Genomic DNA, 288358 nt, shown 5'->3' on the forward strand with positions numbered 1-288358 from the left:
GCACAAGGCTTGGCAATCTCTTGTATCTTAAAACGCCTCCCTTATCTTCATGATTAAGTCCAGTATCGCTGTAACTGTTGACTTTCCTTTGCGAAAACCATGCTGTGCATTCTGGAAGAGTTTATTGTTTTCAAAGTAATTTTGTATCTGATGTTTGATTATGGACTCTGTAGCAGTTCTATGTGCTTTATTTATTTTGTTTGTTGTCCTCGGTGTCGATATACCACATTGCTACACTGGCTAAACAATGGGGTTTGTAATTTGGACACTGGCTACTGTAAATAATGTAGCTGACAGGGCACAGTTGCGTTTCACTGTCTTTTACTTTCACTTTTCACAATCTCCCCATATGCACATTTATATGGCCAGTGCACTATTGTTTAACTTTCCAGCTGGAGGGCCACAGGAGCCACTACCGGAGGCTGTGAAGTCACAGGCTCATCAGGTGGAAGTGCTGACACAGGCAGAAGAGGAGACTGGAACACTGGTGGATAGGTGGCACCCAGCAACTGGGGCATGGTGGAGGTGGTGATGCGGGTGGGACGGGGACTGGTCGCTCACCTGGACCTGGAGCTGACTTTGATGGTGCTGGACCTCCCGGCCTCTAGTCTGGAAATGTAGACATGATGGCCATTCTGACACACCATGATTGCTGGCAAGTAGTGGAGGCACTGACCAAATCCACACATCCAGATTGCCATCCCTGGCAGGAAACTTGGTACAGTGGAAAACAATGATGGGTGAGAAACCAGATGGAGGAGGCAGAGCAGCATCTGTGGCTGATGCCTGTGGAGAAGCTCAGCAGGGTAATGGGAACCAATATGGGTCATCTGGTAGTCCACCATAAACAACTGCAATGTCTCCTTGGTGGGAAAGTCTTGCAGATATTTTTTCATACAGATCTTAAAAGTGCTAACCAAGTGCTTGACCTACCTGTTAAATTTGGAGTGAAAGGGAGGGGAGTGAAAATTGCGAATGCCTGACCACACACAGATATCATGAAATGTCTGGGACAGGTACTGAGGTCAGTTTTCAGAGATGAGAGTAACTGGGAGACCTCCAACAGAAAATGTTTTTTGAAGAAGCTTGACTAGTGACTTCGATAGTGGCCAAGGAGCACTGGACCATGTGTGGAAAATGTGAAAACATGTCAATGAGAATCAGCCAAAATACATTCAGAAATGGACCCACAAAATCCACATAGATGTGTTCCCAGGGCTGGGCTGCTGCACGACATAGGATGAATGAAGCTGCTTGTTGACTACTGCACTGGGGACATGCAGCAACCAAATGCTCCACCTCCTTATCAATGCATACACTTGTCTGCTAGCAAAGGCCTTGGTGCACAAAACACCCCAGTGACCCTCATGTAACAGCTGTAAGACATCGTGCTGCAAATTCCTGGGACTAACCACTGTGGGAGCTGCGTCATCTGTGGAGAGGAGGAGGACCCTGTCTAAGACCGAGAGACAACGGCACAAGACAAAGTAGTTATGAAGCGGATCAGAAGCAAGACTTGAATAAAAGGTGCCCAAATGTGTTGGATAAGGTGGATGATCTGTTGAGGACACGGTCAGATGATGTGGCCTTGTCAACCCAGGTACTAGTGATTGGGAATTTGTCTATCCCTTGGCGGGAGGTGATATCGAAATGAAAACACACAAACATCTCTCGATCAGACTCTGGGTCCGGGCCAATGGGAGTCAGGATAAGGCGTCTGCATTGGAATGGCACCCAGTGGGCTGCAAAAGGACTTCGTAGTGGTATTTGTAGAGGAACAAGGCCCTCTTCTACATGCTGTGGGCTGCCTTATTGGGAACCTGGGCAGCAGACTAAATAATGAAGCTAATGGCTTGTGGTATGTAATGAAATGGAATTTGGTTCCATACAAGAGAATGTGAAACTTGAGGTAGAGAGGGTGAACAGTGGTTGACAACCTGGGAATAAACCAGTGGTAATAGGCAGTTTTGCCCAGGAAAGCTTACAGTTTTTGCCACGACGAGGGACATGGCAGGTCTATAATGGTCCTCACAACACTCATCAGGGGTTGGGTGTCTTGCTGTGATATGGTGGTGTGACTCGCCGAACATTCAAAGCGCCGCCGCGCAATTACGCGCGTCCTCTACGTGCGGCGCTGTCTGCCAGCCATGCAGCAGCTGCGCCACCTAAGCGGCCAGCCGAGCAGCGGCCGCTAGACTGGGACTCAGTGCTCATTCGAATGCTAACGTGTACACATGTCTTGCTTGTCAACTTACTCTGTGACTTATATGTGTTGTGTCGTTCTGAAATATATTTGTTAAACTTGACGTTATAACAATTGGCGACAAGGTAGTGGATTTTTCCTTTCCACCGTTGACCCACAGGGTTCCATGGCTACTGTCGAGCAACTATTGCCAAATCTCCTTGAACAGCAAACGCTTCTAACAGCGGCGATTCGCGATTTCGTCGCGGCGTCAAATGCGGGGCGTTTCTCGTCGTTGGCTGTACCTCCTTTTCCTCCTTACGACGAGACGGCGGAAGACTGGTCTGATTATGAAAAACGTCTTCGACATCACTTCTTGGCATTCCATGTCACGGACGAACAACCATGTAAGTCTCTGTTCCTTTCCTGGATTTCACCTCAAATGTATAGGTTGTTGTCGCAATTGGCTCCTTTGAAGGCTCCTGCATCTTTGTCCTTTGCTGAAATGTGCTCACTTCTGTCTGTCTATTTTCAAAAGCAAACGCATGTGGTAGCCTCTCGTGTTGCCTGTTATCGTTGTCAAAAACAGCCACATCAATCCTATCGCGCTTGGGCTGCTGAACTTCACGGCCTCAGTCGAAAGTGTCAATTTGTTACTGACGTTCACAAAGAATCCTATGCCGATTCCATGGTACGGGTGCTATTATCCGGTCGGCGCCCGACAAAGAAGTTCGGCAGCGTGCCCTTCAGTTGGCGAATCCGACTCTAGATGAAGTTCTCTCCATTGCCGCAGTCTTTTGAAATTTCTCGCGCCGCTGGGGCGCAAATAGAAGCGTGGGGTGATGTCGGGGAAATACGACCTCTGTGCGCTGTTGACGACGCGCGCGGCGCGTCCCCGCCGGCCGATGTGGCCGCAGTGCGCTCCCACGCGCAGCCTCGGCCTAGCCGTAAACAACCCGCTAAGAAACTGCAGCAAAACCCCCGGCAACTTCCTTCATGTCATCGGTGTTTTACGAAACATTCACGCGAGGATTGTCCCCAACGTTGCGCTGTGTGTCACAATTGCAAAAAGAAAGGTCATGTGTCTTCCGTTTGTAAATCCGACCGCATACATGATGTTCATGAACATGACGCTGATTCTGATTCTGTGTTGTCTGTCAATTGCACTTCTTCCCTTTCGGGGAAGTTATTCCTCACTGTCCAAATCCTTGGTCGAGATGTTCGCATGCAGGTGGATACCGGTTCTGCTGCCACTATAATTAATTCTCATACGTATCTTCAGTTGGGTTCTCCACTCCTGTCACCTGTCACTCGGCAATTACAGACATACAATAAACAGAAGATTTCTCTCTTGGGACAGTTTCATGCTGAGGTATCTTACAAATCCGTCGTTCGCACTGTTCCCATATTTGTGGTCGACCAGAGCAACGCAGAAAATCGTTTTGGTTTTGATGCGTTTAGCATTTTTGGGTTCTCCGTAGATGACTCTGTCAATATTGTCTCTGATGTTATTCCTTATGCTCAACTGGATTCCTTGTCGACGAGATTTTCGTCCCTTTTTTCTCCTGGGTTAGGCCGTGCAAACGACTTTGAAGCTCATATCACGCTCAAACCCACTGCTCGGCCTAAGTTTTTTCGGGCTCGGCCCATTCCTGTGGCCCTTCGTGATCGGGTAAAACGGGAGTTGGATCGTCTCACTACTTCAGGGGTCTTGCTTCCTGTCACTTCCAGTGAGTGGTCCTCTCTTGTCGTTGTCGTTGCTAAGCCAAATGGTGATATTCGTCTCTGTGGCGATTTCAAAGCCACTGTAAATGCTCAATGCCTCATTGACACTTACCCTATGCCCCGTCCTGAAGAACTGTTCACTAAACTTGCTGGAGGCCAGTATTTTTCTAAAATTGACCTGTCAGAAGCTTATCATCAACTTCCTCTCGACGCTGCTTCCCTGCAGTTTCTCGTTCTTAACACGCCTTTCGGCCTCTATCAATACCAACGCTTGCCATTCGGGGTTGCTAGCGCCCCTGCTCTCTTTCAGCGTTTCTTGGAACAATTATTGCTCCCTGTCCCTGGGTGTATCAATTACATGGACGACATTGTTGTCACTGGCTCCACCACCGAAGAACATCTTCAAAATCTCCGCACTCTTTTTCATGTCTTACAGACTGCCGGTCTTAAGTGTAATCTTCAGAAATCACAATTTTTTTCAGGCATGTATCACGTACTTGGGGTTTCAACTCTCTCGGGATGGTATTCATCCGCTTCAGCAAACTGTCGCTGTGATCGATGCCCTTCCTCGCCCTACATCTGTTAAGGAACTGCAGGCCTTCTTGGGGAAAATACACTCCTGGAAATTGAAATAAGAACACTGTGAATTCATTGTCCCAGGAAGGGGAAACGTTATTGACACATTCCTGGGGTCAGATACATCATATGATCACACTGACAGAACCACAGGCACATAGACACAGGCAACAGAGCATGCACAATGTCGGCACTAGTACAGTGTATATCCACCTTTCGCAGCAATGCAGGCTGCTATTCTCCCATGGAGACGATCGTAGAGATGCTGGATGTAGTCCTGTGGAACGGCTTGCCATGCCATTTCCACCTGGCGCCTCAGTTGGACCAGCGTTCGTGCTGGACGTGCAGACCGCGTGAGACGACGCTTCATCCAGTCCCAAACATGCTCAATGGGGGACAGATCCGGAGATCTTGCTGGCCAGGGTAGTTGACTTACACCTTCTAGAGCACGTTGGGTGGCACGGGATACATTCGGACGTGCGTTGTCCTGTTGGAACAGCAAGTTCCCTTGCTGGTCTAGGAATGGTAGAACGATGGGTTCGATGACGGTTTGGATGTACCATGCACTATTCAGTGTCCCCTCGACGATCACCAGTGGTGTACGGCCAGTGTAGGAGATCGCTCCCCACACCATGATGCCGGGTGTTGGCCCTGTGTGCCTCGGTCGTATGCAGTCCTGATTGTGGCGCTCACCTGCACGGCGCCAAACACGCATACGACCACTATGGCACCAAGGCAGAAGCGACTCTCATCGCTGAAGACGACACGTCTCCATTCGTCCCTCCATTCATGCCTGTCGCGACACCACTGGAGGCGGGCTGCACGATGTTGGGGCGTGAGCGGAAGACAGCCTAACGGTGTGCGGGACCGTAGCCCAGCTTCATGGAGACGGTTGCGAATGGTCCTCGCCGATACCCCAGGAGCAACAGTGTCCCTAATTTGCTGGGAAGTGGCGGTGCGGTCCCCTACGGCACTGCGTAGGATCCTACGGTCTTGGCGTGCATCCGTGCGTCGCTGCGGTCCGGTCCCAGGTCGACGGGCACGTGCACCTTCCGCCGACCACTGGCGACAACATCGATGTACTGTGGAGACCTCACGCCCCACGTGTTGAGCAATTCGGCAGTACGTCCACCCGGCCTCCTGCATGCCCACTATACGCCCTCGCTCAAAGTCCGTCAACTGCACATATGGTTCACGTCCACGCTGTCGCGGCATGCTACCAGTGTTAAAGACTGCGATGGAGCTCCGTATGCCACGGCAAACTGGCTGACACTGACGGCGGCGGTGCACAAATGCTGCACAGCTAGCGCCATTCGACGGCCAACACCGCGGTTCCTGGTGTGTCCGCTGTGCCGTGCGTGTGATCATTGCTTGTACAGCCCTCTCGCAGTGTCCGGAGCATGTATGGTGGGTCTGACACACCGGTGTCAATGTGTTCTTTTTTCCATTTCCAGGAGTGTAGCATACTATCACAAGTTTTTACCATCTGCAGCTTCGGTGGCTCAGCCATTGCATCGCCTGTTGCATAAAAACGTGCCTTTTCACTGGTCCGCGTCATGCGATGCGGCTTTCCAGAAATTGAAGACTATGCTGAAACAGGCCCCGTGCCTGGCCACTTATCGACCTGGCCAACATCTTGTTCTTGCCACAGGCGCCTCTCAATACGGGGTCGGTGCAGTCCTTGCGCACCGTTTTTCTGATGGTTCATAACAACCCATTGCTTATGCCTCCAAAACGCTCCCGGATGCCCAACAAAAGTATTCTCAAATTGAAAAAGAAGCTTTGGCCATTATTTATGCTCTTCATAAGTTTGGTGTTTTTCTCTATGGCTCAAAATTTCATCTTGTCACGGATCACGAACCACTTGTTTCCTTGTTTCATCCATCAACGTCACTTCCTGACAAGGCTGCACACCGCCTCCAGCGTTGGGCTCTTTACTTGTCTCGTTTCAATTACGAGATTCATTTCTGGCCAATGGCTCAACATGCAAATGCTGATGCTCTGTCTCGCCTTCCCATGGGTCCTGATCAGGCATTCAATAGGGACGAACTTTTGTGTTTCCACCTGGATGTTGCCAAGCAGCGGGTTGTGGATGGGTTCCCCATCACTGGGGACAGGCTGGCGGCTGCTACGAGTTCTGACCCTACCCTCTCCCAGGTTTTACGCTGTCTTCAGAAGGGTTGGCCAGATTGCCTGTCCGCTAAGACTTCTGATCCATTGCAGAGCTACTACACTTTGCGCTACCGCCTCACGGCTAGGGATGGTGTTATCCTCCTCTCCACTGACAATGCTTCGCCGCGTGTCGTGGTACCTGCGTCTTTGCATGCTTCGGTCTTGCGCCTCCTTCACCAAGGGCACTGGGGTGTGTCTCGCACAAAATCTCTGGCGTGCCATCATGTGTACTGGCCTGGCATCGACTCTGAAATAGCACACGTGGTCGCTGCCTGCGGCCCTTGTGCGTCACAGGCCGCTGCCCCGAAGTCATCTTTGTCACCGTGGCCTTTGCCTGAGAAGCCCTGGGAGCGCATTCATGCTGACTTTGCGGGACCCTTTTTAGGTACTTATTGGCTCCTTGTAATTGACGCATACTCTAACTTTCCTTTCATTGTCCGTTGCACGTTGCCTACCACCACGGCAACCACCAGTGCTCTCGCCCGAATTTTTTCTTTGGAAGGCCTCCCCTCTACTCTTGTTACTGATAATGGTCCGCAATTTGCCTCTTCCGAATTTGCGGATTTTTGTGCTCGTCACGGCGTTATGCATGTCACGGCCCTGCCGTTCCATCCACAATCCAACGGTGAGGCTGAACGACTGGTCCGCACATTTAAGGCTCAGATGTGGAAACTTCTGACTTCTTCTGCTGCTGATGACGCGCTTCTCCAGTTTCTGGTGTCTTACCGTTTCACCCCCATGGGCGACCACAGCCCGGCTGAGCTATTACATGGCCGACAGCCCTGCACGCTACTTCATCTTCTGCGGCCTCCCACCTCACGGCTGTGGGTGCCTTCCCTTGGCCGGTTCATTGCCGACGACCTCGTCTGGGTACGGGGATATGGCAGGCGGCCAAAATGGAGCCCGGGCCGCATCTTAAGACACCGTGGCAGATGCCTGTATGAAATCCAGACGGACACGGGTGTTGCAGTGCGTCAATCGGACCAGCTTCGGCCTCGTGTGCCAGCAACGCCTGTTCCGAATGCCGCTACACTACTTTTGGCCCTACCTGACGCTCGGGATCTTGGCATCTCTCAATACTCACAACGCAGCCCTCTCACCATCATCGCAATGCCAGCACAAGAACGGACGCCACCAGGAGACGTGCCCATGCAGGAACCGGATGACCATCCTCTGTCAGAGCAAATCTACTTGCCTCCTCCTGCAATGGACGCCGACACATCGCCCATGTCTCCTGTCATATCAACTGGACTTGCCACAATGGGCAGATTGGTGCAGGGGGCCCCAGCAGATTCGACCCCTACGTATCCTGTCATCTCGACCTGTTATCATCGGGGACACTTCCATCCGTACGGGAAGCCTCCTCCTCGAGACTTTACGGCGAGTCAAACAACGCCTATGGATGTTAGCCATCTCCAGGACACCTCCATCAAGACCAGTGCAACAATTTCAAAGGGGGGACAAGTGTTGTGACTCGCCGATCATTCAAAGCGCCGCCGCGCAATTACGCGCGTCCTCTACGTGCGGCGCTGTCTGCCAGCCATGCAGCAGCTGCACCTCCTAAGCGGCCAGCTGAGCAGTGGCCGCTAGACTGGGACTCAGTGCTCATTCAAATGCTAACGTGTACACATGTCTTGCTTGTCAACTTACTCTGTGACTTATATGTGTTGTGTCATTCTGAAATATATTTGTTAAACTTGACGTTATAACATATGGTGTAGCCCATATATTCAAGGGATGGATGGAAAAATTTGGGCTTCTGCAGATTGCAATGCCAACGCATGGCCCAGAGATTTTGAGACAAGGCCTGAAGATTGTGCAGGAGTTACTCATAGTATATCCAGTAATGACAATGTTATCCAGGTAGTTGAAACAATGAAAAATTGTGGATGTGAACTGTTCCAGATGGAGCTGAAAAATTGCAGGGCCACCTGTCACCCCAAACATCATTCATTGGTATTGATATAGCCCGAAAGGTGTATTAAGAACCATTATACTCTTAGACTCCTTATCCAAGGGTAACTTTTTGTATGCTTCAGAAAGATCAAATTTAGAGAAAAATTAACCCCTGATAATTGTGTGAACAGCTCATCTTGATGTGGCAATGGGTATCTGTCAACCGCAGACTGTGAATTCCTAGTGACCTTAAAGTCACAATTTATCAGAGGATTTCCCCACAATGTCAAGGGACATGGCCCATTTATTAGAGGAAACAGGAACCACAACCCTGAGAGATGTATGTTGAACAAGGTCTGCCTTGGCTTGGGAGAGTACGGCTACAGGAATCTGCCTAGCATGAAAAAATCTAGTACTAGCTGATTGCTTAAAGGTTATAAGGGCTTGAAAGTCTGTGGGGCACCCTAGGCCATCTGCAGAGATATCCTGAAATTGTGAGCAAAGAGAGTCCAGTGATTGATAGGGGACTTTGGCAGGTACAAACTTTATGCAGTGTGTGACTGAAACACCAAACACCTGAATGGCCTCAAACCTGAACTGGTTTGCTGAACTAACATCATGGATGACTACCAAGGTAAAAGCGCAACTCACTGATCTATAGGTAACATCAGCAGAGAATTGGCCAAGCAAGGGGATTTGCTGTTTACCATATCTCCACAGGCATCTGCTTATTTGCAACAGTGGTGGAGACCCAAGGTCTGAATATGCTTGAGCATTAAGAGGGAAACTGCAATGCCAGTGTCTACCTGCAGGTGTAGCTGTTGCAAGAGAACCAAAACATCAACAAAAAGTTTGTTGGAATCCTGATTGAGAACTAGCCCTAATGATGACACTTCCTGGATATCCATATCCATGTTCTCTGATGCTGCATTCTGTGCATTTCTATGGCAGACTACCGAAATGTAGCCTTCTTTTCTACACTGACAACAGACAGCCCAAGACTGGGGACACTCTGATCTGTCAATATGAGAATAACAAGATGCACACAGTGGCAACAGGGAGCAGCAGTGAGATGACAATGAGCATAAATTGTCAGACAGCAATGAGGAAGGTTCCTGCAACAGGACCAACTGCCGCAACACCAGATACAAGGTGGGAGAAATCAATGACAAAAACAGTGCATGACATACCTCCACATCTGTAATGTGGATGGTGTGGAAATGTTGACATAGGTGGTATTCATACACTTCCCAGTCTTCTGCCACTTTGTCAGATGGTAGGAATGGAGGAGGAAACATAGCCAAAGACAAAGAGGAAGAGAGCAACGCTGGCACCGCCTATCACATGACCATAATAAGTTCCATCTGTTGTTGCACCAATTTTTAAAGCAGAAACTTCATTTCACGACAAGATGCAAAAAGCAACTATGCAAGAAAACACACAAAAAGACCCCCCTCATCACCAGTATGTTCTGACCACTAGAACACACAGATAATAACAGACATAACAGACACAACAGTTTATGACATTTCAATACTTCTACAAGAAGACAATTGCCATGGGGTGGCTGCACTACTAGTCCAATAAAAATAGGCCGAATGTCAACATATGACTGAGAGCGAGGCTAGCTGGCCCTGACTCTATAGGCCATCGGCTGGCCGGTAGAACGCACTGCGGAGAGGCTACACACACATCCGAGAGTGGCGGCCTGTGTCAGTGCTAGCATCTTCTGGCTTCCATGGCGCACCATACAAAAGGACACCCAGATTGCTGATAGGGCATCTACATGGGTCATTACACAACAGGAGTGTACAACTAACTTTCATTTTTGTGAGCTAGCATTCTTTGAGACACAGAACATTATTATGTAACTCTTCTAAAAACAGTTCTAATTCAGACATATTATTTCATACTGTCTGAATTTGATATTTATCTCTGGTAAACCTAATCCACATTTTCCATTACATAGTAGCTGCTCAATATGTCTGCTTTCACAATAATCTTGATAGCTTTGGGGTTTTTCGTTTCACATCTCAAGCTAGAGCAAGTACTTTGTAAATTAGGTGGACACAATATACAAATTGTATGGGCCCTTTGCACATTTTCCTGATCTGGCTGTGGAAGCATTTTGTGCCTGCAGTGTTTCCTTCTGCTTTAGGGATTAGTAAGTTTATGAGACCACTGATGTCTGTATGTTTACCCAGTCTGTTCATACGCAAACCTTGAACAATGAAGAAGTCTCTGTCATAACCACTAATATCTAATACACAGTCATTATTGTACTGTACTTCCTACAAAGATTGAAGAGCCTCAGAATAGCTTATCCAATTTGTACATTTATACATGACATACATTTGTACATGACAAGTCAGGGGGAAGTTTGCAACTACTGCTTTTGAGTTTCATAACAGTTGCAATTTCACTCAGCTGAGTAACCACATTACACAATTCATTGCACTAAATATAATTTGAACCAGCAATAATAACAACATTGACTTTATTACAGAGTTTAGTGTTAGACTTATTGACATCTTCTATAACATTTTTGAATTTGGCACTGCCTCTTACAGTGGACCTAATCTCAAAGTCCTTGCTGTTCTGCAGAATTTTTGAGGCAGTTTTATGTTAACACAGGAAACAACTATAAGAATCTGCACCAACATTTAACTATTGCTATACCACTGTAACCTGTCTGGGTTACAGCAGCTAAATTTGACATGATAGAACTGACAGGAATACCATTACTTTGGGAAAAGCTGCTGCTTCCTCAGATGGCTGCTGTTATATTCCATTACTAACTTAATAGCTACTTACTTGGCCTCAGAACAACAACTATCTATGAACCATGAGGTTAGATGCATGAGCAATGTGATCCTGGCTGCTTGATGTACTGTTAACAGGATTCATCACTCTCAGAATAATTTTTAATAGTGGCTAGTCATGTATGTTTATAACATTTTTTTTGAACTTATAGGTCCTTTCAAATCCTGCCTAAGTCCAGCTTCAAGTATAAAAGCGATCAATAAACTTCCTGTCCATATCAAATCAGTCATTGGGGATCTTCCTAAATTCAAAACAGAGGTAAAACTTTATCTTTTGGATAATTATTTCTATTCTTTACAGGAATTCTTTGATAACGTGTAATACTTCTTGAATTTGTGTTTAATTTCATGCATTTTTAATAGAACTGATTATATAGATTAGTGCATCACTTGTTGGCAGAATAGTGTTTAGATGAATTACTTTAAATTTGTTTATGGAATCATCTATGTCATTACTGCACTATTATTTATGCAATCATCTGTCATTACTGTACTATTATCTGTGTTGTTATCTGAATTTCTGTGTGTGTAATTAATTGACATGTGAATGTCCTTTTTCATGTATCTGCTTATATATGTTAAATTGGTTGCCTCATGATCATCTACATGTGGCTATTACTATAATAACCAGACATGTTCTACAGCCTAGTGATATGTTCGCATCAAGGATCCACGGAACTCGAAAATAAATAAATAAATAAATAAATAAAAATAAATAAAGGTAATCACATCAGAATAAGAGAAGGAAAACATTTTCTTCCGGATTGATACTATACCTGTTTAACTCACAATTGTGATTTTGGCGTGTGTGCCATTTTTGAATGACATGAAGAGAGAGAAACACCAAAATCACTATTGTAAGATAACTGAACTCAGTAACTATCTGGGCGGAACATGTCATATCTTAAGTACCATAGGACTGTGGACCCATGAAAACAGAAAATAATAGAATAAGATAAACTTGCTGTGACCCCAGACAAGAAGAAAGCCCATTTCTCTATGCTATGTTGCTGTGGTGTAAATTAGAGGTGAGTTTTGTTGACAGGAACAAATATTGTTCACAAATAAATTTACTGGTAAGTGAGTGTAAGAACTCCAAGACCTGTGAAGAAAAATATGCAAGATCATACAATGTAAGCTTTCACAGCTGGTATTGCTTCACTTAAGACTTCTGGGCTGACAGGCCGTGGTCAAAGTATAAAACTATCCCCTGACCTTTTGTCTCCAACTGCAGGAGACATCCTCGGAGGTATAGCGGCAAACTGCGGAGAGAACTCGAGGAAGCGCTGATTATATAGGCAGTACAGAGGGCGCCACTGTCGATCATGTGGCGTCGGCTATGAGATTGTCTCTGGTAATGCCAACATTCTCGATTGAAAGTAATCAATCGTTATGCTTGCGGTGCAATGCTGACATCCAAATTTTATCCAGTTTAACACCTTTGTCTTTCCTGTTAAAATTATTACGATGTTTATCAATCTCGATAGCCTCTCTATACATGCGTGCATAATAATGCGAGGTTTTTGATATGACGCTTGTCTCGCTGAATTTTATTTCATGATCACCTTCCTGGTAAACATGTTCCGCTATGGCCAATTTATCTGTGTGACTCAGGCAGCAATTCCTCTTATGTTCAACAAGATGGGTGTTCACACTTCTCTTTGTGGTACTGATATAAAACTGTCCACAACTACAAGGAATTTTACATACCCCCGGTGTAGCCAAGGGTGTCATTCATCTTTTGCCAATCTTAAATATTCTTTTATATTCCTGGTAGGTCTGAAAATAGTTTCCACCCCATACTTGCTTAAAACTTTCCCAATGCGATCTGTGACCTTACTAATGAACGGAAGAAAAACTTTGCCCTTGGGTGACTGTTGTTCGTCGTTGCTCCTGATTCTCTGCCTAGAGCGAATTGCTCAATCTATGTCCTTGCTAGGACAGCCATTCTTCATGAAAGTTGGCTGTTGATGTTCAATCTCATCTTTTAAATAAACAAGTTCACAAAATTTGTACGCCCTGTCTACCAAGGTTTTCATTACACCTCTTTTTTGTCTAGGGTGGTGGTTTGCATCTTTACACAGAAAATGATCAGTATGTGTGGCCTTTCTATACACCTTATGGCCCAACATTCCATCCTATCATTTAATCACAGAAGCATCCAGGAAATTCAATTGTCCATTCCTTTCCGTCTCCGTAGTAAATTGGATTTTTGGTTTAATGCTGTTTAAATATGTCAGGTAGGCATCCAACTACTCTGCTCCATGTTTCCTTACTATGAATGTGTCATCAACATAGTGATACCATCTGGCTGGTCTCTTACTGGCCATCTACAACACCTGTTGTTCAAAAGTCTCAATAAATAAGTTAGCCACAGCAGGACTAAGAGGACTGCCCATAGCCACCCCTTCAATCTGTTCATAAACGTTATTATTGTATTGAAAGTAGGTTGTGGTGAGGCAGTGTCAGAATAATGCCACAATATAGGTAGGAAAAATATCCGCTATGCATAAGATAACTTCGTTTACCAGAATCATGGTAAATAATGACACAATATCAAAACTGATGAAGATATCATCCAGACCCACACTCATTTCCTTTAACTTGTCAATGAAATGAGCTGAATTTTTAATATTACTGTCTGTCCTACCAACATAAGGTTGCAGCAATGAGGCAAGGTGTCTAGCTAACTCGTATGTTGGTCCGCCTATAGCGCTGACAATTGGCCTCAACGGAATCTCAGGTTTATGCACTTTGGGTAAGCCATAAAGTCTCGGCGGGTACGCTTATGTTTTACAAAGCAGCTTCTTATTGTCGGAGGCAAATGAAGACGCTTCCACCAGTTGATTGGTCATTCTAAAAGTCTTCATGGTTGGATCTTTCTGGAGTGCTTTGTAATTGGAGGGAACCAAAATATCATTGATTTTTCCATGATAGTCCTCACTGTTCAGTATGATGGTGGCATTACCCATATCTGCATTAATAACAATAATTTATATCCCTCAGTGCCTTCCTTTGTGCCTGTGACAAATTACTGTTAGGTGGCTAACATGTACGTAAAATCCTATGCGTTTCCATCCTAATTACATCAGCAGACTGCTGTGGAAGCTGATGGATACCTGCCACCAATATTTGCTACAATATCCTCTGTGGATACGTTTTGGGGCATCACAGCAAAATTGCTTCCTTCCGCTAGTACAGAAATTTCAACTTTTGACAAATCTTTATCAGATAGATTAATAACAGTTCGACAATTGTCCTCAACTGAACCTCCCGAAATGTTGTTCTGTAAGTTTCTGAACTACTTCTTCTGTCTATTTGCTGATATTTCTGCACTAACTTCCATAGTTTTTAATGTTAGACCATCAATCTTATTCCAATCACCACACTGCATAGTATTACTAAGAACCAAGTGGAGATGAAAAGGCTTACTGCTGGTTTCCACCAGTGCTCGCCATGTCTGATGAATCCTCTCACGTAGCATTTCAGATTAAGATTCCATACGGTTGTAAATACGATGAGCCTGAGCTGAGCAAAACATCCTCTTCACCTTCAGAAATTTCAGAACCGTCAAAGTGTCCTTGTAGCGTAACAGGAAGGTGGTGGTACACAGTTGTTGTGCTTTCTTCTTGGGCATTCCTTCAAATCGTCGAACTGATGCTGACATATCCTCCCCGTAAACGCGTTTGATCATACAATGTAGGCTTTCATGGCCGGTATTGTCTCCACTTAAAACTTCCGGGCTGATAGGCCTTGGTCAAAGTATAAAACTCTCTCCTGTCCTTTTGTCTCTGACTGCAGGAGACATCCTCAGAGATACAGCGGTGACCTGCAAAGAGAACTCAAGGAAGTGCTGATTATATAGGCAGTACAGAGGGCACCACTGTTGATCACGTGGCGTCGGCTATGAGATTGTCTCTGGTAATGCCAACATTCTCAATTGAAAGTAATCGATTATCACGCTTGCGGTGCAACGCTGCCATCCAAATTTTATCCAGTTTAAATTGGAAAAAAACCTCGCATTTTTATGCATGCATTTATAGAGAGGCTATCACAATTGATAAACACCATAATAATTTTAACAGGAAAGACGAAGGTGTTAAACTGGATAAAATTTGGATGTCAGCATTGCACTGTCGCTCAGCTTATTGTATTTACAACCGTATGGAATCTGAAATGCTACATGAGAGGATTCATCAGAAGTGGTGAGCACTGGCAGAAACCATCAGTAAGCTTTTTCATCTCCACTTGGTTCTTAGTAATACTATGCTGTGTGGTGATTGGAATAAGATTGATGGTCTAACATTAAAAACTATGGAAGTTAGTGCAGAAATATCAGCAAATAGACAGAAGAAGAAGTTCAGTAACTTACAGAACAACATTTCGGGAGGTTCAGTTGAGGACAATTCTTGAACTGTTATTAATCTGTCTGATAAAGATTTGTCAAAAGTTGAAATTTCTGTACTAGCGAAAGGAGGCAATTTTGCTGTGACGCCCCAAAACGTACCCACAGAGGATATTGTAGCAAATATTGAGGCAGGTACCCATCAGCTTCCACAGCAGTCTGCTGACATAATTAGGATGGAAGCGCATAGGATTTTATGTACATGTTAGCCACCTAACAGTAATTTGTCGCAGGCACAAAGGAAGGCACTGAGGGATATAAATTATTGTTATTAATGCAGATATGGGTAATGCCACCATCATACTGAACAGTGAGGACTATCTTGGAAAAATCAATGATATTTTGGTTCCCTCCAATTACAAAGAACTACAGAAAGATCCGACTATGAAGATTTTAAGTATGACCAATCGACTGGTGAAAGCATCTTCATTCGCTTCCGATGATAAGAAGCTGCTTTGTAAAACAGAAGCGTACCCACCGAGACTTTATGGCTTACCCAAAGTGCATAAACCTTAGATTCCATTGAGGCCAATTGTCAGTGCTATAGGCGGACCAACATATGAGTTAGCTAGACACCTTGCCTCATTGCTGCAACCTTATGTTGGTAGGACGGACAGTAATATTAAAAATTCAGCTCATTTCATTAAGAAGTTAAAGGAAATGCGCGTGATCCTGGATGATATCCTTGTCAGTTTTGATATTGTGTTGTTATTTACCATGATTCTGGTAAATGAAGCTATCTTATGCATAGCGGATAGCAGTTTTAGCCTCATGGATATAAACTAATACCATACTACTGTAGGGCCAGTAAGAAGACAGGGGGAGTGGCTATATATGCAAAAATTGAGTTAAGTTCCAGGCTCTTCAGGATAATAAACGTTGTGTTGAATGTCTTTGAATGCTGTGCCTCAATAGTAGATAAGAAAACACCACATGTTTGTAGTACTGGCAGCTCTCAAGGCAATGACATTGCAGACAATACTAGTAGTAACCTCATACTTTTTGCTGATTATGCAGTTGTCTGTAATGTAGTACTGTCTAAAAGAAGCTGCATAAATATGAAAAGTGATGCAAAGATTGGTAACTGCTTTAAATGTTCAGAAATGTGAAATCATGCATTTCACAAAACAAAAAAATACATAGTATCCTATGACTGTAGCATCAGTGAGTCACAGTTGGCATCTGTCAATTCATACAAAAACCCTGTTGAAACATTTTGCAGGAATATGAAATGGAATGATCTCGTAGGCTTAGTCATGTAAAAAGCAGATAGTGGACTTCAGTTTATTGGTAGAATACTAGGGAAATGCAAACAGCCTACAAAGGAAATAGCTTACAAATCACTCATGCTACCCATCCTAGAATATTGCTCAAGTGTGTGGTACCCAAACCACATAGGACTAACACAGATATTGAGTGTATACAGAGAAGAGCAGCATGAATGGACACAGGTTTGTCTGATCCATGGGAGAGTGTCACAAAGATGCTGAAGAAACTGAACTGGCACACTCTTGAAGATAGACATAAACAATCTCAAGAAAGTCTACTTACAAAGTTTCAAGAACCAGCTTTATATTACAAATCTAGGAATGTATTACAAACCCCATGTATCAGTCCTATATGGATCCTGAGGACAAGATTAGATTAATTATAGCATACATAGAGGCATTTAAACAGTCATTCTTCCCATGTTCCATGTTGTTGTTGTTGTGGTCTTCATTCCTGAGACTGGTTTGATGCAGCTCTTCATGCTACCCTATCCTGTGCAAGCTTCTTCATCTCCCAGTACTTACTGCAACCTACATCCTTCTGAATCTGCTTAGTGTATTCATCTCTTGGTCTCCCTCTACGATTTTTGCCCTCCAATGCTAAATTTGTGATCCCTTGATGCCTCAGAGCATGTCCTACTAACCGGTCCCTTCTATTTGTCAAGTTGTGCCACAAACTCCTCTTCTCCCCAATTCTATTCAATACTTCATCATTAGTTATGTGATCTACCCATCTAATCTTCAGCATTCTTCTGTAGCACCACATTTCGAAAGCTTCTATTCTCTTCTGTCCAAACTATTTATCGTCCATGTTTCACTTCCATACATGGCTACACTCCACACAAATACTTTCAGAAACGACTTCCTCACACTTAAATCTATACTCGATGTTAACAAATTTCTCTTCTTCAGAAACGCTTTCCTTGCCATTGCAAGTCTACATTTTATATCTTCTCTACTTTGACCATCATCAGTTATTTTGCTCCCCAAATAGCAAAACTCCTTTACTACATTAAGTGTCTCATTTCCTAATCTACTTCTCTCAGCATCACCCAACTTAATTTGACTAGATTCCATTATCCTCGTTTTGCTTTTGTTGATGTTCATCTTATATCCTCCTTTCGAGACACTGTCGATTCCGTTCAACTGCTCTTCCAAGTCCTTTGCTGTCCCTGACAGAATTACAATGTCATCGGTGAACCTCAAAGTTTTTATTTCTTCTCCGTGGATTTTAATACCTACTTTGAATTTTTCTTTTGTTTCCTTTACTGCTTGCTCAATATACAGATTGAATAACATCGGGGAGAGGCTACAACCCTGCCTCACTCCCTTCCCAACCACTGCTTCCCTTTCGTGCCCCTTGACTCTTACAACTGCCATCTGCTTTCTGTACAAATTGTAAATAGCCTTTCGCTCCCTGTATTTTACCTCTGCCACCTTTAAATTTGAAAGAGAGTATTCCAGTCAACATTGTCAAAAGCTTTCTATAAGTCTACAAATGCTAGAAACGTAGGTTTGCCTTTCCTTAATCTTTCTTCTAAGATAAGTCCCTCCGCCACACACCGTTGGGTGGCTTGCGGAGTATGAATGTAGATGAAGGTCAGTATTGCCTCACGTGTTCCAGTATTTCTATGGAATCCAAACTGATCTTCCCCGAGGTTGGCTTCTACCAGTTTTTCCATTCGTCTGTAAAGAATTCATGTTAGAATCTTATAGCTGTGAATTATTAAACTGATAGTTCGGTAATTTTCACATCTGCCAACACCTGCTTTATTTGGGATTGGAACTATTATATTCTTCTTGAAGTCTGAGGGTATTTCACCTGTCTCATACATCTTGCTCACCAGATGGTAGAGTTTTGTCAGGACTGGCTCTCCCAAGGCTGTCAGTAGTTCTAATGGAATGTTGTCTACTCCCGGGGCTTTGTTTCAACTCAGTGCTCTGTCAAACTCTTCACGCAGTATCGTATCTCCCATTTAATCTTCATCTACATCCTCTTCCATTTCCATAATATTGTCCTCAAGTACATCATCCTTGTATAGACCCTCTATATACTCCTTCCACCTTTCTGCTTTCCCTTCTTTGCTTAGAACTGTGTTTCCATCTGAGCTCTTGATATTCATACAAGTGGTTCTCTTTTCTCCAAAGGTCTCTTTAATTTTCCTGTAGGCAGTATCTATCTTACCCCTAGTGATATAAGCCTCTACATCCTTACATTTGTCCTCTAGCCATCCCTGCTTAGCCATTTTACACTTCCTGTCGACCTCATTTTTGAGACGTTTGTATTCCTTTTTGCCTGCTTCATTTACTGCATTTTCATATTTTCTCCTTTCATCAATTAAATTCAATATTTCTTCTGTTACCCAAGGATTTCTACTAGCCCTCGTCTTTTTACCTACTTGATCCTCTGCTGCCTTCACTATTTCATCCCTCAGAGCTACCCATTCTTCTTCTATTGTACTTCTTTCCCCCATTCCTGTCAATTGTTCCCTTATGCTCTCCCTGAAACTCTGTACAATCTCTGGTTTAGTCACTTTATCTGGGTCCGATCTCCTTAAATTCCCAACTTTTTGCAGTTTCTTCAGTATTAATCTATAGTTCATAACCAATAGATTGTGGTCAAGGTCCAGATCTGTCCCTGAAAATGTCTTACAATTTAAAACCTGGTTCCAAAATCTCTGTCTTACCATTATATAATCTATCTGAAACCTGTCAGTATATCCAGGCTTCTTCCATGTATACAACCTTCTTTCATGATTCTTGAACCAAGTCTTAGCTATGATTAAGTTATGATCTGTGCAAAAATCTACCGGGCGGCTTCCACTTTCATTTCTTAGCCCCAGTCCATATTCACCTACTATGTTTCCTTCTCTCCCTTTTCCTACTCTCGAATTCCAGTCACCCATGACCATTAAATTTTTGTCTCCCTTCTTTACCTCATCATAAATTTCATCAGTTTCTTCATCATCTGCAGAGCTAGTTGGCATATGAACTTGTAGTACTGTAGTAGGCATGGGCTTCGTGTCTATCTTGGCCACAATAATGCGTTCACTATGCTGTTTGTAGTAGCTTACCCGCACTCCTATTTTTTTTTTTTTTTTTTTTTTCATTATTAAACCTACTCCTGCATTACCCCTATTTGATTTTGTATTTATAACCCTGTATTCACCTGACCAAAAGTCTTGTTCCTCCTGCCACCGAACTTCACTGATTCCCACTATATCTAACTTTAACCTATCTATTTCCGTTTTTAAATTTTCTAACCTACCTGCCCGATTAAGGGATCTGACATTCCACGCTCCGATCCGTAGAACGCCAGTTTTCTTTCTCCTGATGATGACGTCCTCTTGAATAGTTCCCGCCCGGAGATCCGAATGGGGGACTATTTTATCTCTGGAATATTTTACCCAAGAGGACGCCATCATCATTTAACCATACAGTAAAGCTGCATGCCCTCGGGAAAAATTGTGGCTGTAGTTTCCCCTTGCTTTCAGCCGTTCGCAGTACCAGCACAGCAAGGCCATTTTGGTTAGTGTTACAAAGCCAGATCAGTCAATCATCCAGACTGTTGCCCCTGCAACTACTGAAAAGGCTGCTGCCCCTCTTCAGGAACCACATGTTTGTCTGGCCTCTCAACAGATACCCCTCCGTTGTGGTTGCACCTACGGTATGGCCATCTGTATCGCTGAGGCATGCAAGCCTCCCCACCAATGGCAAGGTCCATGGTTCATGGGGGGGGGGGGGGGGGGGCATACATGAACAGAATGGAAAAAAAATCCTGATAACTAGTACAGCGGGATGTACCCTCTGCCATGCACTTTACAGGTATTTGCAGAGTAAAGATGTAGTCCAGGAGGAAGTAACTTAAGCTTCGTAAAGTAATTAGAGACAGTTAACCAGATTTAACTTGAGAATTGTTGTTTGTGGGGACTTTAGGCTAATGTTGGTTTTCTGTCAGATAGTACTGATCAAGTTGACGTGGAGTTGATGATGCTAAGCTTCTAATGCAAAGAAAGATGTTGTGCAACAGCCATTGACAATTTGTTTTCAGACTCCAGGACTCACAGTGATTTAGCCATAAAGCCAACAGACAGTAGTTTATCTGACAATGTCGGTCGAATGTTTGCTCAATAATATACTGACCAATTAAGTACAGATCATAGAAGAAAAGTATTGCACTCTAGAATGACAAACAATGACTCAATCATAATGTGTGGGGAAAAATTGTGGGGTAAACACTAGGGAGGAATTTGTAAAGCAGACAGCACAGATGGAAAACTTAACTTTTTCTTGAACACATTGCTATAGCACTTTGGGACTTGTTTCCCTGAAGCAAACAAGCATAAAATTGAATTAAAGCAAAGATAAGAGATGGATAACTCCTGATGTGAAAGTATTTTACTCTTGGAAGAGAGCACAGGTTATAGTAAACAGCTGAAACTCTATTAGCAACAATATTGTAAAGTCATCCAGTATGGCATTAAAAAAGGGAAGCAAATACGCAATGCTAAAAAATTAAAGCAATCAAAGAATAAGGCAAAAACAGTTTCAACCATTATTAAACTAAAAATGCATACTAAAAGCAATCTATGTGTAATTGAGCTCCTGCAAAATAGCTCTGATAGAAATGGCAACACTTTCAAATCATAGGCCACCAAATTCAATATTTACTTCCTCAGAGTGGCAGTAAAAAATGCACTCTCTAATAAACAGCTAAATACAAATGCATTAGATTTACTTGTGCAGACACTGCATGCATCACAGGCAGACATTAGTTTCAAAAATACAGCCTCTAATGAGATTGCAAAAAAAGTAGTACTTCTGCATGTTGTGATGGCATATCTACAAGAATGTACAAAATCTTGTGCTGACTTTATGATATAACAGTATTGCACCGGGAACTATGTTGAGTAGAGGAAAATTTCCACAAGTTTGTAATGCAAAAGTTGCACGACATCATAGCTTTCTGTTGGGGAGTTTGATCTGTGAGGGAATTTGCCAGGGCTTCATGCATGTTGTGAAATTCCAGCATGGGAAGTTGTACGCAGATGTTAATGTCAGTCTCACTTAGCTGTGAGAGCCCAGTCCATCTAGGAGGAGGTTAACACGGTAACTTAAGTCATTACGATATTGGAAAGGCTCAGGAAAAATCCCTGTGTTTATCTGAGTGGGAGCAGGAAAGTCTAACCATGGATGGCTAAGTGATGCCTATTGTACACAGCTGTGGCAGAAAGGATTAGTAATGAGTGGTGCAGGCATGTTTCCATGACCAATCTAAAGAGGAAAACCCATGCAAGCATGTATTGGACATTTGCAAAAACAGCTAGATTTAAGATTCCACATTGCAAACAGTGAGCAGGAAATTCCATTCAGATATACCAAATATCATGTAAAATGAGGGACCTAATTACCTTCGTCCCACATACATGGCATAAAAATAAGACCTGTGCAGTTTTCTTGTGTGAATATCTAGCTACAGGTCTATCTAAGCAAATGGTACAGGCAAAATAAATGATCAGTGGTACCATACATGAACCTTAGTAGTAAGTTATAACTGTCATTTCTTATGGTTTAATTTTATATGGGATTTAATTAATGTAAATTATCCAATGGACTCAAAAAATGTAAATTTTGTATTTCATTAACAAAAATCGACATACCTACTCTGCAAGCCACTAAATGGTGAAAGACAGAGAATACCATGTACCAGTCATTTCCTTTCTTATTGAACTTGAAAATGGATCAAGGAATAAACAACTGTCTGTATGTCCCCATATGAGCCATAATTCTGATTTTCTTGTCTTCATGATCCTTTCACAGAATGTATGTTGGCAACAATAAAATAATTCTGCAGTTAGCTGGAAATGTCTGTTCTGTAATATATGTCACTAGTGACAGTAAAAGTTGACAGCTAATGACAGATGTGATTTCTGTGGTAAGGAAGGAAGACACAGGGTGGAAGGGTTGGTCAAGAGTTGTTTTTATGGGATGAAAAAGGAACTTTGTCCAGGAAGACAGTGAAGTGAACATTTTGTGCTGGGATATAGCTAAATGAACAGTTTGTATGGGAAAATGAGCAAAGACTGTACATGAAGATAGTACAGATATGTTGTTCATCTTAGTTTCTGCTAGGGGGGTCGGTATGTGACTTAGTGTTTTCATGAAGGAAGCATCTTTTTGTGAAATCTTGAGTTTTCTTCAAGTGTAGGAAATTAATTTTGTTTTTCATTTAGTGGGATATCAGTGAAGAAATGTGTGCATTGACTGTTAGCTTGCATTTCTATTGCAGCTGTTTTTAGCCACAAAGGGACTTGTGTTTATTGTAATAAAGATTTTATTTACTACTATAAACTACAGTATCATCTAGTTCAGTCAGATATACTCACTATCCACTAACATTCATTTTATGAATTTTATGATGCAGTTAACAAGCTTTGGAAATAAATTTGATAAATGTTAATTTATTTCAGATCTGACTGTGAGCTTAAGTTTAACCCCCACTCCCTGCCTCCCCTGAATGTCAAATGGATATAAATTTTCTTTGTTTGACAGAAGGTGTTTTTAAGGTTGCAAATGGGAGCTCAGCCGAAATTGTTGAATATTATTAAACAGACCCAAGAACAGTAGTGTGGAGCCCTAGAACAATGGTGAGAACTAGTGAGCAGCCATTAGCTTTGACAGTCTGAGACATCGAATTGCTGCTTCAATTGTTGGAGACTTCACATTGCTGCAAAAAATTGGTTGTCTGAGCCTTCAGGTTGCTGCATTCATAATTATGGTGATACAGTAATTCCTACTAGTGTAGCCCACAAGTTGGCTGGAGTTTTTGAGTTACATTGCATCATGTGGCTGCAGTTAGTAGAGATGACTCATCTGGAGATGAGGAGACCATCACCAGAAATGCATGTGAGATTGGAGGTTTGGATCTGCACACATCAAAACCATTTGGTGACTTTGAGAACATTTTGTAAGATAAATACACTGTAATTTTATGTGATTTATAGGGTTTTGCTAGTCATGGTAGAACAAATTAAAAAATGGTCAAGTTATTATGGTTCATAACAGGGAGGTACTGAACCATTATCTCTTGGATCAGAAATGGAAGTGCCAACAGAGTCAAATACATGGCATCTCATTTTAAATACCATATATTACGGGAAATAAACTCACAGTCTGAATGTAAATTTGGAACTTTAGGACCAAAATTTGAAAATGTGTTTGAGGCCTTAAATGATAAATTCAGCTGAATTCAAAGCAGCATGACTGATAAATTGGAGGGGCTGGAAATTGGATTCTCCGAACTTGGGAAGTACTTACTTTCAAGTTGGAAGTAGCTGAAGGGAATTTGAGGTAGGATATGGAATAGGATATGCTGAAGGCTATAATGGTACAGCCACCCCTAGATTCATATGAAATGCCTGAAACCACCTTTTTTTTTATGCATGTGGGTGCGTTTTGGATGATTCAGTGCTTCATGGAGACTTTTGTGTGTGTTTTGGATGCATTATTCAGTTAAATTTGCAAAAATATAGTTTTTATTCTGGAATGGTGGATATTATCATAATTGTCTATGGATTGTTGTCATCAACAAAATTATGTACAGGTTGTTGAGTTGTTGTTTTGTCAGTCAGTCAAAGAGATCTGTGACATATGTCAGTCAGTGTTTTATTAACGTGATGAGTATGCAGTTCAGTTGTCAATAAATTTTGTGAAGCTGGAAACTGTTATATTCTTTCATCAAATGAACTCCAGGCCATGTTAAGTTAAGTAACGTTCAAGAATATAGCATCCTTACAAATGATGGAGTTGAGCTGGGATTGATGTTTGAAATGTGGAACTATGTTTAACAACTGAAAAATTTTGTGTTATGGATGTACAGAACAAATGGATGTTGCCGCACGGGAAGAGTTGGCATGGATAAAAAAAAGGACTAAATTCTCGGAGAGCACCGTCAACCATCATATGAGTAACAGTTTATTTTTTATGTTTTTTTTACTGTGATAAACAATTGTGTGGGAATTTTTTATATTTTGTAATTTACCATGGCTGATAACGAAATTATAAAAATGAGTGAGAAGAAAGTCGTTAGTAGTGAATCTGTAGGAAACACTTCGGACCTAGGAGCAAGTATCAGTGAACTATCACCCAGTAGTAATCCAAGTGTAGATCGAAGTTTTGGTGGAGAGGATTCCGGTGAAAATGTCACCATGAGTACTCCAATCGCACAGGGAAGAGTAGGCGGAGATGATTTGTTAATGTTATTAATGCAGCATATGAAAGAAGCAAAGGAACAGATGGGACAGATTAGACAGGATACTAGTAAAATAAGGGAAATCCAGGATGGTTTGGCAGCACTAAAAATTACTGTTGAGACAGGGCAGGGTAAACTCAACACTCATGTAGGAGCAGTAGAAGGAAGGTTAGAGGTATTAGAAATTAACTTCATACAAGAGTTGTCCAAAAACGAGGAGAGATTCAAAAAATTAGATAAACATCTAGAAGTAGAAAATTCTAAACTTAAAGTAGAGGTTGTTCAGACTAGGAGAATCTTAGAAGAAAAAGTAGAAGCTTACAAAAGGAACTCTGAACTAAAACTTACAGCCTATTCCAATCAAATAAGTAATGTAGAATTAAAGTGTGATGAAAAAGTAGATTTGTGTAAAAATAATGTTTTAGATTTAAGTAAAAAAGTTGTAGGAATCAAGGCAGGAGTGACAATGAAAAACAGAATAATAGTAGTGGTTACAATAGAAATGGTAACAGATGGATCAACCATATTAATGGGAATGGAAACAGAGGACAGGACAACAGACAATTAGATAATCACCAATCAAGATGAGGCAATTTAAACTGATGGACGCCTCATTGGGAGCCTGTCAGTTTGGGGCAAGAAATAAGTACCAAAATCAGGCTAAACACCACTGACCTAGAAACATCAAAATTACATATAATTACATAAGACATAATTACATGACAGAGTAATCGAAGATATTGGAGTGGAAATGACAGAACTAATGCAAGAAGAGCACGTCAGATTAGCAAATTACAGTTTGACAGTAAATTATGGAAAAGTATGAATGAAAGCATTGAAGATAGAAGTATTAGCATCTGTAAAATGTTGAAGAAGTTCCATTAGAGGAGGAAACTATTTCAAGTCTATGTAATCAGTGTGGTGAAGAAGTTTGTGAAGAAAGTGTTGGTTCTGATAATAATCCTGATGAGTTTGGATTAGGTAAATTAATGGAGGAAGAATATATCACTGTTAAGCACTTAAGTGATGATACTTGTACTGGTATACTTGTCTACAATTCTGATGATCATTGTGAAGATGTGGTAGTATCTAGTATTGGAGACAATAGCATGTGTGACGATGTTGATAGTGAAAGTGTCAGTAGTAATGATGAATGGGAGGAAGAATTAGACAACCCTGGTGTATATGGAGGTTAAAGAAGATTTAATTAATGGTGAAGAAAATGATGTCAGTAGTACTGGTGAAGAATATGAGAACCAGATTGTGCCTATGAAAATTGGGAAGGTATCATCAGATAAGGAACATGTGGACAGCCATTATGATATAGATGTGATGATAGAAACTTTATGGGATACTTGCAATGACAGAGTAAAAAGGGTCATCAAGATTATTTGTGATGAATTGCATTCCAATTGGGAAGGTAGAACCAATCAGCAGGCTTACAGTGAGATCATTTCTGGGAAAAATGGACAGTGTGTAAAAGAGGGACATGACATCAAGCAATCATCTGATGTGGCTCTAAGTAAAATTCAGATGACTAAGAGAAATTGTGCAGGAAAAATTGGTACAAATGACTTGGACTTTAGAGAGATTGAGGATGATTTGTTACATAAAGATGAGGAAAGCAGGAAGGAAAAAGTTTTAGGTTGCCCGTATATAGGTATAAAAGTTGCAAATTATGAGGGAGTTTGCCTCTTAGACACGGATAGTCCTGTCTGTGCCATTTCTGAAAAATTTAGAGACCAGATGAAACATAGTGCTGACTTTGAAGAATATCCTGTTATTGGAATCAAAATTAAGGGAGCAACTGGTAGGCACAGCAAAGTTGTAAACAGGCAAGCCTTAATATCTTTTACAATTAATGATATACAGTATACCCAAGGATGTTTTGTGGTTCCTGACCTCAATGGAAATATTTTGTTTAGAATGAAATGGATACAATAATTAAATGCAGATTTTGACTGGAATAACAAAAAGTTAAAACTTACCAACCCAGAGAGAGATGTGGCACATGTGACTGAACTAATCATCCAATGGTACAGCCTCCCCCTAGATTCATATGAAATGTCTGATAAAACCTTTTTTTATGCATCTGGGTGATTTTCAGACAATTCAGTGCTTTCTGGAGACTTTTGTGTGTGTTTTGGATGCATTATTCAGTTCAGTTTACCAAAATACAGTTTTTATTCTGGAAGGGCATATATTATCGCAATTGTCTATAGATTTTTGTCATTAACAAACTTATGTACAGGTTCTTGAGTTGTTGTTTTGTCAGTCAGTCAAAGAGACCTGTGAAGTATGTCAGTCAGTGTTTTGTTAACGTGATGAGTACGAAGTTCAGTTGTCAAGAAATTTTGTGAAGATGGAAACTGTTATATTATTTCATCAAATGAACTCCAGGCCAAGTTAAGTTAATTTAAGTAACATTCAAGAATATAGCATCGTTACAAGGTGACAATGAGAAGATGGAAGTTAAGTCTGTTCTGCAGAAGCTTGGAAGTGAAGTTGTGCAGTTATGTCAGAGCTTGCACTGAAGCTAAAGATAGAAGTTAAATGTGCTGTAGAAATGGAGGTGAACAATACTGATGCAAAGTTAGCAGCTGTTGCCTGTTGACAATGTGACAGCTAATAAATTGTACGTGGCTTAGATTCAGCTAGTCACGCAAGGACCTGTGTTGAAAGCTGACAACAGTTGTTAATATTCTGTAGGGGTAATTTTGTCATTGGAATGTTGAATGATGTGAAAAATTAAGGTTGTAAGAATTGATTAGAGGGTTCTGTGCAAACTTCGGCAAACCAAAACTGTAATGCTTTTGAAAATTACACTGTTTTTGAAAAGTATTTCCTCAATAAGTATTGGAGCAAAACCTAACAGACTAGGTATCATTTTTTTAAGTGGACCTGCTTAGAGTGGTGGCTGGGAGAAAATGTGTCTTTTATGCAAGATAGAGTTGTACAAGTTAGTGCATCTCGACACACCACCGGGGACATTAGACTTTCCATTGAGACTTGATTCACAGCACAACAAAGCCAATGGAGGAATTTCTGGATTATATAGCAAAGTTTAAACATATGCTGTGTTGCAAGCTGAAATTAGCAAATATTACAGCTGGTAAAGCAAATGAATTTAAGGAAGTACATGTGACAGAAGAAAATAAAGGACTTGGTGGGCATGAGCATAACTGGGATGGCAATGGCCAGAGTAGTAAATGAAACCATCAGATGTTTCAGAATAACAGAAACCAGTGTGGATTCCAGGAAGATGGGAATCCAGGTGACAGTTCATTCCACAAAAGTGCTGAAGATTCATGGACAGAGAGGAGAGAAACAGATAGTAATCAGTCAAAAAACTGGTCTGGGTCCCCCATAAGGTCCAAGGGCGGATGAAGAAATTTACAAAGGAACAGACAAAGAGATGTAGGATATGATAGTACAGGAGGAGGAGGGGGGGAAGAATTAAATCTGTGCGCCATGAACAGCCTTCCTGGAAAAACACAACTGTGGATCAGGTATCAACAAATTTGACAGCAGACAAAATAAGCAAGGTTAAAATATATAAAAATGATAGTGTACATGATAATTTTTGCATTGATATCTATCTGAATCAAATGAAAATGTCAATTCAAGCAATAATATTGACTTTACTGCTTTAAATGGCACACATATGTGTTTGTGGGGAATGGCAGAAGATACTATAAATGATAATGTGTGCTGTAGAGGTAAGAATGATATCAGCAGTAACAAAGAGGTAATTGAAGTTTATATGCAAACAGACAGGCCTGTTTCCATATGCAGTAATAATTGTGTGATTAATGTGGAGGTTGGCATTATAAATGGGACTGCACAGCATTTCATAGCTACCTATACTGCAGATCTTTTAAAGGTGCCAGAGGAAACAGAAAGTTGTACTGTGGACTCAGTGGAACCCAGTACTATTGATAATTTGTTGAATGATGTGTAATGGAAGTGAAGAACAAACACCTTTGTTTATAAAGGATGAAAGCCTCATTAAAATTTCTTTGTCTAATGACTGGCTGAGGAAAATTAAATTTGAGCATTATGCTACAAATTGTGTGAACAAACTCAACTTTTACAAATTCATCAATTTTAAGGAGAGGAAACTGAGTTTGGCTGTGAGTTAGACAGTAAAAGGATTAAATTTAAGAGCATGTTGACTGGGGCTGAGGTAGTGGCAGAACTGTGCATAACAGAGGAGAAAGACAATGCTATGCAGATAGAGAAGCAAATTAGAGATATGGCTATTAATATTAAAGGTATTACTGAAACTCAGAAGCAAGAGTTATGTGTAATTTTTTATTCATAAATGTTCATCTTGATGGCATTTTACTGTCCAATTAACAGCGAGCTGTCTGAACGTACTGCCATGATCAGATCATTAAGTCATTAAGGATATTCTGGCATGAGTATCAATGTCACATAATATGTACATGCCGAACACTGTAAGACAGATGCAGAGTGTGGTTCCTAGGCTTCCAAAAAAAAAAAAAATGGTCGATTAATAGAAATTTAAAGTAAAGTAGCATTAGACAGGGAAACCTGTGAGGCTGTGTTACCAATATGGTGGCCATTTTGGAAGCTACCATCTTGGATGCAAGCTGTAATTATCAAACAGAAAGTGGGTCTTGTGACATATTAAACAGATGGGTAACTACATAAGAAAAAAACATGTTTTTATTTTTTCATTTGAGCTTAGCTTTATTCATTCTTGAGTTACGTCACATTTTACACAGACTAATGTAAATGTTGGTGACAATAAATGAGGTTGCAAGTTGTGCTCAATATGTTATACAGTATGTTGTAAGATTGTTGCTATCAGCTTCACCCATTTCTGATGGACTGTAACCAACAGATGTGAACACAAGCATCAACAATCTTCTCCCTGAGATGTAAAATGTTTCTGATCTTCACTGCATACACAGTTGCCTTCACATGTCCCCACAGATGGAAATATAATGAACTTAAATTTGGGGAAGCATGGTGAGGTTATTGGTTGTAGTTTTTTAAAATTATGAACCATGAAATTGCCTTAAATGATTTAGGGAAGTCACAGAAAATTTGAATCAGGGTTGTCAGATGGAATTTAGTTGCTGTTCTCTCAAATGTTAATCAAGTGTCTTGCCAGGGCTCCATCTCATTCTGTGTAAGAAGTAGGCTTTAGGAACAGAATTCTTGCAGTCCACTCAACTGAAACAGTTCTATTTATTTAAACAATGGAAACATCAGGACGGGATAACAACAATATTAAAGGACGGGATAACAACAATATTAAAAGAATAGAATGCTACTCACCACATAGAGGAGGCACTGAGTAACAGACAAGCACAATGAAAAAGAATGCTATAAATATTCAATTTTTGAACTACATCCTCGATAAAAACTATAAAATACACACACATTCACTCAATCACAATTCACACACACATAGCCACTGTTGTCTCTGGGCAGTAAGGCCTGACTGCAACTACTCTGAGGTGAGCAACAATCTATCTGGGGCAGGCAGTGGGGATACAGAAGAGGTGTGATTAGGGGAGGGGAGGGATAGCAGGGTAGGGATGAGGGGAAGTTGTAGTACTGCCTGTGAGAGTGCGCAGGCATGTGGTGGGTACAGGATTGGGCTGCTAGGTACAGAATCAGAAGGCTGTGCTGCTGTGCTGAAGAGGGGGAGTAGAAGGGCAGAGTGAAAGGAGAGAACTAGAGAAGGGGAAAGGACTATGTATGTGTATTGGGAGGATAGAAGGCATGTGTAGTGCTGGAATGGGAGCAGGGAATGGGATAGGAAGGTGGAGGACGGGGACTAATGAAGGCCGAGGGCAGGGGGGATGGCAAGAATGAAGGATATTTTGCAGAGAAACACCAGATTTTCTGAATTGTAAAGGTAGGAACTTCCCTGCAACATATCCTTCATTTCTGTAATCACTGAGGCCTCAGACTTTGATAGTCCCTGTCCTCCATCTTCCTATCCTCTTCTGTCCTCACACTCCAGAACTACACATGCTTTCTATCCACCAAGGAACAAACATAGTCCTTTCTCCTCCTGTACTTCCCACCTCCACCCTCTCTACCCCTTCCTGACTCCCCTGGTGCTGTTCTTAGCAGGTTTATCCTGTCCCAACAGGAGCACTAGCATCTTCCCCTCATGTCAACCCTGCTATCCCCACTCATCCCCTCCCATCACCTCTTCTGTATCCCCTCCAGCTAGATTGCTGCTCACCTCAGATGCAATAGGAGTTGGACCTTAGTAAACAGAAATAACAGTTCTACTTATTTACAGTATAGGAAAAGATAGACTGCTACTTACTGTAAGGAAGACACGTCAAGCTGCAGACAGCACAATTAAAAGACACATATAGCTTCCAGCCACAGCCTTCATCAGCAAACACACACACACACACACACACACACACACACACACACACACACACACACAAGCAGGAAGGTGGAGAAAAAGGAACAAAAAAGGAGAGGAGTGGACAAAGACAGGAAGTTGCATTTGGGCAGAGGGCTGCAAATAAACAGGGTGGGAGATGAGGATGGGTAGCAGATGAGGGGGTGCAAACTGCCCCACAACCTCCTGACACTCTTTCTGTTGGCAGTCTGGTCCCTGGACACACCACTAGACAGTGTCCATATCTCTCCCCACCCACACACTACTATCTGTTCCCCTTCCCCACCCATCTCCACATTGCTGCACGCATCCCACAGGTTGTCGCATAGTGGCCCAAGATGCTGGAGTTGGCAGTTGTGTGTGTGTGTGTGTGTGTGTGTGTGTGTGTGTGTGTGTGTGTGTTTGTGTGTGTGTGTGTGTTTTACTGATGAAGGCTGTGGCTGAAAGCTATTTGGGAGTGTCTTTTAATCATGCAGCTTGATGTGTCTTCTTTACAGTAAATACAATCTATTTTTTTCTACATTGTTGATATTCCTACCTGGAGTTTCCATTGTTTGATTTTTGCTGCATGGCTTTCTTCCATGCTACATACTGTCATGTTTTCCTCTGTTACTCTACTCTACAGCATTACTCTTCTCAGTGTCCATTCTTTATCTTTTTTCCTGTGTTTATTCACCGCCTTCCAAACTGCTTCTGCTTCTGAGCCACACCGTATCAACAACCATCTGCACACAACACAGACTTCATAACCAACTGGATTGTTGATGTAGCATCTAATGCCACAGATTCTTTACTCCTGTAGTTAATTACATTTATTTCTACTGATCCCACTTGATGTGTCGATGGTGCATGGACTGTTGATCGTCAACCTAACCCAACACCCCTCCCTTTCTCTTCACTTATCGCAGCACACTTACACTCCTACACCTCAATGTTCCTTTTCACCCACGTTTCTGTACGTTTTTAACATATTCATGCTTAGTTTTACGTGGTTTCACGTATATTACGTATTTGTGTGTATTTTTACGTATCCTTGCGTATTTTTGCGTATCTGTGCGTGTTTCTGCTTGTCTTTACGTATTTTTTACGCATCTTTACGCATCTTTTCGCTTATCCAGCTCGTCTCCCAACCATCAACACCTATTTTGCCCACTTCGGCATCATTCGCATTTCCTTTGCCCCATTCCTGCCACAATGTACCCTTGCTCCAGCTTTGTGCTCCAGTTTGGAAAAGTATCCCTTTCCCCAGATAAAACTAGTCCCACATCCTGGTTTTCAAATGCTATCTAAACCATGGAATCCCCTCAAATGGACTAACTGCAAAGATTACTTTCTCTGGATCCCACCGCTCCTTTCAAAATGACCCACACCTTTTCAGATCCTGCCAATCCCTGGCTCTCATAAACCTGGTTCAGCAAAAACTCATCTCCATGGCACAGGTATCCTAGAGCCATCTCTGCTCCCTCCACTATCCGCACTATATACATTCCTGAAACTGAATCCGATGCTATCCAACTCCTGGAAGAGCATTCCACACAGCACCTCAACAAATTATACAACCTGCTGACATCGGGGCACCACTATCCAACCCCTATCATGCCCACAGTGTTCTTCCTTGTCTACCCCTCATAGTGGCTAAACACTGCCTAGCTGACCTTTTCAACTTGCCACATGCCCCAAAACTTCCTACCAATTCTCCACCAAAGCCAGAACCAAAACATTCATGTAGCACTGTTGTTAACCATTCCACCAAAACCCTCAGCTCCACAGAAGTTTCAGTCCTATCCAAAGGCCTCATCTTTAACACTACACCCAAATTTAACCATGCTGAACATGTCAAAGACCTGCTCTCCTTTTCCTGATTCCTGCAATGGAATCACTTCTTTGATGCCAATCCCTCCCCCCAAATCTACCCTAATTCCAACATTTAACCCTGCCTCTTCCTGTTTGTACCACCACCCAAACCTGATCCTCCCCTCCTCCACCTAACCACCTTCTGGCTACCTTCCAGGAAATCCTTACATCCAACTTAGCCTCACCATCCTTCCCCAGGTCCCTTCCTCAGAACACCAACCTTTCAGTAGAAGAAAGAACAGCTACACACAACCTCAAAACAAATACTGATCTAATCATCCTAACTACAGAGAAAGTTTCCATCACTGTTATGAACTGCAGTGACTACCTGGCAGAAGGCCTCTGCCAATTGTCTGACTCCTATAAACTTTGCCAGAGTGATCTCATACGAGAAGCCCAATACAAACTCTAATCCCTGCTAAGCCTTAGGTCCTTCCCACAACATCTCCCTTGAATCCATTTCCCTCCTCACCCCTATGACACCCTGCACCCCACCTTCAACGAATTTTGGCACTCATTGACCAGCATCTCCAGCCAATTGCCTGTAATCTAGCTTCCCATGTCAAAGACACCAACCACTTCCTTCATCAACTCTACACCAGCCAAAACCCTTTACCTCCTGGATCCCTACTCGTCACTGTTGACATCATCTCCCTGTACACCAACATCCCTCATGCCCATGGTCTTACAGCTATTGAACACTACCTTTCCCAATGTCTTCAGACTCAAAATCCACTACCTCATTCCTGATACACGTTACTAACTTTATCCCAACCCACAATTACCTCTCACAGGTTTATCATACTCCATCATGAGTAAGGCCACCTGTGAAGGCAGCCATGTCATTTACGAGCTCTGCTGCAATCATTGCCCAGCTTTTTGTATTAGTATGACTACCTACCAGCTTTCCACTAGGATGAACGGCCACTGCCATACTGTGGCCAAGAGCAAAGTCGACCACACTGTGGCACAACCCAAGGCTGAACATAACACACTTGATATCAATGGCTGCTTCACTGCCTGAGCCATCTGGATTCTTCTCTCCATCACCAGCTGGGAGTTATCCTTATGACACATTCTCCACTCCCAGCCTCAACCGAAGGGAACATAATGTCCACACACCCTCCACCTAACAGTTTACACCCCATCTGTTCTATTGTCTCCTCTGCATTCTTGTCTCACACACTGCTTATTTGCAGCCTTCTTCTAACACATCTGCCCATCTTTGGTCACTCTTCTCCTTTTTTGTTCCTTTTCCCCACCTCCCTGCCCCACAACCTCCTGATGCTGCACCTGTTGGCATTCTGGTCCTTGCACCTTCCACCAGACAGTGTCCATCTCTCTCCCCACCCATCCACTACAAACCATTCCCGTTCCCCACCCCCTCCAGATTCCTGCTTGCGTCCCATGTGATGCTGCATTTTGACCCGAGATGTTGGAGTCGATGGTTGTGTGTGCATGAGGTGTGCTTGCTTGTCTGTGTGTGTGTGTGTGTGTGTGTGTGTGAGAGAGAGAGAGAGAGAGAGAGAGAGAGAGAGAGAGAGAGAGAGAGAGAGAGTGTGTTTCTTTTTGCTGACAAATGCTGTAGCCGAAAGCTATATGGGAGTGCTTTTTAATGGTGTAATAGTGCCTGTCTGCAACTTGACATGTCTTCTTTATGGTAAGTAACAATCTGTCTTTTCCTACATTGTTGATATTCTTACCTGGAGTTTCTATTGTTTGAGTTCTGCTTATTTAATAGAGTATCACTGATTACTCTTTGCAGCTTCTACTGTTAAGTAATAACTGTGTGTGTGTGTGAGAGAGAGAGAGAGAGAGAGAGAGTGTGTGTTTCTTTTTGCTGACAAATGCTGTAGCCGAAAGCTATATGGGAGTGCTTTTTAATGGTGTAATAGTGCCTGTCTGCAACTTGACATGTCTTCTTTATGGTAAGTAACAATCTGTCTTTTCCTACATTGTTGATATTCTTACCTGGAGTTTCTATTGTTTGAGTTCTGCTTATTTCATAGAGTATCACTGATTACTCTTTGCAGCTTCTACTGTTAAGTAATAACTGTCCTGTGATTCTTCAGCTTATCATGGTGTAATTCATCATGAAATAGTTCACTGATGAATGGCTGGAAGTCTGTGTCCAACAGGCACAACTTTTTGGCAAGCAACCATGTTGTGTGTGTTTCTGAACTGACTGTGTTAGCAACTGTCCTGTTACTCAATGAAAAGAAAGCTCTTGTCAAAACACCACATACTTCAGCATGTCACAATTCACAAATAGCAACTATGTTACTGTACTTCACATGAAGCAGAAAGACATTAGTTTTCACAATCTCTATTGTGATGTCTAAAATAATAAAAATTTTTGGAACAATGGGTAACATTGTTGTAGGAAAAAATTAAAGCAGTTCCTGTCCCTGAGTTCTGACAAAGATGTTTAGGAGGATTTCCTTGGTCATCAGGTGAATCCAGGCACTGGATGTCTCCTCCCAAATAATCCCAATAGGGATACTGGGATATTTGGCTGAAAAGAATGAAATTATACATCGGGCCACCATTCTCTCATGGAGAGGGAATGAAACACAAAAATTTTCGTGAAGTTTAACATGTAAAAGGCAATGAACAGTGCAGTTGTATTCTTTCTACATAACATGTTGTTGTTGACAGTAGTAATCTTTGACAAAGTGAGACCACAACCTCTGAGCCACATTTTTACACATATAAGATAACTCCTTTTGAATAATGAGTGCAAATGAAATGTCTTCCATCAATACATGACTATAGAAATGAAATGTCTTCCACAAATACATGACCAGTATGTAAGTAATTTAAGCAGCACAGTCTTTGGGAGTCAGGCAGTGTGACATGAAAATGTATAGGCTAGCTGGAATTCATTGGTCATCTAGTTTTTGGTTATTTCCTTTAGCAATTTGTACACAAAAGCCAACTTTATTTCATGTTCATAGTTTCCACTCTTCACGGAATGAACAAACGTCACTGCATTGTCTTTCTTGGTTTTGCACTTCCTTCTACAGCTCCCTGTTGCCACCAGATATTCTATACTCACCCCAAATAAATACTGTGATACTGGCCAGAAAACTGAGCAGTACTTCATTGAAAGTTGATGAATTAAATGGTGCTGTGTATTAGTGTTTTGTGTATGTTGTATTTTTCTTGAACTGAGAGGAGATATCTATCTTTACTGATTTTGTGGTGTTCATGTCTCTTGTATTTTACTTAGCCTATGTTGTTCCTGTTTACAGTGTTCTGCAAGTATTGAGTGGCCTGAAACATTTTCTGTGCTCAAATGTGTTCCTTGTACCTTGCATAAATGGTTCTATCAGTTAAAGCACTCCATCTTCAGGCCACAAATGGCCCATCAGGACCATCCGACTGCCATGTCATCCTCAGTGGAGGATGCAGGAGGGGCGTGTGGTCAGCACACTGCTCTCGTGATCGTTATGATGGTTTTCTTTGACCGGAGCAGCTACTATTTGGTCAAGTAGCTCCACAATTGGCATCATGAGGCTGAGTGTACCCAGAAAAATGGCAACAGCACATGGCAGCGGATGGTCACCCATCCAAGTGCCAGTCATGCCCGACAGCGCTTAACTTTGGTGATCTCATGGGACCCGGTGTATCCACTGCGGCAAGGCCATTGCCATTTCTACCGGTTATCCTAATGTAAATTTTTTCACAGTCCTTGCAACTGAGCTAGCAGATGCCAGATTGTTGGTATCTGAGTGGCTTTGTGATGAAGCAAGCTGGGATATTTTACTTCCCCTCTTGTTTTGCCATCTGCATCCTTAAAATTCATTTTTTCATTTTTGAACTAATTACTATTAACATACATGAGTACAATCTGCATTTTCATAAAAGAGAAAGACTGGCCCTCAGTTTTAAAGAATATAACACCAGACCTAATTCTGTGCTTAGTTTATGTATGTAAATGATTTTCTAATTTATTTTGACTATTCCTAGTTAGTATCTTTTGTTATAGGGTGAAATCAGTAATTATTTTGGAACTTAAATTCTATTGTTGACTTAGAAACAAATATAAATTCTGTACTAATTATAAACATTTGGAGGAACAACTAATAATATTATTAAAGGATCTATTTGGCTCTGTTTGAAAACATGTTAGCAAAACCAGCTCTTAATTAATTTCAAAGTAATTAACAGTTTTGTCAAAAGTATTGTTTGTGTAATGATATTTGTTGATTTCATCATTTGAACAAATAATTCGGCCTAACTATTGTAGTAGAAGAAACTGTTAAAAAGACGGTATTTTTCAATGTATTCAGTTAATTTAATGAGTTAAGTTTTAACTGTAATTTCTGTAAATTAAACACCAAACAATGTGTAGTTTCAGTGCCTATTATTAAGAGGATATATAAAGGCCTGACTTTTGGGCCTGAGACAGTCCATGGCCGAGTTTCAGACAAGAAACCTGTGTTGGTTAGAACAACAACAGTGCATCAACTTGACTGTGAAATAAATGTAACACAATTAGGCCATGTGTTAAAACAATGACAATGTCTGTTCAATTTACGTGAAAGACTGTGAAATGTGTGGTTAGGCTTTTACTGCTCATAGATGTTCAACAGTAAACCAGTGTAGCAGTTTGTGGATGTTTACCTGCAACCTATTAATGAGGCTTATTGAAAGCTAAACAATAGTGCACTGGCCATATAACTGTGTATTATTGCAGGGATTGTAAACAGTGAAAGTATAGAGCTTTAAAAGCAAATGTGTACCTGTTGGCTGTCAGCTGTTGGCTACATCATTTAAAGTAGTCAGTGTTGAACTTCCACCCCCCCCCCCCCCACATTTTTCAGCCAGTATAAGAACAAAGTACGATCAATGATGAAATAAAGCAGACGAATGTTAAATATGGTTCCCAGGGTGAGGGCTATTTTATGTGGACACACTAAACTAGGACTTGTGAACTTTGACAATGAACTCAAGAACAGTTTACAGTACAGCTTTAACAAAGGAGATGCAACAGCCAATCAGTGTATTGGTTCCATGGCCACAGTAGGATAGCAGCAAATCAGCGAGCGGGTTCTCTGGAAGCAGCCATTAAGTATAGGAGCAGCCAATCAGCACAACCATCTGGGATAAACAAGACGCCTCGCTGAGAGAATCACAACTTGCATCCGCCGTGCAGATGATGAATTGAGATGATAACTGCAGCAGCAGCAGACGAGTGATTAAAAACAATGTAATTCATAGCAAAAGCCATTTTATATTAAATGATACCCAAGGCTGGCCTTAACGAACAAGACAATGTGATGGGAGACAAGGGACAGCAGGTGACTGGTTCTGTAGACCGTGGTGGTTATAATTCAGACATGAGTGTGATTTTGAATGATAGGGACAAAAGTCCTATCATAGATGAAACGATTAAAGCATCATCTACATTGTATGGTGATTTGAGCAAAATGGATGAGATCTTTAAGGTTAAGGAGGATGAATCTAATAGTGGAAGTTAGCAAGGGCAAAAGTTTATGGCATTCGGAAAAGTGGAAGCGATTTTAAGGCAAATTATGGGTAGTTTGAGTAGTATGTGTATGAGAGAAGACATTAGTAGGGTAGAAAGTAGTATGAAAGAAAACATGAGTAGTATGAAAAAAGACATTAGCAGGTTAGAGAAGAAAATGGATAGCATTAGAACTGACATGGTTAACTTACAGGATGAATTGAAGAAAGAAATTTAAAAGGAGGTTAAGGTAGTCAGCTCTAATATTTCAGAATTAAATAACAAGGTTGAGGTGGTAGCTACACATTGTAATAAAAAGATAAAGACAGTAGTACATAACACTAATGAGAAATTAACATTGATGAGTAGTAAATGTGTAGAAGAGAGAAAGAAATTTTGTGATGACTGTAGTAGGAGGGTGGAGGCTTCCAGAAAACAATGTAAGGATTAAGTCAAAGCTTCCAGGAAATTTTGTGCTAAAAACATGGTTAAACTTGAGAACCAAATTGTTCAGATTAAAAATGTGTGGTGTCAATAGGTCATATTGACAATTATTAACACCACCATTGGACTCTTATTGCTCTGCCAAGCCTCCATGTTAGTTTTTCGTTCTGTTCTGTATCTCAAGCTGTCTACACGTTTATGAATAACTATGAAATATATCTCTATGTGGAATTTAATGGGGATAGTTATTGCATTCGACCAATAATCGTATGCCGCTCCCATAAATGATTTAGAAACGGAGGTAGAAATCAAGTGTACAGTAGTGGTAGAGGAATAACTGGTAAAGGTAAATAAAAATGTGGGTTCAAAATTGGCTGAAATGGAGAAAAAGATGGAAGAGATACAAAATCAAAGGCATAGAGTATGCATTGTCCCAAACAATCCTTCATTTGTTAGTTGTAAGATATTTAATAATTTTGAACCATATGGGGAAATGCATCTACTGGATTTCATTAGGGAATTTAATAATTTGCCTGAAACATGGAATGACAAAGAGAAAATGTCATTCCTGAGAGGTTTTTTGAAAGGAGAAGCTTATGGATGGGAAGCTCAGGTAACTGATAGCTGTACTTCATGGCAAAGCTTTGAGAAATATTTTTAGATTGGTCCAAAGAGAAGCAGCAGAGAATTTTGAGTGAATTTTGGGGAGGAGAGAGATTTGACTCTATGAAGGGTACTGTGAAAGGTCTCTGTTAGCTTTGGATAAACAAACTGAAATATTTGGACAAAGAGGTAGGTAGTGAATCAATAATTATTGGTTTAGAAACTAAGTTGCCTCAGAAAGTTAGAGAATTGCTTCTACCTGCATCCTAGAGGTAATATTAGTGATTTCTTGAATTATATTGATAAAGTAGAGAGGGTGAAGCCCTCAATGGAAGATCATAGGAGGAATTTTGATGACAATAATCAATCAGGGAGAGAATTTCAGGTAAATAGCATGAACGGGACTAATTATAGTAGTGGGTGGAAGATAGTAGTGGGTGGAAGATAGCTAGAATGGGCATGGGAATGGTAGGAGAAATTCAAGTAACAGAAACAGAGGAAATGATTCTAATTCTGGATCAAACCATTTAAACTAGATAATGCTCCAGTTTTGGCTTGCACTGGAGCAAGTAGTGATGAAGAGCCACATGTGTATAAATGTGCTGTAATCACAGGTAAGTGTAATGTAAATGATAGTAGTAAGACAAGTGTAATTTCTAATTCTATTGAATGTTGAATGGTGGTGCATGTACAATGTTTATTCCATAAAAGGAGAAGAGGAACTTACTATAATGTACATTGAACCAGAAGTAATACCCACCAGCAATTAGGGGGTTCAACATTCTGTGTTGGATTCATTATGTGCCGATAATGCTTACCCCAGCTGGCCACCTTATTTTTCATTTCCTGAGGCAGTCAAACTCTTCTCCTATCCTGTGTGTAGTTTACAAGTGAATCAGAGACATTCTAAAAAGTTTTCTTCAGTGTTATATATACATATAACGGAATGAGAAGACGATGGAAGAAAGTAAATTGGTACCATGGTTAAATAATTTCTGTCAGACAAAGAGGTAAGGTAAACTGAAAATGAAAGGTGTCAGCATATGTGGAGGATAATTAACATCTGAAGTAATCAGCTCATGGGCGTAGCAGCAGTGACAGTATGCAGTATAAACCATCTTGAATACTAGGTATTAATGTTAATTGTGGTACAGTAGAAGTGTGTGTGTTTGGTGCCATCAGTATATGTGAGATAACTATCTATCTGTGTCATATATCTGTGTCAATTATGGTGTCAAACAATGGAAAATCCAGGATGGAATGTAACAATAAGAGAAAAGGAAAGTTGCTACTCACCATATAGCGGAGATGCTGAGCCGCGATAGGCACAATAAAAAGAGTCACACAAACATAGCTTTTGGCCATTAAGGCCTTTGTCAGCAGTAGACACACACACACACACACACACACACACACTCACACAAGCACAACTAGCACACAAATCTGCAGTCTCAGAGAGCTGAAACTATGGTATAGTTCTATGTAGTCAGTATATGTGAGATAACTATCTATGGTCATGGTACAGCCTTTTCTAACATTAAGGAATTCCAACTTTAAACATAGTTGCCTGGAGTAGTGTATGTGGAAAGAATAAGCCAGATTTGTATGTATATCACCCTTCAAGCTAGAACATCAAACAAATAATAGTTTTTCTAAGAGAGAGATTTGTCTGATCATGGAGGAATTTTATAAGGGGGCTATGCTCCAGACTGAACACTGAAAGGCATAATCAGTCTTAAAGGATGATGATGATGATGATGATGATGATGAGTAATGAGAGTTAAGTTTGCCTTAGCATAAGGATCTGTTACAGTGGAGTGTTTTTCAATAGAATCAATTTTGCATTTGATAAACAGAACAGGTGTTTATTTATTGGATAATGAAACAATAATGAGTTAATAAAATAATGAATAATGTTAGGGTCTTAATGGTTAGGGAATCTGTCTCTGCAGTAGGGATATTTTTTGAAAATGCTCTACACTGGTTAATAAGGTAAGAAAGGTAAGCAAAATAAAAGAGCTGACAGACATGACTGAGTAATGAAAAAGATGACTGTGTACAAACAAATGTGGTGTAACTCTATTGAGGATCTATTTGTGAACTAGGCAACATTGGGTACTGTGTGTATGTGCAATTCATGATACTGCAGCTGGGAATGAGAGCCTAACAGAAAGAATAATATTTTAGTGAGATACAAGTCATATAATGCAGCATCATTGAATCTGAAGGTTATCTGATAACTTCTATTTGTGTTCTGAGGAATTATGAGCTTAAAGTGGTAATACTGGAACAAAGAAAAGTAATTTTTCTGTACAACTGGTAACTGTGGCACTAAACTGATGTGACATTCAGACAGGTCAACTATTTGGTAACATTTTGTGGTTTTGTGAGGATTTAATTTTCTGGTTGAATGAGAGTAGTGCTCAGAGTTGAGTAGAGAAGTAGGGCTATGATTTGGTACAACTTCTATCACCTTAATTTTGATTTGAGTAGTAATTAAGTTATGTGATGGTGACTCTATTCTTTTTTCATAAGTAATGATTAATAAATCTATGCTACTGCACATCTTGATTTTTTGCTATTTTACACATGGGAAAGAAACAAAAATCTTTCGAGTTTAACCAGATTCAGGCAGTTATGACTTAAAGTAATGTTTTGTAGTGTAATGTGCACTTGAGTTAAATTCTTTTCTAGTCACCACCTTTTGTACTACAGTCAGTTTTTGTGCATATTATTGTGATGTTGTAAGAACTGTGTAATGTACCTATTTATGAAGTAATGACTATCGTTTGTAGTATGAAACATTTTTTATACTTAGTTAGATGTGAAAGAGAGTGTGCTAAAGTAGGGTATTTTGTCTAATTTTTTCATGTACTGTGGCGGGGGAGAACCACCTCCCTGGGAACTGACAGCAGTGCATTTCCTTACCAATTGCCACTTGGACCTGTTGAAGGCATGGACAACTTGGTGAGAAAATGTGTAAAAGGCTTATTGAAAGTGTGAAAGTGCTTGTGAAAAATACTAAACATTGAGCAAGTGAAAGTTTCTGTCTAAAAAGTGAACTGCAATGTGCAGTGTAATTTAATTTTCTGCAAGCCATGAGTATTTAATTTTTTTAAGCAAGACAGGACTTGTATAAAGCGATATGTATCTCAGAGTGTAATCCTTGTTTATCCAAAAAGGGCATAACTTATGGTGAAGATGCCTAATTTTTATTAAAAGTATAACTAGTAGATATTTTGTGACATTGTACAATACACTGTATGTAAATATTTTGTATGGGGATTTTCATATGGCCAGTTCTTATAAGTTGGAATTTGAAAAACATATCTACTGTAGTTTTTTATAAGATTTCTTATGTAATTTTTTTGTGTGTGGATTTTTAACCCACTGTCTGGGGTCACTTGTGGTCACTGAATTGCCCAGTTAGCTATTTGCAATATCTATCTGGTCAACCCAATGAGAGGGTGATGTGACTGAGCAAGCTGGGATATTTTTACTTCTACTCATGTTTTGCAATCTGCTTCCTTAAAACTCATTTTTTTTTTATTTTTGATCTAATTACTATTAACATATGTGATGAGACATAACAGTGCATTGAAACCCATTTAAAACACGTATTTTTTATCCAATTTGAAATATACAGGAATCAATTATGTAAACAAAAGGTAGTGGTATAGGTACTTATAAAATTGTTACAATGAAACTAGCTTCTAAATTATAATTTTATTTAAGTATATAGGTCCTGGAACTGGTAGAAATATGTAAGATTAACATAATTAGGTGAAATCTGAAACAAATGATCGAGTACAATGGTCAAAGTTATTTCTTTGAAACTTTTTTTTCTTATTGGCTTTTAGCATAAAAACCTTTCAGCCATCGCAAATAAATGTACTGATACACTTAACAAGGTCACATTTTTTCTTCATCACACATACTGTTTAGGACATACATTCATAAGTTTTCCGATCAAAATTATTGTAATCAGATTACAAGGCACAGCTGACTGCTAAAAATTTGTTTGTTAATTAAGTTCTTTAGTTAAGTTGAATTCATTTTAGATTTTTATGTCTTCTTTCAATACAAACCAGGCTACGGCATCGTATGTGATCCTGGTTGTGTCTCCGAGAATTGGGATCGTACAAAGCGGGTGGCAGTGACCCAGTCTTAAGAGCTACTTCTTTGAAACTGAGATGGATTTGTTTTAAAACAGTATCTAAATTAAAGTCTGTGGTATTTAAAGGAAAAACCAACTGAGAGGATCAAAATTGATTAGAAAATTAAAATGTAATTAGTGAAAATGTTATAAGTGGTGTGTAAACATAGGCAGTTCTTTAGGTGTTTTGTCAATAATAAATAAAAGACCTATTTTGCTACATTCAATGGGAGAATTGGAAACATATACATTGGTAGGGACATTTTCTGGACCACGTATCTTTTTTATTTAATAAAAATAGTAAAAATATTGTTAATACTTCATATTTTGAGCATTTGTACACTCTTAAAATGTTATACACTTCCAAATTCATCTATGTATTTGCTCTATAAGAGCTAGTGCAACTATTGAAATGAGTCATTAATTTTGAAGTAACAGTTTTAATTGTAATATTATTAAAAAACCTTTTATAACAATACCAAGGATTGTTCAGAATTGTATAAAAGGGGCAGCCATGTTGGCACTAGTGGTCAGTACTTTATGATCATTCAATGGAGTAAGTTGTACATGAGTGTCTTATGGGATTTTGTGCAAGAAGCATGTAATTGCTTACGTGAGTACTTTATGTAAAATCATGCAGTATGCATGTCATACTTGGCAAATTGTATGGAATATGTAAGAAGACTGATCTATCATTACACCAGTGTACATAAAAAGGTTAAAAACTAGGTGATGTAATAAAAAGAAGTTCTGAAACATAATGTTCGATTTAGTCATTCTTGGCATAAAACACCAAGTTACAGTCGACATACTGTAACTCAGTGACTGTTGCAGCAGCAGATTGACAAAAAGGAATGGATGAGTACCTCCCACAATATTATATGAATTTTAATATTTAATTTTGCAGTATTTGGTTTGACAATTCTTTTAGAGATATATTGAAGATGCATTATTAGCAAATAGTAATTGAGGTGAAGGAACCCAGCAGGCGGGAAATTTCACATGTGGTGGAGGAGCTGGGATATGTCATCATTATGTAGATTAATCTTACATTTTGTTTCAGAAAGTTTGTAATTTTATTTTGTATTTGAAAGTTACGTGAAGAAAACAACTGGAGAACATAAGAAAATTGAAAAATAGAAAGTACAATAATGGACAAATAGGTATGGTAATCAGCAGCACTACAATATGAAGAACATAATATAAACACCAAAAACAAGGTAAACTGAAATTATCAAAAAGCACTGAAGAAGAAAAGTACTGTAAGTACGAATTTTATTTGATTTTTTTTTTTTTTGTTACTTGTTGGAAAATTTTTTGCTAGCTTTGTTAATATGGAAGAGAACAGGGAGATTGACATAAATAATGAAAATAGTGCAAATGTTACTGGGGAGGAAATAAATGATAATGATGCAAGTATTTGCTCATCAATCCATGATGGAGATAATGTTGTTAATTGAAACAATGGAATTGGGGAGAACAGTGATCACAATAATGTAAGTGTATGTTCACCTTTTTGTGGGTTTGAGTCAAATGTGTCTGTCTTGGATAGATAAGTTCAACTAATGGAGGAACAGAAAAAGTCAATCGATGAACATAAAATTTCTCTCAATCAAAAACTTGACTCTATCGAAAAGAAATAAGATGGACATGGGAATCAAATACACGAAACAAAAGATAGCTTAGAAAAATGTTGGGTACAAGTAGACAAAAATACCAAAAACATGTCAGTTATAAAGGGAGAAATTTCTACTTTAAAACAAGAACAGCAGAATTTTGATGGAAGGTTAGATTCCATAGAAGGAAAAGATGATAGTTTCGAAAAATTTACAACCTCAGAATTTCATATTTCAAAAAGTTTAAGAAAGATGCAGGGAAAAAATTTATTGAGACAGATAAATGCATACAAAACTTTACCAAAATTAGGATGATAATTTTACAGAACTAAAAGAAGACATAGGTACATGTTTATGGCGAATTTCAATTCAAAAATTCCTATAAAATCTTTTAGCAACTACTATTTAAGAACGGCTTTCATCCAATCACTCACTGATCAGTCTGGCCTGGCAACGGAAGACAGTAAAACGAAAATTGAAATTTTAAATTTAGCATTTGAGAAATCTTTCTCGCAGGAGGATCATACAAACATATCGCCATTTGAGTCTCGTACAGATTCCTGTATGGAGGACATAGTGATAGACATCCCTGGGGTTGTGAAGCAGTTGAATGGGTTGAAAATAAATAAATCACCAGATCCTGATGGGATTCCAATTCGGTTTTACAGAGAGTACTCTACTGCATTGGCTCCTTACTTAGCTTGCATTTGTTGCGAATCTCTTGCCCAATGTAAAGTTCCGAGTGACTGGAAAAAAGCGCATGTGATGCCTTTATATAAGAAGGGTAGAAGGACGGATCCTCAAAATTACAGACCAATATCCTTAACATCGGTTTGTTGCAGGATTCTTGAACATATTCTCAGTTCGAATATAATGAATTTCCTTGAGACAGAGAAATTGCTGTCCATGCATCAGCACGGTTTTAGAAAGCATCGCTCCTGCGAAACGCAACTCGCCCTTTTTTCACATGATATCTTGCGAACCATGGATGAAGGGTATCAGACGGATGCCATATTCCTTGACTTCCGGAAAACGTTTGACTCGGTGCCCCACTGCAGACTCCTAAGGTACGAGCATATGGGATTGGTTCCCAAACATGTGAGTGGCTCGAACACTTCTTAAGTAATAGAACCCAGTACGTTGTCCTCGATGGTGAGTGTTCATTGGAGGTGAGGGTATCCTCTGCAGTGCCCCAGGGAAGTGTGGTAGGTCCGCTGTTGTTTTATATCTACATAAATGATCTTTTGGATAGGGTGGATAGCAATGTGTGGCTGTTTGCTGATGATGCTGTGGTGTACGGGAAGGTGTCGTCGTTGAGTGACTGTAGGAGGATACAAGATGACTTGGACAGGATTTGTGATTGGTGTAAAGAATGGCAACTTACTCTAAATATAGATAAATGTAAATTAATGCAGATGAATAGGAAAAAGAATCCCGTAATGTTTGAATACTCCATTAGCAGTGTAGCACTTGACACAGTCACATCAATTAACAATGACCAGTGGTGTAGCCCATTCACTGGAAAGATGGGCCAAATGACATCAAGTGATGTCAAATGGTCTAATTTGGCCTAGACAGAGTCATGCAACATGACAGGCACTTGCTGCACTCGAAACAAATGAGGGTGGGTGGACTCTTTCATGGTAATGGGGGCCTGAAAACCAGTAGCACAACCAAGCTTAGGGGATAACAAACACGAAAACTCATAGTAGAGGAACTCCAGTTGCTGATACAGAACTTGATCTGACATTAAATTTACCTCGTAGGCAACGGAGAGACCAAAAACCTTAAATCTATCTAGGCCAAACAGGTCTGCGGCATGAGAATGACCCGTAAGAAGGAAGGTGAGAGGGAAAACTGACAGATTTGAAAGGGACAGGTGTGGAGAATTGACTGAGGATCAGAATCTGCTTCATATGGTTACCAAACAACTTCTATGAAACCTCTGTGGGGCGAGGGGAGCCCAAGTCCACGTACATTTGTTCATTTACTAAAGTACTGCAGCTCCTGTGTCCACTTGCATTTTTAACATTTTATTACTCATTCAAGTCAATAAGCTACTTGTTCAGGGAGACATACACCTACAGTTTATGTCCATTGATACTACTATGTTCACCATGTTCGAAGAGGAGTTACACCCCGATGCAATGTCACTTTTCTTTCGCCACTTGTTGCAAACAGCCCAACACTTAGGGCACGCAGCACACTCATGTTGGATGAAGCAGTACAGGCAAGATGGAAGGGGGAGGGGTGGGGGGTGGGGTGGGGAATGAGGCCACTGTTGTGATGCAGCTTGTTGCTGCTGCGGCAGTAATGGATGCTGTCCCATGCGATGCTGAGTTGAAGGTTGTCCTGCTGCAATGGCTTCCCTGTCATCATGAACACTTGCAGCATACTTAACGGAGATCAACTGAGCAACTTCCAATACCTGCCCCCCACACAGCAATCTGATCACCTGTGGCCCATCACACTTCAAAGGACTGTGCTATACTGAGCACATCCATAAGTGTCAGATTCTCACACTGAAGTGCTTTTTCGTGGACTTCTCTGTCTGGAGCCAGATGAACAATATCATGCACCATGAGATTGGCATAGGATTCATGATGGGCACTAGTGGCAAATTTACCATGATGGCTCAATCCTTGTAATTCTGGAGCCCGGGCTTTGTGAGATTGATTTGGGCATTTCTGACAAAGGTAAAATTCTACACGTGTCACAAGGACATGCATTCTGTCACAGTAATAGATTGAGAAAAGACTGCACATTTCATCAGATGATAAGCTGGCTTGTTCTTGCAAAGGTGCAGGTTGGCACAACAACTGATATATACATGGCAAAAGCCAGGAAAGAAAGAAAGCCCTACACAGGTTTGCATCTCCCATGTGAAAAATCTGGAAATGTTGGTGTAACTGTGTCTCATAGGAGGCCCAATCTTCAGCTGATGCATCATATGACAGAAAGGGTGACAGTTGTACTGACAGGAGAGTAAACTTCTGCAAACATGCTGATGCCACTTGGTTGATTGTGGTGGCGAGAGCCAGCTGTTGTTCCGCAAAAGCTTGCTGCTGAGCACTGATATGTTGGAGTATTCCTTCCATTGAGATATTTGTCAGGTAACTTAGTACAGACACTAACACAAGGAGAAAACATAACCCTCACTGATTGACAAGTTTGCTATAGCAAGAACAAACTTGAATTAAGGAACATAGTAATTTATAGAGCAATACATAAGATACAGTGAAGTACGAGTTGTTCGTAGCACTGAACACTATGACTGGACAACAGTAATACAGGTTACAGAACAGGCAGAGCACTCGTTTGTGATTGCTTAAATAACACTGCTTCTTTGGCAGCTCACCACAGAGCTCCAGGGGGCCAACTCAGGTGGCCTCTATAAGCTGGCCTGTGAACTGTGTGGACGCTCAACCTCTGAAATCATGCACATCATGCGTTAAGGTGCATTACTTATGTAATCTCAGAAGCACTAATTTATTATAATTATTTATTTTGAGTTCCATAGATCCATATGTGAACAGATCATAGGATATAAAATGAGTAATTTTTTTTTACAAACTATTGTTATTTTGTAAGTGCATTGAATGTGCTATATGAATGATGTGAATAGTAGAAACTTATGAATAGTTCAAGTATAAGCTACCATACATTACTACACTAGAAATATATAGATATAAATAAATTTGAGTGTAAGTTATTCTGTACATAAAAAAGAATGATGAATCTGCTGTGTAGATTTAAGTGCACTAAGGAGATATGCATTGTGGCTAAAAAATTCATCTGTGCTATAATAAGAACCCTCAGGAAGTAACTTCCTTAATATTTGTTTAAACTTGGGCATGTTGACAACCAGGTCTTTAATTTGTGATAGGAGGAAATTAAAAAATCTTGGCACCACTGTACAGAACCCCCTTCTACATCATTCCTTTATTTTTAGGTCATAGTGATAGTCCAGAAGCAAACTGCAGTGAATCTGCTTCCTCTCAGGAATGAGTTGTTGCCACAGTATTGTTCCCCATGCTGCCATCTATTGATTACATCCTTAAAACACAAGCAAAATAGCTTGCAGTTGCCCTAGACATACATGCAAAACAGCCTACAGTTGCAAAAGTTGGGGTGTCCACTTCTGGTTACAAAGCAAAACTGAGTGAATCTGTTGCATGATAAAGCAGCAAAACTTGTTGTATGCTTAGCAAGTGCCATTATCTGAGAATGTTTGAATAGGAAAATTGTACATGCTATGGATTTTGTGTGAATAAAGCTGCTTTCCCAGCTTCTTACTTCATGAACGTTAGTTTTGAGACTGTGTGTGTCAGTTTTATCAGTTTTTTCAACTGCACACTACCGTGAAACAAAAACCAGTAGCATGCCAGATGTCAGCTAGCCACAGTGGAGCTTCTTCTCTTGGTTTTGTTTGCGAGTGCACATAAAACGTTTATTATGTTTTTGATGGGTGAAATATCAAGAGCACTTTATCATTTCCTCAATAATCATGGATGTTAATGATGAAATATGTGTACAATCAGTTCCAAAAGGGAAAGTCCCTAGAAGATCAGTGAATCTATCTGACTGAAAGAGGAACAAAGGAAAGTGCATGAGGTAAGATTCAGTCATCAATTCTTGTATTTTGTTCTATTACTTTACATGGAAATGATAAGAATTTCTGCAAACAGTAATTTATGCTGTGAAGTTTTAGGTTCTTCACAAGGCCACCCATACTTGGGGGCAAGGGTGGAGGCTGGGTCCAAACCCCCCACCCCCCTTCCCCAGCTCTTAGGGAATGGAAAAAATATACTGTGGTCAGGTGTTTTCCTTCAACAAAATGATTCAACAATCACTATTATGTAGATTTTTAGTAGGGTCCAAACAGAAACTTTTTTAGCTACCATTCTTCTTCAAAAATATTAAAAATACTCCATACCCTCAACTTCCCCCCACCTCTACAAGCTACTGAATGGGCGTCCTCGGTTCTTCAGGAGATGATCATCCTGGCTGATGGCTGTGGGCGTGGGCACAGACATCGGATGGAACTGTCAGCCTTCTTTTTGAACGGGACTCTGCATTGTAGAGGTACTGTGGCCTTTAACACTTCTTGGCCATGCTAGATTGCGATGTGCGGGTCACCACAGTTCTTGCATCTTCGGCAGCAGTCATCTTGTGCTCATGTGTTCAGCTTCACATTTCAGACATGCCTTCTGGCAGGTACAGTGGTGTGTCCCATACCCCTCCCATTGGCAGTGAAAGCACTGAGGTGAGTCTCTGTTGTACTGCTGTGCATCAGTTTCTCCAGTAACTTTGACAAAACTAGGAGTAATGAAATTGGTTGATAGTTTGCAGCATCTGTCTTTTCTCTATTATTATGAATTGGTCATATAAGGCCATATTTTAATCTGTTCGTAAGTGACAAAATAAAAATATGGCCAGGGAATATAATCATTTCTCTACAGCAAAATTTCAATAATTTGCTGAGATGTTATCAGCTCCAGTAGAATTTTTACTTTTTAAAGACAGAATTTTGTTTTTCTATTCTGTTCACAGTCATTTCCTACACATACATCTAATTTATTTTCTTAGTTAGACAATTGTGTAAGAACTCTGTAGTTTTATTTACAGAACCCAAGAATCCTGTTGGATTTGGAACTGTTAAGAAACAATTGTTGAAAATTATCCATTTTATTGTATCCATTTTTTAAACTAATCATTTCTTTGGCAGCTGAACTACCCTGCCTCATTTTTCACATATTTCCATATGGTTTTCATTTTGTTATTAGATTTATCAATTTCCTCCTTTATATACATACTTTTAGATTTTTTTATCACCTTCCTTAATACCTTTACAGTACACTCTATATTGCTTCATGATTTCAGAGTTGTTTGACAGTCCGGTTGATGCATAAAATTCCCTTTTTGCTTTATATGAAATTTTTATACCCTGAGTAATCCATGGATTAAATGTGTTGTTATACTGTTTTATTCTAACACTTCTCTTTGGAAACACTTCCTCAAAAAGACTTATAGCTTGATTAATAAATACATTAAATTTTAAGTTAACATCCACTGAGTTATGTACTTCTGAACAATCTTCTAGCTGTAGCTTCTGCCTGTAAGGGATTATTTATTAACATAGTTTTCCAGACAGGTTTCATTGTTAACTTACCATTGAACTGAGGGATAGTAAGAATTACAGCATCATGGACTGAAAGCCCATTTAGAATTTGATTGAGAGTGAAGCTGCTGTATCTGACTTATTAATTAATAAAAACATTATCAATTAAAGTAGGTCTGCTAGAATGGCCAGTTACTCTAGTGAATTCTTAGGTGCAATTAGTTTGTAGATTTAGCACAGCCGTTGACGCGATTGTTACGGAAGGATGTGAAATTTGAGTGGACAGAAGAGTGTCAGAAAGCATTTGACAAACTGAAAGGAGTGTTAACATCAAGTCCGCTTCTTGTGTTTCCAGATATTGAAAAGGAGTTTATAATAGCATGTGATGCATCAAATCAAGCATTAGGGTGTGTTCTTAGTCAGGAAATTGATGGGAAAGAACACCCTGTAGCCTACGTGTCTATGCAGCTGAATGCAGCAGAGAATAATTACTCAACAACAGAGAGCAAGATGCTTAGCATAATCTATAGAATCACATATTTTAAATGTTTTTTATATGGGAGAAGATTTTGGGTAGAGACAGATCATGCTGCATTGAAGTGGTTGTTGTGGTTGAAGGATCCATCCACTAGACTCGCTAGATGGGCTGTGAGGCGTATTGAATTCGACTACTAGGTGGTGCACAAGCCTGGCAAGAAGCATGGTAATGTGAATGCACTAAGTATGAAGGTGGCAAAAGTAGAAGTCATAGGTTATGACCTAGTGGTATGGCAAGAATTACAGGACGCAGACAACGATTGTAAATTGTATGGGACACAGCCACAATTTGATATGTATGAATTTAATATGTACGACGGTCTTCTGTGCAGGGAAACGAAGTTAGGACCAAGGGTAGTAGTGCCAGCAAAGCTGAGGGATGAGGTTTTAAAGGAAGCACATGATCACATGTTATTTGGTTGGAGGGTGTAGAGCGACGAATAGGAGAGTGGCAGAGAGGTATTGGTGGAGAAGTAGGAAAGTAGATGTGGATCAGTATGTCAAGAATAGTATACCATGTGCGCAGAGAGCAGATTTGAGTCAGAAACAGATACACCTACAACGATTGCTGGAAGCGACATGTCCATTCTTTGTGTTGGGGATCGATGTCTTAGGACCTTTCAGGTGAACACCATCGGGGAACACATTTGTTCTGACAATAATATACCATTTTTCAAGGTGTGTGGAGATGGTGGCTGTGCCAAATCAACAGGCAGCAATGGTCGCGCAAGCATTAGTAAATAACTGGATTTTGAAGTTTGGTGTACTGGAGACAATAATTACTGACCAAGGGACCAACTTCATGTCGGATTTAATGAAGGAACTGTGTAAATTGTTGAATGTAAAGAAGTTGAGGGCGAGCGTGTTTTATCCACAGGCGAACCGATGGACAGAACGGGTACACAGAACAAATAGGAAGATGCTGAGTTTTTATGTGGATTCTCATCACCGTCAGTGGGACGAGTATTTGAAGCATATTGTATGTGCATACAATGCAAAAATCCACACAAATACCGGTTTGTCTCTATATGAGGTAGTGTACAGGCGAAAAATTCTGTCACTGTTTGATTTAGTGAAGCTATAGAAAGGAAGGACCGGTGAATCTGTACATCAATTCCCGAGAACAATTTGGGATATTTGGAAACGGGTACAAAATATGAAGGCTCTGGAAAGGCAGGAAGACGCAGTGAAGTGGAAAGGAAGTTTACCACAGAATAGAGTGGGGCAATGGGTAATGCTGTCCAGCCCCTATACGCAAAAAGGGAAAACGAAGAAGTTCCGCACAAGGTATCAAGAGCCATTCCAAGTTGTTGAAACCACATCCCCTGGTAATGTCAAGCTTCAGCTGCCAACTAGAACAATGATAGTACTCATTGGGTGGTTATGGCCATTTAAAGGTTGCCCGGATGAGATTCCAGGCGTGTTACAGGAAGGAAAGAGGAAGAAACAGAGAGTGAAGAGAGGTGCCAAGCACAGAGAAAACCAGGAAGATAGAGTACAGCACGATGCACTGTATGCTTTGGGATCCAGGAAGTAGTGGAGTATTTGTAGGTTTTTGTTTCTTGTTATGTATCATTGGGTTTGTGTAGATTAATTCGGCATTGTATTTTTGTATGTTGTATGTGTTTTCTTGTATTGAGAGCCTGCTGCGGACAGCAGTTGTTTGGAAGAGGGAGGAAGGGTGGTGGTGATCCCTGTCCTCAGGTCACTGACAGGCGGTGATTCATCTCTTCATCATTGGGGTGGATGCCTTACGGGTGCAACACCTGGCTGGGTGTGTGCTATACTCAAGGCAGGAAGATGTGGTGGTATCAAGTCACCAGTGGGCATTAAGGTTGGTAAGGAACGTATGGGAAATGTGGAATGAAGTAAGGAGGCTTGAGGAAGTGTTCAAAGAGCTTAGGCAATGTGCAGAGGGCAAGGGAATGCTGAAGAAAGTTTCAGGGGAGTATAAGAAATTGCATGAGGCTTATGAGACGCTACAGAAGCAGGTAGGATGGATGGAGGAAGCGGTGCTACGGGTAAGACAGAAACGAGGATGGCTGAATGCAGGGGGGAAAATTTTGGAGACAGTTTTTGGAACCACAGACTAAAATCATATAAAAGAACTGAACAACATGGTGGAAGCGGTGAGGCAACTGGCAGAGGAGAGTAGAGCAATGGAAGCTTGGCAAGCAACTCAGATAGGGACATTGGAAGGGGAAGTCCTGAATAACACATGGTTGCTCCACACATTAGCAGGGCAGGTAATGGAACATGCTAAGGCGTGGGAAGACGTAATAAATCGTAACCTGGGAACCTTACAGGGGCGTCTGGAAGTCCTAGATAGCAAGGTGGTGTTAATGAGACTTCTGCAAGGAGTAGCTGACAGTGTGTGAGATGTACAGGGAGTAATAACGAATATGCAGAAAGTGCTGTATCATGCATTGGAAGACCAGGTAAGTACCGGTTTGCTATCGGCAGACCAATATTTACACAGGTTGTGCAAGGCACAAGAGGAACTACCGTCAGGGTTATATTTAATAATGGAGCCCAGCGAGCAAAATTTGCCATTTTTCTACCATGTTGCAACAGTAAGGGTAACAACTGACCGCACACGAGTGTATATTTTGGTCCAATTCCTGGTTATGGGGAAGAATGCGAGGTTTCAGTGTTACACGGTCCACCCATATCCAGTGAAGTGGGGAGCGTTGAGCAAGTTTGTGGAAATGAAAACTAATGAGGTGTTGCTGATTTCAGCAGCTAGCAACCGGTACACCGAGATGACGAGGGAGGAATTACAAAGCTGCCATTGAGGGAAGGTAACGGTATGTCCAGCCAGAAAGGTAAGCACCAATCCAGACACGTGCACGGTGCAGTTATTTTTAGCTAGGAAGAAAGGAATAGATAGTCCATGGGACATTGTGGAGCCAAAATTGAACTTGCAATGGGTCGGGATGCACTGAATCGTCTCCACCTATGAGAATTGGTAGTAGTAGCAAGTTGTTTTGAGCGGGGAGTATTTGCAGAAGTGAAACGTGTAGAGCTCGAGGGCAGTGGAATTTTAATCAATGGAACTGCATGTAACATAATAGTACCAACCTTCCACCTACCAGCGTCAATTTGAGGAGTCACGCAATTGAATGTTGCACAGTCATAGCTGTACTGGCCAGAAACAAGAGTTTTTGCCAAGGCAGAATCTGACTTTGTTAAATCAAACTCTTGAGATCCGTAAACCAGTTCATTTTAGAGCAACAGGGGTGTATTTTAGCCAAACAACTTGTGAAACATGTCACTCAGTATAGGGAAAGGCAATGGCAAGTAACAATCATTTTGAGCACCTCTGTGCCAAGTGTCTTCGCAACCTTAACTTTGTTGTGTGTTGTTTTAATTCTGATCAGGCAGAGAGCCAATTCCAAGAGGGAACAAAGGGTAGTCCAAGTCCCAGTGGATTGGATACTGAGGGTGTGAGATGAGTAGGTAAGGAGTTGATTGAGCAGTGGTCGTCCAGTAAGGGATTTTTACGTTTTGTTTCATGTCATGTGTTTTAAGGGGCACTAGACCACATTTAAGTTTTTTAAATAGTAAGGAAATATGTCATAGGTGCCAACTCAAACAAGTTAAGAGTTAGTCAAAGGTCGACCCGAGGATGGGTCTTTCCGAAGGGGGGAATAACGTAGTGGTACTACCGTTTGGAATAGGAAAAGTCAGTTTTTGTGCCGTCGAACCACTGAAAAGAGTAAACGCAACTGTTTGCATGGCGCAAGTTACAGGCAGAAGGGGCCCACTGGCACAACCTAGATGTAGTGAGTCCACGACTTGGAGCGGCATGTTAGCAAAACAGAGGCGCACAGCTGCATATAAGTAGATGCCGGTTTTCTGTTGATCTCCTGGGTGGTGGGCCTAATTCTCACAGCTCATGCATGTATGTGAATTATCTGAATCTGTACTCAACTTCATTTTGGCCCTAAGCTCTTCTTTACCTTAAGTGCTTCGCTAGCAGCATGTGAGAGGAGTTTCCAAAACTGTTGAGAATTATATTACGTTCATTACGAGTTAAGCTTGACTGTCCAGTTTGGCAGTTTTGTCAGTCAAATATAGTGTAGCTAAAGGTATCTGCTGGTGTGGATGGCATCCTGACACCTCTCAGGCTTTCTGCAAAATGATATTGAATTGACACATCTGTGTCTCGTGTGTGTGTGTGGAAAGAGCATGATTTGGCTTTTTGGAAGGGCCCTAGGGGCATTACTTCCTTCTGATTTATTGAGTATCCAGGTTAATGGGGACATAGGCAATTGTGTCATGCTTGTGTAGAAATCTAAATGAATGTGAATCTTGAATGGATTATCAGATTATCCAGGAGAGGTAATAAAGTTGCTATGAAAACTGTAAAAATGTTCTGGTTTGGACGCAAGATGCAGATTACAAATATGCACACAATATTTTCCATTGTCCGTTTCTCATTACTTTGCAAACATTGACATGTTCATAGTTATTGAGTTCAAAGAATTGGTTGTCGGTAGCTCTTGGTGAATTTTGTGGATGAACATGCCCACACAGTGTAAAGTGCCAGAAACAGAGTTGCTTACCACATTGAGTGAACTTCATGAATGCCTGTAAGATGCAGTATTTCAAGCCACGTCACTTTTCCGAGTTGAAAGTGTATTCATGTGGTGTTTTAAACTTCGATGGTCTGTAATCATCAGTTCCAGTTAAAGTCCAGAAGTACTGAGCAAAGTCTGATGAGTTACAGAAATGATGGTTTAGAAAACTCATCAACAACGAAATTCAAAAATCATGATGATGGGATAAACTGATAGCTGTTAAGAACAGAATCTACTGTAGCACCACCTTGAACTGTCGAGAAAATAACATGTCACATGGTAGATGGTAAACTGTGCATTGAGAAAGGATGGCTATGACAGTATACATCATATTTTGAAGGATAGTTCCAGTATGAGTTCTACCATGATATATCCTGAGGTAACATACCAGAAAAAGATACTCCTTCATGGCAGATGGGAAGTAGGTCCATGAATAAGAACAAATTGAGCAGTTTTAGAAACTCCTCTAGTTTCGTTCTTTTTACCCTTAGCAGAAGATGTCGAAGCACCAAGAGTGCCGTCCACATTAACAAGTGATTTGTAAACCAACATTCGCCGGCGACGACGAAAATAGCGTTTACGCATCATTGTAAGAAGCAGTGCCTCAGTGGCTATTCACTCAAACCAAGTGAATGCGCTAGACAGAACAGTGTGCTATTTATAGCATCAGTCCTGGCGCACGCAGCGGATGTGGACTCTTATCAGCTTACGCAATCGCTCCGGAAGTGAATTTTTGAGCAACACACTCCTAATAATACTAGGTAGCGTGTTGCTGCAACACAATTTGAATCGCGCGCCAGAAACAGAACAACCAATCAGACACTGTGCTCGACATCTACTGAGGATCCCAGAGTGCCCCAGAGTGCCCCAGAGAGCTAAAACAATAAGAAGAATCGCTTCTCGGCTTTTGGCAAGATCAATGTGTAGTATTTGTGGCCCTTAAAAGGGCCGTTTATTGAGAACTGCTTTCAATGATTATATAGAGTACAATCACCCACAATGCGACAATCTTCCAAAAAAGAAGGAGCACTAGCCTTCACCCATAAGTGAATACTACAATCGGAATTTATCTTACAACGTCTACGACAAGACAAAGACAAACTCCCGTGCGGAAAAAGGTAGGAACCCTCACTAGCAATAATAATCTCAGAAACAGGCAACTTGAGCTAGATTTTGTGATTTCAGCACGTGTTGCCTCATTCACACTGTAAATTGACCTGTCGGTTCGTGGTAAATTACCAGCAACTTTGGGAACACCCGTCCATTTACATATATAACAGGTTGTATGGTATAAGAATGAGCTATTGCATAGTGTAACACTTTACACTTGATATTGGTCACATTGTAACTGGATTTGTTCTTGAGCACAAAATCACAAGTTTGTGGGAATTATAACTTTTGATTGATATTTTTATGCTGTCGTTTATTGTGCATTTAAAATTAGTTGCGACTTTTGATAGTTCCGCATAGGGTGAGGAGGGGAAAGTGTAGTTGCCAGCGCGTCAGTGGCTGGCAATAAAGCCACGCCTACCTTCCGTTGAGAACGTTAGCGGCTGCCATGCAAACATTCTGTGGCAGTTAAGAAACACCAATAATGAACAGAACAGTTAAATCAATGATCTTTTATACATATTCACAGTTATGGCGTAACTGGAGCGACCCCAAGGGAAGAATCGTCGCTGTCCTCTTCTTCGGATCTGGTACTGGCGCCGACTGCATTACCAGCTCTTCAATCTGGTCTTCCAGCAGTTCTTCATCGAATCCACGTCTCCTTACCTACCTTCTTCGTGTGGCTGACAACTCGAAACCAATCATGAGGGGTAACACTTGCAATGGCTTCTTTTGTCAGTGTTCCAACCTCACTGAGCGTAAATTTCTTATTGTTTTCTGCCACACTACCTTTCACCTGCGTCCATATGTTCTCAATAGGATTTAAATGTGCGTGATACGGAGGAAGCCTGATTACATTATGCACTTTATCGGTCGCCGGTTCGTCGAGCTGATAGCTTGGAGTTTTTGGCCTGTAAAGTGCTACAAGTTCCATTAACTCTGCCTTAGTCATGCCAGGTTCAACTTTATGCGATGGAACATTTCCCTGCACACAGAGCAACATATCCGCTTTCCTCCACTTCATTGTCGGAGCTTTATCTATCACAACGGAGTGGTATGGCGCATTGTCCATTACTATTGTAGTATTTGGAGGAATATTCTGCAGCAGAGCATCAGAAAACCACTCCATGCAAACTATAACATTCATTTCCTCATGAAAGTCGCCTTGCTTCCTGGAATGGAGCAGCAGTGAACAGTTTGGAATGAAACCACGAGCAAAGCATGGAGGACGATTATCCTGCCACCCTTGCCTATCGGTGCTTTCGTTATTCCTTGTGCTGTGCAATCCGTCCACCCCTTTGTCAACGTGTGACACTCAATAACCCACGTCTCGTCCAACCACACAATGTCTTCGGATGAAACATTCCTCACTGCATGCAGATATCTGCCTCTCCACGCCACTATGTCGCTTCTCGCCACGATAAATGTCTGAGACGAAAATTTTTCATGCCAGAAACCAAGCTCGTGTAAACAGTTTCGAAGTGACGACCTACTCCCAATGAACAGCTCTGCTTCTTTGAGGCTGCAAAGAAGTTTATTTAAGGTAGGATATTCCTTGCGCTGAGCGCCCATCTTTGTTACCTGTCTGTCATAACATTGTTTCTTGCCTGGAGTTTCTAATAAAGAATGACCTGGTGTTGCTTCTTCACTCACATCTTCCTTTCTTTCCTTCTCCTTGCCAATTCTCAGCACCATTGATCAATGAATGTTAAGTGCAGCAGCTGTTCTGTCCACCACTCTTGCAACATCTAAATTTGGACCACCGTTATTACACTCGAGTTGAAAATAACTGTGCACAGAGCACACAAATTCACGACCTTGGTCACGGATCGGAACTCCCTTTCCACAGCTCGCTATCTTCGCAGCAAGTGAACGTATTCTTGGATGACCTCTCTTACTGCGAATCTCGCGTACAGTCATGTCGCACTGTTATTAACAACGCAACGCCAACACAAAAACACTCGTTCACAACACGTGAGCACTGCAGAACACTTCAAGGACAAAAAATAACGCTTCACAAAGAGAGCTAACGAATGCAGAAGCAACTGAAGCGCGACACCACGTGGTACTGTTTACCCTCGGCATGGCAACAGGGGCTCTTTACCAGCCAAACTCCTGGCAGCTAGGTAGGGACAACCGGCTCGCCATTGGTGTTACCTGGGCAACGGCATCATGTCCCCTCTGGCGAGGCAAACATCAAAAGTCGCAACTAATTTTAAACACACTACAATAAACAACACTTGTGATTGGAATAACAGCCTTCTACATGCCCATCCATCATATCTATTGATACTTTGATTGATATATTGTTATTGATACTTTGATAGGTCTATTGATCTATAGCTAGACCCTCCATTTACCAGATCATAGGCATTTGCATGCATGTCCAAGTGTAGTATTGGGCTGAGTGCTTTAGCTGGCCCTTTCACTTCCATCTCAGAAAACCGGGCCAGTATAGCACTTAAGGTCGATTTAGGGAACTACTCGGTAATTGACGTGCTCCGCGTTATCACGCTATTTTCCCCTCAAAGATAATGAAGACTTGTCTTTTCAGTACCAGAAAGCACACATTGGGGGGCACCGCACTGCACCGCACCGCACTGCATTTAATGGCGGGATACCATGCATCATTGACTACTCGGAGGAGCTCCGTTTCCACGACAGGAGGGCACCCCCTTAGAAAATCCGACAGGTTTGTGGTACCCTCCTGCTGGATTCTCGATCCTTGGAACAAGACTCGCTCTTCAAAGGCGTCTGCAATCACTGAGTATTATAACTGCGGTATGGTGTCACTGACCTGATGTCCTTCACTAAAAGAACAGGAGAGGGAACTGACGCTAGACCCAGGATCATCTCTATTACTAATACTACTGCTACTACTACAGGGTGATGATGTCCATCCTGTCAATGATGAAGTCGGCGAGATGTGCAGGGATATGTGCAAAGGTACACATACCTTCCGTTGGTGGCGATGATTCTGACGAGGCTGAGAGGTAGAAGAGGCAGCACTACGACATCAGGCCAGTGGGAACAGCCTGGCTGAGGCGACAGTTCCTGATGATGCTGCTGCTGCTGTGGGCCTGACCCGGTAGCCTGAGGGGTGGTAGTTCCTTGCTTGACACAAAGACGTGGTGCTGGAGTGGCTGTGGCAGCGGCAGAGGACCCCTTCTTAAAGTTATTTCGCTGCTCCCTGGTACCCGAGTCACGGCGTATTGTGTGAATTGTCCCCCTGACGCACCTGCTGTAGAATAATAAAAAAAAGTTTAGTGCAACGTTCTAGACATTAGTTGCTGCTGCTGCTGCAAAGAAAGAAGGAACACTGATCATTTGTAAATGGAGTGAGTAATTACCTTTCACGCTCTGGGTCCATGGCATGAACATTTCATCGACATTGCCAAGTATCTCTACCACCTCTTCAGGAAACTCATCCTCTGCTAGGGTGAGGTCATGCTGCTTTTGCGGCTCTTCATCTATGGCCCATTCCGGAAGAAGAAAAACCTTCTATACTACAGACGCAAACAAACAAACAATCAAAGAAAATTAGAATTTTTTTTTCCACTTACAGGACAGCTCTGCTGTATTGTAGTATTGTTGCCATAACAAGACGAAACAATTTTTTTGTATATGATTGCGTGGTGTCTGTTTCTTCAAAAGAACAGACACAAGCGAATCCTGCAGCTATAAAACACTGTGTGTAAATGGAAGGGGGATCACTGCTATTAGCTGCAATGGGACATTAAGCAAAATCAGTGGCTGGGCGATAGATCTTTCGTCATTGCGGATGTGCAAAAGGCATCCGACCAGTGGGAATCTCTGAGTAGTGGACAGGGACTATGGGTAGGTGACTCTCGTTGAGAATGTGGATCAGCTGTGAGGCTTACTGACATAGTCTGTGCACTTGCGATAATGCTGTGTCCCGGATAGTACAGTCATTAGCGCATTTGCTTAGCAAGCAGGAAATCCTGGGTTCGAATCCCAGTCCACTACACATTTTCGCTCGTTGCCACTGATTCCGCCTAATTATCCTGTTGCAGCTGATAGCAGTGATCCCTCTTCCACCTACATAATTTTTTTGAATTACGTAGCTACTACTACATAGATATGTCTTCCTTTCCTATTCTGTTGGCGCTGTGTATTCGCCGGTGGAGGCTGTTCCACAGCGTGTGGCTGCTGCATTTTTTCAGCCTCCAGCATTGCCTCCAACTCGAGCTTCATTTTCACCATGTGAGCTATAACAAGTACATGTATGAGCTAAGAAATAAACCAACGATACAAAATATTACACTATTACTTCTACATTATTTTTTTAATAGTCACGTGGCAGCTCTAGTTTCAGGCTTTCACAGGCGACTGGGCATCGACAGGGAGAGTTTTCTGTGGCCCAGACTCCTGCTCCTCCTGGAATTGCGCTGTAAAACAAGATAAAGAAACTGAATTACCGACGAGAATGTTTTAAGATACTAATTTTTCCCCAATTTCAACACTATAACCACATATTTCCAAAAATAAATTAATTTCTTACGTGGCAGTTCATATTCTTCTTCTTCTACAAGTCTATGTCGTTTGTGGCTCACGTTGTGGAGAAGGCGAACCCGCCCTACAGTGTATAAAGCAATAGACAATATTGTTATCGAGACCAAGAACTTTGTAGGTGTACAAGTTATCCTGCATGGTCCATCACTCCACCACATTAGAGTGCTTGATGGCAACGTTGATGCTGGGCAAGACGCTTCATCTTAAACAACAAACGGATGCACACACAACTAAAAGAACGACCACACTGGAAAACTGACGCTGGCGGAATGATACTGGGAGTAGAGGGGAGAGGACACGCTAGTAGAGGACACACTGATTTGACAGGAACCAATGATTTGACAGGAACCAATGAGGAGGGGCGGTTGATGGGAAGTCGTGAACAGCATTTTCAGGAGCCAATAGGAGTGTAGCAATCCATCCCCACCTACCGATGAATGTTGTTATGAGCAAATCAGGACAAGTTGGTGCTGTCTGCCTCGTGGATTCGGCGGGAGAACCCCGCTTTTTGTCGGCACTTCACTCTGTGGCGAGTTGCGGCCAGTGATGGACGCACCGTCCCTTTGCGGGTTCCAAGTTACGATTTGCATCATGTAGCAAACTACTGTGATAGTCGAATAAACAATATTTCTTGCGTAATGTAGGATCGCTTTCTGAGTATGGATGCAGTGTATTTGCGGGTATTTTTCTCAAGTGTATTTTGCCATGATGTATTTCCATTCCACATGCACGTGGGAAGAAAGTGCAGAGTTTTGTGTGCGAGTATATTTGAAACAATTTTTTTTAAAAACAATATTTGCGAATGTATTCAGGCGTTAAACACTTTACGTAATTTGTTTATGCACGCATATATTCCAGGGTAAGGGAGAAAGACTGAGAGGTTTAAAAAGTGTACCATAATCTTTTTTTAGAATCTGTGTTCAAGCGTGGCAGTACACACTGCAAAATTGAAGCAAACAGCTGTGCAGCGATCCTTTTGAATGTGTATTTACAGACATATTCAATACAGAATGAGATTGTCACTCGGCAGCGGAGTGTGCGCTGATATGAAACTTCCTGGCAAATTAAAACTGTGTGCCGGACCGAGACTCGAACTCCGGACCTTTGCCTTTTGTGGGCAAGTGCTCTACCAATTGAGCTACCCAAGCATGACTCTCTCCCCGTCCTCACAGCTTTCTTCGAAGGTTTGGAAGGTAGGAGACGAGGTATTGGCAGAAGTAAAGTTGTGAGGACGGGGTGTGAGTCGTGCTTGGGTAGCTCAGCTGGTAGAGCACTTGCCCGCGAAAGGCAAAGGTCCCGAGTTCGAGTCTCGGTCCGGCACACAGTTTTAATTTGCCAGGAAGTTTCATATTCAATACGATTTACTACCTCCAGAAGCAGCTCGTGCACAAAGACAAGGTTATTTCTTACCAAAGCGCGCGAAGTGAGTCAGGGATGGTTTCACAAGTGTGCCACGATCCCTTTTTCAGAGTCTGTGTTCAAGTGTAGTGGTACACACCACAAAATTGAAGCAAAATACTGTGCAGCGATCTTTTGAAAGTGTATTTAGAGACATGTTCAGTTGGATTTAGTAACTCCTGAAGCAGCTTGTGCTCAAATATAAGGGTATTTCCCACAAAAGCGCACGAAATGTCTCAAGACACTTTCGTAAGTGTGCCGCGATCTTTTTAGAGTCTGTATTCAAGTGTGGCAATGGTTGTATTCCTCAGAATAAAACGCGTAATTGCATCACAAATTGTTTACATATTCTAGCGTCATCTGCAAAGCTCTCTCTCTCTCTCTCTTTGTGCAGTGGTACACTTAGTTCCTGTGACATCTTCAAGTTATGTATGTGACAGTATTCCGTGCAAGGGGTGTGCGTGCGCTGGGGATGGGAAGGAGCCTGCGGGTATTTCCAATGCGACAGGAAGTATGTCGCAACCCCTGCAGCTACCGCATGGCGGTATCGTGAATCCAGCGCATTGCCTCTCTTCCAGTGGGGCATGGAGACTCGGGGGTGAACGCCTTGCCACTTGTGCTTTGGAATACTGGCTGGACTTTTATCGAATGACCTACAGTTACTTCACACACAGTTATCAGCATGAGTTGCGATGTGTAACTTAGCCCCATCCTGAGGCATCTTCGTTATTTGATGAAGCGTATTCGTCTTTACCAAATATCATTGCTTTCCAAAAATCGTGCAGGTAGCTATCGACATAAGCCTCACCTGCATGATTACAGCTGATATATCCGTTAACTCCTCGTTCTCCAGAACGGACATCTCATCCATTGAACACAGTAAACAATTACATCTGTCCTCCCAGTCCAGCACCTAGACACAGACTCAGACCTCTTTGCCGCAATTTTTTCCACAGACTTCCATCTTGGATTACTTCATGGGACAGAGGAGGTGGAGGGCCAACAGCGCCTCTGGTGGCGGCGTTGTGAACTAGGTCAGTTGGACTCAGGACCTCATGGTGAACACACCAGATGGAGCTACTGTCTATGATAACTCAAATTGTTTAAATAAACAATGCACACACAATAAAGACTTACTTCATCCTATCCAGCACCACAACACAGATTTAGTCCTTTTCCCGCAATTTCCAGATAGGGGATGGGACAGGAGGTTGGGGAGGGGAGGGGGCGGTGGGAGGGGTGGGGGTGGGGTTAGGTTAGTCAAGGTATCCCAATTGACCTACTTTCTCGCCAAAATTTGAACTTCCCACGATGACGTCACTGTGACACTGCCACATCTATGGCCGCCATCGTGGATCCACCATCTTGAATAAATTGAGCAACAATGCAGAGTGGGGCCATGCCCACTTTGCACTACTACTCAGAGCCCCCAAGCCTATTATGATTTCCACTCATCTCCATTTTTTCTTTCTTTTTATTTCCACAACCTCCTGTGTCTTTTGCTCCCACTGCCTCTATCTGCATCCATGTCTGCATCTTTCTCTTTCACTGCTACTGTCGTATCTTAAAAATGTTACTGGAAATATTTTACTGAATTTGTAGTCTTACCTGCCTTATATACTTATGGGTATTCATTTTAAGTACTTTTCAGAACTAGCATTAAGACCTTTTTTAGCCCATACTTTGTCACTGGAGTACCATTCTGGGCATATTTGTATAGGCATGATGTTCACTACCTCAGTTAAAGTTACATTTACGCCTCAGATCGCCATTTAGGTGCTTATTTACGTGCATCCATCTTTGAACCTCTGGATCTCGGTAACGGATAATGGTAACGGAAAAAGTTTCGAGGTCCTCCGAGAACATCATTTTAAGAACATATGGTAAACATTTCAACGATTTGCCATGAATATAAATTACAGAAGTGGTCGTCCTCACAAATGGTATTTTTGGTGCTCAAAGATCATGGTTTTTCGTGTGAATCTTGATAAATGATACAGATTTTCGAAAACGGAAAAATGAAGTTTCTACAGGAATGTCTAACGAATATACAGTTCAAATTTGACCTCATCGTAGCGACTGTTTATTTAGATAAATGCGGCCAACAGCGCAAAAAGTTTAAAAACAGATTTTTGCAGTATCCTGTGTAAGTACAGTAACTTTGAACATCTGGATCTCAGTAACGGATAATGCTATCGGGAAAAGTTTCGAAGTTCCCAGAGAATATCATCTTATGAACATATGGTAAAAATTTAGACAATCTGCCATGAATAAAAATTGTAGAAGTAGCCATTCTCACAACTAGGACTTCTGGTTTTTGGGGTTTTCTTAGGAACCACCCACGAGCAAAGTCACTCCATGTCTACCCTAGACCACACGTAATGCAAAAGATCCAATCGATTTGCTCAATTTGCGCGGGTTGGAGGAAGTGTGTAAATGTTGATCCTATAGTGTAGGATAGGTATACAAATGGTAGCTTGGACAAGGGCATCTGTAACTGTTGACTTGCTATATCTGTCATCAACAGCACCAGAGATATGACCCCTCGAAAAATTTCTCGGACGCGGTTTCTGTGTTTTGTCGTGCACGGATCGATAGTTATCATTAATTTTCTGGTTTATCTTTGGTTTGTGGAAATCAGTGTAGTTATGCGTACTAATTCCTTAAACTGCTATGCACTGTTGTCCAATGGGTACAGAGAGCAGCTTATAAATGTTAATTTTGTCTCTGTATGTGATGATAGTGTATTCGGAAAACACTCAAATTCTGAGAAGTAATTTTACAACTTTGCTCGCACAATTCTAAGTAAAAATGCGGTGAAAAAATAAAATACCGCAAGTTTTGTTACTGACAATGTAGTTGAAACAAAACTGTTTGGGAATTTTCTTTGCAACTGCTTGAAAGTATTTTTCCAACAGCTTGACTATAGCCTGAAATGAGACAGATTATAGCTATTGCATAATTCGTAAATTGTTTCTTTTTATAATCTCTGATCAGAGATCCTACGAATCCTTCCAAGTTTCGGCTGACAGCAACAACAAAATTTACTAGTGACAATTTCTTGCATACCAGGGACTCTGACAAAATGTCATGCAAATGTGCACATTTCAGGTACTGTAAACAGACACTTATGGGTGTTCTTTCTTTGACTGTTCCTTTAACAACAGCTAGTAACACTGTGTACCGCTCGCTAGAAATGTTCTTTGTTAGACTTATTTTTCAGCGTATTAAAAGACTGTTCCCTTTGAAGTGCATCACAGTCACTTGCTAAATTTAAGTGCAGTGGTAGACGTAAACGGTATGTTGCAGGGTTTATTAATGTCTTCGTGTCTTTTCTCAGGTGACTGAAGTAACTTTTTGCGTTATGAAGGATTCTGTCGGTACTACAACAATCCAGAGGGGTCCACTGTTTAAATTTCTCACTCGCGTTGATGTTGTTTCAGGGACGTGGAAACCAATTTCTCAGTGGTATGGATATCGTTATAGGGCACTGTAAGTCATCTTCTGTAGTTTTGTGGCTGTAGACCGAAAGTATTATTATTTCCTATATACTAGGCGGTGAAGTTTAGTTTCTGTTGTTTACTTGTTCAGTGGTCGTAATTGTGATTCTCACTATGATGTGGAACGAGTGCTACAGAAACAGAAGTAACATCAGATGCGTCATTGGAGCCATAGAGGGACCAGAAATGTTTTCAGTACACATAAAATATTTATCAGATACGACCAGCAGTATTTTAAGACTGTTCGCTGGCGAACCTCTAATCTTCAGGAGAGGATTTCCACTGGACAATGAAAGCCTTTTATACAGAATTTCAATTTGAGCAGTCTTTAAACGCGAATGAAAGCAAGGTGATATCTATAAAAAAAAAGGAGAAACAAGCTGTTAGTATGTGACCAGTAAACCACCAAGAATCGAACTCCCCTGTATAAAACAGCTTCAAACTTCTGATCACTACACAAATGAGTTAATGTATTAAAACATTTGACGTTAAGCATGTAAGGGATATAAGGCTCAGAAAAGGACTGAAACTATGGATAAAGTTTGTAGGAAGTCTAAGTGCTCTCATTCCCAAATACTGGATGAGTATAGTGTGGGTAGTTTGCCCTCCGTTTGAAGCAGAATCTAGTTTTTCATAGATCTCAATGTTTATGATGTAATGTCTTCCGATCGAAGTGTCGTACAAAGATATAATTTCGCTGGAATATTCAGTGATGCATGTGTGGATGCTGTCTGGAAAACGTGCTGCGAAAAGAGTTAGAAATAAAGAAGTTATAAATTAAAATGTTATGCCTGATGCAGTAGTTTTGTTGCATGAACAGCGAAAATTCAGTAATCGATAAACTTTTATCGTTTCTTAATTTTATTGGGGGTGTCATCGAGGAATAGTTTCGTAATGGCTTGAAATTATGTGTAAAGTTTGGTGGAAGTCACCAAGTACTCTCATTTTCAAATACTGTGTGAATAAAGTCCAGGTATTTGGGCGCCGCCAGCTACACTTCGTCAGGACATACAAGCAGTTTCTAACTGTAATACTTGCGTTACTATGTTCAGTCTTTAACATAATATTGCACCTATTAAAGAGTAGAATAGAACAGCAATTTAAATTTTTAAATTAGGTCAAAAATTTTATAAAATATTGAAAATCAAAATTTTGTTTCCCCTGAAAATCGTCAATCTGCAACTGGGACTGTGTGCCATGAAACAGGTTAGCCGTTTACTAATATAGATTGCAAGATGAATTATTGTTAACGTTAGGTGTAATCTTAAAAAGCGGTGTGAAGTGGAAGGAACATGTGAAATTAATAGTAGGAAACGCTGATGGAAGGCAAAGTTGTTGGAGGATTCTGTAAATATGCAGCGCAGATGCACCCCGTACGAGAAGCTATTGCGACGTATTCTAGTGTCCTGTTCAAGCAAATACAGTCCTTATCAAGTAGTCATTGCGGCAAACATCGAAGAAATTCAGAGTTGCGCTGCAATTATTGTAACAGGTCCGTACAACGTATGAAAGTGTACAGCGGTGGCTACGGGCTTCGAATATAAAAGAGTATTTTTGGAATAAACATTGTTGATTAAACTTTTGGAAGCGGTATTCACTGTAGAATGTGCCATGGTACGTGAAAATCTAATAGGCAAGCCAGTCCTCGCCGACAAGACGCCATTGCCCAGAGTCCCAGGACAACACAGGAATCACAAGGTTTTGCTAACCAGTCGTGGCGAAGTCACTTCTAGGAATATTTATCGCATCTACCAGAAAAAATTATGCTTTTTGGCCCTGGTACATAAATATATGAGTGTCGTTTAAGTTGTGGTTCTTGGAATTTTCGCGGCTCAGTGAGTATTCCATTTCGGGCTTGCAGCCTGATGACTTCGACATTGCCACGATATTTCGTCTGATAACCGTAGACTGTCGTGAGGTTGAATGGTTGTCAGCCGAAGTATCGTGCCAAGATGTTGACGTCAACCAGCTGCAAGCAAGTAATCTCATACGATATTGTTTTATTTGATCAATCTGATCGTGTTACTAGCAACAGAGTAGAGAAATAGAACGAGACAATCAAAATAGCAGAATGTAACACACGTTACGATGTTAGGCAGGAGAATTTAGTCTGAGGTTTACGCAGCTTCCCAGTTATCCTTCCTCTTTATACATCGACCCTTTGGAAAGACAAGGAGTCAACTGACACTTGATTCGTTTCGCGTAAATTGATGTCAAAGTTTCACTAGCTCATTATTCACTTGTTTCTCCACCGACAGTATTGATTTTTAGGCCTGTGTACCTCTACCGGTAAAAATAGAACTGTTATAAAATCGCTTTGCTGTTCTTCTGCCTGTCTGTCCGACTGCTAAGAACAATTTTTTTCAGGAATAGGCAGATGTATCAAGTTGAAATTTGTGTCAAATACTAAGGTCTACGATCCTTGACGGTGTGAAATATTTATGCCGGGAAGTCAATGCAATAAAAAGATACGACCATTTATGTCACAAATTTTAATACTCTCAAACTCATTAATAAAAACCTGTAGAATACATCCCACTGGCCTAGAATCATGAAATTTGGCAAGAAGCAAGGTTTCACAGTAAAAGTAAAGGAAGAAATTCGAATATGGTTAATTTATAATTATACCACACGAAAAAGGTATTTTCTTCTTCGACTGTTATCCGATTTTCTGCCTGTCCAGCGGTTAAGGCCGCTTTTTATCAGGAACGGGAATACGTATCAAATTGGAGTTTATGTTACATATTGAGGTCTATGGTTTCTTGGCGGTGTAAAAACTTTAAGCTTCGAAGAAAATGTAACTAAAAGACAGGGCTATTTATGTCACATATTTTGATACTCGCAAAGTCACTTATCGAAACATACAGGATACATCCCGTTGACCTAGAATCCTGAAATTTGGCAAGAAGCAAGGTTAACCAGTACAGGTAAGGTAAAAAAATCCAAAAAATGTTAAATTATAGCTGTGTTACATAATAATATCTTTTTAGCATTAGAACTTACACTGCATTCATCAGCCGACAAGAGCATAATAGAAAAATATTCCTGCATGCAAACTTAAATGTAAGCTGTAGTCCTGTTTCACTAAGCAAATAAAAAACATTTTTAAAAATCTTTTATATCTATATGCATAAACTGAGGCCCCCTGCTCGATTCTTTTTATATGTCCTGGTTAATTATCAGGGACTACTGTAGAGATTATTATAGGGCTTGGAATTACCGGGACCGATATGTTGCAGGGTATGGATAACGATAACAGGCTAAAATCGTCGAGATTCTCGATTTCCGGGACAGATGAACTGTCTATAAACGTAATTAAATTTGTACGGTACCCTCAGTGCGCGAGCGCTACTTGCACTTGGCCCATTATTGATTCGTGATAGTTAACGCATGTCACAATGAACTGTAAAGAACATTTTTAAAAAACAACGTAATGGAAGTGCAACATAACTGTGTTACTCTTCCCCCTACCTCATTCTTTGTAAAACTGCTGCTTCAAACAACCTCTAAAAACTACAAGAAATTTGTGTCTGGTTACGGTATTCAAGTTCTCATACTTTTTCACGTGTCACTTACCTCTATACTTGTTGCTTCAGTCAATTTATAAAATAAATTTCCTTTTTCTTGTTTATTTTTCTCCAAAAATTAACTATTTACATGGTAGGTATCTCCCTCCGTTTAAATCCTAATGTTTGTTAGGACGATAAGGTATGATTAATGGAAACTTATAATTATACAAATATTCAACTTAATTTATTATTACTTACAAGAAAAATAATTCAGCAATAATCTGTTAAACAAAACCCTGTCATTCCAACGAATCAAACAAAGTGGTATCAATTGTAACTTCGGAGTTATTTTAACTCGGCTATTTCTCCACAGTCTGCAGAATCAGTACGTTCTACTTGTAACAGAAGTCAAATAGAACCTTGTCACATTAACAAGTCATTGTCTTCGATTTTGTCAGTGGGAACATCGTCTTTAAAGGATTAATTTGTTGTATGGAGATCTATGTCCTCGCGTTTAGGAAAATTACACGTACTTCGTTCATTTTTTGTAACCTAGAATATTTATGATCAATATCCTCTTTCCCATTAACTTTTTGCACTTCGACGTCCTTTCTCCGTGCAAAGGGCGAAGAATATTCTTAAATTCCATATTGCAGTCATATGGGGACTGAGGACCTCAGAAAAAATGGTTCAAATAGCTCTGAGAACTATGGGACTTAACATCTGAGGTCATCAGTACCCTAGAACTTAGAACTACTTAAACCTAACTAACCTAAGGACATCACACACATCCATGCCCGAGGCAGGATTCGAAACTGCGACCTTAGCGGTCGCGCGGTTCCAGACTGACCTCGGAAGTCCCATAGTGCTCAGAGCCATTTTTTTGCAGTCATCCACTTAGGTAATGGAGATGTCAGACTTCGTTCAGCAATCACAGTGATACAATCGTCTCCAGAATGAATTTTCACTCTGTAGTGAAGTATGTGCTGATTTGAAACTTCCTGGCAGATTAAGACTTTGCGCCGGGCCGGGAATATATATTTTTCGTGACGAATTTTCTGTCGAATAAGCTATTTAGGTGCGACTCACGACCCATTCTCACAACTTTACTGCAGTCAGTATCTCTCTTACATTTTCAAAACTTGACACAAGTAGTCTTGTTATCGATTCAGTCATGATCTGCGATTTCTTTTGCATTCGGCTGTTTGATCTTTCACACTGTTAATGTTTTTGTATTTGAATTCATTGTAACCTGCTACGTTTGGTTGCAAGCATAACATGAATGATTTTTTAATTGGTGCCTACCTTGTCACACAGCTGTCTGAAATTCGCCCATTTATGACTGTTGAACAGTTCTGTTACCTGCACCATGTATGCCCGTTAGGGACCATGTGAATAAGAAAACAGAAATTCGGGCGCGTATGGAATCTCCTTCCACGGCGGGATTACTGAAGAATGGGATACAAACAGTCGGCTTTTATCAATGACGTCCGAAGTTAACACAGAAGATGGGTTGCACAGATCTAACAGCAAAGACGAATGTACAAAGGAACGCAGGACAGAGAAGGCAGACATATTTCGAAGATAATGTTAAGCACATGGTGATTATAATTACAGTTAAACTTTTAAACCGCTGTAGAAATAACACCACTGGTCAGAATGACCTCAAATTGCAACGGAATATTATCGAAGAAGGGGGAAAACGTATGAAAAGAAAAACATATAGTTACAAAAAGTGCCGCGAGGAATCAGCCGAGCGGTCTCAGGCGCTGCAGTCGTGGACTGTGCGGCTGGTCCCGGCGAAGTTTCGAGTCCTCCCTCGGGCGTGGGAGTGTGTGTTTCTCCTTAGGATAATTTAGGTTAAGTGGTGTGTAAGCTTAGGGACTGATGACCTTAGCAGTTAAGTCCCATAAGATTTCACACACATTTGAACATTTGTTACAAAAAGTAGCAATAGATTGCTCTTTAAGCATCATAATTTAGTAGTGGTCGACTACAAATGACAAATGAAACATACAACAATACCTAAGGTGTACGTTTGATGTTAAAAAACTGTACTACTCAGTGTGCATGTGTGCATGGGTGTACAGGTGTGATACTGTTAGTTACGTAGCCCATCCACCATGATAAGGTCACATCACATCAGATGGGGAAAATCGGTTTTTAGCTGTCCCGAGGTCACAAAACGTATAAAAAAATCACATCGGTATTTAATTGTCCTGACGCCAAAAACCGCATAAAAGGCATCAATCACATCGGTTTTTAATTGTGCTGAGGCCAAAAACCGCATAAAAAGCAACAATCACATCGGTATTTAACTGTCCTTAGGCCAAAAACAGCATAAAAAGCCTCAATCAAAATCAAATCGGATTATTAATTTCCGTGTGACTGGCGCAAAACATATTCAATATGCTGTCCACCGTTTTCTGCAACATGTAGAAATCGAGAAACAGCGTGTTCCACAACTGATAGAAGTGTTTTCGGGTCATGTTCAGAATGTGTTGCGCAATGCGTGCCTTCAATGCAGCTAAGTTTGCAGTCGGAACACTGAACACAACATCTTTCAGATAGCCCCACAGCCAGAAGTCACACGCAGTCAGAAGTCACACGGATTAAGATCAGATGATCAGGACGGTTAGGCTGCAGGGAAATGGCTGCTGATAATTCTAGCATTTCCGAAATAGCGCTTCAGCAGCTGCTTAACTGGATTTGAAATGTGCGGAGGTGCGCCATTTTGCATAAAAATGATCCCTTCCATACATCCACGCTGTTGGAGAGCTGGAATGACGTGGTCGCGCAAAACACACTCGTAACGCTTTATCAGTGACGGTAAAGGTAGCAGCACTGGAAGCACCTATCTCTTCGAAAAAATATGGCCCTATGATAAATGATGCCTTAAACCAGCACCACACAGTGACCTTATCAGGATGAAGTGGTACTGGTTGATTTGCGTGTTGTATTTCCGTTGTCCATATTCGACAATTATGTGTATTGACATATTCTGTCAGATGAAAGTGGGCTTCACCTGTCCACAAAATCTTCCACGGCTAATTGTTGTCCACTACCATGCGAGCAAGAACTTTTAAAGCAAAGGTCTCTCTTGCTGGCAGGTCAACGGGAAGCAACTCGTGCACATTGGTAATTTTGAATGGGTAGCAAAGAAGGATGTTTCATTGGATTTTACTCACCGTGCTCACGGGAATGTCTAATGTTCGGGCAATTCTCCACGCACTACACGTTTGCACACCACCACTCGTCTCCTCCTGTATTGCTGTGGCCACTGCTTCCACTGACGTCGAATCAATTCGTTTCCTCCCTCTACCAGGTTTCACACCAAAAGAACCCGTCTTTTCGAATTTCTGAATCATTTTCTCCAGACCTGCAGCAGTCATCGGACCATCGCTTTTTTTCAAACCCTTCAGTGTCTGGAACTTCTGCAGAGCGACGTGTGCACAGTCATCATTCTTGTAATACAGCTTTACAAGCAAAGCGCGATCCTGCATTGAGACATTCATGGCGAACGTCGCAGACGCGAAAAGAGGAAAAGCCGTGTACCCGGCGCGTTTATACCAACTTCAGTGGGTCGTGCGCATGAGAGATGTTTTCATTAACGTATTGTGACACATAAAGAGCCATCAGTTGATCAATTTTCACATTCCGATAATATTCTCTTGCAATTTGACGTCATTCTGGCCAGTGGCGTTATTTCTATAGCGTTTTGAAAGTTTAATTATAATCAACGAGGCTTATTCAGCAAACACTAACAAACGCCCGATCACAAATTAAATTTTTAGGAGAACTGTCAGAGCCCTTTGAAATCAAAATAAATTTGAGACAAGGAGGCAGTCTCTCTCCTATCTTGTTCAACGGTGTTTTAGCAAAAGTTATCAGGGAATGGTGAAAAGAAATTAGTTAGTTCAACTTTCAAATGGAAACAGGTTAGGCCGCAAACAGTCTGGGCTTACATTTGAATGCCTCGCGTTTGCAAATGATATAGTGTTTTTTGCAGAGCATCTTCAAATTGCAACAAAACAGATTGAAGTCCTCAAAGAAACAGCAGTGAAAGCAGTATCGTAAATATCTTTTGAGAAGACAGAATATATGAACATAAATGCCACTGATCCAGGCCGCCCGGAGTGGCTGTGCGGTTCTAGGCGCTACAGTCTGGAGCCGAGCGACCGCTCCGGTCGCAGGTTCGAATCCTGCCTCGGGCATGGATGTGTGTGATGTCCTTAGGTTAGTTAGGTTTAATTAGTTCTAAGTTCTAGACTACTGATGACCTCAGAAGTTAAGTCGCATAGTGCTCAGAGCCATTTGAACCATTTGAACCACTGATCCAGTCTGGACAATGAGGACCAAGTGTGGCGACATCAGAAGAGTTCAGAAGTCCAAGTACCTAGGAGAGATTTTGATTCCAAACAACAATGAAAAGACGGTAATTGAAGAACGGGCAAGAAAAATGGAAACAGCATTCAGATTGTGTCAGAACACATACAAATCTAAATAACTCTCATACCAGGTCAAATTCCAACACTACAGCACAGTCGTCAAACCTGGATGTTAATATGCATCGGAGACAATAGCCAGGACGGGACTTTCAGACTTGGAAAAGAAAGAAAGGAAATTCCTTAGAAAGATTCTTGGGCCCAGAAAAAATCTAATTAATTTACGTTCCGTCTAAGATCAAATCAGGAACTTTATCAACGATTTGAAAATATCACCACCACGATGAAGAAAAGAAGACTGTCTTTCTATGGGCATATTAAAAGAATGGAATCAGAGATGCTCGCCAACAAGATTCTTCTCTACCAGGAGAACAGGAAGACAAAAGTTCCATGAGTGAAAGAAATGCAGTGGAATATACAAAAATGCGGGATCATGGCAGAAGAAATCGTGAACAGGCAGATATTTAGGAAAAAACGAGGAAGAACAGAGTATTCTCGGCAGAAGAACGTGCACAAGTGAGCCAACGGATGAAGGAGTACTGGCGAAAGAGGATGGAAGAGAGGGAAGTTGTGTAAACTTAGCCCATTGATGGCTGTAACGAAAATAAATAAAGAAATAAATATAATCACCCTGTACATCGCTTCTTTGTGTCCTAGTACCCTATTCTTCAATTGATCTATGTAACTCAACTAAGGAATGGGATACCAGTGCAAAATAGAAAAAAAATGGGACAGAAGGAAAGTTACCATACGATACCTCAGTTGACATGTATGAGTTGTATCCCGAACTTCAGCCGATCTGTATAGGTTAACTGCAGTGCAGGATACAAATTTAACTTATGTCGACATCTAAGCCGGGCCCAGAACGAACACGCCCCACTGATTAACGTCGAAGACTGGTGTGCCGGTCAGCCTGAACGTGGTTTATGGACTGTTTCCCACATCCGATTAGGTGATTACGGGGCTGGTACCCACGTTCCGCCTCAGTAACACGATTTGTAAACATTTACAAAACGTCCGCACACTTTCGCATGGAATAACAGTAGGCACAGTCAGTTTAAGTACACGAATTCCTTCGGGGAGGGGGATGGGGGTGAGAGGGTGGGCCAGGAGGTGTATCCGACCACCCTGCAGTACTAACATTACTAAATCCAATAATGAGCATGCCGATCGCATGAAGAAGTAGGTAAATGTAGAGACTCGTTTTCTCCACATGCGACTGAATTACAGTGGAAAAGACTAATAGCAGTAAAATTCAGGTAACGATGATGGAGGTGGATAGCGGTCACGTACTCTTCTCTTCAAAGCAGACCGCAATATCTCAGTAACATTGAGATCTGGTGACTGTGGTGGGCAGGGGAGGCTCATACTGAAAAAACCAGTCCTGGGCGATGCGAGCTGTATGAACAGGGGCCCAGCCCTCTAGGAACCCAGCGTCACAATTGCGGAACAAACATTGTGCCACAAGACGGAACTGATCGGCCAAAATTGTCACGTAATCCTTGACAGCAATGCGACTCTGTGTAGTAAGAGCATGGGGCCCGTGGAATATCACGAAGCCGCGCGGGATTAGCCGAGCGGTCTGGGGCGCTGGCAGTCATAGACTGAGCGGCTGATCGCGGCGGATTTTCGAGTCCTCCCTCGGGCATGGGTGTGTGTGTTTATCCTTAGGATAATTTAGGTTAAGTAGTGTGTAAGCTTAGGGACTGAAGACCTTAGCAGTTAAGTCCCATAAGATTTCACACATATTTGAACATATTTGAATATCACGATACGGTTGCTCATATCATCACCGAATCCCCGCCATATTTCACTCTTGGTACATGAACTCGACCAGAAGTTGGAAAGAGTGTGCAACAAGATTCATCCGACGAAATGATTTTCTTTCATTCCTCCATAGTCCAAGTTTGATGGCTTCAGCTCCTCGTTTTTGCCGGCCGGAGTGGCCGAGCGGTTCTAGGCGCTTCTGTCTGGAACCGCGCGACCGCAACGGTCGCAAGTTCGAATCCTGCCTCGGGCATGGATGTGTGTGATGTCTTTAGGATAGTTAGGTTTAAGTAGTTCTAAGTTCTAGGGGACTGATGACCTCCGATGTTAAGTCCCATAGTGCTCAGAGCCATTTGAATCATTTTTGAACCTCGTTTTTCAGTTACGGGCATTTCCATCATTCATAAGTAGTTTTGAAATTACAGCTAGTCCTGCAGTTCCCTGTTTATAGTGCTCTCTTTGTGTTGTTTTGTTGCTGACAGGGTTCTCGAGGGCGTCGTTCAGTTCTACAGTGACTTTTGCAACTGTCATCCCCTTACTTTTTCTTACAACACTCATCGATGACCGTCTGTCACGATCACTCAACACACACTTTCGTCCGCGTTGTGACTTAGCAGATTATGTTTTCCTACTTTTCCTGTATGCGCTGTAAAGCTTAGATCCGGTGCCTCTTGAAACGCGAAACCCATCGGCTGTCTTGGTTACAGAAGAACTCACCATACGAATACCAACAATTGGCCCACGTTCGAATTCATCTAGCTCCTACATAATGCACTCACAATTACATAGGACACTGTTCTGAACACGAGTGACTCTTGCAAAGTATTGAGAACTTCGCACAGGTGCCGTTCGTGGTCAAATACAACAGCGCAAACTGCTAGCTTGGCTAGCATCCGCATTTATCGTCGAGCAAGCATTTATCGCGGTGTTTCTACATTTTGCCCAATCCCAGTATCATCATGAAACTTCCTGGCAGATTAAAACGGTGTGCCGGACCGAGACTCGAACTCGGGACCTTTGCCTTTCGCGGGCAAGTGCTCTACCAACTGAGCTACCCAAGCACGACTCACACCCCGTCCTCACAGCTTTACTTCTGCCAGTATCTCGTCTCCTACCTTCCAAACTTTTCAGAATCTCTCCTCCGAACCTTGCAGAACTAGCACTCCTGAAAGAAAGGATATTGCGGAGACACGGCTTAGCCACAGCCTAGGGGATGTTTGCAGAATGAGATTTTCACTCTGCAGCCAGTGTGCGCTGATATGTAACTTCCTGGCAGATTAAAACTGTGTGCTGGACCGAGACTCAAACTCGGGACCTTTGCCTTTCGCGGGCAAGTGCTCTACCAACTGAGCTATCCAAGCACGACTCAGGCCCCGTCCTCACAGCTTTACTTCTGCCAGTATATCGTCTCCTACCTTCCAAACTTTACAGAAGCTCTCCTGCGAACCTTGCAGAACTAACACACAGTTTTAATCTGCCAGAAAGTTTCATATCAGCGCACACTCCGCTTCAGAGTGAAAATCTCATTCTGGAAACATCCCCTAGGCTGTTGCTAAGCCATGTCTCCGCAGAGTGAAAATCTCATTCCAGTATCATCATGTCTTCGCTATACTTAGGTGAAATCGTTTTACAGGACTGTGCGGCATATCGTGTCGGTGGATACGACGCCGTACCTTGACCAGAATCCGGGCACCAGTGGACTCCGAAGACCGACGCTGATATATCGCCAGAAAAACTATGCGGAGAACTATATAGAATGCATCCTGAAGGTCCTCGGCGACACCGTGGTTGGGAGTACTATAGTCGTGGGAGGGGACGGTAGGTACCTCTGTGAGGAGGTGGCCCAGAAGGTGATCAGGCAGTGTGCGGCGAATGGAGTGTACAAGGTGATCGCGGCGCACAACGCGCTGATGACGACGCCGGCGATATCTGCGGTGATCCGCAAATACGGCGCGCTGGGCGGCTTTGTACTTACGGCCAGTCACAATCCTGCCGGCCTGCTTGGCGACTTCGGCATCAAGTTCAACGGCTCCAACGGCGGTCCGGCGCCGCTTCCCTTCACGAAAACTGTTCACATCACCTCGCGGCACATCAAGAGCTACAAGACCCTGAGCAACCTGACTGTCGATCTCTCAGACATTGCGACCCACTGGTTCAACGTCGAGGGACGAGAATTCCTAGTGCAGGTGATCGACTCGGTGGATGACTACGTGCAGCTGGTAAAGGATATATTTGATTTTCCTCATCTGAGCCGACTGCTAACGGAAGGTCTTGGAGGAGAGCCTTTCCGCCTGCTCGTGGATTGCATGCACGGATCTAGTGGACCGTACGCGCGCAGAATATTCTGCGACGAAATGGGCGCGCCACCTGAGGTAAGTTTTACCTTCCGTAATTTCTTGTAAATTAGTATACACTGCCTTTCCTGACGCGAACAACCACTCAGTGATCAGTTAATAGTCGAAACCAAATTAAGAAGTCCTGAATCTTTCTTGTGTATGTCGATCTGCTGCCACGACAGATTGTATGAAATGCGCACTCTTGTAATGATAGTCCACCACAGCTACTTTTTAATCATTTCTTTATTTACTGCTATCGAGATTGAACATGGCTCATTTTCAAGCTGCACCTGGATATAATCAAGCTATTATCAGTACATATACAGTAGCTACATAATTTTTTTACTTACGCTATAAGATCATAAATACTTTTCGATTACAGTGACAGAAAAATATTGCAACAGCCAAAAATAATGACTGTAGTTCAAAAATGGTTTAAATGGCTCTAAGCACTATGGGATTTAACATCTGAGGTCATCAGTCCCCTAGAACTTAGAACTACTTAAACCTAACTAACCTAAGGGCATCACACACATCCATGCCCGAGGTAGGATTCGAAGCTGTGACCTTAGCGGTCGCGTGGTTCCAGACTGAAGCGCCTAGAACCGCTCGGGTACAGGGGCAGACATTAATGTAGTGGAACGAACTTTCGTGTATACATTTGTCTAGGTAAGATATTTAAGTGATTAACATTGCAAGGTCGCAGGTTAGTGTAAGCGCGAGATAAACAATTGAAAAGGTGAAATGCTGGTACATTAATAACCGGTGTAGCTACCAGAAAGTTGACTGCAAGCGTGCAAATGTGCGTGCATTGTGTTGTACAGGTACCGTATGTCAGTTTGTGGTATGGAGTTCCACGCCTGTTTCAACAAGTCGGTCAATACAGGGACGGTTAATGCTGGTTGTGGACGACGATGAAGTTGTCGTCCGTTGATGCCTCATATGAGCTCTATTGGGAACAGATCTTGTGATCGAGCAGGTCAAGGCAACATGTCGACACTCTGTACAGCAGGTTGAGTTACAACAAAGGTATGTGAGCGAACGTTATCCTGTTGAAAAAATACACCCTGGAATGCTCTTCATGAATGACATCGCATGCCGGCCGCTGTGGCTGAGCGGTTCTAGATGCTTCAGTCCGGAACCACGCGGCTGCTACGATCGCAGGTTCGAATCCTGCCTAGGGCATGGATGCGTATGATGTCCTTAGGTTAGTTCGGTTTAAGTAGTTCTAAGTCTAGGGGACTGATGACCTATTGTGAAGCACGAATGTCACCAGGAATAGACGACATCCCAACCGGATTTTACCGCACTTGTTGGGATGTATTGAAAGAAGAGTTAATTAACTTATTCAGTGACGCATGGAATGTCCAACGTCTCCCTACAAGTTTCCACGGGGGGCTCATCGTATTGGTACCCACGAAGTACCCGCCAACAAACATCGGCTCCCTTAGGCCGATAACCTTGGTCAACGCCGACTGCAAGGTAATAGCTCGAGCAGTAATCGCAAGATTAAGGGATGTAATGAAAAACGTGATAGTAGATAACCAAACGTACGATGTCCATGGACGTAATACAACCGGCATCTTGAGTGACTACCTTGACATAATATTCATCAAGGAGCTCTGTAATATCTATCAACTTTTCGAAAGCTTTCAACCGGATCTCCACAGTTTTCACTAAAAGCTATAGGAAATTTGGTACCTGCAACAAATTCTCCCAACTTGTCAGTCATTTTGAAAAGAACCCACTCCAAGGTAATGATCAGTGGACAACTAACTGGATCATTCGATACAAAACGATCAGTCCTCAGGGTAGCCTGCTTTTGATGGCCCTAAACGCAGTTGCGGTCGAACCTCTCCTAAGGAGACTTAACAGCTCACTCCAACGGTTGATCTTAGCACGATAGAAAATAGCATGCCGATTTGCAGATGATCTGAGCATGTTTGCGTCGGTACAAGACCCGATACCACATGCATAACATTTACTGAACATATATTGTGCAGCAACAGGACCCATGGTCCAAGATAATGAACTTTGCGAAAGGTTTACTGCTGGAGGAACAACAATTGTTATCCATAGGAACAAAGATTCGGGGTCTGGGGCTAGAACTGGTGTCGGATCTACAAAGGAAGCAGACTTCTAACTGGGTCTCGAAGTTGAATGAAGTTGACGCCAGCGTACAACTACATTCCCAGTGAAGTCTCGATATAATTCAGAAAGTAAAACTAGTGAACGAGTACATCTTATCAAAACTGTATTACATAGCGTCCATTTTGCCAGTACCAGCACCAATAGCCAAAGTTCTGTCTATCAGCGATTTCGTATGCCGTGGAAACATTTTCAAGATAATTTAAGGCATACTAACATTACTCTTTGAAGATGATGGGATCGGATAAAAATATAATGCAACGCATTACTAGTACACGGAGACCTCAGAAGATCAAAATTCGACCCTACCAGTCACGCAAGCATACTTCTACAAGCTGTTCAAGGATAAAGCCAAGTAGTACCTGTTAGTATTGGCAGAAACATTCAAAGCTTGGCTTCCTCAGGACGGCTACGTAACGCAGGAAGACAAAATGTGCAGTGCAAAGAAATGGTACCACCATATTAAGAAACGTTCACTTCCTAACAGAATGGACGCTAAATAACCTCATGTCACTGGTCTTAGCTGTGGAAGAACATTTATAGCAAACAGCTTACGTCTGGTTTTAGAACAGAATGGTATAAAGTCGTCACTCAAATAATTTCAATGTGTACAAAGTTATACTCTATCCATCCTGCGGATTCACCGAACTGTGAAAAGTGTAATGAAGCGGATACTCTTATACACCGGTTCACATGCCACCACGCACACGGAATCTGGGAATGGAGCCAGGAAAAATTTGCATCACTACTGCGTGCTTCACCGCAGTATGTCGGAATCAAGAATCGCATAAGATACAAGAGCTTCGTGTGACACCAAACTAAAAGCGATAACTCGGTCAGAAAAACAATATGGTAATCTGGCTATTGGGTCAATTCGTACACTACGTGATAACACGAGAAATGCCGAATTGAATGAACAACTGACAACATTACACCATAACTGCGGAACAAACTAAATTATCGAAACAATTTTGCAAATTACACAGGAGCATGGTATCCCATCATCTGAGATATCTGAGATATTAAGACCAGTGCATAGATCGCCGAATCGGAGATTTCGCGCATAAGTTTACCGTCACAGTGGGCTCTATTCATTTTGTCCGCTTTTCACCGTACACCACGTAAGGGATTGTGAGGCCTTGGAATATTCCACGATCTCCTACGACAAATTCCGCATTTTCCAATCGAAGTTGTCCAAGAAATAATAGTTGCATCACTTATTGAACGGCCGTCGTAGTTGCCTTACTGTGCTAAACCTGTAACAGAATAGTATACCTCCTAATGAGCAGATTACGACGGCATTTCAGATTTTTAAATTCTGTCCGTGACGATACGAAAAATTGAAAATAAATTTGCCTTTGGTCCTGGAAGCCGTTAGACATGTAACCTGTAATTGGGACCGGGTTACCGTACCCTCTGCCAGTCGGTTAGCAATTTCGCGTTGTGACTCTTCAAGCTTTCCCCGCGGATGTCTTGTAAATAGTCTTCACGGGTTTACCGCCGGATCACGTTATGCAAATTCCACAATATTTCCTCGGAGCAACTGTCCGACATCTTCATGTGGTTCAACCTTGCTGGTGGCTAGGTACGACTGACGGTATCCGCACGTCGACGCCCCGCGAGAGCCGCTCTGCGTTTTTCGGCAGAGGGAGTTTGAAATGAATATGGCAGATCATTGCGCATGCGCGATTTCCGCGGCTGCGCATTCTTCGCGTGCGTTTTCGATAAACGGGGCGTCGAAGTGCGGATACCTTCAGTCGTACCTAGCCAACAGCAAGGTTGAACCACCTGAAGATGTCGGACAGTTGCTCCGAGGAAATATTGTGGAATTTGCACAACGCGATCCGGCGGCAAACTCGTGAAGACTATATACGACATCGACGTTATTCAGCGCTATTGCTCGAGGCTGTCGTTTGTTGCGGGGCCGTTGCAGACGGTGATGAACGCGAAGCCGGTGGAGGACTTCGGTAACCACCCGGCGGACCCGAACATGACGCGCGCCGGCCAGCTGCTGCAGCGCGCGCGGGCCGGCGCCTGCGACCTGGGCGCCGCGCTGGACGGCGACGGCGACCGCTGCCTGCTCGTGGGCCGCGGCGGGCTCTTCGTGCCGCCCGCCGACTCGCTGGCCGTGCTGGCCGCGCACCTCTGCTGCATCCCCTACTTCTACAGCCGCACCACGCCCGGCTTCGCCAGGAGCATGCCCACCGCCGCTGCTATCGACCGCGTCGCCAAGGAGCTCGGCCTCGAGTGCTACGAGGTGCGTCTCTCATCTGAAATGTCATTTTAACGCTAGTACCGCAGGAAGCGGTCAAATGTTTTGAAATTTCGCCTGTCCATAACGTCTATATTTTAACACATTTTTATCAGATCGCTCTCTTCTCTGTTTTTCTCGGTGCAAATTTTACAATTGATTTTTACACTACTAGCCATTAAAATTGCTACACCAAGAAGAAATGCAGATGACAAACGTGTATTCACTGGACAAATATATTATACTAGCACTGACATGTGATTACGTTTTCACGCAATGTGGGTGCATAGATCCTGAAAAATCAGTACCCAGAACAACCTCCTCTGGCCGTAATAACGGCTTTGATACGCCTGGGCATTGAGTCAAACAGAGTTTGGATGGCGTGTACAGGTACAGCTGCAAATGCAGCTTCAACACGATACCACAGTTCATCGAGAGTAGTGACTGGCGTATTATGACGAACCAGTTGCTCGGCCACCATTGACCAGACGTATTCAGTTGGTGAGAGATCTGGACTATGTGCTCGCCAGGGCGGCAGTCGAACATTTTCTGTATCCAGAAAGGCCCGTACAGGACCTGCAACATGAGGTCGTGCATTATCCTGCTGAAATGTAGGGTTTCGCAGGGATCGAATGAAGGGTAGAGCCACGGGTCGTAACACATTTGAAATGTAACGTCCACTGTTCAAAGTGCCGTCAATGCGAACAAGAGGTGACCGAGACGTGTAACCAATGGCACCCCATACCATCACGCCGGGTGATAACGATAGTATGGCGATGACGAATACACACTTCCAATGTGCGTTCACCGCGATGTCGCCAATCACGGATGCGACCATCATGATGCTGTAAACAGAACCTGGATTCATCCGAAAAATTGACGCTTTGTCATTCGTGCACCCAGATTCGTCGTTGAGTACACCATCGCAGGCGCTCCTGTCTGTGATGCAGCGTCAAGGGTAACCGCAGCCATGGTCTCCGAGCTGATAGTCCATGCTGCTGCAAAAGTCGTCGAACTGTTCGTGCAGATGGTTGTTGTCTTGCAAACGTCCCCATCTGTTGACTCAGGGATCGACACGTGGCTGCACGATCCGTTACAGCCATGCGGATAAGATGCCTGTCGTCTCGACTGCTAGTGATACGAGGCCGTTGGGATCCAGCACGGCGTTCCGTATTACCTTCCTGAACCTACGGATTCCATACTCTGCTAACAGTCATTGGACCTCGACCAACGCGAGCAGCAATGTCGCGATACGATAAACCGCAATCGCGATAGGCTACAATCCGACCTTTATCAAAGTAGGAAACATGATGGTACGCATCTCTCCTCCTTCATCACAACAACGTTTCACCAGGCAACGCCGTTCAACTGCTGTTTTTGTATGAGAAATCGGTTGGAAACTTTCCTCATGTCAGCACACTGTAGTGTCGCCACCGGCGCCAACCTTGTGTGAATCCTTTGAAAAGCTAATCATTTGCATATCACATTATCTTCTTCCTGTCGGTTACATTTCGCGTCTGTAGCACGTCATCTTAGTGGTGTAGCAATTTTAATGGCCAGTAGTTTAACTAACTTCCCGATGAGCTAGAGAACGTTGCTCAGAATTGGATGACAATGCATTATTACATGAATGCTTGGCGTCTGTTCTTTTGTACATATCCGAAAGAACGTACACCACGCATTCATATCACTGAGTCACCTCGATGGGCTCTGAATCCACAACCTTCAGTGCAAATGCACGATCACGTTCGACCTCTTGTGGGAATCTCAAACTATCGAGCAAGAGGTATGTGGATCGGGACTACGGATATGTGGCGCTAGGGGGAATGTGGGTCAGCCGAGGGGTTACTGAGATGGTGCATGTAACTGCCATAAATACTATGTCCCAGTGGCGCAGTGGTTAGGGAAACTACCTAGTAAGCAGGAGGCCCACGTTCGAATCCCGATCCAGCACACAATTTTACTCAATGCCGCTTACTATGCCTAAAGGCCCAAAGCAGCTGACATGATGAATACCTTCCCTTTCCTTTCCTTTCTCCTCCCCTCCACCTTCAATTTGCACAAAATGCGGTAAACTCGCTTTCTTGTGTCGTATGTGGCGGAGAGTACTTTGTGTACCACTGCCGTTTCCTCCTTCTCCTGTTCCAATCACGAATGTTTCGTGGTAATAACGTTTTCTGGTATGCATCTGCATGTTTCTGTCCAACTTTTGTTTAAAAAATGGTTCAAATGGCTCTGAGCACTATGGGACTTAGCATCTGAGGTCATCAGTCCCCTAGACTTAGAACTACTTAAACCTAACCAACCTAAGGACATCACACACGTCCATGCCCGAGGCAGGATTCGAGCCTGCGACCGTAGCAGCCGCGTGGTTCCGGACTGAAGCGGCTAGAACCGCTCGGTCACCGCGGCCGGCCTAATTTTTGGATTCACTATCTTTTTGCGATATGACATAGGAGGAAGGAATATGATCCACCTGCCCCTACCACGGGATTTTATGCAGCCCGCAATGCCTTTAAGAACCATTTGCGAGATTTTCATATTCTCTCGCCCACTGCGTGCAAATTATTATGCTGGAAAATTAGCAGGACATTTTTGTTGGAAATTTAACGTACTTAAATTTTGTTCAGGGATACGTTATTGCTAGAGGTCACGGTTTTCGAGTTATTCAAGATAAATGCATTTAAAGGTCGCATTTCTATCTTTTTCTTCCATAATTCGAAAACTATGGCCTCTAGTAGAAAAGCATCCTGGTATAAAATCTAGCTACATTAAACACGCTGTTTTTTTTTTTTTTTTTTTTAAAGGTCTGACGATACACACATAGCAAGCGAGAGAATATGAAAATCTTGTGCATGGTATTTGGAGGTGCTACGGGTTGCATAAAACCCAGCCGTATCAGCAGCTGAATCACGCTGTATAGGTTGACTCAGGTGAAGAGAAACCGAAATAAACCAGAAATTTACTGCATGCATCTGTTCTAATCTCGTCAAAATGTTTGAAATCGACTGAAAAATTTCACATGCAGAAGACTAAAAAGCAGAACATAGTTTTTTCAATAAAAAATTTTTAATGTAACACTTTTTCTAACTGTCTGAAAGGTATGAAATAATTTCTCCTACTCGCATACTGATCCCCAGCCTCATATCGATAATCCTGAAAATTTGTGCTCGTGAATTTTTGATTGCTATGACAATTCTAGTAAAATTTAAAACAAAAATGTGGCGCCAGTTGCAATAGATAATAGTAGGGAGTGTAGAGAGTAGCGGTCGTTGAGAACAAATTACACATGAGTTCCTCTCATTTACAGTGAAATTAAACTTTTAGTGACTTACGTGGTCCACTCATGCATCAGTTATCTATTGGCTGCGCCCCACGTTTCTCGTGTTAAATTTTCATGTATTGTGATAGTAACTAAAAATTCACAAGTGCAGATTTTCAGGTCTATCTGTGTGCGGTTAGGAATCAGTATGAAGCATTTTATACTCTTTAGTCTGTTTTAGAAACGTGTAATATTAAAAAGGTTATCATTTAAATAATGATTTTTTTCGTAAACCGTTGAAGTTTTATGTCTTTGATTTCTTTCCAAACAAGACTGCACAGCAGAAAGTATCTAGTTGTTGCTATGGTCACTACTTATATATCTAGAACTGTCCACATTCGTAGCTCAGAGGTGAGCGTCTCTGTCTGCTAAGCGCTAAGTGGAGCACTCTGGTTCGATTTCCGGTACTGCCAGGGAATTTTCCTTGCTAGGACTGGCACATGTGCACTCATCCTCATGATGACAATTGAAGCGATACTCGACCGATTAGCGGCGGCTCCAAGGTCAAGAAAGCCGACACTGTAGGGACAGCAGTGTGCTGACTCCCTGCTCCTCCATACTGCATCCATTGGCAAAGGAGGTAGGGAGGACTGTCGGTACCGATTGGCCCATCAGGGATAGGACACGGAGCTTTGGCATTGATTGGACATAATTAGGGTCACAGCAGCAGTCATTTTGACCAATTACGAGGGCTGTTTGGAAAGCAAGTTCTGATTGGTTGTAAAATGCAAACAACACTGCAAATAAAAATTGTTTTATTTGACACAGTTACAACTTCCAGCTACTCCTCTACATAGTCACCGCTCCGACTTAGACGTTTGTTGTAGCAACTTTCCAATACCCTCGTCATAGAAGGCAGCCGCTTGCGCTTTCTATCACTTCTCTACATCGGTCTGCAGTTCGTCTTCTGTGCCAGAATGTTGTCTTCATAGCTGTCGGTTCATGTGTGCAGAGATGAACATCAGAGACAGCCAAGTTCGGGCTGCATGGTGGGTAATCAAACACTTTCCATCGGAAACGCTGCAGGGGCTTCCTCATTGCCCCAGCAATGTGCGGCCGAAAATTGTCGTGAAGGCGGAAATGCATGACAGTTACGTTATGTGGGCTGTATGTCATCAGGCGAAAACTCTCAGCGGGCACCCATGTGTGGCTGGAGACATTATTGTACTAGGCATCTTTATGTGCTCACTGCGTTCTCAGAACTGAAAAGAGCGACGTAACGCGATCGACAGGCATACTAGAGACACTGCCCAATCACCTCTGTGCCGAGCTTCATCGGATTTTCACCGCGTTTCCATTTAGTGATCTATCGGACCTCACTTTGCCAATTGCCCTCTGTAGCCACCTATGTTGCTCGAGAGCACAAAAATGCTACGTTGCGTTGCCTGTCAGTTCAAAAATGGTTCAAATGGCTCTGAGCACTATGCGACTTAACTTCTGAGGTCATCAGTCGCCTAGAACTTAGAACTAATTAAACCTAACTAACCTAAGGACATCACACACAACCATGCCCGAGGCAGGATTCGAACCTGCGACCGTAGCGGTCGCTCGGCTCCAGACTGTAGCGCCTAGAATCGCACGGCCACTCCGGCCGGCGCCTGTCAGTACAATGGATGCTAAGGCTTATGATGTTTATTGCTTCGCAATCTACTTAAAGTGTCAAGTTTTGTGTCAAGTCGTGATACAGACAGGGTGATTCAGTTGGGCTGTTCATCTCAAATATTTCCGGAACCACTTAACACATTGTAATTATGTTTCACTCAAATAAATTATTAAAAAGTCCTCAGTAAACGATGTATACTCTCTCTTCATATCTACATTAATTACAGAAACAGAGGAAAGTGGGGTAATGTTACAAGGCTGGAAAAAGTGGAAACTGCATAATTTTTGGTCTGAACGGTGCTAGTGACTGCGTAGAATTGGTAAAACAAGTTCTAATATACACCGTCAGTGTTGTCAGTGAGTCTGAAAAAGCAAGCTTCTTTCGTTAACTTTTCTGATTTTCAGTCTTCTGATGCGAAGTAAGCCATTAATTTCGTACCTAACTTACAGTTGTAATATTTCCTTTAACAATATCAACCTTTAAACAACGCCTTTTGACTTACAAACGTACTTAGTTGTAGTTTATTTCGGGTGATAGTTCCACTTACGAACCACTAATGCCGATATGGCGTTTGACAGGGAGAAGTGAGCACACTATTAGTCGAGAAAAGTGGCCAACGTGTTTACCACAATAAGACTTATTTACTTCCACATACCAAGCATAATACTAAACACTAGACTGACTTCTAAACCATTTTATAGGCGAAGCTATCATCCGTCATTCTATCCCTTTGTGACGATCTTGAATTGATAGATTTATTTTATTTAAAACCGTCTTTGTACTGTTATGTTCAGCCTAATACAAAAATCCGTTTGAAAACATTCTGCTCAAGCTGTAGGTATTGTTTCGAATACTGGAGCATCTAGATGCTTAGAAAATATATCTGTGAATCAGAACAACAAACATGGGATCCTGTCGCGATGCCTCTGGCCACATTACCCTCTTTAAGTGGGGAAAAGGAGTCACTATGTAAGCCTTCAGGAAAGTGCATACTTTATTTTCCACTAGAAAATATTTGGTGTGATATTTTATAATACATAGACACCAAACGTGTTAGCGGCAAGCTTCTACCAATATCCATGGTTTCATGACAGTTTCCCTTATGGAGTCCACTTCATCCTAGCTTCCCCTATCTGTCTCATCTTCGCTTTTTCTAATGCAACTCTAGTAATTTCTGTTGCTTGTGTCATGGTTTTCGGACAGCCGGTGGGGAGCAGGCGATGGCGTGATGAACCATCCCTGTTTCTTCTTCTCTTACTATCTAATCTATTCATCAAGAATCAGCAACATTAATGGGCATGGGTCTCTTTGAAGTAAAATATTCCGGAGGTAAACTAGATTCCCATTCGGATCTCCGGGCGGGACCTTCTTCGAAGAGATTCAGGCTGAAAGGAACTTTCAGGTTGGGAACATGGAACGTTAAAAGTTTGAACAGGCCAGGAACATTCCAGACATTATTAGACGAATTAGATAGATACGCTGTAGACATTGCAGCTATTCAAGAAACTCGGTGGCAGGGGGAGGTTAGCATAAAGAGGGGTAACTATACATTTTTCTATGGAGGTGCAGAAGCTCACAGTTTCGGAACAGGTTTCGCAGTACAGAGAAAAATGCTGCACACAATCAGAGATATAAGGTTCATTAGTGACCGACTATCAGTTATAGTGTTGTCCGGCAGGTGGAATAGACTTGTAGTAATTAATGTACACGCACCAACTGAGGACACTGAAGAGGTTGTTAAAGACGGCTTTTATGAAGAACTAGATCAACTGTGGGATGAGTTTTCCTCCTATGATACAAAATTAATCATAGGTGATTTTAATGCGAAGATAGAGAAGGAGGAAGCATTCCGGCCTACAATTGGGAGAGAAAGTTTGCATAACATTTCGAATGATAATGGCATAAGGGTGGTTAATTTTGCTGTTTCAAAAGACATGATTGTTGAGAGCACATATTTCAAAAGGAAGGACATTCATAAAGCAACTTGGGTCTCTCCGGATGGACACACCCGAAACCAAATTGATCATGTTCTTGTAGATCGGAGATGGCACACTAGTATAGAAAATGTTAGGACTTTCAGGGGAGCAGACTGCGATTCTGATCATTTTATTGTAGTTGTCAAAGTTCACCAACGGCTATCTACAGCAACATCAATGTGTCACAATGCAGAACTTGTTAGGTTCGACACTGACAAGCTAAATGATGAAAGCTTTAGAAGAAGATACATGATAGAAATTTCAAATAGGTTTGATACTCTCAGGGCACACGAAGATCAAGACGAGGATGTAAATAAACAGTGGATCACTGTGAGGAATAATATCAAAGAGGCAACGAAAGTCACAATAGGTACAATTAAGAAGAATAGGAGGAAACCGTGGTTTGATGAGGAATACAAGAAATTGGTAGAGGAAAGGAGAAAAGCGCGATTAGATTGGGATAGAATGGGAGACAGAAAACGAGAGGAGTTCTTGAACTTGAGAAGGGAAGTTGGTCGTAGGCTACGGGCAAAGAAGAGGGATTATTTGAAAAATCAAATTACAAAAATGAAAACAAACAGTAAAACAAAAAACATTAGGGAACTTAACCTAGACGTAAATGGGTATATGAAGGGCTTCAAGGCTAGGACAAATGCACTTCGAGGGGATGCTGGGGGAATACTGAAAGACCCCAGTGCTATATTAAGTAAATGGAGGGCGTATTTTAAGCATCTATTAAATGTACACCCTGGCCCGCATCTCGTGGTCGTGCGGTAGCGTTCTCGCTTCCCACGCCCGGGTTCCCGGGTTCGATTCCCGGCGGGGTCAGGGATTTTCTCTGCCTCGTGATGGCTGGGTGTTGTGTGCTGTCCTTAGGTTAGTTAGGTTTAAGTAGTTCTAAGTTCTAGGGGACTTATGACCACAGCAGTTGAGTCCCATAGTGCTCAGAGCCATTTTTTGAAATGTACACCAGGAAGCAGGAAATGAGCAGGCGTACGAAATACATACAGCAGAGCCCCAGATACCTGAGCCAACGTTAAAGGAAGTAAGAGATGCAATCAACAAATTGCAAAACCATAAAGCACCAGGATCAGATTGCATAACTGCAGAATTAGTTAAAAATGGGTCGACAGAAATTGGTGGGAGTAATTCACAAAGTAATAACTAAAGTATGGAACTCAGAGATGATACCTGAAGAGTGGCAGGAGTCGATTCTGATCCCTGTTTTTAAGAAAGGTGACAAAATGGATTGTAGAACTATAGAAGGATATCGCTATTACCAGTATGTTCCAAAATTTTCTCGAATATTCTACTAAGCAGGCTTGCACCATATGCAGATGAAATTGTGGGGGATTACCAAGCCGGCTTTCGGAGGAACAGATCAACTATAGACCAAATATTCACCCTGCGTCAAATTTTGGAAAAGAAATGGGAATACAATAAACCAGTTCATAATCTTTTCATAGATTTTACAAAATCATATGATTCAGTATTGCAGCCAAAATTGTTGTTGTTGTTGTTGTGGTCTTCAGTCCTGAGACTGGTTTGATGCAGCTCTCCATGCTACTCTATCCTGTGCAAGCTCCTTCATCTCCCAGTACCTACTGCAACCTACATCCTTCTGAATCTGCTTAGTGTATTCATCTCTTGGTCTCCCTCTACGATTTTTACCCTCCACGCTGCCCTCCAATGCTAAATTTGTGATCCCTTGATGCCTCAAAACATGTCCTACCAACCGATCCCTTCTTCTAGTCAAGTTGTGCCACAAACTTCTCTTCTCTCCAATTCTATTCAATACCTCCTCATTAGTTATGTGATCTACCCACCTTATCTTCAGCATTCTTCTGTAGCACCACATTTCGAAAGCTTCTATTCTCTTCTTGTCCAAACTGGTTATCGTCCATGTTTCACTTCCATACATGGCTACACTCCATACAAATACCTTCAGAAACGACTTCCTGACACTTAAATCTATACTCGATGTTAACAAATTTCTCTTCTTCAGAAACGATTTCCTTGCCATTGCCAGTCTACATTTTATATCCTCACTACTTCGACCATCATCAGTTATTTTACTCCCTAAATAGCAAAACTCCTTTACTACTTTAAGTGTCTCATTTCCTAATCTAATCCCCTCAGCATCACCCGATTTAATTCGACTACATTCCATTATCCTCGTTTTGCTTTTGTTGATGTTCATCTTATATCCTCCTTTCAAGACACTGTCCATTCCGTTCAACTGCTCTTCCAAGTCCTTTGCTGTCTCTGACAAAATTACAATGTCATCGGCGAACCTCAAAGTTTTTACTTCTTCTCCATGAATTTTAATACCTACTCCGAATTTTTCTTTTGTTTCCTTTACTGCTTGCTCAATATACAGATTGAATAACATCGGGGATAGGCTACAACCCTGTCTTACTCCCTTCCCAACCGCTGCTTCCCTTTCATGTCCCTCGACTCTTATAACTGCCATCTGGTTTCTGTACAAATTGTAAATAGCCTTTCGCTCCCTGTATTTTACCCCTGCCACCTTTAGAATTTGAAAGAGAGTATTCCAGTTAACGTTGTCAAAAGCTTTCTCTAAGTCTACAAATGCTAGAAACGTAGGTTTGCCTTTTCTTAATCTTTCTTCTAAGATAAGTCGTAAGGTTAGTATTGCCTCACGTGTTCCAACATTTCTACGGAATCCAAACTGATCTTCCCCGAGGTCCGCTTCTACCAGTTTTTCCATTCGTCTGTAAAGAATTCGCGTTAGTATTTTGCAGCTGTGACTTATTAAACTGATAGTTCGGTAATTTTCACATCTGTCAACACCTGCTTTCTTTGGGATTGGAATTATTATATTCTTCTTGAAGTCTGTGGGTATTTCGCCTGTCTCATACATCTTGCTCACCAGATGGTAGAGTTTTGTCATGACTGGCTCTCCCAAGGCCATCAGTAGTTCTAATGGAATGTTGTCTACTCCCGGGGCCTTGTTTCGACTCAGGTCTTTCAGTGGTCTGTCAAACTCTTCACGCAGTATCTTATCTCCCATTTCATCTTCATCTACATCCTCTTCCATTTCCATAATACTGTCCTCAAGTACATCGCCCTTGTATAAATCCTCTATATACTCCTTCCACCTTTCTGCCTTGCCTTCTTTGCTTAGAACTGGGTTGCCATCTGAGCTCTTGATATTCATACAAGTGGTTCTCTTCTCTCCAAAGGTCTCTTTAATTTTCCTGTAGGCAGTATCTATCTTACCCCTAGTGAGACAAGCCTCTACATCCTTACATTTGTCCTCTAGCCATCCCTGCTTAGCCATTTTGCACTTTCTGTCGATCTCATTTTTGAGACGTTTGTATTCCCTTTTCCCTGCTTCATTTACTGCATTTTTATATTTCCTCCTTTCATCAATTAAATTCAATATTTCTTCTGTTACCCAAGGATTTCTATTAGCCCTCGTCTTTTTACCTACTTGATCCTCTGCTGCCTTCACTACTTCATCCCTCAGAGCTACCCATTCTTCTTCTACTGTATTTCTTTCCCCCATTCCTGTCAATTGTTCCCTTATGCCCTCCCTGAAACTCTCTACAACCTCTGGTTCTTTCAGTTTATCCAGGTCCCATCTCCTTAAATTCCCACCTTTTTGCAGTTTCTTCAGTTTCAATCTGCAGTTCATAACCAATAGATTGTGGTCAGAATCCACATCTGCCCCTGGAAATGTCTTACAATTTAAAACCTGGTTCCTAAGTCTCTGTCTTACCATTATATAATCTATCTGATACCTATTAGTATCTCCAGGATTCTTCCATGTATACAACCTTCTTTTATGATTCTTGAACCAAGTGTTAGCTATGATTAAGTTATGCTCTGTGCAAAATTCTACAAGGCGGCTTCCTCTTTCATTTCTTCCCCCCAATCCATATTCACCTACTATGTTTCCTTCTCTCCCTTTTCCTACTGACGAATTCCAGTCACCCATGACTATTAAATTTTCGTCTCCCTTCACTACCTGAATAATTTCTTTTATCTCGTCATACATTTCATCAATTTCTTCATCATCTGCAGAGCTAGTTGGCATATAAACTTGTACTACTGTAGTAGGCATGGGCTTTGTGTCTATCTTGGCCACAATAATGCGTTCACTATGCTGTTTGTAGTAGCTAACCCGCACTCCTACTTTTTTATTCATTATTAAACCTACTCCTGCGTTACCCCTATTTGATTTTGTATTTATAACCCTGTAATCACCTGACCAAAAGTCTTGTTCCTCCTGCCACCGAACTTCACTAATTCCCACTATATCTAACTTTAACCTATCCATTTCCCTTTTTAAATTTTCTAACCTACCTGCCCGATTAAGGGATCTGACATTCCACGCTCCGATCCGTAGAACGCCAGTTTTCTTTCTCCTGATAACGACATCCTCTTGAGTAGTCCCCGCCCGGAGATCCGAATGGGGGACTATTTTACCTCCGGAATATTTTACCCAAGAGGACGCCATCATCATTTAATCATACAGTAAAGCTGCATGTCCTCGGGAAAAATTACGGCTGTAGTTTCCCCTTGCTTTCAGCCGTTCGCAGTACCAGCACAGCAAGGCCGTTTTGGTTAATGTTACAAGGCCAGATCAGTCAAACATCCAGACTGTTGCCCCTGCAACTACTGAAAAGGCTGCTGCCCCTCTTCAGGAACCACATGTTTGTCTGGCCTCTCAACAGATACCCCTCCGCTGTGGTTGCACCTACGGTACGGCCACCTGTATCGCTGAGGCACGCAAGCCTCCCCACCAACGGCAAGGTCCATGGCTCATGGGGGAAGGCCAAAATTGTACAGAATTCTTTTGGAACTTGGAATACCAAAGAAGTATGTTAGACTTATAGAAGCGAGCTTGAAAAACACAAAAGGTAGAGTACGCGTGGGGAAATTGGAGTCAGAAGAATTTGTAATAAAGAACGGACTTAAGCAGGGAGATGCCCTGTCTCCGCTACTTTTTAATTTAGTCCTAGAATATATTGTACGAATGGCAGCAGATAATTCAGAGGGTGTGGAGTTAAATGGAAATATTAAGATATTAGGGTATGCAGATGATCTAAACACCATTAGCGATAGGAAAGAATCTGTAACAGCAAATGCGAATGCGTTAATCAAGGCTAGTGAAGATGTAGGTCTAAGGATAAGTGAAGACAAAACTAAATACCTGGTTACTATTAGAATGCCAACAGCAGTAGATCAAGAAATGTTAAGAGTTGGAGACATGCAGTTTGAAAAAGTGAACACATTTAAGAATCTAGGCGTGGACATGACTTCGGGAAATGAGATTGAATCCGAACTGAAGAAGAGATTACGGACGGGAAATGCGTGCTACTTCTCACTGAATAGATTACTTTCATTACGGATATTGTCTAGGAATTTAAAGATTAGAATATACGAAACTATTATTCTACCAGTTATGCTGTATGGGTGTGAGACTTGGTCTCTCACTGTGCAAAATGAAAAGCCGTTTAGAGTATTTGAAAACAAAATTTTGAGGAAAATTTTCGGAGCAAAAAGGGATGACATTAGCGGAGAGTGGCGAAAACTGCATAACGAAGAGATTCACGAACTCTATTCAAGTCCTGACATAATCAGTATTATTAAATCACGTAGGCTGCGATGGGCGGGTCATGTAGCTCGAATGGATGAGGGCAGGGCAGCGCGCAGAGTACTGGTAGGGCACCTAGAAGGAAAACGTCCTGTGGGGAGACCGAGGCGTAGATGGGAGGACAATGTGATGGCTGATTTGAGGAGCCTAGGTATTGAAGGTGAATGGAAGGAAATAGCCCAAGACAGAGGCAGATGGCGAAAATATGTTGCTGCGGTAATGGACTCTCGAGTCCGGTATGACCAATGAGTAAGTAAGTAATGTGTCATGGTTCTAAAAGAAACAAAACCCGATTACTACTTTCGGAGTCATTACAATATTCAGAACTTAGGTGACACCTAAGTTAGAATGATCAGTCAAAATCGCAATAAATTCGTTTATTAGCCGGTTTCGCCTTATGTAAAAGCCATCTTCAAAATGTTTGGCCCCCTATGACTGGTGCTGGCGGTTCCTCGGTTGTCTCGTGATACCACGATCGTACACTGAGTCATTGTACGATCATGGTATCACGAGACAACCGAGGACTCCCACCACCAGCCATAGGGCCCCAAAAATGTTGAAGATGGCTTTTACATAAGCCAAAACCGGTTAATAAGCGAATGCTGTTGCGATCTTGACTGTTCATTGTAGCTTAAATATAGCATCAGGTTGCTGTTTCTCCATTGAATTTGTTGTCTAAATTTATTAGGTGTCATCTGATCTGAACATGAAGCCACTTACTGTCTGAATGGGAAGTCGATGCTGTTATATGGGATTGTTGCGTCAGGTGCGTGGAGTGTGCTAGGCTGACGAATCTAAGGGAATCTGCTTACGAAAGCATAATGCTGGAGAAATATTTAATTTACAATTGATACTTAGTACACTTGGCTGTGTGTAGCTGGATCGACAAACCAAGGAATTTTCTTGATTACTACTACAGTTTAGTATGTTTGTTTTTATCACGCTTCCACTTCCTACTTCCCGTTGACACTTAACTCGCGTTTATAATCTCGATATTCAATTCAGAGTTAATGTGTTTCAAAACACACTACATGAAAACTGCCTTAGGTAAGAAAGATACAAATCCAAATACCATCTCACCAAGCTTATTGATCCATAATACGCACCGTGATATAATTACTCTAAGGGGAAGGTGTGTTACCACAAGTAGACGAATCAACCGCTCCTTATTGTCGCATCGAATTATGCTGAGGTGGCAAAAATGATGAGATACCACCTAATATCGTGTCGGACCTCCTTTTGCTCGGCGTAGTGCAGCAACTCGACATGACATGGTCTCAACAAGTCGTTGGTGGTCACTGCAGAAATATTGAGCCATGCTGTCTCTATAGCCGTCCACAACTGTTTAGGTATTGCCAATGCGGGAGTTTGTGCACGAACTGACTTTCCGAGTATCCCCTTAAACTTTCAAGGGGGTCATGTCGGGCGACCTTGGTGACCAAATCATTCGCTCGAATTGTCCAAAATGTTTTCCAAACCAGTAGCGAATAATTGTGGCCCAGTGGCATGGCGCATTGTCATCCATAAAAATTCCATCATTGTTTGGGAACATGAAATCCATGAATGGCTGCAAATGGTCTCCAAATAGTGGAACATAACCACTTCCAGTCAATGATCGGTTCAGCTCAACCAGTGGACCAAGTCCACTCCATATAAGCACTTCCCAGACTATTATGGAGCCACCACCAGCTTGCACAGTGTCTTGTTGACAACTATGGTCTATGGCTTAGTGGCGCCTGCGCCACACTCGAACCCTACTACCAGCTCTCACGAACTGAAATCGAGACTCGTCTCACCAGACCACGATTTTCCAGTCGTCTAGGGCCAACCAATATGGTGGCGAGGTCACGTGAGGCACTGCAAGCGATGTCGCATTGTTAGTAAAGACTTTCGCTTCAGTCGTTTGCTGCCATAGCCCATTAACGCCAAATTTCACCGCACTTTCCAAGCGGATATGTTCGTCGTACGTTCCACACTGATTTCTGCGGTTATTTCACGTAGTGTTGCTTGTCTGCTAGAACTGACAACTCTACGCAAACGCCGCTGCTCTCGGTCGTTTAGTGAAGGCCGTCGGCCATTGCGTTGTCTGTGGTGAGAGGTAATGTATCGGTTTTGGTATTCTCAGCATTCTCTCGACACTGTGGGTCTCGGAATATTGAATTCCCCAACGGTGCAGAATGTCCCATGCGTATAGCTCCAACTCGCATTCCCGTTCAAAGTCTGTTAATTCCCATCGTGCAGCCATAGTCACGTCGACACGTTTTCACAAGAATCACCCGAGTCCAAATGACAGCCCCACTAATGCACCGCCGTTTATACCCTGTATACGCGATACTACCGTCATCTCTATATGTGCATTTCGCTATTTCGTGAATATAATACCATTTGAGTATGATCTTAGTATTCAATACAGGGTTATTCAGAAGTACCTCAGGGATTTGAAAAGAAACTGCATGAAAACTGCAAGTGAACAGGAAAATGACATACATCAGTGGATACAGCTTGTCTCCAAATTTGAATTCATAATACGCGCCTTGGATTAGTTGCACCAAGGGGCAGGTGTGTCAGAACATGTGCGGAATCAACTGCTCCGTATTTTGTTATCAAATTAGTTCATGCCCACAGGTGGGCAACCCAGTGAACAGATTTCCAAAGTGATCTGCTGTCACGCCTTCCCAGACATTCGTATTAGCGACTTCTACACCTACATCTACATAGATACTCTGCAGTCCACCTTACGACCTACGGTGGAATATACCCCGTACCACTACTAGTCACTTCCTTTCCTTTTCCACTCGCAAAAAGAACGAAAGAAAAACTACGGTCTATATGCCTCCGTTTGAGCCCTAGTTTCTCGTATCTTATCTTCGTAGTCCTTACGCGCAGTGTATGTTGGAGGCAACAGAATCGTTCTGCAGTCAGCTCCAAATGCCAACTGTGTTCCTCGAAAAGAATGTTGCCTTCCCTCCAGGTATTGCCATTTAAGTTCTCGAAGCATGTCCGTAGCTCTTCCGTGCTGTTCGATCCTACCAGTAACGAATCTAACAGCCCCCCCCTCCCCCCTCCCCCTCTCACTGAATTGCTTTAATCCGACCTGGTACGGATTCCAAACACTGAGCAATACTTAAAAATAGGTTGGACTAGTCTCCTACATGCGGTCTCCTTTACAGATAAAGCATACTTTTTTAGAATTCTCCCAATTTACTGATGTCGACCGTTCGCCTTTCCCAACACAATCCTCAAAATCTCGTTCCGCTTCATATAGCTTTGCAACGTTAAGCCCACATATTTAAACGACGTGACTATGTAAAACAAGACACTACTAATGTTATATCCGAACATTATAGGTTTGTTTCTCCCACTCATCCGCATTAATTTACATTTTTCTACATTTAGTTACCATTCATCACACCAGGTAGGAACTTTGTTTAAATCATCTTGTATCCACCTGCCGTCGACGCCAACATACTGGGTTCCATAACTTAAGACGTCTTTGAGCCACTCACATGTCTGTGAACCTATTTCATATGCTCGTACCTTCTTTAACAGCCTGCAATGGGGCACCGTGCCAAACACTTTCTAGAAATCTAGAAATACAGAATCTACCTGTTGCCCTTCATCCATAGTTCGCAGTATATAATGTGAGAAAAGGGCTAGCTGAGTTTCGTATGAGTGATGCTTTCTAAAACCATGCTGATTCATGGTCATAAGCTTCTCGGTCTCAAGAAAATTTATTATATTCGAACTGAGAATACGTTCAAGAATTCCGTAGCTTACCAATGTTAGCGATATTGGGCTGTAATTTTACGATCAGTCCTTTTTCCCTTCTAATACGCAGGAGTCACGTACACTTTTTTCCAGTCGCTTGGGACTTTGTGCTGGCGAGAGATTCGCGATAAAGCTATGTAATTGGCCAATGCCGCAGAGCAATCTTGTAAAAACCTAATTGGGGTTTCATCAGGACCTGGTGACTTACTTGTTTTCAACTCTTTCAGTTGTTTCTCTAAACCAGGGACTTTAATGAATTGCGTGCACATACTGATGTTTCTCAGGTCGGAAACGGTGCCCTTATTGAGCACCTCTAATTTGAGTTGAAACTTGGAGAAATGGTCTATCCTTTGATAAGTGTCTATTTTCCGTAAGTCTTGCAGTTTTTGCACAGTGGTCTTCTGAAACCTTAGAACTACGGTACTTGTGAATAATCTATGTAACTTTGTGTCCCTCGAGGTCCTCTCTACCCGCTCACATACCACGATTCCGTTCTCGACTCTCGGCTGTTATACTCCGTTCAACGTTAAGTTTAACAAGGAACTAAGCATTGTGCTAAATATTCCTCCGCGTTTGTTTTTACCTCGTTGGAGTCTCCTTCCTATGTGTTAAGTACAGTTGCGTACGCTTGTCAGTGGACGTTTGAGCTGCAAAATAAAGAGGGTGATTAATGTTTGACGTCCTGTTGGCGTTGAAGTCACTAGAGACAGAGCACAAGCTCAGATTATGGAAGAATTGGGAAGGAAATCGATCGCATCTATTGAAAGAAACCATCCCGGGATTTGCCTTAAGTGCTTCGTGGAAAAACTAAATAATGTGGCTAGATGCGGATATGGGCCGTGGTCCTCCTGAATGCGAGTGCAGTGTGCTAACCACTCCGCCATCTGGCTAAAACTTTGTGCTGTAGCGTCACACACCGCCTTATTGGCTGACGTGTTTAAGCGAGTAATCTAGGCTCAAAAAAAGCAATTTTCAAAAAAATCCCCAAAAAATTATTTGCGCATTTAGCTTTACTGACGTGAAGGTGTCAACACAAAATCATTATTGGGTGTAGTGTTATAGTGGAGTATGTATGTTGGTCCACGTGTGAATCTAAACATTCCACTCCTGCTTTATTCATTCGTTCCTAATCGTTAGTTTTCTGATTGTCGGATTTACTTTCACATGTATCTCTCATAATTCTGTCTCACCGAATGGCACTGTAAATTTCTCATACTTGTTAGGCATTGTTCAGTCCTTCAGCGGTACGTCTTAGAACTGTTAGTTGCTTGGATTATGTTGTATTACTGCCTGTTCAGACTACTTTCTGTAGCTGTTTTAGTGCGATTTCTGAGGTTATTGTTTCTCATTTAGAAAGGACAAAGCTCAGAGAAAACTTATAACATGAAAAAGGTTTGCATTCGTGGTTAAAGGCACAGTAATTTGCAGGTTAATACTAATAATCGTAACCACGTAACAAGTTCTTCGATGGAAAAAGTGAAAAATCTGTATCGGTCCTGTGGAATCAACATCAAATGGTGCAAATATAATTTGTAGCATACATTTAATATTTAAGGGAATAAAATATGACTGAATGGATTCGCTCAAAATGTTAATGTCATTCCATTCCAAAATTTGGAAGATATAGCCAAAGATTGGCTTTTTTGGAATAAGAATAGTTCAGATATAGACTTGTGATGCCGTGATTAGTTTTAATGATGGAATGAATGCCAGATTAAAAGTTATTGAGAAACTTCAGATACCTATGGATCCAAAAGTTATAAAAGTTTGAAGAATGAATACATGCAGAGAATAAACTCTTTCAATAAAGGAATGATGCTCTAAGGAGTCAAGGAAAGCAGGAAAGAGACTGAAACTACAAAATGAATCAAGAAAGCAAGGAGAGCAATGATTATAATATTCACGTGGGCAGTTTTAGTTCACAGAAATCATCCTAAGGAGCAGTAAACGTTTTTTCAAACTTCGAAACTGATTTTTTTCAGTTTGCATCTTTACAAAGTGGTTTCCCTGAAATGTTTTTGTCTAATGCAAGAATCATCTTATAATTTTCCGAGGTTACAATACTTGTGATGGTCTACAACATACACTAAATATACTGCTGAGGATTGAAAACTTATTAAGTTAAAAATTGTCAATTAATTTTAAAATGCTGCAATTATGGTTAGGAAACTGAATTTATTATAATAAATTTCCACAGGGAGTCACTTTATGATCCTAGTGAATGTTCTACGTACGTATTATAGCTATAAAATCCTATTTGATGAAATGGGAGATGTCTATTATTTACTGAGTTATCAAGGAAACAATGAAAGTTAACACTGTTGCGAGATTAACTGTTAATTGTTGACTAAGACTTTTGCAAACTAGTTGTTCATCGAAGTGACTGCCTTTCTTCGCACAATAAAATTGCATGGCATTATCTCTTATAATTTTTGGGTACAAAAATTGTAATATGTAATAATTATATCTATCCTGTAGCTGCAAAAGCTGCACTCGCTACCAGTGGGATCCGCACCAGAATAGGATTGGGTTGCAGTTGAAATATTAATGTAGCATGACAGACGAACAACAGATTCCTTGTATATGTGATCCGTTAAAACTATCTACAGCAGGCAAACAGCATAACTTCAGATTCCATTTAACACACTTTGTAGGGACATTGAAATAAAATCTGTAAAACTTCTTGTTACCTACACTAGCAATCAAGCAGAAAGCGAAATGTACAAGAAAGAACGAGCTGCAAACATACGATATTTCGTCCGCGTGAAGCTTGGTATAAGATAAAAGAATTTTGTCGATATTTCCAGACTGAATAGTTTACCTGTGTTATGTTTTTCTTTCCACGCACACACTCGGCACAGATCCTCTGGTAAACTCAGATGTTATTTTTTCAGTCTGCCGTTTCGGTGGCGTCGGATATATTTTTTTTCCAAAAATATCTCGAAAACATTATGTAAACTATGTTTCTCTTTGCACTTTCACGGCTTCCCGTACCTTTGTTTCGCTACAGAACACGAAGCAACTTCGCACATTTTCACAGCGCACACGAACAAGACCATATGAGCACGACTGGTCGGCCAGAGAAAGCGATTGTCCAATGACATTGAAAATACAACTACAAGTGTTAAACATTTAACACTATGCTGGGCAAGAACAGCGAAGACTTTCAATCCTTCAATGTGTATCATTGTGCCATTCATGCTAGAATAACGAAATAAGTGATATTTAGTAGGGCCTAGTTCCATTATCGCCACAACTCGAGTTCTCCCTATACTGCTCAGTAAAAATGTGTAATTTCAGTCTGATTCGAAATTTGGGACGATCAAAACCCTGCCGCTATGGGAATTGTTCTTCTCTCTTTCAAACAGAAGAAAAGGATGCAGAAAAAAATTGATATGAAGGCCTCCAGAAACTGGTCTACGGAAACTTGTTGAGAAAATTGAGGTTGAACAGGACAGTTATTATCAGATTTTTTAGATGTTGATGGTCCAACATTTGATACATTGCCGGAACTAGTTGCTCGTGTGTGTCCCAAAAGAACTTTTTAAAAAAGAAGAACAAAGTTCCTTGTAGCTGTAGGGTACCGCCCTCCCTATTTGTGAGCAACATCTCATAAAAACCATTATTAGTTTTTTTTTGTTTTTGTACTCGTCTGTCGTTATACCCTATAATTTCGAAAACGATTGTAAATTTCCATGCAGTCTAATATAGATGATCTTTCTTCTTGTTTTGAACTCATTTTGCTAGGTAAACATAACCACAAACACAAAGAAGTCGAAAGAATGAATTTCAATAAAGTACATACATCAGCGGCCGGCAAGGCCCCAGACGGCACAATATTGCTTTTCAGAGATGACTGCATCTATTCGCCTTTTGTACTACCAGAAATTTTTCATTTTACCGTTCAAGTTGTCCACTGACATATCACAAGATGTTATACATTTCTTAGTGATTGTTTATGGTATTGTTGGGATTGTTGCTTAGGTGTAGCAGGAATGGAAAAAATCGAAAAAAGTAAAAAGAGAATGTGAAAGTATGTCGAATTATTTACATCATAAGACCGGCTTGACGGCATTACTTACAGTTATTTGAATCCATGGCATCAATCCTACACAAATCACTTCGGAAAACAGTTATGGTAGCTGTAGTAAGACAGTAAAACCTATATTTTCCAAAGTGATTTGTGCAGGATTAATCACAAGTATTCAAATAACTTAAAGTAATCGCATTATGTCGACCTTATGATGTAAATAATTCCAAATGCTTCGCCACTTACCGTGCTAACTGGTTTCGAATTTGCCACAACTTCACAACAGCCCCCACAGCATTATAAACAATCACTAAGAAATGTACACCATCCGATAATGAATCGCCCGGCGACTTGAAGCAGACAGTGGTAATCGTATTTATGTGTTCTTCTGTTATTTCTTGGCAGAACAATTCCATATTTAAAGTTGAATAATAAGTACTCTGTTTTTGTTTTACTGATTTTTGTTTGCTCCTAACTAGTTTTCCGCTTATTAGGCCATCTTCAGGAAACAACTGACTAGTGTGTGCAAGGGTCACTATAAGTTCAATTCTTTTATCTTGGCGGCTCGCGCATGCCCGCCCAGACGCGGGAGATTGCTGCGTTGCCAGTTGCAAACGACGCACGCGCCAATAGAAGCAGCGCCATAGTATAGTATAGTTCGCAAACTTACGTTTAGGGGCAGCGCGCAGTTCATGAAATAAAGCCACCACGGCTTCATTAACCCTTTCGCTGCTACAGAGACGTGCTCCCCGCATTTCGCGCAGTGCGCGATTTTGTCACTGCACTGCTCGCCTGTGCAGACACATCGTGTTCCGACTGCTTTGACAGTCTTATCATTTGATTCCACAAAAACTATTTGGCCCAAAAATTAGATTTTTACGCATCTTCTTGACTGATATCTTCCCCCCATAAATGACTTAATTTTGTTTCGATGTTCAACGCAGTTATTACGCAGCATTAAATATAGTAAACCATTGCACGAAATTTTGAAGAGTTTGCAGAGGTAAAAGTCCATAGAGCATACTTTCCGTATGGTCGATTTTATTTGTCAAAATGTTGAGAATGAAATGTGGACAAGATACCTAAATTTCATATAAAATTTACTCTATAACAATATCCCATTTAAGTACCACATAGGTGTCGTATGTAATATTGAGAAATATTCCGTCTTTCGCGACTGTAACAAAAGTTTTATTTACACTGAGCACGTTTGGCTTTATTTTAAATAAAGAGACAAAGCACTAGAAATTTCAAAAAATTGCGTTCAAACGAATATAATTCGTGAAGTAACGCACTTCGATATTGTTTTTAAATAATGGAAATATTACAGTCCACACAAGGTTTGAACTTTTAACCTTTCGCGTAGAAGCCCAATACCTTAACCGTTACGCTATCGCAACTCGTCTGACTACAGGACCCCATGAAGACTCTAACACATCACGCAAAATACTGACAAACACTGTTGGTATGACTATGAATTACTCACGCTTCGTCGAAGTACAATAGGAAATAAACACCACTGTTCTTTATTGCGAAAAAGCGGTTCGTGTGATTGATACAAACACCTTTCCTTGCTATCGCCTGAATTGGGAGTCTTATTTCTTGTTTGGTTTAATTAATTAATAGAATATGAAGCAATTGGAATAAAGAATGCTTTTTCCAAACTTTCTATAAAAGAAAGTCTGCTATCAAGACATTGCTTTTGTTCTATTACTTTATTTATGACTGAACGCTTCCCCCATGAACCATGGACCTTGCCGTTGGTGGGGAGGCTTGCGTGCCTGAGCGATACAGATGGCCGTACCGTAGGTGCAACCACAACGGAGGGGTATCTGTTGAGAGGCCAGACAAACATGTGGTTCCTGAAGAGGGGCAGCAGCCTTTTCAGTAGTTGCAGGGGCAACAGTCTGGATGATTGACTGATCTGGCCTTGTAACATTAACCAAAACGGCCTTGCTGTGCTGGTACTGCGAACGGCTGAAAGCAAGGGGAAACTACAGCCGTAATTTTTCCCGAGGACATGCAGCTTTCCTGTATGATTAAATCATGATGGCGTCCTCTTGGGTAAAATATTCTGGAGGTAAAATAGTCCCCCATTCGGATCTCCGGGCGGGGACTACTCAAGAGGACGTCGTTATCAGGAGAAAGAAAACTGGCATTCTACGGATCGGAGCGTGGAATGTCAGATCCCTTAATCGGGCAGGTAGGTTAGAAAATTTAAAAAGGGAAATGGATAGGTTAAAGTTAGATATAGTGGGAATTAGCTACAGTGTAGCTGAATACTGTTCACCAGTCTGGAGGAGAAGTGCACACGTATCTAAAGTGGATGTCCAGCTGAGGGAGACAATGCGAATAATCTCGGGAACACTCAGGGCCACCCCCCGTGCATGGCTTCCTGTACTAGCGAACATAGAGCCTCCAGAAATCAGGCGATCACAGCTAGCCCTAAAAACCTACAGGAAAATTATAGACAACCCGGACCTCCCTATCCACCAAGATCTGACACCGACAAACAGGCTTAAATCCAGATCACCCTTTTAGAAAATCGGTGAAGAACTACAAGCCTTTGAGCCGAGAACGGCCTGGAACGAAGTATGGTCGGCAAGTGAATTTAAGAACAAAAATTTAGTACACGATCCGAACAAGAAGATTGATGGCTTCAACCTACCAAGAAGAGTGTGGACAGCTCTAAACCGGGTCAGAACGAGTGTTGGGAGATGTAAACACCTGATGAACAAGTGGGGCCTGGCAGACAGCGCTGTATGTGAGTGCAGTGAAATACAGACAATGGACCATCTACTCGTGTGCAAAGTGTATGGCTATGGTGGTGAACTCTTGGACATACATAGACTCAGTGACTCAGCCATAGAGTGGCTCAAAAACATATCTAATATAGTGTAGAATTATATTGTTTTCTTTTTTAGTATATAGTGATAAGAATATTGTAAATTATGCCTCTGTAATGCCGAACGAGTAAATAAATAAGTGAAGTTCGGTGGCAGGAGGAAAACGACTTTTGGTCAGGTGATTACAGATTTATAAATACAAAATCAAATAGGGGTAATGCAGGAGTAGGTTTAATAATGAATAAAAAAATAGGAGTGCGGGTTAGCTACTACAAACAGCATAGTGAACGCATTATTGTGGCCAAGATAGACACAAAGCCCATGCCTACTACAGTAGTACAAGTTTATATGCCAACTAGCTCTGCAGATGATGAAGAAATTGATGAAATGTATGACGAGATAAAAGAAATTATTCAGGTAGCGAAGGGAGACGAAAATTTAATAGTCATGGGTGACTGGAATTCGTCAGTAGGAAAAGGGAGAGAAGGAAACATAGTAGGTGAATAAGGATTGGGGGGAAGAAATGAAAGAGGAAGCCGCCTTGTAGAATTTTGCACAGAGCATAACTTAATCATAGCTAACACTTGGTTCAAGAATCATAAAAGAAGGTTGTATACCTGGAAGAATCCTGGAGATACTAAAAGGTATCAGATAGATTATATAATGGTAAGACAGAGATTTAGGAACCAGGTTTTAAATTGTAAGACATTTCCAGGGGCAGATGTGGATTCTGACCACAATCTATTGGTTATGAACTGCAGATTGAAACTGAAGAAACTGCAAAAAGGTGGGAATTTAAGGAGATGGGACCTGGATAAACTGAAAGAACCAGAGGTTGTAGAGAGTTTCAGGGAGAGCATAAGGGAACAATTGACAGGAATGGGGGAAAGAAATACAGTAGAAGAAGAATGGGTAGCTCTGAGGGATGAAGTAGTGAAGGCAGCAGAGGATCAAGTAGGTAAAAAGAGAAGGGCTAATAGAAATCTTTGGGTAACAGAAGAAATATTGAATTTAATTGATGAAAGGAGAAAATATAAAAATGCAGTAAATGAAGCAGGCAAAAAGGAATACAAACGTCTCAAAAATGAGATCGACAGGAAGTGCAAAATGGCTAAGCAGGGATGGCTAGAGGACAAATGTAAGGATGTAGAGGCTTGTCTCACTAGGGGTAAGATAGATACTGCCTACAGGAAAATTAGAGAGACCTTTGGAGAGAAGAGAACCACTTGTACGAATATCAAGAGCTCAGATGGCAACCCAGTTCTAAGCAAAGAAGGGAAGGCAGAAAGGTGGAAGGAGTATATAGAGGGTTTATACAAGGGCGATGTACTTGAGGACAATATTATGGAAATGGAAGAGGATGTAGATGAAGATGAAATGGGAGATAAGATACTGCGTGAAGAGTTTGACAGAGCACTGAAAGACCTGAGTCGAAACAAGGCCCCGGGAGTAGACAACATTCCATTAGAACTACTGATGGCCTTGGGAGAGCCAGTCATGACAAAACTCTACCATCTGGTGAGCAAGATGTATGAGACAGGCGAAATACCCACAGACTTCAAGAAGAATATAATAATTCCAATACCAAAGAAAGCAGGTGTTGACAGATGTGAAAATTACCGAACTATCAGTTTAATAAGTCACAGCTGCAAAATACTAACACGAATTCTTTACAGACGAATGGAAAAACTGGTAGAAGCGGACCTCGGGGAAGATCAGTTTGGATTCCGTAGAAATGTTGGAACACGTGAGGCAATACTAACCTTACGACTTATCTTAGAAGAAAGATTAAGAAAAGGCAAACCTACGTTTCTAGCATTCGTAGACTTAGAGAAAGCTTTTGACAATATTAACTCGAATACTCTCTTTCAAATTCTGAAGGTGGCAGGTGTAAAATTCAAGGAGCGAAAGGCTATTTACAATTTGTACAGAAACCAGATGGCAGTTATAAGAGTCGAGGGGCATGAAAGGGATGCAGTGGTTGGGAAAGGAGTGAGACAGGGTTGTAGCCTCTCTCCGATGTTATTCAATCTGTATATTGAGCAAGCAGTAAAGGAAACAAAAGAAAAATTCGGAGTAGGTATTAAAATCCATGGAGAAGAAGTAAAAACTTTGAGGTTCGCCGATGACATTGTAATTCTGTCAGAGAGAGCAAAGGACTTGGAAGAGCAGTTGAACGGAATGGACAGTGTCCTGAAAGGAGGATATAAGATGAACATCAACAAAAGCAAAACGAGGATAATGGAATGTAGTCAAATTAAATCGGGTGATGCTGAGGGGATTAGATTAGGAAATGAGACCCTTAAAGTAGTAAAGGAGTTTTGCTATTTAGGGAGTAAAATAACTGATGATGGTCGAAGTAGAGAGGATATAAAATGTAGACTGGCAATGGCAAGGAAATCGTTTCTGAAGAAGAGAAATTTGTTAACATCGAGTATAGATTTAAGTGTGAGGAAGTCGTTTCTGAAAGTATTTGTATGGAGTGTAGCCATGTATGGAAGTGAAACATGGACGATAAATAGTTTGGACAAGAAGAGAATAGAAGCTTTCGAAATGTGGTGCTACAGAAGAATGCTGAAGATAAGGTGGGTAGATCACGTAACTAATGAGGAGGTATTGAATAGGATTGGGGAGAAGTTTGTGGCACAACTTGACTAGAAGAAGGGATCGGTTGGTAGGACATGTTTTGAGGCATCACGGGATCACAAATTTAGCATTGGATGGCAGCGTGGAGGGTAAAAATCGTAGAGGGAGACCAAGAGATCAATACACTAAGCAGATTCAGAAGGATGTAGGTTGCAGTAGGTACTGGGAGATGAAGAAGCTTGCACAGGATGGAGTAGCATGGAGAGCTGCATCAAACCAGTCTCAGGACTGAAGACCACAACAACAACAACATGACTGAACGTTTCTAAAACTGAAGACACTGGTCCATGCTCTGCACTGCAGTCGAGATCTGGCAACGTCGTTCTCTGTTCATTGGCTTACTGTGTTTTGTGACGTCAGATGCGCAGAACGAACCTAAACTCGGCCGCCAACATAAATAACGCGCACTTTAGTTCTTAAGTAACCACACGTTATAAGCAAAGATAAAATTCACTTACACAGAATGTTGTGCACCGAACTTGTCTTCTAACATTGAAATTACACTTTACACAAAGGACAATATTAAGCACAATAAATAATTAAACTACACAATATTACATTATTACAGTTTATATTTTTATAATGCTAAAGTCTGTAAGGTCTTGAGACTGATTGAGAAACTGTCAGACTGACCACTCTTCATTTCTGTTAGTATGATCTCTCTCGTGCGAATTTCCCCTGCTATCCCGGCAGCAGTCGTAAGCCAGGCAACGATCACGTTGGTTACACTGAGACTGTCATGTGATCTCGGGTACTGCTGTTTGGATGCGCTTTCCGCTGAGGTCAAAAGTGTCGTACGAGACATATTTGCTGCGTTTTTGTCATTTGTTTATTCGCAGTATCAGTAGTGAATTACTGCTGTTGCTACAGACGCAAGAGACAAAGGTGATAGGAGAAAATCTTAGTGTTTTATGACTGTTCGATGTAGTTTCAATCAGTTGGGAAGCCAACTGATTGGCTGTTGTCGATGTATAAAACTTTCTCCTAACGTTTCATCTCCGACTGCGGAAGACATCTTCAGAGGTAAAATGGCGAACGACAACCAGATCTCGGGAGAGCGCCGAATATATGGGCTGTGTAAAGAGCACCACAGTCCATCACATGACATCGGCTGCGAGATAATCTCTGGTAATGCCAACATTCTCGATTGAAAGTAATTGATCGTCATTCTTATGTTGCAACGTTGATTCAAATTTTATCTAATTTAATATCTTTCTCTTTCTGTAAAAATTATTACGATGTTTATAAATCTCAACAGCGGTCTATACATGCGCTCATGACAATGCGGTGTTTTTAGTATGACACTCGTCTCACTGAGTCTTATTTCATGATCACCCTCTTGGTGAACAAATTCCTCTATGGCCGATTTATCTGTATGTCCCAGACGGCAATTCGTCTTGTGTTCAACCAGACGGGTTTTAACACTTCTTTTCGTGGTACCAATATAAACCGGGCCCATCATTACAAGGAATTTTACATACTCCGGGTGTAGCCAAAGGATATCGTAGATCATTTGCCAATCTCAAAATTCTTTCATCTTACTGGTGGGTCTGAAGATGGTTTCCACACCACATTTTGTCAACGTTTTTTCAATGCGATCTGCAGGCTTACTAATGAGCGGAAGGAAAACTTTCCCCTTGGACGGCCGTTGTTTCTCGTTGATCCTGATTCCCTTCCTAGCGCGAACTGCTCGATCTACGAGGCGTATTTTTTAAGTAAGTACCGTTTTGAAAATAAAAAAAGACGTGCTAAGATATCTCAGTAATTTTATTTTTACATGAAAGCCTGTACCTTAATCTACCCACTGACTCCATTACAGTCTGATTCTTCCTCGCTTACTCAGTGTTTAAGATGGCTCCGATAATCGTGACTCCCACCGACTGTGAAGTGCGGGTTGTTGTAAGATTTCTTAGTGCTAAAGGCCTAAAAGCGATCGATATTCATCGTGATATCTGTGCAGTTTACGGAGAAAACATTATGAGTGGAATGGTAAGAAAGTGGGTGAGAGCATTTAAAGATGGCAGCACAAACGTGCATGATGAACAGCGGAGTGGGCGTCCTTCGGTAGTTAATGAAAGTTTGGTGCAGGAAGTGGACAATAAGGTGAGACAAAACAGACGCTTTACGATTTCCTCATTGCGGGATGACTTCCTAATGTTTCTCGTAGTGTTTTGTATGGCATTGTGACTGAGCACTTGAATTAACGAAAATTGTGCGCACGTTGGGTACCGAAAATGTTGCCGGATGTGCACAAAACCAAACGTTTAGACAGTGTATTGACTTTCCTTGAGCGGTACCACAACAACGGTAATGCTTTCTTAAGCCAAATTGTTAGGGGCGGTGAAACATGGGTGGGCTACGTCACACCAGAATCAAAGCAACAGTCCATGGAAGTTGAGCAAGGGCATCGTTTTGCTGCAAGACAATGCCCGTCCGCATGTGGCGAATCAGACCAAAGATCTCATCACATCTTTTCGATGGGAAACTCTAGATCATCCTCCGTACAGCCCCGATCTTGCGCCTAGTGACTACCACCTGTTCCTGCACTTGAAGAAACACCTAGGCGATCAGCGTCTTCAAGACGATGACGAAGTCAAAACAGTGGTGATGCAGTGGTTAACAAGTCAGGCGGCAGACTTCTATGAGGAGGCCATTCAAAACCTGGTACAACGTTATGACAAGTCCCTCAGTATTGACGGAAATTATGTAGAAAAGTAGATTAAGGTACAGGCTTTCATGTAAAAATAAAATTATTGAGATATCATAGCACGTCTTTTTTTAATTTCAAAACGGTACTTACTTAAAAAACACGCCTCGTATGTGCTTGGTAGCATAACCATAGTTCTTGAATGTCGACTGAAGATATTCAGCCACGTCTTTGAAATAAGTCGGTTCACTAATTCTGTACGCCCTGTCTACCAAGGTTTTAATCACACCTCTTTTTTTGTCTGGGGTGGCGATTAGAATCTTTATGAAGGTAACGGTCAGTATATGTGACTTTGCTACACTCCTGGAAATGGAAAAAAGAACACATTGACACCGGTGTGTCAGACCCACCATACTTGCTCCGGACACTGCGAGAGGGCTGTACAAGCAATGATCACACGCACGGCACAGCGGACACACCAGGAACCGCGGTGTTGGCCGTCGAATGGCGCTAGCTGCGCAGCATTTGTGCACCGCCGCCGTCAGTGTCAGCCAGTTTGCCGTGGCATACGGAGCTCCATCGCAGTCTTTAACACTGGTAGCATGCCGCGACAGCGTGGACGTGAACCGTATGTGCAGTTGACGGACTTTGAGCGAGGGCGTATAGTGGGCATGCGGGAGGCCGGGTGGACGTACCGCCGAATTGCTCAACACGTGGGGCGTGAGGTCTCCACAGTACATCGATGTTGTCGCCAGTGGTCGGCGGAAGGTGCACGTGCCCGTCGACCTGGGACCGGACCGCAGCGACGCACGGATGCACGCCAAGACCGTAGGATCCTACGCAGTGCCGTAGGGGACCGCACCGCCACTTCCCAGCAAATTAGGGACACTGTTGCTCCTGGGGTATCGGCGAGGACCATTCGCAACCGTCTCCATGAAGCTGGGCTACGGTCCCGCACACCGTTAGGCCGTCTTCCGCTCACGCCCCAACATCGTGCAGCCCGCCTCCAGTGGTGTCGCGACAGGCGTGAATGGAGGGACGAATGGAGACGTGTCGTCTTCAGCGATGAGAGTCGCTTCTGCCTTGGTGCCAATGATGGTCGTATGCGTGTTTGGCGCCGTGCAGGTGAGCGCCACAATCAGGACTGCATACGACCGAGGCACACAGGGCCAACACCCGGCATCATGGTGTGGGGAGCGATCTCCTGCACTGGCCGTACACCACTGGTGATCGTCGAGGGGACACTGAATAGTGCACGGTACATCCAAACCGTTATCGAACCCATCGTTCTACCATTCCTAGACCGGCAAGGGAACTTGCTGTTCCAACAGGACAATGCACGTCCGCATGTATCCCGTGCCACCCAACGTGCTCTAGAAGGTGTAAGTCAACTACCCTGGCCAGCAAGATCTCCGGATCTGTCCCCCATTGAGCATGTTTGGGACTGGATGAAGCGTCGTCTCACGCGGTCTGCACGTCCAGCACGAACGCTGGTCCAACTGAGGTGCCAGGTGGAAATGGCATGGCAAGCCGTTCCACAGGACTACATCCAGCATCTCTACGAGAATAACAGCCTGCATTGCTGCGAAAGGTGGATATACACTGTACTAGTGCCGACATTGTGCATGCTCTGTTGCCTGTGTCTATGTGCCTGTGGTTCTGTCAGTGTGATCATGTGATGTATCTGACCCCAGGAATGTGTCAATAAAGTTTCCCCTTCCTGGGACAATGAATTCACGGTGTTCTTATTTCAATTTCCAGGAGTGTATTTGTGGTATGTCTGACTTTGTAATAGGCTACATTTACCCAGCCTTTAGATTTCTTTTCACTTCTTACTTAGTCTGTAATGTTGTGAGAGCTTGCACATAAAATGCGATGAATAAATACTTCAAAGGTTACAAGTGAGCAAAACATAGAAAAAAGTAAAGAAGAAACAGGTAGTATAACCACAAATGTTCGGCAAATTCCGTGTTTTCAGGGACACTTTCGAAGGCAGAGGCTTGCTATGAACTAGTTTCGCAATGATATCAAAGCAAAAATCTACTAGAACTGATTTAACAATATGATAAAATGCTTCGTAAAACCTAAAAATGGAGGTGCCTGTCTCACAAATTAAAAGAAGCGAAATACCTCTTCATTTTGCACTTCAAAGCTAAGAGCCTACCTCATTTCGGGTATGAAATATGAATTGTTATGAAGTCCACGAAGCGTTTATACCAAATGCATGGCGCCTACTAAGGGAAACTGCCTGTATTAGAGGTGTAATGTCATTCTAAGACTACCTGGCGTTTTACGGACAAATCCTAAGGTCACGTGGCCAGGGTGGCAACGTATGTTCAGCACATCTGAATGCTCGCTCCAGAGATATTTCTAAACTATGAAGAAGCCCCGCACACAGACAACAGTTTGGAGAACAGCGATGTGGGCGAACCGGCTGACCTTTTCACGTAGCTCTGTCACTACACGTATGTTTGTTAATTTTGTATGACGTGGAACGATAGTCACTTCGCATCAAATAGGAGACACACATGTAGTGTATAGTGTAATATCCCGCCTTAGACCGACCTTACCTCATCGAGTTTCCCAATAAAACGTGTATTCTATACATTATAACGTGTAAATAAACAACTATGTCTAATTAATGTTGCTAGATTATTTTTTTCGATATTCATCCTCATGCTGTTTTTTTTTTTTTAATATCAGAACTCAATAGTAAAAGATGTAAACAAAACGCCAGAGTAAGAATGGCTACCTTTTTCTAGGCAATAATGGAAGTTTGCCAGGTGTAAACAGGGAAGCGTGTAGGAGTAAATTACCCTCATTGAGTTTCCTTATACAGTCATATATAAAATGTAGATAAGTCTATTGCGGACTCGACTGTATAGGGCTGCCTTAGCAAAAGTGGTCCTGTCTTAGGGTTGTCGCGGTTTTAAGTTTCAATAACTGAACCATGAACCATGGACCTTGCCGTTGGTGGGGAGGCTTGCGTGCCTCAGCGACACAGATGGCCGTACCGTAGGTGCAACCACAACGGAGGGGTATCTGTTGAGAGGCCAGACAAACATGTGGTTCCTGAAGAGGGGCAGCAGCCTTTTCAGTAGTTGCAGGGGCAACAGTCTGGATGATTGACTGATCTGGCCTTGTAACATTAACCAAAACGGCCTTGCTGTGCTGGTACTGCGAACGGCTGAAAGCAAGGGGAAACTACAGCCGTAATTTTTCCCGAGGACATGCAGCTTTCCTGTATGATTAAATGATGATGGCGTCCTCTTGGGTAAAATATTCCGGAGGTAAAATAGTCCCCCATTCGGATCTCCGGGCGGGGACTACTCAAGAGGACGTCGTTATCAGGAGAAAGAAAACTGGCATTCTACGGATCGGAGCGTGGAATGTCAGATCCCTTAATCGGGCAGGTAGGTTAGAAAATTTAAAAAGGGAAATGGATAGGTTAAAGTTAGATATAGTGGGAATTAGTGAAGTTCGGTGGCAGGAGGCACAAGACTTTTGGTCAGGTGATTACAGGGTTATAAATACAAAATCAAATAGGGGTAATGCAGGAGTAGGTTTAATAATGAATAAAAAAATAGGAGTGCGGGTTAGCTACTACAAACAGCATAGTGAACGCATTATTGTGGCCAAGATAGACACAAAGCCCATGCCTACTACAGTAGTACAAGTTTATATGCCAACTAGCTCTGCAGATGATGAAGAAATTGATGAAATGTATGACGAGATAAAAGAAATTATTCAGATAGTGAAGGGAGACGAAAATTTAATAGTCATGGGTGACTGGAATTCGTCAGTAGGAAAAGGGAGAGAAGGAAACATAGTAGGTGAATATGGATTGGGGGGAAGAAATGAAAGAGGAAGCCGCCTTGTAGAATTTTGCACAGAGCATAACTTAATCATAGCTAACACTTGGTTCAAGAATCATAAAAGAAGGTTGTATACCTGGAAGAATCCTGGAGATACTAATAGGTATCAGATAGATTATATAATGGTAAGACAGAGATTTAGGAACCAGGTTTTAAATTGTAAGACATTTCCAGGGGCAGATGTGGATTCTGACCACAATCTATTGGTTATGTACTGCAGATTGAAACTGAAGAAACTGCAAAAAGGTGGGAATTTAAGGAGATGGGACCTGGATAAACTGAAAGAACCAGAGGTTGTAGAGAGTTTCAGGGAGAGCATAAGGGCATAATTGACAGGAATGGGGGAAAGAAATACAGTAGAAGAAGGATGGGTAGCTCTGAGGGATGAAGTAGTGAAGGCAGCAGAGGATCAAGTAGGTAAAAAGGCGAGGGCTAATAGAAATCCTTGGGTAACAGAAGAAATATTGAATTTAATTGATGAAAGGAGAAAATATAAAAATGCAGTAAATGAAGCAGGCAAAAGGGAATACAAACGTCTCAAAAATGAGATCGACAGAAAGTGCAAAATGGCTAAGCAGGGATGGCTAGAGGACAAATGTAAGGATGTAGAGGCTTGTCTCACTAGGGGTAAGATAGATAATGCCTACAGGAAAATTAGAGAGACCTTTGGAGAGAAGAGAACCACTTGTATGAATATCAAGAGCTCAGATGGCAACCCAGTTCTAAGCAAAGAAGGGAAGGCAGAAAGGTGGAAGGAGTATATAGAGGGTTTATACAAAGGCGGTGTGCTTGAGGACAATATTATGGAAATGGAAGAGGATGTAGATGAAGATGAAATGGGAGATAAGATACTGCGTGAAGAGTTTGACAGAGCACTGAAAGACTTGAGTCGAAACAAGGCCCCGGGAGTAGACAACATTACATTAGAACTACTGATGGCCTTGGGAGAGCCAGTCATGACAAAACTCTACCACCTGGTGAGCAAGATGTATGAGACAGGCGAAATACCCACAGACTTCAAGAAGAATATAATAATTCCAATCCCAAAGAAAGCAGGTGTTGACAGATGTGAAAATTACCGAACTATCAGTTTAATAAGTCACAGCTGCAAAATACTAACGCGAGTTCTTTACAGACGAATGGAAAAACTGGTAGTAGCGGACCTCGGGGAAGATCAGTTTGGATTCCGTAGAAATGTTGGAACACGTGAGGCAATACTAACCTTACGACTTATCTTAGAAGAAAGATTAAGAAAAGGCAAACCTACGTTTCTAGCATTTGTAGACTTAGAGAAAGCTTTTGACAACGTTAACTGGAATACTCTCTTTCAAATTCTGAAGATGGCAGGGGTAAAATACAGGGAGCGAAAGGCTATTTACAATTTGTACAGAAACCAGATGGCAGTTATAAGAGCCGAGGGGCATGAAAGGGAAGCAGTGGTTGGGAAGGGAGTGAGACAGGGTTGTAGCCTCTCCCCGATGTTATTCAATCTGTATATTGAGCAAGCAGTAAAGGAAACAAAAGAAAAATTCGGAGTAGGTATTAAAATTCATGGAGAAGAAGTAAAAACTTTGAGGTTCGCCGATGACATTGTAATTCTGTCAGAGACAGCAAAGGACTTGGAAGAGCAGTTGAACGGATTGGACAGTGTCTTGAAAGGAGGATATAAGATGAACATCAACAAAAGCAAAACGAGGATAATGGAATGTAGTCAAATTAAATCGGGTGATGCTGAGGGGATTAGATTAGGAAATGAGACACTTAAAGTAGTAAAGGAGTTTTGCTATTAAGGGAGTAAAATAACTGATGATGGTCGAAGTATAGAGGATATAAAATGTAGACTGGCAATGGCAAGGAAATCGTTTCTGAAGAAGAGAAATTTGTTAACATCGAGTATAGATTTAAGTGTCAGGAAGTCGTTTCTGAAAGTATTTGTATGGAGTGTAGCCATGTATGGAAGTGAAACATGGACGATAACCAGTTTGGACAAGAAGAGAATAGAAGCTTTCGAAATGTGGTGCTACAGAAGAATGCTGAAGATTAGATGGGTAGATCACATAACTAATGAGGAGGTACTGAATAGGATTGGGGAGAAGAGGAGTTTGTGGCACAACTTGACCAGAAGAAGGGATCGATTGGTAGGACATGTTTTGAGGCATCAAGGGATCACAAATTTAGCATTGGAGGGCAGCGTGGAGGGTAAAAATCGTAGAGGGAGACCAAGAGATCAATACACTAAGCAGATTCAGAAGGATGTAGGTTGCAGTAGGTACTGGGAGATGAAGAAGCTTGCACAGGATAGAGTAGCATGGAGAGCTGCATCAAACCAGTCTCAGGACTGAAGACCACAACAACAACAACAAGTGAGTACGTGAGCGTTACGCGACGGAGAAACAGTGAATGTACAGTCGTGGACAAAACGAGCGAGACCCCTCGCCTTTTCGTTATGCTGATCCGCACGGCTTTAAAGTCTGCTACACAGCATAACAGGCAAGGCGACGAAGTGCTACCAACATACTATGCGTAGGCGTGAAATTGACAAACTATCTGAACTTTTTTAGACTGTATTCCATAATTTGTAAGACTATATTAATGCTGATTAGTGTGTTAAATACAACACGTAAATATAAGACAGAACTGAAAGAACAAACGCTAATTGGTATGAACTGGACAAATAAAAATGAATTTCAACTTATCGAGATGACTTAACTGTTTCAGTAAGACAAAGAACCCCAGATCGTTACGAAGTAGCAAAATATTATCCGCATTCGGCCGCGAAACGGTCTGTGTCAACGTTCAGACCAGTCATACTGGATTACCGTTGCTGACCTACCATGAAAGTGTGCAAATTTAGCAATGCGTGAAGATTCATAACGAAATTCAGTTACAAATCATTCAGTGCCACGCTTAAGTCAATTCCATTATTGACAGAAGCGGAAAAAGTAGGCAGTAACATGTATGAAATTCTACAACAGTGTCATATTGACATGCACAGGGCGCCAGTACAGAATAAAGGGAGCGATAAAACGTATTGGGTGCGCGAGAATTTCTTAAAATTGCTTTACTGATATTCTACCTGCCTCCATAGAGATTAGAACCGAAAACAAACCAGACCTTCCTTTCACTATGCTAGCAGACAACCTAGGCAAACAGCCCTCTATTATTACCCCAGACATGAACAAGCAGGCAATTTCGAAATGAAAATCTGCAGTTTCTGTTGCATAGAGCTTTCTGGACTCAAAAACATGAATTTTCTTCCTTTATGTCACCACTTATGCGACAATCATTCGGGATGTTTATCGAAATAACAAATTACTGTTATTAGAGAGTAAATTTTGTAGGATAATTCTGCACCACCCCAGGAAATAAACGGCTACATAGCTGCCAAACGTATTCTGCATTGTTTCGAATTCTCCACTAGACTCGCCACAGCCAGAAAACGTTCATTAGCAGAAGTGTTTCTTAAGCTAGCTAGCAATGAGAATGTTCGTACTTCTAAAACGCGGTGGCATTAATACTGGGATGTGAATTACCACGTGTATAGGCAAATACATTCTATTTGCATTCCTGTAAACGTGATTTGGATCGAAAACGTAGCTACGACTAATATGCTTATGTATCGACAGCAACTAGAACATTTCGAATAAAGAGTAGTGGGTGTTATTTATGCGGCCCTCATCTTCATTGTTTTCGTTGTTAGGATTTCGTCACCTAAACCGGTAAAAACGGAACCCTACTAGTCTCACTTTCTTGACCGTCTATCGGTCTACCCAACCCTTAAAACCCGTTTACCTCCAGAACTGGTGGACATAATAAGCGGAAATGTATCGCACTTCTTGCTGTAACCGGTCCCATGCTGGTGTAAAAAAGTGAGCTTCTATGTCAACGCAATCAAAAGATACGACGGTTTATGTAAAGAAAATTTACGCGAAAGGTCAAAAAATGGCTTCAAGAACTATGCGACCTAACTGCTTAGGTCATCAGCCCCTAGACCTAGAACTACTTAAACCTAGCTAGCCTAAGGGCATCACAGACATCTATGCCCGAGGTAGAATTCCAACCTGCGACTGAAGCAGCCGTGCGGTTCGTCACTGAAGCGCCTGGAACCGCTCGGCCACCGCAACGCGGCGAAACCCTACTCACCTCATGTATAATGATAATATATACTGTCTAGTGAGGATAAACTGTATTCGCCAGCAACTCAGATCGTTTGCTCACGGAACTTTTACGAAGCTACATTCAAACTTTGTCGAAGTCGTCTGCAATATCCATTACAAACACCCTAGGAACTTCGTATGCATTATCCACTTCTGAAGACGCTGGCAGATACTGCAGTACTATAACAAGTAGGTGGGAACTTATTGTTATTGGTCCACGCATGACACTTTATTTCAATATCAATTTAACGCGCCTAGGTGTTTGTATATGCCTGAAACTATTGAACAAAAAGTAAATAAACAACAAACGAGCCGGCCGCGGTGGTCTCGCGGTTCTAGGCGCGCAGTCCGGAACCGTGTGACTGCTACGGTCGCTGGTTCGAATCCTGCCTGGGGCATGGATGTGTGTGATGTCCTTAGGTTAGTTAGGTTTAAGTAGTTCTAAGTTCTAGGGGACTTATGACCACAGCAGTTGAGTCCCATAGTGCTCAGAGGCATTTGAACCATTTTGAAACAGCAAACAACTTCGATGTTTAAATCAAATGAAAGTCACATGTCGTAATTAAAACATAATTTCGTCGTTACATCTACATGACTACATCAACAGGATTTCTTGGCAATCCGGACTTACGTGCCTGGCAGACGGTTAGGGTTATTTCTCTACCGTCCCACTCATTAACAGTGTGCGGGAAAAAGGACCACTTAAATCTTTTCTTGCGAGCCTTGAATTACATTATTACTATGGTTTCTTCCTGTGTTCCCGAGGAAATACCCCGATCTTGCTGAAACTTCGCTCAGTGAAAGCGGGGACAAAATAAGCGAACACGTGTCTCGGCTTATCTGCTTACACTCTACCGCTTCTGAGAAAACGACGGTCAAAGTTTTCAATGCGCTGTTACTATAGTGTAGACACCTCTTAGCGGGTAAGCATTCAACTGGAGCGGTGGCTCTGCGGCTACCATAGCGATTTCTGAACTTTGCGCTGCGAGTTCGAAACCCGGTTTTTCCTTTTTTTTCCCCTCACTCTCTGAATTACCTACGAATGTTTATTCCAATTTATGATGAAACACTGTTGTCGTTATTCGTCAGTTAATTTACTGTGTAAAGAAATAAGTTAAAAAGGGAACACACAGTGCGTAGTGGGGCGATCACTCTGTCGTAGAAATAATTCAGAAGCCAAGATCGCTTAAATATTGTTTACTGGATAACCGGTTTCAACACACTAAAGGTGCCATCATCGGATCTGAATGTAGATTAACATTTATAAAATATTTGGTTATAACGATACATGAGGCAGCCCAGATGATGTTAGATCAGCTTGTCTCATTCGTTTATTACTTTTTAATTCATTAATTACACATAAAGTTAATTGGCGAATAATGACAACATTATTTCAACATAACTTAGAAAAAAACATTCGTAGATAATTCTGATAGAGAGGCAGGAAAATAAAATAATTAAAAAACCCAATATGGTATCGAACACGGGAATCAGTGTTAAGAAGGAACGACGGTAGCCACCGCTTCAATTGCGTTCTCGGCTGCAGAAGGTATCTACACTAGAGCAACAGCGCGTTGATAACTTTGACCGTCGTTTTCTCGGAAACGGTCGAGTGTCTGCAGATAAGCCGAAACACATGTTCGCTTATTTTGTCCTCTCCTTCACTGAGCAAAGTTTCGGGACAATCAGCCTATGACATTTGGCGAGTTCCCCTCGCTCGTCGAGTCGCTTCTTACGCCCGGCGAGAATTATGTATGCCTCCGAGTAAACTGCGCCACCTGGAAACACGGCGAGCGGGGATAAACACGTTTTCCTTCTTATAAGGCAACCTTCTACAGATAATATTCACGAAGTGTTCTTCAGGTTGCCTCAGATATTTCAGAAATGTTTCTTGCCTCAGGCCTGCCGCATATGCAAAACGTAAACATTTCATTTCATGTAATATTTATCAGGATAAGACATGACAAGAGTGGACCAGTCACTTCTGAGAAAAATTAGAGATTCTAAGTTGCTCCACTATGTAATGACACGGGCACGGGCTTGCGATCTGACTTTTATGCCATCGATTTCCGTGTTACACATACTTGGCCACTGCGTTGCGGCTGCCATCTTGGAGGAGGCAGTCTGTTTCCTGCCAGCGCTGTTTCCGCAGCCAATATTAACCGCGACGAATCATTCAGTCAACGCTAAATGGCCCATCTGGCTGAGGCAGACAAGGGCGCTATAATACTCCATGCAGAGGGATCTTCAAATGCCGACATAGCGAGAACTATGGGTCTTCACAAGTCGACGGTAGCCAGGTGGATCAGACGAAAGGAAGAGAGTGGTAACTTGAATGGGAGGCCTCATGGCCGTCGCCGCAAAACAACGCAAGCTCAGGATCAGCAGATACGCCGTTTCAGTGAGAACCACCCATTTGTCAACGCACGACAAATCAGCAAATTCATGAAGCTTGGAATGAGTTACTTGAATGTCCTAGTTCTGTGGCTCGAGTTGTGGGCTCAATGCCCAACAGACTTCCAGCTATTGTGGAAGCCAAAGGAGGCTATACGCGATTTTTTTTTTACAGACTTATGTTTTATATAATTTCAAGGAAACGCAATAAGTGGAATGGGGACAAACAAATTAATTCACAGCAAGATATGTAATATTTAATTTGATAAGAGAAGAAATACTCACCTTATATATTCATTCAGTCTCTATAAAATACGTGACACACGTGTGTATGCAAGAAGGGTACAAAACAGTTCAGCACAAAATAAAAATGTTGAGGAGAAGCTCCCCGATGAAGACGTAATTGCAGAACAAAGGTTGGGCTAGAAGGAGAGGTAAGGAGGCCCGAAAAAGCAGAACAAAATCAAATACCCAATAGACTTTGAGTAGTTGTCGCAGCAAAGGGCGGTTGGTATATGCGATTCGGAGCAACTGTACAAGAATAGTTTTATTTACTGATTTTTGAGACTTTATTTTGTGACGGCTAAACAGTGCTGCATCATGAGACCCGCTATTTTTCCACATATGGCTAAACATCAGAGCTGAAAAAATTTTGAGAGGTACCGAAGTTCTCTGGAAGAGTAAAGTGTTTTAGACAAGAAGATGATTTTTAGTTCATTTCATTTTAACCATTCACACTATGCTTCGACATTCTAATCTTTGATTTCATTTTATTATTACGTATCTTTCCTTCAGTGAAAGTCAACGGTAGTAAGTTTCAAGATATGAAGAATAACTGGAAGTTTTTAATTTGTGGAATAGCGTATTTAACAGTTCATATTTTCAACAAATCTGTAGTTATAGGACATATTAAGAAGCAAGTAAAAATGGCACTGTGGAAAGATCAGGTTGGTCTCTAAAGGGTAACGACGGTAAAATAGCAAATACTAAACAATGGGTAACAACTATTGTTGATGGTGAGTAGCCGTAATCGATATGTCACTTTTCCGTAATTGTATTTCTGAAGTTTATCGTCAATCCTAGGACTGACATCGATACTCTGTTTTACGTAAAGAATACAACCTTCAAAATTTATTTAGCAGCGCAGAATATTAAATCACAGTTTATAGATCAGGAACCTAATCCAACTGCCTTTAATTTTATTCTCACGGATGACTTTGGGACAGTAAATAACAAGAGAAATAACAAAACTCTCAGAATCAATATATAGAATTCAAGTGTCCAGTGGATTCAAAAGTTTGCTATAATAGCGATTAATTGTTTTTACAGACTCCTTCATGCCTACATTTTCTATCAGACAATGTTTGAAACTAGGACTAAGAAGGTAAACAATTTTTCCACAAATTGTCAAATTGGAAGTCGGAGAGACAGTTACACAAATTACGATGACAACAAACGTTTTTCAAGTAAACTGATCACAGGAGGAATCCAACGCATTTATTGTGAGTTACATGCACAGTATGTAAACTGGCAACGCCACCAACACACAATACCACTAACAAGGGAACATCCCCATCGCACCGCCCTCAGATTTAGTTATAAGTTGATACAGGGGATAGGCCTTGAAAAACTGAACACAGATCAATCGAGAAAACAGGAAGAAGTTGTGTGGAAGTATGAAAAAAATAAGCAAAATATACAAACTGAGTAGTCCATGCGCAAGATAGGCAACATCAAGAATAGGGTGAGCTCAGGAGCGCCGTGATCCCGTGGTTAGCGCACGCAGCTGCGGAACGAGAGGTCCTTCCGTCAAATTTTCCCAGGAGTGAAAAGTTTAATTTTTATTTTCAGACAATTATTATCTGTCCGTCCGTCCGTCCGATGCGAGGTAACCGCGCCGTAGTATGATGACGCTACACCTAAAAAACATCGAAAGACATGACGTCAGTCGACTATAGCGCACGGAAGAGAGAGTATTCCTGCTAATGAGGCTCCCTGGCTGGCAGTTAACTGTTCGCTACTTTGGACGAGAGTGCATTAAATACGTGCGATGCATTGCGTGGGCAATATGAATCCAGCAAATATAGCTCGTGACTCCAATAACAATGTCAATGAATATTTTCCGAACTGTAAGGCATCGGAAAGTTCCTTAAGGGATCGAACGATTGTCGAACATTTGTATGATTATTTCCTACATTTGTTGAATAATAGTACGTGTGGTGGTGATTGTCTGAAAATAAAAAAAATCAAACAACTAACCCGAGGGAAGACTTAAACCAACGACCTCTCGTTCTGCAGCTCCTCACGCTAACCACGCGACCACTGCGCTCCCGTGCTCAAGCTATCCTTGATGTTGCTTATCATGCACACGGACTACTCAGTTTGTTTGGTTTGAATATTTTTTTCATAGGTCCACACAACTTCTTCCTGTTTTTCGAATGATCTGTGTTCAGTTTTCAAGGCCTATCCACTGTGTCAACTTATAACTAAATCTGAGGAGGGTGCGATGGGAAGGTTCCCTTGTTAGCTATGAAACAACTGTAGCAAAACGGAGCATCCTCGTTATCCATGTGATGGATAAGACGACTAATTCGCGACATAAATGTCAATGTAAGCATCAGTTTCTGTTGGAACGTGCTTCCCGGACCAAATAACATACATTTCCTACGTCTTCAATGCGAATCATGTAGCAAATGTAATTTAAAGGACATAAAAATATCGAGTGAATTTACTAAAATAATTATGAACCACTTGAATTTGCATTCAACAGGCAATGTTCAGAAGTCTGGTGTAGGAGTACTGCATGCTCTAATTCGAAACAACAAAAATCAACAGAGTAACTATTATTGAACGTCATCAGGTCACTCATCGAGCATTCCTATGCAGTACTATTACTGGTGACGTGTTATGATGCCTTTATCGTTAACTTCCTAAGAAGAAATGAAAGGCTGAGCCCCACCAAAAGACGTAAACTCGAGGAAAGAGTTGCGTGAACATATTATTTTACATCTGATAAATCCAAAAGTGTGTTTTGGGCTACGAATTCTGCCCCCAGGGTGTGTGCAACACAGCTGGAATTTGTTGCCAACAACTGAGACACCTTTCGGTCACAGTGTAAGAAAATCGAGCAACAAAACTACATCACCTGTGCTACTGCATGATAACGCACTATGTTGATTTGAGAAACAAAACTATCCAGGAGATTGATAGGAAAGTCGTCTCTCAGGCACATTTGTATTGATAGGGAAGTCCTCTCTCAAGCACTTGTCCCTCTCGTCATATATTTGTAAAATTTTACCTTTCCCACTCTAGATCGATCAACCGTCAAGGCAATTCATTTCTAGACGAAAATACTTTTAAAACTACTCTGGTTTATTGACATCGTTAGAACAAGTAGGTTTCTACAGGCGTAGAATTTGTAAACAACTTTAGCATTGTCATATCGTTTTAGATATCGTGAAAGAAAATTCTGCTGCTAATTAATTTCTCTTTGATAATTACTGTTGCGTTTAGTAAACTAATGGAAAATGCAATTAAAATATTCACTGTACTAATACAAACTAAAGTCAGCTTAATACAGAAACATCACGACGGCAGTCTATCTTAATAAAGCATTAAGTTTCTGTGAGACAATTGGGCTTATTTTAACACGAATTAGTAGGATATTACAGACTTTACACTTAGAAAAGATCTGTATTTATTTCATTTCCTGTACCATTCGTAAGTGTTATGAAAATGGGGCTTTTCATAGATAAAATTATGTATTCACAACAACAAAAAAATGTCGGCAGAAAACAAAAGTGGCATTATGAATCTGGCAGTACCGTAAGGTTTTCACTCTGACACTAAGAGTTACTGAAAGTAGCAAGAAGAATTTTGCTCGAGCGTTGTCTTACGATTCCCTTATTAAGTTTTTATCTGCCTGCTTGTAGCTGTGCTACAAAAGAATTAAAAATCTGGCTTTCAGCAAGTCTCGAAAGGCGCACAAAAGCAGCTTGCACCTGGTTACTAAGCATGTTACCTGGGGACTGGTTTTTTCTTAAAGCGGGAAGACATCCTTTTGTGGTTCAATTGGCAAATGTCAGTCAGACGTGTGACGTTAGTCTAAGCGTTTCGGTGTGTTGAATTTGTACCAATGATTTTTCTACACGTTTTTTCTGTCCCAAATAGAGTTGAAGTCTCCCATTAGTATTTTCACGTCATCTTGGTGAATTTTGCTCATGGTATTTTCGAGTGTGTTCCAGAATTTTTCAACATTGTCGATGTTTTTCTTATTTTCGATGTTGGTGGGTTCAAATGGTTCAAATGGCTCTGAGCACTATGGGACTTAACATCTGAGGTCATCAGTCCCCTGGACCTAAGGACATCGCACACATCCATGCCCGAGGCAGGATGCGAACCTGCAACCGTAGCGGTCGCGCGGTTCCAGACTGTAGCGCCTAGAACCTCTCGAACACTCCGGCCGTCGATGTTGGTGGGGACACGTGCATTGATGAGTGTATATGTTTTACTGGGGCTCTGAATGACCATAGTCATAAGTCGCTTGTTGACGGGCCAGCCGCGGTGGCCGAGCGGTTCTTGGCTCTTCAGTCCGGAACCGCGCGACTGCTACGGTCGCAGGTTCGAATCCAGCCTTGGGCATGAATTTGTGTGATGTCCTTAGATTAGCTAGGTATAAGTAGTTCTAAGTTCTAGGAGACTGATGACCTCCACTGTTAAGTTCCATAGTGCTCAGAGCCATTGGAACCTTTTGATTGTCGATCGGTGTGATTTCTTTGACAGAGTTGATAGATCGGTGTTCGAGAAATGCAATGCCGAAGATTGGTACGCCTTTCGTTACCTTTTGTTGTATTCTGCTCTTGAAGATGCAATGGTTTCCCTAATGCACGGTTTCATTGTCAGTTAGTCGTGGTTCTTGAAGTGCAAGGATGAGAATTTTTTGTCGGTCCATTTCTTTTGTGAGATTATTTAGTTTTCGTGTTTGGATCAAGGTATCGATGTTTACTTTTAAATGCATGTTTTTTGCTTGTAGGGAAATTTACCAGAGATCTTCGATATTCTCTGTCGTGCTAACCTGGACTCCCCAGAATCCGAAAATCCAACTGCCGCCTGTCGACAGCCGGGTTGTGTACCACCTGGGATAAAGTTGACTTTGCTTGCATAGTTTACGTTTGCTTGTGTTTCATTGGTTGTGCTTGGGTGATACCAGGACCGGACAGGACCAGAGGGTGTTGAAGCCTTTGAAAGCAAATATTTTCAGCCAAGCTCATTGAGCTAACACGGTGACCAGAGTAACGGTGATTTTCACTCAGACGTGTCTGGATTTTGCGTTCAACGGATTGAGTAGCCGTTCAGGATTGTGTTAGTATTTGGTTCACCCCTAGTATTTGATTTCCTCGGTACCACCCATATGGGGGAGGGTTTCCACTATCCGCCACACGCGATTATTATAATTATTATTATTATTATTATTATTATTATTATTGTCATTATGTCTCAGCAAATCCCATATGGTGTATCTTCCCACCACTGAAATAGATGTGTATTGTTCGATTCAGTATTTCCATCACATAAATGTGGTTTATAATTACGTTACATTGCTACTAGTAGACATATTTCTCACTTTTTCTTAGACAGTTGCTACCTGTTACTCCATCATAGGAATTTATGTGCGAAGCATTGTTGAAATACAGACGTTCAAATTATCCGATTTCTGTAATTTCATTTCGATACCAGATCGTTCTAATCGGATTCAGCCAGGTAGTCTTAATGTGGATATCCGACCACGACTGTCATCATATGATAGACTGTGTAAACCACATTCTTTATCGGACTGTTGAATATAGATCACTTATCTATGACAGGACCTGAATTCTTAAACACTGTGGAAAATAATAATCCGATGTGCTTATTACAAATACGTTATTCCAATATAAATATGTGAACTAACGAGATAACAGTTTATTTACAGGAGCAGAACTAATGTTCAAATGTTCAAATGTGTGTGAAATCGTATGGGACTTAACTGCTAAGGTCATCAGTACCTAAGCTTACACACTACTTAACCTAAATCATCCTAAGGACAAACACACACACCCATGCCCCAGGGAGGACTCGAACCTCCGCCGGGATCAGCCACGCAGCTCATGACTGCAGCGCCCCTGACCGCTCGGCTAATCCCGCGCGGCTACTAAAAGTATACTCGTCCACAAAACCCATGTGGACAATTATCTGATAATCGGTCATGCTTTGCTTTGTCGCAGCTCTTTAGGACAAAAGAATGGACAGCTCCCTGCTTTTTGCGTTTCCGATAGCGCCTACGATAAGAATCTGGTGTCATATTATGTTTCAGAGCCGTAAACTGTTTATTTTTTCACCTCATACTAAAACAAAAGCTATGATATGAGACGAGGAAATGACTTATATGCTTCTCAGAAACTTACGTTTTTCGCGTTAATTTTCTCACTTCATTCTAAAACAAGGACGTTAATATGAGAAGAGGAAATGAAATATACGCTTCCAAGACATATTATTTCCTTGTGTGCTACTACTGCATACATGAAAGCCCTGCAGTTAATTTTTGTATGTTGGATAAATTTTGATATCACCTCACATTCCTTTGTGAGAAGGTTCCTATTTTCTTAGGATTCAAATAGAGTGGACATTTCATCACTGGTTAATATTCTCATGACTAATGACATGATACCCGTTGCAATTGCTCCATGGCACCTGTGAGTAGAGTCTCACGTTGGTTACTATAAGAACACGCAGGCAGTGATATCCGCTCACTGCAGTCAGAGCCAAGGTGATTTCTTTCTGTTTATGGCGAAGCGTCTGCTGCAGTGTCCACGCTCAGCCAACATAAACAAATCGCGGCGGCATTAAGCAGTGCTGATCGCTGCGCTTGTCGCAGGCCTCGACAACAAGAGCGCACTCTCTGCTAACGATACTATGGAGTTAATACATCTTACTTAACGTAATATGCAGGACGTGGGTTAGGTGAAAATTCAGTTTGTAACTTCCCATCGCATTAACATACTTTACAGTCATATTTGATGCCCGGTTGTCTGTCTGATGTTAATAGTATTGATTCAGATTGTGCATTAACACGAAAACTCACTCACACACACACACACACACACACACACACACACACACACACACGCACACACTCATTGATTCCAGTGAGGGTGACAACTACTGTGTGATGAACAACACATGCACCAGTCAGTTCCTCAGTTGGCGTCGAGTGGATGAGTTTTTTCAATTACCTTGCATTGCAAGAATTGTATGTAAGAGCCTGAAAGTAAATGGACTTGTATCCTAAAGAGCTGCGACAAAGCAAAGCTTGACCGATTATCAGATAATTGTCCACATGGGTTTTGTGGACGAGTATACTTTTAGTAGCCGCGCGGGATTAGCCGAGCGGTCAGGGGCGCTGCAGTCATGAGCTGCGTGGCTGATCCCGGCGGAGGTTCGAGTCCTCCCTGGGGCATGGGTGTGTGTGTTTGTCCTTAGGATGATTTAGGTTAAGTAGTGTGTAAGCTTAGGTACTGATGACCTTAGCAGTTAAGTCCCATACGATTTCACACACATTTGAACATTTGAACATTAGTTCTGCTCCTGTAAATAAACTGTTATCTCGTTAGTTCACATATTTATATTGGAATAACGTATTTGTAATAAGCACATCGGATTATTATTTTCCACAGTGTTTAAGAATTCAGGTCCTGTCATAGATAAGTGATCTATATTCAACAGTCCGATAAAGAATGTGGTTTACACAGTCTATCATATGATGACAGTCGTGGTCGGATATCCACATTAAGACTACCTGGCTGAATCCGATTAGAACGATCTGGTATCGAAATGAAATTACAGAAATCGGATAATTTGAACGTCTGTATTTCAACAATGCTTCGCACATAAATTCCTATGATGGAGTAACAGGTAGCAACTGTCTAAGAAAAAGTGAGAAATATGTCTACTAGTAGCAATGTAACGTAATTATAAACCACATTTATGTGATGGAAATACTGAATCGAACAATACACATCTATTTCAGTGGTGGGAAGATACACCATATGGGATTTGCTGAGACATAATGACAATAATAATAATAATAATAATAATAATAATAATTATAATAATCGCGTGTGGCGGATAGTGGAAACCCTCCCCCATATGGGTGGTACCGAGGAAATCAAATACTAGGGGTGAACCAAATACTAACACAATCCTGAACGGCTACTCAATCCGTTGAACGCAAAATCCAGACACGTCTGAGTGAAAATCACCGTTACTCTGGTCACCGTGTTAGCTCAATGAGCTTGGCTGAAAATATTTGCTTTCAAAGGCTTCAACACCCTCTGGTCCTGTCCGGTCCTGGTATCACCCAAGCACAACCAATGAAACACAAGCAAACGTAAACTATGCAAGCAAAGTCAACTTTATCCCAGGTGGTACACAACCCGGCTGTCGACAGGCGGCAGTTGGATTTTCGGATTCTGGGGAGTCCAGGTTAGCACGACAGAGAATATCGAAGATCTCTGGTAAATTTCCCTACAAGCAAAAAACATGCATTTAAAAGTAAACATCGATACCTTGATCCAAACACGAAAACTAAATAATCTCACAAAAGAAATGGACCGACAAAAAATTCTCATCCTTGCACTTCAAGAACCACGACTAACTGACAATGAAACCGTGCATTAGGGAAACCATTGCATCTTCAAGAGCAGAATACAACAAAAGGTAACGAAAGGCGTACCAATCTTCGGCATTGCATTTCTCGAACACCGATCTATCAACTCTGTCAAAGAAATCACACCGATCGACAATCAAAAGGTTCCAATGGCTCTGAGCACTATGGAACTTAACAGTGGAGGTCATCAGTCTCCTAGAACTTAGAACTACTTATACCTAGCTAATCTAAGGACATCACACAAATTCATGCCCAAGGCTGGATTCGAACCTGCGACCGTAGCAGTCGCGCGGTTCCGGACTGAAGAGCCAAGAACCGCTCGGCCACCGCGGCTGGCCCGTCAACAAGCGACTTATGACTATGGTCATTCAGAGCCCCAGTAAAACATATACACTCATCAATGCACGTGTCCCCACCAACATCGACGGCCGGAGTGTTCGAGAGGTTCTAGGCGCTACAGTCTGGAACCGCGCGACCGCTACGGTCGCAGGTTCGCATCCTGCCTCGGGCATGGATGTGTGCGATGTCCTTAGGTCCAGGGGACTGATGACCTCAGATGTTAAGTCCCATAGTGCTCAGAGCCATTTGAACCATTTGAACCCACCAACATCGAAAATAAGAAAAACATCGACAATGTTGAAAAATTCTGGAACACACTCGAAAATACCATGAGCAAAATTCACCAAGATGACGTGAAAATACTAATGGGAGACTTCAACTCTATTTGGGACAGAAAAAACGTGTAGAAAAATCATTGGTACAAATTCAACACACCGAAACGCTTAGACTAACGTCACACGTCTGACTGACATTTGCCAATTGAACCACAAAAGGATGTCTTCCCGCTTTAAGAAAAAACCAGTCCCCAGGTAACATGCTTAGTAACCAGGTGCAAGCTGCTTTTGTGCGCCTTTCGAGACTTGCTGAAAGCCAGATTTTTAATTCTTTTGTAGCACAGCTACAAGCAGGCAGATAAAAACTTAATAAGGGAATCGTAAGACAACGCTCGAGCAAAATTCTTCTTGCTACTTTCAGTAACTCTTAGTGTCAGAGTGAAAACCTTACGGTACTGCCAGATTCATAATGCCACTTTTGTTTTCTGCCGACATTTTTTTGTTGTTGTGAATACATAATTTTATCTATGAAAAGCCCCATTTTCATAACACTTACGAATGGTACAGGAAATGAAATAAATACAGATCTTTTCTAAGTGTAAAGTCTGTAATATCCTACTAATTCGTGTTAAAATAAGCCCAATTGTCTCACAGAAACTTAATGCTTTATTAAGATAGACTGCCGTCGTGATGTTTCTGTATTAAGCTGACTTTAGTTTGTATTAGTACAGTGAATATTTTAATTGCATTTTCCATTAGTTTACTAAACGCAACAGTAATTATCAAAGAGAAATTAATTAGCAGCAGAATTTTCTTTCACGATATCTAAAACGATATGACAATGCTAAAGTTGTTTACAAATTCTACGCCTGTAGAAACCTACTTGTTCTAACGATGTCAATAAACCAGAGTAGTTTTAAAAGTATTTTCGTCTAGAAATGAATTGCCTTGACGGTTGATCGATCTAGAGTGGGAAAGGTAAAATTTTACAAATATATGACGAGAGGGACAAGTGCTTGAGAGAGGACTTCCCTATCAATACAAATGTGCCTGAGAGACGACTTTCCTATCAATCTCCTGGATAGTTTTGTTTCTCAAATCAACATAGTGCGTTATCATGCAGTAGCACAGGTGATGTAGTTTTGTTGCTCGATTTTCTTACACTGTGACCGAAAGGTGTCTCAGTTGTTGGCAACAAATTCCAGCTGTGTTGCACACACCCTGGGGGCAGAATTCGTAGCCCAAAACACACTTTTGGATTTATCAGATGTAAAATAATATGTTCACGCAACTCTTTCCTCGAGTTTACGTCTTTTGGTGGGGCTCAGCCTTTCATTTCTTCTTAGGAAGTTAACGATAAAGGCATCATAACACGTCACCAGTAATAGTACTGCATAGGAATGCTCGATGAGTGACCTGATGACGTTCAATAATAGTTACTCTGTTGATTTTTGTTGTTTCGAATTAGAGCATGCAGTACTCCTACACCAGACTTCTGAACATTGCCTGTTGAATGCAAATTCAAGTGGTTCATAATTATTTTAGTAAATTCACTCGATATTTTTATGTCCTTTAAATTACATTTGCTACATGATTCGCATTGAAGACGTAGGAAATGTATGTTATTTGGTCCGGGAAGCACGTTCCAACAGAAACTGATGCTTACATTGACATTTATGTTGCGAATTAGTCGTCTTATCCATCACATGGATAACGAGGATGCTCCGTTTTGCTACAGTTGTTTCATAGCTAACAAGGGAACCTTCCCATCGCACCCTCCTCAGATTTAGTTATAAGTTGACACAGTGGATAGGCCTTGAAAACTGAACACAGATCATTCGAAAAACAGGAAGAAGTTGTGTGGACCTATGAAAAAAATATTCAAACCAAACAAACTGAGTAGTCCGTGTGCATGATAAGCAACATCAAGGATAGCTTGAGCACGGGAGCGCAGTGGTCGCGTGGTTAGCGTGAGGAGCTGCAGAACGAGAGGTCGTTGGTTTAAGTCTTCCCTCGGGTTAGTTGTTTGATTTTTTTTATTTTCAGACAATCACCACCACACGTACTGTTATTCAACAAATGTAGGAAATAATCATACAAATGTTCGACAATCGTTCGATCCCTTAAGGAACTTTCCGATGCCTTACAGTTCGGAAAATATTCATTGACATTGTTATTGGAGTCACGAGCTATATTTGCTGGATTCATATTGCCCACGCAATGCATCGCACGTATTTAATGCACTCTCGTCCAAAGTAGCGAACAGTTAACTGCCAGCCAGGGAGCCTCATTAGCAGGAATACTCTCTCTTCCGTGCCCTATAGTCGACTGACGTCATGTCTTTCGATGTTTTTTAGGTGTAGCGTCATCATACTACGGCGCGGTTACCTCGCATCGGACGGACGGACGGACAGATAATAATTGTCTGAAAATAAAAATTAAACTTTTCACTCCTGGGAAAATTTGACGGAAGGACCTCTCGTTCCGCAGCTGCGTGCGCTAACCACGGGATCACGGCGCTCCTGAGCTCACCCTATCCTTGATGTTGCCTATCTTGCGCATGGACTACTCAGTTTGTATATTTTGCTTATTTTTTTCATACTTCCACACAACTTCTTCCTGTTTTCTCGATTGATCTGTGTTCAGTTTTTCAAGGCCTATCCCCTGTATCAACTTATAACTAAATCTGAGGGCGGTGCGATGGGGATGTTCCCTTGTTAGTGGTATTGTGTGTTGGTGGCGTTGCCAGTTTACATACTGTGCATGTAACTCACAATAAATGCGTTGGATTCCTCCTGTGATCAGTTTACTTGAAAAACGTTTGTTGTCATCGTAATTTGTGTAACTGTCTCTCCGACTTCCAATTTGACAATTTGTGGAAAAATTGTTTACCTTCTTAGTCCTAGTTTCAAACATTGTCTGATAGAAAATGTAGGCATGAAGGAGTCTGTAAAAGCAATTAATCGCTATTATAGCAAACTTTTGAATCCACTGGACACTTGAATTCTATATATTGATTCTGAGAGTTTTGTTATTTCTCTTGTTATTTACTGTCCCAAAGTCATCCGTGAGAATAAAATTAAAGGCAGTTGGATTAGGTTCCTGATCTATAAACTGTGATTTAATATTCTGCGCTGCTAAATAAATTTTGAAGGTTGTATTCTTTACGTAAAACAGAGTATCGATGTCAGTCCTAGGATTGACGATAAACTTCAGAAATACAATTACGGAAAAGTGACATATCGATTATGGCTCCTCACCATCAACAATAGTTGTTACCCATTGTTTAGTATTTGCTATTTTATCGTCGTTACCCTTTAGAGACCAACCTGATCATTCCACAATGCCATTTTTGACTCGCTTCTTAATATGTCCTATAACTACAGATTTGTCGAAAATATTAACTGTTAAATACGCTTTCCACAAATTAGAAACTTCCAGTTATTCTTCATATCTTGAAACTTACTACCGTTGACTTTCACTGGAGAAAAGATACATAATAATAAAATGAAATCAAAGATTAGAATGTCAAATCATAGTGTGAATGGTTAAAATGAAATGAACTAAAAATCATCTCCTTGTCTAAAAGACGTTATTCTTCCAGAGAACTTCGGCACCTCAAAATTTTTTACACCTCTGATGTTCAGCCACATGTGGACAAATAGCGGGTCCCATGATGCAGCACTGTTTAGCCGTCACAAAATGAAGCCTCAAAAATCAGTCCACATTCCATTTACTGCGTTTCCTTGAAATTATATAAAATATACGTCTGTAAGTAAAAAAAAAAAAAAAAGACGAAGAAGAAAGAAACAAAGCTTGAAACAGCTGATTGGTGAAGCCTCCTTTGGCTTCCACAACAGCTCGAAGTCTGTTGGGCATTGAACCCACAACTCGAGCCACATAACTAGGAGATTCAAGTAACTCATTCCAAGCGTCATGAATCACATCAGAAAGCTGTCGGCGAGTCGACGGTGACTGCCCTTTTCTCGTATTACTCTGACCATTTCTGCCCAGTATTCTCAATGGGATTCGTGTCAGCTCCTTTAGGTGGCCATTCCGTTACAGTAATATTACTATGGTCGTCGACCCGCCTCTTAACCACACGTGCCATATGAATAGACGAGCGATCTTGTTGGAACATGATCTGATCATCGCCAAATCTTGCTGCCACAGCAGGCAACATCACGTTCTCCAGAATTGATATGTAATTGCGCGCATCGAATCTTCCTTCCACTTCCCACAGGAGCCCACACCCTTCGGCCGATATCCACGCCCATACCGTTACCGACTACAAATGGCTCTGAGCACTGTGGGACTTAACATCTGTGGTCATCAGTCCCCTAGAACGTAGAACTACTTAAACCTAACTAACCTAAGGACATCACACACATCCATGCGCGAGGCAGGATTCGAACCTGCGACCGTAGCGGTCACGCGGTTCCAGACTGAAGCGCCTCGAACCGCACGGCCACACCGGCCGGCACCGACAACCTGCCACTCCTTCGGCAACTGTAAATATATTTTCGATTATACCTAGCACATTTAGGCCGGTAAACTAGTACTTTTCCGGATGATGCCGTAGAGAAAACTTTTTGGTGCGTGAAAATCACTCGCCTCCAAAACTGGAGAGGTTTGTCGCCATTTTCAGTAGCAAAAGCAAGGCAAGCTTCTCTTTGGGAAACAGTCAATGTCTCTTTCACAGCAGCGCTTCTTGCTCTCAGTCCACCTTCCCCTACACGAGGAGTGACGGTCTTACTGCTAACATTGAGACCCAAAGTTTGCTGAATTTGTCGTGCGTTGACAAATGGGTGGTTCTCACTGAAACGGCGTATCTGCTGATCCTGAGCTGCTGTTGTTTTGCGGCGACGGCCATGAGGCCTCCCATTCAAGTTACCACTCTCTTCCTTTCGTCTGATCCACCTGGCTACCGTCGACTTGTGAAGACCCATAGTTCTTGCTATGTCGGCATTTGAAGATCCCTCTGCATGGAGTTCTATTATAGCGCCCTTGTCTGCCTCCTCCACGATGGCAGCCACAACGCAGTGGCCAAGTATGTGTAACACGGAAATCGATGGCATAAAAGAGAGATCGCAAGCCCATACCCGTGTCATTACATAGTGGAGCAACTTAAAATCTCTAATTTTTCTCAGAAGGGACTGGTCCACTCTTGTCATGTCTTATCCTGATAAATATTACATGAAATGAAATGTTTACGTTTTGCATATGCGGCAGGCCTGAGGCAAGAAACATTTCTGAAATATCTGAGGCAACCTGAAGAACACTTCATGAATTTTATCTGTAGAGGGTTGCCTTATAAGAAGGAAAACGTGTTTATCCCCGCTCGCCGTGTTTCCAGGTGGCGCAGTTTACTCGGAGGCATACATAATTCTCGCCGGGCGTAAGAAGCGACTCGACGAGCGAGGGGAACTCGCCAAGTGTCATAGGCTGATTGTCCCGAAACTTTGCTCACAAGGGGAGGCCGCCAAATGTGAAATTCAGATTCGATTCATACTGCGCATAATAAAAGCTCATGGCCAGAGGTGTAATGTGGCAAAGCACCAAGATGCACTTCTCAGCTGTTGTCGAGAAAATCGACAGTTAGAAGAAACCGTTGCGGTGAAATACTCTCTACGATTAATAATTTTCTACAGCGTCGTGGCGCAGCGGTAAGCGCTCGAGTTCGTAATCCGAAGGTCGCCGGATCGAATCTCACGCCATGCAACATTTTATTATTATTATTATTTTTTTGTAATTCAAATATATATATATATATATATATATATATATATATATATATATATATATATATATAAACTATTAATGAATTGCTTATGCATGTTGGTGAAGGCGGATCGCTCTCCAATTGTACCGCCTCCATTTCACCGTTTGTTTAACAGGGTGTACCAAAGCTCTCACGTCCGCACTGATTTTCGACGGTGTTATAAGTTGTGCTAGGGACCGCATCTACCTTCTTTCGAAGTTAGCAGGCAACTACGCTGTTATGCGGCGGCTCGTTTCGGCCCATTCAACATCTGTCCTTCAAGTGTAACGAGCGATTAACGGAGTTTATATTTCATACCTGCCACAGCAAATTTGTGTTCGTGGGGTTTCTATTCTAATTCGAACGTTTGACTTACGCTATACGTATTCGTTTCGGAATATCGTTTCTACGTCTTCCGCTAACTATACGTGGTTAACATTATGAAGACAATTAATAACATTTGTGAAATACAAATTTGTTTGCGGAAAACATAATGATGTTCGAAGTCGCCAGTTTTTCCACGACAAACGACTTTCAACAACTTATTATATGCATAATTGTTGCAACCTGTTGCCGGGAATTATATATATATATATATATATATATATATATATATATATATATATATATATATATATATATATATATATGTGTGTGTGTGTGTGTGTGTGTGTGTGTGTGTGTGTTTATACACACATTTGAATTACAAAAAACAAATACTAAAAACAAAAAGTTGCATGGAGCGAGATTCGATCCGCCGACCTTCGGATTACGAACTCGAGCGCTTACCGCTGCGCCACGACGCTGTAGAAAATTATGAATCGTAGAGAGTATTTCACCGCAGCGGTTTCTTCTAACTGTCGATTTTCTCGACAACGGCTGAGAAGTGCATCTTGGTGCTTTGCCACATTACACCTCTGGCCATGAGCTTTTATTATGCGCAGTATGAATCGAATCTGAATTTCACAATTGGCGGCCTCCCCTTGTCAGTGAAGGAGAGGACAAAATAAGCGCACTTGTGTTTCGGCTTATCTGCAGACACTCGACCGTTTCCGAGAAAACGACGGCCAAAGTTATCAACGCGCTGTTGCTCTAGTGTAGATACCTTCTGCAGCCGAGAACGCAATTGAAGCGGTGGCTCAGTGGCTACCGTCGTTCCTTCTTAGCATTGATTCCCGTGTTCGAGACCATATTGGGTTTTTTAATTATTTTATTTTCCTGCCTCTCTATCAGAATTATCTTCGAATGTTTTTTTTCTAATTTATGTTGAAATGATGTTGTCATTACTCGACAATTAACTTTATGTGTAATTAATGAATTAAAAAAATAATAAACGAAAGAGACAAGCTGATATAAAATCATCTCGTCTGCCTCATGTATCGTTATATACAAATGGTTTATCAATGTTAATCTACATTTAGATCCGATAATGGCACCTTTAGTGTGTTGAAACCGGTTATCCAGTAGACAGTATTTAAGCGATCTTGGCTTCTGAATTATTTCTACAACAGAGTGATCGCCCCACTACGCACTGTGTGTTCCCTTTTTAACTTATTTCTTTACACAGTAAATTAACTGACGAATAACGACAACAGTGTTTCATCATAAATTGGAATAAACATTCGTAGATAATTCAGAGAGTGAGGGGGGAAAAAAGGAAAAACCGGGTTTCGAACTCGCAGCGCAAAGTTCCGAAGTCGCTATGGTAGCCGCAGAGCCACCGCTTCAGTTGAATCCTTAACCGCTAAGCGGTATCTACACTATAGCAACAACGCATTGAACACTTTGACCGTCGTTTTCTCAGAAGCGGTAGAGTTTAAGCTTATTTTGTCCCCTCTTTCAATGAGCGTAGTTAAAAGCAAGATCGGGGTCTGACACTTGGCGTGCCCCCTCGTAAATTGCGTGCGTTGGGATTCAGTAGACAGAATGCGTCCACTTTCCTCGACTACTCATTGACATGTTTGGAAACTTTCTTTGTTGTAGTTGCACTTTGCATTATGAGGGCTGGTTTTCCTGATGAGGATCTACTTATGGACTTTGCTCCTAATTTACGTTACTGTGTAGTAGACCTACTGCAACTACTTAAACCGGAAACGTTTGTTTGTTTGGATACTCCGCTTCTTAGTTGCTACATTTCGCTAAAATATTTTCCTTTTTTTCAAAACGGCAAGTTAAGATGACCACTGCAACATGGTAAGATCAGTAACAATTTAATACTTTGAAACAGTTATGTGTGGTGTACGAGGAGTCTACTGTTGTTGACTGAGGAATACATTAAACACGAAAGCTGCGTCCAATAACAATAATTAACTTTCGGTTACATGACAAAACACAAGTCGAAGCACTGTCAGTTCATCTCAGTACCCAGTAAAACTTAAACTGGAAAGATCGAAAACATACTTTTGTGGGGAAGGCAAACGAATGACTGCGTTTTATTGGCCGCACACTAAGAATACGCAACAGGCCAACTGAAAACACTGCCTACACTACGTTTGTCCGTCCACTGCTATAATATCCTTGACAGACGTGATTGACTGTGCACGCAAAAACGTCCAAGGAACGGTAGCACGCTTTGTAATGTCACGAAATAGGGGAGAGAGGATCCCAGATTTGATAATCGAGTTGGGGTAACATTCATGAAAACATATGCGTTTTTCGTTGCCACGAGATCTTTTCACGAAATTTCAATCACCACCATATGTTCTGAATGCCAAAACTTTATTTCCTAGGGTACTTACACAAGAAGAAACCATAGTAATAATGTAATTCAAGGCTCGCAAGAAAAGATTTAAGTAGTCCCTTTTCCCGCACACTGTTAATGAGTGGGACGGTAGAGAAATAATCCGAACCTTCTGCCAGGCACGTAAGTCCGGATTGCAAAGAAATCCTGTTGATGTAGTCATGTAGATGTAACAACGAAATTATGTTGTAATTACGACATGTGACTTTCACTTGATCTGAACATCGAAGTTGTTTACTGTTTATTTACTTTTTGTTCATTAATTTCAGCCATATACGAACACCTAGGCGCGTTAAAGTGATATTGAAATAAAGTGTCATGCATGGACCAATAACAATAAGTTCCCACCTACTTGTTATAGTACTGCATTATCTGCCAGCGTATTCAGAAGTAGATATCGCATACGAAGTTCCTAGGGTGTTTGTAATGGATATTGGAGACGACTTCGACAAAGTTTGAATGTAGCTTCGTAAAAGTTCCGTGATCAAACGATCTGAGTTGCTGGCGAATACAGTTTATCCTCACTAGACAGTATATATTATCATTATACATGAGGTGAGTAGGGTTTCGCCGCGTTGCGGTGGCCGAGCGGTTCCAGGCGCTTCAGTGACGAACCGCACGGCTGCTTCAGTCGCAGGTTGGAATTCTACCTCGGGCATAGATGTCTGTGATGCCCTTAGGCTAGCTAGGTTTAAGTAGTTCTAGGTCTAGGGGCTGATGACCTAAGCAGTTAGGTCGCATAGTTCTTGAAGCCATTTTTTGACCTTTCGCGTAAATTTTCTTTACATAAACCGTCGTATCTTTTGATTGCGTTGACATAGAAGCTCACTTTTTTACACCAGCAAGGGACCGGTTACAGCAAGAAGTGCGATACATTTCCGCTTATTATGTCCACCCGTTCTGGAGGTAAACGGGTTTTAAGGGTTGGGTAGACCGATAGACGGTCAAGAAAGTGAGACTAGTAGGGTTCCGTTTTTACCGGTTTAGGTGACGAAATCCTAACAACGAAAACACTGAAGATGAGGGCCGCATAAATAACACCCGCTACTCTTTATTCGAAATGTTCTAGTTGCTGTCGATACATAAGCATATTAGTCGTAGCTACGTTTTCGATCCAAATCACGTTTACAGGAATGCAAATAGAATGTATTTGCCTATACACGTGGTAATTCACATCCCAGTATTAATGCCACCGCGTTTTAGAAGTACGAACATTCTCATTGCTAGCTAGCTTAAGAAACACTTCTGCTAATGAACGTTTTCTGGCTGTGGCGAGTCTAGTGGAGAATTCGAAACAATGCAGAATACGTTTGGCAGCTATGTAGCCGTTTATTTCCTGGGGTGGTGCAGAATTATCCTACAAAATTTACTCTCTAATAACAGTAATTTGTTATTTCGATAATCATCCCGAATGATTGTCGCATAAGTGGTGACATAAAGGAAGAAAATTCATGTTTTTGAGTCCAGAAAGCTCTATGCAACAGAAACTGCAGATTTTTATTGCGAAATTGCCGGCTTGTTCATGTCTGGGGTAATAATAGAGGGCTGTTTGCCTAGGTTGTCTGCTAGCATAGTGAAAGGAAGGTCTGGTTTGTTTTCGGTTCTAATCTCTATGGAGGCAGGTAGAATATCAGTAAAGCAATTTTAAGAAATTCTCGCGCACCCAATACGATTTATCGCTACCTTTATTCTGTACTGGCGCTCTGTGGATGTCAATATGACACTCTTGTAGAATTTCATACATGATACTGCCTCCTTTTTCCGCTTCTGTCAATAATGGAATTGACTTAAGTGTGGCACTGAATGATGTTTAAGTGAATTTCGTTATGAATCTTCACGCATTGCTAAATTTGCACACTTTCATGGTAGGTCAGCAATGGTAATCCAGTATGACTGGTCTGAACGTTGACACAGACCGTTTCGCGGGCGAATGCGGATAATATTTTGCTAATTCGTAACGGTCTGGGGTTCTTTGTCTGTTATCTGGATAAGCTGAAATTCATTTTTATTCGTCCGTTTCATACAAATTAGCGTTTCTTCTTTCAGTTCTGTCCTATGTTTACGTGTTGTATTTAACACACTAATCAGCATTAATATAGTCTTAGAAATTATGGAATACAGTCTAAAAAAGTTCAGATAGTTTGTCAATTTCACGCCTGCGCATAGTATGTTGGTAGCACTTCGTCGCCTTGCCTGTTATGCTGTGTAGCAGACTTTAAAGCCGTGCGGATCAGCATAACGAAAAGGCGAGGGGTCTCGCTCGTTTTGTCCACGACTGTACAAACCTATGCGAAAGACGCAGAATAACAACTGTACGTGAGACAGTCGCCGAGTAAAGGAGACTGTGCATACTCATTTCTCCGTGTAACCAGACTCCAAGATAATGAGTCACGAAACTCGCACAGTTTTCTTGCAACCGCTACTGCGGCGCTGCAAAGCGACTGGCATCAATGAACACACTCCGACATGATTGTGGTTTGTGTTCGACTATATGGCGTGCAGAAGCACGCTGAAAACGCAAATATACACTCAGCTAATAATCTTTCCAAGATCTCCGTATCTCAGCCATAGTATCAAAACGAAAATATTGACTGCTGTCAAGAAGAATCTTGGGTTGTCACAACAAGATAATACATCGTATTCCTTGCAAAAAAGCAGAAAAAAGACGAAGTAAATCTTCACAGTATTATTACAGCCATTAAAAATACCATGAATCCATTTGATGATAGTATCGATACAAATGTTGTATTTAACATTTTTACCGGTAAAGCAGCATCATGGTTTCCTGCGTACTGTTTCGTCAGCTGGAAATCAACAAAAATATCGGAAGATTTGAGAAACCGATGTCACGAATCAGAATTCTTAATTTCGCATCACAGTGCACCTCCAGCTGAATAAAGATAAATAAGCGGTACTAGAAATGAATGAGACATCTTTGGCAGGCTACTCGCCATTAGCCTTGACAAAAAAATTAGTGTAGAACACTGTCTGACATTTGCTCTAACACCAGTTCCGCCTGCTCTTTTCTCGAGTACCGGTAAAATATTGAAGACAGACAAATCCACATTAGCCAAGACGTTCAAAATTCTATTCCACGTGGTTCAGCCGACACAAGTCAACGCTGAAATAGTAGATGGATTTTACTTCTAATATCAGATCGGACCCTGATTACCATTAACCTTTGATGGAGTAGCTGAATCTATTCTGATAAAACTTTGTTCAAGTAATGCTGCAGAGATATTATGTTTGCTCGCTGTTTAACGCCTTCAGTCAAAGATTCTGAACTTCAAAATCGAGAAGAGTCTGCTATTTCTTACAGAATTACAGGGCCTCTACAACCCAGACCTATGGATTTTTTGGGGAGTCTTAAGAATCATCGTTTTACAGAGGCTTTGGTACAGTTCTTAGCCGATTATTGGGAAAATGACAATTTGGCAACAATAATGCAAAATAAGAAAGTCTATATGTCTGTTGGAGGTCAGTGATAATTGTTATCAGGTAAGTGAAAATCATGTCGTAAAGACTGAAGGGATTGATTGTGAATATCAGCTTGAAGAATCTGATATGCGGATTATGTTTCATGCTAGCAAAGTGTCACTATTGCAAAAAGTTTTGTAAAACCCTATGATACTGATGTTGCTGGCCAATAGACATAAAGTTTTTGCATCTGATATCTGTTTGGCAGGTTCAGCAGCTAAAACTGTATCAACTACACAGAATTAGCATCGAAGTTGGGATTCTGATTATGTCTAAGTCTCCCAGTATTCCACGCATTCACAGGCTGCGATTTCGCCACTGCTTTCTACAATAAGGGGAAAAGTCAGAGAGTTTAAAATTTTCGCAAATTATAAATCTACAAAAAAACTTTTGCGTCATTAAGAGATGAACCTGGCGAAAAAACTGAAGTGGTTCAATAGTTTACTGCTCCTGTGTGTGGCATAAAGCAGTGCAAAAGTATTCATGACATGAAATTTTGTATTTTCCAAACGAACTATTCAGCAAAAAAGATAATGAACGGTTTATAAAAAAAAAACTAAAAGCTTCAACGCAAATAATGCTACCGATCCTTATTGTGTAAAACTTCAGCCTGAATCTTGTGGGTGGTACATGAATGGATGTTCAAAGCCACCCCTTGGGGACCCAACACCATTACAAGTTGAGGAAATCTTACGGGCTACAGACAGAGATAATAATGATAACAATCCCTCAGAATTTCGCTTCAGTATTTCAACTTCTGGATTCTGAAGAACTATTAGTATTTAAGTCTTTGTGTTTTAAGTTGAACAATAAATTGCATAGTTTCTGTTGCAACAAATGTGTTAATCGGTTTTTAAAATGCTGATTTATTTCCTTCGCTTATTAACCCTATTTTATAGGTAAAGGAATGTGTAGTTTGAGAGGTAAGTGAATATCCCTTACTATTGCTACATTTCTATGTCTACATCTATACTCTGCAAACGACGGTGAGGTGTATAGCAGAGGGTGCGTGCCATTGTACGAGTTATTATGGTTTCTTCCCGTTCTATTCATGTGGCAACGGGCAGAATGTATTTTGAATGCCTCTGTGCTGCAGTAATATTTCTGATCTTATCCTCATGATCTCCATGTAAGCAATGCGTAGGGGATTGTAGTGTATTCCTAGAGTCATCATTTAAAGCCGGTTCTTCAAACTTTGTTAATGGACTTCCTCGTTATAGTTTATACCTATCTTCAAGAGTCTTCCAGTTCAGTTCCTTCAGTATCTCTGCGCACTCTTCCACGGATTAAACGAACCTGTGACCATTCGTGCTGCCTTCTCTGTATTTGCGCAGTTATACAGTGGAAATTATTACATGCTTCAAAACGCGAAATACAAGTTGTAGACTTGCCCTTTGAGAGTGCTTCTATACTCCATATAATCGTATACAATACACAATTACGTCGCAGTGCTTTTATGCCAGTCGCTTGGCAGCGCTGCAGCAGAAAACTTTGCGAGTTTCGCGACTTATTATCTTGGAGTCTGGTTGCTTGGAGAAATGAACATGCTCAGTCTCAGTTACACGACGTCTGTCTCGCACGCAGCCGTTGTTCTATGTCTTTCTCTGTCCCACAGCTTTGTACAGAGAGGGGCAAATAAAAGTGGCCAGCTCGAGAGGATACGATTGGACGTGAATGTATGCATATACCACACATCGTAAGGCACACACCATGTGTACGCCCGTCACGTGATCCACATCGGTTCTGAGCGTAGTGCGGGCAGTTTCAGTGTGAGTGGAGCAGTGCAGAGGGGACGACGGTACGCACAGTGGAGCAGCGGCTTTTCGTTATGCAGAGTTACGTGGAAACTGTGTGGTCAGTTGTTTGTTGAGAAGCTTAATGGTGTCAAAGTGCCAGAAAAGGATGCCATGCAACGCTTAGCCCGAAAATGGCGTCGGACAGGATTTGATTTGAACAGATCCAAAAAAAACCTTCCGAAACGTGCCCTCACACCAGAAAATGTGCCTGTAGTTCACGTGAAAATGCTTCAGAGTCTTACCAAATCAACCGGACGCCTGTCGCAAGAGACCAGCATATCATGTCGATCATGCGGACGAATATTTCAACTGGACCCGCACATGCATTCCTACCGAGAGTCTGTTATTCATGCATTACAACAGCAGATACTCCTCAGCGCCTCCAATTTTGCGAGTGGCTGCTTACTGAGATAACAATGAATAACTTGAACCAAGATCTGTTCTTTATGCCTGATGCGCTTACAGAATCACAAGTTCTGGGCAGAGGAGAATCGGTATAACTTCCACGAAACACCATTACATGATCAGAAGGTTGGGGTTTGATGCACAGTGCCTGCAAGCCGCATTATTTGTCCCATCTTCTTTCATCAGGTGCAGACTTCGGTGCGTTACGTTGCCAACATTTGGAAAACATTTGTGTCAGCATTAACGGAGGAGGAAAACACTTACAGGTACTTCCAACAGGATGGAACAAGTGCCCATACAGCTAGCCGAACCTTGGAGCACATTCACACAATCTTCAATCCCGACAGCGTTGTTAGCATAGGTCAGTCTGGTCGTCACGTCACCTGATTTGTCAGTGCGCGTTTACTTTTTATGGGGGGCCCCTCGAGTCTCAGGTGTATCGCAGCAACCCTCACAGTCTTCAAGAACTGCAGCAGAACATTTCGGATTGGACTGCAGCAATCCCAGCAGTCCAACTTCGATCCTCCTTCAGCAACTTACTGACCAGTGCCCAAAAAGTGCCAAGAGATGAATCGTGGTCACTTTGAGCATCTACTATAGTCAGGTTAGTAGTTTAGTACTGGATCTCCATTCCTTTGCTCTGTTTTTTGTTTTCTTTTTTTTTTTTTTTGTTTCTCGGAACCCTGTTCTCCGGGCCACTTTTATTTGTCCCACCCTATACATTCAATGTTTCTTCGTTACGCCACCATCTCGTACTAAGTTATTGAATCTTAAAACCGTGACAACCTTAAGATTGCTAAGGCAATCCAATACCATCGTGTTCGCTATAAAATTATCCACACTTTATGTATGATTGCATAAGGAAACCCGCTGAGGGTAATTTACTCCTACGCGCTTACCTATCTACACCAGGCAAACTTTCATTATTGCCTGGAAAAAGATAGGCAACCTTACTTTGGCGTTTCATTGTCATCTTTTACACTCGATTGCTGGTACTTTTTTCAGAAACTGCATGAGGGTTATCAACTAAAAAAATTAATTAAACAATTTTTGATTAGAAATAACTGTGCAGGGATTTGGGGCGGTAACCCAAGCACGTTTTGTTTATTCATACAATATAATGTATGAAGTATTAATTTTATTGGGAAACTCGCTGTGGGAATGTCGATCTAATTCGGGATCTTAGACTAGTAGATTTAGATTGCCTATGTTGGCAGTCTGATGTCGACTTACTTCCAACGGCTAACTAAAGAGGCCTTGCTCAGGACGTTGTGATCTAACTATATGTATAGTTTGTAACTCTTTGAGAAATCATGCGCGGTCAGCTCAAACAACTCGTATTGTCCAGAGGACAATGCCCAACGACTGTGTGTCTCCACAAGAACTTATCACCACGGTATATATGGTACCCTTACATCGTCCACTTTCTAATCCCAGTCATCAAACAGAATGTTTGAGTACCTCACCTCTGCAGAAGATCTGTAAGAAATCATAAAGGCTTTCTGTTTTGCGGCCATGTGAATTCGCGGAAACGGCAGGACGTTTCGATGAGTGTCACTCTAATCATCTTCTGGCGAAGAGAGAAGACAGAAGATGATGAGAGTGACAGTCGTCGAAACGTCTCTCTGCTCAGACGAAGCCATTCGGCTGGTTTTTTTATTGCTATTTTATCCCTCTTGCCCCATATGGGCTTGGAATGGGCTGTCAGAGGCACCATAAACCGCCAATCAGCCAGAGGCAACAGTAAGTTGAAACGTGAAATAATTATAAAAAATTTACACTTTGAAAAAAGATTAATTTAATGAAGGCTGTTATGTAAAAGAAACGAGTTCCTTCACTTAAAGAAATTAAAATAGGAAGAAGCGAAATGTAAAAATAGAAGCAAAAAACACTTGTTTCAAACTTGTAGTAGAAATGGTATTCTTAAAAAAAAAAGGTGGCACAGCACTTCCAGTAAAGTTGATGGACCTCCACCGTGAAAAATGTCTGTTTTTGGAGGGAAAAAACGTTAGGTGTTTAGTAGAGTAGTAGAGGGTGGGTATACGTGCAGAGAACTGATGAGTAGTATCTACGTAGAGGATGTTGGAGTGGTGGTTGGGAAGATAGGAAGGGAGTAGTGGTTTGGGGTGTGGGTAGGACCATAATACGAAAGAGAAAAGTGGTAGGGAGAGATGGTGATGGACGAGGAAAAGGGATAAGGAAAAATGGGGAGGAAAGGAGAAATAGTTGACGCATGATGAAATGGGTAGGTGTGAAGGAGCTGCAGTTGATGGAATAAATAAATATCAGGTGGTTTTTCATTGTCTAGGAGAGGTAGACAGCTCCTGCATGAAAACTAGAGAGTTATACAGGGAGTTTCGAAGTCTTTGCATCAAACAACTAGGTGTGTAGAAAACATGGGGAACAACTTTCATCAGAGAGGATATCGTCAGTAGTGTCCCAGGAAAGTGTGATAGGACCACTGTTGTTCTCTGTATACATAAATGATTTAGCTGACAGGATGGGCAGCAATCTGCGATTGTTTGCTGATGATGCCGTGGTGTACGGTAACTTGTCGAAGTCGAGTGCCTGTAGGAAGATACAAAACGACAGACAAAATTTGCAGTTGGTTTGATGAATGGCAGCTAGCCCTAAATGTGGAAAAATGTAAGTTAATGCGGATGAATAGGAAGATCAAACCTGTAATGTTCAGGTACAGTGTTACTAGTGCCCTGCTTTACACAGTCAAGTCGTTTAAGAATCTGGGCGTAGCGTTGCAAAGCGATGTGAGGTGGAACGAGGATGTGAAAACTGTGGTAGGGAAGGGGAATGGTCTGCCTCGGTTTATTGGGAGAGTTCACTTGTAAAGGAAACCGCATATAGGACGCTGATGCGACCTGTTCTTGAGTACTGGCAGAGTGCTTAGGATCTGTACCTGGTCAAACTGAAGGAAGGCATCAAAGGAATTCACAGGCGGACTGATACATTTGTTACCGGTGGGTTCTAACAACACGTAAGTGTTACGGAGATGCTTCGGGAACTCACATGGGAATCCGTGGAGGGAAGGCAACATTTTTTTCGAGAAACCTATTGAGAAAATTTAGAGAACCGACATTTGAAGCTGACTGCCGAACGAACGATTCTACTGACGCCAACATACAAAAGACACGACAAATTAGGGCTCATACAGAGGCATACAGAAAGTCGTTTTTTTTCTCGCTGTTTTTGTGAGAGGAACAGGAAAGGCAATGATAAGTAGTGGTACAGGGTACCCTCTGCCACTCACTGTACGGTGACTTGCGGAGTATCTATGTAGATGTAGATGTAAATGTAGAACTTTTGTTAGAGACAAAATGTCCACTGAGGCTTCTGACGGCAGTAGTTGTCCTTTTGTAACGGTTATGCCCCTGAGAGGCTGCAGCGCATAGGCACTTTTGGCAACGATTCCAGCAGACAGGAAACGTGTCCAGGAGCTACAGTACGGGACGTCCACAGTGTACAACACCACAAGAAGACCGACATCTCACTATCAGTACCCGCAGACGGCCACGGAGTACTGCAGGTAGTCTTGCTCAGGACCTTACCGCAGCCACTGGAACAGTTCTCTCCAGACACATAGTCTACAGACGACTGAACAGACATGGTTTATTCGCCCGGAGACCTGCAAGGTGCATTCCACTGACCCCTGGTCACAGGAGAGCCCGTAAAGCCTAGTGTCAAGAACACAGTACATGGTCATTAGAACAGTGGTCCCAGGTTATGTTCACGGACGAGTCCAGGTATAATCTGAACAGTGATCCTCACCGGGTTTTCATCTGGCGTGAAACAGGAACCAGATACCAGCCCCTTAATGTTCTTGAAAGGGACCTTATGGAGGTCGTGGTTTGATGGTGTGGGATGGGATTATGATTGGTGCACGTACACCCCTGCATGTCTTTGACAGAGGAACTGTAACAGGTTAGATGTATCGGGACGTCATTTTGCACCAGTATGTCCGCCTTTTCAGGGTGCAGTGGGTCCCACCTTCCTCCTGATAGATGATACGCGTGGCCCCACCGAGCTGCCATCGTGGAGGAGTACCTTGAAACAGAAGATATCAGACGAATGGAGTGACCTGCCTGTTCTGAAGACCTAAACCCCATCGAGCACGTCTGGGATGCTCTCGGTCGATGTATCGCTGCACGTCTTGAAACCCCTGGGTCACTTCAGGAGCTCCGACAGGCACTGGTGCAAGAATGGGAGGCCTATACCCCAGCAGCTGCTCGACCACCTGATCCAGTGTATGCCAACCCGTTGTGCGGCCTGTGTACGTGTGCATTGTGATCTTATCCCATATTGATGTCGGGGTACATGTGCAGGAAGCAGTGGTGTTTTGTAGCACATGTATTTCGGGACGGTTTTCTCAACTTATCACCAATACCGAGGACTTACAGATCTTTATCATGTGTGTTCCCTATGTGCCTATGCTATTAGCATCAGTTTTGTGTAGTGCCACGTTGTGTGGCACCACATTCTTCAATTATCCTTAAGCTATAACCATGAGTATAGTATGCAGCAGATCTACTTAGTAGACCTGCATCACAGGACCGGCGAACAGTAAAGGAGGCCTAGCGTCTCCGGAAAGTGTCAGTGAATATTTTGTCTCTAACAGACGGTATTCCTCCTGATGTGATCTATCAGCTCTAGACGTTTGGTAAAAAGACTTTGAAATACTCCGTACATTAATTGAACTCGTGGATCCGTAATAGATGTTCCTCTAATCTTAAGGTTTTACTTGCTGTTGGCGGCATCTGTGGCTCGTCCGTGTGACAGAGAGGTGGTGGACAGGTGCCGACAGGCTGGAAGTACTTCGGGAACCTGATGGACGCGGGCCTGGTGTGCCTGTGCGGCGAGGAGAGCTTCGGCACGGGCTCGGACCACATCCGCGAGAAGGACGCGCTCTGGGCCGTGCTGGCGTGGCTCTCCGTCGTGGCCGACCTGCGCCTGCACGTCCACCAGATACTCGCCGACCACTGGAAGCACTTCGGCCGCCACTACTTCCAGAGGTGCGCTCGCCTGCAAGCGTCGAGGAACCCCTTCACACTGCTGTGTTGCTGCCATCTTCAGCCCGAAGATGGGTTCGATGTAGCTCTCCACGCTAATCTTGAAAGGCGTCAACCAATCCGCCTCTCGTTTTATTTTGTGGTTTTGCTTTATCACGTTTGGGAGAGTGTCGTTTTCTCTGCCTGCGTTTGCTCATATGTTCCATGTTCACACTGTTCGAGCAGGGAGGTAGATCACGCTGGGAAACTAAATTCACTGTGTTTATTCTCATCTTGATAGCACAGTATTTACCTACAACCACCAGGCACAGACACTGATTATCACTAATTTGAATGAATGTGAGTGTAATTACAAACGCATGAAACTAGGCAAATTCAGGCGAGAGTTCTTGGTTTAGCTTTGCAGTAGCAACCTGGTGAGGCAGTTAATCTTCGAAGCCAGCTTCGGTGGTGACTGTCTACCACGACACTGAGCCTTTAGAATCCAAGAGTAGGGATGCCTTCTTCAAAATTTCAGCTGCTCAATGCAGTGTCAAATTTTACAAAACCTTTTCGAACTCGTAGCGTGGTTAGTACAGCAACTAGTAATATACGACGAAGAAACAATCTGTCTTGTTTGCAGGGTTGTAATTATTATTTATTTATCAACGGTGTGTATCGCTTGATTTGGTCATATTCAGACAGGCTGACATTAGATTGTGTTAGAGAAATAGTATACTAAACATACAAAACATCCCAGCAAATAATTGCCCTCGTCAATTATTTGGAAACATTGGTTGGCGTCCTTGGCGAGACACGCGCCGTAGTCCAATGAATGTCGGATCAGGCCTACATGGATCTGTCACCAGGCACACTCTTCCACATCTCTCAGCCAACTATCCCTTAGTCTTCGTTTTGGTCGTTGGACTACTGTGCATGTCTCGCGAGGGACGCCACCCAATGTTTTCGAATAATTGATGAGGGCAGTTATCTGCTCTGACATTTTATGTGCTCGGTATCTCATGTGCCTAACACCATCTGATACCAGCCAGTCTGAAGATGTCTTGAATCAGGCGAAACGCGTCGTAGGTTAATAAGTAATAATTACAGCCCTGCAACCAAGACTGTCTGTTTCTTTGTGGAAAATTTTAGGCTGAAAGAACACGGTGTCGCTTCTCCCGCCTTCTGAATGGATGAGACGCCTGCTCTTACTGGCAAAATCATCTTGTTAACTGGTCAGTGCGCCCTCACCTGTACACAGAAGCGAGGCAGTTTACGTTTTGCACAGATAAATTACTGGGGAACGGAAGAGTTAAGTCGTGGAGCTTGAGTCGCTATTTGGCGATCAAGTAAGTATGACATTTGTTTCTGTCCACCTATGAACAGTGATTTTTGAATGGGAGTTCAGTTACGATTTAACTTCATTGTTGGGGGCAGTGCGGTATTCTCGCAAGTGATCGTTCCAGTATCGTCATCATCGTCATCATCATCATCATCATCATCATCACCATCCCGGACAGTTTCCAGCCCCAGGGTGGGTCTATTCGGAACATAAGCCTCGCCATCTAGTCTTGTTTTCCCACCATCTTTATGTATTCAGTCTGGTCCAGTCTTCACCTCTTTCAGCCATCTATCTCTTGGTCTTCCTTTTGGTCGTTTCCTTCGCATCTCCATTTCGCATATCTTCTTGGGAATACTCTTGTTTTCCACTTTTCATAATGCTCATATCATCTTAGCCTTGATTTTTCTATCCTTTTCTGCAAGGGGTCCGCTTTCACTGTTTTCCTTACCCTTTCATTCCTCGTCCACTCTCTTCTTCTTGTTACTCCTGGCCTACTTCTGAGAAACTTCATCTCGCATGCCTGTAATCTGCTTACATCTCTTTTCTTCATTACCCATGTTTCAGATGCAAAGTTCCATATGCAGCATCGTTTTTCGCAAATTCAAATGGAACTGAACTCGGTCCTTAATTGCTCACGATTCACTTCATGTACTGTGTGCTCAATTAACTTCCATGATTCTATTCGCTGTGAGTCACAAGCCACCTTTCACAGTTCATTTATTACTGGAAAGTGGTGACTTTTGATTATTCGGTGAGTTTGAATCTTTGTGTGAGACCAGTCGGGAGCTCATCTTGCGTTCCCTTAGTCCACAAATCCTTGGTGACTAGCAATGATTTATGCGTTTTTCTCGATTGCTGGCATGGAACCATAGGATTAGTATTTTAATGTGTGTCTTTAAATAATTGCTCATTGTGCAATTCTGTAGTTCGTTAAACTTCGTCGCAACGTGCATACAAGCATGCCTTACCTCCTCCTGTAATCCATAACCTCATGTACTCTGTGATAGAAAATTACTTGAAGTGTTTAGTAAAGAGCAAACCCTGTTCGGTCGTTCTGGACTTCATTGATTAAATCTCCGTTGCACACCGTTCTCCTTAGCATAAAGTATATGACTAAAGTGCGCGTCATTTATGTTGGCGGCCGAGTTTAGGTTCGTTCTGCGCATCTGACGTCACAAAACACAGTCAGCCAATGAACAGAGAACGACGTTGCCAGATCTCGACTGCAGCGCAGAGCATGGACAAGTGTCTTCAATTTTAGAAACGTTCAGTCATAAATAAAGTAATAGAACAAAAGCAATGTCTTGATAGCAGACTTTCTTTTATAGAAAGTTTGGAAAAAACATTCTTTATACCAATTGCTTCATATTCTATTAATTAATTAAACCAAACAAGCAATAAGACTCCTAATTCAGGCGATAGCAAGGAAAGGTGTTTGTATCAATCCCACGAACCGCTTTTTCGCAATAAATAACAGCGGTAATTGTTTATTTCCTATTGTACTTCACGAAGTATGAGTAATTCATAGTCATACCAACAGTGTTTCAGTATTTTACGTGACGTGTTAGAGTCTCATGGCGTGCTGTAGTCAGGTGAGCTGCGATAGCGTAATGGTTAAGGTGTTGGGCTTCTACGTGGAAGGTTATGAGTTCAAACCTTGTGCGGTGCTTAACGTTTTAATTATTTAAAAACAATATCGAAGTGCCTTACTTCACGACTTATATTCGTTTGTACGCAATTTTTTGAAATTTCAGGTGCTTTGTCTCTTCATTAACCCTTTCGCTGGTGCAGACACGTACTCCACGCATTCCGCGCTGTGCGCGATTTTGTTACCACTGCACTGCTCGCCTGTGCAGACACATGGTGTTCGCACTGCTTTGACACACTTATCATTCGATTTCACAAGAACTATTTGGCCCAAAAATTTGATTTTTACTCGTCTTCTTGACTGATACCTTCCCCCCATAAATGACTTAATTTTGTTTCGATGTTCAAAGCAGTTATTATGCAGCATTGAATGTAGTAAACCATTGCACGAAATTTTGAAGAGTTAGCAGAGGTAGAAGTCCATAGCGTATACTTTCCGTATGGTCGATTTTAGTTTCCACAATGTTGAGAATGAAATGTGGACAAGATACCTAAATTTCATATAAAATTTACTGTATAACAATATCTCATTTAATTTAAGTACCACATAGGTGTCGTATGTAATATTGAGAAATATTCCGTCTTTCGCGACTGTAATAAAAGTTTTATTTACACCGGACACGTTTGGCTTATTTTAAAGCACTTCAATCAATGAAAGGTATGGCACATACACAATGGTACTCATGTTCTCTTTCTTGTTTTTGTTCCACAGTCGCAGTTTTACCAATGGTACTGAAATATATTCCTCTTCTACAACTGTAATAAGCGACTTATTTAGACCAGACGCGTTTCTCTCTCTTGAAGCATCTTCAGTGGACAGTATTTTGTCTCCTCCATTGCCAAGTCACCTTTCGTAGTTTTGTGCTGCGGTAACACAATATTCAACGTTTGTGTTGGCTGATCAGTGTTTTAGCAAATAAATGATGTTTGTGTGTGCCACACACAAAAATTATATTTGACACTAGCTCAGAGCACTTCACTGATAGACGGTATATTCAAGTCCTAATGTTTTTGTAAGTCCACAGTTTTTTTTAATGTATTTTGTCTACTTCGTTTTTATTGATTGAAGTGCTTTAAAATAAAGCCAAACGTGCTCAGTGTAAATAAAACTTTTGTTACAGTCGCGAAAGACGGAATATTTCTCAATATTACATACGACACCTATGTGGTACTTAAATGAGATATTGTTATACAGTAAATTTTATATGAAATTTAAGTATCTTGTCCACATTTCATTCTCAACATTGTGGCAAACTAAAATCGACCATACGGAAAGTATACTCTATGGACTTTTACCTCTGCAAACTCTTCAAAATTACGTGCAATGGTTTACTATATTTAATGCTGCATAATAACTGCGTTGAACATCGAAACAAAATTAAGTCATTTATGGGGGGAAGGTATCAGTCAAGAAGATGTGTAAAAATCTAATTTTTGGGCCAAATAGTTTTTGTGGAATCGAATGATAAGAGTGTCAAAGCAGTCGGAACACGACGTGTCTGCACAGGCGAGCAGTGCAGTGACAAAATCGCGCACAGCGCGGAATGCAGGGAGAACGTCTTTGTAGCAGCGAAAGGGTTAATGCGGCCGTGGTGGCTTTACTTCATGAACTGCGTGCTCCCCCCTAAACGTAAGCTTGCGAGCTGTGCTATACTATGGCGCTGCTTCTATTGGCGCGTGCGTCGTGTGCAACTGGCAACGCAGCGATCTCCGGCGTATGGGCGGGCATCCGCGAGCCGCCAGGATAAAAGAACTGAACTATAATAATAAGTATTCATGGAACTTCAGACGATTCGGCACTTAGGGCCAAGTATATATTTTGGAACCTACGACCAGCTTAGAGACAGAAGTGATGACATTTTCTGCAGGGCGTGACCATCATTCTGCAGGACAGTGCTCAAGCACGGATAGTGCAAGCTGATTTGTTTGACTGATGGGGCTGCTAAGTCCTATACCACCTACTGCACTCCCCTGACTTAAGCCCTCGTGAGTTCAACTCTATTTCTAAACTGAAGGAAACACTTCACGGCATTCGCATCAGAACTGCTACAAATTCGTCGGGCAATAGACCGCGCCGCTCGAACTGTCAACACAACTGGCACTACTAACAAGGGAACCTCCCCATCGCACCTCCCCAAGATTTAGTTATAAGTTGGCACAGTGGATAGGCCTTGAAAAACTGAACACAGATCAATCGAGAAAACAGGAAGAAGTTGTGTGGAACTATGAAAAAAATAAGCAAAATATACAAACTGAGTAGTCCATGCGCACGATAGGCAATATCAAGGATACTGTGAGCTCAGGAGCGCCGTGGTCCCGTGGTTAGCGTGACCACCTGCGGAACGAGAGGTCCTTGGTTCAAATCTACCCTCGAGTGAAAAGTTAAATTTTTTGTTTTCAGACAATTATCAAAGTTCAGGTACTCACACATAATCAGCTTCGCTCTCCAAAATTCCAGGACATGTTCAGATTTGCTTGGACATATGCAGGATTTGACGGTCTACACAAGGAAAAATTTGAAACCGTTAAAAACACATGTTTTGACAGAGCACAGGGAAAACTGTGCGACTGTGAAACTGTTGCGTTCGGGAGTGATTATCACATCCACAAGAAAACCTAAATCGGGCAAGGTACAAGAATCTTTTTACCCATTCGCCAAATGTACAAGTTAGGAGGGTCGACAACATACTCCTTTCGTGTGACGCACATGCCGTCACCAGTGTCGTATAGAATATATCAGACGTGTTTTCCTGTGGAGGAATCGGTTGACCTATGACCTTGCGACCAAATGTTTTCGGTTCCCATTGGAGGGGCACGTCCTTCCGTCTACTAATCGCACGGTTTTGCGGTGCGGTTGCAAAACACAGACACTAAACTTATTACAGTGAACAGAGACGTCAATGAACGAACGGACAGATCATAACCTTGCGAAAATAAAAAAATTAAAATTTTTACTCGAGGGAAGACTTGAACCAAGGTCCTCTCGTCCCGCAGGTGCTCACGCTAACCACGGAACCACGGCGCTCCTGAGCTAAAATTATCCTTGGTGTTGCTTATCTTGCGCATGGACTACTCAGTTTGTATATTTTGCTTTTTTTTTCATAGTTCCACACAACTTCTTCCTGTTTTCTCGATTGATCTGCGTTCAGTTTTTCAAGGCCTATCCACTGTGCCAACTTATAACTAAATCTGAGGGGGGTGCGATGGGGAGGTTCCCTTGTAAGTGTATCCTACGACTTCCACATCGCTGGCAACAGGTTATACACAATACTGGTGGCTACTTTGAAGGTCAGTAAGACTTTGAAACACGTATCTATTTTGTGCTAACTGTAAATAAATAGTTGCCACTATTAAAGTTCCATCCCTCGTAGATTTAAGTATTAGGAAGTCTTTCCTGAATATATTTCTCTGGAGTGTAACCATGTATGGAAGTGAAACACGGACGATAGACAGTTTGGAAAGAAAGAGAATACAACCTTTTGAAGTGTGGTGCTACAGAAGAATGCTGGCTGAAGATTAGAGGGGTAGATCACATATATAATGAGAAGGGACTTAATAGAATTGGGGAGACAAGAAATTTGTGGCATAGCTTGACTAAAAAAGGGATCGGTTGATAGGACACATTCTGAGACAACAAGGGATCACCACTTTAGTACTGGAGGGAAGCATGGATTGTAAAAATCATAGAGGGAGACCAAGAGATAAACACGCTAAGCAGATTCAGGAGTGAAACACGGACGATAGACAGTTTGGAAAGAAAGAGAATACAACCTTTTGAAGTGTGGTGCTACAGAAGAATGCTGGCTGAAGATTAGAGGGGTAGATCACATATATAATGAGAAGGGACTTAATAGAATTGGGGAGACAAGAAATTTGTGGCATAGCTTGACTAAAAAAGGGATCGGTTGATAGGACACATTCTGAGACAACAAGGGATCACCACTTTAGTACTGGAGGGAAGCATGGATTGTAAAAATCATAGAGGGAGACCAAGAGATAAACACGCTAAGCAGATTCAGGAGGATATATGTTGCAGTAGTTAAATTTGTTGATGAAGAGTCTGGCGCAGAATAGAGTAGCATGGACAGCTGCATCAAACTAGTCTGCGGACTGAAGACCACGACAACAACAACCGCCTCATTACATATCCGATCTACCACAATCTGATCTTTAGTGCACCACTGTAGCACCACATTTCAAAAGCTACTTTTCTCGCCTTGTCGGAATTGTTATCGACCACGTTTCCCTTCCGTATAAGATTACAGTCCGGACAAATGACTTCAAAGTAGATATCCTAACAACTAAATTTATATTTAACGTCAAGAAATTTCTGTCTTACAGAAACGTTTCTCTTGGTATTGCTTGTCTGCATTTTATATCTTCACTTCTTCGGCCATCTGTTATTTTGCGCCCAGGTAACAAAACTCGTCTACTTTTAGTGTCTCATTTCGTAATCTAATCCCTTCAACGTCCCCTGATTTAACTCGGCTACATTCATTTAGTCTTATTTTATTTTTGTTGATCACTTATAACTTCTTTTCAAGACACTGTCCATTCCTCAACAGCTCTTCCAAGTCCTCTGCCCTGTCTGATAAAATTACAATGTCCTCATCAAATCACAAAGTTATTATTTCTTCTCCTGAAGATTAAAACCCTTCCCTAATTTCTCCTTGATTTTCTTAATATATTGCTCAGTCTAAATACTGAATACAATTGTGGATAGGCAACATACCTGTCACACTCTTCTCGTAACTACTGCTTTACTTTCGTGTCGTTTGACTCGTATGACTGCAATCTGGTTTCTGTACAAGTTGTAGATAACTTTCCGATTCGATTAGATTAGATTCAGTTTTCGTTCCATAGACCAAAAAAATTAGATGATTCTCGTGGTTGTGGAACATGTCATTAGGTATAACATAAAAAACATAAAGCATTTGAATACAATACTTACCATTCTCATCATTTGTCAGGAGATTGTCAAAATAGACGGATACGTTGTAGTAAGCTGGAAATGCTAATATTTACAGAATTGATACACTGTCAGAATTAAAAAGTTATGCACTTTTAATAAATTTATCATACAAAAAATACCTAATCTTGGCTGTTATGACCAAGTGCTGTCGAACTGAAATCTTAACAGACATTTTTGCTTATGCTGGTCTAACAGTCCCTGTTAAGATATTCGTCTACAGAGTAGAAGGAATTGCCTATCAAAACGAGTTGCCTTTCAAAATATGTTCAAACCGTGCTTTATCTGAAACCAAGTTTTTAATGATTCTGGCAATTTATTGAAAATGTGTGTTCCTGAATATTGGACCCTTTTTGGACCAAGGTAGTTGATTTTAGGTCTTTATGTAGATTGTTCTTATTCCTAGTATTGATACTATGAATTGAGCCACTGGTTGGAAATAGAGATATATTACTTGCAACAAATTTCATTAAGGAATAAATATACTGAGGAGCAATGGTTACAATATAACGCTCCTTGAAAAGGTATCTATATGATGTTCTTGAATTTACACCACAAATGATTCTTATTACACGCTAAAAACTTTTGCTCTGTTTGATGAGTTACCCCAAAATGTGATCCCGTATGATATAATAGAATGAAAGTAAGCAAAGTATATAAGTTTTTTTATATTTATATCTCCTACATCTGACGTCATTCTCAGTGCAAATACAGACTTGTTTAGGCGCTTAAGCAATTCTGTGCTATGCTCTTCCCAACTGTGTTTCACCCCTGCTACCTTAAAACTTTCAAAGAGTATTCCAATTATCTCTAAATCTACAAATGCTGTAAACGTAGGTTTCCATTTCATGAGTGTATCTTCTATCAAGGGAACCGCACCTACACGTCATCACCGATTTCGTCCAGCACTATGGCGTAGACAAGACTTGGCCAGAAACGAAAGTGACGAAAGTTGAAGCTCCAGATGGCCAAACATTTAAGGAAAGCAGAATTTTTGCGCGGGTCGGGCGAGGCGTGGACCATTTATGTTGGCGTAGTTTCCAGGCAGGGGTTGGCACTGCGTGAAGAATACAGAACGGTAATCCGAGGGTAGTGGGGTCGAGTCCCTCTGCGGAAACGTTTTTCAATTTTTATCTTACTTCTGCTGCAAATAAAACTAAATAATGTTCAGTATTTTGTATTTATTAATGTTTTCGTGAAAAGCATGAAAAGAAAAGGCTAAGGAAAAATTTGGAATGGCAAATAAAATTTCAGGACGAGATTATAAGCCGTACACGAGAACTTGGTGTATAAAATTAGATATCTATATCAGTTTAATAAGTCACAGCTGCAAAATACTAACGCGAATTCTTTACAGACGAATGGAAAAACTGGTAGAAGCCGACCTCGGCGAAGATCAGTTTGGATTCCGCAGAAATGTTGGAACACGCGAGGCAATACTGACCCTACGACTTATCTTAGAAAATAGATTAAGGAAAGGCAAACCTACGTTTCTACATTTGTAGACTTAGAGAAAGCTTTTGACAGTGTTGACTGGAATACTCTCTTTCAAATTCTAAAGGTGGTAGGGGTAAAATACCGGGAGCGAAAGGCTATTTACAATTTGTACAGAAACCAGATGGCAGTTATAAGAGTCGAAGGGCATGAAAGGGAAGCAGCGGTTGGGAAGGGAGTGAGACAGGGTTGTAGCCTGTCCCCGATTTTATTTAATCGTATATTGAGCAAGCAGTAAAGGAAACAAAAGAAAAATTCGGAGTAGGTATTAAAATCCATGGAGAAGAAATAAAAACGTTGAGGTTCGCCGATGACATTGTAATTCTGTCAGAGACAGCAAAGGACTTGGAAGAGCAGTTTAACGGAATGGACAGTGTCTTGAAAGGAGGATATAAGATGAACATCAACAAAAGCAAAACGAGGATAATGGAATGTAGTCGAATTAAATCGGGTGATGCTGAGGGTATTAGATTAGGAAATGAGACACTTAAAGTAGTAAAGGAGTTTTGCTATTTGGGGAGCAAAATAACTGATGATGGTCGAAGTATAGAGGATATAAAATGTAGACTGGCAATGGTAAGGAAAGCGTTTCTGAAGAAGAAAAATTTGTTAACATCGAGTATAGATTTAAGTGTCAGGAAGTCGTTTCTGAAAGTATTTGTATGGAGTGTAGCCATGTATGGAAGTGAAACATGGACGATAAATAGTTAGGACAAGAAGAGAATAGAAGCTTTCGAAATATGGTGCTACAGAAGAATGCTGAAGATTAGATGGGTAGATCACATAACTAATGAGGAGGTATTGAATAGAATTGGGGAGAAGAGGAGTTTGTGGCACAACTTGACAAGAAGAAGGGACCGGTTGGTAGGACATGTTCTGAGGCATCAAAGGATCACAAATTTAGCATTGGAGGGCAGCGTGGAGGGTAAAAATCGTAGTGGGAGACCAAGAGATGAATACTCTAAGCAGATTCAGAAGGATGTAGGTTGCAGTAGGTACTGGGAGATGAAGAAGCTTGCACAGGGTAGAGTAGAATCGAGAGCTGCATCAAACCAGTCTCAGGACTGAAGACAACAACAACAATATTATTTTACAGTTTTTTATTTACATTTGCTGAGGTAATATTCGTCGTATGAATAGTAACTTTCTCGACATATTGCACACTTTACAATCGTTGAATTACATGGTTGCTTTTAAAGTTTCTGTAGAAAAACAAATTTGGTCTACGTTCATAAAAGCTCCCCTCTCATTGCGTTGTTCAACAGCAAACCACGCGTCACGCATCATTTCGCCAAATTTTGGCGACGGTAGCTGGAATGCACTTTTGATCCAGTCTTCTCGGGGCGTGATTTCATGTTCTTTCTCGATGAGATAAGAGCGGTTTCTAAAATTTTTTGATCAAATTATTTACCTGAGTATAAAAACATACATCGCAGGGTTGCACTGAAAGAGTGCCTTTGGAGAAAATCACTTTAATACTGCAAGATGGCAATCCATCTCGGTCTTGAAAAATCTCGTCCTATAATTGTAGATTTGTTTATCTTCTCCGCGAGTAAATTAGGAGAAAGTCGGGATTCATCACATCACTCAAAAATTATTTGTGTAAGTCTGTTTTCAATCCTCCAACCACATTTTAACAAGTATTGACGACATTCCTATATTTTGCCGCATACTCATCCAGCGTTTTTTCACCCATCGGTAAAAAAGAACCAGTGCTCTCTTGTAGTCATACGTAGACTGTTGGCATGAATTTTCCAGGAAAGGTTGTAGCATATTGCGCAACATACGATGAATTTCTGTGTTCACGTTTCGGATTATTTGCAGTGTAAGTTACGTAAAAGTTAAAAATAAATTAAGTTTCTTGAAGCGGAATCAAACCCATGATGCTCGGATAACCGTTTTGTACTCTTTCCGCGGCGCCTACCGCTGCATGGAAACTACGCTAACATACAGAGTGAAAATTATTGAACTATATGAAAAAACATAAGTTAATTACAAATTACTGTGTGCACACACTTTATTCAACATGTAAACGTCTTTATACATATTTGGATTTAGGTTACGAAATTTTCGATATGCCTGCCATCATTGGCAGACGAATAGCGAAATTATGCATGACCCGCTGAAGTGTCGGAACACCGATGCTGTCGATGACCTCCTGAATGGCTGTTTTCAGTGCAGTTGGGGTTATTGTTGTAGTACTCCTTGTCTTTAATATAGCTCCACAAAAAGCAGTCGCATGTGTTGAGATCTGGAGAGTATGGCGGCGAATCGAGGCCCGTGCCAGTGGCCTCTTGGTACCCCAGAGCCAGAATGCAGTCCAAAAGTGCTCTCCTGTTTCGATGGTGTCTAGCTCCGTCTTACATGAACCACACGTTGTCGAAATCGGGGTCACTTTGGATAATGGGGATGAAATCATCTACCAAAACCATCACGTACCGTTCGGTAGTCACCGTACCATCGTGGAATATCGCACCGATGATTCAGTACCTGGACATTGCACACCACACTGTCACCCGTTGAGGGTGAAGAGACTTTTCGATCGCGAAATGCGGATTCTCATCCCCCAAGTGCGCCAATTTTGCTTACTGACGAACCCATCCAAATGAAAGTGGGCTTCGTCGTTAAATCACCCCGTACTAATTCCCATCATGCCCCGCGGCCAACCGTGCAGTTTGAAAATCTTAGCGCAAACCGTTCAGTCGTTATGACGATTCTATTTCATACAGTTCAATAATTGTAACCCTGTAAATGGCCTAGGTAGCACCAGACACAGGCAAAAACTTTTTTTTTCCCTAAACGCTTGGTCATCTGGTGCTTCCACTTCTGCCATTTTCATTTCTGGTCAAGCCCTGAGTATAAGTTACTATAAACCTGGACGATATTGGTAATGAAGAGTAGGCGCTGTGCCCTTGAAAGATAATTATTGCCTCAACTCCTTGTAATAAAATTATGTGTTGAATATTGCCAACTATCAGTTTAAGCTACGGTTGTAACACATTGACACGAATTATTTGCAGGAGACTCGAAAAACTGGTTGAAGCTGAGCTGGTGGAAGATCAGGTTGACTTACAGGGAAATGTGGGGGCCACGTTAGGCAATACTGACTCTACGATTTGCCGCTGGAGATAGATTGAAAAAATGCAAACACATATATAGTATTTGTCGATTTAAAGCTTTTGACAATAAGGAATAAAATATAAAATACAGGGAGCGAAACATTGTCTCCAATTTTTACAGAGACTAGACTGTAGGCCGAAGAGCAAAGTACGTGTAAGAAAGCTAGGTGATAGTTCAATGAGAGAGATGGGTTGGCTGAGGAAATTAGGTTAGGAAATGACACAATAAAAATAGTAGATTAACTGACTATAGAGGAATTAAATAGATTATAAAATGCAGATTGACAACAACAAGAAAAATCTTTCTGGAAAAGATTGTTCTAATATATAACATGAATTTAAATGTTCGAACGTCTTATCTGAAATGTCCGGAGTGTAGCGTTATATGTATGTGAAACGTGAACGATAAACATTATCGACAAGAAGATAACTTTTGAAACATGATGGTTCAGAAAGATATTATAGGTTATTTGGGTAAAGCAGATAACTAACGAAAAGGTACTAATTTGAATCAGGGAGAAAAAAAATGGCACAACTTGACTAAAAGAAAGTATTGGTTGAAAGAACACACCCAGGGACAACAAGGAATAGTTAATTTGGTAATCAAGGGAAGTGTAAGCAAAGGCTTAATTGAAACAAGCAGAAGTTATAGAGAGATGGAGAGACTTCCTCAGGATTGACTTACTTGAACAACTGTGCCAAACTATCTTCGCACTGAACACGACAACAGCAACAATAACTGCATTAGATTTTCGCAGAATGCATCTTTCACTTTGCAGCGGAGTTCGCGCTGGTTTGGAACATCCTGGCACGTTAAAACTGTGCTCCGGACTGGGACGCGAACCCAGAACCTTGTCTTTTGGCGGCAATGCGAGGGAGGTACTAGTGGAAGTAAAGCTGCCAGGCTGAGTCGTGAGTTGTGGCGGATAGCTCAGTGGTAAGAGTATCTGCCACTAAAGGCAAGGTTGCAGATTTGAATTCCAATATCCATACAGTTTTAATGTGCCAGAAAGTTTGAATAGATTTTCAGTTTCCATTTTCTTTCACTTAACTAAATGTGAGTTTCGTTCTCTACGCTACACAGTAATTTGAGACACCAGCTAGAAAAAATCGTAGGACGATAATGTGAAGTGTTTTAAGGGGAAAATGACTGAGCGCCTTCAACTTCTAGAATCAAAATTATACAGAATATAAACCAAAAAATGGCTGAAAATCAATATTTAAAGGGGCGCGAAGTGTCAAATGGCTATTGAACTTGAGACAGGTGTTTGTAAATTACACTGCCTGAAATAAGAAAAGTAAAGCTCCCAGAAGAGGAGGATGAGACGAAGAGAAATTTTGCGGCTTGGGAGGGTATGTGACATTTCAGTGATTACAAAATAGAGTCGTATTTACTAAGCAATTGGTAATATGGGTTTACTTATGACTATGACATTGCACCTCCTCTGGGCTGAATGTTTCGCATAAATTTATTGTATACTCTCCTGATACAACCTGGTCCACGATTGTTGTAACAGGTTTTTGATTTCCTGGTCACTGGCTCTGGAACAGAGTTGGCGTCCTGACTGGTCCCACACATGTTCTATCGGCAACAGACCTGGGGATCTTGCTGACCACAGGAGTATCTCGGCGCCATGCACACGGTTAACGGAGACACCTATTATGTGTGGATGAGCATTGGTTTGTTGAAAAATGGCATCACGATACTATCGCATGGTAGGTAACAATTGAGGCCCCATGATGTACGTGATGTACCGTTGTGTCGTCTGAGATTCTTCAATCACTACCAACCACGATCTGAAGTCATATCCAATCACTTCCCACATCAAAACGCCAGAAGTAACATGGCCGTGCCTCTCCAAAACATTGAAAGAATGAGAGTTCTCCTCAGTTCGATGATGATGGGTGTCAAGGGTATTTCAGAACTGCGATTCACCGGTGAACACAATGCAGCGCCATTCATCAGCAGTCCACGCTTCTCGGTCACGGCGCTACTCCAAACACAGCCTTTTGTGTTGTGGTGTTCATGGCAGCTTACGCATGAGACGGTAGTTCCTTATTCCAGCTGCTAATAGCTTCCGACCATTGGTGCAGGATACACTTATATGCATATGGTGTCTGTTCTTTAGGATATGTCCGAAAGAACAGACACCATTGATGACTTGCAGCCGTCTAGAATGAAATTAGAATTAATTTAATACCTTCACCTGCTGACGGGTGTTGTTATATATCAAAGGGGACAGGAGAAAATGTGTGCCGTGACTGGGACTCGATCCCAGGATCTCATGCTTACATGGCACACGCTTCTGTGCTGATGCACACATATTCCCCGAACTCTGCTGATGCACACATATTCCCCGAACTCTTACGGGACTTGGTAAGAATGTCTTCCACGAGTAATGAGTGTGTTGGGGTGGGACACTACGAATGTAGTGAGTGGACATAGAAGGTGAGAAAGTGGGTCTCGCGGGAGGCGTGCGCGAGTTAGTCCTTTGTGCCCTCGGTGGCTCAGATGAATAGAGCGTCTGCCATGTAAGCAGGACATCCCGAGTTCGACTCCCGCTTGGAGCACACCTTTTCACCTGTCCCCGTTGATATATATCAACGCCCGTCAGCAGCTGAAGGTATTAAATTAATTCTAATTTCATTGGTGCAGGGTGTCAGAGAAACTTGCAGGAAAACCATTATTTGTTTCCAGCTGGTAGATACTTAAGTGGATCTGTTATGGTGTGCCAGGTGCGCAATAAGGCGGTCAGCGGTCATCCCTTATGGTGATCAGACGTGTTCGACCAGAATTTTGACGACGAGTATGCTTGCCTTCATTTTCCCAAGCAGCCCAAAATCAGTCCACTATCACATTCGAATGCCCACAGATCTGGACATTGCACGGTTCAATTCTCTGGCTAACTGGAGACTCACAATGTGGCCCCTTCAAAACTCTGTCAGGTGCTGATAACGCCGTCTCACGTCTCCATGCCACCACAGTTACCACTCAATATCTGGCTCTCTTCACGCTCAATATGTATCCTACCAAGCCTGGTAACGACACTAACTAGGAACAACACTATTGTACTCTGGCAGTCGTTCCACCTGGCACAGAGAATTACAGCTCCAATCATTTACCGGGTGATCAAAAAGTCAGTATAAAGTTTAAAACTTAATAAACCACGGAATAATGTAGATAGAGAGGTAAAAATTGACACACATGCTTGGAATGACATGGGGTTTTATTAGAACCACCCCATATTGCTAGACGCGTGAAAGATCTCTTGCGCGCGTCGTTTGGTGATGATCGTGTGCTCAGCCGCCACTTCCGTCATGCTTGGCCTCCCAGGTCCGCAGACCTCAGTCCGTGCGATTATTGACTTTGGGGTTACCTGAAGTCGCAAGTGTATCGTGATCGACCGACATCTCTAGGGATGCTGAAAGACAACATCCGATGCCAATGCCTCACCATAACTCCGGACATGCTTTAGAGTGCTGTTCACAACATTATTCCTCGACTACAGCTATTGTTGACGAATGATGGTGGACATATTGAGCATTTCCTGTAAAGAACATCATCTTTGATTTGTCTTACTTTGTTATGCTAATTATTGCTATTCTGATCAGATGAAGCGCCATCTGTCGGACAATTTTTGAACTTTTGTATTTTTTTGGTTCTAATAAAACCCCATGTCATTCCAAGCATGTGTTTCAATTTGTACCTCTCTATCTACATTATACCGTGATTTATTCAGTTTTCAAATTTATACTGACTTTTTGATCACCCGGTATATACACGCCGATGGTGTGTACGCGTACTAAGTGACACTGACATCCGATACGGCCTTCTGCATGCTTAATTAACAAACGAGTGGATGCCGCATCGACGTTGGTGAAACTACTTTCATAAATAATATCAATCGTCTTGATGTCTCCACGACGGAGTTAAAAACTGTTTGTATTTCGTGACCTGTTTTCGAAAATGGTGCATTACTCATCACAGGAAATTTTATCGTGAGGCGTGATATACTGGGCGGATGCCGAACGAATATGTAGAGAAACGTTTCCAAAACAGTGTGGTTGCAACTAGAAGGAATTTATTGCCGTGGGCACAAACTTATGAGAAACTGATTCGCTCCAGAGGTAAGGAGCTGGACGAGGGTCTCGACAAATAACTGTTCACATAGTCGAATTAAAGAAGAAGATGTTGAATCGTGTGGGGCAAGATTCAACAAGCGTGCGTCCACGTGTCTGTGAAATTCCCACATCGTATAATTTGCTATTGGAATAGCAGTTACGCTCCTGCCATAAGCAAAACGTGTGAGGGATGTCGGAAATGTTTTTGAAGGCAGAGTTCACTTCTGCCAATGGATTAGGTATCGTGGTACCGCAGGATAGAGGTTTTCACGGTTTGCTTTGCTCGTGGATGAAACCTTGTTCAGCCATAGTGTTGTTTCCAACTCTGCATTAGCAATGTGTGGAGCACTGAAAATCCATAGGCCACGGTCAAATCACCAGCAACGTTTCTCTACAAACTTAGAAATATAGAAGATCAGTTAATTGGACACTGTTTACTGCCATCCCGTTTGAAAGGTGAGCAATCCCAGAAGACTGTGCTTCATATTCTCCCCAAGAGGCTATGGTTTCATGACGACGGTGGATCATCCCACTTCAGAATTACTGTCCGTGAGTGCCTCAACAACAAGTATAGTCATCGGTAGATTGGAAGGAGAGGTTCTTTCCTAAGACTAGGACGATCGCTGGTTTTCGCTCATATAGATTTTTTTCTGTGGCCTTAGTTGAAATCGTTAGTGTATGCTACCTCAGCAGGAACTGAAGATGACGTGATTGGTAGGTCGTAGCTGGCTAATTCATTGTTCAACAGAGTACAGAAATATTTGAGAGAGTGAGTCCAGACCGTTGTTATGCACACTGCCACTGATGGTCTAAACTTTGGACAGTTACTATAATCTTTAAAGTCAACTATAAACGGTATATGCTTACGTTATTAAAAATAACTGGGCGGAGTTAGTTTCCAACCATTAGTTACTTGTCTCATAGTATTCAGTTTATGGTCCTCTACAAGTTGTGTAGTTTTGACCGTACGGTTTGGGACACTATGTGTGTACCTCCTCCACACGGAAATGTTATCATACAAGGAGTATCCAAAAAATTATCTTCCGCTGACAAATGAAAAGAACAAAAAATGTAGTTAAACAAAACACTTTGTTGTAACGAAAAGCACAACCATTTCAAACGTAAAATGGGATGAGAATTAGACGAGGACCAATCAGAGCTGTAGCGGAGGACGTAAAATGATTCACAACTGGAGTCTTTAGCTAGTCATTTAGTTAATTATTTATTTGTATTTTCTGCTGCCAGCCAGTTTTATTTATTTTATGTTTAAACTAACATATTGCAACGCGTTTCAAATATGTTCTGCCCATTTTCAGGCATTTGTGCGTACGGAAATTTGTTGCTTGCAAATAAATTGTCTTAAACTAAATTAATATAGAGCTTCCTGTTCACTGTTCGCTCTTGGAGTGGCTGTTGGGGCGGTGGGGGAGGGGGAGGGGGAGGGAGGGGGGTTAGTGATTGACCAGAAATTGATGTCCGCTGCTCCCGCCTTTCCAAATACCCCAACAGTTACTCCAGAAGCGAACAGTAAACAGAAAGTTCTACGTTAATTTACTTTTAAGACAATTCAGTTTTAAGTAACAATTTTCTGTACGCATTAACGCCTGATGACTGGCATAATATGCTGGAAACGCGTCGCAATGTGTTAACTTAAACATAAAACAAATAAAAGCGTTTGTTGACAGAGAATACAAATAAATAATAACTTTAGACTGTCACAGTTTTAAACGTAACCAGTATGGCCACGATCAATAGTTATTTGGTAGCTGCCAACGTATTGTGACGAGCTTTATAATTGGAAGAATCCTTAGGAAACGTAGTCCATCAACAAGAGAAGTATTTGAATATTGCTCGTCAGCCTGGGTTCTGTACCAGATGCGATAGAGGAAATAGAGAAGATCCAGAGAAGAGCAAAACGTTTCGTTACATGTTTCTTTAGTAAGCGCGACAGCGTCACGTAGATAGCTAGTCAACACCTATGGCAGACGCTGCAAGAGAGGCGTTTTGCACCAAGTTGTGGTCTACTGTTCGCATTCCGAGACCACACGTGCCTGGAAGAGTCAACCAATATATTGCTTCGCCCAAGTACATCTCGCGAGACTGTGAAGATAAAATTAGAGAGTCTGGAGCCCATACGGAGGCTAACCAGCAATCGTTCTCCCCGCGAGCCACACGCGAGTGGAACAGGAGAAGGGGGAATTGACAGTGGTACACAAAGTACCCTTTGCCACACACCGTGTTGTGACTTGTGGTGTACAGACGTAGTTGTAGATGTATCGTGGAAGAAAATATACGATACTCCTCAAGGACCACATCGCTTAATATACAGCGCTGCAGTTGGTGTTGCTGTTGTTTGCACCATGCTTCAAGTTATGAGGCAGCAAGACGCTGTTCCCTAATATCATCCACAGAAGCTTCCAAGTACACTGCTCACCATTAAAATTCCAACACTATAACGAATAGCAAATAGCGATCTTTTACATATACAAAGTAGTAGAAAGAATACATGGTTAAATTTGTAGGTAATTTAGTGGTATACCGGGTGCGAAATGTACTACACACAGCTGGCACCTCAGGAGGCAACAACGGCTCTGATTCGGCTGGGCATCGAGTTGTACTGAGATTGGATTGACAGTTGTGGGTAGGTCATTCCATGTTCCTTCAAATCGATGCCAGGGGTAATCAATCGTCGTGGCTGGCGAATGATGGCTTCCCACTCTCTCAGCAACCGTTGACCAGACGATTTCAGCAGGTGAGAGATCTGCAGAACGTTCTGGCCAAGACAACATTTGAGCACCCTCTTAAGGAGACAGGTCAGGAAGTCACGGGCAGCATGCAGTCTTATGTTATCTTGTTGAAAGACTTTCATTTCATTTGTTGCTTATTTAAAGAACTGTTACGTAGTATTTTATAACTGGTGATCATGTAATAGCGTAAATCTTTTCCCTATTACAAGGAAATATTGTTTTCGGCAAAGGAATATCAAAGTGACAGTAATGATTTACAAAGACAATTCAGCAAGAGAAACTGCAAATTATTAAAAGGAAACAGAGAGTATTAAGTATAAATATTAGTAGATTATAAGAGGGTAAAAAAAGGTTAGGAAAGGACATAAGATGGTTGTCTGCCACTGTCAATGATCGGAAACGAATTGTATCGAATCTTTTGCTTTCGATTTTAGGTTACAAGTTTTATGATCTAAATCTACTCAGTACTCCGCCAGCCACCTGATGGTGTGTGGTGGAGAGTACTTCTGGTGCAACCAATCGATTCCCCATCCCCCTTCCACTCACGAATGGCACGAGGGAAGAATCATTGTTGGTAAGCATTTATATTAGCTCTAATTTCTCGAAGTTTTTCGCTGTGGTAATTTTGCGAAATGTATGTGGGAGAAAGCAATATGTTGTCTGACTCTTCCCGTAAAGTACTCTGTCGAAATTTCAATAGAAAGTCTCTCCGTGATGCACAATGCCTCTCTTGTAGCATCTTCCAGTGCAGTTTGTTGAATATTTCGGTAACGCTTTCGCGCCGACTATATATTAATGTTTAGTTTCATAAATTAGTTACACTTCTTAAACGACCCTTACGCAATAGTAACCGGTCACTGTTTACCGTCTTTTACGAAATACACTTAAAAGACAATTATTGTACGAGTTATTACTGTCAGTACTTTGTGGAGTTTGTCAGGAAGGCAGATATCGCAATGGAATTACCGAGTTATGCATTTCTGGGCAGCATTTTTTGTCTTATCTTTCTACGTAGCTATGTATGTATGTATTTCTATTTCTAATATTGTTCTATGCACTTACGTAGTTTTCTAGCTACGGTTGTGTTACGCGTTATCTTTCCTTTGTGTGCGTCTGCTTTATCAAAAAAATGGTTCAAATGGCTCTGAGCACTATGGGACTCAACTGCTGAGGTCATTAGTCCCCTAGAACTTAGAACTAGTTAAACCTAACTAACCTAAGGACATCACAAACATCCATGCCCGAGGCAGGATTCGAACCTGCGACCGTAGCGGTCCTGCGGTTCCAGACTGCAGCGCCTTTAACCGCACGGCCACTGCGGCCGGCACTCTGCTTTATCTCCTGATGTTGTAGTACTATGTGATGTTTCATTTTCTCTAACATTACTACAGTCTTTTAATGTTATGGTTATGTTTGATCTGAATACGGGTGTACACTGCCTGTCTCTTGCGAATTCTTCTTTCAACATTCATGAAATAGCATCCGCTGTTCATCTAGGCCTGCCCTTTGATGTTGATTCTTGAGGGAGTTGTATGTGTTATCGCGTGTCTTCCTTTGCCGGCTGGCCTGTGTGTGCGAGGTGTAGTGTAGTATTACATGTTCGGGGAAGTCAGTTTCCACTCATGCGCATTCGTGGCCCGGACGAATGTTCATCCGATGTAAATGTGTTGCGTATGGATCATGTCCGCTTGGGATATGCGCATTCCACGGCTTGGGGAAGAGTGTTTTATTGCTAATCTGTCCTTTATGTTCGGGGAGAAACCATAGCCTCTTCTGCCCATTTCGCACGTGTTGCTCTCATACTGCCATCTTTTACCGTAGGATGCATGGTGCTGAAAACACACATGAAAGCATATGTAGGGCCTGCGAGGCCATGTCCTTGTTTTAAATTGTTCTGTTTTTATATACTCATTTTTGTGGTCGTGTTTATATTCTGTTTCATATTTATTGGTGTATTGAAATGTTTCTAAGTTATACTAAAAGAATCGCATGAGCCTGAGTAATATTTTCTTCTTCTTCTTCTTTCGAATGGGCCAGTTAAGGACCACGATATTCAACTTTTCAGCCTGGAGAGGGACCTGATGTTTGCCCAATAATCCCGCATTCTCTGGCTACGTTTCTTCTTTCTGTCCTTTGTCAAAAGGGCGCGAGTCTTTTTTAAGGGGTGATCTGTCCTGAAAACTCTTTTGTTTTTGTGTCCTTCTGAGAAGTTTCTGATGTCACTTTCAGTTATGTTCAGTTCCTGGATGTCTTTCTTGACTTCTATCAGCCATGGTGTCACGGTCTTCCTGCTCTTCCAGTAGTTAAGAAGTCGGTTGGTCAGTCTAGTTTGGTCCACGACGTCTCTTCCTGGCTACATCTGTGATTTTCTCAGTATGATTGTATAGCTCCTGGTTTGATTGTCTTCTGTACTCACCATCTGTTTTGATCGGTCCCAGAATTTTTCTCAGGATCTTCCTTTCCCGAATCTCTAGTTTATCTATCAAGCCTTTCCTGTTCAGATTCAAGCATTCTGAGGCACATAGGGCTTCAGGGCGGATAACTGTTTGGTAGTGTTTTAGTTTGGAATTTCGAGATAGGCATTTCTTCTTATAGTTGTTCTTGGTTAATTGATATGTTAATTGTAACTTATTAATCCGAGTTGTTAGTGCTATTCCATAGATTATGTTCCAACCATTCTCCTAGATATTTGAATCTGTCAACTTTCTCAATTTCACCTTGTTCCAGCTGTAGTTCACTGGGAGTATCACTGATGTTGGTGAGGTATTTTGTCTTTTCTAGTGACAATTGAAGTCCTACCTTGGCAGCCTGGAGTTTGAGCATATAGAGCTGCTTTACTGCTACTTCCACTGAGCTTGCTATAAGTCCCAGACCATCTGCGAAAGCTAAAAAGTCTACTACGAGTCCCTTCCGTTTGTGTCCCAGGTAAATACCGTTCTGTATATTTTGTACATCCATTTCCACTCACTGATTACCTTGTCCAGTGCACAGTTGAAGAGAAGAGCTCAAAGTCCATCTCCCTGCCTAACTCCTGTCTTTATCTCAAAGCTTTCTGAAAGTGTTCCCCTGAACTTTACTCGTGATCTAGTGTTACTCAGGGTCTTTTGGATAAGGCTGTGGGTTTTCTGGTCCAGGCAGATTTCCTGCAAAATTCTCATAAGAGTATGTCTGTCGACTGAGTCGTATGCTTTATTGAAGTCAACGAAAGTAGCTACTTACTGTTTATTCGCTAGTTTAATTTGACTTAATACTGATTTCAAGTTAAGGATCTGTTCAGCACAAGAACGTCCTTCTCTAAAACCACCCTTATAATCTCCAAGTTTGGGTCCAATTGAGGTACGGCTCTGTTCAGTAATGCCTTAGATAATATCTTATATGTGACTGGTATCAATGATATTCCTCTGTAATTGCTGATATCAGTTAAATCACCCTTCTTGTGTAAGGGGTGGATCAGAGCAGGTGTCCAGTCATCTGGTAACTTCTGAGTATCCCAAATGTTCCGTAGGATCCCTTTAGTCAGCCTTAGTGCCAGTAGTGTCAGTGTCATCGTAACTGACGTCTGCTTCACGTCCGCTACGTTAATTTAAGTATTAATTGTATTTTTCTTACTTTTCACTTCTTCTTCCGTGTGTTTTTGCTTTTAGGAAGCTTTAATTGTCGAGTGCTAGTAATAGTGTTCCATAGATTTCGTGTTTGTTTTGAATACAGTCAGAGAGAGTCCCTTTAGTCAGCCAGTAGTGCTAGTGTTTGTTTTGAATACAGTCCAGAGACAGGTAATGCTATTTTCATTGTTTTCTACAAGAAGTGTCTAGTAACCACAGTTTAGTCATCTATCAGCCGCCTTTAGAGAATTAGCAGGCTAGTTAAAAGTTGATTAACTCTCAACAGTAAATTGATTTCTTAGGATGGATAGGATGTGTGACTGCCGTGTACGGACGCAGGAGGCTCTGGCCACTGTTCGTGAACAGCTGAACGTGTTGATGGCCGCGGTCAGCCGTCTTCAGGCTGCTGCCTCGGAGTGTAGCGGCAGTGGGGAGTCTGGTGCGTCGCATGGTACACCCCAGGTGTTACATGCTTCACCCACTGTCCCTGCTGTCGAGACATCTTCGCTGGTACCGGGCGCGGTTTGGGCCACCCCCTCCCCAAGGGGAGTGGAGTGTTCAGCGGCGTTCGCGGCACACGAGGCGGAAGGTCAATGTGGAGGCTGGCCGTGTGGCATCGCCCGCTCTGCCTGAGAGTGGACATGTGGCCGCTCCTTCAGCAAGGTCCGCGCAGGCACACGGGGGGAGGGGTTTATTAGTGATTGGGAGCTCCAACGTTAGGCGGGTGATGGAGCCCCTTAGGGAAATAGCGGAGAGGTCGGGGAAGAAGGCCACTGTTCACTCTGTCTGCTTGCCGGGGGGGTCTCACCCTAGATGTGGAGGAGGCCCTGTCGGCAGCGATAGAGAGCACTGGGTGAATCCGACTGCAAATTGTTGCTCATGTCGGCACCAATGACTCCTGCCGTCTGGGTTCAGAGGTCATCCTCAGTTCATACAGGCGGTTGGCGGAGTTGGTGAAGGCGGAAAGCCTCGCTCCCGGACTGGAATCTGAGCTAACTATTTGTAGTATCGTTCCCAGAACCGATCGCGGTCCTCTGGTTTGGAGCCGAGTGGAAGACTTAAACCAGAGGCTCAGACGATTCTGCGGAGATCTGGGATGCAAATTTCTCGACCTCCGCTATCGGGTGGAGAAATGTAGGGCCCCCTGATTAGGTCAGGCGTGCACTATACGCAGGAAGCAGCTACAAGGGTAGCGGAGTACGCGTGCAGTGCACATGTGGGTTTTTTAGGTTAGAGAATTCCCTCCCTAGGCCCGACAAGACGCCTCCTGAGACGCGGCAAGGTAGGAGTAGGCAAAATGCAACAGGGAATAACAATATTAATGTGGTAATAGTAAACTGCAAGAGCGTCTATAGAAAGGTCCCAGAACTGCTCTCATTAATAAACGGTCAAAATGCCCACATAGCACTAGGGACAGAATGTTGGCTGAAAGCAGATGTAAACAGTAATGAAATTCTAAACTCAGATTGGAATGTATATCGCAGAGACAGGCTGGACGGAGAAGGGGGAGGCGTGTTTATAGCGATAAGAAGTGCAATAGTATCGAAGGAAATTGACGGAGATCCGAAATGTGAAATAATTTGGGTGACAGTCACAGTTAAAGCAGGCGCAGACATGGTAATTGGATGTCTCTGTAGGCCCCCTGGCTCAGCAGCTGTTGTGGCTGAGTATCTGAAGGATAATTTGGAAAATATTTCGAGTAGATTTCCCAACCATGTTATGGTTCTGGGTGGAGATTTTAATTTGCCGGATATAGACTGGGAGACTCAAACGTTCATAACGGGTGGCAGGGACAAAGAATCCAGTGACATTTTTTTAAATGCTTTATTTGAGAACTACCCTGAGCAGTTAAACAGAGAACCGACTCGTGGCGATAACATATTAGACCTTCTGGTGACAAACAGACCCGAACTATTTGAAACAGTTAACGCAGAACAGGGAATCAGCGATCATAAAGCGGTTACTGCATCGATGATTTCAGCCGTAAATAGAAATGTTAAAAAAGGTAGGAAGATTTTTCTGTTTAGCTAAAGTGACAAAAACAGATTTCAGAGTACCTGACGGCTCAACACAAAAGTTTTGTCTCAGTGTTGAGGATCAGTGAACAAAGTTCAAAACAATCGCACAAGATGCGTTAGATGAGTATGTGCCAAGCAAGATCGTAAGAGATGGAAAAGAGCCACCGTGGTACAAAAACCTAGTTAGAAAACTGCTGCGGAAGCAAAGGGAACTTCACAGCAAACATAAACATAGACAAAGCCTTGCAGACAAACAAAAATTACGTGAAGCGAAATCTAGTGTGAGGAGGGCTTTGCGAGAGGTGTTCAATGAATTCGAAAGTAAAGTTCTATGTACAGACTTGGCAGAAAATCCTAAGAAATTTTGGTCTTATGTCAAAGCGGTAGGTGGATCAAAACAAAATGTCCAGACACTCTGAGACCAAAATGGTACTGAAACAGAGGATGACAGACTAATGGCCGAAATACTAAATGTCTTTTTCCAAAGCTGTTTCACAGAGGAAGACTGCACTGTAGTTCCTTCTCTAGATTGTCGCACAGATGACAAAATGGTAGAAATCGAAATAGACGACAGAGGGATAGAGAAACAATTAAAATCGCTCAAAATAGGAAAGGCCGCTGGACCTGATGGGATACCAGTTCGATTTTACACAGAGTACGCGAAGGAACTTGCCCCCCTTCTTGCTGTGGTGTACCGTAGGTCTCTAGAAGAACGTAGCATTCCAAAGGATTGGAAAACGGCACAGGTCACCCCGTTTGCAAGAAGACGTCGAACAGATGTGCAGAACTATAGACCTATATCTCTAACGTCGATCATTTGTAGGATTTTGGAACACGTATTATGTTCGAGTATAATGACTTTTCTGGAGACTAGAAATCTACTAGAAATCAGCATGGGTTTCGAAAAAGACGGTCGTGTGGAACACAGCTCGCGCTATTCGTCCACGAGACTCAGAGGGCCATAGACACGGGTTCCCAGGTATATGCCGTGTTTCTTGACTTCCGCAAGGCGTTCGATACAGTTCCCCACAGTCGTTTAATGAACAAAGTGAGAGCATATGGACTATCAGACCAATTGTGTGATTGGATTGAAGAGTTCCTAGATAACAGAACGCAGCATGTCATTCTCAATGGAGAAAAGTCTTCCGAAGTAAGAGTGATTTCAGGTGTGCCGCAGGGGAGTGTCGTAGGACCGTTGCTATTCACAATATACATAAATGACCTTGTGGATGACACCGGAAGTTCACTGAGGCTTTTTGAGGATGATGCTGTGGTATATCGAGAGGTTGTAACAATGGAAAATTGTACTGAAATGCAGGAGGATCTGCAGCGAATTGACGCATGGTGCAGGGAATGGCAATTGAATTTCAATGTAGACAAGTGTAATGTGCTGCGAATACATAGAAAGAAAGATCCCTTATCATTTAGCTGCAATACAACAGGTCAGCAACTGGAAGCAGTTAATTCCATAAATTATCTGGGAGTACGCATTAGGAGTGATTTAAAATGGAATGATCATATAAAGTTGATCGTCGGTAAAGCAGATGCCAGACTGAGATTCATTGGAAGAATCCTAAGGAAATGCAATCCGAAAACAAAGGAAGTAGGTTACAGTACGCTTGTTCGCCCACAGCTTGAATACCTCTCAGCAGTGTGGGATCCGTACCAGATAGGGTTGATAGAAGAAATAGAGAAGATCCAACGGAGAGCAGCGCGCTTCGTTACAGGATGATTTAGTAATCGCGAAAGCGTTACGGAGATGATTGATAAACTCCAGTGGAAGACTGCAGGAGAGACGCTCAGTAGCTCGGTACGGGCTTTTGTTGAAGTTTCGAGAACATACCTTCACCGAGGAGTCAAGCAGTACATTGCTCTCTCGTACGTATATCTCGCGACCTTCACCGAGGAGTCAAGCAGTATATTGCTTCCTCCTACGTATATCTCGCGAAGAGACCATGAGGAAAAAGTCAGAGAGATTAGAGCCCACACAGAGGCATGCCGACAATCCTTCTTTCCACGAACAATACGAGACTAGAATAGAAGGGAAAACCGATAGAGGTACTCAAGGTACCCTCCGCCACACACCGTCAGGTGGCTTGCGGAGTATGAATGTAGATGTAGATGTACGAGGCCTGTTCAGAAAGTAAGCTCCGATTGATTGCCAAATTGAAACCACAGTGAACATCAGAAATGTTTTACTTGTAACAATTAGCTACACCTGTCAGCTACTTCTCTACGTAGTCGCCGTTCTGACTTAGACTTTTGTCATAGCGTTGTACCAACTTTTCAATAGCCTCATCATAGAAGGCAGCCGCCAGTGCTTTCCGCCAATTCTCCACGCTGGCCTACACCTCGTTGTCTGTGTCAAAATGTTGTCTTCAAAGACAGCGGTTCATGTGACCAGAGATGAAACTCAGGGGGAGACAATTGCGGACTGTATTGTGGGTAATCTCACATTTCCATTTGAAAACGATGCAGGAGCATCTTCATTGCCCCTGCAGAATGCGGCTGAGAATTGTCTTGAAGAAGAAACAGCACGACAGTTATGTAATGTTAGCTGCATAGCTTCAGGCGAAATTTCTCACCAGGCCCTCGTACTTGGCGGCAGACACTATTTTCTAGACATCTTTACGCACTCACTACGAGCTCAGAAATGAGAAGAGCGACGTGATGCTAACTGGGGTTATACTAGAGACACTACCCAACACATCTGTGCAAAGCTTTATCGGATTTTCATAGTCGTTTCCATTTCGCGACCGATCGGAGCTTACTTTCTGAACGCCCCTCGTAGATGTAAATGTGCTTGTCCACAACTCATGTTTCTTCTGTTTCTTTAGTGGGGCAACTTCTGTTGCAACTTTTACTAATTTGTCCCTTAGTTGCTCGCAGTTGTTGAATACATGATCTAGTGTTTGCATTCTCTCTGTAAGCATATTGCAGGTTTTCAGTTTTTCCAAGTCAAACTTGGAAAGTTTGGGAGTTTGCGACTTTCTTGTATTCCTAAGTAGAAATCGGAACTTTATTTTTGAGAGGTAGTGGTCTGAGTCCAAGTTCGCCCCTCTTAACACTCTCACATTCTGGACTTCTCAACAGGACTTTCTTGAAATGGCCACATGATGTATTTGAAACTCTCCTAGGAGTTTATTGGGTGAAGTCCATGTCTTCTGTTTTCTTGGTAGATGCTTAAAGGCCGTTGATTTTATTACTAGGTTAAATGCTCTACAGAGACCCATTCTCCATTTCTGTTAGTGCGCATCTGAGCTGGGTATTCCCCCACTAAATATTTATACTTCCGCTCTTTCCCTAATTGGGCGTTAAAATCACCCAATAATATGACTGTATTCCGCTGTGGGATCTTGCCGATAGTGTCCTCGAGTTCTTCCCAAAATTGGTCTGTGCCTTCAGGGTTTGTCTTGTTGTACTGGTTAATAGGTGCATGTACATTCACATTGATGTAGACCTTATTGGAGCATCGAAATGTTATTAGAGACTATCGACTATTAGGTGAATGGAAGTCGATATCTGAATCAAGTATTTTGTTACTAACAATGAATCCAGTTCCCAGGTGAGGGACGTTCTTCACCTTCCTACGTCCCACTTTGCCCTTGAAGATTTGATAATTCTGAGATTCAAAGGCGTGTTCATCTGTATACCTGGTCCTTTGTACCGCTGTGATAAGAATCACCTGTTGTATCAGTGTCTGAGAGATGCTTCACCTTTCCCGTCTTGAGCAAGGAGTTAACGTTCAGCGTGGCCAAGTAGTTGCACTGTATGTGCCGAATCTTGTTTCTAGAGGTTTCAGGACTCTCCGACTCATCCTTGTAGAATTTTATTAATTTTTTAAAAGACTCTATAAGTTTATTTTTATCAGTACAACCCGAATTATAAGCTACATTTCGACAAACAATTGTTATACATTTTTTCAGAGTGTATTGCATTTTTGCTTTGTTTTACAACATTTGACAAACAAGAAGCGCAAAGAATGGCACTTTGGTCTTTACAGATGTTGTTTTTTACACTTCGTGTATTGTTGTTGTTGTGGTCTTCAGTCCAGAGACTGGTTTGATGCAGCTCTCCATGCTACTCTATCCTGTGCAAGCTTCTTCATCTGCCAGTACCTACTGCAACCTACATCCTTCTGAATCTGTTTAGTGTATTCATCTCTTGGTCTCCCTCTGCGATTTTTACCCTCCACTCTGCCCTCCAATACTAAATTGGTGATCCCTTGATGCCTCAGAACATGTCCTACCAACCGATCCCTTCTTCTAGTCAAGTTGTGCCACAAATTTCTCTTCTCTCCAATTCTATTCAATACCTCCTAATTAGTTTTGTGATCTACCCATGTAATCTTCAGCATTCTTCTGTAGCACCACATTTCGAAAGCTTCTATTCTCTTCTTGTCTAAACTATTTATCGTCCATGTTTCACTTCCATACATGGCTACACTCCATACAAATACTTTCAGGAACGACTTCCTGACACTTAAATCTACACTCGATGTTAACAAATTTCTCTTTTTCAGAAATGCTTTCCTTGCCATTGCCAGTCTACATTTTATATCCTCTCTACTTCGACCATCATCAGTTATTTTGCTCCCCAAATAGCAAAACTCCTTTAGTACTTTAAGTGTCTCATTTCCTAATGTAACTGCCTCGTGATGTCTGGGTGTTGTGTGATGTCCTTAGGCTAGTTAGGTTTAAGTAGTTCTAAGTTCTAAGGGACTGTCCGCCCCCGGTAGCTGAGTGGTCAGCGTGACAGACTGTAAATCCTAAGGGCCCTGGTTCGATTCCCGGCTGGGTCGGAGATTTTCTCCGCTCAGGGACTGGGTATTGTGTTGTCCTAATCATCATCATTTCATCCCCATCGACGCGCAGGTCGCCGAAGTGGTGTCAAATCGAAAGACCTGCACCAGGCGAACGGTCTACCCGACGGGAGGCCCTAGCCACACGACATTTCATTTCATTTCTAAGGGACTGATGACCATAGATGTTAAGTCCCATAGTGCTCAGAGCCATTTGAACCAATCCTAATCTAATTCCCTCAGCATCACCCGACTTAATTCAACTACGTTCCATTATCCTCGTTTTGCTTTTGTTTATGTTCATCTTATATCCTCCTTTCAATATCATGTCCATTCCGTTCAGCTGCTCTTCTAGGTCCTTTGCTGCCTCTGACAGAATTACAATGTCATCGGCGAACCTCAAAGTTTTTATTTCTTCTCCATGGACTTTAATTCCTACTCCAAATTTTTCTTTTGTTTCCTTTATTGCTTGCTCAATATACAGGTTGAATAACATCGGGGAGAGGCTACAACCCTGTCTTACTCCCTTCCCAACCACTGCTTCCCTTTCATGTCCCTCGACTCTTATAACTGCCATCTGGTTTCTGTACAAATTGTAATTAGCGTTTCGCTTCCTGTATTTTACCCCTGCCACCTTCAGAATTTGAAAGAGAGTATTCCAGTCAACATTGTCAAAAGCTTTCTCTAAGTCTACAAATGCTAGAAACGTAGGTTTGCCTTTCCTTAATCTATTTTCTAAGATAAGTCGTAGGGTCAGTATTCCCTCACGTGTTCCAAAATTTCTACGGAATCCAAACTGATCTTCCCCGAGGTCGGCTTCTACCAGTTTTTCCATTCGTCTGTAAAGAATGCGTGTTAGTATTTTGCAGCAGTGGCTTATTAAACTGATAGTTCGGTAATTTTCACATCTGTCAACACCAACTTTCTTTGGGATTGGAATTGTTATATTCTTCTTGAAGTCTGAGGGTATTTCGCCTGTCTCATACATCTTGCTCACCAGATGGTAGACTTTTGTCAGGACTGGTTCTCCCAAGACTTCGTACATATCACGGCACTTTTCCTGATTGTTGTATGAACAGTATTTGCACCGTTTTCTCTTTCCTGATACAGCTAATTGGTTTATCGATAAGACATTTTTATACAAATCTGTGTGTGGCATCAGCTGTTTTCGTTGGGAGATTAGGGATCTGTGTCCGCAGCTTGTGGTCGTGCGGTAGCGTTCTCGCTTCCCACGCCTGGGTTCCCGGGTTCGATTCCCGGCGGGGTCAGGGATTTTCTCTGCCTCGTGATGACTGGGTGTTGTGTGATGTCCTTAGGTTAGTTAGGATTAAGTAGTTCTAAGTTCTAGGGGAATTATGACCATAGCTGTTGAGTCCCATAGTGTTCAGAGCCATTAGGGATCTGTATTCGAAACTTCTTTAATGGTCTTACCATTTCCTCTACTAAATCTCTTACGAACACACTCCTTCTACCGGTTTTTCCACTACGGTATGTCAAGTGTTTGATAGAAAATAAAATTTCACTGTTCACTACTGCAGCGCCCTACATATTCATACATAATTCAAATGGCCATCTCCTTATTTGTCTCTTGCAGGTGCAATATCGAACCTTCTGGTCCATTTGATCTACTCCACCCTTTGTGGAGCTATAGAACTTTATTGTATCTGGTTTCTTTTTTGCGTTAGTTTGATAGATGCCTTTGACGTAACGCGTTGTCTTAATGAGAACTACTGATTTATTCTTTTTTAAGATCATAACTCAACATCGCAATTTCACCTCTAAAGGCAAATAACGAGGAATGTATTGCTCGTGATGCGGACTTTTCATCTCATTGAGGATTACTGGTTTATTTTGTTTGATCGTCCCACCAGTGTAATTACCTCTGAAGCATCTCTTCTCCCAGCTGAATACTAGTGAAGAAGTTGTCAACAGTAATATTTCTGGATTATCCTTCAATGCTTTCAGCAAGATCTTTCACCACATTGAATCCAAAAATTTTCTCAACAGGTTCATACGACTTCGTTCCCGTGCACACAATTCCTTCTAAAGCATATGCAGATACAGCATCATACAAAAATATATCTTTATTCTATACTTGGTGGATGTAGTGGTCACATATTGGATAAAGCCGCATCTTCAGGGAATAGGAGTAAGTGTTCGCTAACTAACAGTGAATCATTAGGACTCATTCTGTTTCCACTATGGTCAAGAAACAGTTCCCATACATAGCAAACAGCTGCCGGCTACTGCGGCCGAGCGGTTCTAGGGGCTTCAGTCCCGAACCGCGCTGTTGCTGCGGTCGCAGGTCCGAAACCTGCCTCGGGCATGGATGTGTGTGATGTCCTTAGGTTAGTTAGGTTCAAGTAGTTTCTAAGTCTAGGGGACTGATGACCTCAGATTTTAAGTCCCACAGTGCTGAGAGCCATTTGAACCATAGCAAACAGGTGCAAGTTTGTCATCTACAGATCGAGCTTCAGATGTGTGCTTTCCATCAAATCTTATTATTTTCGTTATTTCCCCGAATCTGTTTACTGAAATTGCGGCCTTATATGTGGGATTTGCCTTTCCGTTCAAGGACAATTCTCTTACGGGATATCCCAACTCTTCTCAACACCAGCAAGCAGTAACATTCCAGGGAGACCTTCTGTATTTGTGCAGTTGGTGACTTCATCTAGTATTTTTTTTTTGGAAATGAAATATCCCAGGCATCCTTAGGCTTACACGTTTACAGTCCACAAGCCGGCCTGGGTGACGCCTTTGTGATACTGTGAACAGGTATATGAGAAGTTGCAATAGGAGCTAAGTTTCAAATGGTTCTATTACGATTAATGTATGCGCTGATATTTCTTAGTTGTTGATGCAGAACTCTCTGATGAAGTAAAACTATTTGAAGTACTGTTATCTTCCAGAAGATACGTGTCAGCAGGTTCAAAGTTTGATTATTCACTACTTTTATCTTAAAAAATACGTCCATAATCGTATGAATTAGCTTCTTCAAACCAATGAGTGACAACGCTTTCAAAATTAGCTGCGGTTGCACGTACTGACTCTCTCGTTTCTCTTGATGGAACCATAACAAAATACTTGTCACTCGAACAACAGCTGAGGCAAAATAAACAAATTACGATGGTATCAATACCGGGAATGTGACAACAAATAAACTACACTAACTATAGTGGTGCAACAGCAGCGCTGAACAACGGTACTGTCCAACAATAAAGCATGTGATTGGAATATGCTCAAAGATATACAGTCATCTACAATAAATAAATGTGATTTCTATATTTTTTCTCTTATACTAGTATTACATTTGCTACTATATTACTACTAGTTATAGTACAGTGGTTAGCACACTGGACTCGCATTCGGGAGGAGACGATTCATACCCGCGTCCGGCCATCCTGGTTTAGATTTTCTGTGATTTCCCTAATTCGCTTCAGGCAAATGCCGGGATGGTTCCTTTGAAACGGCACGGCCGTCTTCCTTCCCCGTCCTTCCATGATCTGATTGGACCGATGACCTTGCTGCTTGGTTCCCCTCTCCCAAAATCAACCAATCAACCAACTACTACTACTACTACTACTACTACTACTAGTAGTAGTAGTAGTAGTACTGCAGCTGCTAATATAACCACTGATTCTACTACAGTTATTGCTGAATTAATAACTACTCCTAAAGAAATGTAGAAGTCAATATAGAATGGAGAACAAGTACAGGATGTCGCACATAAAACCAGTATGCATCATGCCCGAGACTCAGGTAACAGTGGACCAACTGAAAAAGAATAGATAAAGGACACGTTAAAAAGCATGTAATTACCTGTTTATAAGAGATGCTGGAAGTGATGACCATGGGCATCAAGGCATCGCTGACTTCGTGTGATGATGTTACCAGCAACATGCTGAAATCCTGCAACCGTAATGTTGTTAATTTCTCTAGTAACGTTCCGTTTAAGATCGTCTATTCTGCGAGGATTGTCAGCATACTCTTTACTTTTTAATGTGACCTTACATAAAAATCAGACGATGTTAAGTCCAGGGACCTTGGCAGCCAGAGGCCTCTACTGCCAAGTGTGTCTTCAGGGAACACGTTGGTGATGTGGGGCACACTTTGGTTGGATGTGTGCGTGGTTGATCCATTTTTTTGGAATACTACATACAGTTTGTCTACGTCCGTTAACTGCCCATAGAAAGACGCTGTTTAAGGTGTAACTGAAAAATATGGGTCCAATAATGTGCATGCCGGACAATGCAACCAAACACTTATCTTCTCTGAGGAGATGTTCTTCGTGCAGAATATGTGGGTTGTCCTGCGACCAGTGTCTGCAATTCTGGAACTTTGCACACCCTGGCAAATGAAACCAGACCTTATCTACTCATTCTCCAATTTCAACTCTTGCACCACCTGCAAACGGTAGGCGTTCGGGATACGCCAACCTGCTGTGATAACCTCCTTACCGACTTGTGGGGAATTCTCGTAATGTCCACGAAAATTCTGTCTACACTTTCAGGGGTTCTCACTGTCGGTCGCCTATTCGTCTGCACATTCTGAACGAGTCATATAGCCCTCCACGTCTCGTATAGATCTTCAATAGTGCTGGTCGTCGGACCAGCATAACTCGTTTGAAACTTTTCTTTACATTCCTTGATGGAGCCTGTCTTTACGTAACTCTCCACAATATCAATTCGCTGTTCTAATGCAAACTACCCCAACTCAATTATAGTAGCTTCTCACAACAATTGACACACGAACTTAACGGCTACACTCAATCTTCCGATAAGATGCAATGTACCCAGCTTTCGAGAGAGTGTTGCCACTTCATAAGCCGGCCAGAGTGTCCGAGCGATTCTAGGCGCTACAGTCCGGAACCGCGCGACCGCTACGGTCGCAGGTTCGCATCCTGCCTCGGGCATGGATGTGTGTGATGTCCTTAGGTTAGTTAGGTTTAAGTAGTTCTAAGTTCTAGGGGACTGATGACCTCAGAAGTTAAGTCCCATGGTGCTCAGAGCCATTTGAACCATTTGAACTACACCATAAGCAATTCAAGATGATTAACCAGTTGGTGAGGCGTTCCGGTTTTATGTGGGCCACCCTGTATAACTGTAAGGGGGCAGATGAAGTCCTGCATATGCATTAATGGTGTTTCTGCTAATATTTTGAATTATGTAAAAAAAAAGCTGAAAATCAGTTTAGCTCAGACTTTATAGGAGGGATACCAAAGGGTAAGCGGAAACATACTGGAAAGGAGTTTGAAACCAAGTAAATAATACCATAAAAATTTAAAAATACCTTCAAGGGCCTCTGAGGCCTGTATATGCATTATAGTGTTAAAGTGGTGTTTATCGGTGACGTTTTCTTCTGTGATTGTTCTTTTTTGTTCCTGGAGTCCATCTTAACCCACACGTCGAAACGACGGCGTGGCGCCACCCCTGTGTTCTTTGCTGTCACTGAGTGCACGACAGTCGGCTTGACTCTTTTCTTCTACCGTTTTCATGGAAGTCGCAACAATGGACGCAGTTCTAATGATCTGTGGTCCTCAAGATTCTCACTGTCCATGTGGGCAGTTGTCTTGGTGCCAACAAGCCTTTTTCCTGGCTCTGAGTGAGTGACACGGCTGTACAATTCTGCACGGCTGGGCGAACAAAGAGGTTGTCCTCTTAGACGGTGATCGCGTGGATACGGTGAGATCGTGTATGGCGTTGGGTCTATCGATTCCATACTTGCACAGCAGTCGTGGGATCCTGACCACCGCTGGTAGCAACACTGTGGAACGATAAACCACAGCTTTGTAAGTCCACGATTCTGCCGTATCAGATTCCCACATGTCCTGGTAGATGTTTCTCCTTCTTAAACGATCTTCTCATAAACAGTCAGTATTCAAATGCGACTTCTAAAAGCGAAAGCTAATGCGTTATCTTTCCTCATGTACAGATTTTAGCTGGCGTTACCGCCAACTGCTTCGTACGGTTGCGCTTGAATGCTAATCATTGGCATGTCTAAACATGTGGTTCTCTTCCTTGCGATCACTGCAGGACGACTTCCATTATCTCAGACGGCATCCATCTCGACACTGTACAGGGCACTGGTATTTGCCCTTACTGTTCTTTCTGTATAGTGCGGGGTGTCGGTTGTGCTGTTTTTCATACCTATATGATGCTATAATACGATCTCTGGTGACCTATGGAGAAGGGAAGCACCCCATATGATTATGCAAATTAATGAAAGCGAATAAGAATTGCATGCAATGGAAACGTCTTACTAATTGGTAAATAATATATGTGTCCCAATAAAGCAGGAAAATATGGGTACCATACGAAACACACAGACATATCAATGTGACGAGGATTTTCTCCATCCACAATACTCAAGTGGAGACATCGTTCTGTGCGACACAAGGCTCACTTCATCATTCATGCAGCAATAAGTCCTTAGTCCACAACTTCCTAGTAGCCTCTCTCTTTACTCCTCCATTTCCTAGCAGCAAGTGTACTCTTTCTGGACACTCTGAAACTTTGCTGTCTCTGTCATAACTGGAAACCTGCCAGCCACTCATGGCAGACATTGTGATTTCCATCTATTAAAACTCAAGCAAAGAGTTTATATGTGTACATTGAAGCAGCGAGTGAAAATTTGTACCAAGGCTGGGAATCTAACGCTGGTTTCCTCTAGCCTGCCGGTTTTATTGATGTTCACTCTCTATAAGAGAAGTATTATTCGGTGCATCTCTCATGCAGAAATTACATTTCGATGATAGCTATTTACCAGATGATCTTGTCGTTTTTCAGGTAAGGAAGAGAAAGATCGATAGTGGCAGGATCATGGCCTGAAGATAATGTAGTTTAACGTTCAGTAATATTGTTCCTTGTATTTGTTGGAAGACCATGAATACAGAGGTGATGGGTCATACTGGATGCCATACTTCATCTCAACAACCCCACATGTCTTGTGCTCGAGAGGGCAGTCATATGATTTGCTCGGTCATCCACATCACGTACCTTGAGACCGGAAATGGGATTGTTTTCGGCAAAACAACTATCCAAACGGGAAGGGGCAACGAAATTTGGTGCACCACTGACTGTAGAATGGCGATCATAGTTTGGCTTCCTGTGACATAGCAGTAGAGGGAGAGATGCTCTGTCAGATGAGTGCCCAACGACAGTACTGAACATAGGTGTGGCCCCACGTCGTATTTTCAGACGAGTCCTCGTTCCCCGTACAGCACCATGGTAACTTATCTGTGTATGAAGGCTCCGAGTAATGTCTCCAAATTGTATGCATCATATCATACAGGCTCAGCACCGGGCATAATCGAGTGGCGTGCCACTGGACGCCCAACACGGTCACATATGGCTCAGATAGCTGGTGATTCAGAAAACACGAATTAAACCTCTCAAGTGCTAAAATCAGTGCTTACACCGTATATTTGAGGTTTCTGTGTCATTTTCAACAAGATAACTCAAGAACACATGTTTCCCGGGTTGTCATGTATTACTTCAATACAGAAATACTTTTGCCCTGGATAGAACGTTTTCCATATATCGACCCATGGAAAACATTTGGTCATTGATTTCTCGGTGACTGGGATGCCACCACTCGATTAGCAACTACACAGAGAAAGTGAGAAGGGGAGCGGTTGGGAAGCGTGAAGCACAGCTGACTAAAATTACCCGCCTGGGCAGTGGAAGCCATCTTGTCTGTGACGTAGACAGAGTAGATCTGTTGTTTGTAAGCTGTGCGCCACGTGATGTGTTGTTCAGCATGTTGAACTTTGTATTGACTTATGGATTAAGTACTGGCTGCTAAAATCTTCTGTTATCTAAGAAAAGTTTATGAATTTGCAGTTCTTTAATTTGTAAATACTTCATAAATGCTAATGTAATTACTTTTTGCGACTACTTAATAAGCAGAGAACACTTGTGTTTGATTGAGAGCTTATGCCAAAAGCTGCATTGTATACTAGCTAAATGTGTACAAATACGTTTTAAATGCGTATATCTACATTGCAAAAGCTACATTGAATTTCTGTTTTCAGATACTGGTGCTAGTTTTCAGATACTGGTGCTAGAAATGCTAAGGTGTTGCAGTGTGGCTGGCTGTAAAAGTAATTACAGATCTGACAACGAAGCTGTTAGTACGTTTTCTTTACCAAACGACGAGAAACTAAAGAAAAGGTGGCTAAGAGAAGATCCTCACCAATTTCTCAAAGCTAAAGAAACCAGGAATATGCACAAAAATCTTACTGAAGAGTGCATAATCAAGACAGTAAAGTTTGTAGTTGATCGAAAACTAAAGACGTTTGAAAGAAGGCATCTGAAACTGAAACCAAATGCACTGACTTCAATTTTTCCGAAATTACCAAAATACTTGACAATGGAAGGCCATCAAGTAGAAGATTTGTGACGTAGAAAATGAAATCTTGAGAAAGCAATGGCAGGAACTTTAGAAGATTACAGTCAATATGAAGAACAAATCGCTATTAAAAATTTGGGGGACGTATGCAATTACTTTTCAAGTGAAACCCATATCAACAACAAACAATGCTGCTGTATCGAATGTGAACAGAAGATAGTGCTGTGTTTTGTTGATGTTGCTAATGAATTACCAGCTATTTTAGGTTCTGTAACTATTGGCACTGATTTAATTGTCCTGCTTTCTGTCAACAGGTACAAAATTCCCCAGCCTAAAGTGCCCACTGAAAATAAGTTAGTAAAAACCAAGATGTATTTGACAGAATATTGAAATATGTTGAGTCAATAGTGTCTAAAGGAGACTATTTAAACAAATATTTGGTGGCTGAAAATATAGTGAATGTGCTAGAAGATAAATTTTCGGGTAATACATGTTCACAACTGCACCTGATAATTGAGCAAATTCAGTTCCTAACAAAAGACAGCAGTCATAGATATTGTGGGAAGTACACTATTATTGGCAACTTCCGTGTACCTTCGTTCACCATCAGCATACACAGCTGTGCACAGCAGTGGTTACCTATATTTGCCACATCCATGCACTGTCATAAATACGAGGTCAGTTTAAATACGAGGTATAAACGTAGATGGCAGTGTAGGGTATTTTAAAGTTAAGAATACGTTTTTGAAAGATCATGAACTTGTGGTAAATGTGCTCCTCGGTGAAATTTACATTGAGTCTCTTTTGGTCTTTGAACGAGGTACAATTTATGGTGCCAATAAACACTGATAGCAATCATCTTGCCAAAACAGCGCAGGTTTTCATGATATCCAGTGTACTTTCAAAATTTAAAGATTTTGCGACTATCATACCAGTTAGTAATTTAACTGCTCAACCACCAAATAATATGTTATTACATACAATTACTGAAATGGAAAAAGTTGGGTTTACTGTGTTGGCTTCAGTTTCAGATAATAATGCAGTGAATCAAAAAACTTATGAGCTACTTAACTCTAGTGGCATTTTGCAGTCTTACATTCAACATCCTGATGATTGTACTAGAAAGTTGTTCCTAATTCTTGACATAGTACATATATTGAAATGTGTCCATAATAACTGGATTACTAAACCTGACTGAGCCTTGAAGTTTCCAGATATTGACAATGTTGAAGTTGTAGTTACTGCAGACTTTAAATACTTAGAATTGATGTTCAAGATGGGAAAAGGTTCACTGGTGAAATACAGTGATTTATTGTCATTTTAGGCCTTATTTCCTTCCAATATTCAGAAGCAAAACGTTAACCTTGCATTCAAGATTTTTGATGACAGAAATGTTGCTGCTCTAAAGGTCTTAGCTTCAAGAGAGACTGATCTTGCAGGCTCTGAACATACTCCGACTTTCATACAAATAATTTGTTACTGATGGCACATTGTTAATGTGAAAGGTGCATATGAAGGTGAAAGGTTTAATGATCAATATAGGCAGCCTATTAGGGCATACACCTTTTTACAGTTAGGTTTTTTATGAAAAATTTCTTGATGGTTTAAAAACTGGAGGCAGAGAGTTCATAACTCCCATACTTTGAGCTCTAAAACTTTACAACACTAATAAATATTCTTGATGAGGTTTTACTGCAGATTCCATATGTATTTGAACATTATAAGCCAGGTTATATGTTAAGGTTTACTGTAGTAGTTACTGTCAAATGAGTAGGGCAAATTATTATGCAAATTACACTCAGATACTTGAGAGTGAAAAGAAATTAAGATTCAAAGATGTGGTAGTACTAAATTCTTTGAATAAAAATATTCCTCGGCACACATTGGTTCTTTGCTCTGTAATATTCGATAAATGTATGAATGTTGACAAATTTTCTGCAGTGTTACGGTGGAAACAAAATGCAATAGTGAAGTGTAATTAAAACAATTATTTATGATTATCATTGTGAGTGAGTGTCACGTCTTTTCTTTTTATAAAAAGTTGAAACATTATAGTGTGTTGTTAAACTGTATTAATCAAACTCTTTGGAGCTCAAGGGTTTACAGTAATTTAAAGACAATAGTATTACTAAGAGTAGAATTCTTTTAGTATTAAAAGTAAACAATAATAAACGAAGAGTAACATCATTTGTAATTTTGCGAAGTACAAACGGCAAATACGCGAGAGTCGGTACATGCAGAGCTGGGACACTAGAGGGCTGTGTTCCGGTCATATCATTACAAAGCTGACTTCATCAAAGCGCGCTCAGGCCAGTATATTTATTCGGGCGTGGAGTGAAGGAGATGACGTTGAGAGGTACCCACATGCCTTGCTCATACTGTGGCATCAAGCAGTCAGGCCTGCAAGATGAGTGGTCTGCCAAGAGAGTGGATTTATTCACATTTCTCAATGACTGATTATGAGCTCTAGTACCCACAATTAAGCTACAAATTATTCTCCTGTTTGAATATTACGCAACGGAAACGGATAACGCACATCTGACTAATAGTAATTTACACAACTCTGATTGTTCACTACGCTCTGGCAATACCACATTTTCTTTCTTACCCAACGGCTTTGACCAACACGTGGCCATCGCACTGAATATGAATGGCGCACACATTATAAATTCTGGGTATCATGACTACACACTACTCGAAGAACAAGGCCACCAATCTTATTCTTTTCACTATCCTTTTTATTCCGATAAATTACATTATGATTCAAAGATTAAACACACCATTACATTTTATACAACAATTACACATGAGAAACTCCTCCCAGTGGGCATGGCTTTACATTGGTGATTCTCTATCTTATGGTCTCGTAATTATTTAACGCTACAGTGCACTTTCTGGATAGGATGGTGGATCTTTTGCTACATCTCACACTACGACTCGCACACCCATCATCACGAAAATTTACTCCAGACCGAGCGGTACAAAAAGGAACATGCATAACCCGCTGCCTCTGAACCTATTTTGCTACTCTCCCATGCAAACCACACATACTTATATTACATGAAATACATCACACTGGCAACATACAATACAACACAAAGACTAGTCACAACGTTAGAATCACTTCACTTTCAGCTTTCCCACTTCAATCACTATTCATCCCAGTTTCATACGACACTGCAACACTTCGTAACTTTTCTTTCCTACTACGAACTCTGGAGGATATGTGCACGTTTTCCTGTGCAATGCAAGCCAAGTGGCGTTGCTGGATAGACGGCTGACTCACCTTGCTTCACTCTCAGAGTATTAGAGTTTGAATCCAGCGTCACACGGAAACATAACACGCAAAGTAATATTAAGAACATATTCGTCACACACGCGAGTCCTCAACTGATACCATGGACAAGTACTTCTCTTTATCCTTTGTCTCATACACAGACTGAGACTCACACAGTACTCACCACGTGGAAGTACTCGTCTCTAATTTCAAGTCCTGCACACGCTATTTCTTAAATATTTCCAACTTATAGTACACACGCCAGTCATTCAGCTTAACTTTTGCACTCGGAAGTATTTCAACTTATTGCTACACGTGGTTTCATTGTGACCGTTGGTCACTTCCGAAGATTACTACGATGCCCTTAATATTACTTGCCTGTCATTTAATTCTCTCCCCCCCCCCCCCCCAAGTTCCTGAAATAGAGAAATTATTATTCCAAACTACTCTTAAGTATTTCACATGCATACCATTTTCTCCACTCTTTTGTCTTTACGGAGCACACCTAAGACAGGTCTTACCAACACAAGATCCAGCGCCAGAGTGCTGAAACATGGCCGTTCTTCAGGTCATCTCGCACCTCTGCCAAAGTGGGGGAGCACCTTGCTACCGTATTGGTCAGCCACATTTCAGGCGCTCAGGTAAATTTCATCTCTTTGGTTCCACCAAAGGTGACCAAAGGACCGTCTCAATGATGATCATATATTGAACATTCACTATCTGCAGTTAGCAGACGACCATACATTCATTCATTTCGCAGATCTCACCAAATTGGATGTAGGGATTTATTTTGTGGGAGTGCACATGTGATCAATTAAATAAATAAATTGTCCTTCTTTCCTACACTGATATCCGGCTTCGGTGTATTAAGTGAAATTGAGTTAATATTACAAAAAATGTTGTTCTGACAAGAATAACGAAGAATGTTGTACCTATTTTCAATGTCGGGCGGTACTGTACCCTTTCAACGTATGCCTGGCTGTGCGAAAGATCTCCGAGCGTTGGCTGCGGAAAAAATAAGTAAAATCGCTTCGCCAGGGAAGTGTGGTCATGTCGCAGTCTGGAGGAGAATATTTCTCGCCGTCCAGCGCTATTCACGGCCGATTGACGGCAAGGTATCTGGGGGCAAACTACATCTCATTGGGAGTCGGGGGTTAGTAGTGGGGGATGTGCAGAGTGCTTCTTAACTGGGCCGTTCTTCGCCATTTTTAAAGGTTTTTTGCCTGGCTGTAATACAAAAACCAGAGCCTTTCCCAAAAAATCCTCTTCAAACACATTCTTAATTGAGAGACGTATGAATCCCTTTCCGCTTGTGTCATTCATCAACACTAAAAAAGTAAAGATATAAACCACATTAATATTCTTGAATAATATGGCCGTAAAGGACATCCTTGACAAATTCTCCTACAACACGCCAACCTCTAAGAGAATGAAATGAAACGTAAAAAGAACCATGACCTGAAGCACAGCCAGGAATGGATCGAGCGATAGATTATGGGGTGGTTACAGTTCCTCAGTGTCTTTCCCACACCCCTTCCTCCCCAACACCAAATATAATTTGTTAGTGGCCAAGCGGTTCTAGGCGCGTCAGTCCGGAACCGCGCTGCTGCTACGGTCGCAGGTTCGAATCCTGCCTCGGGCATGGATGTGTGTGATGTCCTTAGGTTGGTTACGTTTAGGTAGTTCTAAGTTCTATGGGACTGATGACCTAAGATGTTAAGTCCCATAGTGCTCAGAGCCATTTGAACCATAATTTGTAATTACCCCTGCAATCAAAGTGCCACACATGCAAGGATTTTAATAATAATAGCAATAAAACTGTAAAATGATTTGGTATATTCACAATAACTTGTTCACATTACCGATTAGTACAGTGCTTTTGTTTTTTGGAGGGGGATGACCCCTAACCCCCTCTTCACACTCCCCCACCCCCCACCCCACCCCCACCCCCACCCCCCTTTTGCCTTCGATCCACACCTGAGAGCAGCACAGTAGTTAGAACATCGGTGGAGTGTCGAAGTGCCCAGGCAGCAGGAGCCGCGATCACCAGCATAGCCCGGCACTATGATTCTTGGTAAATACTCTCCAGACAACAATAACGATACGCAGCCTGAAGAATAATCTTTCTTTGTGCCTATAATGTTGACGGAGTGCTGTCTGCTTTCTTTACGCAGATACGACTTCGAGAAGTGCAACCGGGATAGCTGCAAGCGAATGATGTTCGCGCTGGAGCAATTGGTGGCCAGTGGGACCATGGTTGGCGAATGCTTCGGCGACGCCGACTTGATAGTCGAGGCCGCTGAGAAGTACCGCTACGTCGACCCTATCGATGGAACTGTAACCAAAGACCAGGTGAGCAGGCATTCAGAGTTTCAGTAGTAAGTTGTACTCTCAGGCCGTTAACATGCAAATCGTTCATTCTTTTCATCTGAATGAGAAAAGCATGCACTTAATGAAGTAACGAAATTTCTGAGTAATAAATACGAGGAAGTGTACCAGAAAGGGGCAACTATAAGGACGTACTCAGAGCTCGCCCCCCTCCTCGCCCCCCCCCCCCCCCGCCCTTCCTCTTAGCCCCCGTCACCCCCGACTAAAACCGAACTCGCACGCAGTCGGTCCCGCCATGCAGACGTACCAATTCAGTATCAGTCTGAAGAAAGCCAGAACATGAAATGGGTACGGACTAGTGGCAAGTGTACCAAGAATCATTTGTCGTGAACTCTCAAAACTAATTCGTCATTCGCCTGAAATTAACTTGAGTCAATCTCTATGAATGCTGTTTTTGCTTTGTTTCAGCCGGGTCGGAGATATTTTTCGCTCGGGAAGTGGGTGTGCGCGAGTCGCCAAAGTAGCGTCAGACAGAAAAACTTGACCTGGCTTCCAAACGATGCTGTACGTGGGCTTCCGACCAAAAATACTATATACGCTCATTTCGTTTCACTTTTTAGGGACGTCTTCCTTGGCGCCCTCGTTCACTCGATTTAATTTCCTAATAATTCCTTTTAAGGGAGGACCGAGAAACAAAAGTCTTTCAGCCCGTAGCATCCAAAACAATCAAACGCCTAAATACCTATCAATATATTACGAGAGGTTATGCTAACGCCAGGCTAGACTCAGACAACGCCTTACTTACAATGGAGGACATTTGCCAGGCGTACTCCGTCTTCAGGCCACGAGTGGCCTACCGGGACTATCCGACCGCCGTGTCATCCTCAGAGGAGGATGCGGATAGGCGGGGCGTGGGGTCAGCACACCGCTGTCCCGGTCGTTATGGTGGTATTCTTGACCGAAGCCGCTACTATTCGGTCGAATAGCTCCTCAATTGGCATCACGAGGCTGAGTGCACCCCGAAAAATGGCAACAGTGCATGGCGGCTGGATCGTCACCCATCCAAGTGCCGGCCACGCCCAACGGCGCTTAACTTCGGTGACCTCACGGGAACCGGTGTATCCACTGCATTTGCCAGACGTAGTGTTCAGAGTATAGTTTTCGGAGTACTGTACCGCTAAGGGTATTTTTGTACTCTCAACTTACAGGGTACTATTAAAACATTTAAAAATTAATTCTTCAACAAGCAATTACATCTCATTTCACTGTGTAAAATGTGTAATATTCGTTTTTTTTTTTTATAGTAGGCCTGCTTGGACGTGGCATTTATCCGGTTTCCCCCATTCCAGCAGGTTGTGCACTTAGCAATCCATGGAAACGTGCACTTGATAGAGAAAAAGCACAAATGAAGTCTTTTCGCAGTTTACCAGCTTATGCGAGGGATGACGCTGCAAGTAGCCATAGATAGAGCGCGCAAACTAAATCTATGGAAGCAGAGGGCGCCACCTCTGTACGCACCATTTCCGTGTTGTCGTCGTGACGTAATACAGCCAAGATGCTGTACTGTGGGCATAAAAGTGGGAGCCTCACCAGTTCACGACAGTTTGTTTTAGCACCTGATGATGTTGATGGAGGCAGCCATCGAAAACTTGGAATTTTTTTATCAGAATTTGAAGTGACAAGTAAACTGAGACCTTTCAATGCAAGAATGTTACTGCAATGGTTCCTTAACCCATTATTTACTCATGTCCCTTTTTGGGTTGCAAATATTTTATTTATTTCTACATAAGCAACGAAACTTCTAGCGTCGATTGTTGTACTAAAGGTTGAACTGACTGCTGCAACGTCTGCAAATTGAAAATAAATAATTTTTCTCTAATTGGTTTATTTTAGGAAAGGATTTAATTTGCTTATTTTCTGTTTTCGTACTTGGCTGTACTATGTGCCTGATGGTAGCTCCTGTACAATAATGAATTGTGATTTACTTGCCTGAGTGTGTTTGTTATAAAAATATGTTTGTTATGAACGTACGTTCAGTATATTTAAGATTTTCTGTAGTAAGAGCAATACATCCCAATTAATGGGCAATTGCATGTTACATTATAACTCCTTTGGAGATGTTCATGTTTGTACACATATCATATACAAAAATCATTATTTACATTACTGAGATCTGCTTTACATTATATGAGATTTTCTCCAGGGTTTGTTAGTAGAATGAAATATTCCTTTTCACATATTACTATTCCAATTGGATAAAAGCATGCTGCGTGAACTTACAATTGAAGAAGTTTTAGCAGAACTGGAGAGCTATGAAGTGAGTGAAGACGATGCTGATGGCTTAAAATTGGTGATTATTCCACCCAATGTTGATGAAATGACAGATGAAGAAGACACTGAAGAAAATTCACTGAACAATGACTATATTGTACAAAATGTAGCAGGCACTATAGAACTTATAACCACAAGGGATGAAGCTAATGTTACTGATTTACCGCCAGAAGCTAAGAGAAGAAAAGCGTTAGGACATGGACTGGAAAACGCAAAAGAAAAAAACACAGAACGTAAGTGTAAGTGGTACAAATGTGAGCCAACGTACAGAAACACTAATTAACCTGGTAAGAGCAATGAAAATTATGTTGTAGAATGTCTAGTAAATGAGACAGAGCACGTGTTTGAGGAACTAGTGAATAATATTCCAGAGCAAAGTAAAATCTATGCTTGTCAACAGAACAACATAAATTTGGTTCTAGCCAAAAAAGGGCTAAAATCCTTTATAGGCCCACTACCTGGGAATAGGTATCATAAGTTCCTCGTGACAGTATGTATTGGCAGCAGGCATAGATCTACTGGACAAGCAGATATTACTTTATAGGACGAGTGCGAGATCAATGAAGTGATGGTAGCTATTATTCATCTAGGCGATTGATACCTACATAGTAAACACTTGGCGTGTGCATCGAATTGCTAACCTAAATGAGAAGCCCTCACTTTTGGATGTCCGAAGGAGAATAGTAACGCACCTTTCAAAGAAAACTGAATCAACAAAGTGATGGGAGGACGGATGAGCGAAGGTGTATGACTAGCTCCAAGAAACCACTTTATTGTGTCAAGTAAAACACAGTTGACTGTAAGGGCGTGGGGGGGGGGGGGAGGGGGGGGGGGGAGAGAAGCGAGGAAAATGTGTGACAGGTGCAATACTGCAATACTGGTATACATGACAATTGTTTTGTTTCATTTCATACTTAGTGGACACTCAATAATTCATGTCGAACTTTTACTCAATAAATCGATATTCTTAAACACACACCTGCTTCGTCGCATTTGCAAACCTAATTGTCCTGTAACTGATCCTCATCAGGCGACACTATGAAAGTTGTAAGATTTTACAGTACACGCAGACATGGGTAAATTCCATTTAAGAGAAAATTAGTATTCTGGTATTATAAACAGTGGTTTTATTTTGTTCACCACGTTTCTTATAGTTTTCTGCATTGACATTAATACTGTGTACTAAAAATGGGACGGTCTTTAGTTATTGCACTAATGTACTGAACTTTTTTAAAACAGCTTTTTCTCTCATTTATCAATCAGGGTATCACATTAATGTCGAAAAAATGCTTAGGAAGTAAAATAATAAGGTTTTGACAAGTGGGGAAAAGAAGGATAAAGTGCGAAAGTTGGGAAGAGTGGCCACTGCTTATTTGACGACGTTAACAGTGCTGCTTCCTATCAAGAAGTGGCCACATTAGCTGTAATCGATATCATTAGTGTTGTCAGGGAGCTTTCTCCGTTACCTTTCTGTGAAAACATTTAGGCTTTTCGATCGTTTCATGTTAGTTGCTTTTATGTAGAGCAACAGGTTTTTGCGATATCACGGTTTGCGCAATGCCTTTTGATTTATAAATATAAGTCACTGTCGTTTCCCTCGGTTGTATTGTTTCGCTGGTGAGCCACTGATACTGACATGGCGTTCGATCGGGTAAACAGGCCACGCCACACGTCGGGAAAAGTGGCCAAGGTGGCAACTTTTCCCGACAGATGGTCACTATTCTCAACAATTCATTTTCAATCTGTTTGTCCCAATGAGAATTAGCTAATTCCATATTTTACGCATGGTATAACAGTTGAAATTAAAACATTAGAAATCGTTTTATATGCAAAACTAATATCCGTTGTGCTGCTTTTCTGCAAGGGTTTGCAAGAGCTTCAAACTACATTCAGAAAACAGAGCAACAAACGTGGGACCCTGTTGCGGTGCAAAAGGTAACTGAAGCAATAAAGAATGATAACATGTCTTTTTCAGCAGCAGCAAAACAATTTCATATTCCAGGTAAACGCTAAAACGAAGAGTTCTAGGGAAAGATAGAGGTGTCGTGGGCAGTAAAAAGTTTATGGGCAACTTAAAGGCAGTGTTTATTGAAGAACAAGAGCAATAAATCCTTAATTACATGTAGATGAGCAATTTTGTACAATTACGTTGAATGACCTGCGATGATCAGCATTCCAGTTGGCAGAGCACAACAAATACCACACCGTTTCAACAAAAAGTCTGCAATGGCAGGGAAAGGCTGGGTGGATAAGATGTCGGAACTGTAAACGCTGGGCTCATGAACTGTGCGCTGGATGTGTTGAGGATGATAGCTTCACAAGCTAATTTTGTACCTGACTTAATATTGTTTCTGAGTGGATAAATTGTGAATGAATTAGACTGAAACGGTAACCCATAATTAAACGTTTATTTCTCTATTTATATCATTAGGAATTGTTGACCTTTTGTGCCAACAATTAATTGCAACACATTTCTTTCTCATTTGTATTATTGTTCTTCTAATAATAATCAAAGGTGAAATAAAATTATAAGCCTATCCATTCCTGAAAACTAAACAATCTTTTTGGGGATGGTGGGAAACGTCTGGCCACATTATCCCATTAGTTACGGAAAAGTGGCCACTATGTAAGCATTTAGAAAAACGTTTAAATACCCTATAAAATAACTCTTACTTTAGCGATAAATATTTGGTGTGATACTTTACAGTATGCAGATTTGAGGTGTATACGCCAATTTTCTTTCTAGCTGTCTTTTTTGTTCAAATGTTTCAAATGGCTCTGAGCACTATGGGACTTAAGATCTGTGGTCATCAGTCCCCTAGAACTTAGAACTACTTAAACCTAACTAACCTAAGGACATCACACACATCCATGCCCGACGCAGGATTCGAACCTGCGGCCGTAGCAGTCGCGCGGTTCCGGACTGAGCGCCTAGATGTCTTTTTTGTGCAAGTCATTGGGTTTGGAGTTATCGGTGTAAAAACTTGCTGTTTACAGTTTCGACACAGTAAAGTCGTCGTTAGAGCACTGCCTTAGTGTAAGCATATCGTATTATATGGACTATGAAACCCTACGGACTGTAAGACGCACCTTAACGTTTACGTATTTTTGAAAAAAAAATTTTTTTTACCATTTTTATTATTAGTCTACAAAGTCAGACTAAAAAAATTCTTAGTTTATAAAACAGAACTGACCTTTAAAATCCCTGAATATCGTCATCTGAAGTTTCTTCGCCTTTTTCTGCTTCTTCTTCCTCTTCCTCTTCATCTTCATAGTTGTCCTCTTCATATATGGTCTTCACTGTCATCGAGAGCGTTACTTATCCCACACTTCTTGAAAGGTCTAACAATAATTTCCTCTCTCACTCTAGACCACGACTGTTTTATCCACTGACACACCTGTCTGATTGTAGTTTTTTTTAAAGCTCCCTTCAGTGTGAATTCATGTTGCGTTTCATCCACCATCGATTTGTTTCATTCCCCTCTCATATACATTTTAAATGGTTTATTTGCCGATGTTGCAGTTGCGAAGTAAGTCCTCCCGGAATAACGGCAAGCTCTGTATTTCTCTGTCACAGTTTCTCTTCCACAGAATTTTTCGAATGGCTACTAAACTGATCCAGCACAAGAAGAGAACTCTTTTTCAAATAAGCACTTTTCCTTCTCTCCCACACTCTGTTAATCCATGATTTCATATGAGCCTCGTCCGTATAAGCCTTGTCATGTACGTGAACGACAACACCTGGCGTTATTTCAGAAGGTTTTGGCATTATTTTGCGCTTGAAAATGATCATTGAATTAAGTTTAGTACAGCTAGCGCAACATGAAAGGACAACAGTGTAGTGCATTTTTTCATGTCCACTTGTTTTTATAGTGACAGTTTTAGCACCTTTCATGGCCACAGTTCTGTTACTCGGAATATCAAATGTCAGAAAGTTGGTCCTAACTCGCTATTTGGCGTAGTATCACTCTGGTTTTCGTTCGATGTTGAATAATAATGCGCTGGAAAGATAATGATTTATCTTCAGAATCTTTCGTATTTTCTATTATATTTTGGTTTTGGTTCGCATGCATCACAAACCTGTAGCATCAACCAACTCCACCCTGGAAGTCTGCGGTCTTAGGCGTCCTGCCACGGTTCGCGCGAAACCCCCGTCGGAGGTTCGAGTCCTGCCTCGGGCATGGGTGTGTGTGTTGTCCTTAGCGTAAGTTAAAGTTAGATTGTGTATTAGGGACCGATGACCTCGGCAGTTTGGTCCCATAGGAACTTGCCACAAATTTCCAAAATTTCTGCTAAGTTCCACTGCAGCGCTAGCTTAAGTGGGCGTATTTGAATCATTTTTATACTAATTCCAATGCCATTTTCACGGTGTTCGAATTAATTTCAATACGTCATCTCGTAGTTTTGGCCATTTTCCACACAGTCCTCTATTTGCACATTTAGACTTCCTCATTTTTTTTCAGTTTTGCTTTACTAGCCCGCCAACTGCGAATGGTTTTTTTCTGTTTGTGGAGGGACGAAATAACGCTCAGCTGCTCTGTTTCCATGTTCTTTTGCATATGTGATTACTTCCAATTTTTGGCCCACATCATGTAACACCTTCTTTTTCCATTACGTAACTACCTATTAACAAAAATATTGTACTGTTACCAATAATACAAATCACTTTCAGTTCAATTTCACTGGCGATGTAGACTGCAATGACGCATCATAGGCTAGAAAGTGTTTTGGGTTTATGTTGGCGGAGTGGCAGGGAGACAGTGTTAGCAAGCTTGAGAATCCTCGCAACTCAAGTTCGTCGCACCGGTGAACTGCTGCTACCAGTTGAATCCATTATTGCCAGATATAAATGGGTTTCCCGTTGCATAGAATATATGGTGTTTTTAAGACTGACGGGAATTTTGAATCAAACATGGGAATTTTTGTATTAATTTCGAGTATAAGACGCACCTGTATTTTGAGGGCAATTTTTGGAAGAAAAGAATGCGTCTTGTAGTTCGCAAAATACGGATGTGGCAGTGATGCGTCTACTGGGGACAGGAAGCTAGCGAGTAGCGAGGGAGGCGCCTTGTTGCAGGGCATCTGGGTGCGCTTCGAGGGCGACAGCCGCCTGGTGTTCCGCCTGGGCGGCACCGACAGCTCGGGCAGCACGGTGCGCATCTACTGCGAGCGCTACGAGCCCGACCCCGAGCGAACCGACCTGGACCCGGCGGAGGTGGTGCAGCCGCTCTACACGGCCGCCCTCGACGTACTCCGCCTGGAGGAGTTCACCGGCAGGACCAAGCCCGACGTCGTCACCTAAACCTGTCTACTTCTCTTTTCTCTATCCGGCAACGACGTTTGTTTTTCATTAAAAAAATCTTTCCCTTAAATCTGCGACAGTAATTTTCTTCTGAGCTTGGTGTCGCGTACCATCCGTCATTGTGGTAAAGCAGAAATCTACATCGTTTATCTGTTTTCGACTAATACACTGAAGAGCCAAAGAAACTGGTGCACCTGCCTGATATCGTGTAGAGCCCCCGCGAGCACGCGGAAGTGCCGCAACACGACGTGGCATGGACTCGGCTAATGTCTGAACCAGTGCTGGAGGGAACTGACACCGTGAAACCCGCAGGGCTCTCCATAAATCCGTAAGAGTACGAGGGGTTGGAGATCTCTTCTGAACAGCACTTCGCAAGGCATCCCAGATATGCTCAATAATGTTCATGTCTGGGGAGTTTGGTGGCCAGCGGAAGTGTTTAAATTCAGAAGAGTGTTCCTGCAGCCACTCTGTAGCAATTCTGGACGTGTGGCGTGTCACATTGTCCTGCTGAAATTGCTCAGTTCCGTCGTATACACAATGAACATGAATGGATGTAGGTGATCAGACAGGAGGCCTACGAACGTGTCATCTATTAGAGTCGTATCTAGACGTATCAGAGGCCCCACACCATTACAAAGCCACCACCAGCTTGAATAGCCCCCGCTGACATGCAGTGTCCATGTATTCATGAGGTTGTCTCCATATCCTTACACGTCCATCCGCTCGGTACAATTTGAAACGAGATTCGTCCGACCAGGCAACATCTTTCCGGTCATCAATAGTACAGTGTCGGTGTTGACGGGCCCAGGCGAGACGTAAAGCTTTGCGTCGTGCAGTTATCTAGGGTACACGAGTGGACCTTCGGCTCCGAAAGCCGATATCGATGAAACTCGTTCAATGGTTCACACGCTGGCGCTTGCTGATGGCCCAGCACTGAAATCTGCAGCAATCTGCGGAAGGGTTGCACTTCTGTCACGTTGATCTATTTTCTTCAGTCGTCGTTGGTCCTGTTCTTGCACGATCTTTCTCCGTCCGCAGCGATGTCGCGGATTTGATGTTTTACCGGATTCCTCATATTCACGGTACACTCGTGGAATGGTCATACGAGAAAATCCCACTTCCTCACTGCCTCGAAGACGCTGTGTCCCGTCGATTGTGCGCTGACTGAAACACCACGTTGAAACTCACTTATATCTTGATAATCTGCCATTGTAGCAGCAGTAACCGACGCAACAACTGCGCCAAACACTTGTTGTCTTATATAGGCGTTGCCGAATGCAGCGCCGTATTCTGCCTGTTTACATGTCTCTGTATTTGGATACGCATGCCTACACCAGTTTCTTGGGCACTTCAGTGTATGATACTTGGAAATCGACTCGAACGAAATAGAGCTGCAGTTCCTATTCTTATTCTGGGGACGAAAATTTAAAATCCCCGTCTGCCCCTCTGTGGTCCCCACAAGTCGCTTCAGTTGAATTTCAGAAAGGTTCCTCTGATCAGTACACTAGTAAAATCCTTCTTTCCGTCCAGCAAACTAATCTTCTTCGAAGTAATGTCATTTCGGTCGCGATGGAGGCATCAATCGTTGCTCAGTTATTGTTAAAAAACACACTTCTCAGAAGAATTACAGGAGCATGACGCTGGGCATCTGCCATACTTCATTCAGCAATAACTGGGGAAATGTCTGACAGGTGTCGAAGAAAAAGTGGAAACAATCATTTATCTCGTCATCTTGGGTGCTTTCATTGGACTTTAAGAGCTTCAGTAACGTATACGTCCTCCGTGATCGTTTATCATATACGTGGCATTCTCTGTATAAGTCTAAGGAGGATGTCCTGTGGTATCCATTCCCATTCATCAGTCAGAGTTCTTGAGAATTGTCGGAGAGCCTGTGGTAGAACGCTCCATGGGGTTTACATCAGGACTCAGGCTTCACAAGATATCCATGATGAAGCCCGCCATATGGGCCCTGTCATAATCATGTATCAGGAGGAATTCAGAACCACCACCGTATGAAGCAGACACCACAAGGTCCAACTGGATCTGTTCAACATACTGCCTAGCAATAAGGCGACGACGGACAGAGACAAGATCCGAACGGCTGTCAACACTGATCCTCGCCACACCGTCACGGAACCTTGGCCAAATCTGTCGATTTTCTGGACAACATTTGGCATCCACCGCTCACCATGGCGTCTCCGCACACCAACACGACCATCGTCTTGCGTCCAAGGATATTTGGACTCACCTGGGAGCAACACGTTTCGGCAGACATGAACCTGCAAGTTGACATGGAAATGCAGACTTGAACGCGAGCTGTGAGATGTTGTCGTGTCAAGCGGAGCACTTGAACAGAACGTCTGGGACGTAAGGTCCTTTCTTGTAACGTGTTCCTTACAGTCTGATCGGATTCAGGGGCTCCAGTGGCCCCTCTGAGATCGTCTTGCAGTGTTCTGGCGTTAGCCATACTAGGCCGCAACGCAGAAATATCCAGATATCGGTCTTCACCTGGGGCTGTGACGCGTCGGCGACCTTGTACAACTCGTCTTCTGTTCAGACCCGTCTCCATCTGGCGTGTCCACAATCTGTGGATGACAGATGGAGAGACATTGGCATCTGCGGGAACACAATGGATGGTCCATCCTTCTTGGATCAAACAGACTGCAACTTGTACTGCATTAAGATGTCGCATTGTATGTACTTGGTTGAATACAACGTTCATAGTTGACGACTGCCATCTGTGTAGCTCACTAGAGAACACTGGGACATCGGTTCTGACTTCCTTCTGAGTAGCCACGTAATAATGTAATGCATAACACAACCGACAGATGGCGAATGACTTTAGTTGATACATACATTGAAAGCGAAGATCTCATGTTGTGCAACAAGATCACAGTTACCGCCTGTATCAAAACATACTCGTATATAACATACCAGACGCTGATACATGAGTTCCACTCATTCTTGTGAGCAGTCAAGTTTATTTGCCAACACGAAATTGCCAGTATCGGCCGTCACAGTTCTCTTCAGACCTACACAAAAAAAAGTTTAAAAGCTAAAACTGGAGCTATACGGTTTACGACAGAATTAAACTGCGTAAAGTACAGTGCTGTCATACCATAAGAAGGAAGCAGTAGTTCACTCCTCAACACTGAGAAAATCACATTGTCGATGGATGTAATTGAGGAGCGTTAAGTACCCTGTCTCGTCATATTAATGTGACCACTTGTGAGAAACCTGATTAATCACTTTTAGCAGGGCGGACCACTGCAAGAAGAGAGTCGAGAGATTCTGGAAGATTTCGATAGGGATGTGGAGCCATACCGACCCTACATCTACATCTACATCCATACTCCGCAAGCCACCTGACAGTGTGTGGCGGAGGATACCTTGAGTACCTCTATCAGTTCTTCCATCTATTCCAGTCTCGTATTGTTCGTGGAAAGAAGGATTGTCGGTATGCCTTTGTGTGGGCTCTAATCTCTCTGATTTTTATCCTCATGGTCTCTTCGCGAGATATGCTTAGGAGGGAGCAATGTACTGCTTGACTCCTCGGTGAAGGTATGTTCTCGAAACTTCAACAAAAGCCCGTACCGAGCTACTGAGCGTCTCTCCTGCAGAGTCTTCCACTGGAGTTTATCTATCATCTCCGTAACGCTTTCGCGATTCCTAAATCATCCTGTAACGAAGCGCGCTGCTCTCCGTTGGATCTTCTCTATCTCTTCTATCAGCCCTATCTGGTACGGATCCCACACTGGTGAGCAGTATTCAAACAGTGGGTGAACAAGCGTACTGTAACCTACTTCCTTTGTTTTCGGATTGCATTTCCTTAGGATTCTTCCAATGAATCTCAGTCTAGCATCTGCTTTACCGACGATCAACTTTATATGATCATTCCATTTTAAATCACTCCTAATGCGTACTCCCAGATAATTAATGGAATTAACTGCTCCCAGTTGCTGACCTGCTATATTGTAGCTAAATGATAAAGGATCTTTCTTTCTATGTATTCGCAGTACATTACACTTGTCTACATTGAGATTCAATTGCCGTTCCTTGCACCATGCCTCAAATCGCTGCAGATCCTCCTGCATTTCAGTACAATTTTCCATTGTTACAACCTCTCGATATACCACAGCATCATCCGCAAAAAGCCTCAGTGAACTTCCGATGTCATCCACTAGGTCATTTATGTATATTGTGAATAGCAACGGTCCTACGACACTCCCCTGCGGCACACCTGAAATCACTCTTACTTCGGAAGACTTCTCTCCACTGAGAATGACATGCTGCGTTCTGTTATCTAGGAACTCTTCAATCCAATCACACAATTGGTCTGATAGTCCATATGCTCTTATTTGTTCATTAAACGACTGTGGGGAACTGTATCGAACGCCTTGCGGAAGTCAAGAAACACGGCATCTACCTGGGAACCCGTGTCTATGGCCCTCTGAGTCTCGTGGACGAATAGCGCGAGCTGGGTTTCACACGACCGTCTTTTTCGAAACCCATGCTGATTCCTACAGAGTAGATTTCTAGTCTCCAGAAAAGTCATTATACTCGAACATAATACGTGTTCCAAAATTCTACAACTGATCGACGTTAGAGATATAGGTCTATAGTTCTGCACATGTGTTCGACGTCCCTTCTTGAAAACGTTGATGACCTGTGCCCTTTTCCAATCCTTTGGAACGCTACGCTCTTCTAGAGACCTACGGTACACCGCTGTAAGAAGGTGGGCAAGTTCCTTCGCGTACTCTGTGTAAAATCGAACTGGTATGCCATCAGGTCCAGCGGCCTTTCCTCTTTTGAGCGATTTTAATTGTTTCTCTATCCCTCTGTCGTCTATTTCGATATTTACCATTTTGTCATCTGTGCGACAATCTAGAGAAGGAACTACAGTGCAGTCTTCCTCTGTGAAATAGCTTTGGAAAAAGACATTTAGTATTTCGGCCTTTAGTCTGTCATCCTCTGTTCCAGTACCATTTTGGTCACAGAGTGTCTGGACATTTTGTTTTGATCCACCTACTGCTTTGACATAAGACCAAAATTTCTTAGGATTTTCTGCCAAGTCAGTACATAGAACTTTACATTCGAATTCATTGAACGCCTCTCGCATAGCCCTCCTCACACTACATTTCGCTTCGCGTAATTTTTGTTTGTCTGCAAGGCTTTGGCTATGTTTATGTTTGCTGTGAAGTTCCCTTTACTTCCGCAGCCTTGGTCATCTCGTTTGAGGCTCTATTGCGCGAACAGCCCAGTCGTGGTGGTGCTATAGCGACGCGATTGGGTTTAAATTCGGGCAGTTTGGTGGCCAGGGAAGTACAATAAACTCATGTTGGCGTTCTTCGAACCACGCACGAACTGCGAGCTGTATGATACGTCGTATTGCCCTACTGGTAGATGCCATCGTGCCGAGGAAAAAGAAACTGCGTGTAAGAGTTGTCATGGTCTCAAAGAACAGATGCATACTTGTGATGATCGATTGTGCCTACCAGAATGACGAAATCACCCAGGGAATGTCACGAAAACATTTCCCAGGCCATAACTCTACGACAATTGTTGCAGGGTGTTAGCTTTCAGACGTTTCATGATGTACACGCCAACGACCGTCTGTCCGATGGAGCATAAAACGTGATTCACCTCAAAAGGCTACCTGTCGCCACTCAGTGGACGTCTGGTGGCGGTACTGGCGTGCAAATTCCAGATTTCGTTGCTGGTGAACAGCAGTCGACATGGGTGCAAGAACCAGGCGCCTTCTGAGGAGGATCATATGCAGCAATGCTCGCCGAACGAACGTTGAGTAGACACTGTTGGGAACGCCTTGTTTCATCTGCACAGTTAGTTGCTCAACACTTGCTCGTCTATTCACCCGTACACATCCCTGCAGTCATCGTTCACCTTTGTCATCTATGGCCCATGATGCACCACAGTGGCCTCCGCACCAGTTTTGGAAAGCACCATTTCGTAATGAATGGTATACTTTAACCATGGCGACAAGCGAACGGTTTACAAACTTAGTCGTTTAGGAAATGCTTCCCTTGTCCCAAAAGCCAATGACCATGCCCTTCTGGACTTCAGGTAATAGCCCCGACAACAATTACACGTTTTTCGTGCCCCCCCCCCCCCCCCAAACACCCTTTACATTCTCTACACTGATAGCGCTGCCATCTGTGTGAGTTATTGCTCGTTGACTTCGAAGACAGGAGGTGCTCACATTATTAATGTGACCTCTGTCTATCCAAATTGATGTGGATCCCACACTGTACAGCAGTTCTCCAGAAGAGGACGGACATGCTTAATGTAAGCAGTCTCTTTAGTAGACCTGTTACATTTTCTAAGTGTTCTGCCAATAAATCGCAGTCTTTTGGTTGCTTTCCCGACAATACTTTCAGTGTGATCGTTCCAATTTAAGTTACTCTTAACTGTAATCCGTAGGTATTAATTTGAGTTTACAGCTTTTAGATTTTTGTGATTCATCTCGTAACCTAAATTTAGCGGATTACTTTTAGTACTCATGTGGATGACTTCACACTTTTCATTATTCAGAATCAATTGCCATTTTTGCACCATACAGATAATTTGTCTAAATCATTTGTCAATTCGTTTTGATCATCACATTGTCTCCTAAATCCTTTATATAGATAGAGAACAACAGAGCTTTTGTGACACTTCCTTGGGGAACGCCAGATATTGCTTCTGTTGTACTTGATGACTTTCCTTGATTTACTGCGAACTGTGACCTTTCTGACAGAAAAACAACTGAGAGGATACTCCATAGGCACGCAATTTAATTAGAAGTCGCTTGTGAGAAGCAGTATCAAAAGCCTTCTGGAAATCTAAAAGTATGGAATCAATTTGGCGTCCCCTATCGATTGTACTCACTATTTCGTGAGAATAAAGAGCTAGTTGGGTTTCGCAAGAACGATATTTTATGAGTACGTGTTGTTATTTATCAATAAATCGTTTTTTTCGAGGTACTTCATAATGTTCGAGCACAGTACATGTTCCCAAATCCCACTGCAAATCGACGTTAGTGATGTTGTTGTTGCCTTCAGTCCTGAGACTGGTTTGATGCAGCTCTCGATTCTACTCTATCCTTTGCAAGCTTCTTCATCTCCCAGTACTTACTACAACTTACATCCTTCTGAATCTGCTTAGTGTATTCATCTCTTGGCCTCCCTCTACGATTTTTACCCTCCACGCTGTCCTCCAATGCTAAATTTTTGATCCCTTGATGCCTCAGAACATGTCCTACCAACCGGTCCCTTCTTCTTGTCAAGTTGTGCCACAAACTCCTCTTCTCCCCAATTCTGTTCAATACCTCCGCATTAGTTATGTGATCTACCCATCTAATCTTCAGCATTCTTCTGTAGCACCACATTTCAAAAGCTTCTATTCTCTTCTTGTCTAAACTATTTATCGTCCATGTTTCACTTCCATACATGGCTACACTCCATACAAATACTTTCAGAAACGACTTCCTGACACTTAAATTTATACTCGATGTTAACAAATTTCTCTTCTTCAGAAACGCTTTCCTTGCCATTGCCAGTCTACATTTTATATCTTCTATACTTCGACCATCATCAGTTATTTTGCTCCCCAAATAGCAAAACTTCTTTACCACTTTAAGTGTCTCATTTCCTAATCTAATTCCCTCAGCATCACCCGACTTAATTCGACTACATTCCATTATCCTTGTTTTGCTTTTGTTGATGTTCATCCTATAGCCTCCTTTCAAGACACTGTCCATTCCGTTCAACTGCTCTTCCAAGTCCTTTGCTGTCTCTGAGAGAATTACAATGTCATCGGCGAACCTCAACGTTTTTATTTCTCCTCCATTGATTTTAATACCTACTCCGAATTTTTCTTTTGTTTCCTTTACTGCTTGCTCAATATACAGATTGAATAACATCGGGGACAGGCTACAACCCTGTCTCACTCCCTTCCCAACTGCTGCTTCCCTTTCATGCCCCTCGACTCTTATAACTGCCATCTGGTTTCTGTATAAATTGTAAATAGCCTTTCGCTCCCTGTATTTTACCCCTGCCACCTTCAGAATTTGAAAGAGAGTATTCCAGTCAACATTGTCGAAAGCTTTCTCTAAGTATACAAATGCTATAAACGTAGGTTTGCCTTTCCTTAATCGATTTTCTAAGATAAGTCGTAGGGTCAGTATTGCCTCACGCGTTCCCACATTTCTGCGGAATCCAAAATGATCTTCCCCGAGATCGGCTTCTACCAGGTTTTCCATTCGTCTGTAAAGAATGCGTGTTAGTATTTTGCAGCTGTGACTTATTAAACTGATAGTTCGGTAATTTTCACACCTGTCAACACCTGCTTTCTTTGGGATTGGAATTATTATATTCTTCTTGAAGTCTGAGGGTATTTCACCTGTCTCATACATCTTACGTTAGTGATACTGGTCTATAATTCAGCAAATTACTCCTATTTCTTTTCTTAGGTATTGATGTGACTTATGTAGCTTTCCAGTCTTTGGAATGGGTCTTGCTACGAGCGAACAGTTGTGTATGATTGCTGGGTATAGACCTATTGTATTAGCATGCTCCGAAATGAACCTGACTGGTATACATTCTGGACCGGAGGGCTTTCCTTTCTTATGTTTTATGCTGCTCCACCATACCGAGGATATCTGCTTCTAAGTTACTCATGTTGGCAGTTGTTCTTGACTCAAATTCTGTAATATTTGTTTACTTCTTATTCTTTTGTGAAGGAATTTCGGAAAGCCGTGTTTAGTGTCCCTGCTTTAGTGACACTGTCATAAAAAAATCACTCTTGTTATGGCGCAGTGAGGATATTGATTGCAATTTTTACTGGCGTATTTTGCATACGACCAGAATCGCTTTGCACCCCAAATGAATTCACAATTGGGAATGAGGACTACCATCCACTGTAGAATGGAATGACGGCAATGAAAATTTGTGTCGGACTGGGACTCGAACCCCGATTTCCCGCTTATCGCGAGTGTTCGCCTTACCATTTTTTTTATCTCATTATGTTCGTGATCGTAGTAGAACTTTAGCGGCCTGAGTGAGGCACGTCATCCACAGTTCCTGTCTCTCTGTACCTCGTCCATGTCCAAACAACATCGTTTTGGTTCACTCTGAGACGCCTGGACACTTCCCTTGTTGAGAGCCCTTTCTGGCACAAAGTAAAAATGCGGACGCGATCTAACCGCGGTGTTGACCGTCTAGCCATGGTTAAACTACAGACAACACGAGTCATGTACCTCCTTCCTGGTGGAATGACTGGAACTGATCGGCTGTCGGACCCCTCCGTCTGATAGGCGCTGCTCATGCATGGTTGTTTATATCTTTGGACGGGTTTAGTGACATCTCTGAATAGGCAAAGGAACTTTGTCTGTGGTACAATATCCACAGTGAACGTCTGTCTTCACGAGTTCTGGAAACCAGGGTGATGCAAAACTTTTTTTTTTTATGTGTGTAACATTACTTACATTCGTATGTGACAGTCTTCATATGATTTTTATTATGCCTGGAGCTGGTGGATCTCTGATGACACTTCATGATACTGATGGACCAACATATAGAGCATGAATGCTAAGCCCATCTCATGATGGTGACTACCATTCCCAGATAAGTAGTGGAGGTAAACCACAACTTATACTGGTGGTGGTGGTTACACCAGTGGCGTAACTTCCAGCCATTTATACCTCATCCAACTAATTAAGCTTATCCATTACGGATATTTTAGAACCCATGACTGTTAATGGAATGTACATACATAAAATTCCAACCAGTCACTTTTTTGAATAGTTATTTATTATTCCATGAACTGCTCTTCGAACCTTTTCAGGTTCATCTTCAGATGGATGTCCGGAAGTTACATCACTATTTCTAGCATTATCAGCAACCAGCATTGGGCTAGAAATAGTGATGTAACTTCCAGAAAACCACCTGAAGATGAACCTGAAAAGGTTCGAAAACCGGTACATGGAGTAATAAATAATTATTCAAAAAAGTGACTGGTTGCAATTTTAAGTATTTACCTCATCCAACTGACTGAGGAGAGTGGGAGGGAACTTGAAGGCAGCCGTATTGAATTATAAATTATGGCAGTTAATATGTCTATAAAAGCTACCGACAATCATATTTAGCGGTCATCAATTGGACTTTTGTGAACACAACTTAACAACACAAGCGGGTTACTCTGAGAAAGGGAATTCCAGTCACCCATGACTATTAAATTTTTGTCTCCCTTCACTACCTGAATAATTTCTTTTACCTCATCATACATTTCATCAATTTCTCCGTCATCTGCAGAGCTAGTTGGCATATTAACTTGTACTACTGTAGTAGGCGTGGGCTTCGTGTCTATCTTAGCCACAATAATGTGTTCACTATGCTGCTTGTGGTAGCGTACCCGTACTCCTATTTTTTTTATTCATTATTAAACCTACTCCTGCATTACCCCATTTGATTTTGTATTGATAACCCTGTATTCGCCTGACCAAAAGTCTTGTTCCTCCTGCCACCGAACTTCACTAATTCCCACTATATCTAACTTTAACCTATCCATTTCCCTTTTTAAATTTTCTAACCTACCTGCCCGATTAAGGAATCTGACATTCCACCCTCCGATCCATAGAACGCCGTTTTCTTTCTCCTGATAACTACGTCCTCTTGAGTAGTCCCCGCCCAGAGATCCGAATGGGGGACTATTTTACCTCCGGAATATTTTACCCAAGAGGACGCCATCATCATTTAATCATGCAGTAAAGCTGCATGCCCTCGGGAAAAGTTAAGGCTGTAGTTTCCCCTTGCTTTCAGCCGTTTGCAGTACCAGAACAGCAAGGCCATTTTGGTTAGTGTTACAAGGCCAGATCAGTCAATCATCCAGACTGTTGCCCCTGCAACTACTGAAAAAGCTGCTGCCTCTCTTCAGGAACCACACGTTTGTCTGGCCTCTCAACAGATACCCCACCATTGTGGTTGCACCTACGGTATGGCCATCGGTATCGCTGAAGCACGCAAGCCTCCCCACCAACGCAATGTCCATGGTTCATGGGGGGGGGGGGGGAATGGAGATAAAGACTGTAAAAAAGTAGTGCACACAAAAAAACCATGCACTGGGACAGTTAAAAGAACACAAGGCGAAGTATGGCTCTGAGCACTATGGGACTCAACTGCTGTGGTCATCAGTCCCCTAGAACTTAGAACTACTTAAACCTAACTAACCTAAGGACATCACACACATCCATGCCCGAGGCAGGATTCGAACCTGCGACCGTAGCAGTCGCACGGTTCCAGACTGCGCGCCTAGAACCGCGAGAAGGCGAAGTATGACTAGAGCATGAAAGTATCGATGGATGGCATAGCACATAGCAATCACTGACAGTAACACTATGTGCAAGTCAGCACAGAATTAAAATCACAGCTCTTGACGTCACAACAGAACAGCCTCAAACACAACACTGACTTAGCACACGTTGACGATGAGCAAACTGATGGGATCTGCCAGGAGGATTTAGACGTGGGAGAAGGGAAGAAGGGAGGGAGAGGGGAGATGGCAGGGGGTGCCTCAAAGAGGACCAGGGAAGGAAGGACGTGGGAGGGAAACAGTCGAGGAGGGGGTGCAGTGTGGCAGGGGGGAAAGGAGGAAAATACGCTCTGGGAGAAGGAGTGGAGAGGAAAAGGGGGCCCCAGGGAGCGGGGGCAACAATGCCAGGTTACAGTTGGAAGGAAGGGTAGATGTCACAGAGAAGTTCAACATCCGGGAGGAGGAGGTGCTGGAAATTGCCCTGATGAAGGAGATAGAGGGTGTGGAGGTGGAGAGAGGGAGGGGTACAGCGATAGAGCCGCAGCAACAGGTGGGGGGAGGGAGGTGGAGAGGAAGGAGGAAACCAGGGGTAGGGGGTCAAGCCTGCAGACAGTGTAAAGGATGCAGAGATGTTGGAGGAAAAGGAGGAGGTGGGGGAATGGGATGAGGTCATACAGGAGTCGTGTGGGGGAAGGAAGGCAGATATGGAAGGCAAGGTGGAGTGCATGGCATTCCAGCATTTGGAGGGCCTTACAAAACCGGGGGGGGGGGTGGTTGAGATCCAGGCAGTGCTGGCATAACAGAGGATAGGATGGATGAGGGATTTATAGGTGTGGAGGATGGTGGAAGGATGCAAACCCAATGTCCGGCCAGACAGGAGTTTCAGGAGGCAGAGGTGGGAATGGACATTCTGCTGGATGGTCAGGAGATGAGGGGTCCAGGTGAGGTGACAGTTGAGGGTCAGGCCAAGGTATCTCAGGGTGGAGGTGAGCTGGATGGGGCGACCATAAATGGGGAGGTAGAAATCATGGAGACAGAAGGAATGGGTGGAGCGGCCTATGATGATTGCCTGGGTTTTGGAGGGGTTGGTATGAAGGAACCACTGGTTACACCAAGAGGTGAACTGGTCAAGGTGAGTTTGGAGGGTGCATTGGGACCATTGAAGGGCAGAATAGAGAGCCAGGAAGGCGGTGTCATCAGCATATTGGAGGAGGTGGACAGGTGAGAGTGACTTGGGCATATCGGCAGTGTACAGGAGATAGAGGAGAGGGGAAAGGACGGAGCCCTGGGGGACGCCAGCAGTGGGATAAAAGATATGGGATTTGGTGTCAGGAGGGTTATGTAGGAAGGACAGCATGAGAGGAAGGAAGCGACCAGACATACAAAATTGATAGGTAGGTTATAGGCTTGGAGTTTAAAGAGGAGACTGGAATGCCATACGTGGTCATAGGCATTTTGGAGGTAGAGGGAAACAAAAATTGGGGAGCAACAGGAGTTAAGTTGGAGGGAGAGAATGTGAACGAGGTTAAGGAGTTGGTCTTTGGTCGAGAAGGAGGGTCGGAAGCCACACTGGGTAAGGGGGAGGAGGTTGTGTTGATGGAGGTGCTGATGGATACAATGGGAGAGGATGGATTGAAAGACCTTAACTGCAGACAGAGATGAGGCAGATGGGACAATAGGAAGAGGTGGTGGAAGGGGGTTTGTTGGGTTTGAGGAATAAGAGGAGGTCAGGGTAGAAGCCGGTAGAGAGGATGACGTTATAGAGGTAGGCAAGGACAGTCAGGAAGGAGAAGGGGCATTCTCTAAGGTGGCGGTAGGTGACACAGTCGTGACTAGACGCCATGTTGCGTTTTCATCGGAGGATAAGGTTAATGTCTTGTCCTGCGATTGGAGTGTGGATGTCAAAGGGGGCAACTGCCCCAATTGCTGGAGACTGGGTGCAAGTGGAGCGACCAAGGTATTGGCACGTTCCATGATGCGAGGGAAAAGATAATAATCAAAGTGGAGATCATCGGGGATGGAGAAGACTTTGGAAAAGTGGGAAGCGAAGTGGTTATCCTTACTGAGGTTGTTGGAAAGGGGCCGGTCGTTATGGAGAAAGGGGTAATGGGGTGCAGAATGAGAACCAGTACGGCGATGGAAGGCTGACCAGAACTTCGAGAAGTTGATAGGGAGGGCGACGTCGAGTCATGTACAGGTCTAGCGCCAGTCTTGGCGTTTCTTTGCTGTTACAGAATATTAGTTTGCATGCTGATTTATTACCTTAAAGTTAGCTGACAACTTTGGAGAATGATGTACGTAAAAAGGTAGTTGCTGTTACCAAAATGTTTTTGGGGGAAGATAAGGGGTGGTGTTACGGCCTTGTGAGCCCCTCTTGGCCCCACGGCTGCCGAGAGGTAGTTTGCTGGTATATTTTGTATTAAATGGAGAATATCGGAGACTGTAACTGTAGTGTGATGTTGGAACAACAGATGATGTTGCCGTACAGTGTGAGTGCATAGAATGGAAAGAAGAGCAACTCCCTGCACAGGGGTTCTGGGTTGTTTCTTCTTCTTCTTCATTTTCTTTTTTTCCCATAAGAAGTATGGACCAGTATATGCAATGTAAATCAGCGAAACTGAACTGAAATACTCGTATCAACATGACAAAAAAGAGAAGATTCGTTTTGTTTCTGATAGACTGACAGTAGCAGTTAAAAAATTCTCAATTTCGAAAGCACATAGCACTACGGTGACTTATCAAATAAAATAACTAAAAGCCATCAGTTTATATTTGAAGATTCAGCTGATGCTTATGTTTCCATAGCGTTTGTTCTACGAAGATTAAATGTATGAGTACACCGGAGGCCTGTACAAGGGGTGAGAACTGGCTTAATGCTATTGAGTAGGGAATGGTTGTTGGTTAGGTGGACAGAGGTGATCCACTATTCCTGTAGTGTCGGAATGTGACAGAGTTTTGGAAGACCTTCGATTAAACCAATCAGAAGTACCAGATAGCATTTCTTCGGAGTTTTTTAAACATCTGGCGGAAGTGATATCGAAACGGTCACATCAAATTCATGTGTACAATCTGTGAGGCTGGAAACATACTACAACACCCCTTTACCATATCACTATTACACCGAGTTAGTGTTAAACTTTTATAGCATTTATTACCATGATCGTGTAGCCAATGGACTGTAAACAACTGGAATATTAGTTTCGTCTCCAAAACACATAATTTTATGCAAAGGAGTATAGATTCGAAAGCAGCATTTGAAAAAGAATTCGTGTATTAGTTGTAATTATTTGTAGTCATGGAAAATACAGTCGCCAGTTCAAATGGGACATATCATTTTGTAATAAGAGTTAATAATTTCGAACTTCAGAGATTCAGCAGATAAAATGGAACCGTCAGGCATTTATCTCACTCGTGGCTACAGTTGCAAAATCAATCAATATCGGCAAGTTCTATGTAACTCTATACAATGAGGTACCAACAGGCTAGCAAATCTCTCCGCCACAATAAAGTTTTCTATCTGAACAGTCTAACTTTGAAAGAATTTCTCTGTTATGATATCTATTCAAGCAACGGACAAATGTACTTCTAGAAATTGATTCCATATTTTTAGATTTCCGTAATGCCTTTGATAAACAGTTCCTCACAAGCGACTTCTAATCAAATTACGTGCCTGCGGAATAACGTCTCACTTGCGCAAGTGGATTCGTGATTATTGTCAGAAAGCCCACGGTTTGTAGAAACTGATGGGAAGTCATCGAGTAAAACAGAAGTGATATCTAGCGTACCACACAAAGTTTGTCCGTTCTCTTCTGGAGTACTGCTAGCGCGGTGTTGGATCCGCATCAGATAGGATTGACGGAGGACGTCGAAAAGGTACAAATAAGGGCAGCTCATTGTATATTATAACGAAATAGGGGAGAGAGTGTCACAGATGTGGTAAACGAACTGGGGTGGCATTCATTAAAACAAAGGAGTTTTGCGTTGCATCGAGATCTTTCCACAAAGTTTCAATCACCAAATTTCTCCTCCAAAAGCGAAAATATTTTGCTGGCGCCAACCTACATATGGAGAAACGATCATCGCAATAAAATACGAGAAATCAGAGCTCGCACGGAAAGCCTTAAGTGTTCGTTTTTCGCTGGCGCTATTCCAGAGTGGAACGGTACAGAAATAGCTTGAAGTTGATTCGATAAACCCTCAGCCATGCACTTAAATATGAATTAGTGAGTAGTCATATAGATGTAGATGCAGAAAATTGGGGCCCTCTCAGTACATTAACACACTGCAACACCTGTTTCGAACACTCTTAAAGCAGAAATACATCAGACAGTATTCAACTTTTGTATGAGTCACTTATGAATTAAGGATGGCGTCAGGACAGAATAGAACACTAAGCTACTTGTATTCTTCAACAGAAAAATTTCCAGTTCAGATTATGCAGTCAAAAAAGAGCATTCTTACTTTAATTTTTCTAGTGATTTTACTAAATTTTTACCATTATAGTTACTATTATTAACAAAACCAAGCAATTTTTATAGTTATATTCAGCATTACCGTCACTCAGACAACTTTTGGAGGTAGGAACAGAATTCTAGGGCACTTTACGCGGCTAAGGACAAATTAAAAAAATGTATCAAATCACAGTAAAGGAGATACAGATTCATGCACTTTTTATGTATCCAATGAAGCTTTTTACGTATCTAGTGAAGCAGTACAGTGCCTGGGCGTGACGATGCATTGAACTGTGGCGATGATAACGTTGCGCAAGCGTGGTTCACCGTACAAATTTCTCTATTATAATTCTTCCTGCCATATCCAAAAACAACAGAGAATTACAGATACACTATGTGATCAAAAGTATCGGGACATGACTTACAAGTTCGTGGCGCCCTCCATTCGTAATGCTGGAATTCAATATGGTGTTGGCCCATCTCTAGCCTTGATGACAACTTCCACTCTCGCAGGCATACGTTCAATCAGGTGCTGGACGGTTTCTTGGGGAATGGTAGCCCATTCTTCACGGAGTGCTGCACTGAGGAGAGGTATCGATGCCGGTTGGTGATGCCTGGCACGAAGTCGGCGTACAAAACATCCCAAAGGTGTTATATAAGATTCAGGTCAGGACTCTGTGCAGGCCAGTCCATTTCAGGGATATTATTGTCGTGTAACCACTTCACCAAAGGCCGTGCATTGTGAACAGGTGCTCGATCGTGTTGAAAGCAGCAATCACCATCCCCGAATTGTTCAACAGTGGGACGCAAGAAGATGCTTAATACATCAATTTATGTCTTTGCTCTGATATTGACACACAAAACAAAAAGGGGTGCAAGCCCCTCTTTGAAAAACTCGACCACACCATAACACCACCGCTTCCGAATTTTACTGTCGACACTACACACGCTGGCAGATGACGATCATCGGGCATTCGCCATACCCACACCCTGCCATCGGATCGCCACATTGTCTACCGTGATTCGTCACTCCATACAACGTTTTTCTACTGTTCAATCGTCCAATATTTACGCTCCTTACACCAAGCGAGGCGTCGTTTGGCATTTACCGGCATGATGTGTGGCTTATGAGCAGCTGCTCGACCATGAAATCTTTTCTCCCCTCCCACCTAATTGTCATAGTACTTGCAGTGGATCCTGATGCGGTTTGGAATTCCCGTGTGACGACCTGGATAGTTGTCTGCCAACGACATTTTACGACCCTCTTCAACTGTCGGCGGTATCTGTCAGTCAAAAAACGTGGTCAGCCTGTAGGCTTTTGTGCTGTACGTGTCCCGTCATGTTTCCACTTCATTATCACATCGGAAACAGTGGACCTAGGGATGTTTAGGAGTGTGGAAATCTCGCATATAGACATATGACGCAAGTGACACCCAATCACCTGACCACGTTTGAAGTCCGTGAGTTTCGCGGAGCGCCCAATTCTGCTCTCTCACGATGTCTAATGATTACTGAGATCGCTGATATGGAGTACCTGGCAGTAGGCGGCAGCACAATGCCCCTAATATGAAAAAAACGTGTGTTTTTGGGGTGTCCGGATACTTTTGATCACATAGTGTACATTCCAGTCCTCATTAATATGGCGACGCGTCAGTCCGAGTCTTAGTTCCAGTAAAATTGCTTATAACGTAGCCTCGATTCTACTGAAACGTACTGACATGAGCAGACAATAATAATAGAGCAATATTTATATTAACGGCACAAAGTGCCATATACACAAAGTATCATCCACACGAACCAGAAGATAGCAAGGACAGAAAAATGTAGGAACTGTAGAAATGACAGCTTGACAGTTTATCTATCCAAGTTAATGACCAGAGTAAAAGAAAAAAACTGAGATGAAAATTGGTGGTCTGTTAGACGACTATCAGTTTGGCAACAGAGATGCGGTTGTGACATTACGCTTTGTACTAAAAGCAAGACTATAGAAAAATCAAAACACCTTCACATTATTTGTTGATCTAGGAAAGCGTTTAAAGCAACCAAAGTTATTTCCAACTTACCACAAATAATTTTCAATCACAGTCTTAATTTTCCTGGCCTGTAAGGGGATGTGGGGTTACTGGTGCTTGGTGGATCCGTTCTGGTTTCTTCAAATGCTATGTAAGTGCTGCAGTTTGAGTTGATTTGTAGTTCGAGAACTGCGCTAAAACACTATTAAGCTTATCTTTCTGTAAATCACTTTTTTGGTATCTACAGCTACTGTATTTACCACTTTTCGAAGCGTTTATGGATAACAATTTTTCTTCTTTAACTACATGCCAAAAATAGACGTAATACCTAATCGTCATCATTGTCAACGTGCCGCCTCCTAAAACCAGAACAAAATGACGCAAATTATACACAGCTGATGAAGACCTCTCAAATAATAAAACGCTGTCCATCAATTGGAACTTACTGCCATATTTTTGTGTAAAACGTCGGAAGAAAAGGTACTGAATTTTTATCTTTTAATCATAACTAAACTACAGATTTATTGCGGTATTATGAAAGCTGCGTCCAAGGTCTGGATCAAAGCCGATAAGTCATTGATCATGTGACACGAGCGAGTACAATGCTGGTTCTTTCCTTTGCATTCTTAATACTATAACTAATCGTTGAGTTTAGCCTCTATGCACAACGATGACGCTGTCACAGTGACGACTACAATCTTAGGTGTGCATCAGAATATATTCATCTATTATTAGTGGGGCGCCTAGACACGGAAAGTTGTAGGACAATGTAAAGGAGCTTGGAAGCTAAGTCAGGACTGATATCAACAGAAATATATTTGTTCTAATGACTGACAAAAATCACAATAAAACTGACTAACAACGAAGTTCCCTAAAACTCATATCAAATGACAAAATGACTCTAATACTGTGGAGGAGGGCGGTGTACCAAAAAGTGTTGAAGGCTGTATGGAGAAAGTGCGACAAAATCATCTCATGTCGTAATATCAAAGTTAAAGATTCAACAAGATGCCACCAATTATAACTAGATAAAGCAACACTAATTGCGTGGCTAAGTAAGCAAGTAGCGAGCAGCTCATCATATGGGTGGCACTTCCGTAACTGCGCCTCTTACGGTTCCCCAAAATCAGCAAACTGTGCGCCCTTCAGTATCAAACGGCGACAAGGAGACGAGTGACCCTCAGAGGGGGCGGCCGTCGAAAGACCACGAAACATAGATCTTCCTCCACAACTCTATATGGAGGGGTTATCTTAATGGTGTTGGGAATGTGACATAAGAGAATATCGCTTATTTCATGAAAAAAGGGGGAAACACTACAAAACTTCCCACTATTGGCATACAAAACGCAGATTAAAAAATGGGCTTTTGGTACTTGGATGGAACAGTGCCCCATTGATTGGTTGTGTTCTTGGGGAAAGCTCGGTGGCAGGGCATTCAATTTGATTGTATACACCAAATTTTGGAGCGAAAGCAACGGAGCTTCCACTATGCACGGCGGATTCTTAGTACCTCACCCTTTCATGTCCAAATAGAACAGACTCGTAGGCAACTTTCACACTACCTAATAAGATTTACTGAGCGAATCCTGATGACAAAGAGGATTCAGAAACCACACCCGGAGAGAAAAACACCAAGTTTCCCTCTTAGAAAATGTGTCAGTACACTGTAAATAAAATTAACCACTAAATGGTACAAAAATGCATCAATATTGCGTAGCAGTATATGACATCACCCCTTCATCTCTATTGAAAAGAATAGAAACTCCCTGGATAGTAATTCTTGTTCATCACCTTGTTAAAGCATACATAACTGAAATAACAACTGGGATCAGTTCGACATCAGGATTACTAAAAACGATGCTGAGTGTGTTACCGCCTGTTTGATTTATATCAGCGTAGTTACCCGAGAATAAATACGCTACCTCAAGTTTGAACGTAAATACAATGGGTTATCAAAATAAAAATATAGTATCAGGAACTTACGTTTCACATAATCTGATATTAATAAAATTATCTTTTGGCCTGGGCACACATTGGAGGCTTCATGCTTAATCAACTTAATCAAAATTATCTTGTGTTACACAGTGAAAGATCTGAGTGTAACATGATGTTTTGTGGAGATGTGCCCACCAGTTTGTGCTTATGATACATCGTTACTACAAAAAATGAATCATTAGATGGCACACAAAAATGATCTCCCCTATCAGGATGTTAAAATTACAGTAATAAAATTATTTATTTGTATGATTGTGTCACAAGGAAGACTGATATCTAACAAATTTTGTATCACAACGATGTGTTGTAGACATGTGGCTCATAGGAATCCTACAACTAACACTTTTAACATAAGATCTAACATCCCCATATGGTATAGAAAGTAAACTTATTTGTCATTGCTGTTCACAAGTTACATAATACGAGGATTATTCAGAAAGTAAGGAATGATCGGTTGCAAAATGGAAACCACAGGGAAAATCAAAACTGTTTTCTTTGCACATTTAGCTACACTTTCCAGGTACTTCTCTGCAAAGTCGCCGCTCCGACTTAGACATTTGTCGGAGCGTTATACCAAATTTCCAACACCATCGTCATAGAAGGCAACCGCCTGTGCTTTCAGATAATTCTCTACGCTGGTCTATAGCGCGTAGCCTGCGCCCAAGTGTTGTCTTCGTATCCAGCGTTTCATGTGGACAGAGATGATGCTTAGGACAAGCTAATTAGGGATGTGTTGTGGGTGATCAGACACTTCCCATCGACAAGGTTGCAGGAGCATCTTCACTGCCGCTGCAGAGTGCGGCTGAGAATTGACATTAAGAAGGAAGTGCGTGGCAGTTGTGTTAGGCGAGCTGCATTCATTAAGGCGAAGCCTCTCAGTGGGCCCTCCTACTTGGCGGGAGACATTGTTATTCTCGGCACCATTACTCGCTCACAGTACGCTCACAACTGAAAAGAGCGTCTTGAGACGATCGATGGGCATACTAGAGACACAGCCCAAAAACGTCTGTGAAAAGCCTCATTGGATATTCACAGTGGTCTCCATTTCGCGACAGATCGTTCCTCAGTTTCCGAGTAGCCCTCGTATATTTAACTGTGAGCAAAAAGATACAAAATAAATGAAGTAATACGATAATTACTACATATTATCTAGTGGTGCCTCAGTGTGCTGAATGGATTGCACTATCGCAACTGCAACCCTTCCATTTTCGCAAAATCAGCAAACCGTGTACCCATCAGCAGCGAACAGCATCCAGCAGACGAGTGAATCTCACAGCGGGCAGTGTTCGAAAGTTGACATAACGTAGATCTCCCTCCGTAACTCCCTGCTGTCTAAAAAACTATATGGGGGGGGGACAACTCAATGCTGTTGGCAATGTGATGGACGAGAATAACACTTATTTCATGAAAATGGGAGTGCACTGAAGAAACTTCTCTTTCTTGGCGTGCAAAAGGTACTTTAACAAATAAGGATAGAAAAGTGCCCCGTCGATTGATCGGCTTCTTCACGCCATTTGCAGTAGTGGAGAGACTCAATTAGATTGGGTACACCAAATTTTGGAGCAAAAGGAACGGAGACGCCTACACTGGCTGGGAGGCGTCTTAGTGTCTCTTTCTTTGATGTATGAACGCTCAGTTATTTTCTGGGTATGGCACCTTTCTCACAGGGCTGGGAGAGGCGCCGGCTCTGCCTACAATAGCAAGAAGCAAGCCACAGTCTTTCTTCTGAAGAAGCTGCCTGGCTCTCAATGGACCTTCGCCCTTCCTAATCAGATCTACTAACCACATCCTACCGACAAAGAGGATCCAGAGATAATGCTTGAAGAACGCCTTTCCAGTGAGAAAAAAAGCAAAGCTTTCCTCCTAGAAAATGTTCCCGTTGTACTCCAAATAAAATTAACCACAGATGGTGGCAAAAATAAATTAGTGTCATATAGCAATATGTGACAAAAATGTCAATAATTTTCTCAACAGTCATTGCGATGCCTTTTCACTTAACTGTATGTATCGATTCCTTCACTATATATAGATCCATAATCGCAGAAACGTTAAAATGTTTCCCTGATCAACTCACGACTATTTCTGGATAATGGAGCTACAAGTAGATTATGAAATGTAAAACCAGGTGGAATTAGTAAAAATTTTGTACTTTTTTGTGGCCCAGGTGTTTAGGAAGAGTTTATGATAAAACCAGCTGAATCCTAAAATAGTCTGCTAATGGCAAGGCGACCATCTAAGAGGTAGATTAACAGTTTTCCACTTCTGCCCATGGTCCCAGTATCTTGAAATACGTATAAAATCAATAAATAAAATTCCATTTAAAATATTGAGTCTGACGAAACAAAATTATAACAGTAACTACATATTCGCCAAGTATGTTACATAAATATGGCTGTCGTCACAATACATCTGAGGAAAAGCTGAGCGTATCAGCACGACAAGAGAAAATGTTAGTGTCATTAGTGAATATCATTCGCTAAACACATCATTAACATAAACAAATAACTGTCTGTTGGTCACTAAATTCTACACACATGATATTTCACAACTCTTGCACTGAAAATTGAAATATATCAAGTTTCCATGCATGGATCGTATGTTGGTGTGTGTACATGTACCACCACAGTGTATTCAGTGCTCATTTCCAACAATTAGTGGGTCGCTGAGGAGCGTCGGTTAGGAGCAGCGTTTGGCATAATGAAGATCGGAAAGCTATTCGGAAAGAAATAAAAACTTCGTCTTGCGGTATCGTCGTTCGATCAAGTACGGACGGAAATATGGCGTTATGATAGGTTCGCTCGAGTTTCGCAACCGTTACGTCTTACCCACGCAAAAAAAATGAGCAGAACAGCGCTGGTATCCGCCACTGCAGCCCCTATCATCCGCTCCAAGTAGCCCTGCAGCACTAGAATTGTGACAATTTAGAAGATTCTTTATATCTTCTCTGCTCCCTCTAGTCCTGAAAAATTTTCATTCTGGTTCTACTCGATTGCTGCGTTCCTTTTTTCTTGCTGTCTTACATGGTGGGGCTTTCTTACAAGTACCCACCATGTTTGACAATTAAGAAAAATTTTCACCAGCCTCCGATTCATCCTCTGATTCTGGTGAAGCTGTATCTATTCTTCTTTCATAAAGTGTGCCCATAGACGCGATAGTCTATCCAATGCTTGTGTAGATAATACATTGTCATTTCGCTGGTTATCTTGCAGAAGTTTATGACGTTCTTGAACATAAACTTTTTCATCAACTAATGTTGAGTGTACTTGTTCGTTTTAGCATCGAAAGAGATCTCATTTCTAACAGGCACTTAACTATCAGTGATCAGTGCAGCCTATTGGTGCAGAGATCAACTGTCTCCCACAAACAGAATGTATCCGAATTCTCATAATAATGAAACCCTGCTTTTCATACTCGGAACTGACAATCAAACAACACAGAATGAGGCACCGTACAAGATAATACAGAGAATGTAAGACGGTGACGGAACGATACATATCATTTTATTATCTCTCTTAACTGAAGCCTCTGAAACGAAGTGCATGTGACATCTCTCAGCAAAAAATGCCAACGGTTCCCAAAGCTCACCACTGCATTACTTCATGTATATAAAAATCGTGTATTAGCTTTCAGACAACGGAAGGATCTCCACCAAACGGTTGTAAGATTTAAAACAACAATGCGTGTGTACACAGCCATACACAAACTCTGTCAAACCACAAGCGAAGCGCACAAAATATTCCCCAAGCAAAGCAATTAAATGCATACCTTAACCCAGCAAAGACAAGAAAAACGCTACATACAGGGCATACTGAAATAATACCTTATTTCTGTGACTGGACACACCGGTCTTTCGACGTTGTCCATCTCGACCAGCGAGTCAGTTCTGACTTTAGCATTTTTAATACCGACATTCCGTGATTTCTGCGGCGTCTCTTCCTCAAACTATCGTGGCATTTGGTCACGCCATTTCTGTTTTGAAGCGTGGCTTCTATTGCCTTTTCTACGCCCCAATACATTCGTGTTCGCCCAATTGTTATTCCAACCATTTCCGTATTGGCGCTTGTCGTAGGCCTTTGTTACTTTCCTTTGTTACTCATGCTGTAAACCACCGAGGTCAAACAGAATTAATCGTTTTTATGCACACCAATGATCGTTCGTGTATATACTGTTGCCATCGAGTTAAATGATCCAGACGTCGATTTCTTTTAAGAATTTCGTCGAAATACTGTACACGTTACGCGACAGGAAACGATTTACTGCAAGGGGACGGAGCTTTAATAATGCTCAAGCGTACCCTCTTCTGTTCCGCCCTCGACCAACAAGACTTAATTATTTCGGACTCATAGCCCACGATCGTTGCGCAGTTTATATTACTGGCAACATCCTAGCAATAACTTCGCCACTCAAGTGGCTACTAATAAATTTTAGTTGTACTCGGATAGACTAGTAGCTCTTTAGGCTATTTTTAAATTAGACCATCCAAGTTTCGGAACGTAAATGTGTGTGTGTGAAATCTTATGGGACTTAACTGCTAAGGTCATCAGCCCCTAAGCTTACACACTACTTAACCTAAATTATCCTAAGGACAAACATACGCACCCATGCCCGAGGGAGGATTCGAACCTCCGCCGGGACCAGCCGCACAGTCCATGACTGCCGCACCTAAGACCGCTCGGCTAATTCCGCGCGGCGAAGCGTAAGTCCCCTTCCTTAATGAGACGAAGTGTCTTTTATCAAATGATGTATCCAGACACGGATCCCGAAGCCATACTCACTTCTCTAATAGAGCCTCTCCGTAACGGCTAGTGCTGCGCTATTAAAATGGGAATTCTCGTACAAAATATTTACATTCTCAGATCCTTTTAAAACCGATTTCCGTCGAGTACGGTCACTCAGTTCCTCCTTTTAAATTTTCAAAATCGCGTGTCACTGGGACTAGCTCTTCGGTTTCCACGACTTGCATCAGTTCGGTCACTACCGAAACTGGCCTTTCTTCAAGATATTGCACTCCTTGTGCCAGATATTCATTCGTGCCCTCTGCCATTTGCACCTATTTTGTTTCAGCCTGGTGTAGCCTATCCATATCGTTTTTATTTCTTTCCAGCATGCCTCACTGCACTCCTCGGCAATCTTGAAACGAGAAACCATTTTCCTTTCTAGCTCGGCAATATTCTCCCACATTTGCTTTCTTTCTTTCTCACTTCCTTCCTATTTGCATCAGCCATACATCTATCTGCTTCAGCTACAATACTTTCGTCTCTTTTCTTTGCGCTACTTCTATTTGCCTAAGCTGCTGTTTTTGCCCATAGTGGCATGTCTCCCATAGCTCCAAAACTCAACCTACTCGGAGCAACGTTCATTTCGCTTTCGCCAACCTGATCACTTCCACTCTGCTCATAAACTTGTTCGCTTTCCGCGGTTTCAGGCATGGCAGCTGTTGCTACTGCCTCCCCCTCAGGAAATTCAGCACTAATTTGTTCTCTCTCAACTGGATTTTCGTGTTGCGTAATTTTCCTAGTCTGTGTCGAAGTAGCGCGATTTGCCCTTTCCATACTCAATAGTCTGGAAGGACGCTAACCTAAATTATTGTCTGATGAACAGACACTACAAAAAATACAGCAAACTAATATCATCACACACACTTTTATCTGCTTCACGCGCAAAATCATTACGAAAGCAAAAAAAAAAAAACACAAGTATAACCGCCTTTATCTGCTTCACATGCAAAATCATTAAGAAAAGAAAAAAAAATCCAAAATACAAGTGAAACATATTTATTTCCACTAGCAGACTTGTCGCTGCTGAAAGAGACTGTAAGCGAGCGAATCGGTGACCGAAAAATGGTTGCTGCAACAGTATTCTGCACACTAATGTGGGTCTCACTGTGTGGTTTCTGATTACGATTGTCAGACCATTCAAGAGGTGGGAATCCTGGATGAGGATCGACATGAAATGTTCCTCATAGAGGAATTGTTGCTGTGAGCGTGACGTGCTGGGGCTAGGCAGTAGAGAGTGCTTTTTGCTTGCCACACTTAAGAACTGAACATTCAAACGATATGCAGATTGATGTGAGCCTTATGTTGTATTAACCCAGAAAATTGCTAATCACCCTAATTGAAAATCTTCTGTTATTCCAAAATGTTAAATATAAATGAGAGCAATTGTCATTAATCGTTTGTTATGTAAAATCAATTAAATCTCCTACCACGTATACGTTGTTTCGTGTAGGGCAACTGTTTTACAACGAAACGCCGCCACAGTGAGAGCACAACTTAATTATGCAGAAGAAATCGGTCGTATTTATTATTTATAGGTTGCCTGATCTAATTTGTTGTAGGAGTAAATAAAATGGTAAAAACAAAACGGTTCTTTTAAAAACTGGATTTATTTTCTCTAAACTGCTTCACAATTAAAATCAATATTTTTTGTTCTCGAGACAAGTATGACTGCTTACTTGAAGCTCAATGAAAGAACAGTAACCTCTGAAAAACCTTACAAATTATATTCCACAATGTAATGAACGCTGAAATGCTTAAAAATACAGTAAATGATTGATCGAGCGAAGCTCACTTGGGACAGACTGTTCTGCTAAGAAAAGATGGAAACCTCTAATTGAACAGAAGATTGGTACAAAACCGCCACTGGCTTTCCAAAACCTGTGCAGCTCGCAAATGCAAGTTAAAGCCAGATGCAAGATCTAAATAAGTAAAGACATTGAAAAAGCAACTTAGTTGAGGAACTGACCTCGCAAATTGTGAACTGCTCAGACGAAAGTCAGCATAAGTGATAAAAAGCGACACTTACTCTAACGGTTCAGCGAAAACTGCGCCACGCTGCGACCAGGGACTTCTGTCTCTCGATGCTGCCTCACAGCCACGCATCTCCACACCATCTATCGACAAAACGGTTTTGTACTCTGCTTCCAGAAAACCACGGTTTGGAGTGGAGGATTCCCAAGTTTCGTTACAGTTACAACAAAGAATTACTCTCAACACGATGGAATCCAGCGGAAGCCTGCCAGTACTTCTCCTCTGACGCTAACAGTATGCCCATTGCAAGGGGTCCGTAGGCCCTTACTATAACTTTGCACTCGGCACAGGTCGATAGGGCGAACAACCGATTGTGACGTGTTGCGAGAGCGAGTGTCGAGATGCGCCAGAGTGGTTGGCGGGAATGGTGTGTGTTGAGGCCATTATTGGAATACAGGGTTTTTTAACCGAGAAGGGTGTCACCATCGCCGTGGTTAGACCCCTAAATAATAAATGAATACCGGGAAAGTGAAGAAGTATCTTTGTAAAAGTGATCAGTGACGTTACTAGTGCCGATATTTAGTTTTCGCGTCTACCGCGCCGGCCTAACCTTGGATTTCAGTGTTGGATGCAGTGATGGATTAGCGTGTGACGATAATGGCAAAATGAAGAAAGCCTGTGCTGAGATTAGCCGTAATTAGATATGTATGACGAAGGCAGTGGCTGTGTCCTTTTTGTGTTTTGAGAAGAATATAAGTTCGTAATTAGTAAAACTGTGTTGGTGTTCCTTATTACCATACATTCAGTATTATAGTATTGAACAGGACGAAATGGAAAGTAACAACTTCCGTAGCAGTCAATTCCGATTACCAGCCCCATTAGGTTTACGGTCATGTTGATAATAAATATTGGGCTGCTATTCGATCAGATCAGGTCAGGATAAAAACGGAGGTGTTACACCATGAACTGGCCAGAGGTTGGTACACTGTATATACAATATGACTACTCGTTGGTTCAGACATTCACGCTATAGCGCCGCGGGTGATAACCTTTCTGATTGGCAGACATCATCCAAACGTATAGATTCTGGAAGTTTTCCACACTAAACACGACAAAATTTCTGTGTCACGTATCTGCAGCTGCCGACAGGAAATGCAGATTCGTCAGACCACAAACACTCAGGGGACCTGTGGTCGCTCTCCTATGACTTCCAAGGCCCGTGCGAACTCGTGGACAACGGAAACCGGCCAGTGTGTGGCCTCCAACATTTCCGCGAAGCATCCCAGCAGGGGGTCCTGAGCCGTCCCGTATTCATAGCGCTGAGACCACCCACGTGCGGCACCGCACCCTCTCACGTCTGACTTTCCGGTGTTGGGAAGGCTTGCGTGCCTCATCGATACAGGTAGACGTACCGTAGGTGCAACCACAACGGAGGGGTATCTCTTGAGAGGCCAGACAAACATGTGGTTCCTGAAGAGGGGCAGCTGCCTTTTCAGTAGTTGCAGTGGCAACAGCCTGGATGATTGACTCAACTGGCCTTGTAATATTGACCAAAACGGCCTTGCCGTGCTGGTACTGCGAACGACTGAAAGCAAGGGGAAACCACATAGTTCTCCATTCGGATCTCCAGGCGAGGACTACTCAGGAGGACGACGTTAGCAGGAGAAACAGAACTGGCGTTCTGTTGATCGGATCGTGGAGTGTCAGATTCCTTAATCGGGCAGGTAGATTAGAAAATTTAAAAAGGGAAATGGATAGGTTGAAGTTAGATATAGTGGGAATTAAAGAAGTTCGGTGGCAGGAGGAACAAGACTTCTGGTCAGGTGAATACAGGGCTATAAATACAAAATTAAATGGGGGTAATGCTGGAGTAGGTTCAATAATGAATAAAAAAAAATCGGAGTGCGGGTAAGCTACTACGAACAGCATTGAGAACGCATTGTTGTAGCCAAGATAGACACGAAGCCCGCGACCACCACAGTAGTGCAAGTATGTCAACTAGCTCCGCAGATTTTGAAGAGATTGAAGAAATGTATGATGAAATAAAAAAAAATTATTCAGATAGTGCAAGAAGACGAAAATTTGATATTCATGGGGGACTGGAATTCGATAGTAGGAAGAGGAAAAGTAGCAGGTGAATATATAATGGGGGAAAGGAATAAAAAAGGAAGCCGCCTGGCAGCATTTTGAGCAGAGCATAACTTAATCATAGCTAACACTTGGCTTAAGAATTATGAAAGAAAGTTGTATACGTGGAAGAGGCCTGGAGACACTGGAAGGTTTCAGCCAGATTATATGGTGGTAAGACAGAGATTTAGGAACCAGGTTTTAAATTGTAAGACATTTTCAGGGGCAGATGTGGACTCTCACCACAATCTGTTGGTTATGAACTGTAAATTAAAACTGAAGAAACTGTAAAAAGGTGGGAAATTAAGGAGCTGGGACATGGATAAAATAAAGAACCAGATTTTGTAGAGAGTTTCAGAGAGAGCAGTAGAGAAAGATTGCTAAGAACAGGGGAAAGAAATACAGTAGAAGAAGAATGATAGCTTTGAGAAATGAAATAGTGAAGGCAGCAGAGGATCAAGTAGGTAAAAAGACGAGGGCTAGTAGAAATCCTTGGGAAACAGAAGAGATACTGAATTTAAGTGATGAAAGGAGAAAAAATATAAAAATACTGTCAATGAAGCAGGCCAAATGGAATACAATCGTCTCAAAAATGCGATCAACAGGAAGTGCAAGATGTCTAAGAAAGGATGGCTAGAGGACAAATGTAAGGATGTAGAGGCATATATCACTAGGGGTAAGATAGATACTGCCTACAGGAAAATTAAAGAGACCTTTGGAGAAAAGAGAAACGCTTGTATGAATATCAAGAACTCAGATGGAAAACCAGTGCTAAGAAAACAAGGGAAGGCAGAAAGATGGAAGGAGTACATAGAGGGTCTATACACGGGCGATGTACTTGAGGACAATATTATTGAAATGGAAGAGGACGTAGATGAAGATGATATGGGAGATACGATATTGCTTGAAGAATTCGCCAGAGCACTGAAAGAGCTAAGTCGAAACAACATTCCATTAGAACTACTGATAGCCTTGGGTGAGCCAGCAAAGACAAAACTTTACCATTTGGTGAGCGAGATGTATGAGACAGGCGAAATACTCTCAGACTTCAAGAAGAATATGATAATTCCAATCCCAAAGAATGCAGGTGTTGACAGGTGTGAATATTAACGAACTATCAGTTTAATAAGTCACGGATGCAGAATACAAATACGAATTCCTTACAAACGAATGGAAAAACTCGTAGAAACCGACCTCGAGGAAGATCTGTTTGGATTCCGTAGAAATGTTGGAACACGTGAGGCAATACTGACCCTACGAGTTATCTTAGAAGATAGATTCAGAAAAGGCAAACCTACGTTTCTAGCTTTTGTAGACTTAGAGAAAGCTTTTGGCAATCCTGACTAGAATACTCTCTTTCAAATTCTGAAGGTGGCAGTGGTCAAGTACAGGGAGCGAAAGGATATTTACAATTTGTACAGATACCAGATGGAAGTTATAAGAGTCGACTGGCATGAAAGGGAAGCAGTGTTTGGGAACAGAGTAAAACAGGGTTGCAGCCTATCCTCGATGTTATTCAATGTATATATTAAGCAAGCAGTAAAAGAAACAAAAGAAAAATTTGTAGGAGGAATGAAAATCCACGTAGAAGAAATAAAAACTTTGAAGTTTGCCGATGACGTTGTAATCCTGTCAGAGACACCAAAGGACCTGGAAGAGCAGCTTTACGGAATGGACAGTGTCTTGAAAGGAGGATATAAGATGAACATCAACAAAAGATAACGAGTAGTCGAATTTAATCAGGTGATGCTGAGGGAATTAGGTTAGGAAATGAGGCACTTAAAGTAGTAAATGAGTCTTTCTATTTGGGGAGCAAAATAACTGATGATGGTCGAAAAGAGAGGATATAAAATGTAAACTGGCTATGACAAGGTAAGCGTTTCTGAAGAAGAGAAGTTTGTTAACATCGAGTATAGATTTAAGTGTCAGAAAGTCTTTTCTGAAAGTATTTGTATGGAGTGTAGCCATGTATGGAAGTGAAACATGGACGATAAATAGTTTAGACAAGAAGAGAATAGAAGCTTTCGAAATGTGGTGCTACAGAAGAATGCTGAAGATAAGGTGGGTAGATCACGTAACTAATGAGGAGGTACTGAATAGAACTGGGGAGAAGAGGAATTTGTGGCACAACTTGACTAAAAGAAGGCATCGGTTGGTAGGACGTGTTGTGAGGCATCAAGGGATCACCAATTTAGTATTGGAGGGCAGCGTGGAGCGTAAAGATCTTAGAGGGAGACAAAGAGATGAATACGCTAAGCAGATTCAAAAGGATATAGATTGGGGTTGTTGTTGTCTTCAGTCCTGAGACTGGTTTGATGCAGCTCTCCATGCTACTCTATCCTGTGCAAGCTTCTTCATCTCCCAGTACTTACTGCCACCTACATCCTTCTGAATCTGCTTAGTGTATTCATCCCTTGGTCTCCCTCTACGATTTTTACCCTCCACGCTACCCTCCATTGCTAAATTTGTGATCCCTTGATGCCTCAGAACATGTCCTACCAACCGGTCCCTTCTTCTTGTCAAGTTGTGCCACAAACTCCTCTTCTCCCCAATTCTGTTCAATACCTCCTCATTAGATTGGGGTAGCTACATTGAAATGGAGAAACTTGCACAGGATAGAGTAGCATGGAGAGTTGCATGAGACCAGTCTCTGGACTGAAGACCATGACAACAACAACAACCCCGGAAGCCACTAACCATGTATTTCCCTTCAGCACAGTTAGGAACATTAAGCTGCCAATTTTACTTATTATCGGGAAGTGATACGTGGCGATACTGCCACATCTGGTATGACCAGAACTTAAGGTACAGTTGAGAGCTACAACAGTTTCAGATTCATATTTTATCTCAATTTTCAGCTGAAGTGCAGTGCCTTCCCAAACCAACTCAGGCAAGTGGTGGGTGAAACCAAAACTGTAATTATTTCCGACAGAACTGCACAATAACAGGATACTGTGTCTCGTCGTGAGTACGCAACAGATAACTACACGAACACAGAAACACAACGGCCCTTTACCCTGGTCATATTAGGATGCCTCAGAAATAGTTCGTGCAAGCCGTTAGCGATTTTTCCGCTACTTTACTAAACAGCCAACCGATTGCACGTACTGCAAGTTGCAGTTGGCTATCTAACGGCCTCCAGGGGCAACAAAAATTTGATTTTCACTATATCATATAATTATTGACCGAATATAAACATATAATATGTCGTCATAACCTACTCATTAAGAAGTTTGATCTTATGTGTTTATAAGAATTACCACAGTTACGTCAGGTATTATAGTTAGACACTCTGAATGTCTTCCCCCATGAACCATGGACCTTGCCGTTGGTGGGGAGGCTTGCGTGCCTCAGCGATACAGATGGCCGTACCGTAGGTGCAACCAGAACGGAGGGTTATCTGTTGAGAGGCCAGACAAACATGTGGTTCCTGAAGAGGGGCAGCAGCCTTTTCAGTAGTTGCAGGGGCAACAGTCTGGATGATTGACTGATCTGGCCTTGTAACATTAACCAAAACGGCCTTGCTGTGCTGGTACTGCAAACGGTTGAAAGCAAGGGGAAACTACAGCCGTAATTTTTCCCGAGGACATGCAGCTTTACTGTATGATTAAATGATGATGGCGTCCTCTTGGGTAAAATATTCCGGAGGTAAAATAGTCCCCCATTCGGATCTCCGGGCGGGGACTACTCAGGAGGACGTCGTTATCAGGAGAAAGAAAACTGGCATTCTACGGATCGGAGCGTGGAATGTCAGATCCCTTAATCGGGCAGGTAGGTTAGAAAATTTAAAAAGGGAAATGGATAGGTTAAAGTTAGATATAGTGGGAATTAGTGAAGTTCGGTGGCAGGACGAACAAGACTTTTGGTCAGGTGATTACAGGGTTATAAATACAAAATCAAATAGGGGTAATGCAGGAGTAGGTTTAATAATGAATAAAAAAATAGGAGTGCGGGTTAGCTACTACAAACAGCATAGTGAACGCATTATTGTGGCCAAGATAGACACAAAGCCCATGCCTACTACAGTAGTACAAGTTTATATGCCAACTAGCTCTGCAGATGATGAAGAAATTGATGAAATGTATGACGAGATAAAAGAAATTATTTAGGTAGTGAAGGGAGACGAAAATTTAATAGTCATGGGTGACTGGAATTCGTCAGTAGGAAAAGGGAGAGAAGGAAACATAGTAGGTGAATATGGATTGGGGGGAAGAAATGAAAGAGGAAGCCGCCTTGTAGAATTTTGCACAGAGCATAACTTAATCATAGCTAACACTTGTTTCAAGAATCATAAAAGAAGGTTGTACACCTGGAAGAATCCTGGAGATACTAATAGGTATTAGATAGATTATATAATGGTAAGACAGAGATTTAGGAACCAGGTTTTAAATTGTAAGACATTTCCAGGGGCAGATGTGGATTCTGACCACAATCTATTGGTTATGAACTGCAGATTGAAACTGAAGAAACTGCTAAAAGGTGGGAATTTAAGGAGATGGGACCTGGATAAACTGAAAGAACCAGAGGTTGTAGAGAGTTTCAGGGAGAGCATAAGGGAACAATTGACAGGAATGGGGGAAAGAAATACAGTAGAAGGAGAATGGGTAGCTCTGAGGGATGAAGTAGTGAAGGCAGCAGAGGATCAAGTAGGTAGAAAGACGAGGGCTAATAGAAATCCTTGGATAACAGAAGAAATATTGAATTTAATTGTTGAAAGGAGAAAATATAAAAATGCAGTAAATGAAGCAGGCAAAAAGGAATACAAACGTCTCAAAAATGAGATCGACAGGAAGTGCAAAGTGGCTAAGCAGGGATAGCTAGAGGACAAATGTAAGGATGTAGAGGCTTGTCTCACTAGGGGTAAGATAGATACTGCCTACAGGAAAATTAAAGAGACCTTTGGAGAGAAGAGAACCACTTGTATGAATATCAAGAGCACAGATGGCAACCCAGTTCTAAGTAAAGAAGGGAAGGCAGAAAGGTGGAAGGAGTATATAGAGGGTTTATACAAGGGCGATGTACTTGAGGACAATATTATGGAAATAGAAGAGGATGTAGATGAAGATGAAATGGGAGATAAGATACTGCGTGAAGAGTTTGACAGAGCACTGAAAGACCTGAGTCGAAACAAGCCCCGGGAGTAGACAACATTCCATTAGAACTACTGATGGCCTTGGGAGAGCCAGTCATGACAAAAGTCTACCATCTGGTGAGCAAGATGTATGAGACAGGCGAAATACCCACAGACTTCAAGAAGAATATAATAATTGCAATCCCAAAGAAAGCAGGTGTTGACAGATGTGAAAATTACCGAACTATCAGTTTAATAAGTCACGGCTGCAAAATACTAACGCGAATTCTTTATAGACGAATGGAAGAACTGGTAGAAGCGGACCTTGGGGAAGATCAGTTCGGATTCCGTAGAAATGTTGGAACACGTGAGGCAATACTAACCTTACGACTTATCTTAGAAGAAAGATTAAGAAAAGGCAAACCTACGTTTCTAGCATTTGTAGACTTAGAGAAAGCTTTTGACAACGTTAACTGGAATACTCTCTTTCAAATTCTGAAGGTGGCAGGGGTAAAATACAGGGAGCAAAAGGCTATTTACAATTTGTACAGAAACCAGGTGGCAGTTATAAGAGTCGAGGGGCATGAAAGGGAAGCAGTGGTTGGGAAAGGAGTGAGACAGGGTTGTAGCCTCTCCCCGATGTTATTCAATCTGTAAATTGAGCAAGCAGTAAAGGAAACAAAAGAAAAATTCGGAGTAGTTATTAAAATTCATGGAGAAGAGGTAAAAACTTTGAGGTTCGCCGATGACATTGTAATTCTGTCAGAGACAGCAAAGGACTTGGAAGAGCAGTTGAACGGAATGGACAGTGTCTTGAAAGGAGGATATAAGATGAACATCAACAAAAGCAAAACGAGGATAATGGAATGTAGTCAAATTAAATCGGGTGATGCTGAGGGGATTAGATTAGGAAATGAGACACTTAAAGTAGTAAAGGAGTTTTGCTATTTAGGGAGTAAAATAACTGATGATGGTCGAAGTAGAGAGGATATAAAATGTAGACTGGCAATGGCAAGGAAATCGTTTCTGAAGAAGAGAAATTTGTTAACATTGAGTATAGATTTAAGTGTCAGGAAGTCGTTTCTGAAAGTATTTGTATGGAGTGTAGCCATGTATGGAAGTGAAACATGGACGATAACCAGTTTGGACAAGAAGAGAATAGAAGCTTTCGAAATGTGGTGCTACAGAAGAATGCTGAAGATAAGGTGGGTAGATCACGTAACTAATGAGGAGGTATTGAATAGGATTGGGGAGAAGAGAAGTTTGTGGCACAACTTGACTAGAAGAAGGGATCGGTTGGTAGGACATGTTTTGAGGCATCAAGGGATCACAAATTTAGCATTGGAGGGCAGCGTGGAGGGTAAAAATCGTAGAGGGAGACCAAGAGATCAATACACTAAGCAGATTCAGAAGGATGTAGGTTGCAGTAGGTACTGGGAGATGAAGAAGCTTGCACAGGATAGAGTAGCATGGAGAGCTGCATCAAACCAGTCTCAGGACTGAAGACCACAACAACAACAACTCTGAATGTGTCTTGAGGCAGATTAACTCTGCGCGAGCATATAGGCTACCCTCACTACATTCGTCCAGTATGTGATAAGGAGAGCACTTAGCAGCTTCCAACAAACTTTACACATAATTTTAAATCTTCTCTAAAATTTTTCCCACTTACAGAGTATTTAAGTATAACACGTCACCTCATTTGTAATCTGTTCAATCTGTTTTCTACATTAGAGTTGATTCTTTAAAGAATCGAGGATTTATTAGCTGGTACCTAAATACTCTTTAAAAGTTTTCAAAAATAACTGCAATAAGTCGACTGGTTGCAGTCATTTTTGAAAACCTTTATTCATCGCAGTCGCAGTATTTCGCATCCATAATGGATAAAAGTTTTGAATACTCCATCTCTCAGTGCTGTTATCTTGGCTTAGCGGAGTTTTTTTCTTTTGCATTTAGTATTTACTCTTCGTCTTTGGAGTATCATTATTTCTATAGTGTTTCATTTTTCAATTTCTTCATACTTCTCTCTTTGATTTTGCTTGTTTTTGGCTACCGTTGGTGTAGTTCCTAGGTAACATATACTGCTAACAAAACTTTTAATCGTGCAGCTTCTGTACGTGTTTTCGCAATGGCTGCAGCCTTGTACAAACTCTTATTTATAGCCAGGGGGAACATCTTGTAAGTTGCTTATCGAATACAAAATGGCTCTGAGCACTATGGGACTTAACTACTGAGGTCATCAGTCCCCTAGAACTTAGAACCACTTAAACCTAACTAACCTAAGGACGTCACACACATCCATGCCCAAGGCAGGATTCGAACTTGCGACCGTAGCGGTCGCGCGGTTCCAGACTGTAGCGCCTAGAACCGTTCGGCCACTCCGGCCGGCAATCGAATAAAGGGATAGCTGCTGAGGCACCAAAACCTCTTAACATGACCTACCACTTTCGCGTTTTACTTTTGATTGGAAGGCTCGCTTGTGGAATGCTGAGTGCAACATGGAACGGTGACTTCCGCTTTACCTCCTGAATCGCGAGGAATATATCTGGGTACATCTGAGAAACCTACTGCGCCTCAATGGCGTGTGACTATCAGATAGACGGGCATCAGTATGACTAGACTTTTCTCTAGCTACCCATACACACAAAACGAAGGCTGTTCTGAATGATACTAAGCACAGTGACACGAGTGATATACACAGCTACCAAACGAGAGATCAGATCCTCTAAAAATATTGAATCTTTCGAGTATATGATTAACGAGGGAAGCCGGGCAGGCCGCAAACCACGATAACTAGGGGTTTATTTTGGCAGCAAAGTTGTGCACTCTAGTATCACTTTTAGGAACTGTAATCAAAGCACCAAGTATGGTAAGAAGCTATTGTAGAAGAGTTTATCTTCGATTGTTGTGCCAGTAACGAGTTTGCGCTTTTTTTCTCGAGCATATTGCAATACTACACTGAAGAGCCAAAGAAATTGGTACACCTGCCCAATGTCGTGCCAGGGCTCCCGCGACCACGCAGAAGTGTCGCAACACGACATGGCAGGGTCTCGACTAATGTCTGAAGTAGTGTTGGAGAGAACTGGCACCATGAATCATGCAGGGCTGACCATAAATCCGTAAGACTACGGGGGAATGGAGATCTTTTCTGAACAGCACTTTGCAACGCATCCCACATACGCTCAATAATGTTCATGTCTGGGCAGTTTGGTGGCCAGCGGAAGTATTTTAATCTAAGAACAGTGTTCCTGGAGCCATTATGTAGCAATTCTGGACTTGTGGAGTGTCGCATTATCCTGCTGGAATTGCCCACGTCCGTCGAAATTCATAATGGATATGAATGGATGCAGGTGATCAGACAGAATGCTTGCGTACGTGTTACCTTGTAGAGTCTTACCTACACGTATCAGGGGTCCTATATCACTCCAACTGCACACACCCCCAAACCATTACAGAGCCTCCAAAAGCTTGAAAAGTCCCCTGCTGACATGCAGGTTGTCTATATACCCTACACGTCCATCCGCTCGATACAATTTGAAACGAAGCTCGTCCGACCAGGCAACTTGTTTCCAGTCATCAACAGTCCAATGTCAGTGTCTGACGGGCCCAGACGAGGAGTAAAGCTTGGTGTCGTGCAGTCATCAAGGGTACACGAATGGGCCTTCGGCTCCGAAAGCCCATATCGATGATATTTCGTTGAATGGTTCACACGCTGACACTTGTTGATGGCCCAGCTTTGATATCTACAGCAATTTGTGGAAGGGTTGTAGTTCTGTCACGTTGAACGATTCTTTGCGGGCCGAACCGCACAATAACCATGGGTTCGGTGTGGGGCGGCGATGGGGTGGGTGGACTGCTGTGGCTTGTTGTGGGGTTGTGAACCACTGAGGGCCACAGCGGGACGAAGCCTCTCTGTCGTTTCTAGGTCCCCGGTTTAATACACACACACACACACACATACACACACACACACACACACACACAAAATACACACGGGTGCCTTCGCTGAGAAAAGTTCTTACGATCAGCACCAGGTGATAGGCCTGTGGAAGACAAAACGCCAACCCCATCAACTTCGTCGTGACACTGACGTAGAACCAGAAATGACTCTGGTCTCTGACAAATTGCTGAAATGTACAGCGCCAGAAAACAGAAGTAGGCCTGTTGAAGAAATAGCTTCCTCGTCAATTTCCGCAAGATTTCCCCATGTTTCTCCACAACACGTTGTGGTCATTCCAAACGCTGATGCGAAAGTAAGGAGAGTTACGAAAAGGAAGAAAGGCCGTGATGTGATTTTGACATGATTTCTTCACGAGAATGAACTTCAGGCAGCTACTGAAAATTCTAACGGAAAGAAGTAGGAGAAGGATGAAAAGGCCAGAAAGAGACGAAAATTCATTACTGAGAGAAGAAAAAGGAACGTAGAATTCAAGTAACAACAAAACAAATATCATAGTGGAGCAGAGGGGAATGACATTAAAGTGTCTTTGCTGGAACTATTTCTATTCAAAGTTGACTGAAAGGTGTGTCGCTTGTGTTTCGTATCATAAATGGGCACACAATTCTTGTGCGCAAAAACTGACAGTGAAGACGATGAAACTGAACTCATCTGTGAATTTTGTACCCAAATCCACTAACATTCTGCCACTTTTAAACGCATACACTTATTGTGGTTTTGTAGATTTCAGAAAATGTGATTAGATTTTAAGTTAAACTTGCAAGGAAATGTATATCAGTAATATTTATCACACTATATTAGAGTTATGAATGTGGTTCCGTTCTGCTCCAGGCCTGGGGCACAACGGACAAATTGTCAGCCTTTTTAAACTTTTTTAGTGTTTGTCTGTGCAACTTAACATCGGATATCTTTGTTACACTGTTTAAAATATGTATTAAATGCCACACAAATTTTTTTTAGCATTTTACTTGCCATTTTAATTGAACTGCGGCTTTTTTAATGTTGGAGTTACTGTCCTGCCTACAAAATGGTTCAAATGGCTCTGAGCACTATGGGACTTAACATCTGAGGTCATCAGTCTCCTAGAACTACTTAAAACTAACTAACCTAAGGACATCACACACATTCATGCCCGAGGCAGGATTCGAACCTGCGATCGTAACGGCCGCGCGGTTCCAGACTGAAGCGCCTAGAACCGCTAGGCCATCCTGCCTGCAAAAGCACCTGAAATTGTAGACATTTTAATTCGTTTATACGATACTGGGAAAGACGATGGAGCATGCATACCAGAAAAAAAGGCGTTGTAGTATTCTACACTCCTGGAAATGGAAAAAAGAACACATTGACACCGGTGTGTCAGACCCACCATACTTGCTCCGGACACTGCGAGAGGGCTGTACAAGCAATGATCACACGCACGGCACAGCGGACACACCAGGACCCGCGGTGTTGGCCGTCGAATGGCGCTAGCTGCGCAGCATTTGTGCACCGCCGCCGTCAGTGTCAGCCAGTTTGCCGTGGCATACGGAGCTCCATCGCAGTCTTTAACACTGGTAGCATGCCGCGACAGCGTGGACGTGAACCGTATGTGCAGTTGACGGACTTTGAGCGAGGGCGTATAGTGGGCATGCGGGAGGCCGGGTGGACGTACCGCCGAATTGCTCAACACGTGGGGCGTGAGGTCTCCACAGTACATCGATGTTGTCGCCAGTGGTCGGCGGAAGGTGCACGTGCCCGTCGACCTGGGACCGGACCGCAGCGACGCACGGATGCACGCCAAGACCGTAGGATCTTACGCAGTGCCGTAGGGGACCGCACCGCCACTTCCCAGCAAATTAGGGACACTGTTGCTCCTGGGGTATCGGCGAGGACCATTCGCAACCGTCTCCATGAAGCTGGGCTACGGTCCCGCACACCGTTAGGCCGTCTTCCGCTCACGCCCCAACATCGTGCAGCCCGCCTCCAGTGGTGTCGCGACAGGCGTGAATGGAGGGACGAATGGAGACGTGTCGTCTTCAGCGATGAGAGTCGCTTCTGCCTTGGTGCCAATGATGGTCGTATGCGTGTTTGGCGCCGTGCAGGTGAGCGCCACAATCAGGACTGCATACGACCGAGGCACACAGGGCCAACACCAGGCATCATGGTGTGGGGAGCGATCTCCTACACTGGCCGTACACCACTGGTGATCGTCGAGGGGACAATGAATAGTGCACGGTACATCCAAACCGTCATCGAACCCATCGTTCTACCATTCCTAGACCGGCAAGGGAACTTGCTGTTCCAACAGGACAATGCACGTCCGCATGTATCCCGTGCCACCCAACGTGCTCTAGAAGGTGTAAGTCAACTACCCTGGCCAGCAAGATCTCCGGATCTGTCCCCCATTGAGCATGTTTGGGACTGGATGAAGCGTCGTCTCACGCGGTCTGCACGTCCAGCACGAACGCTGGTCCAACTGAGGCGCCAGGTGTAAATGGCATGGCAAGCCGTTCCACAGGACTACATCCAGCATCTCTACGATCGTCTCCATGGGAGAATAGCAGCCTGCATTGCTGCGAAAGGTGGATATACACTGTACTAGTGCCGACATTGTGCATGCTCTGTTGCCTGTGTCTATGTGCCTGTGGTTCTGTCAGTGTGATCATGTGATGTATCTGACCCCAAGAATGTGTCAATAAAGTTTCCCCTTCCTGGGACAATGAATTCACGATGTTCTTTTTTCAATTTCCAGGAGTGTATAAACGATTTTCATTAAGTTGCTGTTTGTCTGATAGTTAAAAACAAAAAGACTGATGACCATAGCTGTTGAGTCCCATAGTGCTCAGAGACATTTGAGCCATTTTGTAAAAAAATGAGCGCTTAGGAACTCGGTAGTTCTTTTCGCGCTGAACTGAGCTCTGAGGAAAAAAATAAAACAAAAATAAGAAAAACCACAAAAATCGATCTGTCTATAGGATTTTTAAAATGTGTCATGTCCGAATGGCGGGACTTTGTCTCAGAACAGATAAATGAAACATAAGTGTCTAAATAGTATAGATATATGTTGCTGTATGTCTCTTAATGAATGAATAATAGCGGTAGACTATGTTACAGATGATGTTACTGCACGACAGTTGCTTTGAGGGGCGGCGCAGTTGAAACTACAGTAGTAGCGCGTGGCATATACGAGGGAAAGCGAACCAAAGACTGCGATTTGTTGTCACAACGCTTAGAAAACGCGACAGGTCTATTAAAGAGACTGCCTACAGTACGATTGTCCGTCCTCTTCTGGAGCATTGCCGCGCGGTTTGGGATTCGCTTCAGACAGGAATGACGGAGGACATCGAAGAAGTTCAAAGGGCGGCAGCTCGTTTTGTACTGTAGCGAAATAGGGGTGAGAGTGCCACGGATATGATAAGCGAATTGTGGTCGTAATCATTAAAAGAAAGGTGCTTTTCGTTGCTGCAGGATCTTATTATGAAATCTGAGTCATCTGCTTTATCCTGTGAGTGCGAAAATATTTTTTGGCGCCCACCTCCATAGGGAGAAACGGTCATCACAATAAAATAAGAGAAATCAGAGCTTGCACAGAAAGAGTTAAATGTTGGTTTTCCCACGCTCTTCGAGAGTGGAGCGGTAGAAAAATAGCTTGAAGGTGGTTCGACGAACCGTCTGCTATGACACTTAACTGAAAATTGCAAAGTAATCCTGTAGACGTAGATGTAGTTAATTACCATCTGAGATTTAGCGAAAGACGAAAATTTTAGGGCCATGGGTAAAGAATCGTGATATCGGAGCGCAAACCAGTTGTTCTGATACTGACGTCGGAACGCAATGAGCTGCTGCAGAAATGATTTTTGTGAAGTTCAGGCCGGCCGCGGTGGTCTCGCGGTTCTAGGCGCGCAGTCTGCAACCGTGCGACTGCTACGGTCGCAGGTTCGAATCCTGCCTCGGGCATGGATGTGTGTGATGTCCTTAGGTTAGTTAGGTTTAAGTAGTTCTAAGTTCTAGGGGACTGATGACCACAGCAGTTGAGTCCCATAGTGCTCAGAGCCATTTGAACCATTTTTTGTGAAGTTCAGTTTGTACGAGGCAATTCGCCACTCATTCATTATTTACCCACTAGTGTACGGCTGACTTCACTTGTCGCGGCATAGGAGCGTACCTACTTTTTATCTCTATCTGCGGGGATGCCGGCCCATGTTTGGGATCACAAGTGGATTATAATTTGTTCGTCGTAAATTCAACTTTAATTTAAACCAGCGCCCTCCAGCGACTGATCGTCAGGCGCAGTGTACCTGCACAGAGGTTTCGACCCTACTGGAAAAAGGCTCTTTTGCTCTTGTTCCGTGTGCGCCGTAAAAATGTGTGAATACGGGTCGTGTTCTGTACAGAAACAGAGACCGGATAAAAGTTCAAAAAGCAAAGAGAAACGGTCTGTGATTAGTGCCTTCGAGAAGTTTTTAGAAAAAACAACGTCATTACCGATACGGCAGACTCGAGAAATACGGTGTTTTAAAGTATACTAGCTGGCAAACCCGGCATGCGCGGATATTCTTTTTGCCAATTTGTTTTAGAAAAGGAAAAATAAAGAAAAACATACAAATGTACTGAAATATAACTACAGTTGTAAATATCTTCATGGCAACGCCTCTTCATTGCTCTAGAGACATTTACTGCCTTCGTATACAGCTGTTTGCGCTTTGCAGTTGAAGGTGTCGAAAGCGCTACCGGGCGTCAGAGATTTTCTTACGTTGACTCGACTGTGTCTTAGCAGTGAAGAATAAATATATTAAAATTTCATGCATCATGCGGCATTCTTTCACGCATCTCAGTGTTCATGACATCATACCTCTTGAACTATGTGTGGTATTATGAAATAATCTCGTAGGTGCGTCTAGCGGTATATGTGGATACTGTCTGCAAAATGTGTGGCGAATAGAGTAAGTAAGAAAGAAGTAATTAGTTTAAACGTCATGCACAATACGGCAGTTTTTCACACATTCAGTGTTTATGACGTTATATCTCCTTAACAATGTGTGGTGCCATGATATAATTTTGTAGGTGCATTTAGCGACATATGTGGATACTGTCTGAGAAATTTGTTGCGAATAAACTTAGTAGTACAGAAGTATAAAATTTAGACGTCACGCATGAAACCGCAGTTTTTTTATGGATCCCATTGTTTATGACGTCATATCTTCTAACTATGATAGGTAGGTGTTTCTTACTCCGACAGCGATTGTTGCCTGACAGAAGGGGACATATGTAGCAAGATTGGTTGAAATCGATCCGGCGGTATAGCAGGAGATGTGGAACACAAACACACACACACACACACATACACACACACACACACACACACACACAGTCACACACTTTTAAATATGTATGGATGTGATTTCACTGATCTTATAAATTGTTCTAAATCGAATCTGAAGTTGTGCTGTTTGCTTGCTGTTAAACGTTTTTTTCGAATAACCCATGCATCAATCGGTAAGGCGATGCGCGAGCTACGTGGTTGCAGCAGAGACGTACGTGACTCTTAAACAGGGAAAAGGAAGGAAGAAATGTCGGGTTTAACGTCCCATCGACATCGAGGTCATTAGAGATAGAGCACAAGGTCGGACTGAGTTAAGGATCAGGAAGGAAAGTGGCCGTTCCCTTTCAAAGGAACCATTCCGGCATTTGCCTGGAGTGATTTAGGGAAATCATGGTAAAGCTAAATCTGGATGCCCGGAAGGGAGGTTTGAACCTAGTCAACAGGGGGTTATTCACTTCCGTTGGAGGAGGTTCCAACAAGGTAACAACAAACAAAGGAGTACTAGCATGGTACACAGCATAATGTTTACTTTTGTCGTAAACTTATGATGAACAGAGTATAGTTGGGAACTACAAAAAATTATTAAAAACATTTTAATTATTAAATTATATACAGACTATAAATAATTAACTTAAAAAATAAACAAGATCGTTACTCTAAATGATTTTTGGTTTATCTTGAACACGTTTATAATCGTACAGAATTTCTCAGAGTCCTCCAAGGAAACATTTCAATTTTTTTTACCTGAAACAGAGGTACGTTAAATTTCACTATGCTCTCAGGTTATTAAACCTAGCCAGTCACGCGCGTATATTCCTTTATCTGACAGATATACTTTAATAAAATCTGAGCTGCAGTCATAATGTTTCAATGTTTGTAGATTGCGTAGTAAGTGCTTCGAGAGGATACGGGATGCTGTACGGCGATAAGACGTTTCTGAGAAACTTCGTATCTTGAAAGAAGGAAAACATCAATATTGGTACCATAAATATTGGTGCAAACAGGATGGAAAGATAAAACAAAATACGCAGAAGCGAATGATGACATAGAGCAGCTGTCTGTCTACGAAGTTTATAATCACGAATTGCGTCACCGAAGCAAGTTTTCATTTCGAAAATAAGGATGCAAGACTGGGAGTTTGCTGTCGTACTCACCGCCTTCGAATTTCCTGCAACTGCTTGCGATTTAAGTGGCCTTTAGTCGTCCACAGTACGTCATAATGGTGGATTTTCAAACGTTGGATATATCGAAGCGTTGTCAGACACTAACTGCCCATTGGAATGTAATACAAAGAAGTATCAACGTGTGAACAAGGAATTGACGTGGTGTGATATCGCAGAGACGTGAATCAAATACGCGTACTATATCTCTTCTTGTTTAGCCTTGACCACTAAGCACCAGGGGCAGCCGCGAATATAAACATGCGAGTATCTTTGGACCTTGTACGATGACTCAAAATGTTCAGTCTGGCTCTATGAACGCGGAAATTTAACATGTGCTGTTACACATTCTCCAGCCTTTCACAGGAACGAGTTGTTCACATCAACCCCTGCTCAGCTTTAAGGGGAATAAATGCGCCACTGGGTGTCGGTTAACGTTAAATTTCCTACCTCTTGAAAGACCTTTAAAAAGACAAATTACTCGAGCATTAATTTCCCCGCAGAAAAAAATGTTTCAGGTGTCAATTGGTAAAGACAATATTCAAGAGACACCAAGAAATTTCTGAAAACACATTTGTAGAACTATTAGAATAAATTCGCTTATTTCCATAATCAGCTTTGAAAAATTGTTAGAATGAATTGACTTTTGTGTACAGAACGTTCTGGCCATTTAGGCCGTTGCTCTTTAACTTTGTTACTAGTCAAAATGAGCGCATAAGCAGTCGGGTGTTAGTGCCTCAAATGTCATAACATAACATGCTGCTTTAAACTACGTTGCTATGAGCACTGTTGCAGATTATCGTGGTAAAGCAAAGTGCTAATAATGAAGAAGGAAAGATGTAACAGAGATTAGAAGATGAGAATGGCACTACAGAATCAACTGGAAACAGACAATTTAGCAGTTTATGTTCTTTTAGTCACTTAACGTCTATACGTTTTGTGCGACATAGCGACTAAGTGCGTCTAGCGGGCAAAAAGATTATAAGGTGCATTCAAGAAGAAACGAGCCTGAGGCTGGAAATGGAAACTGCTGAAGGGATCGTAATTCCAATGCCTACGGAAGACGGTGCTGTACCTGTAAGAGCGCTGGAGGCTCCAAACTCGCCGCTAGAGGGAGGTGGGCGCACATCCACCTGACAACAGAGACGGCAATCACAAGCGTCGACCGTCCACTGTACTCACGAGCGAACATTGAATGTGTGAATAAACGATCTTTGCAGGTGTGTAGAGAGCGAAGAATAGTGAAATATGTGTTCTTTTTTGTTTGTATCTAATTTCACTTTTAAGGGATAAAACGCACTTCGAAATGTAATTTGAAATTTTAGGTTTAGAGGGAATATCTTTGAAATTGATGAAAAGTAATCTACGGATACCAGTTATTGAATGCTGACCCCTGTTTCTATTGAACATGAGGTTGGATTCTTCCTACACGCCAGTCATGGGGCCTGAAGACGGAGCAGTGAAATGCCGAAACTGGTCGCATAAGCAAAATAAAATTTAAAATGTAGACGGCTGAAGGTGTCGTTTGATTTGACGTTTTAATCTAAGGTATGTCCACCTTTATTCTTCATTACGGCTTGACCTATGGCACACTTTCAGTGAGGTGTTTGAAAGTGCGCAGAGTAACGTCAGCTCATTATTCCTCAAAAGCTGAAACCAGAAAAGCTAGTGATGCTAGACACCGGGGTATGAAGCGTTCTAGGTCATCTCAAAGGTGTTCCATTCGGTTCAGGTCGCGGCTCTGAGCAGGCTAGTCCATTTCAGGTGCCGGCCGCGGTGGTCTAGCGGTTCTAGGCGCTCAGTTCGGAACCGCGGGACTGCTGCGGTCGCAGGTTCGAATCCTGCCTCGGGCATGGATGTGTGTGATGTCCTTAGGTTGGTTAGGTTTAAGTAGTTCTAAGTTCTAGGGGACTGATGACCACAGATGTTAAGTCCCATAGTGCTCAGAGACATTTGAACCATTTTTCCATTTCAGGTGTATTATTGTCCTCAAACCTTTGCCTCACAGATTCTGGTTTGTGACAGAGTGGACTGTCATGCTGATATAGTCACGTCTCCTAACTGTTCCTCTACTATAGGTACTGCAATAATGCTTTAAAATTTATCCGTATCATTCCGTATGTAGAGTTCCCTTAAGCACAAGAGGGGGATCACACCCTAGCTACGAGAAACACCCTCTAACTGTAATTCCACCTATTCTGTACTTGATTGTTGAGACTGCACATGCTGGCAAGTAACATTCTCCATGCAGTCGCCAAACCTAAACCCTTCCTTCCGATTGCCACATGGCATAGAGTGATTCATCACTCCAAATCATTGGTTTACAGTCATCCTCGGTCCAGTGTCGTCGCTCTTTATGCCACATCAAGCGTCGCTTGGCACTCACTCCAGAAAAGTGTGTTTCATGAGGAGCTCCTCGAATGTTGTACCCCATTCATTTTAACTTCCTACGCACAATCGCTGTGCTAGCAAGGCAGCTGGCAGCAGTTTGCAACTCACGGGCAAGTCCTTCCGCTGATCTCATCCGATTTGCTACAACTGCCCTCCGTAGTGCGTAAAAAAAAGGAAAAAAAGGAAAAGAGTTCAAATGTGTGAGAAATCTTATGGGACTTAACTGCTAAGGTCATCAGTCCCTAAGCTTACACACTACTTAACATAAATTATCCTAAGGACAAACACACACACTCATGCCCGAGGGAGGACTCGAACCTCCGCCGGGATCAGCCGCACAGTCCATGACTGCAGCGCCTTAGACCGCTCTTTTTTTTTAATTCTCATTTTGTCCGCGTTTGTTCGTTGTATCTGCTCGGGGCGGACGTCGTAAGAGATCCGATTAAGTTCGTTGATGATCGATTAACTCAGTTTTTTTATTACAGAGGATACGTAACCCTCTGACCGAACACGCTGAGCTACCGTGCCGGCTGAATTTTCACTTGAGGGAAGACTTGAACCAAGGACCTCTTCTTCCGCAGCTGCTCACGCTACCACTGGACCACGCCGCTCGACTCGGCTAATCCCGCGCCGCCCGCAGTGCGTCGTCGCTGTCAATACTCAAGGTCTGCGTGGTCTTGGTTTAGCAGTGATTGTTCTTCGCGTTTGCACAACACAATAACATCACCAATAGTCGACTCAGGTAGCTCTAGAAGGCTTGAAATGTCCCTGATAGGTCTAGTACTTGGCTGACATCGTCCAGGTTCGAAATTACTGAGCTCTCCTGACCGACCCATTGTACTGTTAACGCTTCTCCAGTGACGTCACAGTACTCCCCCCCCCCACTCCTTTTAAAGTGGCTGGTTGCCTCTCATGACAGTTAGCGGCCATTTCCTCATTGCATCGCGCTATTACGATACTTTTTATTACACAGTGTGTAATCAGTAAACACTTCCGTATGGGCCTGGACGAAAAAAACCCATCTACATTATATAGGATATACAAGTTAGAAACACAAGTGTATGATTAGAACTATAGTTTCCTTTGATTTACCTGTTTAATTAATTAAAGCTTACCGTGAATTAATATCATTAGAATGGGACGATATTGTCCATGGGTACAGACTGTGGCTCAACACTTAGGATTGTACCACAAATATTACTTTCCCGCCAGGGGTTGAGCCTAACACAATGAACGTGACTGACGAGGTATAATGTTCTCTTGATATCTGTTTCTAACATCGTATTCATCCAGTTCTATTGTAGGCATCCAACACAACGACTTTTCGACTGATTTTTTTTTCTAAGTGATAACTGTATGCCAGACTGGTTGGATTTTATATTCTTTTACTTTGCGATCGCGAGTATTGCGCATTTCACTTGTGTAGCCATTTTCAGGAACTCTGCATTTGAAATGCTTTTGGTCACACTAGACACCTCAAAAATAGCGATCTCTGGTTCCAGTAGAGTGGGTCCGTTTAACTGTTCCAACGTTTCCATGAGTGCCATTTCGTCATCTTATGGCGAACGTAGCGATATTTATCAAAATGTAACGCCATTTCGCTGAAATTGCCCGGTTAGAAACCTGAGAAACGTATCTTACTTCAGCACACCGGTAAAGCGAAAGAGATCACGGAGCCGAAAGGAATGTTTTTGGCAAATTCCTCCAAAAAATGGGAAGAAAATTAATTACGAATGATTTTTATTAATGATTTCAATCTAGACATAGACTGAACTCAGTGCTATTTACATACAGCTTCTGTTTCCTTTTGGTAATTTAGCTATGCCTTAGATACGAAAGAACGTTCGGACGCACATGACATTGTAAAAATTTCAGAAACTGATTAAGACAATTTGGCGCTGCCCAACTTTTCAACACACTGGTGGCTCGTAGAAATTCAGGATAATCGTGGCACTTCGAAACAACATATGAAGTGTTCTGCCAATCGAATAAAACGCAGAAACACAATGTGAAATCACTCTCTCTGTCATCTCGGGTCAAATGACTGCTTTTCGTGTTTACTACTGATGGGTTCCAGTGTTAATAGTTGACCTTTCTTCTCCTTTCTTATCGGAAAGGGTTGCATGTTTTCGAAGAGGAGAAATCGTCTGATGTCTGCGACGTAATCTTACATGACAAGTGGTGCGACGGAAATATTCCGCCCGCCGACGGCACAAACAAACTTCACCGGACCAGGCAAAAACTGCTGCGCCTGCTCCTGCTGGCTTTCCATATGCATCCGCTGCTACTTCAAGTATACAAGGTTACGTATGCAGGGTACAAGAAAAATGAACAGTACAAATTTTAGGACACATTTCTTACAAGTAGACGAAGAAATTGTGTTATATGAACATGGGTCTGGAAACGATTTGTTTCCGTGTTACAGCTCATTTTCTCCAAATCATTAATCATTGGAAACACACTAACAGAACGCACCAGCATACCACATGCAGCTCTTTCCCACAACAGATGTTCAATATGCCCTCCTTGGGCGGTGATACGTGCATCAACCCGCCGTCGTAGCGAATCTCGGATGCGCTGGCGTATCCGTGGAGTATTGCACATGATTTCGCAGCCCTTCATAATACAGGCACGGAGACTCCAAACATCTTGCACTGGGGTTCCATACACAAGAGCTTTCAAAAGCCCCCACAAATAAAAGTTCAGTGGGCTTAGGTCCAGAGGGCGTGGAGGCCACGCAATTGTTCCGTCTCTAACTATCCATATGTCACAGAATCTGTTATTTAGAAGTCGACGGACATTAACACAAAATGAGGAGGTGCTCCGCCGTGCATGAAGTACATATTTTGTCGCACAGCTAAAGGCACATCTGCTAACAGCTCAGGTAGAGGATTCTCTACAAAATTCTGATAACTTTGTCCGTTGAGCCAGGGTGGAGGAAAGTGGGGCCCTACCAAACAATCACCAACAATGTCTGCTCAAACATTAACAGAAGATCTTTGTCGATGTCTTGCTTCAACAGTTGCGTGAGGATTGACGTCTGCCAACACATGCCGATTGTGAAAATTTACAATCTGATCTCGTTCAAACGACTCTTCATCTGTGAACAGCACCATTGCACTAAAATTAGGATTGACACTCTGTTGACTAAACCATTTGCAGAAGAGTACTTGCGTAAGAAATTCAGTTACTGATAGTGTCCGCATACGCTATGAATGGGATGGATACAGCTGATGCTCGTGTAATACTCGCCAGACAATCATGCAGTCAACATTAAGTGTTGCAGCTACATGTCTTGCACTGGCATTAGGGTCGTCGTCAACTGCGTGAAGAATTGCTGCCTCCTGTTGCGGTGTCCTCGTCCTTCTAGGCCTCCCCTAGTCACGAGTAGCAGGCTTAAATGTCCCATGATCCCTGGGTCAACGATCAATGGCTTCAAACGTTTTTCTTCCGGGGCACCTTCGTCCTGGAAATTTTTCCCGGTATAACCGCCGAGCGCGAGCGCCACTGCCGTCAACTAATCTACACATCAAATGGGCATCTGGCATCTCTGCATTTGTGTCCACTGCCACTGCACGAGCCAAGTCTGTGGTTAACTCTACGTAGTAACCCGTGTCTTGCAACGGTCGAACTGATCGCTGGAACAGTTGATGTTACCTGTAAACAAACAATGCCGTGAGTCGCATGGCAACAGGGACTTGTACAACAAAACGCTGACGGTGCTCAATGTATCAGACGTCACCAAGCGTGCATGTTCCCCATGATTCTAATGTTCTGTTCTCGTGTGTTTCCCATGATTCAGGAGTTGGAGAAAATGAATTGTAACATGGAAACGAAACGTTTACAGACCTATGTTCATACAATTTAAGTTCTTCGTATACGTGTGAGGAACGTTCCTGCAAATTTTGCTGAACATTTTTATAACACACTATATACATGGTTAACCAAAACTCCTCTTAGAATTTCAGACGGGGAACCATGGAGCAAAATTAGAAAAAAAAAGTGGTAAACATGGGCTCAAAAATACATACCTTAAGAGCTGTGAGCACTCGTTCATGTTCGCTACTAATGTGGTCACAGCCCTTAAGGTATGCTTTTTATGGTTTATGTCTCATAGACTTTTTTTTGATAGGTCCATGCTACCACCTCAGAAAGTTTGTCGGCGGAGTTTTGGTTTACCCTGTACATTACAAAGCTACATAGTCCGCTAGTGATTTGTTTGATCTTCTTCACTGAGAGGTGTACCTTAGGTGAAATGTACAAAAAGTACTTTGCAATGTGGAGGATAAAACAGAAACAGCTCTATTTTCTTTGAAGTTTTTAGTATCACAATGGAATATAGTTTTCTGGTCGGCATATTTCGTCAGTTGTTCAAGGGTCATATTTTGTTGTCTGTAATTGAGATCCACAAGCCGAATCGATGTAAACAATACAGTTTTTTCCAACAAATGGAATATCAGTGTAAGGTTAAAATGTAGTCAGTTAAGACGTTAATGTCACAAGATTGCCGGCCGCGGTGGACGAGCGGTTCTAGGAGCTTCAGTCCGGAACCGCGGGACTGCGACGATCGCAGGTTCGAATCCTGCCTCGGGCATGGATGTGTGTGATGTCCTTAGGTTAGTTAGGTTTAGGTAGTTCTAAGTTCTAGGGGACTGACGACCTCAGAAGATAACTCCCATTGTGCTCAGAGCCATTTGAACCATTTTTGTCACAAGAAGGAATATTAAAACATAAACAAGCGATCTTAGAGAAAAAATAGTTCACACATTCATAACTTAAGACGATAACATGAAAAACTCTTACGAAATTAATAAACACAAGGAAAGTTGTAAGTAATGATACGCGCGCGTATGTACGCGTTTGCGCTAACGTGAGAATGTAGTGTCTGTTCATCTTCAGTTCAGAGCGTCCATACGAAAGTAATAGCTTCAACCCATAGCTTTAAATGTTCATGAGACTGAAACAGTGTGATGCTACTATTCAAGGTAAATTGGATGCATTACGATAATTTCCATAAGTTATCATTGCAGACATCCATTCTGTAAAATAGTGTAATTTTTAATTAGTGGAGAGCGTTCTACTCGGACTTTGGTGTACCTAGGGACACGTAATTTTTCCTGGTCGGTGTTTCAATCTTGTGACTGATTTCAGAATCACGTGAGGAAATACGCACTAGGAACAGCCATAAGCAGTTTCCGGGTAAATATTACGAGAACTTCATACCTAAGTGCAGTGTAATATATTAAAGCCATTTGTAGGATTTGCTAATTCTTCAGTTACAGAATTTTATGTTGAGATATTTTTAAAACTGGTCACATTACGAGCAAACCAACCGCCCTACTGCAGTGGTAACACTGGTTCCTGTCAGATCACCGAAGTTAAGCACTGTGGGGCTTGACTAGCATTTGGATGGGTGACCGTCCGCTCTGCCGAGTGCTGTTGGGAAGCGGAGTGCACTCAGCCCGTGTGTGGCAAATTGAGAAGCTACTTGGTTGAGAAGTAGCGTCTCCGGTCACGAAAGCTGACAAGGGCCAGCAGAGCGGCGTGCTGACCACGAGCTTCTGCATATCCGCTGAGAGGCACCCACATGCCTTGCTCATACTGTGGCATCAAGCAGTCAGGCCTGCAAGATGAGTGGTCTGCCAAGCGAGTGGATTCATTCTTATTTATCGAGTAACATGAACTCTCGTACTCACAATTAAGTTACAAATTATCCTGCTGTATGATTAATACGCAACGGAAACACGCATCTGACTATCAGTAATTTACAGAACTCTGACTGTACACTACGCACTGGCAATACCACATTTTCTTTCTTTTTTTTATTTAACGGCTTTTGTCAACACGTGGCCACCGCACTGAATATGAATGGCGCACACATTATAAATTCGGGACATTATGACAACATACAATTCGACGGAAAAGTCCACCAATCTTTTTCTTTTCACTATCTTATTTATTCCGATAAATTCTCTAACCTAAACACACAAATTCTATAACCTACAACAATAACACATGAGAAATTCCGCCCAGTGGGCGTGGCTTTACATTGGTGAATCTCTATATTATGGTCTCGTAATTATTTAACGCTACAGTGCACTTTCTGGATAGGATGGTGGATCTTTTATTATTTTTCACACTTCGACTCTCACAATCATCATCACGAAACTATCCTCCAGACCGAGCAGTACAGAAGGAACAAGCATAACCCACTAATCTTTTGAAACTACCTTGCTACTCTCCCATGCAAACCACACATACCCAAATTACATGACATACACCACACTACGACATGAAATACAAAACACTAAATAGTCACAACATTATCACTTTCAGCTTTCCCACTTCAATTAGTATTTATCCCAGTTTCACACGACACTGCGCCACTTTGTAATTCTACTTTCCTACTATGAACTCTGGAGATATTAGCACGTCTTCCTGTGCAATGCAAGCCAAGTGGCGTTGCTGGATAGACGGCCGACTCACCTTGCTTCTCTCTCAGAGTTTGAATCTAGCGTCACACGGAATCATATCACGCAAAGTAATATTAAGAACGTATTCATCACACATGCGAGTCCTCAACTGATACCATGGACGAGTACTTCTCTTTATCTTTTGTCTCATACACAGTTTGAGACTCACACAGTACTCACCACGTGAAAGTACTCGTCTCTAATTGCAAGTCCTGCACACGCCATTTCTTAAATATTTCAACTTATGGTACACACGCTATTTCTTAAATATTTCAACTTATTGTACATACGCTAGTAATTCAGCTTAACTTGAGCACATGGAAGTATTTCAACTTATTGCTACACGTGGTTTCATTGTGACCGTTGGTCACTTCCGAAGATTACTACAATCCCATTAATATTACCTGCCTGACATTTAATTCTCCCCACAAAAGTTCCTGAAATAGAGAAATTATTATTTCAAACTACTCTTAAATATTCCACATGCATACCATGTCTCCACTCTTTTGTCATTACGGAGCACAACTAAAACAGGTCTTAACAGCACAAGATCCAGCGGCAGAGTGCTGAAACATGGCCGTTCTCGAGGTCCTCTCGCACCTCTGCTGAAGTGGGGGAAGACCATCCTACCGTATTGGTCAGCCACATTTCAGGTGCTCAAAGCTCAGGTACATTTCATCTCTTTGGTCCCACCAAAGGTGGCCAAAGGATCGTCTCAAAGATGATGATATATTCACATTCACTATCTGCGGTTAGCAGACGACCATACATTCATTCATTTCACAGATCTCACCAAACTGGATGTAGGGATTTACTTTGTGGGAGTGCACATGTGATCAATTGAATAAATAAATTGTCATTCTTTCCCACACTGGTATCCGGCTTCGCTGTATTAATTGAAACTGAGTTATTTTACAAAAAAAAATGTGTTGTTCTGACAAAAATAATGAAGTATGTTGTACCTATTTTCAATGTCGGGCGGCACTGTACCCTTTCACCGCATCCAATGACGCCTGTGGCCTTATGATGACACTGCGGTCAGTAGGTACAGTTGGACATTCAAGACCTACCCGGACGGAGTTTTTATATAACGTGTAGACGGTTAATCCGTACTTCGTCGGTCATGCACCAACCTGTACCATGAAACGGAAGGTCTCCTTAATACAGAACACGCGATACTTGCTAATTATCTGAGTTTCTATAATCTCATAAAAATTTTCTCCGTCTTGAAAATCGAAATTTTTGTTAGTTAGCAAAAGCTTTTATTTCAAATTTTTTTAAACTTATAATAGGTTCAAAAGGGTTCAAATGGCTCTGAGCACTATGGGACTTAACATCTCAGGCCATCAGTCCCCTAGGACTTAGACTACTTATACCTAACTAACCGAAGGACATCATCCATGCACGAGGCAGGATTCGAAACTGCGACCGTAGCGGTCGCGCGGTTCCAGACTGAAGCGCCTAGAACGGCTCGGGCACCGACGGCCGTCACTTGTAATTGGTTTTTGGGTAGAGTTGTTTTGGGGGAAGAGACCAAACTGCGAGGTCATCGGTCTCATCGGTTTAGGGAAGGACGGGGAAGGAAGTCGGCCGTGCCCTTTCAGACGAGCTATCCCAGCATTTGCATGGAGTGATTTAGGGAAACCACGGAAAACTTAAATTAGGATGGCTGGACGCGGGATTGAACCGTCGTCCTCCCGAATGCGAGTCCAGTGTGCTAACCACTGCGAACTGGTTTTTGATCATGTTTCTTCTTAATGCGATTTCACTTACTGATTATAGATGTAGTAGAGTAATAAAGGTGACAAAAAGAGTATTAAATACAGTACTGACGAGATTTTCTCGATTGCAACACTTTAAAATCCGAATACAATATTTGTTCCCAGGAACATGACCATGTTGTTACCTCGGGACAGTTTCAGATTTCGATAAACCTTACTTTTCTGGAGTAGTTTTTACGATTGCAGAAAAAGACTGATGCACACATAAAGTGAACGCTATCATATCGAAACGGAATAGTAAAATATTTTAAACTTCTATTACAGCTCTGACTAGAGGCGGAAGTGTGAAACGTTTTTCAAGGACAACGCTCTCCTCTATTAGACTTTCACAGGATAACGCTTGAAACGAAGTTTCAGCGAAATAAGATGCATCGTCTTACCTTCCACGCGCAGTTGAAATATTTTACTTTTTCGCTTGAGCGAAGCAAGAAGTCACTCTGTTCATTTTCGTTGCATGTTATTTGAGAAAAGAACAATGTCATGTAAAAACGCTCACATCTGTTTACCGATGGCTTTCGCTTACTGCAACGGTCTTTTATAGCTCGTTTTTTGTTTATGTGGTAAGTGAATAAGTTTATTATTAATACTCAAGGACACGTTTGATATTTATGTGCTTCTGAAACTTAGACACACAAGACATTCAGAGTCAGCTGTACCATTTTTGACTATAGTATTACTTTATGTTTTGTGCCGCTGACAAAAATTTTCAAGATTAAATGTCCTGTATAGTGAGTGAAATACCTGTACATTAAACGTAAACCAGTGATGATGGTGACAGGATTCAGGAGGACCAAAACAAGAACCAACTATAAATGATGCTAAAAGCTAAGCTTTTCATTTTGTCAAAACACATTCCTGGTTGTATTCTGAGCCACGAAAAGTTGTTGCGCAAACGGAATGTTTATTGATACTATTTGTACTTTCCGTCAAACATGAAGGAGACTTTAGTAACAACAGTGCGGTAGTTATCTTATGACTACTACATTAACATATCGATGTGCAAAACAGATCGCTTGACTCACATGGTCCTTCGTAGGATCATAAACCAACAAGAAGTGAGAGTTCTTCAGTCTCGATTCAAGGAACATGAACCTCAATCTTAGCTCTTCTAGCGAAATTCCAGAATTGTCCGTCTTTAACGTTAATGAAACTACATTGACAGCTAGAAATAGTTCCATTGCTCCATTTTTCTCCAACTGATGATAGATACACTCATGTCATTCGACAATCATAGGCAAGGGGTGGGGAGGACAAGAGGGGAACTGCCTCTTCCTTCAGTGTAAGCTGGAGTACAGAGTTTTTATTTATTCTGGAATTCCCATAGCACTTCCACAAGTGGTTTCCTACGATTCCAAGAAACCTCCAATTGTAACATTAAGTGGCTGACCGCATTGACACAATACTCATTTATAAGAAATTGCAATTTTGGAGTCTTGGGCCCTCTCCTCCTAGATAAAATTCTGTGAACGCCAATGTTCAGGGAACATGGTGGAGATTTGGTCCGGTTGAGCGTGTTAACAATCAACCATTTTTAAGGAATTCGGATTTTGGGGGGGGGGGGGCTTTTTTCTCCGCATGTGTTAGTAGAATGGCCTTTTATTGTATTGTACCTCTTTTTTTTTATAATTCTTCATTTTAACATAATCATAATATCACTTTGACCTCGACGAAAGGCGACAATACAAATGAATACAATTTTATTCTCAGAGAGTAGAAAAAAGTACATTAATTAAGTAAACATGGTACATATTCATTACTGACTAGGCTTACTGTATTGAACGTTAATTCCTTTCTTTCCTCTTCTTTATCATCGCCTTGTCCCACGTCACGTAGGGTCGGCGTTGCTCTTCTGGATCCTTCTCCTCCGTAGTACTCTATCCATTGCCTCTTGCTTCTTCCATCCTTTCTCCGTTAGGTCCCCGGATATCTTATCCTTCCACCTCATCTTCGGTCTTCCTCTCCTTCTCGCTCCTTCAATCTTTATATCTTCAACTCTGTTTCCGATATACTCTTCCCTTTTCTCTGTAAGTGCCCGTACCACCTTAGTCTGCTCTCTTGTATCTTTTTCCCCATGGGTCCCACTTTCACAGCTCCTCTAACAAATTCATTTCTAATCTTGTCCTTCCTTGTTACCCCACACATCCACCTCAACATCCTCATTTCCGCCACTTCCATCTTCCTTTCCTGGGCTACTGTGATTGGCCATGTCTCTGCCCCATATATCATAGCAGGCCTTACCACCGACTTGTACACTTTCCCTTTCAACCCAGTGCTCACCTTCTTGTCACACAACACTCCACTCATTTTCCTCAAGTTGTTCCAACTGCAATTTATTCGGTGTTTTATCTCGCTTTCCAGTCCTCCGTCCTTCTGTGTGTACGACCCCAGGTATTTAAATTTGCAGACCGATTTCAGCTCATCATCCTGGATCTTGCAAGACCTCATCCGCGCAACCTTCAGTGTTAAATATTCTGACTTTGTCCTGCCAATTTTCATCCCTCTTTCTTCTAGTGCCTTCCTCCAATCCTCCAGCTTTTCCTCAAGTCTGTCGATGCTCTGCTCACAAAGAACCACATCATCCGCAAACATCATATTCCACGGCGCTTCCTTCTTCACATCTTTCACCAACACATCCCTAATCAGGTCAAAAAGGTAGGGACTAAGCGTAGACCCTTGACGTAACCTTACTTTTACTGGAAACTCCTTTCTCATGCACACACTACTTCTCATCTGTGCCATTGCTTCTCTGTACATTTCCTTCACTAACCTCACATACTTCTCTGGCACGCACTGCTGGCACGCACTGCTTTCTACAAATCAATGAAAGCCATATGTACGAGGTGCATTCAAGTTCTAAGGCCTCCGACTTTTTTTCTAATTAACTACTCACCCGAAATCGATGAAACTGGCGTTACTTCTCGACGTAATCGCCCTGCAGACGTACACATTTTTCACAACGCTGACGCCATGATTCCATGGCAGCGGCGAAGGCTTCTTTAGGAGTCTGTTTTGACCACTGGAAAATCGCTGGGGCAATAGCAGCACGGCTGGTGAATGTGCCGCCACGGAGAGTGTCTTTCATTGTTGGAAAAAGCCAAAAGTCACTAGGAGCCAGATCAGGTGAATAGGGAGCATGAGGAATCACTTCAAAGTTGTTATCACGAAGAAACTGTTGCATAACGTTAGCTCGATGTGCGGGTGCGTTGTCTTGGTGAAACAGCACACGCGCAGCCCTTCCCGGACGTTTTTGATGCAGTGCAGGAAGGAATTTGTTCTTCAAAACATTTTCGTAGGATGCACCTGCTACCGTAGTGCCCTTTGGAACGCAATGGGTGAAGATTACGCCCTCGCTGTCCCAGAACATGGACACCATAATTTTTTCAGCACTGGCGGTTACCCGAAATTTTTTTGGTTGCGGTGAATCTGTGTGCTTCCATTGAGCTGACTGGCGCTTTGTTTCTGGATTGAAAAATGGCATCCACGTCTCATCCATTGTCACAACCGACGAAAAGAAAGTCCCATTCATGCTGTCATTGCGCGTCAACATTGCTCGGCTACATGCCACACGGGCAGCCATGTGGTCATCCGTCAGCATTCGTGGCACCCACCTGGATGACACTTTTCGCATTTTCAGGTCTTCATGCAGGATTGTGTGCACAGAACCCACAGAAATGCCAACTCTGGAGGCGATTGTTCAACAGTCATTTGGCGATCCCCCAAAACAATTCTCTCCACTTTCTCGATCATGTCGTCAGACCGGCTTGTGCGAGCCTGAGGTTGTTTCGGTTTGTTGTCACATGATGTTCTGCCTTCATTAAACTGTCGCACTCACGAACGCACTTTCGACACATCCATAACTCCATCACCACATGTCTCCTTCATCTGTCGATGAATTTCAATTGGTTTCACACCAAGCAAATTCAGAAAACGAATGATTGCACGCTGTTCAAGTAAGGAAAACGTCGCCATTTTAAGTATTTAAAACAGTTCTCATTCTCGCCGCTGGCGGTAAAATTCCGTCTGCCGTACGGTGCTGCCATCTCTGGGACGTATTGACAATGAACGTGGCCTCATTTTAAAACAATGCGCATGTTTCTATCTCTTTCCAGTCCGGAGAAAAAAAATCGGAGGCCTTAGAACTTGAATGCACCTCGTAGATCGGCTTGTAGCTTCCCGTGTCTCTCCACTATCCGCCTTAAAGCATGTATTGCACCAGTCGGTCCTCTTCCAGACATGAACCCACACTGTTCTTCACACACCACTGTATTGAACGTTAATGTAACATAGTAATACGTATTTTACACGCAAATTTTTCTGTTTCATAGAGTGGGCGGTCCTCATTTCACTGAGTGGTATGTGCGTCACACTACACAGTTTTCTTGCAGAGGGTTAACGTAAGTCTCATCACACTGCAATTTAATCGGTGTTGTATCTCGCTTTCCAGTCCTCCATCCCTCTGTATGTACGACCCCAGGTATTTAAATTTGCAGCACTGCACTGTGCTTTGCTTGGAAGTTTTTCTTTATTGTTTTAAACGCCCCTGTTCCATTTTGCGTGTTTATTTATCAAACAAAATGTACAAAGTCCAGTGACATTAATGTGACCACCACCTATATTCGACTTCAACGTACAATTACCGTTCACAGAAGGCAGATGGCAGCACTAAGGGTGGAGGGTATATAAAGCGGGCCGGCCGGACACGGAAAACATTGCAGTCGTTGTCGTAATGTGGAAACGGAGCGATTTATCTGACGTCCAAGAGGGCATCATCATTGGCTTTCCGCTCAAGGGTGGAAGCATTTCCGAAAAAGCTAAGTTTGTAAACTGTTTGCTTGCCGCCGTAGTTAAAGTATATCCTGAATGGCAAAGTGGCGCTCTCCAAAACCGGCGCCCAGCGACTGTGGTGCACCATTTGCCGTAGATGACAGCCGTGAACGATAACTGTGGGGTGTGTATGGGCGAATAAAGTGCAACTGTTGAGCAACTGACCGCCCAGATGATCCAAGGGCTACCAACAGTGTCTCCTCAAGTATTGTTCAGTGAACGCTGCTGTGTATGGGCCTCTGCAGCAGGAACCTGGTTTATGCACCCATGCTGACAATGTTCATCGTCGACGAAGGCTGGAATATGCACGCCAGTACCGCAACTGGGCGTTCGCTAAGTGCCGGCAGGTGGCTCATTCAGATCAATCACGTTTTATGCTCGATCTCACAGGTGGCCATTGGCGTGTACAGCGCGAAACGTGTGAAAGCAATCACTCTGCAACAATCGTCGTTGCGTCATGGTCTGGGGAATGTATTCGTGGCATTCCCTGGGTGATATCGTCATTCTGGAGGGAACAATGGATCAATACAAGTATGCATCTGTCCTTGGGGAGCATAGCCACTGACACGTGCAATTTGTTTTTCTTCCGCACGTTGGTGTCTACCAGCAGGACAATGCAACGTGTGACACAATTAGCATTCTACGTGTATGGTTCTAACAGCACCGGGATGAGTTTAGTGTGCTTCCATCACAACCAAATTCCACGTATGTAAACCCAGTAGAGGATCCGTGCAACCACCTCGGACAGGCTGTTCGCGCCTTGCATCCTCAACCGAGAAACCTTGCACAGCTGGTCTCGGCACTGGAGTCGTCAGGCTCCACATCTTTGTCGCTACTTTTCAGAACCTCACTGAGCAATCACTCTGCAACAATCGTCGTTGCGTCATGGTCTGGGGAATGTATTCGTGGCATTCTCTGGGTGATATAGTCATTCTGGAGGTCACACCGTTGGGTGGTTTGCGGAGTATAAATGTAGATGTAGACCTCTTCCTGCACGCTCCACAGTCATCCACTTTGAAGAAGGCGGTTATTCAGGCTTTTGACAGGTGCTGACATTAATTTGTCTGGACAGCGTATTTCATAGATGAGTTTGTTAACACGCTTGTGTGTTGTGATTTTCCTCTTTTTTCTCACATAGTATTATTTTAGACAATTCTTTCAAATCAAAGTACTTCAGCATTTTTTGGGCCTTAAGAGAGAACAATTTGCTGAAGGCTCTGGTTCTTCTCTTTTTGCTCTTTCTGATCTTCACCAATAGACAATTGAGGACTTTGTGTGCGTTGGCCATTTGCTGATGTAGTCTGAGAAGGGGCATTTTCAGCTTCCAAACGTTCTGTAAAGACAAAACGATCTGTGGTTTCTGCTACAACCTAATCATCCTAGTTAAGCACAAGAGGATAATAAGGCTTGATCTCACATTCTCTGCGCCCTTTAACTGCGTTATTGACTGTAGTTGTTTGGAAACGAATAATGCTGAACAATTGCTCTGTAGACGCAAAGTCGGCTATGTTAAGTGTGTGACTTTTGGAGCAGGATAAACATGAATAAGACATGAATAAATAGTGACCGTTGAATGAATTTGTCTCAGGTGCTTCTGCGTAGCGAGGAACAACCAAATATCTTACCTTTTATTTTACAAGAGTTTACGTCGAATCTATTGAAAATTAACATTTCAGGCATTTTTCTAAGACAGTTGTGCATAGCAAAAAACACCCAAATATCTTACCTATTATTCCACAATAGATTACGCTGAATCTCTTGAAAACTTTAACATCCCAGGCATTGTGCACGACAGTCGTCTAAGGCACATTGAGCTCTCGGTACCGACAACACTGTGCGAGTTTTTAGTGTCTGACCACGTGAATCATTAGCAGTATCCGATGCGCATGGAGGTGCTATCTAGAATAATTAACTTAAAACTAACTGGCTCGTCATCTTGTGCCGCGTCGGTTCCAAATCGGGCGGCTTTCCAGGGGTGGAGAGCAGGAGAGGGGTAGAGTGGTGTGTATGTGGTGGGGGGGGGGGAGTGGGGGAGGAAGGAGATGGATGAGAGGGGGTGGAGGGATGACTCTATAGGTGCAGTGAAACAACTTTTCCTAGGTGAAAGTCCAGTTACAGATTCTGGCCTCCAACCTGGAAGCTGAAACCATGAACCTGCATCAGAAAAGTGGGAATGCACAAGTTCTCAGACGAGCCTGAAATCTTGTGATTCCAAATTCTCAAGGGCTTGGATATCAGTGTTAGGTTTCACAATCACGTAGAAATAAATAGAAAAATATCATGGCAAAAAATTAAGAAAAACCTTTGTTAATTAATGGGTGGAAAAAATTGAATTGTAATTTTATGAGTATTTCGAGGGCGACAGTTCAAGGATAATGATAATACGTGTGGGAGTATTTCTCCCTGATTTTTGTGAGTGGAAACGAAACATCATTCACAAATGGCAAATTATGACCGTGATGGTGATTTCCCTTAAAACCAAGTCTCGGCTGCATAAAAGCCTGCTTTCACGAACAGGGTCATTCATGTATGGTGAAGATCAAGGTAAAAGTCATATCTTGGACATCTAACGTCCAAAAAACGGTCGTTTCAGAACTTGCTACAAAGACCCAGTTAGTCTCATTGTAAAAACTAGGGCACTTTGGCTAGTAGACGATTTTTCCTGGTGTCATGGGTTTCAAATATGGTCCAGTATGAGGAATCACTTTCAATGTTCAGCTGGTATTCGATCGAGAGAACAACACACGCTTCTGCGATCAGCATAGTCAGCCTTCTGAGAACATGAACATGCAGCATAGGTGCTACGTCCGAGGAAGTTTAACTGAGAGCTGAAATCTCAGAAACTCAAGCAAGCTTACCGGTTTTCAACGAGCAGTCGCTTTAATCATCTTATTCCTACCTCGTTTAGCTAAAAGATTGATAACAGTTTGAAAGTACGGACATCAATGAGCCATGAGGTCATCCAAGCCGCCGCTCAGATAATGCTATATGTTTTACCGCCGTTGTGTCATTACTGGACCATAACTATCTTGCGATCCTCTTATTCTAGAATCTTTCTTTATTTCTTAAGATTTGTATTCTACAATTAACCGAACAATGCCTGATAGAATTATTCTGTCTTTATGCTGATCAACTTACGTGCTCTTTGCTACACACTGCCGCTCCACTCTACTGTAAATTCTCCTTGACACGCGAACCTTTTCAAAGGTTCTCCGCGTTCTGGAATAGTACCTCAGCATCGAACTTAAATTGGGGATCCAACCTGAAACCCAGGTGCAACTATTTATACAGATGAAATGATACAATTTCAAAGACATTACTAGTCTCGTACACCTACGATTTTCTTTTTATAGACTGAAGCGGCGAGTGATTTACTTTAGAAAACTGCACATGCTTGCACTGCTCGTGGTCAAGTGCTTTAGAGCTGACTGATAGATCACAGGAACTGACAGCGGGATCATGGGAGAATGGAGTGGGGTGTTCGGTTGAGGATGGAGGAAGGGTAGGAGGTGGGGCATTCTTTGTGTGACTATTTTTTATTCATTAACACTTATTTTTAATAATACTTTTTAAATTCTGTTGAATATGCTTTTACGGTAGACTGTGAAACAGCATGAATATTGGTCTTTTGTTGTCGCTCTTCTGGTCACCTAAAAAGTTAATCACGTATTCTTCCTATTGTATTGTATACACACAGTACTTAAAATTTAGTTATTTGCTATGTTTTCTGGTGTTGTAACTTCAATGACCAAAAGCGTATTCTGAGCTACATTTTTAGTATGTAATTTCTCTTACTTCCAGCCTGGAAGTAATTAATCTAGAATTTATGATATATGTTTCCAAATAAACAATTTAACTTTTAATTTCCTGTTCTTGTATATACAAAGTAATCCGTTTCGGGAACGCTCTAATCAAATTTCTTCGTCTAGTGAATGTTTTAGTATGAATTACAATTTTTAATGTGAATGTATGTAAATTTTTCTCAATACTGTAACAGAGCGCTGACGATCCAAAGCAAATACATAAATATTATATCGCTGATTCTACTCCGTTGTGTAGCCTTTGTCTTTTATCCACGAGAGACAATTTCGCTTTTAATATTCAGTTTTCTGACCCGAGTCTTCGAGTGGGCAGGACTCAAAATTAGACTGCTCCCATAACGGCACATCTTAAGTTGCAAATAGAAATACGTTGAGCTAAGGTATTGACTGAGGATCGAATATTTCCTGTATCATTATTTCTCTTGAGAAGTTTAATTAAACAGGGTAAATTATCCATGCGTCGACCAGTCATTATAGTAGAATACCTTTGTTTACTTATTCTTATTAATAACCTTTATATGTGCGAGTTCTATGCCGAAAAGGTATATTTGGAATGTGACGTACCGCTAAAGCACGATGTTAAACCACTGCGAGAGAAAGTAATTAATTATAGTTCATACATTTCCGACCTCACAGAATAGCTAAATTATTTATTGGTAATCAAAGATACTGCGAATACACGCTTGGATATACAAAGTTTTTCATCGCCATTATTTATTCATTGAATTAACTCTCTATGAAGGCGTGCTGAAAAATAACGCCTCCGAATTTTTAAAGCTTTTCAAATAGAGCAAACGTTTTAACATTCTATATCTTTATTCTTCATGTCTACATATTAAATTCTCAACATAGTCACTCTGGCGACGAATACATTTCTGTCTGCATCATATCATTTCGTAGATACCATCACAGTAGGATGTTGACTCCGTTGGCTGAGCAACAGCTTCACCTCTGGTTGCTCCGCCTCATCACTGTCAAAGCGAAGTCTTCGAAAGTGTTCTTTAAGTTTTGGAAACAAATGAAAAACGGATGGGGCCAAGCCTCGAATGCACGGAGGATGACCCAAGACGGTAAATCCAATGAGTCGGATTATTGCATACAGGTATGTCGCTGCGCTCGTGTATGGTCTTGCACACTCATGCTGAAGGACAGGAACGGACTCTTCGCAATAAAAACTCGATTACAGAACGCTGTTTGTCGCTCACCGACATAGTTATGTTCCACGTCGTCATGTTACATGCTACAACTTGGCGCCCTCTTGCGGCAGACGACCTCAAATTTGTAAACACGAGGAATAAAGGTGTAAAATGTTAAGAACGTTTATTTTATTTAAAAAGCTTGAGGAGTTTTCACATAAAATAATTAGGAGTCAATTCTTTTTAGGAGCTATGATATTATTATTATTATTAAACGTTATGTTTTTTTTTTTTTATTTTCGCGGACGCCACAACGTGTATTACGAGACTTTTCACAAGAAACAACTACGTGGCCCTTTTCAAACGAGAACCTCTGTGGCCGTTTGCACTCAGGAAATAGCACTCGCCAGTGACGCCAGCTATTCTGCAATCCTTTTTGTAGGATGCGACCGGTTGCCCACGGACCATTTACGTGATATCACGTCAACTACTGCGGGTTCGTCAGTGCTCAGAGTATGACAGGAATCTCTCGGACAAAGGACAGTACGTTAATTAAAGTGGTAGCGTCACTCCTAAAAAGAGCTTATGACGCTCATTTGCAATTTCCGAGAAGACTGATGCAACGGGAAACATGTGCGTTAGCACAAAAGACCGCCATTGTCCAAATCCAACTAGTAAAAAATTGAATGGAAAAGAGATTTTCCCATATCCGTTTCACGTTTCTGCATGTTTCCAGTCTCTGAATCAGTTCATGTAAGAGAACCTGAGTCTCTTAACTCTCAGAGCAAACAATTCACACCTCAGAATTCACTGGCAAGGAGTACGATTTCAGCCGGCTTTCGAGAGAAACTAACTTCCTGTGATGTACCTCACTATGAAATCACAAACGCCAATGACTTTTGACAATACTCGTTACCGATCTGAAAACGGTGGTTCGCCTTTGCCTTCGTGTAATCTGCAAAATGATTCATCTGACCAGCTATGGGGGCAGCTCTTAGCCTGAATCCAAATTATAGAATAAATAGTTGGCATTTTAAACATTTTTGGAGGGTGGCTATCAACAGCCGTCAAGTAAGGTATAAAATGCATGCTTGACCATCAGCTGTTTTTATTTTAAACCAAATATCAACCGGTTTCCGTCATGGTCCATGCTCCAAACACACACACACACACACACACACACACACACACACACACACATGCAAAATAGCGACAAAGATATACCTTTCTGATGATTCCTAAGACCAACCGGAGAGCTAACCCCAATCTACAGATAACCGTCTCTAATGATGTCGAAGCAGAAGTACAGATGAGGTCAGAAAGTAATATAAGTAGGTTCTATACTCTGAAATATCTGGAAATGTAGTGAATACCGACAACAAGAGAGAAGTAAGCCAGTCGGAAAAACGTACCTCCTTGAGCACCAAAAAATCGAGTATTCTCCTGGTAATTTAAAAGACAGACTGAAAATTGGGGTACCAGCTGCCTCATTCTACCTTCATCAGCACCTTTCAAAATTTTTCCAAAAATTTTGATATTTTAACATATTTGCGCTTTTTTTAAACGTGCACCTCATCTCATACCTGCAAAAACTCCCCTAGTTGTAACTCACTCAAACCCACCAGCCCATCGCTGTAAGTCGCCCATACCCTTCCACTCCCAGTTGCCCTTTCTCACTCACTCACTAATTTCTTTGTGTCTTTGTGTCATTGTCTGCCGGCCGCGGTGGTCTCGCGGTTCTAGGCGCGCAGTCCGGAACCGCGCGACTGCTACGGTCGCAGGTTCGGATCCTGCCTCGGGCATGGATGTGTGTGATGTCCTTAGGTTAGTTAGGTTTAACTAGTTCTAAGTTCTAGGGGACTGATGACCTAAGATGTTAAGTCCCATAGTGCTCAGAGCCATTTGAACCATTGTCATTGTCTCCTGCGTCACAGCCACAGTCCCCTTCGTAATAAGTCCCATTACTACTGTCTCCTTTCGCTGTCACTGTCTCCCTCTTACTCTCTCTTACTATTAATATTCCTTCCTTCCGCTTCTGCCTCTTCTCACTGTCACTATTTCTCTCTTCCTCTTCGTCATTGTCATGGGCCCTGTCTCATTATCACTGGCTCTCACCCACTTGCTCTTTCTCTTTATTCTCCCCCTCCCCCCTCTCCCGTTTGGCACAGTCTCCTTCACTCTTTGCTAGCACTGTTCTGTCATTGTCAACTATGTTCCATTACCACTGTGTCCTTCTCTTTCTCTCACACTACAACTGCCTCCTTCTCTCTTTCTATGACGCAACCACTGTCTTCTATCTTCCAATATTTATCACTTTTCCGTCTCTTTCCCACTGCCACTGTCTCCTTCTCTCCCAGCATGAAATAGGACGAATATATTCGCTTGACAAAATGTTTGGGAAAATTTTTAAAGATGTCCAGGAAGGTAAAACGAGTCAGCTGGTACCCCATTTTTCAGACAGAGTCTTTAAAATTGAGAGGAATTTATACGCATTTTTTGCGCTTCGTAGGAGCATTTTTCCGCTATTTCTCTTCTTTTCCCTGCTGCAGTAGGAATTGTCACTCGCATTTTGAGCCTCAGATTGGATTTCACTTGTATAAAAATTTTACATGAGTTTCATTATTACAACATGGGGTTCCCAGAACCCTTCTGACGCTGACGGAGGCACTTTGCAACGTATTTCTCGGTGCTACGTCACTTTATAAACTACACTTTCGCCTCGTACCGATTTTTACTTGCGTATGTTGCCTATATAATTAAAGTAGATTTGAACAGATGTTCGAGGTCTGGACGTTAGGAATAAACCGCAAAATTTTCAGCCACCTGCTGTTCATAGCTATTTTGGAATCCGCGACTAGGTTTAGTCAGGAAAACGTTAAAAGAATGTTTTTCAGGTTTCCTAAGGAACCGCCCACAAACTAATCTGGCCTCCATAAACCCTATGAGGCCCACCGTAGATCACATTAAACACAAAAAGAAGCAACCGAGTTGTTCCAGTTGCCCAGTCTGGAGGAAGTGTGTAATATTTATACACTCCTGGAAATTGAAATAAGAACACCGTGAATTCATTGTCCCAGGAAGGGGAAACTTTATTGACACATTCCTGGGGTCAGATACATCACATGATCACAATGACAGAACCACAGGCACATAGACACAGGCAACAGAGCATGCACAATGTCGGCACTAGTACAGTGTATATCCACCTTTCGCAGCAATGCAGGCTGCTATTCTCCCATGGAGACGATCGTAGAGATGCTGGATGTAGTCCTGTGGAACGGCTTGCCATGCCATTTCCACCTGGCGCCTCAGTTGGACCAGCGTTCGTGCTGGACGTGCAGACCGCGTGAAACAACGCTTCATCCAGTCCCAAACATGCTCAATGGGGGACAGATCCGGAGATCTTGCTGGCCAGGGTAGTTGACTTACACCTTCTAGAGCACGTTGGGTGGCACGGGATACATGCGGACGTGCATTGTCCTGTTGGAACAGCAAGTTCCCTTGCCGGTCTAGGAATGGTAGAACGATGGGTTCGATGACGGTTTGGATGTACCGTGCACTATTCAGTGTCCCCTCGACGATCACCAGTGGTGTACGGCCAGTGTAGGAGATCGCTCCCCACACCATGATGCCGGGTGTTGGCCCTGTGTGCCTCGGTCGTATGCAGTCCTGATTGTGGCGCTCACCTGCACGGCGCCAAACATGCATACGACCATCATTGGCACCAAGGCAGAAGCGACTCTCATCGCTGAAGACGACACGTCTCCATTCGTCCCTCCATTCACGCCTGTCGCGACACCACTGGAGGCGGGCTGCACGATGTTGGGGCGTGAGCGGAAGACGGCCTAACGGTGTGCGGGACCGTAGCCCAGCTTCATGGAGACGGTTGCGAATGGTCCTCGCCGATACCCCAGGAGCAACAGTGTCCCTAATTTGCTGGGAAGTGGCGGTGCGGTCCCCTACGGCACTGCGTAGGATCCTACGGTCTTGGCGTGCATCCGTGCGTCGCTGCGGTCCGGTCCCAGGTCGACGGGCACGTGCACCTTCCGCCGACCACTGGCGACAACATCGATGTACTGTGGAGACCTCACGCCCCACGTGTTGAGCAATTCGGCGGTACGTCCACCCGGCCTCCCGCATGCCCACTATATGCCCTCGCTCTAAGTCCGTCAACTGCACATACGGTTCACGTCCACGCTGTCGCGGCATGCTACCAGTGTTAAAGACTGCGATGGAGCTCCGTATGCCACGGCAAACTGGCTGACACTGACGGCGGCGGTGCACAAATGCTGCGCAGCTAGCGCCATTCGACGGCCAACACCGCGGTTCCTGGTGTGTCCGCTGTGCCGTGCGTGTGATCATTGCTTGTACAGCCCTCTCGCAGTGTCCGGAGCATGTATGGTGGGTCTGACACACCGGTGTCAATGTGTTCTTTTTTCCATTTCCAGGAGTGTATTTTGATCCTGTGCTGTAGGATAATGACACAAGAGGATCCTTCTGTTTTGTAAACAAATGCTCCCAAGCCCAAGGGCTATCTAAAACACTTGACCCTACCCCTCCATCATCGAGAGAATCCGGGGTAGAAGCCCCGGGAAAATACAGTTTTTATGATCGGCGTTTTGGAACATATTGGTAAGCATCGTACCGATACGTATGCCATTTGGACTATATACAGCGTAGAAAATGTCGGAAAGAATATATTAAATTCGACAGAAGGGTAAGGAATAAGGCAAGATATAAAGATCAGTCCACATGGGAATTTATCCTTTTAAATGATTTTGGATTAAAATGAGAGGACTTCCAAAATCGTAATTCAAGCTGTGTCATCCGAGGAATAAAATACATTTGGGGGCTATTACCCGATGTAGGCAAGATTAATGGCGTCGCCCTTGCAAAGGAATCGTCAAAGATGACATACTACGGATTCTTCCTGTTTCATTTAATGGGTGCGGCGCTAGAACAATGTCTGATGTCTCCCAATACGAGCATACTGTGATTGGTCTAATATTGATCCCAACGAGAACAAAGAATGTCAATAAGAGGGTTTTTCTTTTCGGTATTAGGCAATTTTTTTAGATTGTCAGTTGAGAAGTTTCAGTTACTTTGTGGCAAATGCATTTAAATAAGTACAGTCCTCCCACTATACGTTTAGTGCTATTATTGCAACCAAATAAGATCCCGCAATCTGTAGTATTCCTGTTCAGGGCAAATAAGTTTTCTGTACGCAATTTCGTTCGTAGGCAGACGCAGTTTCCCAATATCCTGCCAGTGAAACGAAGCCTGCCACTTCCTGAACCTTCTATTAAATCCTCACTCCGAGCATTGACACTTCATGGTAGTTGTATGTTTATCAAAAGACGCACACTAGTTATGTGACTCACTAATATTGTGATGCAATACTCCTACTTTTTCGTGTTTACTGAAGTTGTGACCACGGTTGTGAATTTAGCATACCCTTGAGATGCTAACGAGATCTTACTTAGTGGCCTATACACTGAACACTCTATTCCCCATAAAATCCTCTGAAATATTAAGCCGCACAACGGGAACTAATGAAGATCTGAATTTATGGGTTGGCCCTATCAAACATGATTTATTGATACTATAGCTCACACAGATATAATGAGTACAGTTTTTCATCGAACTACGAAAGCTCACAGTAAAACCAAAGCTCACAGTAAACTTTTGTTTATTACCAAGCCAGCCGGTGTGGTCGAGCGGGTCTAGGCGCTACAGTCTGGAACCGCGCGACCGCTACGGTCGCAGGTTCGAATCCTGCCTCGGCCATGGATGTGTGTGATGTCCTTAGGTTAGTTCGGTTTAAGTAGTTCTAAGTTCTAGGGGACTGATGACCAAAGAAGTTAAGTCCCATAGTGCTCAGAGCCATTTTATTACCAAGCTGCGTTAACTTCACTGAGTAAACGAAACATTTAATAATAAACTGCACGAAGGTACAAATGGGCTATAAAAGGAACACGGTGAGACCTCATGACGGGTGGTGTGAATTGAAAATGAAATGTTACAACCATCTACGTCCAAGTAGATCCCAAATGATTGCGGAATTAGTCAACAGGTTAAAGAAACGAAACCAGAAAAGTACACGTAAGCAGCAGTACCTTTGCTTTAGGGTATGTTGAGTTCAAATAGCTGACAGTGTGAATTAATTTAGGAATAGCAAAACTCTAACTTGAGACAAACCGTCACCTCGTTACGACGCACTCAAATTCGCCTTATGCTTACCATCGCTTTAAAACTCCGGTTCATAGAGTGGCTGCAGTGGAAACTGAGAATTGTAAGTTCAGACCTGCCATCAATGATCACCTCTAGGGCGAAGCCTTTCCTCTCTACAGCTCTAAGGTAAAGTGTCTCCTCTCTCTACTACTCAAAAATCTTGCTTATTCTCCCAGCGCCGGATTCTCTATAGTTAATCACTGTAGACCTTCCAAGATATACCAACGAAGAGTTAATAACAATAACAAAAGTTTCCCTTCTCCTAAAGAATCTGCTGTGATTAACAAGAAACACACATTCCTCTTTGAATGTGCATTTATGGTGCCATCTCACTGCTCGCCGGCATTGCAGGGCCTTGATGAATCAAACTCGCTGCATCTTACCGATCCATTTAACTTGCAATGTCTGCTACGATCCCCACCAGGCGCTGAGATCAAGCTAGTTTTGCACTGTGACCATCTCCATATGTCCTGAATCTTGAGCCGTGATTGGCTGTTTCAAGCTCACTCCGGCGGTGCAGCGTTTGAATCTGCTTGCGCTCTGCACAGCTGCAGGGTATTACTCCTAGCAGGCAGCGACCAGCGAGGCTGAAGCTTAATAAACACGGCGCCCGGCTAGCAACGGGGTGCGATATGCCAGCAGTGAGCAGCGGAGTGCCATCAGCGAAGATGCAGCATAAACGTACCTCAGATGGGGCAGAAAGCAAAACGTCTCCCTCACCTTCGATCATGACAATGGTTCCTTGTTTCAAGCAATGATAGGAGCTGCATGTACACACTCGTGAGTCTTCCTCCACAATACGAAAATAATTTTGGTAGACCAATCCGAGATTGTCTTACAAAATTTAAAAATCAACTCCTGTTGACTTTTGACTCCAACAGCTTCTTCTTGCTCCGAGTGAATCGTGTTTCCCATCCCCTTGCAAATTCATATCGTTTTGAAAAGAATTCTGTACTCTCACTATGGATTTCGGCCTAGTCTCTCATGCAGTGGCCGGCTCCAGATCACTGTGAGCGTCTCAAAGGACGTCCGTCGCTTAGTGTACACGTGCAACCGACTTTGCCTTTCAGCTATCAATATTTTTACGACACGCTTGCTGTTGGGCTCCTACGTCCTTCACTCTCCCACAGGCTGCCAGCCAGGGTGCCCAACTTACAGAAAAAAAATTGCATGTACCTTTCTCCGAATATAAATGAAACTGAGAAGTAGTTATTAGATTTGCACTCATTGGTGTTTGATTCATTTACATTCGCATTTTCATTAATATGCCAGTAATCTTAATTACTTTGGTGTTGTAATTAGTATAGAAGGGTATTAACTAATTAAGAGTAGTTTTAAAATGTAAACATTTCTCTTCATTCACTGCTACCAAGCAAGCCTTTTGTCAGAGCATGTCTCGTCAAGATCTGGCTGAATAGTACTACAATATTTATTGGACAACCACTGCACACATCTGAAATCACAACAGGTTATATGCTAGTTTATTAATATACCGGGTGATCAAAAAGTCAGTATAAATTTGGAAACTTAATAAACCACGGAATAATGTAGATAGAGTGGTAAAAATTGACGCACATGCTTGGAATGACATGGGGTTTTATTAGAACCAAAAAAAACCCATATTGCTAGACGCGTGAAAGATCTCTTACGCCACTTTCGTTATGCTTGGCCTCCCAGGTCCCCAGACCTCAGTCTGTGCGATTATTGGCTTTGGGGTTACCTGAAGTCGCAAGTGTATCGTGATCGACCGACATCTCTAGGGATGCTGAAAGACAACATCCGACGCCAATGCCTCACCATAACTCCGGACATGCTTTACAGTGCTGTTCACAACATTATTCCTCGACTACAGCTATTGTTGAGGAATGATGGTGGACATATTGAGCATTTCATGTACAGAACATCATCTTTGCTTTGTCTTACTTTGTTATGCTAATAGTTGCTATTCTGATCAGATGAAGCGCCATCTGTCGGACATTGTTTGAACTTTTGTATTTGTTTGGTTCTAATAAAACACCATGTCATTCCAAGCATGTGTGTCAATTTGTACCTCTCTATCTACATTATTCCGTGATTTATTCAGTTTTCAAATTTATACTGACTTTTTGATCACCCGGTATAATGTGAACAGAGGTGATTCTTTTATACATCCTTCTTGCTTATAGATCGCTAGTGTGTTGGTAAATGGCTCTCCCTTCAGGATAAAGTGCTCAATCCGTATTTCAACAAGTCTTAAATCCAGGCAGAAGTCTGGCAAGATGTTCTTCTTTCGCAGACATCAGTGCATCAGTGAAAGCTGTCCGACCTAATCCTCCAGGTTACCTGTAGTAAGTTGTCCTTTTTTGCTTAAAGTGGATACTACTTTGTAGTGTCCCTGTGATATTTTAACGTAAAGGGTTCAGAAATGGTGATTACCTGTACTAATTAAGCTTACAGAAAAAAGTATGCTTTCCTGGTGTAGTCACAGGAAGAAGAGGTACGTTCAGGACATTGTCGTCCCCACGCAGACTTTTTATTGGTGGCTTAGGAAGTGAACCATTGAGTTTCCTTGAGGAGAGTGGCACAGAAGTCATTTTGTGCCAGACATTGCTCTCGCACTACACGATAATGACGAAGGCTAAGCGGTTACTGCGCATGTGTCACAGATGAGCCAAAACATTATGACTGCTTGCTTAATAGTATGTTGGTCCACCTTTGGAAAGCAGTGCAGCGGCGATTCTGCGGAGCATGAATTCAGCAAGCCCTTGATAGGTATGTGTCACCACGTGTCCATGCACAGGAGTGCAGATCTGCTGCTCAATAGTGTCCCAAATGAGTTCCATTGGCTTCAGACCAGTCGAGTTTGGTGGCCATAGCACTGTCATGCTCATCAAACCATTGTAACGCGATTATGTCCTTGTGACAGCGACAATTGTCCTTGGGAAGATGCCATCTCCGTCGGAGAAGACATCAGGCATCACGGGATGCTGGTTGTCGGCAATAATGTCGACTTAGTCCTAAATGAATGTCCCCCGTAGCATCATACTGACAACATGAGCCTGTATGTGTTCCGCGATACGCGTTTGCCTGGATGACTGCATGTCTGGACACGAGAAACGATCTGGTGTAACAAGGAACATGATTCATCAGATCAGGCAGTTTGTTCGACTATGTAATCTCGATGATCCTATAAACACAGCAGTCGTAATTGAGAATGTCGTTGGGCCAATACGGCAATATTTAGGGGTAGTCTACTGCAGAAACCCACGTTTTGCAATGTGCTCGGAACGGTGTAATCCGAACCACTTGCAGCTTCAACAGCATTGGACTCTGCCGTCAGATCCGCCGCGGATCGCCACCTATCCTGCATAACAGAGTGGGAAAGTGACCGACAGCCAAGTTTTGTGATGAGACGTGGACGTTCAACACACTTGTTTAGTGCGAAATCTGAATAACGACTGTCGCCTAGGATAATGTCGCGTGAGCGGTGGCGTTTGGCCGTTTTTGAACGGAACACCAAGCGTGTGTCTCTTACCGGAAAAGACGCTCTCAGCTCCGAATGCAACGATGCGTAAGGTGCAGTGGTGGCTGTTGTGTAAGAGCACAAGAGTACGTGAACACCCAAACTTTTGACACCTTTCCGAGTTATTGCTTATTTGTCTTTGAATGATGTTAAACGTAAGTACATGCCTTACGGGCCAAATACGTAGAGATTATCAGTCAACTACAAGTTTACGTCAATGCCACCAGGTGGTAGCACACTGCAACAGATTTTTATACCCATTCGCTTCGCACAAATCCCGCTCGGCGGTAGCACACTCCTCAGATATACCAATTCACTCACTACATGACAAAATTAAATCGGACATCAATACATGTTATAGTCACACTGACAGAAAAACCTATTTTGTGGAATTAAGAATGGGATATAATACGCAGGCGTCCAAAATTCAGGCAACAAACAAAACTTTCGCAAAGTTGAGTTTATTTTGCCTTGAAACAGTATAAACAGATGACATTAAAGTAAAAAAATGGTTCAAATGGCTCTGAGCACTATGGGACTTAATTTCTGAGGTCATCAGTCCCCTAGAACTTAGATCTACTTAAACCTAACTAACCTAAGGACATCACACACATCCATGCCCGAGGCAGGATTCCAACCTGCAACCGTAGCGGTCGCGCGGTTCCAGACTGTAGCGCCTAGAACCGCTCGGCCACTCCGGCCGGCAGTAAAGTAAAAATAACGTAAAGAAAACAGAATGTAAATAACTGGAACACAAATGACGGTAGACAAAAATGCTCTTCGTTTTTTTTCCAATTTAATGGATATCCAAACACTTTCCGACAACTTTTTAATGCGCTCAGTATGGGGTCTGACCACTGCTGGCAGCAATGCGGTTTTGACAATGACGGGTCATTCTGTGAACGATTCCGTCAATCTCATGTTGAGGCAATAACCTCCATTCTTGATGCAGAGCTGCTCGCAAGTCTAGGAGAGTGGTTGGCGATAGCTGAGAGTGATGCAGTCCGTCTCTCTAGGGCATCCCAGACGTGCTCTATGGGATTCATATCGAGAGAGTGAGCAGGCAATGCCACGCGTGCAATATCTTCCATTTCCAAGAAAACATCTGCTACCCATACTCTATGAGTTCCATCATAATCTTCCATCAGTACCAAGTCTGGGCCCATAGCATCCCGCAACAGCTCCACTTGAGGTCCCAAGATTTCATCACAATACCTGACAACACTTAAACCTTGCCGACTCACCCGTACAATTTGATGAAGAGGAGTTCAAGAGGTCAACATAATCCCTGCCCACACTGTTAGGGATTCTCCTCGAAAGTGATCTCTTTCCGTAATGTTTGGGTGCCAAAATCGAGTTCCACGTTCCCTCCATATTCGACTGTGCCGGGAATCACTCTCCAGACCAAATCGGGTCTGTGAGAACATTGGCCCACTGTTCGACCGTCCAGGTAGCACGGTGACGACTCCACTCTAGACGTTACCTTCTGTGAAGACGCGTCAGAGCCACACAGACAGCAGGCTTCCCACAGTAAACGCCACTCTGCCTTTTGTAGGCAACACCGTTTGCCTCTATGCAACACGTCCAGTGGATGCTGCGAGGTAAGATGCCTGCCTGTTGCATAGCAGTGCTAAACCGTACTATCGTGTCCTTACAGGTAAATAACGCTCCTCTGTTTCTGATGTCACACGCGGTCAGCCATTACATCGTCTTGGGAATACAGTTTCGGTCTCTACAAACTGTCGCCACATTCAAGAAACAATAGAACGATTCACATTAAGCCATCGGGCTACATGAGTTAGCGACAGTCCTGCTTCCATTCTTTCTGCGGCCCTCCACCGCAGAGAGTCTGCTAGGGTCTGTACCATACTGCATCGTCTACGACTGTGTACACACCGATTGTGGATGGGGATGTACCCGGCAAACACTACCCCATTTGATAGGTGTCATGACATCATCGATGGCGTGATTTTCCGTTGCCCGGGATGCCATGTTCCGTGCAAAACACGATTCTACGAACATCTGTTGCCAGTCTGTATGATTATATCGTGAATTAGACATTGGACGGGGAAATGGCGGTATTTTGCTTTAATTTTGGGCAGCAGTGTATAATAAGTTTTGTATTTTACCGTACTGTAATCTATTTGAGGCGCTGAGAACACTGAAGTACATCATCATCCGAGACTGTAACATTTATTTATCCTTCTGACATGTGGTGATCTTATGGTAGGTCTGGTATATCTGTGGTGTAGGCCCACATTGTATATGTGAACATTCACGAAAAGCTGCCTCAGTGTTTCCTTTGATATTTCGTTAAACGTGGGATCAACAGCGATGTGGTTTTGGCCCTTATGGTTTCTCTTCCAGTCAAACGATCATGTTGGTACACAGCACTACATGAATTTCATCATTTCCACAAACGGCAGTTGGCGTTCGGAGTTGATTGTTTACTGTGCTGGATCTGCTTTTGTATGTAGTGCCAACATGAACTCTGCTGAATCTGGTTCAAAATGGCTCTGAGCACTATGAGACGTAACATCTGTCGTCATGAGTCCCCTAGAACTTATAACTACTTAAACCTAACTAACCTAAGGACATCACACACATCCATGCCCGAGGCAGGATTCGAACCTGCGACCGTAGCGGTCACGCGGTTCCAGACTGAAGCGCCTAGAACCGCACGGCCACACCGGCCGGGTGCTGAATCTGTTTTAAGTGCTAACAGAACAGAAAATTACCAGGAGAAGTGAGCCGCAAAAGAATGAGGCCTTCCACACCAGATCTACTGACTGAGAAAGTGACGAAATGAAAGAAGCGTGACCACAAACGAAAGAAAAGAAGTGTATAATAAGCGCAAGTTGTTGTGTGGGTGCAACACAAGAATGTCTGATTTTCAGACCGCAGCCGGCCGCGGTGGCCGAGCGGTTGTAGGTGCCTCAGTCCGGAACCGCGCTACTGCTACGGTCGCAGGTTCGAATCATGCCTCGGGCATGGATGTGTGTGCTGTCCTTAGGTTAGTTAGGTTTAAATAGTTCTAAGTTCTAGGGGACTGATGAGCTCAGGTGTTAAGTCCCATAGTGCTCAGAGCCATTTGAACAATTTTTTTTTCAGCCTGCAAGTTGATTCGTTAACAAATACATGTGTTATGGATCTTGTACATTCGCCCGTAATAATAAAAATGCACGAAAACTCCCGCTTACACAAAGATGCGGAACGGAGAGTAACGAAAGCTTTCACGTTATTTCGTTCTTGCCCTAAACTGTGGTAGCCGCGTGCGCCTCTGCCTTGCCACGGTTCGCGCGGCTACCCCCGTCCGAGGTTCAATTCCTCCCTCGGGCATGGGTGTGTGTGTGTTGTTCTTAGTGTAAGTTAGTTTCAGTTAGATTAAGTAGTGTGTAAGCCTAGGGACCGATGACCTCAGCAGTTTGGTCCCATAGGAACTTACCACATTTTCCAGATTTTTTCCTTAAACTGCATTTAATTATGTACCAAATAACAAAATTACCCCAAAGAATTCTTCCGTTTTTCAGACAAGTTATGCATATTATTATCATTATTATTATTATTGTTATTATTATTATTACTGGCAGTGGCTGTAGTTGTGTAAATAAGTTTATAAGCATAACTGTTATACGGAAGTTGTTATTAATTTCACGCTCTCATGTTTATCTCAATCTAAAAATTTGTGAATACCCAGAATTATGCTTATGACCCTCCTCTGGGAAGGCGCACTATTGACTACCTCATACTACTATTGACAGTAATACCCCTTATACACTGTCATGTAAGCCGACTGTCAGTGTGCCAAGAGCGGTCTTAGGCACTGCAGTCATGGACTATGCGGCTGGTCCCGGCGGAGGTTCGAGTTACCAAATTTGGCAGCACGAAATGCTGCGGCCAGTCGGGCCACAACACATTTCCGCAAATGATTCGCTCGGCTGCTTACGCACGTTGCGAGTGGCGCCTCCACGAATCCCTGGCCGTAACGCGTTCCGCCGATAAGGATCTGCGGGGACGCCGGGCTGGTGGGAGCAGGATGCTCGGTGCCGGGGCGCAACTGGGCCATCAGATATCCCGGGGCGAGGCCGCCCGTCTTCTGGAGACGATTTACATACGCCACTCTGCTGGCTGCGCTCCAGCCGTATTTCCTCGAAAAGCTGACAAGCCGTCCAACGTCGCAACGAAATGTCGAGCTGGAGGGCAAGATTCCGACGAACGTTCCTCCTAGGCACCGCGTCATCTCTACTTCCTTGACGTGCAGTCGCCAGTGTCCTCGCCAGAGACGGTTACTTTCTCGATTTGACGACTTTCGCATTTCAGTCGACCTAAATAAAGACATTCCAGGAGATTGCTTTGCGACGGGAGAGCATATGGCTGGGAGACTATCATAACAGATCCTCCAGCGGACGGAGTTCCCGTCGTGTCTCCCAGCCGGCTGATTAGGTCAACACTTGAGGTAAAGCTGTCCTCATCCTTTATCACATGCGTCTAGAACAGACAGAGCAAACGTACAGTTTTATCAGTGGAAGTTTCCCGATAGCTTTTAAGAGCATTGCAAGTAGCGTTTACGTAAATAGCACGAGGAGTAGCTGAAAGGTAACATACCTGTCTCCCTAAACTAAAATGTAAATGTCGTGTGACTAGGGCCTCCCGTCGGGTAGACCGTTCGCCGGGGGCAAGTCTTTCCATTTGACGCCACCTTGGCGACTTGCATGTCGGTGGGGAGGAAATTATGATGGACACCACAACACCCAGTTCCCGAGCGGAGAAAATCTCCGACCCACCCAGAAATCGAACCCGGCGGGCCGTTAGGATAGACAGTCTGTCGAGCTGACAGCTCAGCTACCGGGGGCGGACTCCCTAAACTAGTAATGTAAGAAACATAAAAAATTTGTAGCCAAAACAGGCACAGTCAAAAGATGTAAAACAAAACAGATCTATTATAAACAAACACAAATGACCCGTAATGCTTTACTTGGCTGAAGTGTAAGTATAGGGGTACCAAAGCTTAACGTGGATTCCGAAATTAAAATTTTGCACATACATATCATCGTCAGAAGTGTAGAAAAGGAGAAGGACAGAAAAAAAATAGAACGAGCAGAGTGTGAAACGATGTAACTTGTTCATACCATTACATGGTGTATAAAGTCATTACCTTGGTGTGCGAGTGCCTTCGAATTAGTCACATTCAGAATTTCCTGTATAATGCTCTTTCGCAGCTGTTCCCAACTCGCACTTTTACCTCTGTGTCCTGGCGCACAATAGAACATGACATTGCAGTGCCAGTGTTGTTAAGAAGAACGGTGCAATGTTCCTTCGGACGTGCAGGTATGTGTGAAGGAAAATTGCGTCACTCTTCTTAAAAACACGGGCGGTGGAATATGGTATTTATGCGCCCATACGAGGCAGCGACAATCAATTAAAATGGCCGGCCCTGTACGGGAGTTACATAACGTGTGTACGAGTACAGATTGTGATGCAGGAACGACGACATACAGAAATTTGGGTCTGGCTCTGAGTCGCGCACGGATAGCCGAAGCGGTTAAGGCGACCGCTAGCGTAAAACGAGAAATGCATTTCCGAGCGCCGGTGGGACACAAATTTTCACTGTCGTCATTTGCTTATGCAGCTGACGGTTCTTCATATTCGCATCTACTCCCTGCAGGTTAGCACTGGGTGTGGTACTGACTTTAACTGTCGATGTAACTTTAACTGAAGGTGATTCACTTAGTTAGCTTTCTGTTGCATTCAGAATTAAGAACTGATTAATGTACTAAAAGTATACACTCGAGCCAAGACACTGTCACCACTGCCCATCGCGGAACTGAAAGCCACCTGGTGGCGTTGGGGACACGTGACGCTGTAAGGAACGTATACTAGCGGAGACGAATGCGCAGTCATTCTGCTGGCGATATGAGCTGCAAATAGGGAAATCCTAAGCGAATTTGACAAACGTCCGATATAGCTCTGAGCTTGTGAACGAGAGTCTCGGAAACGAGAAACTTGGTCGGCAGTTCGCACCTAATTTATGTGAACAGTCTGCAGTGTTTCATAAAATGTCACTATAGAAGTTTTCCATCGAATGGTAGGGCAACAGTAAGTGATTAATCTGTTTATTCGCTGGGAGTACACGTAATTACGCACGAAATCGGTGAACAATTCCGTATCGTCAGTCTTAGCAGCATCCGTTGGCGTGTTGTATTATTAAGGCTCCTGTGAAATGAAGTTTCTGTTCGTGGGCGTTGCTGCAGCGTATATGCAACATAGCGCGACTCCGCTGCAGGTATGTAACCACCGACATGTTGGTAAGGAATCAGTGTGTTATTCACGTCTTGCCGATGTTCGTGCGTAAATGCTGAAACATGAACTTGCGGTGACGTTATTACCAAATGCGTCCAAACAGGACCAACGTGATGTTATTCTTTTGTTGGCTGCCGAAGGACAGACACCGGTAGACATCCACTGGAGAGGAATGTGTATGGGGCAGCATGTCTATAGAAAAACACTGTTGTGGAATGGTGACAACAGTTCCGTGCTGGTCGCAATTCAAAACAAGACGTCGATCGATCAGGGAGGCCAACCTCATCCATTAAGGCTAAGTGGGAGACATTCGAGCAACCCGCTGTATTGTCCTGATCTCTCACCAAGCTGTTATCGTGGCCTTAAAAAGTCTCTGAAGGGGTGACGATTCCTTACCCGTATCCGATCATCCCGAAAGAAAACTGTTTCAATTAAGAATTCACAAACTACATTGCCATGGAGGATACAAAAGGCAAATGTTTTTCAACTGCAGCTGATAATTAGATGGCTGTAGCACCCTCACACTATCGCAGGTTTCGATTATTTATAATGAATACTGTGAATAGTGATTTTAACCGCACTTACCGTGTTTGCGATGGCCAATTACTTAACTACGGAAACTGGGCTCTGATCTAAATTATTAACCTGATGGACTGAAGTATTATTTGAAGAATAGTTTTCGCTCGTCTGTTTTGGCCTCCTTGGACCACTGCTGGTCCATAACACTTGCACGGATATCCTGACGATAATGATCAGTCGCTTAAGCAAAATTTAAGTTATACACGATAATTAGCGTCTTTTGCAACTGTAATGAAATTCTTGTTAATACCAAACACACACACACACACACACACACACACACAAGGACAGTCAACCCACTTTTAAGAAATTAATACAAAAATAAAAGAATGTACACACACACACACACACACACACACGCGCGCGCGCGCGCGCGCGCGCGCACGCGCACGCACGCACGCGCGCAATCTGGCAGGGAGTATATACAGTCTAGTGGAAAAATATAAACACTCACAGAGCGATAGCAGACACTACCACTACTACTGATGAATGGGTGTTGCGTGATGTCCTTAGGTTAGTTAGGTTTAAGTAGTTCTAAGTTCTAGGGGACTGATGACCATAGATGTTAAGTCCCATAGTGCTATAAAAAAAAACCACTACTACAAAAACAAACTAAAGGCGAACGCATCCCGTAGTACCAAAACAAAGCAGACATAATGGCAAGATGACAGTGGATCTTCATAACACAGAAACGTGAATGTGTTTAGTGCGGTGAAGGTGCTATGTGCTACAATCTCACACATACACATGGAAGAACAGTAAGAATGAAGTAAACAAAACACATCTATGAGTAACTACAAGAATTGGTTCAAATGGCTCTAAGCACTATGGGACTTAACATCTAAAGTTCAAATGGTTCAAATGGCTCTGAGCACTATGGGACTCAACTGCTGTGGTCATCAGTCCCCTAGAACTTAGAACTACTTAAACCTAACTAACCTAAGGACATCACACACATCCATGCCCGAGGCAGGATTCGAACCTGCGACCGTAGCAGTCGCACGGTTCCGGACTGCACGCCTAGAACCGCGAGACCACCGCGGCCGGCTTAACATCTAAAGTCATCAGTCCTCTAGACTTAGAACTACTTAAAAGTAACTAACCTAAGGACATCATACACATCCATGCCTGAGACAGGATTCGAACCTGCGACCGTAGCAGCAGCGCGGTTCCGGACTGAATCGCCTAGAACCGCTCGGTCACAACGGCCGGCTACAATAATTAACACTGTTTATAGTAATAAGTAAAGCATGCGAACTGTTCATGATCCTAGTAAATAAGATTGTAAATGTTTATGACTCCAGTGGTAGCAACAGTTCTTTATTTCAGTGTTAAATGTGAAGATAGCCTCGTTTGGCCGAAACCTGTTATTAACAGTTAAGAAAAGTAACTTATGCTGTTTTATTCGGCCAACTGACTGGTCCCAGTGGTAGCTCCAGTTCACGTCAGAGCACCGAAATTTAGCGCTATCGGGCTGGGCTAGCACTTGGATGGGTGACCATCTGGTCCGCCGAGCGCTGTTAGCGACCGCGGTCCACTCAGCCCTTTTGAGGCAAACTGAGGAGCTACTTGATTAAGAACTAGCGGCTCCGGCCTCGGAAACTGACATACGGCCGGGAGAGCGGTGTGCTTATCACATGGCCGCCGGCCGCTGTGGCCAAGCGGTTAAAGGCGCTTCAGTCTGGAACCGCGCGACCGCTACGGTCCCAGGTTCGAATCCTGCCACGGGCATGGATGTGTGTGATGTCCTTAGGTTAGTTAGGTTTAAGTAGTTCTAAGTTCTAGGGGACTGATGACCTCAGATGTTAAGTCCCATAGTGCTCAGAGCCATTTGAACCATTTTGAACCATCACATGGCCCTCCATATCCGCATCCAGTGGCATCTGTTGGTTGAGGATGACACGGTAGCCGGTCGGTACCGTTGGAGCTTCATGGCCTGTTCGGACGGAATTTAATTTTTCATGTTGTTTTATTCATTAAAAAAAATAATTTCGCTGTCTTCTCCGGCAACGTAAAGCCGTCTTTCTGTAAATTTTTGGAAATCTGAAACGATAGTAACCTGGTCACAGTATTTGGCACGGGGGACGTCCCTAAAACATCTCAATGCTCGGAAGGTAAATTGAAATGGGCGTATGGCATTGTTGGCCGGGAGGCCCCATTCGGGGAAGTTCGGCCGCCAAGTGCAAGTCTTATTTCAGTCGACGCCACACTGGGCGACTTGCGTGCTGATGATGAGGATGAAATGATGATGAGGACAACACAACACCCAGTCCACGAGCCCGAGAAAATCTTCAACCCGGCCGGGAATCGAACCCAGGCTCGCTGCATGGGAGGCAAGCACGTTACTTTTTTTTGCATTTTGTTCATTATTGTTCGTTGCATTTGGTTGTAGCGGACATCACATGACATCCATTGTAGTTCGTTGTTGATCCTGTCACACAGTTTTTTTTTTATTATTTATGAAAGAGACCAGCCAGTTCTCTGACCGAAACGCTGGGCTACCGTGCCGGCTTCACCCAGCTAAGCAGGCGGACTCTGAAGGTAACATCCCTCAGTACATTAAAAATCTTTGCGAAACAAAACTTTTGCGCACCTTTGGTGCAAGGTTTTTGTGGCATCAAGTTATTAGGTGCGTGACTGAGAGGCACAAGTACCACAATAGAAGTGATCCACCTTTTGGGCTGGACTGTTGATGTGCTTCAGGTTAATCCACTTTTACATCTTGACAGCACATCGGCCATTTGAGGTCTGTTTCTTTGTTCGTAATGTCACGTTATATTCACTAATGTATTTTACTGTTTCATTCACATTTTATTGTTTACAAGAATCTTAATTACGACATCCACATAATCTTCTACGAAATGTTGCGTCTTCAGTCAGTGCATTTGTAACTTTTGGAATCCACTTCTTTTCTCTCTCACAACGTCCTTACCTCGCTTCCATACATTAACGTAGAACATAAGTTTTGTATCCGTCCTTGCCTTATTTTTTTGAACTCGTTATAAGGGCGCAGATACTTCCAGAAACATGTATAATTAATTAACTACACGGCAGTCGTGCTTGGGTTCACATTATTATGAATAAACTTTTGGGGTCAACTTCTTAGGACCTGTATATGGGTCCGTAAGATACCGTCAGTTGGTGGAATGGGTTAGGATGTCATAGTAGCAAGGAACGTGGTACATTATACCGACGCTATGGGAGGCCTATTGTCCTGCCGAGTTCATACGTGGTAAACCGAGTCACTCGTTGGGAATATCTTACACTTTAGAAATGTGATTTACTGTTTTGCCGGACATCCATCATGTTGGAAGTACATCGCCATTCTGTGATGCAGCGAAACATCTTGCAGTAACATCGGTAGAACATTACGTAGGAAATCAGCATACATTGCACCATTTAGAGTCATCGATAAAATGGAGGCTAATTATCCTTCCTCCCATAATGCCTCACCATACATTAACCCGCCACGATCGCTGATGTTCCACTTGTCGCAGCCATCGTGGTTTTTCCGTTGCTCAATAGTACATATTATGCCGGTTTACGTTACCGCTGTTGGTGAATGACGCTTCGTCGCTGAACAGAACGCGTGCAAAAAATCAGTCATCGTCCCGTAATTTCTCCTGTGCCCAGTGGCAGAACTGTACAGGACGTTCAAAGTCGTCGCAATGCAGTTCCTGGTCATAGAAATATGGTACGGGCGCAATCGACGTTGATGTAGCATTCTCAACACCGACGTTTTTGAGATTCCCGATTCTCGCGCATCATTTGTTGCACGTCGTGGTTGACGTTTCACATGTGGCTGAACGCTTCCTGTTTCCTTAAATAACGTAACTATCCGGTGAACGGTCCGGATAATTGGATGATGTCGTCCAGGATACCGAGCAGCATACATAGCACAACGCCAGTTGGGCGTTTTGCTCACAATAGCCATACATCAACACGATATGGACCTTTTCCGCAATTGGTAAACGGTCCATTTTAACACGGGTAATGTATCACGAAGCAAATACTGTCTGCACTGGCGGAATGTTACGTGATATCAAGTACTTATACGTTTGTGACTGTTACAGCGCCATGTTTACGTACTACATGAATATGTAATAAAAATGGGGGTTCCTATTTTAAAAAACGCAGTTGATATCCGTTTTACCTATGGCAGCGCCATCTAGCGGGCCAACCATAGCGCCATCTGGTTTCCCCCTTCAAGCTCGGTCTTTGTAGTTTTTTTCGTTTGACGCTTATTTCGTGAGATATTTGGCCCGGTTA

At 42.4% G+C, this 288358-nt stretch overlaps 1 protein-coding gene across 1 annotated transcript; it reads left to right on the forward strand.

Annotated features, from left to right (window-relative positions):
* Window positions 1–76018: 76018 nt before the first annotated feature.
* On the forward strand, window positions 76019–202922 carry LOC126252345 (phosphoglucomutase-like protein 5). The gene is made up of 7 exons (XM_049953234.1): window positions 76019–76101; window positions 78986–79724; window positions 81692–81865; window positions 83770–84093; window positions 151266–151498; window positions 195136–195313; window positions 202698–202922. The coding sequence occupies exons 1-7, from the start codon at window positions 76019–76021 to the stop codon at window positions 202920–202922; spliced, it is 1956 nt and encodes a 651-aa protein (XP_049809191.1).
* Window positions 202923–288358: the final 85436 nt, after the last annotated feature.

This window comes from Schistocerca nitens, chromosome 4, assembly GCF_023898315.1.
Source record: "Schistocerca nitens isolate TAMUIC-IGC-003100 chromosome 4, iqSchNite1.1, whole genome shotgun sequence".
Lineage (NCBI taxonomy): Eukaryota > Metazoa > Arthropoda > Insecta > Orthoptera > Acrididae > Schistocerca > Schistocerca nitens.

Excerpts from the sequence above, each read along its gene's own strand:
- LOC126252345 (XM_049953234.1), top strand. The coding sequence starts at position 76,019 with ATGGCAGAAGAAATCGTGAACAGGCAGATATTTAGGAAAAAACGAGGA. Across the intron at positions 84,094-151,265 it reads TCGGCCTCGAGTGCTACGAG|AGAGGTGGTGGACAGGTGCC; the intron begins GTGCGTCTCTCA and ends TCCGTGTGACAG. Across the intron at positions 195,314-202,697 it reads GAACTGTAACCAAAGACCAG|GGCATCTGGGTGCGCTTCGA; the intron begins GTGAGCAGGCAT and ends GCCTTGTTGCAG.